This window comes from Strix uralensis, chromosome 8, assembly GCF_047716275.1.
Source record: "Strix uralensis isolate ZFMK-TIS-50842 chromosome 8, bStrUra1, whole genome shotgun sequence".
In the NCBI taxonomy this organism is placed as follows: Eukaryota; Metazoa; Chordata; class Aves; order Strigiformes; family Strigidae; genus Strix; species Strix uralensis.
Genome location: NC_133979.1, coordinates 2,825,650 through 3,083,873, shown reverse-complemented (window position 1 = coordinate 3,083,873; position 258,224 = coordinate 2,825,650). Strand labels below are relative to the sequence as shown.

At 42.1% G+C, this 258,224-nt stretch overlaps 1 protein-coding gene across 1 annotated transcript; it reads left to right on the top strand.

The window, feature by feature from the left end:
* Positions 1 to 20,457: 20,457 nt before the first annotated feature.
* ROR1 (receptor tyrosine kinase like orphan receptor 1) lies at positions 20,458 to 192,766 on the top strand. Its single transcript, XM_074875838.1, has 9 exons — positions 20,458 to 20,693; positions 137,811 to 137,882; positions 150,641 to 150,928; positions 152,385 to 152,415; positions 178,189 to 178,316; positions 179,478 to 179,795; positions 181,107 to 181,352; positions 185,646 to 185,857; positions 189,753 to 192,766. The coding sequence occupies exons 1-9, from the start codon at positions 20,594 to 20,596 to the stop codon at positions 191,175 to 191,177; spliced, it is 2,820 nt and encodes a 939-aa protein (XP_074731939.1). The 5' UTR covers positions 20,458 to 20,593; the 3' UTR covers positions 191,178 to 192,766.
* The last annotated feature ends 65,458 nt before the right edge of the window (positions 192,767 to 258,224 follow it).

The window sequence follows — 258,224 nt, the reverse complement described above, 5'->3', positions numbered from 1 at the left end:
AATACTTGTTAATACATAGTCTCTTAAATGTGATGTCTCTGAATAAGCAATGGCTGAGTATTTTTCGCTTAGGTGGATTTTTCCCTTTCAAACACAAATTATGTAAATTGCCTTCTGTATAAGAAAAAACCCACAACAAACCCTCCACACAGAAATGAGCAATAACAAGCATTGCAGGATATTAAAGTGATATGGGCTACAATTACTGTTCAGTACTCTTTTATTTTCTTGCATCATGATAGAGTCCCTTTTGAAGAGTGAAAGATTGTTTGATGAGCTGTTGTCTGGTTGTACGTGGACGGTAAGATCCTCGGAATAATCAGATTGGTAGGCATTAATGTGCAATATCTTATCCAAGGGCACAGAGAGGGTCACTTTGGAAACAGTTGGATCTGCTCAACGTTGACGCCCTGCGGCTGCACCTTCCTGCCCTGTTCCTGGAAGCCGTCGCCGCCTCGGAGCTGAGCCGTGATCCTGCTCCCGGCCCCACCGGTGGACGGGGCCCTGGAGAGGATGAGATGTGCTCATGCTGCTGACTTGGTGCCTCGGGTGACACCCTCCAGCAACGAGGGGGACTCTGGAAAATAACCGCAGGTAAATCCACCAGACCCCCTTGGTTTACTCCCTCCATCCCAAGGCTGTTACGACTTAAGCCATGTCAATAAAAGCAGTTGCAATAGCGGGAGGGAGTTAGGTGACCTCCTCCTTGCGCTTTGCTTGCCTTTGATACCCAAATCCCAGTGGCCCCCGTGGCCCATCTCTCCCTTCGCCCCGGCTGGGCCTTGTGGTGGAGGCACTGCCTGTGCAGCCAAAATTGGGGCTGGGTCTCTGGGCAGGGCTGGGGGAGCAGCTGCTTTTCCAGGAATGTGAAACATCCCACCCTCACCAGGAGCTGCTGGCACCACTTCTGAGGTGGGTGCAGATGTGCTGACAAAAGGCTCTTTATCTCATCTTCCTCGCAGAGGCGAGGCGTCTCTTCTGACAGACTTCTCCACTCTGGCTGCGCCAGCAGTTCTGCTGGCATGTGTGGGGCATATCTCGGTTGGAAAAGAGCTTGAAGCTCCTCCAGCCCAACCCTGAACCTCACACTGACCGTTCCCAACTCCACCAGATCCCTCAGCGCTGGGTCAACCCGACTCTTCAACCCCTTCAGGGATGGAGACTCCCCCTCTGCCCTGGGCAGCCCATTCCAACGCCCAACAACCCCTTCTGCAAAGAAATCCTTCCTAAGAGCCAGTCTGACCCTGCCCTGGCGCAGCTTGAGGCCATTCCCTCTTGTCCTGGCGCTGGTTCCTTGGCTCAAGAGACTCATCCCCCCTCTCTGCACCCTCCTTTCAGGGAGTTGTAGAGGGTGATGAGGTCTCCCCTCAGCCTCCTCTTCTCCAGACTAAACCCCCCCAGTTCCCTCAGCCGCTCCCCATCAGACCTGTGCTCCAGACCCTGCACCAGCTCCGTTGCCCTTCTCTGGACACGCTCGAGTCATTCAAGTGCCTTTTTGGAGTGAGAGGCCCAAACCTGAACCCAGTCATCGAGGTGTGGCCTCACCAGTGCCGAGTACAGGGGTAAGATCCCTTCCCTGTCCCTGCTGGCCACGCTATTGCTGATACAAGCCAGGATGCCATTGGCCTTCTTGCCACCTGGGCACACTGCTGGCTCCCTGAAGGCGCTGTGCGCCGGTGCAGAGCTCTGCCCACGTGGCTGGGCTCCTGCGGGACTTGCTCCTGCCCCTCGTCTCCCTGCAGCCACTGCGGAGCTGCCAATTCCTCCCGCTCACAATTGGCCAAGCGAAAGGAAATCTTCCCGGGAGGCTGTATGGGTGCAGAGCACGGCGGGCGGGTGCTGCTCTTGGGCAAGGCAAAAGCCTCCCGCGGAGCAAGTTGTGTTGCGTCGCTTAACAAAACAAAATGGCACAGAGGGTGCTCTGGGTGCTCTGTTTGACTTTGATCTCCGTCAAATAAGACGCGTGGCTGGAGCTGGAGGTTGGCGATGAAACCTGGAGCCTTTCACTTGTGAGTGCTTTGTCTCCAGCCTTTCTCTGGGTGGGGAGAACAGCGCGTTCTCCTCGTGCACTGTCGTGCCGGGCACCTCAGCCCCGCTCCCGCCACAGCAGCCCGTGGAGCAGAGAGGCCTCGGGGGCACGGGACCAAACCTATCACCACGCAGCAGGTCTCTGCTCCATCCCCTCTTCCTGGCCCAGCGCATCGGGGTGAGCACAGGACTCATCTGCCTCTCTCTATTCACGCAAATCACTGCTGGGAAACCCTCTTTCTGATCTTTTTTCCAGAATTTTTACTGGCAAACACTGATTTCTGTCGTCTAATAGAAGCCCTTGTTCCCTGAGAGCACTTAGTGCCGGGCTGTGATAAAAACACCTTCTTTGCTGCTGCCCTGCAGCTTCTTAATCCCCAGAGGAGGTTTGTAATTGTAATTCACTCTTCCCTTCGTAATCCATGGAGGAGGTTTGTAATTGTTCTAGTGGAGAAAACGTTTGGAGTGTTTGGGGCTGGAACGAAGGACTCCATTTCCATACTGCATGTCAGGCAGTGTTAGCACGGCCGCTCCGGTGACTTCTGCCAAATGAGTTGGTCTCTTTCCACGGGCAGGAAAGGGCAGATGCAGTCAGCGAGGAAGCTTCCAAATTAATCTGGGCAGGCTCCTTTCTCTGAGCGCTTGAAAGACCACGCCTAAATCTACTTGACAGCTGCTTCTGTAGGGACTCGTATGGCATGGAAAGGTTTGATCTCACAGTCAGCTAATAACAAACTTGAAAAGAGTGTAAATTGGTGATTATAAAATACACTAAGAGACAAAAGAAGAGTTTATATTCGCACCATAGAGCTTCACTCGGATTTGATGTTAAAAACAAACTAGAATTGCAAACAAGGCATTTAAAAAACTGTATTAGCACCCTAATAGCTGCTCAATAACATGATCTAGATCAGTCTTAGGGTAAAGAGGAAAAAAGGAGAGATTAATAAAGGCTGAAAGCTGAGGTAGGAAACGCTGCTGCCCACAGGCAGGCTGAGCTGAGCTGCTGCGTGGGGCTGTGTTCTGCACACAGCTGATCAGCTGTTGGGGTGCGTGTGTGAGCGTGGGGGGTGTGTGTGTGTGTGTAGCATCGTCGCCCAGCACCGCGGTGGCCACTGATCTGGGCAGAGTTTGTGCCCAAGTTTGGGAGAGCCGTGTTTTCCCTGCCGTGGGCCTGGGCCTGCGAGCCTGGCGCTTCACTTGGCCAGGTTGGGTCTCGGAGTTTTTCCTCACTGCTGGCTGCAAAGCACTAACCCAAAAAGCTGGGATTAGTGGGGGAAAAACCAATTTGGCTGCTCTAATTTGCCTTTTAAGTGTTGTGTGAACAAGTGACCCCATAGTTTATGGTTGGCCTCTTTTTAAAGCAGGTCAGTCCTGAGTTCCCTCTAATGGAACCGTGAATGATTTCAGTCAAACTGTGTATTAAAAACTGCTCTCTTGCCCGTAACGGTGCTACCAGCTCCCTGGTGGCACACAGCTCTCCTCTCCTGGGGCTCCCAACTTAACTTCAGCACCTTCAGAACGGGATACAAAGCTTCCTGCGCTCCCATTGCTTTATCTCAGCTGCCGTTCTGCCAACTGTTCCTTTCCACTGCACCTACAAGTGCTGCAGAGTGGAGCCCGAACTGTTCCCCCTGTCCATACCTTCCCCCCATGACGAACAATTTGTGTCCATGCGTCTCTTGCCTGTCTGGCTCGTGGGATTTGGAGCCTTGAGGGCTCTTGGGGAAGCCCGGGCGGGTTTGCCCACTGGGTCGCTGAGCGGGACATAGCTCCTGGCAGCTGCCTGAGTGTCAGCAAGTCTCTAAAGATGCAGCAAATGGAGGAAAAGTGGCTGGTGGTTCAAGGTGGCTGGTGGTTAACTGGTACAGCTCTGGATACAGGAGACTCCCGCTCTATGCGCCGAGGTTCAGTTAAGTTGTAATTTTCTGAGGAAATTCACTTTTACCCCTGGGCTGTATTATAGTGGATTCCTTCCAAGTCAGTGACTCCGTGCACCAACGGGGAAACGCGGTCAGTCTGTACGGCATTTAATGGGCCGCGTTAGCCAAAGCCGTGGCGATGGAGGTGTTTGCAGAGACTCAGCCCCTCTGCGCAGATGGATATTTGCATGAAAAATTACTCCTGCTCTTTTGCTTCTCTTCAAACTAAAGCTACAGCCTCCTGTCCCGGAGGAGCCCAATTAGATCCAGATGTCTCACTAGTCGCATGCGTTTTAATCTTTATCCCGAGTTTACGTAATGCAATATCTCATTTCTGCCTGCACAAAAATGAAAATACATCACAAGAGCTCGCCGACAAGAGCGAGCACAGCCGGACTGGAGCAGAAAGCAGCCCAGCCACCGAACTGCTGCTTGGTGATTTCTTGGCCCAAGCCCGGTGGGTCTTGCCGAAGTGCCACTGCCAGAAGTCAAGTTTGCAGGCAGCAGTGGCGGGGCGACTCCCAGCACATGGGGTGATGGTTTTACTACTTGGTGTCAGCGAGCACATGCACTGAAGGCTGAACCCTTGTGCTGGAGGCAGAAAAGCTCTGAAATCCTGCTCTTCGTCAGAGCTGACAGTGCTCCACCCGTGGAAGATGGATGTTTCTCTCTAGAAGGCAGCATTGGTGAAGAGTCTCGGGGCATCTCCGATGGACCCGGGGTCTTGCCACACCTCACGTCGGCGTGGTTTCATCTACAATCTGAATGTTCATTCACAATATAAAATGACTGCGTCTTTCAAGTCCTGAGTACAGAGACTGCCAAGCTGTTCCCTGAGCACGGTCTCCCAAGCATAAGTATTGGCACAAAGTAAAACCCAGTGTAGGAAACCAGAGGTTGCTTTGAGACTGGCTAAAGCAATTCAGGAAAATGCTGCACAGTGCTATTTTTTGTGGGGTACTTCCACGTGATAAACACAAAGTCTAATCCCCAGATCTTCAGCATGCAGAGTTTTGGGCAAAATTTCCAGTTGCCATTGAAAAAAATCTGTTCTCTCAGCTTTGCTGTGAAGAGCATGTGTTATTCAGCACGTTTCAATCACAGCATTGACAGCTGTGCCCAGGCTCAGGCAGGAAAAGTAGCTGCAAAGGAAATAAACCAACTATCAAATCAAATAAACCAATTCTCATTTTCTTCCTCAATGTTTTCACACACTGTCCAGGCATGAGGGACCGCCAGTATGTTCCGGTGTCTCTGGGCACTTTCTCCACCATCAGAAGAGTTTCTTTTTATCCTTTCCCTCCATGTCCCCTCACACTCCCCACCTCTGGGAGGATCTGGGAGGATCCCAGAAACCATGAGCTGGGACCAGCGAGGAGCAGGGCCAGGCCGGGGCGAAGGAGCAGGGTCAGGGCAGCGTAGCAAGAATGAGACCGGATCAGGCACCGGCACGGGGGTGGAGGTGAGAGGAGTGGGGTGGTATATACAGAGGCTGGAAGGTATAAAAGCTTCAAACCAGTGACGGATTTGGTTTTACTGCCTTTGTTTTCACAGATTGTGATTACGATCCAGAATTAACAGAGATAACGGCCCTATTCCCCATTATGGGAAGTGGCTTTATACGCCCGCGCAGAACCTGCTGCTCACGCATCCCACCTGCACTTTAATTCTGTAAACTCACGTTTTCCTCTGTGGCTAAACACTCAGGTATACTCAGAGCTTGATTACAGGGTACAAATTAAGTTTTAATCAGGAAGAGGAATCTTAGCGAGGAGCAACAGTCCAGATTTGAAATTCATCCAGTCTTGCGTGACAGTGTGTGAGTGGAGCCAAAGCCGCAGCCATTAGGATGGATTCGTACGGCACCTGAAGTCGTTATTAAATACCCATCTTCCCATTTCTGATGGCGCAGGTTATAATTTGCAACATCTTGGTAAAGGAACGCCAGCACCGCAGCCCTCTGCGCATGGGGCCCGGGCACTGGTAACGTCTCCCGGCATCCCACCAGCTCCCGGACAAAGCAGCAACGCTGTGCACTTCACTAGGGAAACTACAGGCAAAGGCTGGCAAAGAAATCCTGCCCATGGGACATTTAATTTGCTGTAATTTCGACCTTTCTATCCATCCCTAGAAGCAGCTGAGATGAGATAAATATTAGAGGAGTTTGGCTGTATTTAACGGCTATATTTAATACCACGGCATTGCTTAAAAATACTTTGCACTAACTTCAAATCAGTTCAGCTCCTTTGTTTCCTTTATAAAAGCTGTTCTGGATGGACTGTTAAAAACCTTTCATGCTCTGCTCCCTCGAGGTGCCTGCTTGGGTGCCACAGGGTGACTTTCAGACGTGCTGCAGCTCCCACCGTGGGGAGTCCTTGGGGTTGTCCCTCCACTCTTTCAGGTCCCAGTGCACCTCCTTGCATCCACAGCAGAAAGGAAGGTGGGGAAAAAAAAAAAAAAAGGTAAGTTGTAGAGGGAATAAATGAGCAAAGAAAGCCCTGCGTTGCAGTGAGGGAGTAGGCGAAGCTTTGAATCATTTGACTCCGTGTTTATCCACCGCTCCTGGGAGACGGGGGGAGCTGGAGGGAAGCGGAGGAGTTTAGGAAGTTCGCAAGCGGAGTGCTTGTGTTGTTTCTGGCACAAAATTACCAGTCATGTGTGTCCCTCCACAATGCCATTAACCTCCCATGGCGAGGCCAGGAGACCTTCAGCAAGGATCAGCTCCAGCACTTCCATGAAGGATGACTAAGGCAGTTGATCCTGGCAGCAGCGAGGCTTGGGCTGCCGGTAGGAGCCATGAGCAAGGTGGGGCCAGATCCAGTTATGCAGGAGAAATCTGATAAATGTGGGTTAAAGCGCTGGAGACAGCTGCTATCGAAATGCAAAACAGCTTTTATCTCTGGACGGTGCTGAGAGCTGCGGGATGGCTCGCTCGGAGGAAGGGATGTAATCCAGCCATTCGGCATCAAGGCAGCAGGAGCTGAAGAGTTGCCTTGGCTGGAGGATCCCTAGTGTGACGAAGCCTGACAAGGGGGAGCAGCACATGGGGCTTTGCCTTCTCCTTTGGGGTCACCTGCCTGCAAGGGTCCTTGCCAATAGAGAGGCTTTCCTGAGTTTAGGATTTGTTTCAAGGCAACCATGTCTATAAGCTTAGACTTGACGTGAAGAAAAATTTCTTCACCAAAAAGGCTGTCAAGCACTGGAAGAGGCTGCCCAGGGAAGTGGTGCAGTCACCATCCCTGGGGGTATTTAAAAGACGTGTAGATGTGGCGCGCAGGGATGTGGTTTAGTGTTGGCTTTGGCAGTGCTGGGTTTGTGGTTGGACTCGATCCTAAAGGTCCTTTCCAGCCAAAATGATTCTGTGATTCTATAAGCATTTTCCTGCTCAGGTCACTAACGTTGCTCCCTCCTTGAAGCGAGCGCATCGCTGCAGTCTGGTTTTGGCCATGCTAATGCTGCACATTCATCCAGAAAGAGGGGAAGGAGAGAGAAAGTTTTCTGTCTTTTTCCTTTCTGACCATGCAAAACTGGATGGAACAGGAGACAGAGACTACAAATCTGTCTTGTCCCAGTGTAGCTCAAAGATAAAAGCGCTAAAATACTCTGTAATTATAGTCAGCCTCAAAGAAGAAATTTTATGAGGGCAGTAATTAGATGCTCAGCTCTTACAATCCGTGGCACAAAATGAAAGAATGTGATTTTTAAGCAATGCTGGGGTTTAATTTGGCTCAGCAACAGTTTAGAGGTGTTTCTCCCTTAATAAGAAATTTTGAACTGTTTGAGGGCCTGACCACTTGGATGACAGAGAGGAAAAAAAAAAATAATTCAAATGACGGTCCTGTCTAGTTCCCAATGCTTACATCTTTCAGGGTGAAGCGTAGCCTTTCACAGAGCAAAATGAAAGCATCAGTTAAATGCAGCTTGGGCTGAAGAAGTTAATTAGTATGTAAGTGTTATTTTAAATAGCTAAATCGGCGTTTATTAGAATGCTAAAATGGATATGGCCCAGTTAGGTCCTGACTGCCTTTTTCATGAGTACATGAGCTCCTGCCAGGTTTGAGAGGCCAGAGTGTACCCTGTGCTTACTAGTTTTGAGTGGCCTCCTGATAAATCGTTGCTCTTGTGGCAGTTGAAATGTTAGGTTATATGGAAAGTAGAGAAGTCAGTAAGTGTAGATACTGTAAGGACAGATTTCCTGATGTGGGATGGCAGCATTCAGCCTGTTATTGAACCAACTAGTCAAGCTTATTAAAAATTAAAACCACTCCATTAAACATTCTTAAAACATTCTGCTTTTCAGAGATTCCCTCAGAGTGCCTGCAATCAAAGGAAATTTATTTTCCCGAGTTTAACTTCATCATGGACAGTTCATGGGTATCACACCCACCTGCACATCGCTGCTGTGAATTTTTTAGCCTGGTTTCCTAATGAGTCCCATGCAGACCCCCCCACCTTTGTGTGTCTCTTCTAGGTGACACCAGGAAATCTGTTGATGTATTTCAAATTGGATATAAACGCAGAGTTAGCACAGATGGTGAATACTGTCGGTTCAGTGGGGCTTTTCCATGGTTTCTTTTCCCTGATCCCTGATGCTGTAGGAACCCTCCAAACTCAGGAGTTTGGTACTCACACACACGAAAAGGGATGCCATAACTCTTTAGCCCCAGAGCAACGTCAGCAGCAGCTGCACTTGGCCAGCTGCAGAAGGATCTGCTGGAAAGCTATTTTTTTTTTTTTGGTTTACTCCTTCTTCTGCTTATTCTCCTAAGGGAAAAGTTGCGGTGTGACCTCAGCCTCTGCTTGCTCTGCCCTTGGCCTGCGAGTGTGTGTGTCGGCACTGCAGCTCGGCACCCGCCGCACCAGCAGCTCAGGGGCAAGGAGGGGAGGTGGGGGCTCCCCGAGGAGGTGGGAAACTCAGGATATTGGAGACACACCGGATGCCAGAAGGATGGTGGGAGATTTTTTGAAGTGCAAGTATAAAGGATGAAGGACATAAAACTGCTGGGTATCATTACTTGTGCTGTTTGTGTCTTGCTTAAAAATATATTCTGGCATTCCGATATTAGAATCGTGACACAGAAATATGGCAGAATATGGCTAAAGCTGCCCTGGCATAAGTAAAGGGGATCTACAGGGCCTGAAAGCTGTGTTTGTGTTTCGGTGACACACCCGCCTAGTTTATAATTCTGCTTACAGTGACATGCTGTTGGATGCAAGCTGACGACGTTTAGACTCTTGTGTGTGTGCTATTAAAACCTGCATGTGATGAGAGGCAGGAAGGCAACGACCCCACAAAGCTACGTGGCAGTTACGTGGTGCTGGGCTGCGTTACCTGGCCGGGCGCAACCCGGGGGGCTGCGGCAGGGCCGGACTCGTGCTGGAGGCTGGCGGGGGCTCTGCGGAGCGGGACTGATCTCCTCCGTGAGTCCCCTCACCGGCAAAGATGGATCATGATTTGTGCTGCAGCAGATACTTGTTTGCTTCGGCAAATTGTTTTGATTTGCGAAAATCAGGGAGGTATTTTAAAAAAGCAAATCTTTCTGCTTCTGTATTGTCAGGATAAACTTCCTCATTTTTGTATGTTTTATTTTGCCTGAGCAAAATGTTTAATGTAAATTGAAGCCATTTATTTTTTACTTCATTGCAAAGCAAAATTGCAAGCAAAAATGTGCTACATGTGCAGGGCTGTTAATTAGTACCTCGCTCGCAGTAGCAGGTGGGACAGTAGAGCTTCTGGCAACATTTCAAGCATTTACTGTTGGTAACATTTCTGGCAGCACTAGCAATGTAAGATATTTTATTTTTGTACTTTCATGAAAAAAAAGAAAAAAAGAGATGGAATAGATCCATGCAATTTAAACAGCAACAAAAACTAAACTAGACATTAGTGGTTTCAAATACCCAGGCTGTACTGGTAAGCTGTCTGTCATAGAGGGACTCAAAGTCAATTTTTAAGCAGCTATTGTATGTTCTACTTTGAACTGATTATTGTAAATGCCTTATAAAAAGCAGCTGAGCTGCATTTTTCAATTTTATATACAGGCCTTGAAAACCCACAAAGTAGCTGAATGCCCCTGTGCGTGTATGTTAAACTTACTGTGCGGTAGAAAGAAGGTACAGAATATACCTCGGCTCGTATATAAATAACATACTACTAATATTTTCTGCCGTTACCAAGTGGGTTGATGCTAAACAGCATATAGCCACTGGGTGTTTCATGGGAATTGTTTTTTAGATCCAGGGAAGTGCTACAGATTCCTCTCACTATGCACTATTTCCTGCAAAATTATGCATAATGGTTTTGTAGCTCAGTGCTTGCATACTGGATCTTTCTTTCACCTTAACTTTTGGAGTTTCTTCTTCTACCTTTTCTCCCTTCTTTGCTTCCAGCTTTTCCTCCTCTTCAGTCTCATTCACAGGCTTCCAACTTGCCATCATCTCCATACATAAAATTTTCCCCCCTCTAGATTTCTTTACTCTTTTGCAGTACTGTGGGGGAACACAAGACTTCAAGGTCAATATTTAACATCAACATCTGCAAACCCTCCTCTGGTCCATGCTTTCAGCAGTGACTAAAATTCCCTTTGTGGAACTCCAGCATGGATGCCTGAGGAGAAAACTGCAGTTTTTTGTAACGTCCTCAGAAAGCGCCCACGGAAGAAGAGCGAGACAGTGGCTCCTCTGGCTCATCTTGGCTGTGCTGGCTCCTTCTGGGCTAGCTGAGAGTGGCTGGGGGCTTGGGAGTTTTGGCCAGGTAGCCTGAGCTGTGTAGGTTTGTCCTACTAAAAGATGTTGTCATGTGTGACGGCAGTGTCAAAGCAAAGAACATCTTCCATAGCAATGGCAGCGTTTGTAGTAGCGATAGCACGTGGGACCGCCTCGCTCCCGCGCTTCACTCCAGTGGTTGTCCACTGCAAGGAACACTGAAGCCACGAAGCACTGACTGGAAAAACAAAGGACGTAACCCCCAATTTTCGGAGCGTGTAAGCAACTTATAAATGAATCGCACAGAAACAAAGGGAAGGAAGCTCATCGGTCACTGCAAACCCGAGCTGGATGGATTAAACCACGCCTTGTCCAGTGGCACGGCAGGTACACGGCCATGATCCCGCGCACAAAGCGGGGTGCTCTGCTGCGGAGCCCGGGTGAACGTGCAGCGGCCCCACGGGAGCAGCTCGGGACTCACCCAGCCCAGAACATCGGCAAAACCCCCCGGTGGGGATGCACCAGGGCACTGCGGCACCGCTGGGCAACGGGGGATATTAACCCAGAAATAGAAGCGAGGATGTTTGGCCGGGGGAGTGGGACTGGATGATCTTTAAGGTCCCTTCCACCCCAAACCGTTCTATGATTCTATGGTTCTGTGTTTGTGCTGTGTACGTGGTCTTATTCCCTGAGCTCCAGCACTCCTGCCAGCTGCGTGCGTCACTGATACCTGGTACCAACGCAAAACCCAAAGGTCTTCTTAAAAGTTAGTCTTGTTGTGGGACTCAACTCCCTCAAAACCAAGCTGTCTTTATTTTGGCACCATTCATTTTTTTCCCCATTAATAACAATTAGCATTATTTTAAATCTCTGTAGAGAGACCTTGAGTGTTGGCCAAACACAGAAGGCGCTGATGTGGATGCCAAAACCAGAGAGGATGTATCAGTGGTAGGAGAAGGAGATGACACAGGGAGGCATAGGCTACCTGTGGAGAGAATTTTATTACCCGTGAGAGATTTTTCTAAGGGTTATTTGATGGAATTTGTGATAGAACACTCTGGAAAACATCTCTAATCCTTATGTATTTAAAGCTCTGTAGATTTTCAGTTTAATTTACTCCATAGAAACTAATGTAAAGAATATATTAATCTTTTAGCACAAATGATACACTAGAAACATTACAAAATATTAAGTATTCAGTTACATGCCAGGGTCCCATCGTTTTTGTTCCACGTACAATGAAATGTATCAGGCCTGAAGCAGTCTGAGAGGTAAAGGTTAAATTATGGATATGTATTCAGCATTTTAAAAGTCTGAGAAGCTGTCAAGCTCTGTAGCCCCTTTTACATGAAAGGCTTGTCAGCACGTGTGGCTGAGATTGGTGGGAGATCTGCACTGGTAACCCAGAGGAGACAAGCAGACATGTCATGAGCTGAAAGGGTAAAGAAGAATAGAACTAGTAGTGGTCTATAAAACCAATATAACTTGTGTTTGTTCCTTTGGCATTGCGATACCACTCCAAAACAGAGGCCAACTGTTAACAGAGGAAAGCCAAGTTCAGCTTGTGCAGGCTGACAAATGGTCATGTAAGTTACCAAAGAACCCAAGACCTCAGGATTAAACTTCTCCAATTGTTTTCACATGATGCAACTTTAAATCTCTCTTTTGAACAGTATTAAATTTCCTTTCATTCCCATAAACTTCAGAAAAAGTGGACTGCTCTCACATTTCAGACTGTGACCCAGCTAACTTGCACTTTTCCCCTCTGCTAGTCTGGAGAACAGAATAATGAAATTCAGACAACAGTGACCAAATGTTGCTCTGTAGAACTTTCCTTTTACAAAACAGATGAATACTCCTGGGCTCCAAAACACTGCAGGGAACAAAACTTTCAAACCTTATGGAAATAAAATAGTAAGCCTATGCAGTGACTTCATCTCCTTTATCAGATCAGAGACATTTTCACTGGAATTGAAATGGATTTAAAAAAAACCTCTAAATAGAGCAAAAGAATTAAAAAATCCCACTGAAGCCATTACTGAAATACTGCTTTATTTAAAAAACCCCACACCCATGTGAGTGAAAGCTAAATTTCACAGAGCTATAGAGGAAAAAAATCCTCCGTCATTCTCATAATTTACATAATCCTTTGTTGCAGATAGAGGTGTGCTTTTATAAAAGCCAAGAAAATAAATATTTTAGCTTTCTTGTTTGTGATTAAAAAGATGATAAGAAAAGGCATTGTGTACTCCGATTCGGACAAAGGGCTATAGAAAATGACCACAGACACGCTGTGTGGAGGTTCAGTTGCTGCAAGGTCTGGAATTTCTCCCTCGAGGTGCTGAGCACTCTCGGATCTCACAGAAACCCGACCAAGTTACTCCACTCAGCATCTTGCCAGATGAGGCCCTGTATTTATATAACAAGAAATACCCACTGTGCTGCAGATTTGCTGCTGGTGTGAGTGGAATTGCATTCACTTAAGCCCACTGCAAATTTAGCCACCAGAGTCAAAATAAAAGGAGCCAAAATATATAAATCCAGCAGACGAAGTTTATGGGGGAACTAAACCAAACATTCAACATCAAGATTTAGTGCAGCCAAATTGTTATAACTAAACGGGGTACCTTACATCATTTTGTGTCCTAGGGGCATAGTCTCCATTTTAGTGGCGTGCTAAACTCACGCTGATATCAATAAAAGTTTTACATGCAAAATGAGTGGAAAATACGAGATGTTAGATAGTATGATACAAGTCTATAAACCTGATACCTAAAACCTGCTATCATGGCTTTGCCAACCCCCCGCTAACTTCCATGCAAATTCCACCGATGGATCTCTAGTTCAGTTTGTCTTAATTGAAAGTCTTAAGGTGAATTGAAATGTTGTTGGAATAAAAACCTGTTTAAGATGCCAAATCCCTAACAAAATCCCTGTGTAGACTTACAAGTAAATAAATTGTAAAGGCAAATGTACAGGCCTTCTTATTAACCTGTCAAACTAAGTATTCTGCGATCTGTTTTTCTCCTGCAAAAATTGTGACGTTCTTCTTCCTCTAATGCCTGAAGTATTTTACTGCTTTACATGCCTGGCAACAAAGATGATATTGTTTAGGAAGGTGGTGAAATCTCCCTTGTTCACGCTGATGACTGCCGCAGCCCTTCCCGGCAGGACTATGTACTACAGGTTGGTCTGGGGCTACCTGCAAATGGTGGGAAGTTATGGATTGAGACAGTTGAGTGTACCATCAGTTCAGTTTTCCAAACTACTGCCTTAATAACCTCCTCCCTGAATCAGATTTTTTGAGGATTGGGTTAATTGATTCCTTTCAGAAAAAGCAAACGAACTCTCTTAAGAGGAATTGTGGCCTTTTTGAAGTTAGCGAGGAGTTTCACCTGAAATTACCTGAGATATCTTGCAAAGGTACAACCTGGTCATGCCTGAACCAAGCTGTATATCCACTGCCTTCTTTTCAAGACTCACTTCTGGGGCTAATGAGAAAGTCAGAGATAAAACAATTGCAACTCTTTCCTCCCGAGGGATAACTACAAAGCTCAGCACCTGAAATGTAAATAAGCAGCCTGTGTGACTGGAAGCATCACTGTTACACGCTTCTCCCATTGACTGTCCTGCTCTGAACCACACCTGGTTGTTAAATGAACACTTTGAAAGTGCCCAGCACAATGGGCATCACATTTAATGAAATGCTGGGGTGCCAACACACAGTTACAAAAATAAAGTAATAACAAACACAAAAATAATGCATAATAAGCGTGCCAATATTTGCATATGTTATTAAGTAGTTGCTGGTGTTTGTGTCCCATTCTATCACCCTCATTTTTCCAGAAGGGTAACATTAACATGTTATGGAGGTATGTAATTCAAGGATATAAAGAACAGAGTCCTTCTGCTATATATATAAAATTCCAGTGTAATACACATATGAAAGGGAAAGAATTGTGGTCTATTTCAAGGCTTTTCCTTTTATCTTTTCCATAGTCTCCTGCCAATTTTCAAAGTACTCCCAGATCACAGACTGAACAAGATTGTACTGCACCCCCTGATACTCCCTCCATCCTTCCCCAGGGCTACATCCTGTCCTCTGACCCCCGACAATGCTCTCTTCCACCGTTCCCTACGGCTAGTGAGTCCTTTGCTTTCCTCTTAAGGCAGAGAAAATATTTCAGCATGAGAAGGAGACAGAGCTGTTGCAAAGACTGGCACAAACGCACCTACTCATCGGCCTAACCTGTTGCCTTCAAAATAAAAAGAGGCCCGTGGTGGGGGATGCATATCCCACCACCTACAGATGTACCTTGAGCTACTCCACGAGCTCTGTGGCTGACCTGCCTGATTCAGGCAGTGAGAGGCATGTCAGGAAACACCCTGACAAGGACCAGCACTGGATTTAACTCTTAACTAAAACAGCACCTTGAGCGCAATCCGTCACCTCCCTGTCTCTGATGTCTTTTCTCACTCCTGCTAAAACACAAATACTGAAACCAGCCTTAATTGCTTAATAGTGATCACCAGTGGTCATGGTCATCAGGTTTATCAACCATTTTCTCATGCAATTATGAACAAAAGGGAAAGCTTTTGCTACATGATCATATAAAGTAAAATTTTTCATGTGCGTGTTGGCCACTATCTGTATTTCTTAAACTGTCTGCAACACACTTTTATAAGAAATCTAACTTGCTGGAAAAAATCACCTAGCAAGATATATGTCTTTCTTTTACATGCCTGTTCTCTATAGAGTGGCTGGGGGTTTTTTTGAGAGTTCAGAAAATTTACACTCGTATCTTCCATTCCTTTTAAAGAAATATGTTACTATTTGTACTGCACTTGCTCCTGAAAACTCAGCTAGAAAATGAAGGATGCATCAAGTGAGACAATGTCTTCATGTAAGTTAGACAGAATTCATATTCTAAAGAATTGACAGGGTAAGATATATGTAAATCTCCCATCTTAAAAAAGTACCAGCAACTGGTGTTTTCCATGTTATGTCAGCATTTATAAATCAGCGGTGAAATCAGATTTACATGTGGTCTTTCCACGGATGCCCTGATTCTAGGAATCCACAGACAGTTCTCACCTCATCTCCAGGTTCCACCCTGGAAGCCTTAACACACTGGTGTAATTCTAGTTGCATTTCAAATGGGCAAAGGGTGATTGATATAGCCTCAAATGGGTGAAGGAAAAAAATCTGGTATAGATTAATAGGAGGATTAGTGAAAGATGGAAAGGAAAACAATTCTTTTATAATGTGACATGATACTTAAGAACGCACGTTGTCAGTAACTACAAACGTGTAACGTTCCTGTTTTATTTTGCTGTACTTCTGACACTATTCTCTTACAATATTTTGCTTATCATCCTCTTGTGAGGTTTATTGTACTTACAAATCATTCCCAGACAGTCAGCTTCTTTGCTATCTTTTCATTAAAAAAAAAGAAGAAAAAAGTTTTGTGTGTAATACATTTTCCCTGAGGGAACTAATTCCACAAAGATATTGACTACGAGCCTTTCGTTGTTTTAAAATATGTAGACATGCATCAAACAGTTTGATTCTTCTCCCCAGAGTCACCTTGGGAAGCTTTATCTGTGCATTACATCTCCGAAGCATCCTGCAGACCACGTAGGAGAAACTCTCTCTAATTTGCCCTCCCAAGCCTGTGCTTATCCTTACCTCAACTACTTGTTGCCATCAGATTGTTATGAATACTCTGTGCTATTAATTTTATGGTGTTTAGGGCTGTGTCCACTCCAGTTCCTTTGTTTAATACATTTTTAGTTCTTCCACTGTGGTATGACAGACTGCAGCATGTTAAAGGAAAAGTAGGGAGAATATTTGTATTGATTTCAAAATGCTGCAGATTGAGAGCAGATGTACCATGTATTCCCAAAACGTGTGTTTTAACTTTCATTTATGTGCTGTGCTGAACAGTCTTCAAGCCAGGAAGTGATTTATATTTGCTAATTGCATGCACTTTGGTAGATTTGCAGCTAAAAATAAGTGGTTTGTTTTTTAATTATAAATGATTTATCCATTCACACTGCATGTATCTAATGATTAGAAGCTAACTGAAGACTTGGGGAGTCTGCATTTAGTTTCCCCATCCGCTGTAGAATTATTTTGTATCTTCAGGCACCCACCATGGCTTACCCCTGCCTGGCTCAGAGGTATCTGGACCTCACTGACATCTTCATTACACAACAAACAGATTAAGGAAACACTTTTGCCTTGCAGCTAAACAAGTCCAAGGGCAGGTTACTGCCAAAAGCAGTGGTTCAGCTGCTCCTTCCCCACCCCTGAACAAGGGTCCCACTCGCATTTGCTGGATCTGACACCCCAGCAGCTGTGGGGGGGAGCTGACCCAGCTGGCTGATCTGGACGAACATTGCTCTTCTTTTTGCTCATCAGAGGGTCAGTTTTCCACAGGACCAGTTGACTGAACGGACTTCCTCAGATGAACATACAGGAAACAAAAGAGATTTTTTTATCGCAGGCAGCTTGCTGTTAGATAGGTTTAGAAGTAACTTGAAATGTCACCTTAGAGAGTCAGGGCAGGCAAGCCTGGGCTGGTGCTGCAGAAACCCTATCCCAGCTGCATGGCTTGACCTTCTCACTGGCATTAGCTCTAGTATTCCTGTATCTAGATGATAAGTGTCAGGACCTTGAGGGCAGTCATAGCTCTTAATGACTGACCAGCCTCATCTGAGGCCTCCAACCCCACCCTACCCTTGCCCAGAGGCTCTATTTAAGCTCAGCTCTGGTCTCCCCCATCAGCTCCTGTCTGTGCTATGTTGGAGGACTAGCAGGCTGTAACTCCAGCATCCCTGTGCCTGGCTATGGACCCTGCTGGTCTGGTCCCTGATGTGTGCATGGACTGACTGCCCTGCTTGACCTCAGACCTGTCTTATCACCACGGACCTGCCTGGTGATCACTTGGCTGTGTCCCAGTGGCCATGGCTGGAATGGACCCTGACCTGTAGCTGATTTCTCAGCTTGATTTCAGACCTGCCTCACCACCATGAACTTGGCTGATGATTTAGACTCTTGGTTGGACCTGGGCCTGCCTTGTTCACCTGGGTTGGGGGTAGTGGGGCAAGCTGTGGCTTGTGAGGCCCCTGTTCTGCTGGCTGTGGCACCCCTTCGACTCCCTGTCCCTTAAGGACCAAAGAGAATTTGCTGTGCTCCAGGAAAAAGGACCTAAATTGATAGAGACATCTGCTCTCTGAAGAGGTAACTATCTGTCAGTTTAGCTCTTGAACCATCTCAAGCTCCTGGTTCTTTGTGTCAGAAACAATGTGCAGGACTGGGGAGACCACACAGTTGCCTGGAGAAGCCAATGGTGTGGGTCCTTCCTAACCTTGATTTGAATCAGCTCTGGCTGGTATGGAGGGGCTTGGCTTCCTGGTCAGCTTAAGCTGGCCTAAGTAAATGTTGCTGCTGAAAGGGCAGGTTGTGTGTGGCTGTGCAACTGGCACAAAGAACATATTGGAAATACATGATTGGGGGAGGTGGCAGCACAGCTGCCTTCAGCCAGCTGTGAAACAGCATCCTAAGGCGTATCGGAGCAAGGTGGCAAAAAGTCCTGCACCTCAAACAAGGAGCTACTTTGGCTAATACTGCAGAAATTAAAGCCTGCCATGCTGCAAACATTGGCACCCAGGTCCCAGCAGCAGACAGTCCCTTCTGTGTGTCACACCCAGCTCCTATAACAGCTCTGGCAGTATCGAGCTTGGCTTGCCTCTTCCATCTAATCCATATTTATATATCGGGCAGTTTTCACTAGGAAGTAGATCATCTCTTGTCATTGTCCTCCTTGGTCTGAGGAGGAATATGTGCGTGTTTGAATATGTGAGGAGAAGGTGGTTTCAGACCTCAACCTCTTTCCCTAACACACAGCCAGATGCTTATCTTGGTTTGTTCCTCCTCTTGAAACTCTGTTAACGTCTGACAAGAAATACAAGAGTCGTATGGCAGAAAGCAAGCCTAAGAGGTGTGGGATCTGATCTAGCAGGAAGTGAGGAGGAAATTCCTTTAATCTTGTCCTTGTTTCCACTCTGCTTATGAACCTTTTAGTAAACAGTTGCTGACTTTTGAAATCCCAGATGTAATCTAAGCATCCCAGGAATGTGATCATTCTCCTGAATGGAAAGTAGTTATCACTCCTAGTAGCTTCAACCAGCTTTGGCAGTGTCCTTCAGCAAAACAGTGTTATCCACTATTGAATCTGCCTGACCACAGTTACAGCTGTGGTATAACGTATGGTGAACCGGTACTTAGTGTCGACAGGAGGGAACTGTAAACCCTCCTGCCCACTAAGCTCAGCTTCCTGTCACCAGTGAGAGGGAAAAACTTGTTGCGGTTTGGCTGTAGGTACATCATGGCTGATTGAGCCCTGGTGCTGAGGCCACAAGTGTGTGGGGACAGTCCCCAGCCTGGGGTGAGATGTGCGGGAGAATGGGGGAACGAGAGCAGGACTACGAGGCTGCTCTTGGCTCTTGTGATCTCAGGTAGCAATTATACCTGACTCCTTTTTAGGTAGGGTGACTTTTTTTTGAATAAAAGCTACATTAGAAGAAATCTATATTAAGTATTGATTTCCCTACAGCAGAGTTGAAAATGATTCCTTAAGATGCAGACTGGACTTCTGAATTCCTGACAGGAGAAGTAGGAGATACCCAGTAAATCTGAAATGTGAGGGGAAAATTAGAAGCTCTTGACTGTCAACCCACATATGAACAACAGTTGAGAAATAATCACTTTTCCACACTGCTAGTTCTCAGTTTCTTTGCTTTGTTTCAATGGAAATGCTCTAAAAAGTAGAGCACTAAATCCACTGAGCTCAGTGGGATAAACTCGAAATGACATAAAGCCCATCAGCTGCCCTCCCCATCACCATGGCTGTGCCCGGGCAGTGACCGATGCCCTTCCCAGGGGCGGAAGGTGGCTGTCAGCCATTACGTGCTTCCATCGTGGCTCAGGTGGGCATCGGTAGCTCCCGACCATTCCCTGTCGGCACTGCTGTGAGGGCAGCATTGGTGTGTGAGGCAGGTACATGCCGACCTGTGCTTGCGGTTGTGAGTTGGACACTCTAAGTAGTGATGTGACCACCTCTCTACTGACATGGCATCCTTTACTTTGTGGCTGAGAAGGTTCCTCGGCTAAGTTTGCTGACAAGGTATTTCAGCTCTCATGTGTGATTAGGGCAGAGACTTGGGAAGGTTAGGAGTGGAGGTAGCGAGTAACAAAACTGGACTCTGCCTGGAAAAGTGTTTTCCCCCCCAGGTGCAATAATCCCACAGATAGCTCTTACCTCATGAGTGGCAGACCCTTGGAAAGTGTTAACAGTGAGGGGAAACGGAAGGCAACTCCAACCAGTGCCTTCATAAATCCACCTGCTCTGAAAGAGGAGACATGAGGTGGGCTCAGCCATGGGGGGCACAGGCGGCCGGCGCCTCCCCTCCGTAGGGCCCCAGGCTGCCGGGGCAGGGTACGCGGCGGCCACCCGCCAAGGTTCGTGGGGCAGAGGCGCCGGCTGAGGCGGGGGAAAATGGCGCCCGGCGGGGAGGGGCGAGGCGCGGCGAGCGCCCCCCTGCGGCGCGCAGCCGCCGGGCCGGGGGAGGGCGGGGAGGCGGCAGCGGCGTGGGCGGGACAGTAGGGGGCGCTGCTCGGCCGGGCTGCGGCGGGGCCGGGGCCGGGGCCGGTCCGTGAGCGGAGCGGGCGGAAAAGTGACAAGTGAGGGGCTGAGGGCGGCAGAGGCGGCGGCCGCCCGCGCTCCCTTCCCCGCCCGCCTCGGAGGAGAGCGCAGCCCTGAGGGCGGCGGCGTAGGGACGGCTCAGGAGGAGGCGGCGGTGCAGCGGCGGGCCGGCCCGGGACGCCGGCCGCTGCGCGGTGGATGTGGGAGTAGCGCGGCGCCGGCTCAGGAATGCAGCAGCCGGGCGGCGGGGACGGGAGCTTCGTGCTGCTCCCGCTGCTCCTGCTGCTGCGTGCGGGCAGCCGGGCGGAGCTGGGGGACGCCACGCAAGGTAGGGGTGTGCGGGGGGCCGCGTCCCGGCTTTTGTCCCGCGGGAGCCTCCCTTCGCCCGCGGCGGGACGGGGGTGATACCGGGGCGGGGGGGGTGTTGGAGGGGTCCGTCTCTGAGGGAGGCCGGGACCGAGCCGGTGGTGGGGTCCGGCGCGGCGGGGCCGGCCCTGAGGCGCCCTGCCCCGGCTGTGGGGGCGAGCGGAGCGCGGCCCCTCCACCCGCCGGGAAGCCCGGCGGCTCCGGCGCTTCCCCCCCACCCCGCCCGCCCTCCCTGCGTGCCTCCCGTTAACTAACGACGAGTTTTATACCCGATCTGTGTTTAATTGCCTCGTCAAAAGCCCTTCCAAGCGTTCGGCCGAGTTATTGGCGAAGTGTAGCCGCTCCCAGGCGATCTCGCTTTTGAGACGTGGTTGATGGTTCCCGAGGTGGTGTTATCGAGGATGACTTATCCTTTAGCTCCAGCTTTGGGGGATGTTTTGCCATCCTATCGCCCCTGTAGTCTTTCAAGAAGGTTTTTAAAATGTATTTATTTTTTAACAATAACCTTACAGAAAGCCTCTTTGATTTGCTTTTAATGAGTAATATTTATTTTGCGATCCTTCTGTTTTATTAGGGTTTTGATTTCAGCCTTTTGCAGATGATTTATGTTTAACGCGTAGCACAAGCATAAAGGGACCTAGATGGAATTGGGCAAGAAGGACTGATTTCTGAGGCCAAGTCAGTAAAAAGTGAGCAGTGCTTTTGGACGCCTGCATGAGAATTTCAGTTAAGAGGTGGATATTCATGAACTCCCTCTCCTTGAAGGTATTTTATGGTGGGTACTTAAATCACAAGCCACTTCTGAAAAGTCCTGGTTGGTAATATGGCCATGTTTAGTATTTAAAGAAGGGGAAAAGGTGAACACTAAAGAGATAGGGCTGATGAGTTTATGTACTTAGAAGTTCAGAACTGAAAAAGCTGTGGTTATAAAACCTCTAAGCCAAATTGCAGATACTGTAGGATAACTGCCTTTAAAAAGTCAGTCGCAGCTACCAGATACAAGGCTCTTGTTGTATGCCTGTGCCTGCATTTCTCGCTGTGTTTCAGTGTGTCCCTAATGATTCCATTTCTGGGGACTGTGTGTCAGGTAGTGAATCTGTTTGAATGACTTCCAGGTATCACAGTGCGACTCTGTTGGACACGGGAGTCTTCTGGTGCAGATTCAATGGCTGGATGATGTTCTAGCTCAGGGTGGGAATTCTCCATGACATCTCAATGGGAAAATTTTCAAATGTTGTTTTCTAGTGTCTCCAGGGAATGCTCTATGTGCTTAACAAATAGCTGTATCTATAAAAGCGGGGAAAAAAAGACAGGCCATCTTTTTTCTGTTTTTCAAATAATTTCAAAACTTTAGGGTTATAATATGAAATTTTGTGGGTTTCTAAGAGACTGGAGGAATCAAAAAACCCCACGAACATAAATCAACTGATCATGTTGGGGCCAAAACTGGCAATTTTCTATTTACTGTGAGTTCTGCTGGGCAGTACCTTTCATTATATGAATTTACCTTTATGTATGACTATTAATATAGTTATTATGCACAATTACTTTCCACAGTGAAATATTTCCTGTATTTTAACTAATGCCTTTGGCAAAAACTTACAATGTTGACTCACGGGCAGATCAAGGGATTGATTTATCTTTTTATAGATAGATATCTATCACATATGTTACAACCACATACTACATTTTCCCCCAAACTTGTTAAAGATCAAGGTTTTGTAGAAAAATAAGGGAACCTGAACATCTAACACTCTAATAAAAGCCAAAAAACCCACAAAACAACCCAAAAAACTATTATAAAGTGTTTTACAAATTTCTTTAAGATAACTGCCATGGCTGGGTGAATAGATTTTTCTCCATCAGGAACCCAACTAGCCATACAGAACCCTTCAATCCCTACCCTTTTACCCTCACATTTTTCAAAAAGATAGAATATGGACCACTAAATAAGTAAAAGACTTTTTTTTTTTTTTTTTTTTTTTTCCCCCCCCAGGCATGTCAAATAAAGACTGCAGTGAGTCTATCTCTGGTAGTAGCCTAACTTCTACTACCAGAAAACATGGGCTGGGAGTCCAAGATCTGACAGTCTAACACAATGAAAATATTGAAGAGTAGTTTGGGCTTTTAGCTCCCTGAGGTCCAGAAGGATCAGAGCCTCATTGTGCTGTGCTTGGTCCAAACATCTGTGAAGGCATGACTCCCACTCCAGAGACTTCCCAGTTTGACACTCTGATCCAGTAAATGTATACAGATGTGCACAAATGGCCTCCTGTGAGTAGGCTGATGCAGCTCAGTAGGACCAGTCAGATGTGTATCTGCTTGGAGGCCAGGAACCTCCGCAGCTATTGTCACATCTCTTTTGGGGGGATTATTACCAGGTCATCCGTTTAGTTGAGATATTGTCAAGTGACCAAAACTGGTTTGCTGTGTTGCCTTCCAAAAGCTCTTTTTTGCCTTTTCCTCTTCACTTTTCCCCCTGTCTCCTGCTGCTTCCTTTTTGTCAATGACCTTTCCTTGTAGAGAGCAAAACAAAACAAAAAGCACATTTTCCTTTGTACATTCATGCTGTCTTTAATGCCTGCTCTTCCCAAGGGTGCTCACGGGCTGGCCCAACTCTTCTGAATAAAACCCTGTAGTTAATGTCAATATAAGTAACAGGCACTCTCCAACTGGATATTTGTTCATTCTCTGCAGTATCTGACTATGGATATTATCAGTTCAGCTTTATTATTATTATTCTGTATCATGTAACTTCATGAGGAGTCACAATGGAAGAAGCGTGAATAGAATAAAAGCATTTGAAAAGCTTATAGATAACCACAGATCTCTAGATTATGTTTTAGATTATAGGGGGTACTGTTGATTTCCTTGAAAGTTGCCTCTTGTGAGATAAAGTTCCACAGCTCTTGATTAGTCCCTGTAACAACACCCTGGTGGTTAATTGTTCCATCCATAGGTCAACAGGCTGCTATTTCAGCCAGTATCCACTTATGAGTTTACAAACAAACAAAATGCTTTTGTTGCCTTAAGCCTATAAGAGGATGAGAGTAGATGTCACTGTTTGACTTAGAGTGATTGTAGTCTCCCATTTCTTGACAAAAGTTGCTTGAAGTATCAGCAAATTATCTTCAGGACACCATTTCTTTGTTTCTATAATTAACGTCTACTGAAACTGCTGTGTTGATTATGTACACACTGGAACTTCAAGTTAAAGCATTGCAAATGAGATTGGGCAGGGGAGTGTTTTAAAGCTTGTGTATGGATTTTAAATACAAATACCTGAATGTAGGCAAAGAGCGGGAGAAAAAAAGCTTCCCTGAGGTGTGACACTGGATACTGCTCTTTGGAAAAACATGTAGAAATGCAGCAGTCTTCTGAGACTCAAAAGAGCACCTCAGAGTTGAAAACTCTTTTAAAAAATCTCTTAACTAAATGCAGCTGCTTTCCACATAGTGATTGTCTTGCAAGCCAGAAATATCTAGAAAGTTAACTAATACAAAATGAAAAGTGTAAACCTCTTCTCCAAGCCCTGGAAAAAACCTCAGTCATCCTCAGTTGCAAATTTTATCTTTGGACAATTGTGCATGTTTTTGAAGTTTTGTATCTTAAGAAACAATTTTTAGTAATCTGATAGACCGTAAGCTGCAGTTATTTTGGGCTGCAAAGTCATGTGTTTTATCTACTGTTTCAGTGTGATGTCCTCATCTTGCTGTAGGTAGTATTTGCTGGTACTTCACAGGTGAGGTTGCTCCCTGAACCAGAAGAAACGAGGCAGCCTGTATTGGGGCTGGCCCTGGCAAAGCTGGGAACTCTCACACCCAGCCTTGCAGAGGTGTGACAGTGATAATGCAGCATCATTTTGATGGTGAATCCTATGTATTGAAACCCTTAAATGAGTATCAAATGAAGCTATTTTATTGTTAAGATGCTATCTTTGATCTAAGTTTCTGTTTTTAAAAATTAGCAAACTGGGGCTGTTGTCATACAATATTCTCCTGCGCTTGAAAGCAGAGGGAAGGCTTATGTGAAATCCAAATCTGGTTACACAGTAGGAAACAGCTTCTAGTGGTAAGGGTAGCACTGAGAGGGTGGTGGAACCCACTCACTAAATCAGAGCTTAAAGAAATTTTGGGTTGATTGGGCCTGGGGCAGTTGTTGAATAGATAAGTGACTTTGTAGGGCTCCTTCTATCCTGGTTTCTTTTTCATTTTAATCATGGAGATATTGAGAGTCTATGAATCTGCTCATTTATAAATGAAACAAGAGTGAAATTAATAAATGAGATCTATTGTCTATGATTCTTTGGAAAGAATAACAAAACACTGGTGTTAGCTGAAGGATGCTTTTGTAGGTTCAGTGACTGCAGTTTTACATACTTTATGGTGAATGAAGAGCGCTCTAAAATTCCTGAAGTTTTACATTTGATGTGAAATTTCATTTGGTCAGGTGCTACAGAAGAAATTGTAATTTCTTCTGTCTCTTTACAAGCAGAGTCACTGCCCCCCGTTGCCAGGATTGTGGCATAGGAGAGGCTCGGTCATGTCTTAATTGGGCTGAAATAACAGAATGCATAGAAAGGCTATGAAGCTTGCTGAGGTGAAAACATGGAGTAATTTCAGCTTAAATAGATACCACTAGTATGCAAAGCTCTAAATATTACCATTATTGAATAGTAAAGTTCTTTTAGGTTCTCTTGGGAGTATAATGTCAAATAAAAGAACTTGCGTACATTTGGAATCTGATGCAATGTGATATGGAAAATGGTGCTCCGCCGAAATCAGACAGCTTGGGAAAAAGACGTAGCTTTAGAAAGGAACCCTTTAGTGAGGGGAAAGCAATAACGCAGGCTTCTCAGCATACTTCCATGCCAGCATCCTGTAGTGAGGAAGATTGCTTTCCAGGATCTCCTCCTGAAGTGGAGACATTGGAGTGCCACTGTTTCCAAGTAAAACTGCAGAGCAGTATATGAGAGGAAATGGCTAGTGACGTGTGAAAAGAATCCCTGGTGCATATTGCTGGGACGGACACAAACTTGGAGGATGATTAGTTAGATGTGATTCCTGAAAAATAATGCAGAATGGTCACCAACAGGAACAGAAAGCCACATCACTCCCGTTGAGGAGGAACTGATCGGTGTAACTTAATTGTGGGGCCAGTACCGTGTCTCAGCAGTGCTGTGTACAATGCTAGGCTTTTTCTAAGGTATTTCAACAAGTTATTAGCTGGAGTTCACGCTGAAGGCATGAAATAGGCTCAGAAGCAGAAGAAAGCCTCGGTCAAGTCTGCTTTGTTACTTCTACTGAGTTCCATGGAGTAACTGTACATGATATCCTCTTTTAACAAAATCCCTTCAGCGAGCTGCATGGAGCCTCTGGTTGTGTTTGATCAGTGAGGTGCTACAGAGCCACCTTCACAGGAGGTTGAAGAACAACAAAACATTGTCTCTTGGAGGAAGTATCCTGTATCGCTGATGTTGGCAAGGTCTGGGCAGCCCGTCCCCATCAGCTGATTTGGGACAATTACCTGCCAGTTCGGTAGTGCTGGTCTAGGCATGGCTTAACCCACCCGGGCGTTTCTCTTGTCGCGTTGGAGGCAAGGAGCCTGGACACGTTTATGGTGCTTTGGGAACGTTGAAGGGAAAGGAGATTTGTCTGGTCTTGGTGTTGGGGAAAGTTTTAAAAAAATTGAGACAAGACACACTCCTCCTAAAGAGTTTGAGCAAAAGTGCTGGTAACTTTGTGCAGATGTTGCATGTTTTTTATAACTGCTGCTGATGCCCTGTTCTGCGTTGTGTTGTACAAAGACATGCTTTCACTCAGTAACAGATATCTGGGACTAGGTTTACATTAAGACTTAGCCATCCCAATATGCAATGGTAAATTTTCATAACTAGATGAGTTCTTGAGAAAACAGTTCGTGGAGGCCCCAGTGGAAGCCTGCATTTTATTAAAAGCTTTTTTTTCCAACTGGTCAGGTCATATGTTGAAACCGATACTTCACGATGACTTCCTGTGACCTTCTGCTCCTTTCCTCCAAGGGTTGTCAGTTGTGCATACTCCTGTCCTGTTCCCAGATGCTCTGCTCTGCTGCAGCAGAGGTCTGAACATCTGCTCCATGCAGATCTGGGAAAGAGCTGGAGCAGTGAAGCTCTGTGTCGGAGCACAGCAGCAGGCCATGGGAAATGGAAAGATCAGAGATAAGCAAGGAAAAATGTTCGGCAACTTTATAACCTCATCACACATTCCCTCCAGAGACTGGAATTATATGAGGGTATGCTTTTCTTACCCTTAGAACTTATCTTTGGAAGGATATGCACTTCCAGATTCACAGCATGAGCATTCCTCTTAAGAGATAGTTATTTCGTCCTCTTGTGCTGCCTGAGAGTGTCCACACTGTGGCTGGTCAATACAGAACATAGTGGCTACTCAGAGAAACTGTGTGCTTCGGTGCTGGAAGTACATGCCGGAGAAGGAGGGATTTTATGATCTGTGTGGCCTTATTTTCAAAGCTCATGAGGACCTTTAGCTCTCACGTTTACTTGGGAGAGCTGAGCACTTCTCAGAATCTCAGCATTAAGGGCATAGGGCGCAGATCAGTCCAAAGCCTTTGGAAGCCTGGTCAGGAGAAATGAAGCTGCTTGAGATGATGCAGTGAGAAATTTTACTAGAGCCCTTTTAAAATCATGTCTGATACTTCATCTCTTCTTGTGGGGCCAATACCACTTCGAAAAGAACCAGTCTTTGTACTTCAGTCTCCTAGTCACATCTAGGTGAAAGGCAGGAATGACATTTGTAGAGGAAAGTGCTGTCTTTTGTTAGCTCAGCTGACAAGCTTTTGAGTGGGCTCGTTAGATCAAGAGTGGACCCTAATAAGGCCTAATAGTAACACCACCCCTTTTCCTTGTTTCTTTAAATTGTTACAACTATGTAACTACCATTATTTGAAAAATAATGGCAATGCTTCCAGTAGTACATAGACTGATTTGTGCTAGGCAGAGGCTGTAGGTTGTTTTGTTTTCATCTAAGCATTTCCTTTAGCACTACCACTATAGAAAAGTTATTATCATAGTTACTGTGTTAAAGTGTTTTCAGTTAAGTGACTTTTCCGCCATCTTCCAGAGAGCTTTTGTCTGATTTTGAACAGAATGTGAGTGTCTGATGATAGGATCGTTCTTGCTGAAGGCCTTGGTTTAAAAGCAGGGGTGTAAAGGTGCTGACATGTGTAAGGATTCTTGGGTAACAAAAAAATGCTGGGGTGGTAGAATGAATTGCGGAGTATGGTGACAAGACTGGGCTGATGGACATCCTAAAAAGTTTGAAGCACATACAATAAGGCCATTGGAGTCTTGATGTTCTCCTAGGAGAGGCTGTTGGTTGTGGTAAACACTTCTCTTTATTCTTTCTTAGACTTGGTACCAGCTTTTGTTACACAACATTATGCACTGGGTATGTTGGATAATATAAAACAGCTTGCCAGAGACATTTTGTTGCAAATATGAACATGTTATGGAACTGCTAATTGTTGAAGTCTTTGAGATAGTCAGACATCTGGAAAAAAACAGAAAGGATTAGTCCAGACTTGGTACACCCCATGAGGTCAGGCAGGTGTATTCCTGACCTTTTCTCACTACAAGTTGAAAGGAGTTTAAATGTTTTCAGACAATTCTTGCATTTGATGAAGCTTTTAAGTTTTCATTCCACTTGCAGAAAAAATTATCTATGCCTGTGCTCATTACTGCTCTGAGCTACAAAGTGAATGGTTAAGTCAACTTTTTGACTTGGTTGGAAGAGAAGTGCAGTGTCATAATGCTGTCATGTTTGTAGCAGCAGCCAAATAAAATGTACAAGCCTGTCTCACCACCTCAGCACTCATACCTTTGAATGTTTGTGGAATATGTAACTTGGAGAGGGGTTTTGTTTTCTTTCTGTTGAATTCAGTTTCAGTAATTCTGTCCTCAAAGGTAAGTGTGATTGCGTACACAAAGCGGGCTCTAGGAGAAGCCAGAAGCTTGGCCAAATGACAAAAAAAATAAAATAAAATTCAGTGTTAGAACTAAGATTAGATCTGGTTTTGATCAAGTGAGGTCCTTTTTGCAAGACTTCTGTTACCTCGCCTTTCTCTTCATGGAGAGGTACCATTTTTATTGTACAGTGGATATCACTCTCACCTGTGACACCTTTATAGAGTTATTGTGTATCTGAGCGCTGTGGAGTCTACACTGTGTTTACAACAGTTCTTGCCTCTCCCAGTTTTTCCTGTAGGAGGTCAGTTATCATGGTTGAACATCTCTTCTCCGAAATTAACTTGGCTTCAAATAAAAGGAAGTATCTTTGTAATTGTTTTGTTTACTCTGAAATATTTGATGTGCTGTATAAGTAACAAGGATTCTGTATGTTTTAGGTTTTAATTTTATTTTATATGTTAATTATTCATTCCATATGTTTTGATTTTTTTTTTTCTTTTAAAAATACCTTAGCTCTCTATGAATTTAGTGAAAATTTGTAGCATGATGGAAACATCTCTTTTTCCAGAACAAGCTGAGTGTAGAAAGGACCACGCTGAGCTCTGCTTTCAGTGTGTTTCACCTAGAATGACCAGAGGTCATTTAATTCCCCGTTGATTGTCAGGGAAATGGATTTATATCATAAAACACATTCAAAGGCCACAGAATAGCGCTAGATGGATCTTTGCTTCTGACCATTGACTTACTATTCTAGTGTCGTGAATCATTTTGTCTTCCTACATTTAAAGCTCTTCTCCAAATGCAAAAAACAGTTCCCAGTTTTGATTTGTGCACCCGTTGCTTTTTTATGAAGAGTAGAAGCACAGAGCTCCCCTGAGAGCTGAGTAACCCTGGTGGGCTAATAATATCCCACAGCTGAGAAGCTGGCAGCAAGAGGGAAGCCGGTAATTAGAAGTGAAAATGTGGTAGTTTAGAAATAGCTATCAGCCAACGATTAAATCTGAAATTCCAAGTGGGTTCTTCCTTTGTTCAGGCCCTGTCTGGGCATTTGATGCATTCTGCTACTGCTGGTCAGGAGAATTGCATTTGCTGTAATTAGCCATATGTCAGAAGTCCTCCCAGAAGCTCCAGCTGGCGCAAAGCTGGCCCCCTTCTAGCTGGTAGATGCTCTTGAGGCTTAAGCCTTTTCTTCAATTTCCTTTTAATATCTTGGGCGACTTAGTAGTGTTGCTGATGCTTTTTACAGCTCTGAGTGGACTGGAGTTGTGGTCTGAGAGCATGGTCGCTTTGCCCTGTATTGCATCAAGCGGTTATGATTAACTTGGGAATGCCGGGCTGCTGGCATCTCTGAGGTTGAAACACTTCATGTTCACGATAGGATGTTTTTGAACTGAGGGCCCCTTACTTTTAAATTCACTTTTCTTGGCAGTCTGTCAGAGCCCAAGTCTGGCAACCTTTGTAAGTGAGATGCAACAAGCCTCGCTTATTTTAGCTATTGGTCTGTCACTGTGTTTTTAATTTACTGTAATTTAATCACTGACACAATGCTGGAATAAATAAATGGGCTGTGAACATTCTCATAGACTTTGGAAGTCCAGCTCAGGGCAAGATTTAGCTTTTAATTAACACTGTCCATGAGTTTTATTGTTAAAATTGTATCCTTTTAAGTAAGTAAATCTGAAGTTGAGTAAGAGATGAATAATTGAAACCTGGTGTGGGATAACTGAATGCATTCTAGCCCCTTCCCCAGCAGAGCGAGTGGAGGACCACCATAACTCTAGACTGTTTCTTGTAAGTTATGGGTCATTCCACTGCTGGGCCATAAGTTGGATGTTGTCATTATCTCTCCCTTTATTTTTCCCGTGTATGATATGTTGCTACATATTGAAAAACACATGTTCTTCACGACATTAAGGACGGTAGTATTTTACATATGTATAAACCAGATTTTTAGTACAGCAAAGAGCTTTAGGAAGGCCTTCGGACGCCCAGCTAAAAAGACCTGTTGAAGGGTTTTTGCTTCTTTTAACCCCTACTGCTATGTAAATTCTCCAAAAAGAGGCCCAGGCAAGGGAGGAAGCTGTAAAGGCATCCTCTCACTATAGAGGAATCTTAGTCGTTAGCAAAATTCTAATTCATCAGGGATCAAAAGAAGATGTTCTCCTGATTTTCTTCAGTTATACAGGGCAAGATGATATCTGATTTGCCATTTTTCCTTTGAGAGTCTCTTTGTAGGATGTGATTTATGCTCTCGCATTTTGGTTTTCTGATTTGTATATCTTTTTAAATACACAATCTTCTTTTAAATCTTAATGAGTGTTTCTGACTCTAACGACTGGTTGTGTAGTGAACCCCGCGCAGTAGTAAAAGGTTCACAAAACTTGAGAATATTTTATGTGCAGAAATTTGACGTTACATATGGACTCCTCTTAAGATCTTTGGCCTCCTACTTTTCATAGCAGTAAATGTGGTCCAGATATGAGGGGCTCTGTGATCAACCCTCTTAATTTCAATCTGAAAATCTACAGGGAAGGTCAAAGTCAGACTGATTTACTTTTGATTTATTTTGCTGGTTGTGCTATTCAGGGTGAGACAGATTAGGCTGGGCATTAAGCTAACTGTCCCATTCCTTTCTTCCTGAACAGTTTTTTTTGGGAGCCAGATTTGGCAGTGGTCACACTTGTGTCTCTGGTTTCAAAATCTATGTATCTGTGAAGGTCCTGCTAGTTCTGGGGAAGTTCTTTGATCTGTCCTGAAAATTTAGAACGTTGCTAGTTGGTACTGGGGGAAGGAGAAAAAGGTCTTCTCAGTGTCCATAGCAGGTGAAGTTTATTTTCAGTGAATTTGTTCAATAAAGGAGAGACTACCTGCACACTTTTCCCTTGCCATAAGGCTCTTGGTTGGGTAATATAATTTCTTGGTGAGTGCCACAGGTGGAAGAGGCTCCTGTAAATGTGGGACCTTCATAAGGATTTTGGGGAACCTGAACATCGTAAGTTGCTCTGTTGTCATTCACGGGCCCTACTTGGTGCTCTCATTGAGGCCATTCTGAAGACTCCGGATATGGAACTCTTAAGCACTGTGTGCATTTTTTGGCCTGCGTTATGTTTATGAAGGGGTACCTCTGGTATAATGGTCCCATCCAGCTTTAAAAATCCATGGGTAGCTCTAAGAGCAGTCCCCTTTTTCAAGAAGATTTTGACTGAATCCAGCGCAAGTGTCTGAACTAGCATTGTTCTTCCTGTTGTGTCAGTATATGACTGAAGCTGGTGTCTTGGTGTCGCAGACCATCCTGCGAGGGTCACAGCAGGGACAGCAGTGCTATCGCTACCTTTGGTTTGGGAAAATTGCAGTGTGTAGGGTTCTGCACAGTTTTGTACATTAGGTATGGTTGTTTGTTTTTTTTTTTTTTGTCAGCTCTACAGAAATCCCCTACCCAAACCCTGTAATTGTCAGATGTTCTGTTACACTATTCCCCCTGCCAGTTATTATCTCCCAAGATTATCAAGGGTAACTTCACATGGACTAATTGTAATAACTGAAAAGGCCTAAGGGGAAGAATTCTGTCTCGACGTTGCAAGTAGGGGATTAAGCGTGTATATTCAACGTAGTTTGCTGAGAGGTGTCTATGTACGTATCTGTCAGAAAGAACTGTAAAATCATTTGAAATATTGTAAAGGATAGATACGTGGTGATATGGAGGCTCAGCTTTCTTTTGCTTTTGTTGCATTATCCCACTGAAGCTAATTTTATACCCTTTTTTTCCTCCCCTTGCCTGTATAAGCTAGTGTCATGCTCCTTGAGAAGGCACTTATGTTCTTGAAGGATTATTGTGTTAATTTAGCTTTCATTTCATCAGGTATCAAGGCGTGATGTTATCCTGCTATTTGTTACTGTACTTTTACTGTAAATTACTGACATCAGAGATGGCTGGTGATTACAGGGAAGATGACTGAGGTGCAGGAAGGAAATAGTAGTTTTTGATCTCTACTTGCTTTGCTGTCTTGAAGGTCCTACAAGGGGTTATGATCCTCTAGGGCTCAGTCATTCAGTAATGCTGATTAAAATAGTCAATCTGAGCAACAGAGCCTGACAGATTTTCTGCCAGAGTCCTTTAAAGAATAACATAATGCATCTTTTAGGAAATTTAGCAGGCAATTGCTTTCAGTCAGCTGAAGTATTTCCTGTGTAAAAGAATGCTTACTATGCTGGACTTGTGATGAGATGTACTGTTGTGTCAGAAATAACAGGCTGGATCCATGGCATCTTCTCCTTACAAACATATTTTTTCTAATGATCAATGTTTTTATTAAAAATAATGCACTAGATTTGTATTTGTTCTAAAGTATTCCTGAGTTCCAAGCTGTTTCTTCTGAACTGTAGCACATTAAGCAATACAGGTATCTGAAGCTATTAGCATATCAGTTTTATTTAAATATGGGGTAAAAAATGAATTATCTAACTGTTCAAAAAAGATTTATCTGTCTTAATTTTGGCCTCAGTGGAATCACTCTCTAAGCTTTTTCTGGGACTTCTGGGTAAAATAGGGCTGCTTTCAACGTGAAAGTGATGATCTGCGGTGCAAGCCCACCCCTTGAGTGTGATGTTATCGCCCTAAAAGGTGCAACTTTAAAGAGTTAGCATGAACTCATTTCTGTTAATGATGGTACTTGTTACTACTAGACATAGAAAGTAAATTGAAAAGTTACTTTGATATATTTTCCTTATTTTTAAAAAGAAAATCTATTTTTTTCCCCAGAAAATAATTTTGCCACTTTGTTTCCAGGCGCTCTTCATCTAGCAGTGAACAAGGGGAGTCCTTTCACAGAAAGCAACTTCAGTGCTGAGTGTCCTAGAATATCTTACCCTGAAGAACAGAGAAGTGCAATTCTTCTCATTGTCTTCATTGGGACTTAAAGTGCACGTGGTGCTTTAAAGAAATGGGAGAGGTGATTTGTTTTGTTTTGCCACGTTGCTCCCTTACACTGGTACAACTCCTGAGTATTTCCCATCAGCTTCGGTGTCGTTCAGATGTGCAGTGGTACCACCAGAGATGGTTATTCTTCCGTGGGTTTGTGCAGCAAAGGAAAGCTAATTGACAAATGGTGATAGTGCGGAGTTCTGCCGGTGCCCCTTTTCCCCTAGATGCTAAGTGTTCACTGCAGAACGTGTGAAATTTGAATACTTTGGGTTTTTTCTTTAAGCAGAATATAGTGTTGCTTTTGCTTCCTGCACCAAATGCCATGGGAGAGAGGATAGTTTTGATCTGTGCTGTCCATACTGTGATGTGTAGCTGTCTCAGCTTTCAGGGATGAAAGACGACTGTCATTTAAAGCGCTTGCCATATGAGAAAACAGTGTCTACTCTTGCATAGCTGTTTGGGGGAAGGGAGAAAGCAAATGCTTTGCATACAGGAAAATATCTGCTCAGGGGGTATTTGATTTCACTAAACAAAATATTATCCAACCTCCTTTGCATGACTTTCATACCATAATGGGGTTAAAATGAACAGCTAAATGCAAATGGTTACACTTCTTGTTCCATATATGTTCTCATGCCCTCTACCAACCTTAACCATAATATCCTGTCTTTTTTCTTAAAGAAATATATAGTAGGAAATGAAAAGGCATCTCATTTGCCTAGTAATAAATAGTGTAGCATTCAGTCAAATCCTAATGAAAAGATACTGTTTATTTCTACTAGAAATATTTCTCAGACTGTGAATGTATGACTTGAAATAAGCGGTTTCATTTCCAAATTTTAAATCCATTTCTGTATCAGGAAAGCATTTACAGTATTTGATGAAAGCCGTTGCTACTTGAGACAATATTTGTTCTCGAAGCCTATATTTAGCAATTGCATGTGCAATTCAAGGAGAGTAATAGGAGTTCTCTGAGCATGAACTTACTTTTCACATTTTGGAGGAACATAAAGATATAAAACAGGAAATGTTTGATGCTGTGCATTTAAATTAGCTCCTGGTTTTAGTCTCCTCTGTGGCTTCTTTGGCTTTTATTAGTGTTCTCATCACTTTATAGAGTGATTTCTGTGTATGTACAAAAAGGATTTTATAATCTTCTGGATTTGTCTGTTTTGCCTGAATTTATCAAACATTTGTTCAGATGAAGTGAAAGAGAAGACAGCTTAAAGTGTCTTTTTCCTGTTGCACAAGGTTTGATCCTTGCTTGAGTTCTGCAGAATTTACTAGTTTGAGCCAAACTAGGAAACATTTTAGATATTTTATGTTCATACATCTTTTGATGTTTGGGATTTGGGACTTCAATGGTTTATTTTGGATATAAGCCCAGGTGAAAATGTGCTGGAAAAGGGGTGCACCTGGCAGGGGAGGTTCTGGCAGCCCTTTTCTGGCCTGCACCAACAGGTTCTGTCCTGGGCCAATTTTAATCTGAGGCTTTTTAGGGCTTCCAGCTCCCTGGTGTCTAGATACTGGTATGTCTGAAGATGCAATATACAGGCGGGTCACCCCTGGAGAGCACAAACACTGAAGATTTGGAAATTCAGTGTCGGTGCCTGCTTTCCAGGGTGGTTTTTTTGTTATTTTTTGTTCTGTGTTTTTTAATGATGAACTTGCCCTCTATGAAACTCTGTAGTTTGTTGAGATTTGAATGTGAAATGGTGTACACTGAACTCTGTGATTTATATTGTCTTTGGTAGAAGGCTTATTCAAAGATGCTAAGAGTATTTGAAAGCATCATCTGATACAGAGCGCAGCTGCATTTTCACTCACACTCTTTTATGAGGAGCAGAGCGCACTTTGGGGCTCTGCTATCGGGCTACTCTGACAAATAATTTCTATTGGCAATTCAAAGTCCTGGGGTTTTGTTTGGGTTTTCTTGTGTCAGCCAACATCTGCTTAGATGTTTTCTATTAACATCCCTTTAATTTTGGGATATGCTTTGCTTAATTGAAACTTTGAAGTCACAGGAAGATACTTTGACTAAACCTGTTCTTCCTTACACTAATGTAAATGCAGAATAAATGCATACCGTGACCGATGCTGGTAATAAATTGTCTTTGTTGAAGAGTCCATGATTTGAAAGTTTCCACTTCCTTTGGTTCATCAAGACTCCAAATTTCTTGACTTTCCAAGCGTGCTGCAAGGCTCGCCTGAGCTGCTTAATAAAGAGTAGGTGGAAGGAAGGATAGCTCTTAGAAATCATGAATGGGTAACGGTAGTCACTGATGAGTGCTCCATGACATCCTTTGCATGCATTGTTTTAAAAAAAAATATATTTAAATGCATTTTTTTATACATGTGCCAAAAGCATAGGGCAGATACAGTTTTCAATGAACACCCTGATCTGGGCTTAGAAATGTGGTATGGTTCAATTCTTATGTGCACATGATGAACAGCAGAGAAGCATAACATACCGTGAAGTTATGCAGCAGTGCCAGCTCTTCAGTTGTTTTGTGTTTATAAGCAGATGCTTTTTCTTTAATCTGGGAAATGATTGGTATATCATCCACAGTGTGACTGATTTACCAAGAGATGCAATCAATTTGTTTCTAAGCAGAGACATGTCTGATCTAATACAGTACAGGCACACTAATGACAATGCAGTTTCCAGTGCTTTTTCTTATTTTCTGGGTTTTAGTGACTGGGGTTATTAAAAAAAAAAAAAAATCCATCTGTACCAATTTACTTTTTTGAGGGAAGAAGGTACTGGAGAGCAGAATTACAGATGTTCACATGCCCAAACCCTGTAATGGTATTAGCAAATGTCAGAGCTGTGACGCTATTTGGCATGGCAGCTAAAATGATTGACCTATTTTTCTTCCAAAAACTTTGTTTATATTTGAAGCTTTATATCTCAAATAAAATTAGTTTTATGTGAGTGGGATGTATACTTGTAATAATTTAGTTTAGAAAAGTAATGGCAACACCCCAAAGGATTTCTGGCCTTTGATTTTTCCCGTGTCCAGTGGAAGCCTTTCATAGAGGCTGGATAATGTCTCGTTCTGACTTCTGTTGCAGCACGTAAAGAGAAGTGTCTTGACAACTTCCAAACCAATAATATCTTTCTTATGTTTCAATATATGAATAACAGCACAGGCTTTCTAGAGATTATCTTTTTGTAATGTCTTTAGTTCTGTAACATGCTGTGGCCAGATGAATCTAAATCCTTCAGCATTTTGAAGAACAGGAAAGTACCCCTTTTAAAAATGTGTGTTATAGCAGGGATGCGCAGTAACATTAACTCACTGAACCAGAGTTGTATTCTTTTAATTAAGAGGTGCAGTTAGCAGAGCACATGATACTTCTTCCTCTTCATGCTGTTTCTTTCCTCTTTTCTAATCTCTGTTCTCCAGTGTGTTTTTTTCACGGTCCTTGGGAGTCTTGTTTTTTCAAAGCGATCCCCTGCTGACTATTTTGAGGTCTGTCTAAGCAGTTTCTTCAGCTCTGTTTTAAAAGAAGTTGTTCCCTTTGATTAAATAATTCCATTACTGTCCATGTGATTAGTTTCTTTGCGGTGGAAGAGCTGGGAGGAGAAGAGGCCAAAGAGCTGCCAGTGCTTCTTGGTCCCTCTGCTGTGATGAAGGCTCATCCAACTGGTGTGTGTCTTTGTGCGTCCCTGGTTCACCACCTTAGGCTGGGGACTGTTTAAACAAGTCTGTGCATTAGATAGTGCAAGGAGACACAGGTGGAGAAGCCATTCTGTGCAAACTGGTGCTGGAAGTGCTCGACTTCTGTTGAAAAAGCTGTTCCACACGGCGTTGCTGCAGATGTCTCCGATCGTTCTCAGCAAACAAGTCCTGTGGCAAGTTCTGGTGCTTTATCAGCTACAGCAAGAAGCGAGGACTCCTCCTGCTCGTCTTCTTACAGAGGCAACTGCTGTGGTGAGGGAAAATGCCTCAAGCTGTTACCTCCTCGCAGGGCTGGTTTGTTTTCCCCTTTCCTATCATCCCTCTTTGCCTCACAGCATATGCACCACTGCCTGTGTTTGCTTTTTTTCTTCTACTGACAGTGAATGTTGCTAATTTATTCTTGTCTTTAAGGAAAACTTTGAAAATAGTAACTTGCTTTTTAATTTAATATCTGCTGGTTCCTAGATTACTGTGGTAGCAGAGTCTGAAGTGTTCAGACTGGGGACATCTGTGTTTGTTCAAGAAACAACAGGAGATGCAGTGGATGGAAAATAGATGAAGTTTGTTGAGGCACAAAAAAACCGGCAAGATACCTTGAAGGAAGTGTTAAATAACAATCTCTGCTTAAGGCCCCAATCCAGCAAAACACTTAAATGTATATTGTAACTGTAAACAGTCGAGACGTCCAGTTGATTTAAATGGGACTAGTTTTGTGTTTAAAGTTAGATATTCGGTTGAGTGCCTTTCTGGATCAGGGCCTAAGTGAGTGAGAGTTTGAGTTGTTTTTCATTTACAAGAGTGAGACTTGAAAGTGAGACCTGACCAGCGGTTAGTGGTGTCCTGGGGCATCTGAGATCTCAGAGAGACTTTTTAAGGCTGTATCCTGCTGCTACTTTTCCTGCCACTTGCAAATATACTTCTTTTTCCTTGCTTATTATTCTGCTCACAAGTCAAATGGATTATGCAGAATGGGAATCTAAAAGATGCAAATAATTCATTGCATGCCAGGGTAGTGGTGTAACTGATCACATTTTTCAAGGACCTCAATTCAACTTGTAGTGGAAGAGAAAGAAGGGAAGGAGCAATAAAAGTAGTGATGTAGAGGTGTCTTTCTACTTTGCTGGCATTAACTACATGTAAAATTTGTAGTTTTATGTAACTACACGTAAACTATAGGTGAAGTTTTAAAATATACAGGTCCAACGTAGATAATCTGTATCTTTTTGTGAATCTTCAATCCATCCTAGAAGCATTTCTTAGGGAAACAGGATTTTTTCAAGCAATTATTCCCATATGACTTTCATTACTGGGAGGAACTTGGTTAGTGGGCTTGATCCCACAAACTCTTTCTCTTGCAAGTTGTCTTTACTCCAGAGAGCTGACTGCTGACTCCAGAGGAGACTGCTCTGCAGAGAATGCTATTCTCCTTCAGGTTCGCCACTGACTTACTCTGCAACAATTTGTCTCCTTCCCAGTCTGTGTGAAGTAGGATAATAATGTTTACCCACCTGTGTAATACAAGTTCAGATCCTCGAATGAAAGGCCCTACTGTGCAAAAATACAAGGTAGCGCTGTTGGGGGGAGGGGGGGAAGTATTCTATACCTGCAACTTTAGACTATTTACAGTGAATGTAGTGAAGTTTTCTGTTAACAAATAGATAAGGTGTTGTTGGTTTGCACTAATGCATGATGTTGCTTTAAAAAGAAATAGTATTAGGGAGTAATGTCACAGTTGTCACTATCTTAGTATTGGCAAAAATGTGAAGGACAACTTTCTAATCCCTTAGGTGTGGAAATTCTGCTGCTGTTATTCCTGGTTATTGAACTATCCTGCTTCTGGCTAACATGCTGCCTGCCTCCTGTTCCCCTCCTGGCTTGTGTGTCCATGTCGTTTCTGACGCTAAATGGCAATAGTACTTCCAAGAAGCTGGCAGAGGAAAAAGGTTTCGATAGCAGGGTGATGAAGAGGAATGCAGATGAGAATCAAATTTGCTAAAGAATAATACGTTTTTATTGTGTATTGCACCTGCAGGGCCTGTATAAGATTTATGCCATGGTCCAGGTTGTGTACAAATGCCTGGTAAGGAGCAGGCTCCTTTCTCTAGTACTTTTACAGTCTAGAGCTTGGCGGTGGTGGTGTCACTGGTAAAGCACCACTGACTGCATCAGGGACAGGAGTTTGCCTCGCCCTTCAATATGTAACGAAGTGTGTCAGGAGGAGCAGTAGCCTAGAGCAGAGATGGGACCAGAAGTCATACAACAGGTTAAAAATAAAGCACAGGCTCTCCCAAGTCTCCAGCAGGGCAGGCACTTTATAAGCTGCCCAAAACACTTCTCAAGAAGTAAATGAAAGAATACAGAAAATTGTGAAATAAGCAGCTCTTCTGTTAATCTTCAGTCACTGGCCATGGCAGGGGGTGTGGGTGTGCAGCATATTCAGTAAAGACCCTTATAATTATTCCTACACAAGCCTTAAGTCAGGAAGTACACCTGACAAAGCTGCAATTTGTAGACCTGTGTAAAACACCTTTTCATAAGGCTTTGTTTCGTATTCATTTGGCTAAATCTTCTTACAAATTTTCCTAGCATTTTACGTGCACAAACTATATCATTGTTTTGGAAAATGCAAGTCTGACCACTGTAAATGGGTTTGTATTTCCAACAGGGCAGTTATTTAATTTCCTGTTGGAAGTCTGCAAATGTTGGCACTGTTTGCTCTTTGGCAAGAAGCCAAAAGAGAGTACGGTATCATTAACATGCTACAGTCCATTCGAGTTTTCAACTGGTTTCATCCAAACTTTAAGACTGAACTATAACAAAATATATTTTTCTGATTAAACTTCATAAAAGCAGACAGGGAGATAGAGGTGAAAGGCAGGTGATAGGGCATTTTCTAGCATGAGAACAGCTTTTGTTCTTCCTTACCTAGTCTTGTGCTGGAGTAATCCTCATTTTGCTGCAGACTTAATTTCACTTTGCAGTTTTCCATTAAAGCACCACAAAATGAAGGCTGAGGTCTGATCCTGGAATTGGCTCTTTCAGAATAAACACGTTCCCTGCTGCAGTGACCTTCCGTGGGATCCACGTGCGCGGTCCCTGCGGAAGGACGGCTACCAGAGTTTGAACCTCTAATAGTCACAGTGACATGACTGAAAATCCTGAAGTCACCCAGGTGCATTTCCAAAGGATTCCTCAGCATCCAGAGGACTGAGCTGTTTGGAAAATGCTATCTTTAGAGACAAGTGCCTAGAAATGATTTGGAAAAGAAACTTTTATAAACAAAAAAGATATTTTTGTTCAGAGTTTGTTTTAAATACACAGACTTAACTCTGCAAAAATGAATTGGACTAGCTTAGTGTAAAAACACATAGTTTACCTTGGGTGCCTGGCATAGGCTATCTATAGCTGCATGATGCTTCAGGCCAGGCAGTTCCCTCTGTGTAACAGAGTTAGTAGCTCGTGGACCTTCTGGTGCACCATTTCTGGTGCCCAGCGTGCTCATGGAATTCTCCATTTTACTGTGGTTTGCAATGGAGGTACACTCTTAACATCTACAGCTTGAAATAAAGGGATCCAACTTCAATTTTCTTTCGCTGCTTTTTTCACTTTGAAAGGAGCTGTGTGTTGAAAACAAATGATCAAATGATGCAGTGGACTCTTTGTCACTTGGAAGCCTTTAAATCGAGGCTGACTTTCGGAATGATATGCTCACAGCCACAGTGAGTTATGCGCAGGAATTGCTGGATGTAGGAAATTGTGGCGTGTGTCATGCAGGGGATCAGACTTGCGATTATTGTGGTCTCTACTAAATCTCGCATAAGGCAGCACTTCAGTGTAATCTGTTTGGATTTACCCTGTTCTGAATTGGAGCAGCTGCTTTTTCTCAATGATTTGGATGTGGAAGAGGAGTCGAGAAATGTGCACAACTTATATATTATAGTTAATATTTGCACTCACTTCTCCTGGCTTATCTGAAGCTGTAGTAGGTAAAGCTATGTGATGGAAAGCAGAAGAAGGATAAAAAGCATGTTTTGAACACCTGTCATACTTTGGTATTGTTTCTTGAATGATATTCTTGGCTGCTGATAATATGTAGCTTAGGCCATTGATAGGTATCGAATCAGAATGGGGAATACCTAAATAAGTTTGTGTGCCAGAAGATCAGGTTCTTTTTTTCCTTGGGTCCTGAGAAATACACAGTGCAGCTAAAGAAAAATGCACATAAAAACCAAAGCATATAAAGCATGTAAAAAATGATATGCCTGAACTTATGTACTGCAATAATGTACTTCTGCCACTCTCATATTTTTTGTGATAACTTATTTAAGATGATCTGTAGGTTTTCTTTTATTATTTTTTCTTTTTTTTTTTTTAAGCATACAGATGAATGTGCTTATCTGTATTTACATCCCAAAAGGCAAACTAGAGAGTGTTCTTCCCATATGCTCACGGAGCTTATAGCAGTAATAAGTGTATAAGGACAGGAGACCCTCTGGTCCTTTACAGTTTCTTCTGGGTGTTAAATTTCACACAGAAAATATGGTTCTTATTGCAGTTTGGCAGTCTTTGGGAAGAAGCAAATCTTTTCAATGTTCCATCTAAAAGAAATATACCATGCTCAATTTTTATTTGTTTGCTGTTTCTTAGTGATAGTATCCAGAAGTTATCAATTTTTTTTATAGTAGGTTTGATCAAGGGATCTTAGAACTGCTTATAAACAATTTTTAATTTTTCACTCTATCTTGCTGTGGGTTAGTGATGTATTTTCTCCTTTTGGGTACATGTAGAGGAGCACAGGTAAAATAGCTTGTTTGAGATCCCAAAAGAGAACCCATAGCAGGTCTGGGAATAAAAGCCAGGGATCTTCTCTGCCACACGCCTCTGTTTTACCAAAATTTTAAGATCAAAGCCCTATTTTTTATTTTTATTTAAATTTTTTGCAGTAGTCTGGAATCTTGGCTATGTGTGGCTCTTTTTCAAACTGTACGTATGCAGCCATCTTACATACATTAATCCTTGTTTTTGGGCTTGCCCAAACTCCTCAGTCACTGCCTCCTACCCACGCACCTCCCAAATCCTGCAAAAGTCTTCTGCCATTCCCAGCTGCCCACCTCCCAGGTTTGTGGATCTGGGGAGGTAAGCGGGATGTTGACAGAAGGAAATCATTACCGATTTGGTTTTGAAGTTACTAATTACTTCAAAAGTTGTTGCCTTCATGAAATAAATACATTTGCTAGCAAGTTCTTGAAATTGCACGACATTGGGTTGAGATACTCTTTTCTACACAATGTTGCACACCAGTTTGTTAACTCTAGTTGCAATTGAAGGCTTGCTCTGCTGCTGGCAGAGATTGTCCCCAAGGTCTGACTGCTGCCTGAGCATCAAGAAAAAGTGTGACGAGGTCACAGTGTGCAGCAGTCTGACAAGACTGAAGTCCTGTATGGTGCTTGATGCATTTTAAATCAATATAAGGCATGTTAAATATTTTAAATGCAAGTTTGGACTTAAAACCAAATCTATATCTAGACATCTAAAAAATCAGGTTTATATAGCAAAGGGAGAATAAAAGAACACCCATCAGCCACACAACAGTGATATCTTACCTATATGTTAATATATCCTGGTAAAAAAAAAAAATGAACTCACAACATCATGTAAGTAGCATGAAATGCTTCTTAAAGTGTAACAATGGAGATGCTGTGTAACAGCTCCCCCCCCCCCCCACACACCCCCCCCCCCAACCCCAACTTGACATATACCTACCTGATAAATAACTTGATTCTAAACATATTTTTCCAAGGACCACTTCCATTTATCATGTAATGTTCAAATTTTAGCTGAATGTATAGCTGTCAAATATAAAATGACAAAGTGCTTTTAAATTTGCTATCTTGACTTTGAAAAGTATTTTGATCAACAGTCTTGAATGATCTGAGTTCAAAATCCTTAGGAAATAGGGATGATACAAAGAGTACTGTGATTTGGTAGACTAAAGATTGTAAGTAAGATCCTATGGGAAGCAAATCTAAAGAGGAAGAGTAAGGGAATCTATAGGTACTTGTAGAGATTATACTTGGGATGTGAGGGCATCCTCTTAGTGTATGGGAGCGATAGGTGTGAATGAAAGAGAGGGAGCGGCCTCAGACACAAGAGGGAGGCATGTAAAAACTGTAAATGAGATGATTACCAGAGATGGGTACAAAAGTGTAGGATAAACACAGCAAGAGAATCAGAAAGCTGAGGCACAGAATAGGACTAAAGCTCTAAGTGGTAATGAGAGAAGCAGAAAAAGAGAAAGCCAACAGAAAGGCTGACTTGTGATTCAGTGCACAGGAAAAATTATTGCTAGGTGAAACCAAAGGCTAAAATCTTTAATGCTCTTTGTGCTGCTTTCCACCCTGCTCTGAAAGCAACAGCAGACACAGTGAATGCAAAGATGTAAAGACTAATCTCAGTCTAGAATAAGAAAAAAACAGTCAGAGAATACTTGGATAAGTTTGGTGTTTTCAGATTTCTCCTGTCAGTTCTTTAACCTCTGAGGAAGTTGTTCAGTCCTGGTTGGTCTCAGGGGTGTGAGACTCTGCATACTGATGGGAGTAGGCCTAGGAAATTGGGAAGGGGAAAAAAAAAAAAAAGGACAAACATAAAGCCTGTTAAAAGTGCAAAGGAATTCTACATCAATCTGCTTAACAACAGATAAATTATTTGCAAGCAGCTGGAAGATAACAAGGAGAGAAATAGCAAGCTAAAATGGTTTTGTCAAGAACAAATCCTGTCACACTCCTTTCCTCTTACAGCAGCTTATTGAGGCTTGTGGAGAACACGAGATGACGTATCTGGAGTTCATGTAAACTTTTGATGTCACATCTCATGTGCCGTTCCTATAAGTCATCTTAGTGAAACTAGGGTAGCGTAAAGGCAGGACTGGAGTAACTGCGTGCCAAGGATGGCTCTCAGGGTTTGCAGGGAAAGTGGAGAGCCTCAAAGTTAATGGAAAGTCTTGGGCCCAGTGGTTTGGTACTTCTGGTAGCAACCTGGGGAATGGAATAGCAATTGTGCTGGAGGACACACAGGTGGGAGGGACTGCGAGGCTGTCGCCCGGCAGACAGGTTTTAAAATGATCTTGCTAACTGGAGAAATAGTCAGAAGAAATACGATGAAATGGAGTAAGTGCACTATATTAAACTTCTAAAGGAGTAATCACCTGTATAAATTACAGAATAGGAATGTGGTTAGGTTGCAGCTCTTCTAAAATGATTTGGGAGTTTTCGCGGAACAGAAATTGAGCAGAGTCAACAGTGGCGTACTGTGAGGAGAAGGGAAACGTTGTGTTTGGCTGCGTCAACAGCAATAGAACCAGCAGGGTACAAGAAGTCGTCTGTCCCTCTGCTCAGCATGGGTGAGACCTCAACGGGAGGAATACTGTGCCTAGTTTTGGGAAGCATATCTTGGGAAAGGTATGGATCAGCTGGAGAACGTCCAGTGAGAACAGCAAGAATCGTCATGGAGCTAAGAAAACACGACCCATGAGGATGAATGAACTGAGGTTGCATCACCAAAAAGGGGAAGAAAAAAAAAAAAAGAAAAAGGGCGGGCAGATATTATGAGTTTAGTACATAAGCTGTTACAGAGAGAGAACAGCTTATTCCTAATGGCAGTGATTGCTAGGACAAAAGATATTTGGCTTAATTTACAGTCTAAGGAGAACAAAGCCCTTGGAAGTCTTGGGAGGCTGTGAAGTCTGTGTTGTTAGCGGTCTTTAAGAGATTACGTTTACATCTGTTAGGACTGGGTTTGGGGAGGGAGATGGCAAGACAACTGTGCCACATCTATTTTACTCTGCTTAACGTGGTGACTCTAGAGGGATCCTAGAGAAACTATCTTCCCTAGGCTCCATTTGTATTGCCCTCACCTATTTCTTCAGCCCTTTACAAACAGACACATTAATTAAAGCAATAATAGTATCATACCTAAATTGCTTCTCACCTAAGACCTGATGGAGTATAAAATGTGTTTGATGTGACAGCTCACGGACAACAGACCTAAACTGTAGCACACACTCCTGAAACAGTCTTCTGTCCTTGCTCCTGAAACTCCTTATAAAAGCAAGGGTGCTTCTGCACAGCGCACATCTCTCTTGCGTGTTGGAGGAGGACAGCAGTGCAGTGGGTGGTATTCACCTGTGGCGTTTCTCTAGAAGCCTATTAGTCTTTCCTCGTAACAAAGTACATTTTTAGTTCTGTTCAAGGAGATGACAAATATGTCTACTTTATTAATCACATGAGTCACTTGAGAACAGCAAAACATCAAACATTTTGAAAGGATTGAGTATGTCAGAATCTCTAATGTTTTTTCTGTATCTGTGTAATAGTCTTTGATTCACTTCTGACTTCCCAAGTAGTTCAAGTCTGCCAAGAAGCCTAATCACTCAACACCAGCCCACAAAACTGAATAGACTTAGGTTCACTGTCGTTTTGAGTTAATACATCGGTGATGAGTCTAGTCCAAGAGCAGAAAAAAAAAAATCTGTTTTCCAAAGTTGTGTGAGCCATTAAGAGGGGTAGCTCTGCAGGGACTAGTTTACGTATAAGTTAAATACCAGATATGAGGGGTTGTCTGTACTGAAAAATAAGTAGTCTGTCGTTATACAGAAAACAGAGGCCCGTTTCTCTATGTACATGTGTCTAACTCACAATTTAGGCCCCAAAGGATGTTTCTGTTGAAAAGAGAAGGCAGAGATTGCCAAGAAAAAAAAGGCATGCCCTGCTCAAATAACAAGTACTACTTTCCCCTTTCTCCTTCCTCCTTGCCCCCAAAATACATATACACACAAACTGCTCCCCTTTTTTTAATACTCAATTTTTTATTCAAATGGAGTGAACTGTAGTCTCATGAGTCCGAGTCCTATGTTTAGCTTTTTTTCTTCCATTGGAAACGCCAGCAAGGTTTTTTTGCCACAGTAACTTCCGTCTAACATGACCTTCTTTGTGAAGTCTGCTGCCGCTCACGGTTCTGTAAGGATCAATCTCAGCCTTTTAATATTTATTAATTAGACTTTAGGTAAGAAGTTTTGTGTCGTGTGTAATGTCAGTTCTGCCCGAATCATGCTATTTTCTAGGACGCAGAATGTCTGAATTTTATAGAATCGTGGAATCCTCGTAATGTTGCTCAAAGGGACTCGGGGTCACCTTGTCCAACCTCCTGCCTGGAGTGGGACAGTTTTCCCTTCTGTTATATTATGCACATGTGCTCTACTTCTCTCGGTGGGTTTTGTTATTTTTCTTACAGTAGTTCCTCAAGGCCTTGTTAAGCTGCACATGATGCAAAGACATTTTCTATAGGCCACTGCTCCTGGTAAGCTCATGGCCTGGGTAATAAAGCAGAGAGAAAGGAAACATCCAGGGTAACTTTCCTGAACAGAGCTGTGGTTTAACCTCTCCTGGTTCTCAGTGCCAGCCCCATCTCTTGTCCTAACTGCTCATTAACATGGTGGCTGTTAATATGAAACTTGCACATCATTTATTTAAATGTGTGTGTATGTATGTAGACGTTACACTGGGGAGCATTGCAGAGGTGGCTGGGTTTTTCTGCTAATTCTGAACATTTTCCTTTCTTGTGCACATGGAAGGAACCAGCTCATCTACAGTGTATATAGTTGCTCCAGGGAGCACTGCTGAAAATTTTTGGGTTTTTCTTTCCCTTTTATTACTGGTCTATAATGTATCCAGTTTTTCAAATACTGCTTAAATAGAGTTCATTCCCAGTGTCCCATGAAGGCAATGTAAGCTACTTCTAATGCAGGAGTGGAGCCTGACCAGCTGCAGTTTTGTTGAGTGTTTATCTGTAGCCTTTGCCGGGGTAATCTGCATGGTATTGTCACAAAGGAAAAGGGACTTAGTCAACAATAAATAGATACTTGTTCATAAAAACCACACCCAAACCTGATTTCTGCTGTTTGGCTGAGAGGAACCTCAAAATGAACATGCACAAGGTCAGTGAGGTTAGTGGGCTCTCTCTACAGCTGTCATGGGAGCACACCTATAATATTATATACAGCTGTGGGAAAGTTAATACTAGAAAAGTTTTCAACAAATTGGGGTGAAACCTTAGAGGAAAAACATCAAAATCGATTCTGTGGTTTGTTTTTATTTCGGGAAAATGAAAACATGTTGAAGTTCAGAGGGATGATCTTTTGTGCACACCAGCAAGGGAAAGGGGTATTATTTAGAGCAATGCCAAGGAAGACATGACTGTAAATAGGAGGAAGGAAATGCAGACAAGGAAGCCTCAGCTAAATTTCAGAAGCAGTTTTCTAAGAGTAAAAATCTGTTGGACCGAATAATCTTGCAAGGGAGGTTATTGAAGCTACTATTGCTTGAGGTGTTTAAATTGGACTGGGCAGAACTACGGTGGAATATATTTCTGGCATCAAGTCCTCGGATGTGCAGGTTGGTCCAGCACCTTGGGAAGTCAATGGGAGTCTTTCGGCTCACTCTAGATCAGACCTCTACTGTCTGAAGATGTCGCTTCTGTTTCTGTGACCTCAGTCATGTTTAAATGCCTGTGAAGATTTTCAGGTTTCCTAGACTGGAGGAGAGGACGAGTGGTGGAACCACATTTGCCATCATTCTTTAATTATCTCAGACTTCTGCCTGTAAATGCTGCCTTAGTATTTTTTTCATGGGAATATATCTTTTTTTCCCTCCTGGATTTTTATAAACATATATTTAACCTGCATCTATTTCATTAATATTAAAGTTGTGAGATTTTTCTGTTTTGTTTTTTTGTTTTTTTTCCCCCCCCATTGTTTATGTTTCTCTACTTAATGCAGAGTCCCTGCAACATCAGCCTTGTTGGTGGTCTTGAAAGAACCCCAAATATAGATTTGGTTGATAATGTGTAATGTAAATACAATTAGTAGCATGTGCTTGCTTGTTTATTTGTTTGTTTTACCAATGAAAGAAGGTCTGCAGCAAAATAATGCATGCTAAATTCAGGTCGCAAGAAGGAACTATGTTATGTCCTTAGGTTTGTTACATTAGATCATGTAACTGCTCTTAGTCTGTAAATTCCAGAGCAATAAAGAGCAGTATTTTTAGTTTCACAAATTGAAGTAACACAGTATGATCCCCTGATACTGCTAAGTCTCTGTGGGAAAGAACTGTGGCATATTGTGTTTTTCCTCCCTCATTTCCCTGCCATATGTAGTTAATAGAATAATAGTTGGTGGTATGCCTATGCCTCGATGTGGCTACCACACTGGAGGCAAGTTGCAGGGCCTTTGGCTTTTGCAGTTCTCCTATCTCAGCAAATCAGTTGCTTAAACAATGGAGCGAGTTCTTCACAGATATGTGAATCCCTTATGCTGGCACGTGGCAGCCTGCCTGCTGCTTAGCTTGTTGGCATAAAAATCTATTTCTTAGGTATTTAAAGCTTTCCTCTTTGAGATTAGCTTTTGTTGAAGTTTTATATAAGTCTTTGGTATTGGAGCACTCTTTTTTTTTTTTTTTTCCCATTAAGAAAAATTACTTAAACCTATAAAACTGTATTTGTATTCCTAGAATTGTTTGGAAAAATAGCAACTGATTTTTTTGTTTTGTTGGGTTTTGTTGGTTTCTTTGTCATCCTCTGAGCTTTGGCATCGTTGACACTTTACTACTTATTTCTGTGGTAAGTGGGAAGACACTTTTTCAGTCATTGCACAGCATGCTGCAGCTGCACAGAAACGGAGACAGCCTGAACTCTTCTTCTGCCTTGCCCAAAATCCACAGGGCAGATTTGTGGCCACCATTTTGGATCCTCTCCTGAATGCGAATTCTTTCCCACAGCCATTTAAGCCTTTCTAAATGTGTTTTTCCATTGGAAAGACACATTTGGGTATTAAACATGTGCTGAGAGTGTCGTCTTAACTGAGTATAAAGGAGAGGAAGAAAAGTATTTTAAATAGGCACAGCAGACTCATTTTTTTCTTTCCCTCAGGGGAGCATCTTCCTCAGGAGGCTGTGTGTGTGCAGAGCCCCAGCTGGCACTCAGGCACTGCACTTCAGGGGTAGCAAAAAACTCTGCAGTGGACCATGCGTCGGTGTGTTGGGATGCCAAAATTTTACTAAAGCGAGCCAAGTGAGGGGTTGTTCAGACTTTCAGCCTAGAAAGGAAGCGTTGTTCAGTGGCAGTTCTCTTTCTGTACAGGTATTTTGTTTGCTGACAGCGCAAGGAGGGATGAAGAGGGTTAGTAATCATCCATTTTATTAAAATCTACTGATGAACTGAACTTACGCTGCCCTTCAAAGCACTGTGAAGTGATTTCCATATTGATTTTTGGCTAAGACACAGTTTTTTTCCTATCCTCTGGTACTTACACAGTTCTTATCACTGTAAATACCCCATAGCCTTACGATCTTTGACGTCATTTTCCTCATTACATTCCTTCTGAGGCAGGCAAAAACTGCTATTCCCATTGTACAGTTGGGAAATGGAGACATAGGCTGAAAAACTTTGTCTAGAATGACACCGGACAAAGAGGTAATTATCTAAGATTCAAACCTGGAGCACTCCTCGCTCAGACAGGTACTGTCACCTCCAGGCCACTCATGCGGAGCCTGGAGGAGGTGGCAGAACTGTTGGGTCACGTGTATTTCTGCTGGCATAGTGGAAGCTGCTGGTCATACTGGTATCAGAGAGTCACAGTGTCATGCTAGATACAGAATCTTGATTTTATACTCAGGGTGTCAAAACACTAAAGACCGCACAGACTCCCAGCATCCCCACCACTGTCATTCTCCACCCATTTCTCTATTTCCAGCCCCTAATTTTTGCCTCGTAACATGATTTTGCTCCATGCCATGTTTCATCGTCAAAACATTTGAAATCATGAAATATTTCTGGCATGGTAGAAAAATGTAAGGGGACACAAAACCCCAAAGGTCCAGAGCACGTGCATTTCTCCAGGTCCAGTCTGGCCCACGGGAACCTCTGGATTCCCAGTACCATCAGCTCCCATTTAACCACTCCTTGGTTCTGCCAGCTTGGTGTGTCATCTTCTAGCTTGTTACTCCTACCCGGTGTGCTCTGGGTGATGATCAAGGCATCTTCTTCTATGTTTCTTCAGGGATTTCTCCCCGTTTTTTTTCCCAAGCTGTTAACTCGGCGGTGAACAGCAGTTTTTCAGCCTGTGGCAGCATGGCAGTGGTGGTGGATGGGGGTGAGGAGGATGAAGGAGTGCTTTTGCTTCCTGCCATCTCTTCTCCAGGTGAAACTGCCTCATCTCCTTGGCATCTTACTCCAAAGGGACAAAGAGCTCAACCCCATTCCCTTTCAGGGTGGGGTTCAAACTCTAGTTAAGAAATCCTGATTCACATGTTTAGTAGGCAAATTGTTTGGGTTTACTTTTTATTGCCCAATTTCTTTTTAATGAATCTGATTTTAGTTGAAAATCTTGAATTTACAGTAACATATTTCTTTAATGTCCTCAGGTGAGGAAACCCATTTTCTCACCTGCTCTAACTGTAGCTGCTTAGCACTGACATGCTACTTTCCTGTAGCTTTTGGGTGGGACAGTTAACCCCACCCCAGCAGTTACAGGGATGTAGCCTTGAAAAAATCCAAACCAGCTCAGCAGTACTTTTAGCAGGTACTTTCCCTGTCACCATTGCTAAAGTGCCTGGTACTTGATTCAGCTTTTAAGTATGACAGAGCAAAAAATGATGATTTATGGTAAAGTATAACCATAGACATGAGAGACATGAGTTAGTGTTTATAAAATGCTGCATTTTACATTTTTTCATCAGCTGTGTAATACTTAGACATGCAGCATGAACACCCCACTCCTCCATAGGGTGTGCTTGAAGCAATTTTCATGTTCTTTGGGTTAACTATTCCTGTTTTGAGCACTTTGTATTTTACATGTCCCATTCTGCAATGAATTATTTCCACCTAGTTATAAGCTGATCTTATCTGTCAACACAGAGTGGAAATCCTGGTTGTCTTTCTGTGTGACACAATTTTTCACACTTTCTGCAGTTAATGTAATTGCAAACACTGCCAGATAATGGCCTGCTTTCTGGGCAGGGGCCTGAGAATGTGCATATTATCCCATATTTTAAAATAATTGGCCTGTACATGTTACAGAGTTTGGAACTTAATTTTGGAAAGCAGCATTGCTTCTTGGCAGTACTTCTTGGCACCAAGCAGTGTGTGTTTTTGTCCGCGGCAGCTCTGTTGAGCAGCGTGAAGAGGGTTAATGCTGATAACACTGGAAAAGTCTCCTGGCTGCATGGCGGGGGAATTGACCTAGCCTGGCTGAAACAGCAGGGAACTAATAGAAGTTTTCTGCTCTATTCAGAGCAGGGTAGTCAAGCATCTGAACTTCCCACCAAACTCTGTTTTCTATTGTACTTTTGATGCCAGCTTTCTGTAGCACTCGGCACTAAAACACAAACATTTGCAACTCCATCCTTCCAATTCCGACTATACGGCATGTAGTCCTAAAAAAAAAAAAATCTGTCACAACGCTAGTGTTATTTAAACAGACTGGGGGAAAGGAGCTTTGCTATTTACAACTAAGAACATTCAATACGTTTCAGAATAGAGTGTGTAAATAAATAGAGCACACTTACGCTTGTATGCTGAGATAATGCTACTGAGTTAATCTTATCTCGAGTTTTCTTTAGAAGTAAAGCCTCTAAGTTTTGATTAGGGTGAATGTCATTTTTATCTCTCTTTAAAGCACCTATCGTATTGTGGCGCTCCATGTAAACAGGGAAGGCAGAGGACTTAATTTCTGCTGCCAGCTTCTCACTGTAGTCTGGGCATTGCTGTTCACTTAGTTCAAGTATTTTATTGGGATGTTGATGTAAAAGGCAACAAAATTGGATGTTCATGTTAATGAAGCCCCAAGCTCATTTTCCTTTGTGACATTTCCCTTTGTTAATTTTTCCTCAGTACACACTTTGCTTTTAAACATAATTTTTTTTTTAAAACAAAAGTATGTGAAGAAATTTGCTATAAATTTTACATACATATGGAGATGAGGATGAATGGTCTGTATAATGGAAATAGGCTGTTGGGTGCATTGCTAAACTTACATATCGCAAGAATTTTGTACGTCTGTGCCTGGATGTGGAACAGCGTGCAGAACATGAAGGCGCAGGAGCATTTTGTCTCTCTGAAGAAGGCAGGCACACTGTAAAAATGTATATTGCATCTGGATCTAGGAGTAACTCTTGACCCAGACCAGACAACTGATTGACATAATGAACAGGGGGTATCTGAGCTCAAATATTTGGCAGAAACAAAACTGCCTTGTCCTGACTTTCTGTGATCCCTCAGTTGGAGTCTTTTCGAAAATCGTAAGGATGGAGACCCTGTGTTGAAAGACTGTCTGGTAAGATATTGTTGAAAAGAGGCAGGGGGAAAACAGTTTCTGAAGAATTTAGAGCCCCGTTGATCTACTAACCCCATTGAAAAGATTAGCTGAAGCAGAAAGTCCCAAAAGGGTTAAGTGGAGGCAGGTGTTCAATGGACATGATAAACTATATCCCTTTCAGCTCTCAAGAAATATCTCATTTCTGCTGTGGAATGGAGAGGGCAATGACTCTATGCACCTCTTTATACCTAAGTACTTTCTAAGACTGATTAAGTTTCTCTGATACCTGTTGTAAATATTCTCATTAGAAAAAAGAAAAAAAGAAAAAAGCTTTCTTCTGGGAGACAAGTGCTTACTGATTAGATGGTGATGGATTTTTTTTTTTTATATAAGGAAAAATTAATTTATTTGATAGCAGTGGATATTTGTGTATAGCTGGCCCCAAGCAATTCTTGTGCCTCCTGCTGTAAGGAAGGCAGTCTGGGTTTCATGCTGCGAGCCAGTGCAGCCATGTAGCATTCACTGCTGTGAAATATTCTGTATGAAGTGCTATCCTACATCCACGACAAGACTGTATCCCTTCCAGATGAGCAATATCAGTGTGCTAATTTGCAGTGTGTTTGAATGCACGTCAACAGGAGTGGTTATTTTAGGCTACAGAAAGTTTATCTTGAAGTAAGCATGATAAAAGAATATCCTTTTTGTTCCTTTCCTCACCCCCCAACCTAGACAAGCTCTGATGCCTGTGCTGCCCTTCTCTCCTGGAGCCATGTGCAGGATTTGGGCTACCTCATCCATCTGGGCTGAATTCACTCTTTCTGTGCTTATTTTACATACAAGCTGTTTTCCTTTGTCTCCTTGTTCTCCTTCCCCTGTTCCAGGCATGGCAAACTGAAGAAGTCGAATTCAGGTTTTTGAGGGCTTCTCCCTTGTTCTTCTTGGCCGTTAACATGTCTCCTCGTTTTACTGGACATCCTGAGAAGGTTGCCAGATGCCATGTATGGAAACCATGATGAGGTTAATGGGACATCAGGAGAAATATTAAAAATCCTGGTTTATATTGGGACATCTGGCAAATCTTATTTCCAGAACCTCTTCTGGTCTGTAGGTGAATCCTGAAAACTCCTAAAACTTCATAGGATGGGTTGTACGCTGCGGGATCGACTGTCCTTCGCAGCATTGTCACCCCCCTCATGTGGTGCTGTGTACCCAGAGCCACAGCTGATGTTTGGACAGAGTTTGTTTGGACTTCACCTGCCATGGCACATTGGTTTATTTTTGCTGTTTTCCTCTCCCCTTCCATTTCCCCAGCACTTTTAGGGTGCTTGCATTTAGTTTTCCTATCTTATAGAAGGCCTGGGAAAAAGTAAGAGAACATTTTAAACTTTTAAAAAATGGGGGTTTTGTACAATTTTTTGAAGGACCAACTTGTTTTTTACTTGGTTTTGTGTAATTTCTTTAAATTTGAAATATTACTGCACATGTTAGCATGAACAAAAGATTCCAGGAATTTTTCATTTACCAAAATGAATTTTAATTTATCAAAAGCTCCTGACATCTTGAGGCAAGCACGATGTGTTCTTTGTGTTTCAGTCTAACGCTGGCTCCCAGCCACGAGGCTGTGAAGGATCGTTTTCACCCGAGGCCTCTTGTAGTTGGAGGAAATCAATCTTGTGTGATACAAAATGCCTGAGCATTGGAGGCACGTCCATCTTCAGGAACTTCAAACTCATTCCCTTCCTTTCAGGGGCTTGGCTTGAAGGCAAAGGCTGAACTCTCTTCTTGTCCAAGAAAAATGAGCAAGCCTTGTAAAGATGCTTTCTCCTCTGACTGGATGTCTATTGAGCTGGAAGATTTTGACTTCTCCCTGGAGTAGGGAAGATGTGGGTGGCCTTCAGCAGAGATGAGGCTGCTGAACAATGTGGCCATTGTTTGAGCTCCTCCAGGAGGTATCAGAGTGTTGCTTTAACATGGTGGTTTTGTTTCTGGTGGGCTGGTAATACTGAGGCATTGCTTTTTGTCTTGTAATTATAACAGTATTAACTAAAGTTTTCTCCCTTGCTAATATTAATTAATCAGTAACATCGATGGGATAGTATTTGGGTTACTCTCTCTTCATGTGCAAGGGTAGGAATCCTTAGTAAGTGTGGCATCAGGAAACATGCGTTTTCCCAGGGAATGAATTTGAGGTAGCAGCTTTTGAATGTTCTCTGCATTATGATTAAAAAGGCATAACAACAACAAAAATCAAGCTGCCATCTTGAGCCTAATAGCCCATTGCACTGGCATGGCGGAGGCACTGGTTTGTGCAGCTGATGATACCCAGTGACCTGGTGTGGGGAGCTGGCATAGTAGTCATGTCCTACAAAAACAGGGGCTGGAGTAAGGATTCAGCTGGTCTTTGCAAAGTGAATTGGCTCAGGCCTTTTCTAGTTACTCCCTTTTCTCCTTTTTTTTTTTTTTTTTTTTTTTTAAATTACAACATGTTTAATTTGGGAAATGATTTAATACAGACATTTGTTTTCTAGTTGTAATTTCTGTCTGCTGCTGTTTGGGGAAGAACGGTTGTGTTCTCTGCTCAGGATGCAGGAAGACACCTGACTGAAGGCCCCCATGGTGGAAGCCTTTGGGTTTTTTTGAGATAATCTGCAGTTTGTTCTGTTTCCCCACAGCTGCTTTTTGGAAAAACTAATTCCTTCAAGTTGGTATTAAAATGAACAAATAAGAAGTCTGTTTTCTCTTTGCTGGCTTACATGGTGTTTTACCTTATAAATCTTCTGTTTGAAGCATGTGGAATCTGGACCAATATCCACGGTGACATGTTATGCACACATTGCACAGCTGTAAGTCTATGAGAGGTGAAATCTGGACATCACTGAAGTGCACACAAAACTCTGGTATGCAGCAGGTCTGAGATTTCACACTTCCTCTCCAAAGTTCTGCTGGATGAATTGCTCAGTGCTGGGTTTTGAGGGTGTCGGGGTGGGCTTTTTTGTTTGTTTGGGTTTTATTTTTCAAATAAGGTAAGGCTAAGCAGCTGCTGCTGCTGGAGTCATTCAGAATGAGTCATAAGGAGGTAGAAATGGAAAATACTTTTAAATAATTGCGATTTGATTAAGAAAAACATACATATAATTTTGAGGTGGTTCAGGGCATAATGAATGTGTGGCCCTGCTTTCTCAGATGTACAGAGCATGTACGTTTCTCTAGAGTGACTAAAGATGCTCTGCACTTCTGCAAAGTATTTGACCCTTACACCCCCTTCATGGAGAATGCTGTGCACATGGTGTTATGTTCAGTGGGGAGGAAAGGAAGATTTGCTTGAGGATTATGCTGCAGGAGGGTGGAAATCAGAGCGAAGGGCTTCTGAAGGTGGGATGCTTTGCTGTCCTAGGAGGGTAGCAGGCATCGGAATTGTGCTCTTTGTGTTACTAGCTGTGATTGTTGGTCTTGCAGAATTATCTGGACTTTGCTTCAGCTCTAGCGTTGTGCTTCAGGCTCTGCCATGTTACCTTGCTGAAGGAAAAACCAGATATTAGGAAGCATTTCTTTACAGAACGGGTTGTTAGGTGTTGGAATGGGCTGCCCAGGGAGGTGGTGGAGTCCCCATCCCTGGAGGTGTATTAAGAGTCGGGTCAACATAGCACTCAGGGATATGGTGTAGTTGGGAACTGTCAGTGTTAGGTTAACGGTTGGACTAGATGATCTTCAAGGTCCTTTCCAACCTAGATGGTTCTGTGATTCTGTGAAAGCACTGTGTCTGGCAATTGCCACCTAGAGAGGAAAGGTGACGACGACTCAGGCTGTTTCTTGTGAGAACTCAGCCTGTTGCTTTCTGTTGTTGTGGCAGATCTTCATAAAACCTAATCTCTGTGACTGGGGGCAAAAGTAAGAGAACTGAACAATGAAACAGTTGTTATTATATTTAATTTATTACATGCAGAGATGAGAGGGCAGATTTAATAATGTGCTTCCAGTGTGTTAAGGAGCTGCCACAAAATGGAAGGCAATAGTTGTTCTTGTTCGCTGAGATTCGGACTAGCTGTGGTCTTAAACAACAGCAAGGGACATATAGACCAAACCATTAGTTAGATGATGGAATAGCTTTCATGGAATTGCTGTTATTCATGGTCCTTAAGGATGTTCAGCCATTTGTGGTACAGCTGATCCTGCTTTTTGCTGAGGGGAGGGAAGAGGTGATGTCTCCAGCCTGACCTCAGCTCTGCTCTATGTAGCACCCTTGCAAAGATCTACAGAATGGGAGTTACCATACTTAAAATGGTGGAAACAAGGCTGCAGCAGGTACAGGTTTGTTAGATTTCCCTTAGCAAAAAAGTGAGGATCCTCATCTCTTCTCCAGTGATTGTCCTGCTCATTTTTGTTGGACCCGCTGTTGAAGACCACATCAGCAGGGTAACTGATGGCTTGGCTTGGCTTTGCTTTGAGTGGGAAGTCACTCAACTGCAGACTCGTTTCTCTTTGCCTGTTCACTGAAGTGGTCCTCTGAATTGTTACACTGGAGGTTGTGTCACAGTGCCCGCCTACCACAGCTTTTTCTTCTGCTATTTATTTTCCAGAAGAAAACAATGGGTATAATGGATAAATGAGCAAGAACATGAACATCAGCACTGAGTTAAATGAACAGGGAGCATTTTTTTTTCGCTGTGCTTGTGTCAGATAAGTTGAGCAAAATGTCATGGCACTTGGATCTATTATTTTCTTCCTGCTATTGGCAAATGTCCCCGTCGCTTGCCCATCTACAATGCTGGTTTCATAATAATAATTCAAAGTACTTGCGTGGTGATATTGCAGTTTTTAAAGCATGTTGCAAAGATTAGTAGAAGCACACAGCCTTTGAATGGTAGGTAAGCCCTGGCCTCTTCTTGCCGCAGCAGAAGTGGAGCAATGACTTGGCCAGGGCAACAAAAGAAGTTATTGTTAGCAGCAGCACAAGAAACTAGAGGCTCCTGACTCAAAAGCCAGTGCCCAGACTCCCAGGCACATGACACAATTTACCAACATGCAGCCTGGTTTTAGCAGTTTTAATGTCAAGCATATATCATCATTAGTCTCACTCTGGCAGCCTATGTATTTTCCTTTTCTTTATTTTCTTCCTGAAAGCTGTGAGCAGCTCCAGTAATTCTTGAGAATAAATCTTATTTCATCAAAGTGAGTGCCTCGTCAAAAGCACTGTTTATCTTTGCAGCTCTGTCTGGGCTTTAATGCTTGCAAGGAGTCAGGAGTGGCTGCATTGTGCTTCCTGACCAGATGTACAAATAGCGATCGTGCGGCACTTGGATGAGGCGCATTCCTATCATTATTTTGCAATGATAAGGTCTATTAAGCTACTAGGACAGTCGTTGTTTGTTATGTTGATTCATAACTTTATTCATTCCCAAGGAGCTCATTGATTTGATAAATTCTGTCAGGAGCACAGTGCTGTGCAAAGAACTAGTAAGCACACGTAATTCAAATGACTTTCACATAAAAATCCAGCGTGGGCTCATAGCCCCTTTGGTGATTCTCTGAGTACTTTTTCCAGTGGACTTTAACTGTGAAGCTTTAACTGATAGAAATGCAGTAATTATCTGCATGTCTACATAAAGATGCAAATATGCAAATGGTACTATGTGTCACACAGTGTGGCTTTTGCTGGTGGTGTGTCAGTGGAAAAAAATCTAATCGTTTTTAAAGGCAGTATTTTAAAGTGGTGCTTCAGATGAAAGGAATGACATTGTTTTGAACCTTTTTACCTAATACTGCTACAAATAGTACGGAGGATGGTAGCAGGGTTAATACCTGTACTTTTACTTATTTTTTTCAATTAAAAAAAAAGGGATAAGAAGTATGAAATGCACAGAAAAACTTGGACTGCCTCTCTTTCTTGAAATAAAACAATGTGAGGCTTTTTCAGATGGAGAATTTTTCTTTATTCAAATTGAGATTTCAATTTATAAGAATGTCATTTTGTTCATATCACTTGATCAATTTGTTATTACAGATGCGTACATTTAATTATTAACCATTGCATATGGTTTGCTTGTAGGTTGTTTGTGTAAATAAGCATAACTAAATCCAGATCTGTTATTAATTACAGATAAGCTTTGTGTAACACACACAGCTTTGTATGATCCAACAGTCGCAAAATCTGAATGTGTTATGTTCCGCTTGATGGGTTTTTCCTCACGTATAGATTGTTTCTTTTCATTTGTACAAAAAAGTCAGTTAATACCCAACTTTTATGTTCAGGTTGAGTGACTTGCTGTAGATGGTTTAAAGGGTACATTAAATCTTGAGGGTTTTTTATGCGAGGAAAGTACCTCTTTATTGAAAAATAAGACATGATGGGAAGGAATGCTACTTTATTTTTTAATAATTTGCACAGTGATACAGAAATCGTTGTTTAGTTTTCTTTTGAGGTCAGACTGAAGTACAGTGGTGAGATCTTATTACTGATTGCAAAGAAATGTTTTAATAAAAATAAAGATACCCCTAGATGAACTCATGCTTTTGTGTTCACTTTAAAAATAGTACTGTAATGGAAATATCAAGGTCATGGTTTAAGTTAATTAATGTAATTCAGAGGCATAGAGAGGATAAACTGTGTTACTTGTGTGGTTGTCTTCTGCCATACAAGAGATGTTTAATCAAACAGTTACATGCCTACATAATTTTAATACTTTGGGTTTTGTAAATGTGACTTTTGTCCCTGTGTAGTTTTGAAGTAGTCCATGTTACGATTAAGAAATGAACTCTGAATAAATACTAGACAATGAATGTGTCTCAGTACATTCACGGAGGAGCAGAGAGTGCGTGTTGCTCTCAGCAGTTGGTTGCATTGATTTAGACTGAGGAGTGCTTTAGATCCTTCCCAGCAACTGCTGTAGATGTCTCTGTATATGTGCGCCTTTGTTACTGTAGGATATGAAAACTCCATTTGCAGGTTCCTGTGCTTGGTATGATAAACAATTGCTGTTGGCATCAAGTCTAGATGCCCAAATAAAGGGAGGGCATGTGGATTATATGGGTAAAAAAACCCCCAGTCCTTTGCAGTTCAGAGATGTAAAACAAAAATTACCAAGTGGGAAACAAGAGTTTGTCCAGATTTATTAGGCTGGGTCTTAGGGTGCTGTTGGATGGTGGCTCGAGCTGTTCCCTGATGGTTCCAGCAGAAGTGGTGGCATCCAGAAGCAGCGGCATCCAGAAGCAGCTTGCAGGAGCATTTTCCATTTTAGCAATTCATCTCGCAATAAAAATAGAGGACTGCAGGCTCAGTCCTCCTCACAGATTTGAAGTTATTAAGTGGTATAAGCAGTCTGCTAATTGGGGGATGTAGTTAGTAATATTTAAAATCCTTTTCAGTTCTGCTAGTTTTGTTAGCTCAAAAATATGGGGGGGGGGGGGGGGGGGAATCACAATTCCTTTGAAGTTCATGGCAAGACTGTTGATTTCAGCAGAGCTGGAATTAGGCTTCGGGTTTCTGTCTAGAAATTTTTTTTTCCTTCTATCTGTAATGTTTTTAAATAGTAATGGCGTTCAGGTGCAGCTTGCACTTGGTGTGATCTCTTTCTACCCAGATCGTCTCCTGCTTTCAGAGCCAGGCATCCCATGGTTATCAACTTCGCTTGATTTTCTTGATTTTTTGGAGGTATTGGAGGATTTTTTTTTTCTTTTAAATATTTCTGTTTTTTTAAATTCTCTTTAAAACAAGAGTTAATAATCTTACATGATCCCATGACTCCCAGTGCACAGCACAACCACAGCTGGCAGTGGCGTGTCTTGTAGCACAAATTTCCTTCTGTAAGGACTGGCATAATGTCGCCTTTTTCACCATCAGCAGCAAGGTGGTTGCGCAGATGGAATAACTTAAACTAAGCTCACGGGTGGAGTCGCACCGAACCCGAGAAGATGCCTCCCCATGAATGTGCTAGCTCTGCAGACAGAGCTCTGTCCTAAACTGAGTCTGATTGAAGCATATGAATGATTTTTTTTTTTTCTGAGTTTGTGAGAGTCTCTTGGGCACAACAATTTAATAAATATTTGACCTACTATGGGAGCTTTACTGTAGTTTGGGCTGTCTTACTCAGTGACTCAGGAGACACCAATCCAACAAACTGTTGATACTTTTAATTTAGCCTTTTCTGAGTTTCTATCAGCAGTCTGAACCTAGCCAGAATGGCTGCCTACCTCCTCTCTGACAGATTGTTCAGTTGTGGTCAGTTCTGGATAGTTACGATTTATGATCTGTTGGTTGTGTTCATGAATGCTTTGGGAATGGTGCTCTTTTCTTGGCCTGACTTTGTCCAGATGTATCAATATTTTGGTTTGGATGATATAAAATAAATGGTCAAGATTAACTGTCTGTGACATTCTCTTTTAACAACAAAGTAGAACCATTTTTCACATCGGGAGATGTCTTTAAAACAAATATTGAGGTTTGCAAAATGGTTATAGCAGCCCATGCACAAGTGGCTTTCTATTAGCCTTTGCTACATCTTTTTTTGGCGTTGCTGTTAGACCATGGGAAGGCCGCGGGGAATCCGCTTGTGATGCTCTGTGATCAAGGCTTCGGGTTGTGTGAGGATGACTGAAGTGCGAAAGGAGAGGTGAAATCTTTTCAGCTCTCAGGCAGCTAGTGCTGCTCTAATAGGAGATGAGCTGGGCAACGGTTCGGAGAATTGCATGATGCGAATGGAAAGGCTATAGTGTGGTTTTTATTTGGTTGGCTCTGGTCAAGCAGAGCAGGTCAGATCTCCAGAGGCTGATGTTATCTTGAGCTCCTCACAGCCTGCTCCTTTGTTGCTGCTGTTACTTAGGGTAATGCTGCTCTGTTATGTGCCAGGTGCTTCTGAATAGAGAGGTGCCAAGGTGCTTGCATTACAAAACCACGAAGCTGACGGTTGTTAATGGGAATAGAAGGGCCCATTTCCCCTTAGTACCTCTGCGGTGGGTGTGAGCAGCATAGCAGAAATGCGTCCTTCAGAGCCTCCAACTTTTAAGGAAAAAAAAGATAAAAACTCACCTGGGTAGTCTCTGACAATGGAAGACATCCTGATTCACACCAGTGGGTGTGAAAGCCAATTCCCTGCTAAAGATCTGTTCTTCGGTGTGTATTTGCTGTCTGTGGAACCAGGATAGTTAACTCGGTTTCTGTCGGATGCTTGATCACTCAATAGTCCTTGGGTTCAGAGGCAGCCGCAGGCCTACTAGCCTGGACCAAAGCCCCGTGAGCTGAGCAGCATCAGAGTCTCTGGTGATGGATAGCCAGCTTCTTACACTTGGGAACCAGGCTAAGAAACAGTGCTGGAATAGCATCCCCCCAGGTTCAGACTGGGAACTTCTTGTAGCTGGAAAGCAGCTTATTAATTTTGCGATTCGATGTAAGAAGATCTGGTACAAGAAAAATGAGTGTAGGTTATGGAGATATAATAAACGTGTTGTAACAGCATTAGTGTAAGGGAGGGCACATGGTTTCGTCTGGGGAACAGTAAGAGCAGTTCACTTTTTGATACATTAATTTATGCATTTAAAATGATTCCAACTGGGTGGGAAAGATTTTCTTCATAAGGCATTAACTGGGTCAGGCTGGCTTCCAAAGGCGCCGTTTGACAGCACGCCCCGAGCTTAATGTGGAGGATACTGGAAACGAGGGGATTTAAGTGTGAGTTAGCCAGACTGGGCTATAGAAAGTCCTGACCCGTGCTATGCTTTACAAATGCACAAGTAAATTGGCTACTTTAGGGCTGAAAACAGTTGGCTTTTTCAAAGAAAGAGGTGTTTCCACAGGATTAAGTCTTTGATATTTCTTGATTACTTTGTTGTTCTAAGCTAAAGAAAGCTTTGAGTGTGTAATACCTGCAGAGCTTTTTTTTTTTTTTTTTTATAGACAGCCAATCTGATAGTAATAAAACAACAAACGCAGCAGAAGGAACACTTTATTTTCTTGTGCAAGTATATAGTATTTCATATAACTTTCATGTGCACTTCCAGTAGAATGGAGGTAATTAAAGACCAAACACTTGTTTTGTCTCTATCTAATAATCATCGCTAATAAACCAGCCTAAACTCTTAAATTGCAGGGGAAAAAAATAGTTTTCTGTAAGAAATGTGCATATCTCATTCTGAACTCTGAGGCTGGTGTAGCTACAGTCAATGAATTTCCTTCTAAAGTGGAATTTTTTAAAAGAGAAAAATAAAGAGAAGGGGAAAATTTTAAAGAGAAAATTTCGTTACTCTAATCTTTCATTGTGTAAGCCTTCTGGTGTATTACCCATACCCATGGTGTGTTGTAGTCTGTCAGTGGCAATGCCTTGTCTGAATCGGGGATATTTTATTACTTATTTTTAAAAAACTGTTGCTTGAGTTACTAAAGGTATGGCTATAGTAAGAAGTTGCATATTTCATTTGAAGCTGATTACTTTAACTTTGAAAATGTTTGTCTAAGCTTTCATTTGGTTTGCTAACTCATTATATAGAAGTGACAGTAGTTTAATTAGAAAACACAGTTTGTATTTATGGAAAGTGTTCACATGCTGCCTTTTGTGAAAGCTGAAGAATTCAAGAAGGAACACAATGTTTCCCACAAACCATACATCTCCACAATTCCACAGTCTCTCAGCAGCTGGACTAAAAAGATTTTTAATTCGAGTTATGTGTTTAATTAGGGAAGGGAGCCTTGGCAGATCTTCTGACTTATAGTTCATTTTAAAGTCTTCCAAAAAAAAAGAAAAAAAAAAAAAAAGAAAAAAAAAGAAATCAATCTAATTTGGTTTAATTGTCGTATATAAATTAAGAACTCATTTTTTTCCACTTCACAAAGATATCTTCTCTGGCCCCTCCTGATGGATTGCACAGGGCAATTACTTCCAAATGAGGAACGCCAGGCTGGAATTCAGCAGTGAGTTCTCATGGTCTCCCCCAAGGCCCTGAGCTGCCCTGGCCCCGCTGCAGATCCCCCAGCGCAGCCCTGCGGTTTCGCAGTGCTCTGTGCAAGCATTTGCCTCTGCAGTTCCTCCCACAAGACAGTTGCCCAGCCCAAAGAGAAGGGCTTCTTCCAAAAGCTCAAACCCTCTGAGAGTGGACTGCGGGTAAGAAAATATCTTGCAGGAGATTCCCGCCTGGAGTGTCCACCCTGCACGTTCAGCAGGAGGCCAGGCCAGGCTCTTGCAGGCTCTGGTTGGGGGGGTCCTCCACCACTCTCTCTTCCCTTTTCAAACTGGTAAATCACTTTGGGTAATAGAAATTTATTCCCTTTGTACCAGTTCTGCATGGGAGAAGATTAGTACAACAAGATCAAAATAAATTGGTTTAAACCACAATAATTTAATTCAAGAGTACAAATGGCCTACCAGTTCTTTCTATTAGGTTTAAACTCTTGGTAACAGATCTAAAACGAGTTGGAAAGAGAAGAGTTGCTTCAAGCTGACTGAAGTGTGGTGTCTTCACAGGGAAATACACAGTGGACTTGAGCTCTGGGATTATTACATGGCAAGCTGGACTTAAAAAAAAAATATTTCTATATCTCTTAGCCCTCGTTTTCAGGATATAAGGTTGAATACAGCTAAGGATGGATGATTCTTTCTTTTTTTTTTTTTTTTTTAAAATCTAAAATAGGAAAGTTTTGGGGGTTGCAGAGGTTAGTAGCCTCATTTGTTAACTTCCTTTTAAGAACCGCCATGTGTCACCGGGCTGCTGCAAGGCACTGAGGCTGCCTCGCTGTCTCCTCCTTGCCCTCAAGAAGCCAAAATGTTAAACTGGTGGAGTTTACTAGATCTGCAGAGAAATTCTTCACGTCTGGCCTAGATGTCTAACTAAATTTGGTATGTATCTTGTGGGCTGGGGCAAGTGCTGGAAGCTATTAGGACGCTGAACAAAAAGCTCTATTCAAGGACTATCGCCTTCCTGCCGGGGTAATCCAAGTATCAAAAATTTAAAAATATGGGGTAGGAGACTGTGGCTGCCACAGACGAGAACTTTTAAAGGTGTCTAGAACATCCACTCACTTTAAAATGTTGCTTCTATGGTAGATGATTAATTTGAAAAATGCAACAAAGAAGCCCAATATAACATATACATATATATCCAATTAAATAAAATTGAACACTTTTAATAAAGTGGAGTTGCAAGCTGGTAAAAATTTTCTCTTGTCACTCAAAGTTAGGACAGGAAAACATTTTTCTTTCCCTTGAAATAGCTGTATTTATTATATCTGACCTGTTTAACATTGCTGGTTTTAGTTAAGAACTAGAAAGAAACAAATGCTTTTCATCGTTTGATGCCTTTTTTGTAGCGTGAAATTGTGTTACCAAGAAAAATAAGGTAGAAATGGTTTCCAAAACACAACCCAGAATAATCAAACATTCTTTTTTTTTTTTTTTTGGTTTTAAAAATGAAGCTGGTTAATCCTAATTGTTTGAATCTATTATAAATTATTTACTTTCTGAACAGCAGCTTGTTCTCATTTGTAAGCTTTAAAACAGCTATATATGGTTTTTCATTTTCAGTAGTTTCTTCAGGAAAGGTGAAAATGCGGTGAGAATACTTGCAGTGCTTAGAGAAAACCAGACGGTATAAACTGATTCAACTTCCAGTTGAGTTATCCTATTAGTTGCTTTTAGTTGTTTCCTAATGAAAAAGTTCTAGGCAGCGAGAGAGTCACTGAAGTCCATTCTGTGCTCAGTTTACTTTTGGTGTATACTTTTGGGTATATTTCTGTGATATTTATACAGAATTTTTTTTTGGTGTCATGTACTGTAATGGATTTGCCTGAAGAACAGACCTGCTCCAGGCATGGCTGGGCTAAACATCTTTAGTCATTCCACAGCCAGAAGCATGGGTTATTTATATTATTTGTCTTTCATTTTACTTTAGCCATTTCATGTTAGCCAACAAACTGTGCAGCTGGCACCAGGCAAGTCAAGGAAAAAAGTCAGCAACGTTGTGGCCCCTGCAGGCAGGGGTGTTGGAGTAAAGCAGGAGTAGTTCTGTTAGAATCACAGGAAACGTGCAGAGATAAAGGAGTCAAGACCTTGGTGCGGTGGGTTTGTACACCCAAAGTTGAAACTTGCAGCACATCATTTCACAGGAAAATCCAGTTGCAGCAGATGCCCAAGGATGCTCCCAGGAGGGCCTGATTCTCTCCTTTCCAACTTTTTCCCTTGTCCACTGTCCAAACAAATCTTGACTGAACATTGTTTATCTCCCTCCCTGTTTTACCAGAGTGCTTTAAATATGAGAGACACAAATTCAGTGCCTTTGTTTTACACATTTGATTTGCTTATCTCCGTGGGGATTATGAAATGAGAAATGGCACCTCTTCTACATTACTACACCATTCTCATTGTACAGAATTTGTTCCTGTGTTTACATTTTGTGTTATGCTCACACACAAAAGAAGAGTCTTCCCTTTTAGTAAAAGTCAGATCTAATGGATTTACTACTTATGGCTACTTAGTTGTCTGTCTTGCAGCCCTTAAAGTTTCAAAGGCAGCTGAAATGGCATAAACTCTGCTTGTAGGGCAGAGCCTTTACACTTACCCTGTCTTCTCTAGCAGGAGTGTGAGCCAAAGCCTACTCAAGTCAATAGGCGTCTTTCCACTGGCTCTAGCAGGTGGTGGATTAGGTCTGTAGTGTGAATATTGAGATTGGTTGAGACAGAAGGCTTTAGTATATAAATTTCTTGTATTTTTCTTCCATAAACAGCAATGAGCTGTGTTATAAATAAACTAATAATATTGCATTATGGAGCTCCTTTTATCTGCCGACTTCAAAGTGCTTCCAAGTTTGCATGAAATTCCCAGCCTTCTTGTTGGAGAAACTGAGGCCCGCAGAAATCAAACTCAAAATAACATGTTGCAATAGAAGGGTTGAGAATAGCACTCAGCCTAATTTTTGTTCATATAAATTATCATTAGCTTTCATTACTTTTCAGCTGTCCTGAATCAAACCCTGAGTATTTTTTGCCAACTAGAGTGCCTGAGTACAGAATTAGGGAGGAGACAGTAAGTGAAAGCCCAGGTTAGAGACTTCGTAAATGTAACATTTTAATGTACAAAGGGTGATGGTCACACAGTTCCATTGTATCTTGTGTTCAGTGTCATAACATAAAAATTTTATATATACCATAGCAAAAGCTATGAAATCTGGTAATGTATTATGCTGTGCCTTTCTAATTTTCCTTCTTTATTGTCTGGTTTTCTCTTTGTCCTTAGTAGCTTCCAAGGAGCATGTTTTTTCTGCTTTCCAGGATTTGCTCTAGGAGTTGCAACTATACTGATGCAGAGTCACAAACGCATTTTAGGCTCTCTGTTAAAGAGTGAAAACTGAGGTGATTTCATGCCCCAAACTTGGGGCGCTGTGTGGTGAGAGAGCACTAACACGGTCTCGATTCCAAGAGGTTTGTCCTTAGTTACAAATCGGAGATTTTGAATTCTTAAAATATAAATTAAAGTTATGTATCAAATTACATTTGTCTTTTAAATTCCTATATAATGGATAGTAATACCTGTTCAACATTGTTTGTGCTTCTACTTCACTGGACCCATATAGTATAAACATGTTCTTTCGCTAGATTGTTTCCAGAAGTGAAATAATCATTTGGGCAGAAGACTTGCGCTTTTGGCTGGAGTGAGAGTCATAGGCTGAGCTGATTTTACAATGATCTGACTGAGTGGATATGTTGCCAGTTTCTTTTTAGAGATTATATTCTCACAGATTTAGAAAAAACCCCCCAAAAAAACCCAAGCTGGAGACATGCACAGAACTTGTACAGAAAGGACAAGAACAGCTTTTGTGTGTTTTCGGCACTTCAGATGAGATTTATTTGTTTGGAAATAATTACTTTAAGCCATCTCTTGCAAGCTAAAGCAACTCGGAATGATTGCAGTTGGCATAAAACTGTAGATACCATCAAAAAAATAAGACTCCAACTCTTACACCTTCCACAGCCCTGACTGGATATGGTTGGAAGGCAGATTTCTCTTTCCTGCCTAAATGTGGGGAGTTTTTTTGGTTTGTTTTTCCTTCTTTAGCTCCCATGTTTGGTCACTGTGAGAGGCAGGTTGCTGGGTTTGAGAGGTGATTCTCATATTGTTCTGTTCTCTCCACTTGGTCTTGGCAGTTGTGTGTTTTTCTGTGCATGAAACTGTTGGAAAACTGTTTTGTAAAAGTATTTATTTACGATTTCTGTAATATCAACACAAGTAGGAAGATTAAAATTATAATTTGATCCTAATAGCTTTTAAGAAGAAAATTGTAAGGATTCACTTTCAAACTAGAGGCCAAAGAATGTGACTGCTTGGCACTAATTTTATATTGAAAATTATAATAGATGGGAAACAGGAAGAGTTGTAATAGTACAGTGTTTGACTGCTATGGCAGTCTGTCATAGCTGGAGGGAGTAATTTTTCTCACGGGACAAGCAGTATGATTTTTGGGTATGTGATCTACTTTCTAGGTACTTAGGACATGAACAATGGTAATTGATTTTAACTTGTATCAGTTTTCTTCTTGTAATTCTTGTCTTTGACACTGTGTTTGCTTTGATAGGGCCACATTTACTCTAGATGTGAATCGGTGATTGTACCTGGCTCCACACTATTTCTGTAGAACAGACATAGAAGAGTTTGGCAATTTTAGTCATCTTCAGTACAGTGCTAGGGCAGGTGGTGCTTTTTGTGTTATGTTTTACTTGCATCTTTTGTGGAAATAATCAAACAATAGTGACAGAAAGCACCCTCCTACTTAAGAGAAAGGTCGTTTTAATTTCTTAACTTGTTAATAATTCATTACTTTGTTTCTGTCTGTACAACTACTAGTGAAATGTGCTGTAAAGATCTACCTGATTGCCTGAAGAGAAAGCTGTTATATGTAACCATGCATAAAGAAATAAAAAGCACCTTCCAGGTCCTATGTAATGCAGGCCTGGCTTTAAACTCCAAAGCAAGTATAGCAAATGGTATTAAAGTGGTGCAGCGGGACCAGCTGATAATCCAGTGCTGAATCAAATTTCCAGATTTCACTTCTCACGACAATGGTATTCTAGGATTGCTTTATGCTTTTTCCATTTGAAAAATATATGTTTTCCTTACTGTTTTTATCATCAGTTTTGATCATTTACAAATTTTAAATCTGTAATATGACAGAGTCAAACAGAGAGATTCCACCAAACATCAGAAATTTGGTATTTTCATACTGAAAACTTAGGCAGTCTAAATGCCAAGGCTGAAGTTAAGGAAGTGCTTAAAAGCTTGACCCAAATTCTGTTGGGTCAGCATAAAAACTCACATTGAGTTTTAGTGGGCTTTGATGAGGCTGTAAGTAACATACAATTTATCAAGTTATTTCCATGCTATTCTTTTTCTTTTCTGTAAGGCTCACAGAGGAAATAGGTTTTGTTAGTGACAAGAATAAATCTGAAAGATGAATGGAGGGGAAAAAGTATGTGTACGCTGAGGGCTTGCTCCTGCTTTCAGCAATGCAGGTGTGGGTCTTGGTATCTTGTAAGATCAGCAGCACTGCTGATTTTACAAGAGATCTGAAGATTTACACGGTGTGCTTTTGTGAACGGGGTCAGCCTCAGTGATGCACACCTGTGTACCTGAGACCAGGGCAGGCTGCAGTCTATCGGAAGTGCAGGTATTTTTCTTACATCTGTCATTTGCTATTGTTAAACTGATTTGAAGAATGTTTAGAAAGAGTTTGCTATTTGGCAAGCACATTAAAACCCAACCAAACAAATATAGAAATCACCGTTTTCTACTGCCAGTTGTCTTGCACTGTTTTTCAATCCTTGGCTCGCTCACTGGAACCTCTTGCCAAAGTCATGTGCAGGGGCAGGTTCTGGCATAATCAAGAATAGACAGTGGAAACCTGTCTGTATACAGGCCAAAGACTAGTTAAAAGAACTCCTCTCTTTTGACTTCTGGTAGCTGGAGCTCCCTGTGTAGTAGTGCTTTCATGTAGACACCATTTTTGTGCTCCTCCTTCAGGACTTGTCTGTGTAAATGCCTTAATACAAAATAAAATAAACTGGTACAGAGTAAATGCTTGAGCCTAGTGGTTGGGAAAAGTGTGGAAAGTCTTATTACTTCATAAGCAATCTGTGGTGTATTTTGTGACCTGTTTCAGTGTAACTCCCTGTTTATTCCTGCAAATATTAATAGTAATGTCATCTCTTTTTGTGGTGTTGAGGGAAGAACTGCAATGGCTGGGTTATGTGATACATAGCCGGTGTGGACTGCTGATGTATGACCAGAGATGTCCATTATACGAGCACCTACGCTGCATGCAAAGTTATTTGTGAGAAAGAATCCACAGTAGCTGTGTTGGCACACAAGAGTGTAAGGTATTTTTCCTTTTTCCAAGCTGGCAGACTTTAGTGACTCACTTCAAAGGTAAAAACATGTCTTTATTCCTATATACCATTGCCTTTCATCCCTCTGCTAATCCATAGGTCTGGGAGACTTATCCCATACTAGAACACACCAACTGGTATATAATACAGAAGAATATAGAGGGGAAAAAACACCAACAGAAAAAGAATTTGAAGGGCACAGTTCTGTAGGTGGATTTTATTTCTGCCTTGAGATAGCTTTCTCCTCATTTTGATTGAAGAATGGAGATGGAAAGCATCATGAAAACTTCCTTTGTCCTGTGGAGGCCTGCACCGCAGATAACAGACCCTTTGATCCCAGCCCCTGTCTATGATCAGAGTTCAGGCCGGAGAGGTGAGGTACAAGTGAATTCATCATTTTGGGGGAGCTGCCGGATAAGACTGTAAGCAGAAGCAGCTACTGTTAGAGCAATATGCTCTTTGCTTACCTTGCAGCAACTTGTTTTTATGTCCATTTCCTGAAGTGGTTTTCCTTGTTTCTGCTGCTTTCTCATAGCTATTTTTCCTCAGGGTTTCTTGGGTTTTGTGTTTTTGTTTGTTCTGCTTGGTTATTTTTTGAGTTTGGGTTGTTTTTTGAATGAATCGCTCCATTTCACTGGAGTTAATAACTCTCTCTTTTCTTTTTGAATAACCACAAGTGGCTAAGACCTGTCTCCTCTGGTAAGCAGCACATGCAAAACCACAGTAACTTATGCCGCCGTTGACTTGCTTTTTCCACTGCCTCCTGGAGTCATGAACCTCCACAGTGCAGCTTGCAGGGCTGTGTGTCACCTTCAGGGAATCACCCTGCAGCATTTTACCTTCACTTGGAGGTCTCGCATCAAGGTACTGACCTGATCTGACCTCTGTCACCTTCTTTGACCCCCAAACATCACAGCCTGAGGTGTTGTTATTGCAGGAACACCTGTGACATGCATTTTTTTTTTTTTCCAACTGGAAAAAAAACTTTGGGGTTTTCCTTCACACTACTTCCATCTAAGCACCATATTTTCATTACTCCAGAGGTAATGATTTGAAATTACTTAATTTGGCTTTCAAGGATAGCAGTCAGGATTTAGTAAAGACTAACTTGACAGAACTTACTGCCTCATCATATGGTATTTTTAGGATTGTGGAGAATAGAAGATGTGTAAGTCCCTGTGTACTCTGAGAAGCGTGAGGCTTGTGCCTGTGTAAGGTCATGGCATGTTTTATCCTTGTTCGAACTTGTTAGGAAACTCATGATTTTTAAAGCCCACTTAGATGTTTTTCTTATTGTTCTTGTCTCTTTATGTTTGCTGGCCAGTGGAGGTTGTTATACTTTGGGTATAAAATATGTGTGTGATATACATGGTTGCAAGTCATTATTAACCCTGGCAGCTGATTTATAGTTCCACTTTTGGCTCAATTTTTTCCTGTACTAAAGGTGAAGCAAACCAATGAGCAGCGTTTGGAAGATTTGTTATTAAAGGCCTGTGATTTGCATATCTGATATATTCAACATCTTTAAAGATTTCTGCTGGATAAACATAAAAATCACAGAGCAGCTTAGGCTGAAAGGTGGGTCATCAGGTCTGAGCCCCTGTTCAAAGCGGTGCCTGCTTTGAAGTTAGATCCAGCTTTGCTGTTAGATCAGGTTGCTCATAGGTTGAATGGTTTATGTCTCATGGACTTTGAGGGGTTAAAATCAATTTGCTAAGTGGTAATACTTGAGGTTAATAATATTTCTTGAACACTGAGTACCTTGAAGTAAACCTTCTGGATGTGTCCCATGTTTCAGTACAAGTCCATATTGTCACGAATGGGCTTTCAATAATACAGCGTTTTCTCCTAACAATGGATTAGAGAGAAAGAAGGCTGCTTCTCCCTGATTAAATGACACTTATTCTTGTGGTCTTTATTCAGCTATTCCCTAGCTGCTGACAAAAGGTGCTTTCTCTGAATACAGAGCAGCAAGCCATCTCCTCTGTGTGAATAAAATACTGTAAATTCCAGATGCCTTCCAACTAAGCTTGGCTAAAACACTGCGTTCAGGAAAAAAGTCTACTTTTTCATTAAAAGCAAAGTTTTCTAGGAAATGATACATTTCAGAGGGTTTTTTTTCCCTTTTTCATTAAAAGTATGTTATTTTTATTTTAAATTCTAATGAAATACTGAAAACTCTTACGGAAAGATTTCCATCATTAAAGATTATATGTGGGAAGGAAAACGTTTCCCGCCCAGTTATGATTTTAACCTGCATTCCCCCAATTCCCAACACTTGTGTTTCTCGGTAGTCCTTGTTCCCTGAGAATTTTCACAAAGAGCTAATTTTTTTAATTAGGCATTTGCAAGCACACGTACGTTTGCATCAGCGAGTGCATTTTACCCGCTTCATGTGCGCACCTTTGAACAGGAATTTTTGTGGGTATGTATATTTAACGTGTATTTGAAAACTCTGCTCTTACCATTGCTGCCTTTCGAGCGCTGGCGCCATCATTTCCTAAGGGAGATGTGCTGCAGCACTCGCTCCCATCTGATCACCAGGACAGTGATTGTGGTTAGAGATAACTGGCAATATCTTTAATTAAAAGGCTTGCTGGAGAGCAAAGGGCATGCTGCCAGTCACCATAACAACTGTTGCTGCTGAGAAATTATAACTGCATGCTTTGGCACAAATGGCATGTGCCTGCCCACCCCCATGCTTTCAGGTATGTTTTTTTATCTCCTCATGACTTAATTGTTCATGTTCACAAAGGATGTGGCGTTTCTTTTTTTTTCTTTAACTGTCATGTGGTTTTCATTCTGCTGTTCTCATTGTGTGTAGGGATTTTTAGCCTTTTGCAGCAGGCAGTGAGAATTGTTGCTTTAGTTTATAATGCTCTGTCAGGCTTGTGACCATAAATAATCCATGGTGGAGCAGTGATTACACTGCATTTCCCCAGGAGCTGCAGGCTACCTTTGCACTGGCTGTGCACCCACTGCATTGCTTTAGGCATTTGAGTGATTCCTATTTTCAGTTTATTTAAAAAAGTTGCAAGTGGACAATTTTTAAAATGGTTTGTTGTTATTATTTAGGTATTTAGACTTTTGCATTTGTGCTTTAAAGGGACTGCAAATTAAAACCAGTTCGAGTAAGGAATGTGTATTCACTACAGCTTTGGAACATGTATGGAATCTGAAGTTTATGGCTTTGAAAGCACTTACCCTCTTTCAAATGTTTCTAATAAGATAGAGTGTGGTGATTTACACCTCTAGAGATATTGAACTGCTATCCAAGAATGTTGTTTGGCTCTTAAAGAAAGCATTGGTGGGCCTGATTTTGGGAAAAGAAAAAGAAGCCCATGTGATTTCATTGAGACTTAAGCATTATGTGTGTAAAAGACTTTATTATTTAACACTTTCTCTGCACACCACGAATGCATTTGGGATCCATCAGCTGTTAGTTCCTGGAGAGGACAAAGAGGAGAGCCAAGCCCTCGCATGACCTGCCTTTCCTCCCGCTCCAAAAGGCGTTGCTGTACCAGGAAGAGAAAATTTGACTCCGCTCCCAAAGGAGGTTCTTTGTCTCTCTGCTCCTGGGCTCTGCGAGCTGACAGCACTAGTAGCAGTTCAGTCACAAACTCTGGGGGGCTGAGGTTGTGCCTGGTTTTACAGCTTGGCGTAACACAGGTTGATCACGACCGGGCTCCCCAACCCTGCTGTATGCACTGGGCAGTTTGCACGTAGGGGAGAAGACGCTTGGAAACAGTGAACTGGGATTTTTTTATATGTGTATATATTCTAATATAAAACAGGGTGTGTAGCTCATAAGTGCTCAAGGGTGTGTTTCAGCCTAGATGAAAAAAACGAAGCATGGGTAGGGAAGGCGAAGGGAGAGAGGGAGCAGAATGAAAGCTCACCCCGCTCATCGGAAGAGGAAGGACTTGTAAAAGGGTGTTTTGGTAGAGCTTCTAGGAATAAGAAATGGCGTCTTAACTTGGGAATCTGTGATGTGTTTCTCAAGATGGTGGGTTTTTTTTAAATGTTATAATTAAGGTGTTTTTTTTCTAATATAAAATCGAGACTGTGGTGATTTCTATAGATTACCTACACTCACCCCATCCCTGTGGGCCAACGCCGCTTCCGCCCACGCTCTCCCTGAGTTTCATTAGAGGTTATCAAATTACATTTGCCAGCCCCAAGATGAGTTACAAATGACGTTTGCCCATTGATTTGACTAGAAGAACTGGGGAGGGGGGCATGAAGAGGGCCGGAGGAGGTTCAGGTCTGTCCTGGCGAGTGTGGTTCAAGTTTTAATCAGTGTGGTATTTCCTCTTCCTGCGGGCCAGAGGAACACCTGTGTTTTTCTTTAAGTATTACAAGGGACAGCTGATGGGCCTTATCGTTTTGAAGGGAAACGTATTAGAGCCCATCTGCATACATTGGCTTCAAGGGGTGTGCGCAGTGCTCTGACTGATAATTTAAAAAAGAGTGAGTGAGATCTCTTGATGGAGCTATTAGGGCTCTAGTTAAACTGCTTTAACAAAGCATCCATCCTGGAGAGGAGACCTCAGGGTTGATATAAAAGGTTAAGGAGGTTTTGTGTGATAAAGTTTTAAAGCATTTCTTAACCTTCAGGGCTGGTTTCTTGTTTTGAGGTTATGTTTTATTTCAAAGGACAAACACTAGTCTTAATTTCATTCTTTGTTTCATATAAACCTATTTCAGAAGGCTGTAAAATTACATACACTATTTTCTATCCTGGATCTTTTTCCACTCCTGAGAACTTTAATGGGAATTGTCACTCCCAGGGCCATTTTGCAGCTTCGCTGGTGTGTAGCAGCACAGTGTTGCCTGAATTTCTCTGGCACCTTTACTGGCACACTTTGGGGGTTTGGTAGGTGAGTGCAAGAAAAGTGTAGCAGGCAGAGCTGTAACCACATTTTGCAGGCAGCTCCATGAAAGCTACAGGGGCACAAATGCAAGCGGAGAATCTCTCTAATCTACAAAACTGGAAACTGTTTGCTCCTGTTCTCCCCTGTGAATTAACTTGTTTGCGTTTTTAAAGGAATAAAATTGGAGTTGTGTGGAGAAAGATGATTACCACTCGGGGAGGACTAGAGCATTTAAAAGCTGTGGTTTTGTTCAGGGTTGCGCTGAAAGCCAAACCTGTGAAATTCTCTGTAAAGGGAACGGGGCCCTAACTCAGGGCAAGCTGCCTGGGGGGCACATGAAGCCATCGGCCTGGAAAGCCGGAGCTCCTTACAAGACACAGGCTTGGGAATGATGTTTCCAAGCTCTGGGCTGCCCTTTAATCTGCCAGGTGGGCTGAAGGGAAGCCAGGAAACTGGAAGTCTTGGGAGCCACGGCTCCAAAGTGTCTGGCTCAGCTATGGTTGCAGGCTCTGGCTCCATGTCAGCTACTGATGGGGAGCCAGAGAGCCCTGCTTCCCAGCAGCCCCCCAGGGGAGCTGCACTGGAGGGGGGGCATGCCGGCAACTGGGAGCTGTGGGAACTGGAAGGCACGTTGCCAAAGGGCTGAGAGCTGGAAGGGCAAACTCCCCGTTAACCTAGCAAAGCTGCTTGGGGGTGGGGGGTGGGGGCTTGTAGTCAGCAGCGAGGGTCCCATCATAACCCTGGCAGGACTCTAAAGCAAGTATTTCAGAACTGAACCATCTCCAGGTAATGTTTTGATTGTGCAGGTTTGGCATTCTCCAGTGGAAACTCACTCTCTTAAAGAATTTCTGACCAGCATTTTTAAAATTCAAGGATTTTTTCCATTTCAAACTTAATTTTGTTGATTAAAGCCTCGCTTTTGTAGCAGCAGTCACCTGTTTGGTGTGTTGTGGGTTGTTTTTTTTTTTGTGCCTTTGTTGCTGTTTGTTATTCAGGATTTCTGGTTAGCTTTCCATATCAAATGTTCAGGGGCGTGATCAATGCATCTTTCATATACTAGAGTATAAATTCAGTCATGTATAATATAGGGAAAATCTGGTTCCCACAGAAGTCAGTACAAATTTGAGACAAATGAACTTTACTGCAGCATGTCAGGACTAGAAATTTAGGCCCTGGTCCTGTCATCAGATTGATTTATGTGGCACTGTAATGAAATTTAGTCCTTTAAAATGTGTTGATTGGATCTTAGAGAAGATGCATCTTCAGCTGGAAGGTGTATTGGAAACACTGCTTGTAATCATCTGTTGTTATATCAAGAAATGGCATATTGCACCTGAAGTGGGGAGAACAAACCAAAAAACCCCAAAACAAAAAAAACCCAAACCCCAAGGATCCAGGGAAAACCACTACCTTTACAAACCGCTATAAACTCATATTCAAAGACCTCCTTACATTATTTGCAGTTATTGCATAAACATGTTGCACAACAGCTATACTGTTAGCAAAATGCATAAACACATACTTACAATATTTCTCAGAGCAGATCATACCGCAGAGGCTGCTAACATGATCTCAGGGACTTTGCTGGCTCTTCCAGCCAGCCTGTTCACAGCTCTGAAGGGAGGAGAAAGACGAGGAGCTAGGAAACCCCCAGTGTGCTTACACGTAGAACGCGTGTGCCCCGGTTTTTTGGATAGGCGCCTTCTCAGGGTTGCAGATTTCCTTTCCCAGCATCAAGATTATCATCTTGGCTTTTTTCTTCATCTGTGGCTGTTGTGTCCCCAGTCCAGCCCATTTTACACATTCTCATTTAGCAATGTGGTCCCTCTCTTCCTTTCTTGTTGTTTTTTCTAGTACCCATCCTGATTTTCTCATAACCAAGCCCTAACTACCCTTTGTGCCCACCACGTAAGTTGGTGTTTCTTGACAGAAGTTCATGGTCCAGCCCAAGTTCTGTCCCTTTGAAAGAAACTTTTTATATCCCACTGTTGGGTTTCCTAGGAACCCTTTTCCTTTGGCTGCTTATTGTCCCAGGTAAACAGGGATTTTGTTCCTGATTTCTCTAAGGTAAGATCCTGTCCTCTGTGTTTTTTTCCATTTTGGAACACGTGGAGAACATGGAAAACAGCAGAAGGGAAACAGGAGTGTACCAACCAACAGAATGTTGGCTAGGAATTGTCAATATGGGCAGATGAGAAGGCAAATGATGTCGTAGGGTGTATCAGGTAACCATGTCTGGAATTCTCTGCACAACTTTGGTTTATGACTCTGAAGACTGTCACCACAGATATGGCTTGTTCAGTCAAGCCAAGTGCTTGCTGCAGTGGATGGTACTGCTCTGCATGAATAAAGCATTTAGCCTCATAAATGCCAGAAAGGCAGGGGATGTAACTGAGGCAGAGATTAATGCTGATGCAAAATTAAATTTGTCTAAACTGGCCATCAGTAAATTTTAGTTAATGTTTTCAAAGTAGAAAAGCTGTGAGGCACTGGAATAGCTTTCCAGCAGGAGCAGTTTGGGCAAGAAACTTAATTAGTTGGAAGATGGCACCCATTCAGTTCATAAGCAGTACAGCGTGCCTGCAATAAAAAGAGACTGCACCAAATCACACTACGTGTCACTTCAAGCCACGGTGGCTACCTGTGTTCTCCAGCCTTCCCTTCCCCAGAGGCAGTCCTTGTCCTGCGCCCCTGGCACCCCCGGCATCCCCGCAGTGGCTGTGCCCCCCTCAGCATCCTGCCCACCCCCCCGCTGCCAGCGGCCCACCCGTTCCTGATGTTCCTCAATGAAAGGACATTTTGTGGAGCTGATTCACTGCTGTGTTTTTACTCTTTGCTCCTTTGTATAATCCTTGCTCTTTCAAGCTAACAGCTTCCCGTCAGATGGCTTGCCAATAGCAATTGTGATCTTAATATTTCATGCCAGGTTCATCTCGCTGTCCTTGCAGGATAAATGAGGCTTATGTGTACTCCAGAGAGTGCATCTTTCCTTTTGTAAGGCCACAGTTAATTGCAATTAAACAGTCAGCCTTTGTAAAATTAATATTATTATTGCTATGCTATGCATGTGCTAGAACTTTGGGAAAGGCTAACAAATGTCAAGCAAATACAAATGTAGCCTTTTGCTGTCTGTGATTTTTAATATATTTTAATCACCTGTTTGCCTTGGCAAAAATGTGTATTTTAGATATTCAAATCAGTGGGAAAATAAACTAGTAACTTTGCTTTAAGTATAGTCTGACATCTGTTCCTTTCTTCTTTTCTGTTCAGCTTCCTTCATTATGCTTTTTCACAGGTCTCTTTGTTCTCAAATATGTTAATTTCTTGGGTTGTTTATACCACATACCTAAAATGGGGATTCTAAAGAGTTCTTTGGAATTTAAAGTTGCTCTTATTATCTCGAAACCCAATTCTACCACCGAGCTTGGGGGAGTAACCCACACAGCAGAGTTACCAACCCTGAGCGTTTCCAGACTGGTGGAATTTTGTGTTGTACGTTCGATGGGACAGGGCTGACCATCCGAACAAACTCTGTGTGCTTTTATGTGTGAGCATGAAGCTCACGGCTGATGTTCCCAAGCTGAGCCAGGCATCCGCTTCCTTTTCTCAGTATCTCTTGTTGCTGCTGCGTGGAGCCGTGGTTCAGCTGCACTAAACAGATGACCTTGTGATTGCCAGATCCTAATATTGGGGTTAATTTCCCGCGGTTGTGGTCTTCAGCGGACCCAGCGTGAGCACGAGTAGGCCGTAGGAGGTAGATCTGTAGATAAATTTATGGATTATTTAATCTGTTCTCCTACACAGCACAAATGATGAGACAGTGTGATGTTCTCTGATAAATACAGATACTATGTAATCTTGCTTAATGAATCGTGAGCGCAGCTGTTTACTGAAAGACCTATTTGGACCAGAAGGAAGTTCTTTTTATTGTTATTGTTTTTGTAATTGTGGTGGCGGTCTCTCACCACTGAGCAGGAGGACTCCCAAGGTACTTAAATCGTTGGTAATTTAGCACCCCATGTGAAACAAAGCGGGTGTCACCATCTTGATCCCAAATGGGCTATCGTATCCCTCCGAGTAGTGCCTCATGTAGTTCCATAAAAGTGCCCCCACTGGAAATAAGCATTATTTGGAAAGAAAACCCTAGAAATATCCTTCTGACTGCAGGCCCTTGCATCTCAATTGTACATGTGGTTAGGTTGGAGGTCATGGATGCGTTGCAGAAGGAGCAGGGCTCTTTGCCGAGGCTGGAGATAGAAAGGATTTCAGTTCTTCTCATGACTGGTTCCTAATGTTTCACAAGTACACATTTCTTTCAAAATTTAAGAGAAGAAAAACGGTATTTTGACTAAGGAATGTAATTCCCTCTCCCCCAAAAGAGATATTTATTCAAAAGCTGGAGCAGGTCCAGTTCAAATGTTGAACACTGAGCCAGTACAGAGACATATAGCACATGTTCATCACCATGCAGGTGCAAGGGGAAAGGGAGTTTAGGCTTGAGCCGTTTTGAAATATTACTTTTACCTACATGTTTGACATTTTCTAGCTCTTTTATAAGGAGTGATGGAAATCTACGTTTTTCCTCCTTTAATAAAATGAACTTCTTGCTCGTTAAAGGTGCTAGATTGACAACCCTGGAGACTGAAGTCTTCTGTTTACCCAGAGAATAATCACAGCATGGGAAAGCTGCAATACAGACTTCCTTCACGTGCTGCCTAATCTAATGTGCCTCAGCCTTGACCTGGTGCGAAATTCATCCGTTCCCATTACAGCTCTAGCTTTTGTGATCGGACTCTGCAAGGGAGGAGTCAGTTCAGGCTAGCTCTAATGATGCTGTTATTCCTTTAAGACATTTTTTGGACCTAAAGAGACCACCCCACAAGCTACCTCCGGAGCATGTGCAGTAAGCAGAATAACCTCATCATCTTCTCTTTCACTTTGTACACACAAAACTGAACACGTCTTTGATGAACCCCAGGTGAAAATTCAGAGCTTGCCATGAAAAATAAGTAGCAGGAAAAGATGACTAACTGAACACATACATTGAGAAAACCTCAAACGAGTCCTCATTTTCCTCTTCTAGTCTTAATCACTGGTGTATTTGTCCTTCACAATTAGGGAATGTGTGTGTTTCAGGACAATAATAAATAGTGGCTTTGCATGAAGAGAGGTCTGGTCTACATATCCCAGAAGAAGTGAAGGAGAAAAACTTGACAAAAATCTTTGCACTTCTCTCATTTTTATGGCTAGCAAAATTCAGACAATTTATCTTTGGAAAAATATGTGACATATAACCTAATAAGTATTCTTCAAAACCAGTTTGTAATGATTGACTGACTTCCAAGGAGAGATGTATACAAACACTCCAATTCAACAAATCACTTAAGGATATAAATTTATGTGTAATGGTAAAACTACTGACCTCAAAAATTTAACCTGATACTTAATGTTGATGTAGACAACATTTTCATTACTACCCTGTCCTATAACCCATTTTTCTTTTTTTCATATTACCAGTTCTGCGGAGAAATAAACTTTGGTAAACTTACTTGTGATGAAGCTGGTAACAGTGAGATCTTAGCATGTTGAAATAGCAGAGTCTTTAAAAACAGATTTAGATAAAGTCATTTTAATGTAATGCTAGAAATGATTAATTTAGTAGGTTTGCAATAAATAGTGGACTCACTAAGTTCTTTTCTTACTGGAAAACGCTTATTTTGGAAACGCACTGTTCTGTCGGTCTCCGAGCACACTTGTTCTTGATAATCTCAGTGAAGCACAATCCTACTGTCCTCCTGGTAAGGAGGCAGCTGGACAGTAAGAACAGATCTCTGCATGATCTTAGTCAGTAAATGCTGTTGGGGAAAACATTTGTGCCAATGTGACCCTGAAGGATGAGAGTCCTGCAGATGACCTGACTCTCTAGGTTTTGCCAGTAGAAGGAAGTCACGTAGGGTAATTTACTTGTGTGAAAAGGTTAAAGCATCAGACTGGAACATAGAGGACATGTGGATGTAGAAAATGGCAAAATATGAAGATAGTTTCCTGTTGAGTATTAGGCAATTTAGGGGAGGAAAAAAAGTTTAAAACCCCAAGATGTGTAAAGGACACTGCTACAGAGCAGTGAAGATCTGCTTGAGGAGAAAAATAAGGGAAAATGAGCCTCTTGAAAATAGTTATGCACCTAGTGAGCTCAGAAGTACCCTGCACCCTGAAGAAGGCCAGGTCTTTTGTGAACTTTTGGGAGCTATGCCACTTGGAGTGGACTACCGTGTAGTTTTCTGTGCTCCTGTGGAATAGGGGTAATGTTTCTTAGAGTCTCCCATCTTGGCTCTATCCTGTAACTCCCCAAGGGTGCATCTTTTCATTTGTAGTGCAGTTACGTTTCCTTTGAGCCTGCTGATATCCTCAGACTGTAGGTAAGTAACAGACACAATGACCTACAACCTTGCCAGGGCAGCTGCAATCCAGTTCCACTGAAGTCAGTGTAAGTCTTGATGTTTTTTTAAAGCAAAAGACTGTACTCCTACAATTTTATTTGGGGAGTTTATCTAGTGTCAAGGTTTGGTGCAAACGTGCTGTGACAGTAGAGTTGAAGAACCCTGCAAAGCCATTCTTCACTTAGAATATATGTGCTCGGTGTCCTTAACTCGGGCTTTTAATGATGGAACATGGTATTGTGCTATTGGGGCAGTAATTTTCAGATAAGGTTTCCAGACATGATTTCTGCTTTAAGGTTTCGCCAGTACTAACATTAAACAAGCTTATGTATACATTTGGTTTTTTTATATCATCTAGATATGTGGTGTTCTTAACATAACTTTTAATTTACATGTCAGAGTAGATAAAACCCATTTGGATTAGTATCACCATGAAACTGCTGAGGTGGTGGATTTTAGGTGGGTGACTGTGTCACACTAGGGAAGGGAAAAAGCAGTCAAATGTAAGAGGGCTAAAATACTTCAGGGCTGTTACAGATCCCATATGGTGAGAAATCACTTTTTTGGCAATTTTCAAAAGATAGTGATATGATTTCACCCCTTCATGTCTGTCACCACATCATCTAGTGTGGAGAACAGCATAGAGGAATGTGAGACAGTTAGCATGAGTTTAACTCTTCTGAATTTAGCATGTTTGTGCAAATTGTCGTAATATTATTCTTTTAAAACTGACTTTTATTGAAATATTTAAGTTCATTTGGTTTGAAGGTATATATTGCACACTTTCAGGAGACCCTTCAGTGATTACATGGGAAAAAATTATTTCTTTTCTTTCTTTTATTTTTGTAAGGTTATCTTTCAGTGTGCATTAGTCATTACTGGTTCATTTTTGTTGAAGCTCTGAAGGAATGATGCAGTCGTTTCTCTTCTGTGACACCTGGTTATTTTTTCTTTGTCTTCCACTTGGAGTACAAGAAGGTATTTTGCACATATCCACAAGTGTTGAAAATTCTTCTGCATCAAAACATTCACCATAGAAACTATTCACACTGCTGCTTAACAGGGAAGAAGGGGGAGGAGTTCCTTTTAATTAGAGTAGACCTGAAGCCATAATGATTTCTGAAGTCACTCGAGTATCTAGAATCCACATATTTTGGTAGAGCACTGGAAGACCTTTTCAGTGCCCAGGCTGATTACCTGCAGGCTTGGAAACAGCTGTTGCAACACCAGGCGTAGCATCTCGCAGTGTGTGATACTGGATGGCACCAGTGCTGCTTTCAGATAAGCAAAATGCTAGCAAACAGGACTGGTAGGAACTGATTCATTATTATGTATGAAATTTATGTTATGCAAACGGCTGTATAAGGCATGATCACCATTTAAGTCCTTAATAGACCCATTTGAGAATGGGGGGGAAAGGGCATCCTCCTGTGTGAGAAAATTTACTTCTCAGTAATTCCTACTAGTACAGCATGTACTGGTAACTCTCTGTGTTTATATGGTGACACACAGGTGGAACTGAAATAACACCAATAAAGTTTGCAGGTACATGCTGGATTGCCAGTGATGTGGCAATCCGGTGACTTTTACATTTAATAGTGTTGCCAACAAACTTCTGTTCAGTCTCGGTGATGAAGTTGCTTTGTCTGTATTCCCTTATTCTACCCACCTATAATATTTAGCTTTAGTAAGTGGTATCATACTAAAGGTAGTCAAAAAAAGGCAAGAATATGAATGAAAAGTTATAAAAATGGGATTGTCCATTTCTTAATTTGTACAGAGTAGAACATCTATTATTTCTTACTCACATGTGCATCATTTTATATCACCTAAGGAGTAAAATGCAGCATCTTATGGTCCTTAATCTTCACAGATCCTGTTTTGATTCATCACTGATAAGCATCTAAAACTCTACACTCTGCTATGAAATTCTTTACAGAAAACTGTGTTTTACATAGTGTTTCTAGAGTGAGGTATTAGTGACTTCTTGTTATGGGGTTGGGAATATGAAGTTCAGAATCAGGCATTCAGCTTCAGCTAACTGGAGATGTTTTCTTCATTCTCTGTGCAATATGTTGATAACTTATGCTTTGGTGCCTGAGATATTATCTACAAAAGATAACTATTAATGAAAGTAGTTATTATGAATTAGAATTACTATTGCTAGTGGGTTATAGATTTTTAACTTTCAAGCTCTCAGCTCGGTTATCTGTGTGGTACTTTAAAATCACTTTTTTTTCCCCCTAAATGATATTTAGTACGTATTATTTCCTCTCTAATTATCTCCTCTCACTGTTTATTCCACAAGTCCTACTTTTGCCTTATAAACAAATGCTTACACATGTAGTGGTAGCTGCAAACCTGAACCCACTGACCAGATATATATTTACAAAATGTGTAATGTGGCCATAGTATTACCAGGGATCATTTTGCTGGGACTGGTTGACAAATTGACTCTTAGTTTTAGCAGTAGCATAAGCTTAGCATGCTGAAGAGGGGAAAATGAGTGTTCTTCAATGAGGTTTTTCATTGTACATCCCAAAGGAGCAAGGTTTTATGTTAGCAATTCATACTGCGCAGGAGAGTACCATTTAAGATAGTATAAAAAATAGCAAAGTAGACTTAGGATTGTTCGATGTAGCTTAAAATCGAAGTGTTTTCTCTCTAAGCACCATGGGAGTTCAGTGAGCCCAAGATCAGTGCCTGAATCGGTAGTTCATATTCTGCACCCAGTTATGTGAGTATATTAATCTTGAAAAAGTTTCCTTCATTGGCACCGATTTATACAGCGATGCAAAAAGCCTGTTTTGTGACTTGTCCAAACATTCAACTGTTACTTGCTCTGGGCAAATGAGTATTCAGCAAAACAGCTGGGTGGTTCTGAGTGCAAGTCTGAAGGTTCACAAGTTGCACAAACTGGTGTCCTGCCACTTACTAATTACCCTCTAGGTTGACAGACTGATTTCTCAAGAGTTTGTAAAAAATGTACTAACAAAAGTTGATGATATTTATAAAGCACTCTGCTATTTCTTACATGAGAAAGGAATATGTTTAAAATTTTCTCATACTTGTAACTTTATTCAGATTTCTTTCCTGAATGTTTTTAACTCCACTTTTCTGCTTTATCCATTAATAGCTTCTTTCTTGATCCTTCCTACTCCTCCTTACAATTTTTTTTGAGAGAATTAATCAGAATGCTGCACTCAGAGTGAGCTCACTTGCATTTTCCTTGGGAGGAAACGTGTACTGCAGAGTATGGAACAGTCTGGTACTTTGCATATTGACTTGTTACCGGTCTGATTATGTTGAGCACTTTTTTAGATATCCTCTCCTGCTCTAGTATAGTGAAGAATTTAAGCATCTGCTTAAGTACGGTATTGAATCCACAGGTTGCCTATTGTTAAATTTCCACAGGTCCTTGTGCAGATCTTTATAGATGATATGAAAAACGCCGACTTGAGAATCTAAATATGTAGAGGGTGCAAACGACAGGCTGTCTTTAGGACACCAAAACCCCCACATCTTTTTTGTTACCATTTTACTTAAGGGAACACACAAAAAGAGTAACCAAGAGCTATTAGAAACATGCTGTAGTGCCTAGTGTGTATTTGTGTGCTGCTGTAAATTGTGTGAGGGCCCTGTATCTTGACAACGCTGGAGGAAGCAAACAAAGGAAAGGACTGAAGTCTGAAGCCATCGTTCCCACAGTGCAGTCCTTCACCCTGAATTGCTTCTACAGACTGTGACTTTCTGTTGTTGGGGCCTCGCCTTGTTCGCTTGAGATGATGCAGGAGTTACTCTCTGCTTTTTGTTCAGCCCCCTTGGGTTTTCCTTGAGCAAGAGTCATCAGAAGTTTTTAGTATTTGGCTGATTATTATTCAATGTAAAGATGACAAGATGCTGGAAACCACAAGCATCCGTCCAGCATTAGACAGCACAAAGAACGGTAAAATAGACTAGTTGGCCATTTCTTATGCTTGTAAACCAGTTAACCAACTATTCCTTTGCTCGCGGCGAATCAGTTAATTTATTAAACAGGCTCTTGTTTTAGTAGGGGTGTAGGAGCTCAGAAATCCTTGCACACTGGGAGCAGTGAAGTCTCTTGAAACAAATGTGCACAGGCAAAGTGTTTAGATACATTTTGCCTTAGAGTGACCTTTCAAAGAATTTCACACACACTCTGGGCACTGGGTTTCTTTCCATGGGTTTACCCTTAAGTGCAAAGCCATATGTTTTAGGTAAGGTTAAGCAATCAACAGGTTGTACACTTAACCCTTAAGTACCATATCTGGGACTAGACGTTTTTATTACATTGCTTCAGTCTATGTATTACTCTACTAGCAAGTGAGAATTTAAAAGGTTGATACAAGTGCCTCTTGAATGGTATGTTTTTTTAGCTCGTCGATTGATATTTATTCCAGATGTAGGTTGTGATTTATTTATTTATTTAATATATTTCATAACTGAGAATCAGTACCCGATTCTGGAAGGTGGTCCTCCTGGGGGGGCTTGAATACATTTCAGCCTGTTGACGTAAATGGCAAGTGAAAGTGCCTGTGATGTGTGATTAAGCCCTCGTTTCATGGGACAGATGCTATCCAGCTTTTATTTACCAGAGTTGTCTTAGCGGTTACTCTATATTCTGCCAGCTGCTAGTATTTGAGGAACTATACAGTGTCCTTAAGAAAATATGTCAGTACTTCCCTGTTGCCCCTGTGATAAGGAAGTGTCAGAGTGTAGCAAACCAGTTGTAACAGCACTGAGAGCTGCCCCAAACCTCCTGGCTGCTTGTCTGGGCAGATCTGACAGGTTTTTGTGGTTGTACTTTGTGAACCTCAGAAGAGACTGGTCTTATAGCAGGTCGAGGGAGGGGATTCTCCCCCTCTGCTCCACTCTTGTGAGACCCCCCCTGCAGTGCTGGATCCAGCTCTGGGAGCACCAACATCAGAAGGACACGGACCTGCTTGAGCGGGGCCAGAGGAGGCCACAAAGATGCTTGGGGGGCTGGAGCAGCTCCCCTGTGAGGACAGGCTGAGAGAGTTGGGGGGGTTCAGCTGGAGAAGAGAAGGCTCCAGGGAGACCTTAGAGCGGCCTCCCAGGACTGAAAGGGGTTACAGTAACACTGGGAGGGACTCTTGATCAGGGGTGTAGGGATAGGATGAGGGGTAATGGGTTTAAACTGGAAGAGGGGAGATTTAGAATAGCTATAAGGAAGAAATTGTTCCCTGTGAGGGTGGTGAGGCCCTGGCAGAGGTTGCCCAGAGAAGCTGTGGCTGCCCCCTCTTTGGCAGGGTTCAAGGCCAGGTTGGATGGGGCTTTGGGCAACCTGGGCTACTGGAAGGTGTCCCTGCCCGGGCCAGGGGGGTGAATTAGATGGGCTTTAAGGTCCCTTCCAACCCAAACCATGCTGTGAGTCTATGGTTCTATGGTGGCTGGCATTGCCATCTAAATTAAGGTCATGGTATGCTTTGTTTTCTAGCAGTACTGAGATGGAGATTATTTGTAATAAAATGTGTGAAACTCTATGGCTTTTTGTTGGGAATATGAAACTCATCCCCTCTTCCCTGTCTCTGAAGAAGTGCCCTCTCTGTACTCAGAAGAGTATTCTGATCTTACAACTGATGTAAAGCAGTGACATAAGCTGATTAATGGCAGGGCTCATCATAGCTGGCATTTGGGTTACATTTTTGAAAGACACTTCTGAAATTGAGCCACTAATGTTATCTTATAGCCTTTTTAATGCTTTGAAATTCCTCTAGTGATACAGAATGTTATTTTTCCTTTTTATCAAAGTTTAAGGATATTTCAGCAATTCAACTTAGTGTACTTCATCCAAAAAACATACTACAGATAGCTTCTTTGACTTGATAAATAACAATTCTTCCTACATTAGCAACAGAGTAAATACCATTTTGTTTGGTGTCTTGTGAAAAGAAAATTTCAGAAGAAGATGGGAAAAATATGCAAGATTGCTTGGGACAATTTTTAACATGTAAGTGGATGGTGAATATAAATTGTTATAGTCGTACTAAATTTAGCGGCGTTATCCCAGTGTGCAGTTGGTGAGGATCTGTCTTGTACTTCCAAATACATCCTGGAAGACATGTTCTACCAAGTGCCTGCTTTCAAGTTAATAGTTAATCCTGGACTTGCAGATTTATTGTTCGTGATCAGAAAAAGGAAAGATGGAAATGGAGAACACTGGCAGTAGTTACCCAGTATTGCCCAGAGAGCCAACCTGTGCCTTCTCCTGGAGATGCTTCTTTCTGCCAAGGTACAATAAATGCTAAACATCTTAGTGAGATTCAGCAGTGCTGTCACTTCTGCTGTACCCAAAAGGGCTGGGGAGTTTTACACCACCATTTTTTTTTTTTTTTTTTTTACGTTTACTTCAGTAACATAAGATTTAATAGAAAGCCAAGAAAAAATTTCCATATATAGGGCAGAAGCTCACCTTGATTTGTGGTGCTCCAGCTTCATTTACTGAATCATCAGGCAGAATGCTGCAGAGATACCAGAGAGGGATTTGGGCGTTGAATGTCATTCAGCACTTTCTCCACCTTGCCATGTGTATTGTTTTCTAAGTTTTCTGCCACTTCTTTTACTATTTTGCAAGAAATAATTTCAGTTAGGGGAATGTTCAGGGCAGCGTGAGGGATAAAGGTGATGTCTTGTTGAATTTGACTTGCACTGTGCTTTTTGAAGACAGGTATTAACTATCTGGCAAAGTGATGCTTTCATTTGTCTTCCACAACATTTACTTCCACATAATGAAATCACAAAGTGCTACGGTAATCAGCCCGTCAGGTGCTATACTGAAAGAGATGCATTGTCAGTTATTCTTTAAGCATAGTAAGACTATGTGGTTGTTTTCATTTAAGTTTTTAAATGTATTCCTGCTGCACTGAAAGGACTAGGTAGGATGGTGCCTTTCTACTTAGCATGTGACTTTCTTTTTGTATAGAAATTTTCTGCTAAATTCCTGTCAGCTTTTCCAGTTTAAATTCTATTTTCAGGGATTCTTGTGTTACATGTGTGGCAAAAGCAGAAATTATTTTCTCGTTTTATGAGGGATTGTCTTTTGTAAAAAAATTTTGTAAACCATATAAAAATGGGTTTGTTTTTAGTAAGTTTGAGGTTTTCCAGGCAGTTAGCTCACTATATGGACTAATGCCTTGTGGATAATTTGGACAGGGAAAACAATATGAGTCTAAGATGCTCTCTTCTTTTTTGGGGAGTCACATGACATTCCTGCTTTTCAGCAAACATTTAATCAGGATTTGTGACTCTTGGGAGTTGCATGTGTGCACAACAGCCAAATAGTCTCTGGATTTAAGATTCCCTCAATACTCATTGGCACAATAGACTGTAACTACTCCAGCGCTTTGAAACCTGAAGGTCAAAAATTGCCTTTAGAAAAGTCCCCAAATAGAGGTTTACAGTTCAGAGTTTTTAATGTCTACTGGCTAAATACTACCTGTTAGGAAAGGTCTCCTAATACAGCTGGGCCAGACAGAATTTTTTTATGTCGGCCTGAGTTGTTGCTTGAGAAGTTTCTGTAAGTGCTTTCCCTGAAGAGCAGCTTTGGGAAGGAGCTTGGAGGAGTCACGGTTCATTGCCTGACCCCGTCTGGCTTAGCCGTAAGAGGGAACAGCCCAGGAAAAGGCATTACTTATGTCTTCTGTCTCTTCTCTTCCATCTCTCAAGAGCTTGCTGAGCTGCCTCTCACCCTTTTTTTTTCTTTATTAGAGTTTTTCTGTGCAGAAGATGTAGTAAAGCTTCATTGAACCACAGATCTGCATGGGGCAGGAAATCCTTTCTGCCCAGATCCAAATAAGACAAGGGCACAGCCGACCTATGTCTAACAACTATTGGTAGAAAGACTGTTTCTTTTCTAGCATTCTTCTCCACGAGCAGGTTCAGAATTACATTTGCATGATTATATCTTAAAGTTTAAAGACCTGTGAAATGTTGAACGTATTTGAGCTCAACAGAACCACCGTAGCACTGGAAGAGGAAATTGGGTTTCTTCATATCTCCCCTGCCTTGTTCACAGAACTACAAAATCAGTTCCAGCTCTAGCATCACCGCTCTAACTCCATTGTTTTCAGGTTATGTCCTCAGCTGTAATTGTGCATCCTCACGAGTAGCAATAGGTTTACTGTTGCAGGGCTGAAGGATGGATGAAGGCAAGGTCAGCGTTTGACCTGTAGCCTCTTTAGTGTTGGGTAACAGGCATGAAGCAAAGGTAAAGCACATTCCTGGGGAATTAATGATACAGTTTTAGTTCTGAGTAGAAATTCTCTGGCTTGTTTAGTTTCTTGGAGTCCTGCAGCAACACTCTAACGCTAGTTTTAAATGTGGATTCAGTACAAAATTTCAGCATCTCAGCGTGTGCTTGCTGTTGTAGTACTTAGCTATAAAACCTTTTATGATCTCATTTAAAAGCCTCCATTTTATATGTAGTTCTTAAAAGCCCCTAAATTGTTTTTAAAAAGCTATTTTTAATTATTTCTTTTAATAACCATGTTTTAGTCTATAGAGCTTAACATGGGTAACCTAACCTTATTGAGGAACTTCAACAAGGCGAGGATTTCACTCTGTGATCGCAAGTATTTTAAAATGTTATTAAAGGCAAGTGGCCAAGTGAGCTACCCCTGAATGATAACTGCTGCAACCACCTTATAGGTGCTGTGATGGTGCTTTGGAAAGGAACTGTTGAGTCCAGTCCAGAGCTGTTAGTAAATCAGAGTTCCTTCGAATGACTGATGATACATCTAATGTAAGTTTGGGGTTGTCTTAATTCAGTGTCTTCATTAAAGAGCTCCCGTGGCCACGTGGCATTGAACAGACTACCTTTTTGAGAAGGTCTGGCAACTAAGCTACCTTTCATCTTCCCCAGTGCTCCTTCGGGGTAAATGATGAGGATGTTAATGGAGCAGTACTTAAGAAAGCTAAATTGCTGCAACTTCTGCTTTTAATGTATCATGGATAAAAATGTGCCTTTTTTGGTCAGGACTGAACAGTTTCCCAGAATCAAACTTAAAAAAAAGCTTAGCTGTCTAGAAAACAACATATATATGTTGTTATACAAATATATATACACTGTTATGTATAACATATAAATGTACATGTAACTTTTAATAACATAACATTGAATAGCTTCACTGAATATATGAACATTTTTATCTCTGCTGTAATAGAACTTCAGTAGAAGGATTCATGACTTCTACTTCTGTTTAAAAATCCCATGAGCAGAGGTTTTTATGGGTGGATTTTATATTGCCTGATCTATTTGGTGATATAATATCAAATTGAAACATGTCACATGTAACATTTCAGGTAGAAATTCTAAATTATTGGCAGTGAGCCACTAGAGAATGTTTTGCAGTATTGTCCACAAATTAAACAGTTTGCTCTTGTGATTTATTTATTTTTTAAAATTTTATTATTTTTAAAGTCAGGCCATAGTTAGACATTTTCCGTGATTCTGTGCCCAGCACGCTTTGTGTAGGTAGACCTCTGCAGTGCTCTCAGTAAACAAGCTGTCAGGACTGTTTGGATAAGAGCTAGGGAAGGGACAATAATAAACCAAATGTACAAGAAAGTTTGAAAAGCCGAGTTATCTCAGACTGTTTGTTTTTAATGGGCTTCCACAAATAGAAGGTACTTTATTGTCTGTGATGCAAATAAATATTATGAAGTGTGCAGGTCTTTAGCCACTGCTGAACCTTGGTAGTTGAGTAATTTAGAAAATATGAAGAAGTATTGGATATTCTTTCAAAAGATCCTGTCTGGTGCAGGAGAAAATGATTTGTACACTCTTATTTAAAAGATAAATAAAGACTGGAATCACCCGTGGTTGCTTTAGAAAATGCAGGTAAAAACGATATTGTGCAGGCGTAAAGGGGTTGTGGCATCACAAGTACACGGGACAGGGGCTGTTTGTAAAGTCTGCAGCTGCCCTTTTTGAAAACTGAGGCTAAGTCCACTCTTAACTAGGGTTGTCATGTCTGGTTTTTATCATTTTCCTGCATAGACTAAATAGAAAGAAATTCAAAATTAATGCCATGTTAATCAAAAGAAGCAGTAAGATGCTTGCTGCATTATTAAAACCAGGCTTTCCTGTTGTGACAAATCACCTGTATTTTCCGCTCTGAGGCCTGAAATCCTGCCACTTTCACGAGCCCCAAACTGCAGATGTGGGGCTGGAAATCCCCACGACGCCTTTCGCAGATTGAGGCTCGCCTTTCCAGAGCTGCTTTGCAGACCATCTCAAGAAGATGTGTTTTAAAACTCCAGCCTCTGCTCTTGACAATGACCCTTCTGGTGTTTGCAGTTAAGCGTCCCTCCTGTAGCGGTCATGGGCTGTCTGTGTTTCTCGTATCCCTGTTTTCTCCATAACATATAAAGAAGATCTTTTGCTGCTGAGTTAGGAACGAATTTAGCTGAACCAAGTCTAAGACACAAAACATAACTCCTGGGTGACTTCTGTTTGAATTTGACCATACTATTTTTCTATTCTTTGATTGTGTGTTAACAAGGGACTGTGTTCATGGTAGTGCAGATATACAAGTACTTGCCTGTTACTTTAATTTTTCTTTTGAAGAGAGACTAACTAAAATAATAACAATAAATATGATATTATTATATTTCTGAATAGTCAAATGTGAGATGTTTCTTTTTGTTTTAAAATGTCTGAGTTCTTCTTGAGAAGGAGAAACATGGTACCAGTGAGCACAAGGGGAAATTACAGGGGCCGTATGTGGTGGATGTGTTCATCACACAAAAACATCTGATGAATCTGAGTACTCCTCAAGTGCTAAAGTTTTTTATGTCCTCAATCAAACCCAACATAAGGTAGAAAAAAAATACTCCTTTCCACCACCTTCTGCTTCCAGAATGATTTTTGGTTTGCTGTGCAGAGATGGTCCATGGAGAAAAGTTGCCTTTTCCAGCTTTCAGAGTAGCTGTTCTCTTACTGCTGGACCTTCACCTGGCGTCTCTCCGGTCTGCTCTCCGTTCCCTCTCTCTTGCTTCTCTCCGTGCACGGTTGTTCCTCTACAGTTTCTCAGCCGTAGCTAGAAAGGATGCTACAGTGGGATACAGCTACAATAACAAATCACTTGTGGAGTTTGAGGTTTGGAGCTGAACTTGGATCACTCTGTTTTTTCTTTGAGCAAAGTACGTGGCTGAGAATTGGCATATAGTAGATATTTGGAGAAGTAAAGCATTTAGTGTGGAACAAACGGAAAATGTAAAAATAATTGTTAAAACATTGGAAAAAAGATTCACTTTGAGTCAAAGTATTTTATTAGAGAAAATCAAAACATCTTACTTGGTTTTGATTGTTTTAAGTTTTCAATTGTATTCAGCAACAATTTGAAATGAAATAATTACTCTTTCCCTGAAGCTATCTAAAGAGGATTCAGAATGGTATGAAGCTTTTGTTTTTACATAAACAATTCATTAAGATCAACATGAACCTGCAAAAAATTGTGTCATCAGTCAACATGTGTTTTTGCTTAAAAAAAAAAAAAGCCTGTTCTAACCAAGAGATCTGGGTTGATTATTTTGCACCAGCACAGATTTATGGGTGGCTGTAAATCAGCTTCCCCCTCCCAAGTTGTAAAGTAGTGATAATGCTGCTCTTGTTCAAATTTTTTAGTTAGATAGGAAACCTCATTGAGGGGAGGGTCTGTTGTGAGCAACTGGTTATATTGGAGAGGCCATGCTGAAGTCTGCTTGGGCATATATCTGACATGCATAATGGAAGAAAGTAATGCAGTTAGTTCCCTTTGGAGATGGCAACTGTCTGCCCTAATCCAAAAGAGGGCTTTTGTAGATTTTTAGCTTTATTTAATGAAAACAGTGCAAATGGTGAGAAATGTAGTCTCTTTTGATTCATTGCCTGTGCAGCCTTCTGCTGGGAATTAATTAATAACTTTTGTAGGTTATTTTTCTAGGTCTTAAGTAGCAGGATATTATCTAGTCTGTCTCAGGGCTTCACCTCCTCCGAGTGGTAGCCAGGATGTCTGAGAGGGCTTTGAGGGCTTTTTCCCCCCTTGCAGCCCATCTGGTCCCTTGATGAGCTGTACTGGGAGCGGGTTAGGCTTTGAAGTTTGTTTGGAGTCCTGTCTAGACTCCCAAAAAATTCCCTCCTCCCCAGCTTTGCTTTTGTAGATTTTTAAAACTTTTGTCTGTGAAAAAATCTTTTCTCATGCCAGTACCAGCTAAACTTGTCTGAAAGCTGTGTAATTACACCAGAGGGGTACTGGACTCATTTTGGGTGACATAAGTTTTGAAATTCATGTGGTGGCCCCTAAACTGCTTTTTCTCCTCCTAGTTTCATATACCCACCCTGAATGACTTTCTTTGCAGGCAGAAATAAAATTACTATATCTGTACAAAGGCATCTGTTATATTTCGGTTGCATATCCAAGTTAGTGATATGTCAGAGAAACACCAAATTTTAATCTGTATAGTTTTGCTTATTTTTGTTTTAGATAATGCTCATAGTTAATCTAATACACAGATGCTGTGAGAAGATAAGCTTTATTGCTTTAAAAAACGTGCATAGTAACACACTATATATTCTTTTTCAGTCATTGCTCATTTCTCTAACATTTGTTCACATAACCAAGGAGATGTTGGGTTTTTTTTTTAATAGTAATGAACTGGAGAATTCAGAAACAAGTGTAGTATTTTCTTTTATAGATGTCTACCGTTGATTTTCCTTTTAATGTTTTTTAGTTTTTATGGGCGGTCATTATTTCCTTGAGGTTAATGTTTCTAGTGTTTATTCTAGATTTATGTTTAATCTTAGTTTCAAAGAATCCTAAAAATTATGAATACATTTTTTTCAATCAGGTTTTCATTCCTAGGAAACACTGTGCTTATTGGAGCTGATCTACAAAATAACACTCATTGTTACAGTGCCCATCTTCTTCTAAAAGAGACTTTGTTAACAAAGCTGTGCAGGTTTTGCACACTTAAAGAAACGCAGAAACGATGGGGAACTGTGCTATAGCTTTTTATCAGACTGACACAGATATTCCCAGAAGCTCTTTTTGACTCCTAGGATGTGCAGAAATCCCGGTGAATTTTTCAAGTTAATTCTGTTTTATATCTAAAAAAAAAAAAAAAAGCTGTGAACTTTTCCTGACCCATCACATGGACCATACTTGAAGCTGGCATGAATTTAATCTCATAAATCTCATAAGAGAGTAAAATGTCTTTATTTTTTTTTGCCTTTTCCCTCTCCCCTTCTCCCCAGCCAAAGCTTGTCAGAGTTCCGAGGACAATGTTATTGGAGTTGAACACATGCACCAGGTTAGAGGATAGAGGATCCCGGAAGCCAAAAGCACGCACAAGACCAATAGTAGATCAGTATTAGTTTTAGTTTCGTGTACAAAGGTCTAAAAGGCAGCCAAGGAATTAAGTCTAATTTCTACTGACAAAGGAGGATCAATGATTGCGTGATCACCTCTATGCCTAAATGAATTGGAGAGTAACAAGCACTTAGTGGGGCTCTCCTTTGGTGGAAACCTGATGGATGCTTCTGCCCTGGCCAAAACTGAGCGAGTGAGAAAGGAGTTCACACCTGCAGTGCGAAATGGGGAACTTATCAAGAGTGTTTTGTACCTGACATATCTCCCCTTCCCGGGAAGGTAATACTGCCTGGCAATAAAATCTTACTTCAGCTTTTTCAAAATTTCTCTTCCAGTTGAACTAGTTTCATTTTCCCCAGCTGACTTCTTATCTTACCTCCAGTTTCTCGTTCATGCAGGTTTCCCAGGTGGCAAAAGCTGACTCTCCATTGAATCTCTGAGGTCAGAATGAAAATAAGGTGACTTCTTATTTTGGTAGATGAATCAGTAATTGGAGAGTTATGCAGATGTATCTAAACCTTGCCAACGAAAAGCATTTGAAGTTTGTTAACTTTAGAAAGGCATTTTTCGTCATGAACAATGGCATAGGTGGGGCTGATGTATTGCGTGCCAAGTGTGAAATAAGTTTTGCTCGAGGGAAAATCTAATCCATCTCCTAAATGTGGGGCTCCCATTGTGGCTCAGGCAGGCTGTTTACCTGTGTAGATCAGGTGAGAGACCTGGTGAACTCAGGGGAGTAAACTTTTATAACCAGATATGTCAGGGCAGTTGTAACCCTGAATAGTATGAAGTTCCCATTTCTTCCTTATTTCCGCATAACTTTTTCTCTGACGAAACTCAGTGGGCACTCTCTTCATATCTTTACAGCGGAGAGTACCTGGAGTTGTACTCTGTAGCAAAAAAAACCAGTCCTGAGAGTCCTTGGGAGGCAGGCCAGCTGGGCTGGGGCTTACTCCTGCTTAAGAGACTCCTTTTAGTGCTGAAAGATGTATGGAAAGAGGGAGCCTGGCAAAACCGCAACAGAACAGTACAAGGGAAAAGAAAGAGTAGGTTAAATCCCTATGCTTAAGGATAAATAATTCAAGCTTTTCTTTGCAAAATATGACCATTTAAATGAGTGTATTTCCTTCTTGAAAATGTTAAAAATTTAAATTTATGAGAAAAATTGATTTATTTTAGATTATTTTTGTAAATAAGTCATACAGGTTTGTAGTTTAGCTCCAAGTTTTATCTTTTTAAAAAATAAATGTAGTACTAGGACATGGTCTTAGTTAAGACAACTGACTTGCATCTCGCTCTTGGGTAAAATAGAGAGTTTATCATGTAAGTTGTATTTCTACTTGCCTGTTGCTTGTAAGTTAGAGGCAGGGAGTTGTACTTTGTGGTGCATATATAGCATGTATTTTCCTTAGGACTGTTTTCTGAATTGCTTTTAAAGAGGTGTTGGCGAGGTAAAATGAGGGGTCCAGCTTTAGCCTTGGCTTCCACAGAAGGGGGATTTGGCCTCCTGTTTTACTGCCGATATTTAGTTGATGTCTCAGCTCACAGTGTGCTGACTGCGAAAGGACAAAATCTTCCTGTGCAGGCGGCTGATTCAGGGAATAGTGGCTTGGTAACCTGCTCGCAGCATTCTGCTGATCTAGTGTTACAGTAATTAAACACAAAGGGTTCGGGATAGCAAACACATGGACTGAAATCTTCCCTGGGTGTCAAATGCAATCTGTCTTACATCAATCGCTCCGGGCTGTTTCAGTCATGTGATGTCATAACCCCGATGACACGATCTGGAGTGACAGCCAACCTGATTGAGGCGCATGCTAGAGAAAGAAATTTGGAGGGGGAGGTAGATGGATCACTTTCCCCTCCCCCAGATGAACTGTACACAGAAAAGTTTTGGCCAACTATTTCTGTTGAAAGCTGTGTGGGATCTGAGCCCTGGAGCTCTCTGGAAGCTGATGTTCTGATACATTGCCAGAGCAACATTGCTCACTAAAATGTATTTTTGGACATGTTTTCATCTAAAAAAGCAGTACTTCTGGAAGAGATCTGTGGGATGGGGATAACACTTTTTCGCACGAACGCACATCAAAAATCCGTTGTTGTGAGCAGTGCCTTTGCCTGGGAACTCGCCATTCTGTGCAGTGTCTGAGACCCAACAAACTGAAATCTTGACTCCTGCTTTGTGAAAATGTTAGAGGATTAAGAACAAGTGCCAGCAGAAGTGTCACGTTGCTCGTGGACCTGCCTTTCATATGTTGTTGCTGTTACCTGTGTAAGTGTGACAAAATGATGCATAGAAGTTAGAAATTGTAGAAAAATGTAGGTGGGAAGGAGCCGCTGGAGGTCGGCTCATCTAACCTGTCAAGACAAGGCGAACTTCGAAGTGGTTGCCCAGGACCTTCTGCTGTCTGGTGTAAAAAATATGCAAAGGTGGAGGTGCTCCAGCCTCTCTGGGCCCCTGTTCAGCGCTCAGCCGTTCTCATCAGGGATTTTTTTGCCAACTGTAATGTCTCTTTCTGCAACTTGTGGGTGTTGACTCATCCTTTCTCTGTGCACTTCCAAGAGGAGCCTGGCTCTGTCTCCTCTGCTCTGTGATCTCTCCTCTGCTTTTTCTTCTCCAGGTGTCACAAGCCCACATCCCTGGGACTCTCCTACATCATGTAACTCCATCCTCTGACCATCTTAGCTGCTAAACTCTCTCTGGTCTGCCATTCTGTCTCATACGAGGGGTGTGAGGGGAGGCAAAACTGGGCTCCAGATGTGGCCTCACAGGTCCCAGGTTGAGGGGGATGATGGCTTCTCATGGCCAGCTGGCCAAGCTGCTGCTGCTGGCAGCCCCATAGGTGAGTGGCCTGCAAGGATGTGCTGTTGCCACATGTTCCACTGGTGGTCCACTGGGTCTGGGTGGGAAAGAAATCATCAGCCTGTTTAGCTGGTGAGGAAAAATAATCTTATGGTTTTAAGTGCTGGACTACAACTACAAGGACATCATATCATTCCTCATGCAAACGCATACGCTGTGTGAGCTGGGTAAAATTCTTGGTTTTCCTGTGCCCCTCTCGTGCATCTGCAAAACTGATGATAACACTTCATTCCTTTTTTTTGTACCATCTGTTAAGCAACAAGCCTGTGACGTTGAGAACTGTCTCTTAATATGTTTAGACAGTAGCCAGGGCTTCACCGGGGACCCTCAGGTATGACTCTGATCTGAAATGACAGCAAGAAAGAGATCACAAGACAAAAGGCTGTGCAAATATTTCTGAGGTGATCTGAAAATAACCCTGAGTTGTTAGCAAGGTAAAAGCCGAACGGCTTAACTGCATGCCTTCTAGTTGAACCAAGTTGGTCCAGCTACATATATCTAATTTTTTTTTTTTTTTAATTTGGTTTAACATAGCAGATCTGTGAAGTTTCATCTCTTCAGTGATTATTAGGAGTGTTAATTTTTCTTAGTTCCCCTTTCAGTTTTGTAAGGAAAATGTTTTGGAAGGTAGTGTTTAGGCAAGGAAGGGAAAAGATGGAGTCAGCTTCAGGTTATTTCAAACACAATAGTATGGAACTGGTTCTGCTTTATATAGGGAGCTGCTAATTGGATGTTAGAGGCTGCTAACTTTATAGTCTTGTAAAACTGCAATGACTGAAGCTGACACTTGTATGAAGTCTCTGGGGAGAAAAGAAAGTTTTCATGTCACTCGAAGGAAAAGGTTAAGAAACGAACTGAAAGAACAGTTGTTTTGATGTTTGTGCTTCAGTAATTCTCAGTTCTGTGATTTAAACAAGATTTCAGACATCCTCATGGTGTTTGCAGAATAGTTGTAAGTACTCATACTGAAAATAGTGGAACAAATTTTAAAATGGCATAGACTTAATTTGCATATGGCCAGACCCAAATCTAGGTTCCCGTTCCCTCTGTTGTTTTCAGAGAGCAGCAAGTTGAAATACGTTTCCTGCAAGCTTGTGCCAGCAGAATACAGGCAGCTGCACAATCCAGTGTTTGTATCTTGTGCACAGAAATGGATTATCTGCTTGCATCTACAAAACACAGTGTGTACTGGATCTTAAGAGCAAACCAAAAATATTTACTGTAGATGTTTTCCAGAAGAAGCTAGCTCTGTGTCTGCCTGTAGCACCCATTTTGCTCATTAGTTGAATCCCAGTGAACCATCATTCCCAGGAGAGGGCACAGCAGAAGTGCTGCTCGGAAATGCTGCTCCTGCCTGGGTCCAGCTAACAACGTAAAATGCAGTGTCAATGTTTTCTACCCACAGAGGTGAAAAGAGTTTGCTGTTTTAAATACAGGCCACTTGTAATTTGTACCTTTTTTTCTTGCATAAATAACAGGAATGACAGTGAAAGGGTCTTTAAGATTTTTAGAAATCAAATCCCTCTGAGAGAAAAATGCATAATTTCCTTAACTTTTAAGATGTGTTAAGAGTATATAAATCTGTGTATTGGGCCTTGAGGGACTGCACTCAGACTTATGCAGGTGCACACAGTAGTAAAAGCAATAAAACACGCTAAGTGGTCGGTATGCTTTTGTTTCACTCCGATCAATTACTGTGTTTTCACGTATGGAAACAGCCATGCCAAAGATGACCTAGCTCCCTTTAAATGATATAATAAAGTGCAGTGTTCCTGAAGGCTGTGTGCAAAAAACTCACCATAGTGAGGTTAGAAATAAACCATTTCTAGGTGCTTGATTTAACCTTCAGGTTTTTCTGAGATAGACCTTGAAGGTGTCGGTTTTATAAATAAAGTATTGTTGTTAGAGGTATTGAGTGCTTCCCTCCCACTCTGCTTACTGGGGCACTGTGAAAGGGACACGGTCAACTGGGGTTTTAAATAGAGTGACTGATCCTTTGCAGCAGCATGTGGTGATTTATGGTCTTGAAATGACATGGTCAGGTGTCTTAAGCTCAGAAAGAAAGAGAACGCTATTAGAAAACGAGTGTGAGGTGATGAGTGTTCTCCAGATGACAAATAACTGTGTGTTTTACTTTACATCCATCCCTTTGCATTTGACAAATTAGAAACATCTAAATGATGCTTTGTATGGTGGAAAAATGGTTTTGTACATTGGAGAGGGGAAAAAAACCCCAAACCATGTGCTGCTTCTGGGCAGTGCAAACCCTTGATTCTGGTTCAGATATAAACCCCCCACTATATAACTATGGAGAAATGGTGTCATGAGCAGAAGTATATGAATATATATATATGAATGAATACAACTCCAGATTTCTCATGATTATAAGGAAGGGTCTTTCCAGCACCCCTCCAAGCAGCATGGCAGCGGTCCCTGCCCGCCCAGCTGGGCTGAGCACGTGGGAGGAAGATCATCGAGGAAGATCATCATTGAGCCAACGCTGACACCCTTGTTCCTAGCAGAATTCCCTCTGGGAGGACAGGGAGGGATGAGGTTTCCTAGCCAAGCTGGAGGTGAAAGTGCACTTTTTCCTCCCTCCCTGCTATCTGGTTATCCAAGTTCTGCAGGGATTCAGATGGGACTGTGAATTAGGCTCTGCATAACTTAGATTAAGAGAGGCAGTCTGCCTGCAGCAGAAGGTGGAGACAGTGCCTTGGCTAGCTCCGGAGGGGTCAAGCAGGCTTGGTCATGCAGAGTTCTCTGAGTCTCCTGAGCTCTGAAATACCTCTGTAGCTGAAGGAGATTTTCTTTCCATCAGTTATGCAGGCAGCAATAAACTTCCCATCAGTTATGCAGCCTTCAGACCTCCTTCCCCATCCCTCAAAGCTTCACCGTGGTCCCCCTGCTTCAGAAGTGCCACTCCCTGGATGCGTGCCAGATGTCCTGGAAGAAGTAGGGGCTAAAGCACAGTAAATTATGCTGGTATTATTCTTAGTCATTGAAGGAAATGAGTGATTAAGTGTACATGGGACTCACGAGTGTCCAACATATTATCAGTGCTGGTATTTAAACTATGTACAGCATATCAGAGAGAAGTTAAGTATTTCCTTATATCTGTGTCTGCCTTTCTTCTTGACTTTGATACAAAGATAAGGCCTGTGCTATAATGAATCACTATTGTGGGAGATAATAAGATTGATTAGGCCTATTACTGAGTGAATAGGTCAGATACTTGCAGTACAAAGCTAAACTTCAACTTTGATAGCTCTCAGGCTATGCTTTTATGTAAAAAAATAGCTTTTATATCTTCAAAGAGATGTTTAACTCCTGAAGAAAAGTCTAATTGCAAAATCAAGATGGACAAAATAAAACTGACAGTACTAATGGTTTACCAGCTTCATAGAGCTTCATAGCTTTTGTAATTACACCTAGTCTACTTTTGAATGTCAGCTAAATTACCAAGGTGATGAGCATCTTACATAGATCTCCTTTTGACTGTGGAATTAAATATTTCCTCTGTATTCTTGTTGAATTCAAATATAACCCAGAGACAATTATGTGTTTAAATAATTTAAAGATGTCTGCAGTTGTATTTTAAAGATTGTTTCTTAAAGGGTTGCTCCCTTTTGAAAGTATTTGGGCTGAACTGTGACGAGCTTCTCTGAAAACGCTGAAGGGACAGCCAGGAGGGCATGAGTAGCCTCCTGCACCGGAGCTCTTTATCCTCCCAGGGTCAGATCTTGCAGGAGTTAACCCTGACACACAAAATTAGACCCTTGGTAGGCTGCACACCCACGTAATTATGACACCCTTGATCTTTGCATTGCTGAAAAGGACTACATCAGCGGTGGCACAGAGCTGTGGATTTCCATGCCCTCTTCTGAACTCATACTGGTCACTGGCAGGGAGTGGTAAGAATAAGAAGTCAGTAGCTTTTTGTGGGATTTGGGAAAAGACACTCTTGTCTTTCCTTTCTGGACATCCCAGGCTGTCTCAGTTTACTGGGCTCTGTTGTCTCTGGAGCTCTTACTGGAAATGCTGCATCAGACCACCATGGCAGCATGGTGTCTTTATCAGTACAGGATAATTACTTTATTTTTGTGTGTAATAGGACAGTTAACCACTTTTTGGTATGTCCTTGTGCAGGAGCATTTAATTGGCACCTACCTTGAAAATATTTTCTTACTTGTCTTGCAGGGGCCTACTGGGGAGGATCAGAGGACTCCAGTCTTTGAGCATTGCATTAGCATTGCCACCACTACATTCCCACCCTCCTCTTCCCTCCTGTTCAGACTGAGGCCATTCCCATTGCTTTTTAAAATCCTTACAGATGGACTCTTTAAAAATAAAACTATGAGGATTTGTTTAAGGGAGGGAAAATTGCCCCTCCAGGATAATCCTGCAAGTCTTGGGCAGTAAAGTGAGTAGAAAATTAGTGAGCTCTATTAAGGAATTAATGTGTTTGGTGAAGGTGAGACTTTCTGAGCATTCCCACAGGACTTCTCTCAATAGATGTGTGTCATCTTCAATTTGGTATGAACTGTTTATGGCATAGCCTGGTGGCTTACCAAGTGATTTTTAGCTGACTTGAAGGTTTGTGTCACACCCCAACTGAATTCATGACTCCAGATACAGGTTTGAAGACTGGAGGAGCTTTCCTAAGTTTTTGACCAGTGCATCAATGAGAAATGATGGAAACCCACTTTCAGCACTGTCCAGATGATATCTTTGGGTTTGCTTTTATAGGTTTTTCCAATACCGAATCAGAGTATATTGAACTGGTTTGTGGTTTCTCAAGACATACCCTGTGGTGCCAGCAGGTCTTGCAGGAATAGTTGTCCCTGATGCAGCTGATTTGGCTAAATCTCAGAGTACAGTTCTTCTGAAATGTTAAAAGTACTGGCAGAATTGACAGGAATCTTGACTTTGATTTTTAAATGGATAATTCTTAGCAACTGAATGGCAGCACCTCTCATCAGCAAACCATATTTATTGGTACTTTCTGAGGCCATGAGCTGTATTCGGGAACCATATTGCTGTCACATCTGTCCAGGTAAAAGTTTGATGATGAGGATATGAGAAAGTCTATTGGAAGGTAGCAAGTAGTCTGTGAGCTAACCAGGTTTGGAATCCACAGCATTAAAAATGTGTGTTGTATTATAAATATTCTGTGGACCAGCGCGGCTGCTTGAGCCATTTTCCTCATTACCAGTGAGAATAATTTACTCCTGTGCTGCTTATTATGCTATTGGGGAATATGAGGGAGAGTCCACTACTGTCCCTAAAGAGTAACAGGTGATTTCATAACATTTCTGTATAAATGGAGTTGAGTTTGCATGGCATAGACAGTGATAATTACAGTACTTTGAAGCAGTTATGTTTTTGTTAACTCTAAAGGCTACTGTGGTAACGATAGAGTTCCCTTTGGTAATACCTGTTTTGGCAGTTTTGGGAATGCCTTCGTAGCTTGCTTTGGCATACTTTGGTCTTCTGTGGTTTTGTTTGTTTTCCAATGTGCCTATTTATTTCTCAGATGCGTAGTTGTTTATCTTGCTCATCAGGGAATATCAAATCTGTTGACATATAAATAAAGGAAGCTATTATTTGTAGAGCTTTTGTGGTCGGTGATCTACAAATTATTATGAAGTTATTATCTTTGCTATTGTATTGCAATGCTGTATTCCCCACCACTTTTGTGAACTATAGATTTATGTGATTTTAATGTGTCGTATATATTTTAAAAAAAAAACAGTAGCGAATAGTAACCAAATAGTAACCAGTGGTCACCAACATGACCATTTCACAACTGATCAGATCCCTAACTTAATGCTATTGGAGCTGTCCTCACAAAAGATACTGTGAATATGGTATCTGTGAATATGTGTATCCTTCTGCTATGGTATGGAGCAGTGGTTGTGGGAGTGGAAGTGGTTTGGGTAGCTTTCTCCAACTCCTGAACCCCAACTAGCCTTCTCGCCGTGGACCTTTCTGGAGTGGTGGTCACAGCCGCCAAAAGGCTGTGGCTCTACCTGGCTTCTGCAGGGAGATGTTCGGAAGAGGGAAATCACTCTGACAGAATTTACTAATAGTTGCTTTTTGGTGTCCTACAGCAATCTTTGAAAACATGGAAACAGATGGAAACGGATGAGAAACACTTGAGTGACTGTTGAGATTAGGCATTACATTTAGCCATTTTAGAGTAAGAACCGAACTGCTGAATTGCACTGCTGAAGCCAAGTGCTGTAACCAGCTTCTCAGTTTTTCCCTTTCATCCATTATCTTTACCTCGGGGAGATTACTCATATGGGTAAATGTTGCTGATGTGAATCAGGTTTGTAGGACCAGGTTCATAGGCCTTGTGTTTGTATTGCTGTTAGATTGCAGTTTCATCTGATGGAGCAGCATTAAGTATAACGTTGTTGCAACATGTTAAATTGCTTTAAATATAATCAACCTTCACATCATGTTTTGGGTTGATCATTGCCATATTTGTAAAAGTAAGGCTGAAGACGTTTTCTTGGCATGTTCCAAACTACATTATACAACCCGTAATGCAATCCTGCGTTGGAAGGGCTTTAGTGCTTTCACGGAAATGATTCCGGGCCTGGGAGCCTCAGCGTGGGGATGCTGTCACGCATGAGACCGAAATCGGCAATGATGTAAAGACTTTTAAAACAATCTTGTGCAGTAATTTAACTTGGTTGAGCTAGATTTAGACAATTTTACTTCTGAGATCTTTTAGATTAGGTTCTAATTATTTCAAATGCCCCGTGTGACACAATGGAGATAACACTAAGTGGTTGTAGTTTACTTTTGCTCTTAAACTCTGCATTTAAAGAGAGCTCGTAGGTATACATTTGTTTTCCCTGACACTTGGCATAGCCAAAAATGCACAGTCTTGATAAAGACAGGATGGCTGAGGTGGCTGTTAACTCAAGAGTTTTCCATATTTGTTTTTCATACCTCCCTAGCAGATTCTGCAAAGGGAGAACTCCAGCTGTCTTGCAAAGTTCAAGCTGTAAAAGAAAAGCTCTGAAATGAATACACAAGATTACTGTACTTATCTTGTAAACCTCAAATCTCATTTGTCAGCTTGGACTTTTAAACACAGTATTAAAATGGAACTGTGAGCAAGAGATTTCTAGGTAAAATTCTAGTTTTCTTCAGATTTTATTAGAAGATAAATATTTCCAAAATACCACTCAGCTGAACAGAAACTTTTCAAATCTCTACATTATTGAGCACCACCAACATGTATTTATAAGATTTCACATAGATTTAAACAATTAATTCAGTCATTCTGTGAGTAGCTTCTGAAATACCATTGTTCCCAACCATGACATTATTTTGTAGGTAGCTATCATATTTCAAAGTTATTAAATGTTATTCAGCCCTCCTCTTACCTCCCCCCTTGAAATTCTCTCAGCGAGCATGTGCCACTCCGCAGTCCCACTTGATTAGACTCTGTTGAGAAATGTGTAGGTGAATGATCTTTTTGTATTCTTGTCCACTGTGATGCACTATTTGAGAAACTAGGAATGAAAGCTTATATTGCCCCAGCGGGTTGTTGTTAACTCTCTGAATTCCTAGGTTATAACAACATGAGTTCAGCATATCCTTTTGTGTTTGCTTCTCTGTGAAACATTGTGATGGAGTCTCTTCTCTGCTAGGCTGTTCTGTAGGAAAATTTATTTTGGCTGCTTGAACTTCAACCACTTGGGCAGAAGAGTTTTGGATTCCAACCAGTTTAATGTATTTTTTTTTTCCTCCTGAAACACATAGCAAAGGAACAGGGTGTTAAAATGCAGCCTTTTGGTAAGGTTTCAGGCCTTGATTTGGGAGTCGTATTAGCAGGTAGGTGATGAGCACAGGGGTCTGTCACACAGGAGGGCACAAAAATTCCCAAACTTAATTACGGAGGAGGGAAGGAAAAGAGAGATTATACTGTAGTCTTTCTAATGCCTTTAGAAATGCCTAAGAGTGGTACATGTGAAGTATATGTGAAATATCCTGAAACTGGCTGCAGAAAGCATCTTTTCCCTTTTTTTCCTTAAAATCATTTGAGAGACTTCACAAAATTGTCTGGAAGCCCTGAGAAACTCATTTGGATGGAGAAAGTAAAAAACCAAAATCAACAGCTATCACTCAGCCTCAAGTACATGCAGCTGGCCTAAACAGCAAGGACTCGGAGAGAGGGAGGGAATGTATTATCTCAAAGTACATTTGTAATTATTACGATTCAGCCTTTGCTAATAGTTACCACACTGTCGTTTCAGATGCCACATTCTCCTCTCCAAGTTTAGAATGGCAAATAGCTCTGTGGGAAACGCTGACTCCCTTGAAGTGGGCGGTATTGGATAGTAAAGGGAAAAACCAAGAAAAGAGAGGAGCTGTTTTAACGTAGTCCAAGGGAATGATGGGTGAAACTGAGAAATGGAAAATACAGAGCAAGCGTCAGGAATTAAGTCCTTATTGCAGAATTTTTTTAGCCTCGAGGATTAACTGTGAAAGTAAGTGGTGGGAACTCTGTTGCTTGGGTCAGCTGCAGCAACATGAAATAAGCTTTTGAGAGAGTGCAATAGGGAATAATATTGCATAGGTAAGAGACAAGAGTAGAAGAAAATGTTAATGTGATTTCCCAACATAGAGGGGAAAGTTAGACACTCTGAATGGTCTACTGAAGTCTCAGCATGATTTAACTTCATGCGTGTTGCCAGGTTAACTTCGCAATTGTTGATTAAACAAAATAAAAAGCATTCTTCTGGCTAGGCCTGACCATGTCGCAATTTTGGGGCTTTTTATAAGCTGTTAAATGAGATGCTGACATCCTGTGTCTAGTATCTACAGATAGGCTGATCTGAAAGCCTTGGAGACCCTGAGGGTCTGACCTACATTACTGGTACTGTCAGTATAGCAAGCTCATATATCTTTCAAACTTTTTGACAATTTAAAGGGCAGTCGGCCTAGCCCAAATAGTTAATCTTTCTCTCTGTCTCTCTCTTCCCCCCCCTCTAAGATTCAAAGAGAAGGGAGAGTGCCAAGGAAAAATTTATTAGAGCACAGCATGCCCGTTTCTTTTTTTAAGTTAAATAAAAGTGTTGGATTTAGTTAAAATATGTTTTTGTTAAAATGGAAAGGGATTTAACCTCTTACTTTCCAACAGTGAAGAATCTACACAATGCCTGTCCCAGTGATAGCCAATTTGTTGTTTTTAGGTTGAAAACCATACATTGTCATCTGAAGGTAGAGTGGCTTCAGTCTGAGAATCACCATTCAAAAGCAGATGAGCTCTTTAGCCAGCAAAACCCAATCATCAAAGACGTTGGGAGTCAAACTGTGGAGCATCTAAACCCATGTGGTGTGGGGGGGCCAGAGAGCCTCCTGACCTGCAGATCAAAGGCAGATTGAACCCTTTCTCCATGCCCCTTTGGGAAATCAAAAGTCAGCACCTACACCATGACTCCTCCAAAAGCAACAGTAAAAAAGCCTGATGCATGCTCCATTCCTCCCCCGTTTTTAGTAGAACAGCATGTCTATTGTAGGGAAATGAAGCAAACATCCATCTTAATCTGCATCTAGTTGTTCTTCTGTTTGCTTTGATCAAAGTGTTTGATTATTATATATATCTTTATCATTTCCATGCTAAGGTGATGCTCAGGCACATTTTCCATCATTCCTCTCTTCACTGTTAGACAGGACAAGCATATAAGCATCTATTACATGTAAAAAGTCTCTAAAGAGCTGAACAGAAGAATCGTCACGTGAAGGTTTGTGGCTCGCTCCTGATCTGCGCTGCAGCAGGCTGACAGACAACCTCATCATTAGCGTGGTTTGAAAGAAGAGGCAACCTCTGTGAAAACCAAACTGGCCTAGCCCCTGCTGTGTTCCTGCTCTCTGGGGAGCAGCCCCGCACAGCAGCAGGTATTAGTGATAAGGACATCAGTGCTATCTGGCCTCTTCAGAGGCAGCACCCCCGAGCTCTTGCTGGGTTTCAGCTGGAGCCATGCAGCCGGTGGGACTCACCAGAGCACACCACGCTTCCCTTGCAGTTTCTGACTGGATTTAACTATTCCCTTCCCCCAGGAATTGTACAGCATGAGCAATGTGAAATAGAACCAAGTAGGAGCACGTGAACTAGGGAAACCTGGCTTCCTGGGGATTTATGCCTTATGGCACTGACTGCAAGCTCAAATGCAAAGACCTTTTCACACCTGGAGCATTAAAAAAGCTCTCTTTGCCATGTAGACTCTGTGGTGGTTGTAAGGGCTGAGCTCAGAGTTCTGCCTCTCCTCTGTCAGCGCATGGAGGATTTCTCTCCTTTATCCACCCATTTATATTAATGCACAGGAATTGAATTATAAAGCCCTTATGTTCATAGGGGAATATACACCCAATTAAGAGCCAGCCAAAAAGGGGTTAAATAGGGCTCACATGCTGCAATATAGTAAAAATAAATTCTTTAGCCTGTCGCTTTGCCTAGCTCCATTTTCTCCGTGTGCTTTCAACTGCCTCTTCTTCCTCTGCCGTATCAAATGCAAGCTGCTTCCCTTCATTTTCAAAGTCCATCCCAGCCTGTTCTGTTCTCTATCATATTTCCTTGGTCTGAGGAGGGGAGTGCCTGCCTTTTGCTGGCTCAGCCTTCATCATCTACTCATTAAATTTTCAAACAAATGACTTTGTGTTTTCTCGTACCTCTCCCCTCATGCGTGGAAGGAGCTCCCCATCTGTATCTGCAAAGCTATTTCATTATACTGCTTCAGAAATCCTTCCTAAAAGCTTTCCTTTGCTGAGATGCTGACAAAAAAAGCCTTGTTATCAGTGGGGCTGTGAAGGCGCTGAGCCTGTTCCCGGTCACACTGACCCTACTGTTTCCTTGAGTCTCTTGCTCTCGGGGTCACAGAGGCTTTCTAATTCTTGCTGGCAGAGAATGCAATGAAATTTCAAGCTGCTTAACCCCATCCCCATTTTGATAAGGCATGGGAGGCAGGAGTGGCGGTGGCAGAGGTAGATGGTAATGTCCTGAGATATTGATGGTGGGCAGGGAGGAGAATGGGAAAGTGGCCACCTCATTTGGATGTGTGTTATGGTACACCTCAGGGATCCCTTAGTCTCTGAATAAATGGAGAATTTAAATCAGGTGATAAAGGAGTATTCAGTGTCTGGGACACTTCATGGGGAAATAATGCTATATGGAGCCAATCCTGAACTCTCACTGTGAAACACCTTAATTTTTCTCAGTTTTGGTCAACTCAACAAGTTGATTAAGCATTCATTTTTAAAATTATATAGAAATATTTTTAAAAAATGTTTTAAAAAATATCCAGGCCAGATCATTTGGGCAGGTAGTATGAACAGCCTGCAAGACAAGTGACACTTCCTACGGACTTCTCAAAAACCAAACCAAAACGACAGTCGATGCGAAAGGGATGAATTGTTACCAATTGCTGTGACTTGTCATTCTCCTTGACTTGACTGCAGTGTAGCCGTGCTCCCTAAAATCCAGCAAGTTGGAGCAGTCAGAGGAAGCAGCTGCAGGATAGTTTTCACAATCCAGGAAACAAGTTCAAATAGTCTAGTTATTTATCAGTCAATGTCAGGATAAATTTATTTGAGAGTTTAACTTAAATTATGATGGATCCATTCTATTCCTGTTGTTTCTCTTCCTGTACTGTGTGCTTTTTCTTTCCTGGAGGTATTAAATAGCTACATAAATCCTGGTCATCATTCATTCATGGGATTTAAGGAAAAAATCCAGGAAGAAAGTTGTCAGAATGGACAGTTATGCAGTTATTTCCAGAATACGTGCTGCCAAAAAGCTAATTGTTTGAGTGTTAGAACAGCTTCTGCCACATTATGGAATTAGCTAAATAAGGTGGTTTCTTTTAACAACTTTTGCTGCAACATTTGACCACTTGATTCAGGTCTCACAGCAAACTTTTTCAGATGGAAAAATAAGCATCCTCCTCAGTTAAGAAGAATTTTTTTTCCTAAATGTGAATTATTGTACCACTGTTGTAGATAGCCTGGGAATCTCTTTTAAGGTGGGAATGAATGGCCTCACTAATTTTAGTGATTCTTGGCTTTTAAAAAAATGATGATACCACTTTTTCCGGAATTTTTGCACACTGCTTGGGTTAACGCTGGGATTCTTCTTTGGCTAGGCAGGTACTGCAGATCTGGGAAGCGCTCGGAATAATGACCAGATATTATGATAGTGGAATTCCTAAGAATGCCTTGCAACTATACGGCCAATAAACAAACAAATCTGAATAATTACAGAAAGCCCATAATCTACTTTATGAGCTGTGTTCCTTGTATTGCCCTAAGTGGGAGATAGGCAGAACTGGCAGAGCAATATGGCACTCTAATATTGCAGCCCAATCCACAAGCTTAATTAAAAACGTGATTTTTAGTTTAATCATAGTTCTGAATTATTTTTACCTTTGTAATTCTTTCCCAGATTTGTATCCCAAAGATCAGTGTATTTAAAATGAAGACTTCTTTATCTCTGTAATTATGCTTGGAGGGTATAGAAAGTCAAATTGGACTCTGTTTTTATTCGAAGAAGCTGCAGATAATACTTTCAAATCTTAACCTGTCATCTGAAGTTGTAGCTAAGCTGTCCTTTCCTCTCTCCGTTACAGTCTCAGTTAAAATAGATGCTCTAAATAAAGTCATAGCTCTAAGCGCTAAAAAGTGTGGAAGAATTCTCATCTCTATCCTCCGCTATGCACACTTCTCAAGGACAAGATTTTTTATTTTGTATGCAGAAGTTTTTTTCCCCATAAATCTTCCATTTCCTAAAATACTTGTTGCGTGTAATTCTTTAGAGCTCATGTATGAAATGTGAAGGAAACCATGAATGTAATCCCAGAAAACGGTTTAATCGAGTAGCTCTGAGCTGTGTAGTGGAGGCAGCCTGGCCGGAGCAATCCTGATTCAAAGCCAGTCAAAGTCCATGGAAAAGCTCCTATGTCTTCCGTGTCTTTTGGATCTTGGCCCACTGTACTGGCTTCCCACCTTGTTTCCAGCTGCTAAAGTGCATTAAACGAGGCTAAAAATACATCAAATAGTTTTCTAACATTATTTTTTCCATGTAAGCAACTGCCTTAGTTGCCATTTTGTCTTGTGGGTGGTCCATGAACCTATCTATTGATACCATGGTTAATGCTGTAAAGAAATTAGAAGACTCTGGAGTGGATCCTTTTCTGGTTAGCAAGTATAATTTAGAGACAGAGGAACTGTACAAGAAAAAATTAATAGTGAGTCTCAGCAGCTGTTACTTGTCTCATTGTGCTAGTGTGGATGTCTGAAGGGATGGTGTAGAAAGGAAAGAAAGAAAAAAGGTTTATATTCTAAAAATGTAATTTTCATTTTTTAGGAGAGAATACACCTCCAGTATATGATAATGTATGCAAGGTCTGATTTACTGAACACGTTGTATAAGGCTGGGTGGGTATGTCTGTGAGCTCTTCTATCCAGCACCCTTTCCTCCAGGGTATTTCTCTTTTTGAGTAACAAAATAGGGATAGAGACATAAACTTTATTTCTGCCTACCCAAACAAAAGATGTTGATAGAGGCATCAGCATGCAAAGTATGAATTTCAATGAATCTGTTTAAATCAGTAGAGAATCACCTGATTTCAGCAGAGCTTGGGTAAGACTTCAAATTCTCTTTGTGTTTGAGGAAGACAAGTGATCAGCCTCTCTCTGTGCCCTTGGAGAGCCCAGGGCAGAGGGGCTAATGCAGTGTACGGGTAACGCACACTGGCTTGGGCAATAGTTACCTCCTCCACTTTGCTTCAGCGCTGCTTCATCCTTTCCCATTCCTGTGTTTTACCTATTCAGATCATGAATTCTTTTAAGCAGGGATGAATCTTAACATGGTTTCTCAAGCATGCAGTAACTAGCAGCAGTAGTGATATTTTCTCGAGTGTTGTCTCAGGAAATGCCTGACAAAAGCCAGCTGTTTCAGTTTCCAGCTCACAGGATTTCTGAATCATTTTAGCAATGTATCACAACAAAACCGAAGGATTTGGGATAACTCTGAGCTTTGGAAAAAGTTTGATTCTGCTCTAAACTTGAGCACTGATGCTTTATGTTCTGGAATAAAAGCCCTGCCTGTGAGCATCTGTGAACTCTGTACAAGTTCAAAAAACAGAACCAGACTGACACTTTGTGGCTTCAGCCCATCTTTCATTCATTAATTTCTAAAGTATTTTATGGCCTTGGTTATCTGGCTGCTTCCTGATGCCTTTAACAGCTTCCTCATAGCAAGTGAAGCTAATAAATTTACAGTCACTATTCTTATGGAAGTCTTAAGCAGTCACTTTCTTTAAAATTAAAAAAAAAAAAAAAAAGGAGGGGGCTTCATCATTTGATCTCTCTAATGTCTGGCAGTTGGTAGGGAAACAATACAAATAATAATTGTGACTGATGAAATGTATAGGAAGATTTGATAATTGGGCATGCAGGAAAATGTATGACCTGGAAGATGCTGGATGAGGCCGTGGAACTCCCCGTTCAGCTTAGGTAGCAGTATTCCCAGCAGCATTCCCAGTTCAGGGCCCTCTATGGCAGCACAACTTGTTAATCATCACACCATCAGACTGGCCAGAATGCAGCTATATAACTTAGGCTTTTGTGTTGCCGTGGATGCTATCTAAGCATTCCTGGAACAGTAATTTCCTTTTTGACCTCCATGGAAACAGTCATAAAACAATTCTTAAAATGTCAGGAGAAACTGCATCTAATGGTGGTGCTTTAGCCAAAGAAAACATACTTCAGTTTTGAAGCATTCCCACCAAAACACTGAAATCTTAAAGCTACTAATAGGCTGTGCATCAGTGCCTGAGCACTTTACCATGACATTTAATAAAATTTAATTCATATACCAGCTTTGCTGAAATCATAGTATTCACCAAGGTACACTAAAAAACTTTCCAAAAGAGATCAGACAAAGAGAGGAGGGCACTGGCGACAGCCGAGCTGGAGGCAGAGAAGGACCAACTGGCTTGTGTGCTCTGCTAATAGTGGAGCATGATGATTGGTAAATATGTAAAACCATATCAGACTCCTTTAAACATCTGCCCACTAGTGAAAGGTCTGTTGGTGCTATTGATAAATGTATCACACGGTAGAAGTCACAAGAAAATGTGACATCTGAGCACATCAATGCATACAATAGTAGTGCATGTCCATGTGCTTGCATTCTTATAATTATTTGAATTTTTTCTGATGCTGCTTTTTGGCAGCAGGGAAAAGGAGAAGATTCGTCGTGCGTTATTATGGATAAGTTGCCTCCTGAAGTGCAGATCCTTGTGCTTTAGTGAATTTGAGGAAGGAAGGGAGGGATAATCAGATGTGTCAGGTGAGCAGTTGTGACTCGTTTTGTATCTTACCCAAGTCATTCAGTGCAGTCAGTGGTCGATGGCTGAGGAGCCTTCATTTGTTGTTGCCTTGTGTCACGTTGGATCCAGTGCTCAGTGCTGTGTTTCCTCTGAAACAGGGTTTCCATGTTTAATTTAATTAAGTAGCAGTGCCAAGAGCAAACAGAGTCATTCCCAGCCTTGTGCTGGGCAGTATGATGGAGGAGAGCTGGCATGGTAATGCAAGATGTTGCCCTGTGCTGAGAGATGCTTCTGTTGAAGTTGGCATATTGGGCTATTAATGCAGGTTCAGTTCTGGAGATGCTTTCACTTTATACTAGGAAAATATATCAGCTATTTCAGAGATAATGACAGTGCTGCGAGCAGCTGGCTGGCCGTCCTCTGCTGTAACGTTGATGTACATCAATAATCTAGTAGGGCAAACTTCAAAAGATTCAGAAAGCGAGTTCATACCTACACACAAAGTGCAACTGCTTCTGGGAAGCCTATCCAAGCATATCAAATGCTTCTGGGCTGGAATTTGGACTGAGAATCTTTCAGGATTAGGCTCTCTTTCGTCTACTGAAGGACAGTAATTCCTGTTTCCAGCAAGGCTGGAATACCATGAGAACAGGCGCCTTTGAAATTTTCTGAGATTTCAGTTTCCATCCTGAAGATTATTGCCTGAAATCAAGTTGTGCTGATAGATATGGGAGAGAAAAGAGCACTTAACCAAATTTCTTCAATGTTGGGTATGGCTTGGGTGTGTTTCAAGTTTTTGATGAAAGCCAGCGTCAGCTCTTTATTAAAACTGGCTCATCATCCCCAGTTTGTGAGTGGTTGTCATGCGGATTCCTGCTTATACCCCCAGGTTTCTTTAATTCATGGGTGTTTCAGATTGCCTTCATCTTTTCACCCTGAAATATTTTATTTTGATACACTGTTTTAATATAAGCAAAGTATGGAAAGCTTAAAAAAATTCTACATGCAACTATTGGTACAATATTTAAACTCCACTTTAAAACCTTCTAAATTTCTTTAAATATTTCTCCCTTCTTAAGCCTGTCTGCACTACAGTTTTGAAAGATGCTGCCTATTCATTTTACTTTTATAGCTTTATTTTGCTAATATTTTTTTTTAGTTGGGACTGAGCTAAGCTCGTTCTCTGTAACTGATATGGATATCATTTAACTGATGTGGGTGTAAACTTTCACCCTTAAGACAATTTTAAAATTGTATTTCTAATCCTCTTATCTCTTCGGTGAATCGTCAATCTTGCTTGTAGGTTTTCTGGAGAGACTGATTTAATTATGAATGAATTCTTTCCATTTGGATTTGTTTATTTTTAAGAAAGATAAGTTATCTTTCTTTCCTTGAGAGAGAGGGCGATTAAAATATTTCTAATTATAAATTTGAGAATGGTGCAATTCAAAGTACTTCACTGACTGTTTGCTGGGGTAGCAGAAATATAACTGATGGAAACATATCATGAACATAACATATGATGAAGTGATATGAAAGGGGAGAGTAACAGACAACTGCAGGAATAGTGAATTAAACAGAGATAAGTAATCAGTGCATCTTTCCTCTTTAGTTACCATTTAATTTGTGGTATTTATAGTGGTACTTACTGTTCAGCCAAGTCACGTGCTCGGTATAGACAGGCAAGTTCTTTAGAAACCTACTTGGAGAAAACCTGTAAAATGTCTTTTACTTGATTCTTGCTTCTTTGTGTCTGAGAATAAAAGCCTTAGGATATATGAGGTCCAACAAGAAATAAGAGTGATAAACATGCACTCGGGGCTGGAAGTGTAAGTGTCAGAGTATGCCTGAAGGGAGAGAGAGGGAGTGCTGTGGGATATAATTTTGATATCTGAAGGGGAGTAGGTATCGCAGAGGAGCTGTGGGGGATTTACTGGGTGGTGATAACGTGGAGGAGCTGGGGCAGCTGGGAAGTGAAGCCAAAGCAAAGAGATATTAACACCTGACAAATTTTGTTATAATCCTGTGTGGTCATCAGCACATGGAAGCAGGAATCTAAATACTCCTTTTGTCCACACGGATACAGGCCCCATGTCCATAACGAGCGATACGCTGTGTCCGAGAGGTGGGCAATTTCCACCTACCAAGGATGAGCCAAAGCAATATTGTGAGGGTCCCAACATCAACCTGCTCCCCCATTTTCCTGCTTTAAGACATGTGATTTAATTGGGGCATCTTCCTAGTCAAAAAAGGGTGTCTACATCTGTGCGGCCTTGCTCAGTGCTCCTGGATGGGGCTACTGCTGTGGCACCTAGTTTTCCACATTTACCTCATGTTCACGGGGAACCAACATCCCACTAGCAGCATTTAGAACCAAAAGGTCTGAAATAAAGTAATTATATATGAATATCTGATTCCCAGCCTCCAGTCAAGTACAGCACATACCAAGGGTTTCCCTGTGAAATCGTCTGTAACAACACATTTCACCTTATGGTGCTGTTTCCCTTCATTTTTTGCAAGTTATTTTTCAACTGAAGACACTGTTTTTGCTTGTGCCATCATTTCATTAATTCACTGGACACATTCTGATAATCCTACGTTCAAAGCTAGGGGAGGGAAGCAGAGGGCAAAGACTGTCTAGCAAAAGGTCTTCCAAGTTTCCTTGTTGGCTTCACTTGAAAAGGAGGATAAGCACGACTGCACTGGCATTTGGGATTTACTGCAATGCAAATTTCAGGCCATCTTCTGGAAAAATAACTAAGGGATGTTTTGTCTGCTTTTACTGATACACCTTGAGGAAACTTCAAGCCTTTTCAAGGTATGTTGATTACATGGTGAAAACATTCCTTAGATATACATGGTTTCTTTCTCCAAAAAAGAAAAATTTGCATTGTTAATGGAAAAGGAATTTAAATTGGAACTTTTTGGACAAACTATCTTAAGTTCTGCTATAATCAATATTTTTTTACATAAACAAGAATTTAGAAATAACCCAAATCTATAAATGTGAAAAATGTTGGAAGAAATACATTCACCATTTGTGTCACTGCAGTTACAGGTTGAGAAGGTCCATGGATACTCAGAAGCAGCACTCATGCATTCACACATGGGCTTAATAAAAGTTTAGTGTGTGGGTAAATCCAGAAATTATTGGTGCGCTATTTCAGTATGTTAGATTTTAATGATGCTCAAAATAAATCATGTCTTTTGCCATCCTTTGTAAGTAATCACTTGATGAGATCAGGTTACAATGTACTTTCAAAGACTGATGCAGAATTTTGCCTCTTCTCACCGACAGTTATTTTAATGGATGAATAGAACATTTTTATCAGACAGGGAAAAGGACTGTATGTTAACATTTTCAATTAACATGGTGCATTTTCATAACAAATATACTGTGAGATGTTCATAAAACAGGTACAGATAGACAGGAATTCACACTAACTCTTCCTTTAGAGCTCAGGGACTCAGGTTCACCTGGTATCCTTGGCGTTTTGGACTGGGGGTTTTGTAGTTCTAGTCCCTTTATGATATGGACCATGAGCCTCTCTTTCAGTAGAGTATCTAAGCACATAGTTAAGTCTTATTAGTTACTCATGTGCTTAAGCAGTCTGCTGAACTGGGCCCTGAAATGCGTTCAGGAAAAATGGATTTGAGGCTTTTTTGTTAAAGTTTTACTGGGCACTTGGCATGCCAAGTGTGTCATGCGCGACTCTGAGTAATTAACATTCCTGTTAAGATTCCTTTAAAAGTTCAGTAATATGGGACTCTTTTCAAAGAACTGGCTTTCAACCTTTGACCTTTCGGAGTATGTCTAAGGAATTACAAGGATGGATACATTTAAAGTATTCTGAGTTGCTCCTTCCATAGTAAAATGTATTACATTGATCTGAGTGTCCCAGAGAGTCTGCTTTCGGGGAGAGGGAGCATAAAAAGGGACTTTGGTGACTGATAAAAGGCCATGGCAGGTTCTTTATGGTGGGTGTCTTCCTGCTGGAGAAGGGAAAGGAAAGGTCTTCTCACTTTCACCTTCCTCTTCATCTGTGCTTCAGGGAATACATAAGATGAGGCTGGGGCTCCTGTTCTTCTGCAAAAAACCTCACACCTCAGGAAGAACTTACTTTAAATGATGTTGAACGGCATTTCTCTGTGGCATGAACCATTTAAAATGGTTATCAAACCCTGCCTCACAGCCGTCAAGATGAGTTATGAGCTATGGGTGTGCAGGAGTGGGATGCTCTGCCTCAGAGCTGAGCAGCTTTGACGCCGGAGAATTGTCCTTTGTCTGAAAAATAAGAACCAGGTTCTCCAATCTCACTTGTTTTTCCCAAAGAATAGTGCTGGAAGGGGCAGTTACGTGATATCTGATGGTCTCAAACACATAAAGAGCAGCGCAGTGAAATTTTACTATATTTGGATAATCCTCTAGCACCGAGACAATCCAATATTTTGTTTCAGATGTCTGAATTTTTTTCCTTTTCCTGTGCAAGCAAATTGGTGCTTTCTTAAATATTGACATTAATCTCCTCGGCTGGAAGCAAACCAAGCTTCTGTATTTCTTATCCTCCCAAATCGTCTGTACTTCAGATCTGTTTACCAAACGGACTATATTGCATTGCCATAAATCCTGTAATTCGAGTTTGCTGTGATATTAATTTATTAGCACACATGCATTTTCAACATCAATTACACTCTATCTCAACAGACATAATTCTCTCTTCAAAGGAGATAGAAAGCTGTGCAGCTCTGGAGTTTCCACATCCCCTCCCTCTGCCCTGCTGCAGAGCGGCCGAGCTCAGCCGGGCTTTGAGGCACTGGGAACCTGCATCTGTACAGCAGCAAATAGATGAATGAGGAGTATCCCTACTGCAGTGTTATTTTGGGTTTCCTGCTATTTTGCTTAAATGCTGTGCTTGTACAGAAGGCAATTTTCCCTGAAAGCAAAACCACTACATTTGTGCTCGTAGGAAAGAGCTTGAAATTCTGATGGGGGTGCAAACTTCTGACTCAGAGTGCAGAAGAGGGCATTAACATTCAAAATACTGTAATTTCAAATCAGTTTTTAGATTTTAGGAGGAAAGAAGAACAGCAACTTTTTTTTTTTTTGTTTTAACTGAACAGCTGGAATAAATGTCTACAGATATACACATCTTCATTTATACCCAGAGCTTCCCACTACACCAAACATTGCCCGTTAAGGGAAAGCAATACCAGATGTTTATTTCTTAAAGTGAAAAATGATGAAAGACAATTACTTGAAAAAGACCTTCATACCAGATCTACTCTGCGTGTCCTAATATTGCAGTACTTGGGGGGAAAAAGGCATGGAAAGGAAAAACTGCTTTAGTGAAAAAGAATGAAGTGCCTTCATTTTCTTCCTTATGTTGGGCTGGAATGTAAGTGGTGCCTTGTAAATGAAAAATAACTTCTCTTTTAGAAGACCTGTTTAAAACTGCAAGTACTGTTATAGTTTAAGAAATGCTTGTCAACCCCTGTCACTGATGCAGAGGAAAAAATGAGCAGCACATGGGGCTTTGATCCAAAATTTTACAGTTTTACCCACATCCACTATGCTGGTAGGTACACAGGCTTGTTCCTCAGGCAGAAGTCTTGCAGAATGTGTTTGATTTTGTTAATGTAGGTTTCCAAAAATACAAACTGTGCTTTCCCTTCATCACCCATTAGATTGTTCAGTGAATCTGCATGTAAAAGTGGGAGCATTTTCCTGGTGCTTTTTGCCAGAAATAATTATAATAATTGCCCCTGGGTTTTCCAGTCAACATTTCAGAAGTTTTCAATACTTGATAGTATGAGAGAGACCAGTCTTCCATTTTTTTCAAATAAACTAGTGAATAACTGTAATCCACATAGCTTCCTCCCATGGTGAGACTTGCAAGGGCTATGAGGGGATTCTAGAGGCAGAAAACCCCTAATATTTTTCTCACTTTCTTTTGTTTTCCCCTGGTTGCCCACTCAGCCTGGCCAGGGCAGCTCTGAATCTTGTGAAATGACTAAAGGTTGTGTTTCTTGCAGCCTGCCATCCCTTTGAGATTTGTTCCTGTGCAAGCTGCCACAGGAATTCTAGCCTTCCTTTTATTCCTTCTAATTTTTTTATAATTTCCCCCTTATTTCTATATTTTTAATTTAAGTTCTTCCCCTCCTTTTTTAAAAAATTTTTACAATACTTATTCTTCAGTAGGTTATTAATCCAAATGGAAACTGATTGATTTTTTTAAAGTCCCTTTCCATTGGGATACCTTTCCAACTTGCCACACTAAACTGCAGCACAGATGTTAAGCACATTTAACTGTACAGTCAGTGTGTGCATATTTTTAACATAACTTGTCTTGAAAATATTTATTCAAGCCAAGACAACAGAAAATTAGAGTAATTTGATTGCTCAGGCTTAAGGAATAGATTACTACTGTTCCAGATGTAAGAAACAACAGACTACTTACTCTCTCTAGGCTGAAAAAAAGGTCTTTGGCTCCTGATACCAACCATATTTGCTATTATGTTCATAGTAAATCTTTTAAAAGTTGAATACCTTTAAAGATTTTCAGTTTAAACTTTTGCCAACTAGCATTACGAGAATTTCACCCCAAAATAAGCTCATTATGAAGGGTTTCAAAATACACAGTGCTCCAAGGGTGCAATATTACAAAGCAAAGTTATAAATCATCTTTGCTGTGGAATAAGGGTGCCAGATATCTCTATAGTGGACTTGGTGCTTTGACTGTGCAGGGCTTTGAGCAGTCACTACTGATTAAATTTAAAGATCAGGCAGTTGGCACAAAAGATGAGTGATCTGGGTTGCAGGTGGCTTTTCTTTCTTTCCTTCTCATCTTCAACTAGATCTTCTTTGCTTAGATTTGCAATTATCACTCAACCTTTTGGACCTGTTGTTACTGTTTGGTTTTTTTTTTCCCCTCTCTTTAGATGACTTACATACAATTACCATTTTAATGCTTATTCTTTGTATCACTCACCATGTTTCTGAATGTATAGAAATATGCAGTAGGAAAGCGAGACAGAAATGCTAGCTATTTTATCCAGGGCTTAAAATACATATTCCTAATAGCTTGTGTTAGTAACTGTACAATCAGATTGTCAAAGTACGATGGGACTATGGAAGGATATTTTAAGATATTTTTCTGTAACTGCAGCCTCTGTATCAGTCCTTCAGAAGTGTGTTTTGAGATGTAGACTTATATTCCAGCTTAGCATGCAAGTACCTGAGCTATTTTTATGTGAAACGATGGTCCAGTTTGCAAGCGGGGCTAAGGCTTTGTCTCCTCAGTTTTCCACTCATGCATGTAAACTGCCTTCATACATTTCGCTTTGATGTTTTATATCTAGATGCCGTTTTTGACTTGTTAATCTAAATGTGGTGTCCACAGATGTAAAGTTTTCTTTGTGTAAGAACTGCTTATGCAGACATAGAAACCAGAATCACAGCTCCTGAAGAGTGTTACCTCCAAGTTGACTGTAATCAAACAGAGCTGGGCAGATACTCTTGATGAAATTACCATTTTGCTATGGGTCTCATCTCCATTTTCTTCAAGGTACCATTTTTATTTAATCTAGTATTTGCCTTTTTTATGACCCTGTCAAAGACAGAGTCAATGATTAGTAGAGAGAGAATCAAGGTGAGGGGGTCACATACTGTTAAAGAAAGGATCATTCTCAAGCTGTCTCTACTGGTTCCCTCCAAACAGTGTGTCGATCCTTTCTCCATAGGCTGCTCTGTTTATTTGGAAGATTATTTTTCAAGGATTAGCTTTCTTTCTCTTTTTCTCTTTCTTTTTTTCCCCCTGACCTTTTTCAACAAAAAAAATGCCTATGTCTAGGGTTTTTCAGAAACTGCACCATGTGACTTAATGCATGCTTCATTACCGATCTTCCCTCTCTGTCCCACCAGCTGTCTCTGCTCCAGTAGTACATGGAGAAGAGACTATAAAACCCTCAGTCCAGTGTCTGGTTTTACTTAAGGACCTTATTATTTTAGGGTGAAGATGAGCACGAGGCAATAGTCTTCATAATTGCTCTTGTACAACAGCTCCCTGTGTTTGAAATTACTTCCTTAAATCCATCCTTTCTTTCTCTTTTTTGGACAGCAAAGAGTGCTGTATTTTCACTTCTCTTTCTGCAGTAATGCCATATATGTCTCCTGTCAGAGCTGAGTGAAGGGAGTAATTCAGTGGTGAAGTCAAGCACCGTTTCCGCTCCCTTTTGGATCAAACCCTGTGTCTATGTTAGCCTGGGTATAACTATGGATATCCTTATGGTCCAACCACTGTACATCTTAAAGCCAGTCTTAGCCATCAGTGTTTGCAAAGAACAGCACTTTGAATCATGGTTCCCTAAAACTGAGGAAATGAAGGCAGAATCTTTAAGTGGATAAATGTTTTTGGGCTGCTAATCAAGTAGTGTGGAGCTCTAATACTGCTGTGTGTACACTAGCTGCTGGAAGTCTAGTTCAGTTGTCTAAAGGGAGATTTCCTTCATTCCTGTCCTTCCATGTTCGCCTTTTGAAGAATACAAATGTTTGTGTATAAAAGGTCATTAGGGGCTGACTTACTGCTTAAATAACAGCACCTTGTGTCATTTTTCACATAATAGCCAGGATGGAGCACAGCACCCTTTAAAAGGGAACTTGAGCCATACTGCTAAATGTTAACTGACAGCCTAGTAAAAACAAAAGTCTTCATTTTTCTCATTTGTCTGCTTTCTAACCAGCCAGAAACTGCGCAGAGTGCTCTTATTAGATCTCCAAGCATGCAACGCGGAGAAATCCTTGGATTCTAAAATTGCTGAGTACACACAAACGGTGCCACAGTGTCCTCGCCCTGTGCCAAAGCAAATCTCTAAGTTATGTAATTCTTCTCCTCAGTATTTGAGTTAGGTAAAATGTTCAGCATGTCTGAGTTGCTTGTAAGAGCTCATAATCTGTAGGGTCCTGCAGTTTATCAAGGTGCCACTGACAAACACCGTGGCATTGGGTTTCACACAGCCCTGCGGAGCGGGGTTGGCCACGCTGGCTTGTGCTCGCCATCACGGAGTGCCCTGGATCGGTGTCTGCTGCTGATTTCTGGTAACGCGGCGCTCCGTGAAATCTAAGTTGTGTCTTTTAGGTCAGTCAGAGTTTATGGGCCAGAGAATGCCATGTTCATGGGCTGACCCCGTTTGGCCCGGGAGGTTTTTCACCTACAAGAAAGCTCCAAACCAACAATCAGTCTAAGTCAAGGGGCTGCGAGCCTGCCCGCAAGACCTATTCCAGTTCAATCAGTCCCAGCCTTATTTTATGTCTGCAGTCTGCAAAAGTGCCAACTATTTAGGTTCCATAAACTTCAGTAAGGTGACTCTGGTGGCTGCGGAGCAGGGTTTTTTTTCCCTCTCCTGAATTATGATATACCTAGCGCGTGCAAATAAACATTAAACTTAATTAAAACCTAGGCCATGATGAAGTGGCCTTCAGTACATTGTGGGCAGATGAAAGGGACTGCAGGCAATCAGCATGTGATGGTTTAGAAGGGCTTTCAAACATTTCTACCCCTTTCTTTGCTTTTACTTTGCTTTCTTTATTTTCATTGCTTGTAACTTGTAGAGCGGTTGTGAGCTAATAGCTTTGTAAGGCACTTTTCATCCACTTGTGCAGCTTTCAAAAGTGCTCAGCATTTCCTAATTCAACAGCAGCTTTACTGTTGACTTCAATGGAAGCACAAGTGAGACCAAGTGCCTCTTGAAAAACCACACTGATTTCCCTGGAGTTCATAGAATAAAGGTAGTAGCATAATCAAGTGATAATGGTAATGGTTAAAATTTCAGCATGTTCCTTGATTTCTGTGTTTGATCCCAGTGTCACTAGACAGTCATTTTGATGGGGCTGCAGTAGGGGTAGGGGACATACAGATATTAATTTGCTGTTGAGTTAATTGTTAAGGAAAAGTTCCTACTCAAATCAAATATGTGCTTTTGCGTACATGGGAAAATTTCTCTTTTCTAATACTGCATGTTGGTTTTGCTCTGCGTTTAAGTGCCCAGTGTAGGGGAATCTCCCGCTTCCCTCGGTGACCTCTGTCTAGCCTGGCTCTTACCCTTTAGCAGTGACACTTGGTACCGCTGGGACTTTCTTCTCAACCCAGTACATGAGAAACTAATTCCACCACACTGTTCTCTGCTGACTTCCAAGTATTATGAAGTATTTTTGTATTTATTTATTTGAAAAGTAAACCCACCTGCACTGCTTTACATAAATACATGCTGAGATCTCCAAGACTCCTGTGTCTGCAGTGCAGTGTTTATCCACTTGGAGCAGAGATCGAGTTCTCCTTGCCTGGCACAATGTCAAGTATAATGGCGCTAAGTAAGCCAAATCCTGAAAGCTTTGGGCAGTCCTTTATTTATCTTTGTTAGTCAGAACTCCCTTGACCACAGTGGGAACCCTCCCAGAACTGGGAAGCGACGTATGGATATGGACAGGAGCCTCCAGCGGAAGAGCTCATGGCAATACATGCAGACCTGGCGAGGTGTGGGGTGTCCCTGACCCCAGAAGGTCAGCTGTGCTAACGTCTGGAGGTTTCCCAGAAAAATAAATTAGCTTTTTGGTTCTGAGAAGGCAGCAGTCTCTTTCAGGTGCCACGGTGTGTGCCGCGCAGTGTATAAATGCAATGATTGTACAGCTTTTCTTTTCCCCTGCCACACTTAAGGGTCTCTAGATACAAAGGGAGACATCTTGCAAGGCTGGAAAATTTACAGCCTCATCCCGTTCACCATCTCTGTCTCCTCTCGTGCCTGGGAAGTAAATCTTTGGGCCGATATAAAGTATGCAAGATATAAGGATGTTAGGCTCATCTCCGATTGCATTTGTTAAGTGAGTTTGTTACATGTTTAAACCCAGTAAAATGTTCAGAGAAGTTTGGTTTCTTTCTTGTGAGGCAAAGCTGGGAAGTGGAATGTCCAGGTATCACAGAAGGCTAGTTTTGCTCGTCCTTGCTCTTCATTAGGCTTGCACAGAGAGGACCTCTGTCACCTAACGTCAGCTATTTCTAGATGAGTCTCTTGAATTCACACACTCTACTGCAAGACAAATTAGCACTCATTTCTATCCCTGTGCCTCAGCTTTAAATTAGTGTAAAGCCGCGCACAAATGCACAAGCATGTTTAATAATTAATCCCATCCTGGAAGGGCTATAATAGAGGTTCTGTTCATCAGTGGAAATAAGAATTGCATTTGTTGCTTTGGATACGACAGAGCAGGTTACTAAAACTCCAGGCTAACGCTGTCGTTGAAGGGCTCAGGTAGAAGTGGATAAAGTTTGGTGCAGTAACTCCTTGTTTTCAACCAATTTTAGCTTGAAGGAGCAGTGACAAAGCTTTGCTTAGTAAAAATGTCCACACTGTTTTTCTGCATCAGTCATGTAATTGAAATGCACTTTATTAGTAGTCAGAGCTTCTGGCCACCAGGCAGGACTTCAGGGTTCCTCATTGTCTGCAAGATTTCATAACCGTTTTGTTCAGGGAGTGACTTGAGCAGGTATTTACCCCTGATGGTTCACGCTGCATCTGTTTTCCATGTCTGCACCCCCCGTAGCTCCTGGATTCCTGGTGTCAGAGAACTCTGGGAATTAACACCTTGCCTCAGATAGTGTCCAAGGCACTTGGATGTGTACCTTCCCCCAGCTGCCTTTAAAGCCCATGACCGGAGCTGTGTGTGCCACTGCCTGGTACATCAGCGAGCAGTTTGGTTTGTTAAAACAGAAGGCCTGAGGCAGAACAAAATTACATCAATCACCACAAGAAATGCTTCTCAGTGAATATTGTGCTGTGATTTCTGCTGTGAAATTCATCACAGGTGAGATGTTTGGGTTGTGCTGTCCGTGATGTGACACTGCGTGTGCAGGATTTTGTATCTGAATCCAAAATCTGTATCTGCTTAGTTGTGTGTGCACACATGTGTCTCTGTGCTTATATATATGTATACGTATTAAATGGTTTCAAAGCTTTAAGCCAGTAATGCAAGGAAACCAAAATCACAGGGCATGATTTGCTCTGTGGTTTGGAGAGAACCACATCTTCTGAGAATTCCCGCCTTCGGCATACCAAGCCCAGGCATTTCAAACAAGACGCGATTTGCTGAGAAATGTGGTGAAAAAAGACACTTTCGCATGATTGATATTTACGGTTTGTCTAAGTTTGCACTGAGAGATAAGATGTTTCTTCGTACCGTCTCAGTGGCCCTCAACGTGGCAGAAGGAATTTGATCACTTTACCCAAGATACATCTCTCTGTTGAATCCAGTTCTGGTCTATTCACACCTCTTTGTGAACATGCCTCCTATTGCAGGTTGTTTTTATCCTGCTTTTGTCTTAATGGAGAACATTTTCAATTTGGATTCCTGTGAGAATAGTGAGATTTGCCCCATTTCCAAGTTTAGGACTAACCTGAAGTTCATGGTCCCTCCAGGCTGAGCTCATAATATCCCAGAGGAGTACTGGCACTGAGAGATCACTCGCTGGGAGAGAGAGAAATTCAGTCCTTTGGCTCTTGGACTTGCCAAGAGGGTTACTGTGTCTGCTACTTGAGCTTTCTGTGACAGGGGTGTTTGGCTGCTGGGAATTGGACTGAGATCACTATGTATAATGTCATTATCAAATCAGGTAACCCACAGAAAGTCTCTTCTCTTCCTTCTGTTGCACCCCTTCTGAGTCTTTAATAGCTAAATTTTTTAAAGATTATTGTAATGCTATAATCTGCTATCCCTGGCTTTACGAAAACAGCATGACTAACAGCAGCACACAATCCCACTGTCCAAGTCAATTAATTTGGGAATCTGGGTAAGAAAATACACAGCTTGGCAGTGCAGTGTTTCAGGAGGATTAAAGACATGCACAAACCTGAAACATTATCCAAAATCATTAATTGATGCTGGATTTTCCAGGTATCTCAGTGAAGTCTGGATTAGGTTCAAATATTCCTCAAGCATCCATGTATTAAATAGTGGAAAGTTTTTAGACTTGTACAGCCACAGGGTAAGGAGTTTGATTACTTCAGCATTTTAATCTAAACTAAACAGGTGGTAGATTGTGATATTTGACCAGAATCATGAAAATGATAAGATAATCTGCCAGAATAAAAAATAAGTATTTCCACATATTTCTCATATCACTGATGGAGTGTTTAGACTTTGTGCGATCAGTGTTCTGTATCTCTCAGGCAGGAACCCTCCTCCCAAAACTGCAGCCACCTCTCAAGAGACCAAAACTGTAGTTGTGCATGGTCTCTCTCCATCATTCATTCAGAAGCCCCTTTGGTAGCATCAAGACTTGCTTTGTTTTGGTAAAAGGGAGTCACGTGCAAGATGGTCAGAGCTGAGAAGTGGGACAAAACAGAGGGTGTAGCTCCTGGTGTAGTGAGGAAGGGACCTGTGAATGAACTTCAGGAGACTTGAAAAATTAAACAAGCAGAAAAATTTGGCTTGAGCACAAGGAGTGTTTTGGGGAACTAATTACAGATGAGGGGAGAAAAATGGGAGGAGCATTCTGTAAAAACTAGGTACAAAACTAATGAGAAGGCTACAGGACATTCTGCTGTTTCAGTTTCCCTGAAAGCTTGCTTCGAAACTTTCAAGGAGAAACTGTGTTTTCCTTGATAGTCTGTACAAAATAGTTCAAGTGTGTCTGGATGCTATCAGAGCTGACTAATGTTAATGAACCCACTAGTCAAATTTAGCCCTGTAATAAGTATGTGCTCATTTGAACTCAGCAGAATCTGTGTGCTTGGGCTTACTTTGGCAGACACTTGCTCTTATCACCTGCTGAGCTTGATATTACTGCAGTCCTTTGGCCTGAAGAACAAGAAATTAGGAACAGCAATGAAAAACCTTTGCGCAGCTGTGCGGTTTGCAGCTACTAGGCAAGCAGTTGGTCCACTGGAACTTCATCTGGATGTACTGTGCTCAGCGTGTTTATTTGGATTGCCTTGCCTTTCAGAGAAAACCTATATCCATTTCCAAGTTAACTAGTTTCTTAAAGTATGGCAGTTGCCACGACTTTGAAACATAATCTCTGTAGATCTGCAGTAGCATTGCATCAAATGCCGAGCTTCTTGTTTGTTGAGCTAATAAAAAAATCATCAGTGGTTTATCCTTCCATGAGGCTTCAGTGGCTGCAAAAGCAGTTAAGACTGAACAAGCCAACTTTGCCCTGCTCCTGTTGGTTTCCTATCGTACAGGCTATTAACTTTTAGAGACTGTTTTTTTTTTGTGGCAAAGCCATTACGGGGTCACGAAGACTACAGACATTTTGCTAAGTCTTAGTTGTGTTGTTTAGAAGTGGCTCTTTTGCACCGACCATTTCTTTAGTCCTGACTGTGCTTGGTAAAGTGCATAAGGATTGCTGCATAATTTAAGGATTCAGGAGATTGACTTCATCAAACCTTTGGGTTTGGTGCCTGTTATTAAGCTGCCAGCATGAGGCTTGCATGAAGTCTGCATGCCCATGATGGGATGTTCACTAGCCCCTGAATTTTGCATAATTCTGCATCTGTTGAAATCATGGAAAATCTAGTACAAGAACATGCTTAAGCCACTGATGAAACAATTTGCAGATCCCCCAAAAAGTAGCAGTGAAAATAAATTTGGTCCTATTGTTAAGTTTGGATTTAATTTTTCTTGATATTAGAGAGTATCTGAATCCAGGAGATACTGATGAATCTTGGATTAAGGAAACTTTCCTATAGTAAGTAAATTGTAACTGTGGCTCGATCAGTACATTAACTCATCCCAGCAATAAAGGGATTAAAAATAAACCTCTGAAGCATTGATGTAACCCTTTTGTGCAGACTAATTGCCTATATAATTGCTTTTGTTAGCTAGCGTGTGGACAGCCCTCATCTGGAGTCCCACAGGGGCAGGACAAGGACAGACGTGCCTGCGTTGTGTCACCATTGTGTCTGAAACCCAACCTGGAGCCATGAAAAGGGAGGTCAGTCTTCACCTCTGAGAGACCTTGCCTTCCCTTGAGCCTGCTAATAAACGCAAATTGGCTGGAGGGCCTTGGTTTGGTTTTGGTCTCTCGAGGATGCTGTGCCTGCATGCGCTGGAGATGGAGGGATCTGGGTCAGGATCTCACTTCTCTTAGTGCTCCCAGCTGAGACCTGAGCTAAGCCCAGTTCTCCACACGCACGCTGATCAGCTCTTACTCACAAGTGTCGTCTGGTTGACTTCAAGGAAAATTAAAAAACCCCAGCCTTTTAGCAGAAGAAATTAAGTTTTAAATCTGCCTTCTAAAATGTACAGACTTTAAGCCTGTCTGAGATCAGGCTTGTGTGGGTTTAGACCAGGGTGTAAGTTCCTCTTGAACAATCAATGTAGCTCAGTCCCAACTTGGCCAAAGCATCCAGCTCTGGCATCAGTTAAATATTTACATTCCCCCCTTTTTATATAAATTGTGCTCTATTAGCATACGTTTCACAGTGTATCCTTGTGTTTCAGCCTCTTTATAAATTTGGCAGTTTGTACATTAATCAACATCAACCCATGTAAAATCCTAGGCATGAGGTTGAAGCCGTCAAACGTGCAACATTTACTGTTTCATCATACGCAGCCAATAAGTCATGTTGCAATGTATGCCTTGTACCAAGAGGATATGGTATAAAATGGAGCGTGTTTACACTAGGGAGACTTCTGTGTATTTAAGAAGTAATTGTTTCAGGACCGTTCATTAATTCATGAGCTGACACGGGTACATTTTTCCTCACTGCAACAAAAATAATTATCGAGCTCAAAAAATAATAATGAATTTGCACATGGCAGACTTCTACTGTAATTTTCTTCACAAGTTATAAGGGTTTAATTGTAGATTGCTAGTAGCCTTATCCATTTCAATCATTTCTGGCCCTCAAGTGCTGAGGTGCAAGGAGTTACGATGTGCTGCGATTTATGGTGGATGTAAATGATTTCTTGTTTGCCCTCCCTGTACTTGGCTGGGTTTGCCTTCTTTAAAGCTTTTACGGGTGGATTTAGTGCAGTGGCACTGATGGAAGCCAGGGACAAGCAAGCAGGTGCAATGCAAAGCCCTGTCCAGGCACTTCATCCTTCGTCTGCAAACACTTCTATCCCAACCGTGCGCTTGTGGGCGCTGCTCAGTCTGCTGTTTCGTGAGATAAATAAATGGGAACCTGTGTGGATGTTGTGTTGGTAGAGGGGCAGGCCCCCAGAAAAGCTTGTGCATGGCATTGATGCCTTCAGGAAAGCAAGTGTCAGCTGTGGATCTCTAGGAGTCGCAAGGACATCTAGGCTTTGCAAGAGAGGCTCTTCTCTTCACTTGGAGGGATCTTGGCACTTGTCAGAGTCAGGACCTGAAGCTGGGAGGGTTGTTAGGGAAACCTCCATTTCAGGCAATTCAGATGTTGCTGCCACAATGTTGCCCCCAGAAAGTGCCTAACAAAGAACGTTGCCTCCTTCCATCCTCCCTTCCTCACCATTCCTGGCGTTGAAACATCTCCACTTAACAGTGCCCTGGGACGTCTTTCTCCATCTTCCTGCCCTCTTGATACTGTGATGGGTTTTTGTGACTCCTCTGTTTCTTGTCACGTCCTCTTGCCCCAGACTAACCATCCAGTAATTTCTTGCAGCCACTGTTAGTGTTTTGCTTTTTTCTGCTGCAGTCATCCATTTTCCTTTGTGTGATTCCCACTTCCACTTTCTCTTCTGTTTTTCCGCCAGTCTGAGTTGCTCAGAAGAGAATAGCTCAGGGCATGGAAAAAAATCCAGTATTATTTTAGGTAGGTTTGAAGAGATGGGAAATTTGCATTTATTATGCAAATTCCCAGCCTTTGTAGGTCTGCATGACAAAGAGCTGTGCTGTGCTGCCTTCCAGGATTTTTACTACTGAAGAACAACCAGACTCTGTGATATCCGTGTCCAATAAAACCTGCCTTTATGGGCAAGAAAACGATGTGTTCCTCCAGTATCTTGCCTCCACATCCCTTGTGTTTAAGATTGAGCAGAGTACAAATAATTCTCCCTAGAGAAAGGTAGAGATCCCGTGACTTTGTGCAGGGCAGGATCATGCTGGGTCCACCTGAGCAGGGCTGGTCCCAGGAACACCGGGCAGAGCATTATCTGTGCTAGGCTCACGCGCCTGAGGTTCATGTCTGGTTGACGTGCGTGCGTTGAAGTGCCATTGTAGCCACATTTCTACAGTTCATAAGCACAAAGGCTCGACTGTGAGCTATGAAATGCTGGCGTTCAGCCAACTGGCCATTTCTTTTCTTCATTCCCTGTCATTAAAGCTGTGGGTTGCTCCAGGGTGCAGTGTTTTGCTCTTCTTAAGTGGAACTGTTAACGACCCAATTTAGAGCAATGTAAAGTGCACCCAGATTCCACAGTGACTTCTAAATCCATATAACATTAATGATAATCTGTAATTAATAGCTGCAATCAAAAGGAATTGTAGTTCAGTAATTAGAAATTTAGGATTAACGTATTAGCATATAAAAAAGGCCTTTAAAAACCTCTTCTTCCAGGAGATGGCTCTGATCCCACAGAAGAAAATAATTTTTAACTGATATGACCTTAGCTGAAGACCAAGTTACTAAAAATATTGCAGTTGGCCCTGACTTGTATGGGTCATTAGACTACTACCAAAACATTTAAAGGTATTTTTAAGAGTGTGCAGATATTCAGTGCGTAGCAATCACATAATTTTCTAATGATATTGCCTATTGGTATTCCAGAACAAATCTTAAGAACAATGTGTTTGAGGATAATCTTTAATGTCCCCAGTAGACCTTTTGTGGTGGGTGTTACTGGTATCCTGTAAGTACAAGAAACCCCAGTGACTGCCCAGCTTTGAGCCAAAAGCTTTCCTGGTGTATCCTCATCAAAGAGAGCAGATCTGCAAGAAGAGGTAAGGCAGAGGTGTCAGGTGCATGCAGCACTCTTGGCTTCCTGCCATGTAATCACAAATAGGGAACTGTGATTCCTTCTGATGATGCATCATAAATGGGCTAATCCTTCAATTTATCTCTAGCCCTCGGGAGCTGGAAGCATTTAGAAAGACTCCCAGGCAGAGAGGTTGTCCTTGTGTACGTGCTGATGAAAGTGCCAGTAGCAGTGATGAGGTGCTCTGATAGATGGAATAGGCTGTGGTATAAATGAAGTTCCTAACAATTTCCAGTCCTGAACAAAATGAAATCATCCTGCTGCACGTCTCACTTTTGAAGCTGAAAATTAATGTGTTGTATATCTGAAATCCACAGAGCTCAAATTGTTCATTGGTGTTGAAAATTTCCCTATCTAATGCCAATTATTAACCCACCCCAGGCTATCAATAATGATATAGTGCACATAAATCACAGATAGATATGCTTGAAAGAATGTGAACAGAATTAACCATTTGAATGTTATTAGCGTCATGCAGTGTCATCTCTGCCCTTCTGTGCGTGGAGTGGCCTGCAGAGCTCCAGCAGGTCCTCTGCCAGCAGAAATTGTGGTTTCTGGTTTACACAGCCACGGCAGCACTTGCGAACTCTGCGAGAATCATCTGGTAAACTTTGTCTCTTGGATCTGCCTATGTAACATTTTGGCAGAATAAGCTTTGCCTTTGCTTTTTCAGCCACAGGGTAACCAGGTGGAGTAAAGCTAACTAGTTGGTGTTAAACATTTGAAGGAGATCTGCCATCATGCAGCATTTCATCTTGCTTACCAGATAGATCTTTAGTTAAGGTCCATTCTCCAGCAGTTTTTATTGCATATCATTTGTAGGCTCCTCTCTTTCAAAATATTTAAAATGGTGGTACAAAGGCCAGCAGCTTCACCTGAACATGGAAGGTTGAGTCTCTTTGCAGGGGTGTATTTTTAACATGGACTGTTTGCTGCAGACTATATATACACCGTATCTTTTACACATCATTGGGTACTGAAATTGCTATATTCATGCCTAGTCAATGGAAGGTTTGTTGTTGACCTGTGGTATGACGTACTATTAAAGGTAGTATATTCTTGAGAGACACCTGCCGTATCTGAAGAGCAGAAACACTCTCAATAATTTCCCGTCTTCGTGCAGTTTTGCCTTGCTCAACTGACTGAGATATTTCTGTGATTCCAGCCTCCTTTTGAAACACAAGAATTGTATAATGCAGACATGTCTACTGACATGCAGAGATACTGATGTCATGAAAATAAAATCCTTTCATGCATTAAAGATATAAGCAAAATTTGAGGTATATATTATGGAAATTTCAGGATGGTGCCAATTTTTAGACAAGAAAATTAGTAAATAATGGGTCGTATCCATTACAGTCTGCAGAAAGTATGTCTAGATTTCCTTCAGCACCTCCAGGGTGGGCTGTGGATAGACTGGTAACGGGCTGATTGCAAAACGTAGTATCTTGGGAGATCAGATGAAAATGTGTGGGGAACTTACAAAGGATCAGTGAAACAGAAAATGCAAAAGGCAAAAAAGGAAGATGAGGGAGATACGACTAAGAAGAAAAACAGCCGTGAGGCATATCTGTGGGAAGATCCTGGAAGAGATCAGTCAGGTAGCAACCAGACAGAGAGAAAGATGAAGCGTCGGTCTGGAATGTGCAGGAAAGCAAAAAATACTGAGCACTTAATATAATTAGGTTTTGCTCTAAGTCTGTATAACTTTATCTATGATTCCTGGTTTCCTGATATTACATTATAGTAGGATAGCTGAAGAGTCTATTAAGATTTTTATTCACCTCCTTAAGGGTCAGTGATGTTTCTAGTAGATCTGCTGCTAAAATAAGTTTATCATTGATTTGGCCAAAATAGTTATGCCCAGATCTCCCGTTAAGTTGTCCTGTCTTGACCCTCCTAAGAGCGTGGGAGAGCTCCTCATTTGTGTCTGTAGTAATGTCTTGCCCAATCTTGTTTTTAGTGTCTCGTGAAATTGGGGTTTTATCACTTCCTTGGGCAAATTCCTTCATAGGATAACAAATCTCAATTGGGGCAAGCTTTTTATGGAGCTTCAGAAAGAGATTTGCAAATGGAAAACAACTTTTTTTACTTAGTTTAAACATTTATTTTGACTGGTTTATCTTATTACTCAGACTTCTAACTCCTTGCTTACTCTAAATACTTCCTTGCTCTTTTTGCTATTTTGGGTATGCTACAGTGAGATCTGAATTGCACATGTTGCATTCACGTTCATATTTGTATCAGAAAAAAATGACTTACAAAAAAAAAGTTATATATATAATTAGGGTATAGAATGACCCACTAGTGTGATATAAAGACAGAGGATGCCCATTAAGAAGACACTTTGGATTTTTTGTTTGCATGTTTTAACCAGACATATCTTCCACCTTAAGAAGATGTGTTCGTGCAAGACCTGGGATTTTCATCTCTGCACCTGAGAAGAAAGCCTAACCCAGGCAACACTTCTACTAGATGTGTACGTTCCTACGTGTAGCAGCTGTACAGACTTTATGCATTGCTCGTAGGGCCTTGCAAGCAGAATATCCACATTCTTAGACTTATTTTGCTCTCTACTTTGTTTCTATATAGCAGATTTATTCCCCATTAAAATCTTCAATCATCTCTGGGTTTGGTGTCATCTTAGTTATGTGCCTTCTTCCTGTTTTGACTTATATTCTCTTTACTTCGTGTTACAAATGCATCACACAGAGCTATTAATTGGCCTGGGCATGGAGCCTGGATCTTCTCTTTTTGGTTCTGTGGCCAGGGGATGAGGCTGCCCCATCCTTTTGATGGGTCTGTAACCGTGACAGTACAAACACTGGAGCACTGAGTAATGGTTGCTTCTGGTGAGAAAATGAGACAGTAGTGTGTGCCTGTGATAAGAACTAGCTCTGTAGTTTTTCTTCAGAGGCAGATTTTTGTAAACCTTATTGAAGTTTATTTAATCACAAAGGCTTTAAAAGGACTGACTTATGTGAAATTCACTCTACACTTATGCAACATGGTAATAAAATCAGATGTTAGCCAACTTCTCTGTGGGGAGTGTATTTGAATACACTTTACTTGGCTTTTCACAGGGGTTATAATTGACTGTCGTGATTTCTCATAAACGTTAAGACCAACGTTTCTTAATAGTGATAGAGATTTGAACAGATACTTATCTTTCCAGTATTAAGGATAAGATTCGTCATTCATCTGGAACAATTTCATCTATAAATAAAATCTTAACGGGAGAATGGTTCTGTCTGCTGATCACATTTCTCAGGTTGAGTTTTTTCAAAACATCTTATTGTTCAAATATTTAAAGCAGGAGGGCAGGAGGACATTTTTAACAATTAAGTAATTTTTAAACTCCTTATTTAGGATCCAACTGCAATATTAAGCAGATTTTTTCTTTTTTTTTTTTTTTTTTTTTAAATGGTGACAGCAAGTGGACAAGACTGTTCCAGTGCCCCAAGTACAGGTTGCTGTGTGTAAATCCCATATATGGGACTTACAGGATGAAGGGAGCAATTGGTTAGTGGGAGTTTAAAGGTGGGGGGTGTGGATGGGGTGATGGATGCTGAGTCCTTCTCCCTGGTCTCCAGGTTGTGGGTGTCTTGCATTCATTGGGACCTTCTTGGTGCTCCTGCTCTTTGACCCACTATCACATGGTGGGTCCCAAAAGGGACAAAAGTCCTACTCATTCCCAGTCTGTTTTTTTAAACCCATTTTCCTCCTGGAGGCAGAGTTATTGAGCGAGGCGGCTCAGGCAGGAGCAAGAGGTTCCAGGGGAGGAACAAGTTTGTTCAGAGGAGGCTTTGATCCTTCTCCCATTCATGACTCATCCCTCTCCATGGGCTGGCTGGGAGCTCACCTTCTGATGGAGCACATCTCATATTTGGCCGGAGGGTTATAACATAGTTTTTCCAAGGAGAGGTATCACTGCTCTCACTTTCATGCACAGCAGTCCTAAGTCATCGCAGTTAGAAATAAAATTCATGCACGTGTCATGGACTTCTTTTCTGGGATGCTTTTGTTTTCTGCATTAACTTTGATTTGGTAGTGCGTTCCCATGCTCTGCATGTTCCTTTCATTCAAATAAAATGTTAACTAAGGGCACAGTAATGCTTTCCTCTTAAATTGCAGCTTTAGTTCAGGAATATCAGAAAATTACCAGTTACCAGCCTGGAGAGCTTTCTCACAAATAGTAAAGTTCGGTCTTCTAATGTGTTTTCTTCTGTAGATCAGATGATGGATGTCTGCTCTGTGAGATTCATGGTCATGTTTTCAAAGCCTGTTTAAGATAACATTAATATGAACACTCTGGCGTTTTAAATAACAAAATACTGTATTTGGTCATAGTATTGTTAGTAGTTTTTCTTTCATTCTGGTTAATGTGTGTTAGCTGTTTGCAGAATACAGTTCCTTTGTGGGCTCTTAATACTAGAATATTTCCAGGTGAACAGAAGTAATATTACCTACAGAAAAGATACGGTCAAGTGCAAAGCTTGAGTGTGTGAGCAGTGTGAATGACATAACCTATTGCTCATGGGTTTGGTTGGTGCCCTGTGGATATAAGAGATGAACCTGTTTGGTCTCATCAGGAGGTGTGAGAGGCAATGGCACCTCACATCCCTGTTTTGGAGGGATTTTTTTATCACAGGCTTCCAGGAGCTGCCCCATTTTTGGGGTAGGAGGGATGGAAGGGCAAGAGCCCAGGGGAGGCACAGGAGATGGAGCATCCCAGTCTCCGGTACCAGCCCAGCATCAACTGGGTCCTGGTCTGCATTTGGCCCACCAGTTATTTGTCACCTACCCCACATTTCCACTTCAGCCTCAGAGCAAATTCTGGGCACTATCAGCCATGGTGTCCTGCTGCCTGGATGATTGTGGTTGCCACAAAGGTGATACTTGCACAGGATCCGTTTTGTTTTCTTAAACCTTGCAGGTCTGTCAGCCACGTGGTCCCTAACATTTGGGTTAGGTAAGAAGCTCCACTGTTAAAAAAAGTAGAGTGAGGAGGGATGGACCCAGTGGGCCAAAATCTCAGCTTGTGTAAACAGGTCTCACTGCTGACTTCAGAGCGATGCCGTTTTACATGGGCTCAGGATTTGTCCCCATCGGTGGGCTTCTGCCCTGCGTATCTGCACAGGCCAGCAGCCATGTCCATAGGTGAGTTATAATGCCTTCAAATTCAGTGTTTACATTGGAAATACTTGACAGAGTCTTAAATAAGCAGTACTACCAGGTGGGCTTTTAAGAAAGGCGATATTTATAAAAAGTGTAGTGGCTGTATCTGAACTTAACTGCTTCATGGATTTGTATGACTTTGTGTTTACAATTTTCTCGTGAATTTTTTAATGAAATAGAATAGTTGCCAACTGGTCAAATAAACGCAGAACATCTTTGCATCTTCTGGCACTGCCACAGTTTTGTGAGTGAAATTGCTTTGTTAAAAGCTGTCTGGGAACAAGCTAAAGGGGTGGTGTCAAAATAAAAACAATACACTTCAAAATATTCCTGTTCTCATCTGGGATCCTGCTGATGCTCACCCTCACTGTGCGCCTATGGGACTGTGTGAAATCACCCAGCCCCAGGGGTCCAGCCAGGGTGCAGAATGAGGCCGCAGGGTGTTAATTTGTAGTGAGTCTTTTCAGCATCTCACTCAGATCAGGAGCTGACGCATTGAGCACTGCTTGTTTTTATTTCAAATTCCCTCTCCTCTCCCACGTTCAGTGCCATAGCACTCCTGTCCAGCGTTGCTCTTCTCCTTTTCGAGGTCAGGTTTCCTGGGGCTGGGTGGACATAGGGAATTGGGTGGCGCACTGCATTTCTGTGCCATGTAATGTGTGTGCAGACCCCTTCTTCCCGCCCTTCCCACCATCCCTCACTAAAGCTTGTATATGTGTGTATTAATCCCTGTGGGCTGACTCTTGAGAGATCACGCTCCAAAAACAGTCCCTCCTAAGGCTCATGTGGGTCAGCAGTTGCAAGGGGACAGTAATTCCTCTTCCCACCATGTGATGATGGGTTTATACGCTGCTGAACAGGGTTTTGCAAAGACCCTCGGGGAGCCCAACAACCATCTCATCATGGATACTGCACCCAGCCACTGCAGCCTGTTGGGTCAGGGCAAGTGCTACGGCAGCAGTTACACACCAGAGTCCTCGTATGGGTGTTTGATGATGAAATCATCGATGTTCAGATACGGGGAGGTGTTTTATCATGACCTATAGCTGAGGCAGGAAGTATGCTGGCAGTTCCCTCAGCACCATCCTCCAGAAGACTTACTGTTCGCGTGTTAAAAAAATGGTAAAAATATAAGTCAAGACTAAAGTCACCATGCAACTTTTTGTTGAAAAGGAAAAAAATATTATAGCAATGAGAAAATGCTACTGATGTTCAGATCAGTCTTTCCAGCCTGCATTTACATGAGTTGTAGGAGGATTTTTCATACAAGTAGCCCTATTAACTTCAGTGCATAAACTGTGTCTCTTCTTGTGCACATGGGTTTGCAGGATTAAAATTGCTTGTAAATGTTAATAGATAACATGTTCAGCAGCCTCATAGCGTTTGTGTTTTTCTTAGCTGTAACACTGCAGAGTCATTCTACCTCTATAAAACTCATGGAGAGATTTTAAGGTGGGCCAAATACATCCCGAAGATTGGTTGCTTAATTAACACAAGGCCTCACAGTGACAGCATTGCAAAACAAACCCCAGCGCTGGCCCAGTGCCTTTTTCCACTTCGCTGGTTCTGCTACCCATATGTCTCAGCCTGCCAACACAGACATCGAGTGCATTTTAATAGCTGCTGTTCTTCAAATAATTTTATTACTGTGACAGCAACTTTATAAATGCCTCTTACTCTCCTGATGATACAAAATCAATATATTAACAGCATCTTTTTTTTTTTTTTCTATTTTTCCCTTCCCAGGAGCAAATTCATCAGTTGTGGCTGATTTCATGCCTACATCATCATGGAACATCTCAAGTGAATTAGATAAAGGTAAGTAAGTGGACAGAAAAAAGTAGAAATATGTGAAATCAGATTTAAAAATCTCAATTCTTCTTCCTGACATGGCCAAATTAGCAAGCAAAGGGGTGAGGGGGCATTTAAGATAAACCTTGTTTGCCTTGTGATTGTTTGACATTTAATTACATGTGGTTCTGTGATTTCTGGAGAATGCTGTTTGTTTCTTGTACCAGTAAAATGTTCCATGTGGTTAAAATATTTCAAGATGTGAGTTCTGTTATTTTATGAACTGCTTGACATTTTGTGTGGTGGATCTTAGGATTTGAACTCAAAATTAACAAGCATCGGGCAGTCAGTTTGCCTCGATGTGTTTTGCGATGAAATTTTGAGGCTTTAAATTAATAGAGGGGGAAAATACATTTGCAGGTGGTAATTATGTGTGATTTGGAGCTCTCTGAAGGGTGTATATTGTAAAAAAGGGATGTATTTCTCATTCCTCTTCATTTTGTAAATTATGCACCACCAATTATTTAAGCCGAATTGCTTAGCTTCCTCTAGGCCTTATTGCAAGGCAGCGGCCTGCAGCTCCTGAGTCAATCTGGTCTTTGAAATGCTTCTAACCTAACGTTTACAGTGGAGGATGCTGTTAGCCACACTAACTGTGCAATTTGTCAACCACTCTTCATTTGCTTATAACTTTGCCAACCGTTAACTATTTAGACTGAAATTTCCCATAGTGGAGTTCTGCCACAGATGGTTTTTCCAAATGTTTTTGTCTGTATTTTGTTAATGTTTTTTATGAACATGTGTTCATAATGTTTTATATTTATGCATAAATATGTCTTCTGTGCTCAAGTATGAAGAGAATATGTAGTTCTGGGGACTTTAAGTACGAGTCTTACTTTAAGTAAGAGTCAACCAAGGTTGACTCTTTCACATCTGCCTTCCCACCAGGGAAGGAGCAGGACTTTCTGGTGATACAGGACACACTGGAAAAGACAAAAGTCAAAGGGCTTGTACTTGCTGGTGGGAAAGGGAGAAAAGCATGTAGTCATTAAGCAGAGAATTCCCAATTCACAGCAAATTGCTGAAAGAAGGTGTTGACAGAATGGATGTCTTATCCCACAATAGTGATTCTTCCAGGTGCCCATGGCACGTCCGCAGGTCCGGGCTGTGCTCTGGGAACATCCCGAAGCTGTGGAGAAGTGAGGATAGTGGTTGCCCCCGCCCAGGATGCCTGTGTGTTTCTTTATCTGTTTGGCAGCTTTGTTTGGTTTTTCAAAAAGCGAGAAATAAATAAGTGGCCTAGAAAAAGAAAGTTAAGGACACAAAGCCAAACACTCAGAAGTTAGGAAATGCCAGAGAGAAGGCAATCGGACAGTCTTAACTCAGACCTCTTACAATATCCTTGGCAGGCAACCTTTACTAGCCTAAGGGGTAGATTTTCTCCAGGAACCCACCCCACGATCAAGGAGAAGACAGGGTCACACTGTATTGAAGTGGCGGAAATATTTTTTTACGAATGATAATCAGTGGTATAGTCTGTTCTCCACTGTGAGCCCAAGGGTTCAATTGGTAAAGCACCCACAGATTGCTATATATTGCAGGGAAAGCTGTGTGCCTCCAACCAAAAACTAGCTGGGGGGAGGCACAGAAGAGATATGGAAGATAATGTAATTTTACAGTAAGTTGTATTTGAGCTGTGCTCAAAAATAGCCCCCAGTAGCTTCTTTGTTGTTATTCCTAATGGGAGATTTTGTGAAGACTGATTTCTTAGGAGCAGGGTGATTTTAACCCATATATTGGTTAGGCTTTCTCTCAGCTGATAGTTCAAATGCTCTATTTTTTTTTTTCAGTAGCATGTGCCCCAGGTGGACACTCTCCAAAGCCTTGGTTTGACTGATGTAGCTAGGAAACAGGGAAAGGTGCCTGGTGGCAGCATGGACTGCCTGCCTCCTTTGGCGTCTGCTTTCTTCAGAATACCCTCCACGCCGGGTTGTATCAGCCAGGGTTCAGATGTCCCACCCCGGCTGCTGCTGTGCTGGCTCTGTTGGAAAGCAGCAGCTCCAGACTAGCAGAGGGAAAACCTGGGATGACTGCCACCGTCCTGGACGTTGAGTCATCTTATTGCTCAAAGCAAAGCTTACACTTTCTGTGCCAGTGCCAAGCCTGGCCTCTGTGATAGTAATTAAACCATTTTCCACGTTTCCATTTTCCATGGCACCTGTTCCTGAGCTATATTGTCAGAAACAGGTAAAATGAAGTTACACGCTTCTAATCCACCTGGAATGCGGCAATTACCACTCGTTGGGCTGAATCCTGCATTCCTGGGGGATTACCGGCCCCTTTGCTCGAACTGATTAGCATTTAGACCGCTGTAAGCTTACACACCTAAACATGGATTTACATATGTGATTAAAATACATTTGCTGCCCAAAAAGCTTAGTCAGAGGGGCGGATTCTCCCAGTGTGCCTACAAGCAAAGTAAGGCGCACACGTTTTGTCTTGTCTAAGAGAGAAGCAGGGGCTTTAATGTTGCTTCTACTGAAGGTCTTTGAAAGTCTGGCTTTTATAAAGCCGTATACTGCAGCGCATGCTGACTTGGTGAGCTGAAACCTCAGAGGAGAAAATTAGGCATGCACTTAATTTCCATTTCTTTTGCAAACAAGCATCTCAAGAAATCAACATCCACTTGTCTTTGCTGCAGTCAGCCATGAGGTCACGCAGGCGTCCCAGTAAAACTCATTTTAAAGCCTATTAAGTTCACCACATGAAAGTGGTTTCCAGCCAAATTCCCCAATTAAATGACTGTCTGCATTAAGTGGCTCTAACTCTACCTGCTGCCTTTTGGAAATGAGCATCTCTTCCTCCAGTATGTCTCCTGTGTTTGGGAAGGAGGAACAGCTCATAGTCTTGCTAAACAATATTCAGCATTTTGAAATAATTACTTAATATGGTGCTTTCCCTAGCTCGGTGAGTTCTGCAGTGATTATCTTACAACTGAGCCCTATTCAGGTTTCAATTTCTATTAAATAAGCTAAATCGACAGCATTAAACAGTTGCCTGTTTATTCTTTTTAACAGGAAATGAATTTAAAAGAGACGCAGCCACCCGTGAAGAGCTGTTGAAAGCAACGATTGATGGGAGGGAGGAGGTGGTTTCTCACCAAAACCTTAAAAAAACAAACAAACTGTGCATAAAAATTAAAAAAGAATCACTTTTAAAATAGGGGAAATTTAGCTATGAGTATTTCTCTCTCTTTTCCGACTGGTAAAGTCTTGCAGAGAGAATGCCACGAGGGAGAAAGAGAAATGAAAATGTGATCCAATAAATATTTAATTATATAAGGAGAAATAAACGAACTTCAGGGAAAAAAGGGGGCTCTGGTGATAGGAGAAGGTTCATCTCAGGAGGTCAGTGGCAGGATGCAAAGCCTTTCACCCCCACATTGCTTGCTGAGATTTGCTTTGGGCTGGAGGAGCCTGCAGCTGCCCGGCGGGTGGGAGACGTCCAGCAGGGACCGGAGCTCATCGCTTCGAGATGCTCGGGGAGGTCCTGCTCCGTGTGTGCTCCTGCGTGGCCCCGTTGCACCAGGCGGCGTAACCGCTCCTGATGCTCGCCACGGCACAGCCATTCGCTCTTGGTGGCTTAAAGCAATTTCTTGATCCAGAAATTGTTTGGCATCAACTGAGGCAATAGGTGATATCTGAGGGAAAACAAAAAGGCCGGATAAAATGGAGAGTAAGTGGAGTTAGCGAGGACGCTCTGCCCTGGTGCTGGCTTTTAGGGACCATGCTCTCTTCTTTAATGCAGATCTTTTTTGGGGTGCACCAGCGGGTGAGGGAGCAAGGCAGGTGGCCCTGGGCACTCTTTTCCCTTTCTTTCTTCCTGTTGTTTAAGGCATTCTCCTTTCTCATTTCTCCTTGCCTGTGCATTGCCTCCCCTCTCTCCCCTTATGCCACAGGACAAGCTCCTGCTCCAGCTCTGCCTTTGAGAAAGCTTCAGGTAGACCATGAGCTCTTCTTTTCCCTGATCCTTATTTAAAAAGGTGAAGAGCCCTTCATTCAGCTGCTTCTCTTCCACAAACATGATTGTGGAAGGATAGGCTTTTCCTTCCGTCAGATGTTGGTTTATTTACAAAGAAATAGATAGGTCTGAATTTGAATGAGAGCCTATTTACATCTGGTACAGTAGAGGAATTGTTTGGGAGCTCTTCATCCTGAGGCAAAGATAATATTGGAGTCTTTGCCAAGAAAGAGTCAGCTTTGAAATATTTTCTTTTAACTGTGAGTAAGATTCAGCTTCAGTGGACGTTCACTCTACAGGACTGATAAGAGAACAATGCTGTCGCTGAAGCTTCCCCTGATCAGGTCCTCCCGGTCCCCCCCATGCCCATCCACAGCCTCCTCAGGAGCTCGTTTCATCATGGCAGCTCCCTGACCATACACAAGGATGTGTCCTGGCCAGGACTGAGCCAGAGCTGAGGACCCAGTGCTGGGGTGCAGCATGCTGTCTCATTGCTGGTACCTCCTCCTCCCCGGAGCTCTTCACTTGGTCCTTCAGTTTCCCAAGAAAATCTATTATTAGTGTGAGTTTTTGCAGATACTGCCTATTTTCCTTGCCCTTTCATGGTCTATCTGCTTTGGCAAGCAAGTATAAAACATTAGAATGATTCAGGGCTTGGAAACCATTTTCATTTCCAGACATCCATGATCCCAAGCCCGAGCTTAGAGCTCCCCACCGCTCGCAGCCTCCCCGTGTGGCATAGACCTTGTGGTCACTGCTGCGGCAGTCTCCTGGTGCTCCAGGTGTTATATGGAAAGCAAACATTCCCCGGAGAGCTTGGCAGCAAAAGTCAGGATTTTACAAAATACACCCCAAATCACTCAGTAGTTTAAGGTTAAGCTGGGTTTTATCCTTAAGTATTCAAAGGCATCTCAATACAAGGATCACCTTGAGCAAGCATCCCTCCCCTGGGATTGTTCTGGGGATCCAGAGCAGAAAATGGCTGAGGAAGGCCAAAACGGAGAATGGGAGAGCTGCAGTATTTGCTCCACTACCCAGTGTGTGGGCCTGCATAACATTAACTTTTTGGAGATCCTCTGTGGGCAGAGCATCCCCTGGCAGGGTGGGTTGCGCGGCAGCTGCAGCGCAGGAGGAGGCCCCAGAGCGCAGAACATCCTGGTGGGAACACGCTGCTGATGGACCCTTTGGGTGTGGGGCCTTGCCCTCCTTATTGACGCATCCAGGCTAAAGTTGGCGCCTCGGCAAGTCTTTCCAGGCAGGGGTATGACCTGGCTGTGAGTTCTTAGAGAGAAAATCTTTCTGATGTCCCAGGGAGAATTTGACTCTTAGGCAAACTACATCTTAAAAAACAAACAAAACCAAACGTGGAGAAAACCAGGTGGACCAAGGCTTCCTAACTTTAGCCCCAGTTCTTTAGAGATTTCCAGATTTTCTTTTGAAATCACTGGATGTGAATTTGATACACGTGGTGAAAGGGGAAGAATTACAGCTTTCACATTCATGCACAATTTACCTTTTTATTTTCCTTTATTATCTGGGGGATATTTGGTAAATCAAGCTCCCCTGATGGGGCTCAGGATTCTGATTCTATTTGTGGGGTCCCGTTAGTAGCGAGGCAGTAAATTACTGCTACTTTGTTTGAAAATTTTTTTAGCCACAGTACATTACCTCCTTTTGTTTGCTTTTCCACTGACAGAGTGTACGTTTTTATTTGAGAATTTGTGTTTCTTGAATGTCTCATTTATAAATAATACAGGGTGTGAAATTTGAAGGTCACAGAACACAACCTGAAAAAGAAACCACCCTGAGTAATGTTGGGCATTGATGGCAAAAATCTTTCACAAAATGCTTCACTTACATTGGATTTTTTTTTTTTATATAACCTCAGTGTGTGCAGTGAATATCTGACCATTATACATAAGGTAACTATATATAATAACCTTTTCCTGGCTCATCCAGCTATCTTTGTTTATTTGAAAGATTGATAGATCAGAGGGTCAAGGGACGTGTTTTATTGTAAGTTTCTGTTCCAAATTTCCTGACATTTTTGGTTTAAAAAAAATAGACCTCTAAAAGGCACAGAAAGGGCTAATAAGAACCAGATTCTAAAGTGATGCTATGTCAAAATGTCAAAAATAACAGCTTTTCTTTGACTCTGTAGCATTAATCTTAAGGCACATACCTTTCTATACACCCTTCCTTTAATAGCTTGAGGTTTTGTACGTGGCTCTTTACTGCAGAGCAGCTTCTAAAGTGACAACAAAATCCCTTGATGGTTTTCAGTAGTTGGGTTTATAGCTGGATGTGGACTTTTGTTTACCTATTCCAAATCACTTTTTTTTGTGATAAAGTTTAGAGGCTTCCTACTTGTGCTATAAAACTGGTTCCTGAGCAAAGAAAAGCTTCATTTCCCCTTGCCAGATTATAGTGTCAAAGCTATCACCAAGACATCTGTCCTTAAACCTGAAAGTTGACTCATAAAAGGAGAGGCAGATGTGAACTCTCAAATGCATATTAAGAATTCACATTGGCATGAAGGGCAGCGAGTTGTCCAGTTCCTGTCCAGAAGCAATGGGATTCAGGTGCTCAGCCCCAGATAATTTTTTGGAAGTCCACAGACATCTGTGTTCTGGTTTTTCTCCACAAGCCCTCCCTCCCCTATGGCCCAGGGCAATCTCTAAACTGCTAATTATCAGAAAGTAGCAATTAATTCTGAGAATCCCAGATACAGTGAATGTCACATGTGGACATCTGAAAAGCCGTAAAGCCTTGGGTAGTGGTCAGCCTGTTTCAGTTCAGTAAATTATCCTTGGGTGGCACTAAACCTTCTAGATAGTGTCTGGGAAGAGAAAGCCCAACACACCGCTGCAGCGTGCATCCCAAATTGAGCCTTGTGCATATGCATCGCCAAGGAAACTCGTTTGAAAATAAACTGGGCAAGCAAAGGCAGTAGAGTATTTCCTTTTGTCCCAAGACAGTTGACATTGAATATTTCCACATGATTGTCTGAACTTCTTTCATTCTGATATTCTTCATATGGGTTGCCAGATCATGGCTTGATTGTGGTATCCCTTTCCTCCCACTGTCATTCCTCTACTTTTATTCATTTAAAATAAGTGAAATTCCAGACGGGAGTCTTCCTTTTGCTCTTTTTAATAACAAGGGTCTGTTGATCAGACCCACAGGTTGGACCTGCTGGGAGTTGTCTTCATTTGTGAGTTATGGGCAGATCAAGCAATCGATGGTTAATCCTTTTTCCAACTGAGAAGTATGTGCTCTCTCTATGGCCACACTTCAGTCAGAAATCCTGCTCGTTCTTTCTTTAGCTTAAAACTCAAGTCAATTGAACATATGGAACAACCAGCAAGTCCTTCTAGTGTCTTCAGGCTGGGTGGGCTCCACGTTGTTGACTTTCTCCAAAGACAACAATTCCATATAGAAAATTTCCAACAGTCTGAGCTCAATGGTGGTGCCAATACATGTGAGTATGGGACACATCCAAGTGTAGCATCAGACTGGGCTAACGGGGATAATCCAAAGCTCTGAATGAATGCAAATGCTTCTTTCCAGACTAGTCTATTAGATCAGACAGACTGTGTCAGACCCTCTGATGTGCCTAATAGGCTCTTTCCCTTTAGACAAAGGTTATCAGCTCTTTAAGTTACCAAGCACTAAATGTATCTGTCTTGCAGTCACTGACTGAGACACTTTTTTCATTTTTTCTTGCCAGTGTATGCTATGACAAAGAAGCAGTGAGCTGCTAAACCTTTTGGTGCAAAAAAATAAGTGCAATAAGCAGTCCTTAAGACTGGTGTCCCAACTGCCTTACTCCAGCCAGGTCAGGTGGTTGCTTTATGTGCTGCAATGCAGATTAGAATTTTCAAATCCAGAATTAAATTTATTCTCCAGTCCAGCAGCTGGAAACGGTGTCCCCAAAGCTGTAGATTTGCTTGAGAAAAGGTCTGGAGATGTTCCTTTCCAGAGAAGCGTGTTGTTACACATCTGTAATGGGAAGTACCTTGGTACACCGGCCTCTCTGTTGCAACTGGATTAAAGCTGTTTTCAGGCTTGCGACAGCTTGAATGGAGACTTTAGTTTTAGCTTTTCTTTAAATATTCTGCAAGATCAGAAGGGCATAAAGAAAAGGATATACAAAACAACAATTCTTCTCATAAAATGAACATTTCAGGGTCTAATCCTGCATCCCCATCGTGCTTTAAACACCTAGTGAAATCAGAAACATATAGCACAGTGCTTGGGGAAAAAAGGTCTCACTGTGGCCAGCAAAATCCTCCTCCAAGCAAAGAGGGTGTTACTGCTCTAAGATGTGTCTTTGGTAATTTAAGATAGAGTAACCATGTGGTCACAGAGGAGATTAACATTCCTTGGCCAGAGAGGACGAGCTTTTATTTTGAAAGCCACCTGGGTTCCACTTAAAAGTAGGAGAATACTTCAGGATTTATTATGACCGGGCAGGCTCCTATTTAACAATGTCAAGACGGAGCTGTGGAAATACGCACGCTTTTCTTCTTTTGAGACACGCAACACACTACATTTTGTCCTTGCACAGCTGTTGCTATTCTGTAACATCAAACCAGCAAAAGTTTGGCCATGAAGGATACCTAATATTTGGATTTTCTATGCAGTGTCTCCAATTTATGCACTTAGAATCATGAAGATGACTTATGATGTGTTGTGTTTGCATTGGCAACAGCTCAAAACCAGAAATATATTTCAGGCTTGGCTTTCCAGATATTATCTCAAGTCATTTAAAAGTTCATTATAGGGCACCCGCTAGTGCTGCTATAGTAAAGGGGCTGTCAGCATTTTTCAAGGGTTTATAACTCAGCCATTAAAAAAAAAAATCTCTGTGGGCTGAAACTTGGCATTCAGGGTCTAGGCCCAGCAGTAAATTGTTTTTACAAATTAAAAAAAAATCAGTTTGACTATTATTAAATTATAGGTGGGCTAAATTTTATTTAGAACTTTTTCAGGCCATTCTCCTATACTTTGGTGAATTAAAATGTTTCCAAAATGTTTTTATAGAGTGCTACTCTAAAGTATGGACCGGCTTTTGTTATGTTCTTGAAACCCTGAGATTTAACTTAAAATATAATAAGAGTGCTTATCCCAGCATAGCACTTTTCACCTTCAAAGTGCTTTACGAGCATTATCTCATTAATGTACATAACAGCCTCCCCATGATGTAAGAGGGATTATTATCCTCACTTTATAGCTGGAGAGATTGAGCCAAAAGGTTTAAGGCTGTTTTTAAAAGGACTTAGTTGCACAAATCCCATGTGAGCTTTGATTGGCTTTGGGTGTCTACTTCCCGTTGGCTCTTCTAAAAAATCACAACTGAAGTGATTCACCCAAGACAACTCAGAGCCAGGACTAAAACTCAGACTTTCCAATGGCCAGTGCCACTAGACTGGTTAATTCTCAGAAGAACAGTAATTACTTTGTACATAAGAACCATCGTGTTTCTAAGAAATTATTCTTTAGGTCAGAGGGAGTCAACTCTGGGCCTCTGGGGAGCTCCTTGATGGCAGGGAGACTGCCAGAAGAAATATGGTAAGACCGTGGCCCTGCGACACGATGTCTTCATCATGTGTGCAAGCAGCGGGTCCATCCTGTTTCATCAGCCCTTTTTGCCTCCTGCTGAAAGCACAAAAGGAGAATTTACGCCCATTTTTCTTGGCCTCTGGTCCCAGAAGGAGGAGGTGTTAATGCAGATGGCACCAGAGAGTGGCTGACAGGGGGTGACCTGGGCAGAAACCTGGCTGCAGGCAGGAACTATTTTATATGTTCCTTGCATAGTTGTTATTAAAGGGAGAGGATGGTGGCAGTAGGTGTGGAGGTTTCATGCACTTTGGTAGGTGAGAGTTAGACACAAGTATTAAAAATAAAATGAGGCTTCTCTTCGGCTCCTCCATGCTGGGCAAGAGCAGCAGTGGATGGCTTTTGTGCATGCCAGGGAAGGAATGCTCATAATTTTGTATGCCTCAGTAGGAGTCCAAGGTTTTTTGGAAGCACTGTCAGACATTCAGCTCATTTTCAATTAGAGAACTGCTTTATCTGTGAGAAACATCTTCTGGTGAAGCTTCCAATTGCTCAAAACCTGCCCTGTTTAAATCTCATCTCAGGTGATCTGCTTGGTCTGACATGATTTGGATGCAAAATTTATGAATTTGAGGACTAAGCTAAGCTGAATTTAGCACATCATATCATAGAATCATAGAGTCACAACATGGTTTGGGTGGAAGGGACCTTAAGGCCCATATAGTTCAACCCCCTGGCCCGGGCAGGGACACCTTCCACTAGCCCAGGTTGCCCAAAGCCCCGCCAACCTGGCCTTGAACCCTTCCAGGGAGGGGGCAGCCACAGCTTCTCTGGGCAACCTGTGCCAGGGCCTCACCACCCTCACAGGGAACAATTTCTTCCTTACATCTAATCTAAATCTCCCCTCTGTCAGTTTAAAACTTCACTTTAAACTTTTCAGTGTAAAACAGATGCATTTTGTTTCAGTGTTTCTGTAGTAGTTTGTGGAGGAAGGTGGAGAACACTTAGAGGAGTCAAAAGCTCCTGACACTGAGAGGCTGTTTCTGTTTGTACCTATAGAGAAGTTGCACCATACCTCTTGCATTACAGCCATACTTTTTCCCTGACTTACTGTTGCTGCTGATAGTTTAAAATCCTTCCCCAGCCTTTGGAAACCTACCCTCTATCCTTACTCCTTTATTTGCCTCTCCTGTATAGCATAGGACCTTTAGAATATTGTATTTACTGTGGTGTTTGTCAGCAAGACCATCACAGGACTGAGACCATTCTGTTTTCTGACTGTGTTATACTGTAGATGTCTGAACCAGTCTTTGAAACATTATCAGGAATTATATAAATGACTGTGGTATGGAAATGTTACATTGGATAATTAAATGCGGTTATCCAGTTCCATGCTATTAGTGTGATTTTATTAAACCCAGATTGTGGAGAGAACCCAAGAATACGTGCGCTGACTTAGATTATGCTTCCCAGTGAGGTTATTAAGATAGCAAGTAAGTCAGAAACATTTCTGGTCTTGCAATGAAGCAGGCAGAAAGGATTCTGGAGAGCTGAAAGGTCAGTCTGACACCCCTGGCAAAAGACATTGGACCCTGTTGTCTGCCTTCACCGAGGGCTGGGATTTCTGCCCTTTTTACCCCATCCATAGATTTCATAACTAATTAGATTCATGGGAGTGTAGGTAGCGGTGGTATTTGCACAGTTTCATACCTGCACGTTAAAAGGTTAGTCGATCAGTGGGAAAAAAATGCGTGGGCAGTTCCTTTGTGCTAAATATTTATCCTAATGGTTTCTCAGGACTAAATGAGAACAGGGGTGCATTGTATAAAGTGCTATGCAAATACAGGGTGAGAGTTTACATCCTAAACAGATTAAATACAAAGGAAAGAGATATTGATATACTCAAAACATAATGAAGGGAGCAGCTAGTGAAGACATGATTACAATAGATAATTAGGGGAGTGGATTAGTTAGGCAAGTTAGTTGGCTAAGCTGTTTTTATACATGCTGGAGATGTTTTTTCATACTTTTAGGCAGACTGATTGCTGGAGTTAACAGTAGCTGTACCTGAGAACGGTGGAGCATAAGCAGCACAGCACAAATTTACTTACTTATGGGCTTTTCTTGACCTCCTGGGTTGGCTCCGAGAGCGCAGGAACAGAGTACAGCCTCTGGATTTCTCATTCCTTGGCCGCCCTACTGAGACAGCCAGCAGATGATAATGGGTTTTGGCCACTAATGACCACCGTTAGATTTGAACCTGTGACACGGAGATGAAAGCCTGTGTATTCCATTCCCCGTACCCAATCCATCTCGCTCTCTGCCTTTAAAGGATTTAATTAAATGTTGAATACAGTTAACTAGAAATAGTCCTCTTCCTGAATGATGCAGAATGAAATAGCACTTGACAGGAGAAGGCAATGCTCACAAATGGATTAGAGGAGATTAATTTTGCTAAATTTTGATTTAACATTCTCTGTCTTAACAAAAGAATTCTTGATCTTCTGCTTGCACCTATCATGAGACCTATTTCAGATTTAAGATAAACTTCAGTGCTCCGAGCAAGAGAAATAGTGAGAAAAAGGTTTCCATCTCCTAGATATGATCCCTATTCCTCGTCTATGCAGTTAGTGCTTATAAAATCATTGACATAATGTCTACACTGCCTTGCAAATCAATTAAAAATGGCTCTGAGATCTTCACCTCTGAGCGATTTGTTTCATATATTCCTATATTTTGGGGGTCCTGACATGAGCCGGGGCAGCTCTGCATAGGCAGAGGCATCAAAATGAGCATCTAGATTTCTGATAACATGATTTTCATGTTTATTGGTTAGCAAAAAGGAAAAATAAAAGAAAAAAGAGCAGTGTTACCTCCTTTTTCTGTGTTGAATGAAGCCAAATAGGATGATGTTGAGAAAGTAGAGAGAATCTGTGGGTGTATGAAGGAAGAGAAGTTTTCAGGAAATACAGCATTACTATAGTGCAATGGAAATTCCAAAATTTGTTCCTTTTATTACCATGCAAAACTATATGAGACTTATTGCCTGCCCTAAAGCATAATTAGCAAGTCTTATTGTTTTCTGCTAAATACCTAATAACTACTTGCTTTGTTTCCCTTTCAAAGACAAGAATGAGCTTTCTTTAAAATGACATTTCCCGAGTGGAATTCTTTGTTCACCCTTTTTTCTTTTTATGTAACAGATTACTTCTTGACGCTTGATGAACCTATGAATAACATAACTACCACCCTTGGCCAGACCGCAGAGCTGCACTGTAAGGTCTCTGGCAATCCTCCCCCGACGGTCCGTTGGCTGAAAAACGACGCGCCGGTTGTGCAAGAACCCCGGAGGATCTCCTTCCGTGCCACAAGCTATGGGTCTCGACTGCGAATAAGGAACCTCGACACTACGGATACTGGCTACTTCCAGTGCGTTGCGACTAACGGCAGAAAGACTGTTTCTACAACTGGTGTGCTTTTTGTAAAATTTGGTAAGTTTTCTCCTTTTAAAGTGTTCAAACTGTTATTTAGAAAAACAACTGTGGAGAAAGGTCTGTTTATCCACTGAAAACGAACGCACTGATGTGGTGGTATCAGCCAGTCTGATTCAGCCTATTTCTGGGAGTATCTCAGGAATGGCAGCTTATCCTCTCTGCCTGTTTGCTCGTTGCTCAGCTGAGATGCCAGTGTTTCCAGCTGTAACGGTGGCTTTTACTACATTAAACCCTACTGGAAGCAGGACCGAAACGCAGGCATCACTGAACAGCAACACTCATTAACGTGCTACCTGAGTGCATTCAGACCAGACGAGAAAAACTATTTTATTCTCAAGTGCCTGAGTGGCCTCCTTTGTCTTCAGTCAGTGAGAAATTTCAGCTTGCAGTATAGATTGGAGGCATGTCAGTGATACACATATATATCTGTCAGGTAGAATAAGCATGTTTTCTCCGAAGTTTATATTGAGATAATTGCCTTCAAAGCTGATTGACTGAGAAGATTCCAAACAAGAAACAGGGTTTGTGTGTCTTCTCCTCCACCTCCACATTCAGAGGGAAATAATTCACCGAGACGAAGATATTTGCACAGAGTCCTAGTTAATCCTCTTAGGAACTGGACAAATAACACACAATGAGCAACGTATGTCATGAGTTTCATAGTCCTTTTTCATAAATCTCCCACTTTTTCTAAATTCTAATAAGAAATTAATCTTTAGATATTCTCTTAAGGCAGTTGTCTTTTAGCTTGTACCTGAAACATAGGAGATTTTTATCTGAGCAATGATACTTTTATAGATGCTCCTGTAGAAACCAGTATTTTTCTTTTTTCTGCCTGGAGCAATATTCAATCTCACAATTCAGTTTCTAGAGAAAGTACTCTTTAGTATGAGCTTCCCTGAAACCTGCTGCAGCTGACTTCAGTCTGCGCTGTGCCAGTGAACATGCACTCCAGCCTGCTCAGCCCTTCCAGTAGTTGCCAAAATACAAGCACCGAGGGCAGCAACAACAAAACCCGCTCAGCCAGAGCCCGCTGAGGTCAGGGCGAATTTGATCAATGCATCTGAATCAGGCCTAGGCTGAATTCCCTGACAAATAATGAAGATTGATAGGGGGAAACGATGCTGTTTTCTCCCAGTTACAGTTACAACATGTTTTTGTACAAGCCTCCTGTGGTTTGCTGTAACCTCTTCTGTGACGGCCTGAGACACAGCTGAAGAGCAGGATGAGTGCCTCACCTGTTCATTGTCCTTGTCTACAGCATTTTGCAGTCATTGCTACAGGATACAGTCTTGTCTTTGGTACTGAGAAACTGCGACTTGTCTGTTAAACTGCATAAACCACATCCAACATGACAGACTGTTACTTTTATCTTTTAAAAGATTTTCAAAAGCTTCCTGCTTGCTACCTCACCATAACTCATCATGCTGTTTTTCTTCTGTCATTTTTCCAGGTCCCCCGCCAACAGCAAGTCCAGGATCATCGTAAGTTGTTTCATGTCTGTTATGTCGATTCATTAATCTTGCATTTCAGCAGTCAGAAGTTCATTTTTCATTTTGTGTGACAGGAGCTCTTTTACATTCCACTTTAAGTCAGATAGTATGGTAATTTATTATAACTGAATTATCTGTTTCATAGATATATTTTCATGTTATCATGTCAACTCCTATTTCTTACCCTATACTTCTTAATTTCCAATATTATTACTTTTAGATCCTCTGGTGCCTTCAGTATTTAAACTGATTTCAGTGTACTTACAGGTATGAGTAGAAACTGATCTTCATACATGTCATGGCCCAGTACAGAAAATATTTATCACTCTAAGTAGATTTTACTACCTAGGGGCTTCTTACTGGTTTTAAGGGAATTGATGGTCATAAACTGTATCTGTATCTATCTGTACCTGTATTAGTAAACTGTCTTAAAACTGAGTTTTTAAAGATTGGGTACATGGGTGGGAATAGTGGCTGTTTTTACAAGTCTGTGTTATCCTGGAGCTCAGGTTTGGTTCATGCTGCTGGGTCCATGCTGCTGGCTCTGAGCAGTTGCCACATTGTTGTGTTTTGGCCGTGGAGCTTCTGTCTTTGGTAGCTTTTGAGAACGTGCATTTATCTTGCCCTCTAGTTTCAAGACGCATGATCAAACTTGCTCATCTTTTGTAGTCCCTTATTGTTTTCAAGTGTGATCTCCAACTATTCTGAAGTTTGAAATTAATTTTGTGATAGTGTGTCCAGCTTATTCACATCTTACATGCATGGAACAATACTGAAAACATGCCTCTCCTGGTGGGGGAAGCTGCACCATTAGAAGAGAAATACGGTACCAACTAAAACATAAAATGAAATATTAATACAATTACAAGGGATGCAAAAGCTTGGGGATGTGAACATTCCTGACTGTCCTTAGAGCAGATCATTCACAAAGTATTGCAGAGGATAGAAATTAGGGGAAGCATCTGACCACAAAAGGACATGCTAGGATGCCCTCTAATGGAATATCATAAAATGTGTTTTTGTCTTCCCTTTTGAAGGTACCTGACATGAGGTTACAGAGTTTGTTTTGGAAGGGGAGCTCTTTGCTCAGACTGAGGCTCAGTTCTGTGATTGCGGTGTTCTGGGGAGGAAAGCTTCATGGTGCTGGGGGAAGTGGGGGCTGTTGTGCTCTTTAACACTTTGGAGACTTAATTAATGACTTGAGAAGATGGGTATTTTGTATCTGCTTTCACCTAGTTTGGGGTTTCTGAAATTTGTAAGGTTAAGCAACACATCCTTGGTGGTCAGAAACCCATGGGAGAGCTGTGCTGGAATAGGCTTTCTAGGCTTCTCAGGATTGCCTCACATTTTTAAAACAAAATAGATTTGGGAACTTTTTCCCCATTTTTCTTTCTGGCAGGATTTTGCGGGTTTTTTTGCCCCCCTGAAAAAAAAAAGACCACAACTTAACTAGCTAAAAGCCTCACCCAGTTATGGAGAAGTAGCAGCAAATGGTGTCTCTAATTCAGTGAGCGTTGGGCTGAGCTCTAAGGTGATGTCTACACAGCATCACCCAGACCATGAGAAAAAAACAAACCAGTGTCATGAGTGCTAGTTTGGAGACTAGGAATATTATGCTCTGCCTAAGATAAGGACCCTTCTTCTAGTTTAACATGGCCCTGTCTTATTCTGTGTGCAAAGCCCATATATCCAGTGAACAAACAATCACTGTTTTCTGTATGCACCATATCAAACACTGTCTTCAGGAATAGTCCTGGAAGGTGAGTAGTGAAATATTTTCCTGCCAATTTTTCAAAAGTTAAGGCATTGGTCCTGGTTCTTTGTCTAAACTGGCTATGGGTCCATGGGGTCAAGCTGATTTTGGTTCCCCAAAATACATTTACAGGAACCTGCATCTCTCTTCCCTTGCAGTGCAGGCTGACTGCTGGTGTTGGTCCGAGCAAACGGACACTCGCTGTACATCATCATAGGGACATATTATATTCTTTTACAGTGGTTAAATGAAGGCTAAATATGGAAAGCACTTTGAAGGATGTTGTGGAAATGAAAACTCGTACTTGGATAGTGTTTGTGCATTATCAGTGTGAGTTTCTTCTCGTATGATAAGGCAGTTCACAAAATTGATGGCAAGTAGCAGCCTTGTTCAGTAGGTGTGCTTTTCCCATGTTGTCTTTATCAATCTACCATGAGTGGAAGGTTCTGCTCATTTAAGGACTTAATTTGAGGATCATGTTTTTTTAAAAAAATCCATATGCTCAGCACTTTTTCTTCGTATAAATTTATAGGTGCAGAGTTTTGCACTGATGTGATGGCAGAAAAATGGAAGGGCCAACTGTAGCTTAGAAAGAAAGGTTAAATGGATGACTTCTGTAAAAGAAGACAGGCAGTGCTAGATAATGTAATAATTCATGTGTGCGTTATATCCTTATTCTTTCTGCTTTCCTTAAGCACTGTTATAGTTAGCTAGAGCCAAAAGTCTGATTTGCAAATCAGTCTGAAGCAAATGAAAGAAAATCTGCAGAAACATACCACTGCAGTCCATAAGGAAATCAAGAAACCAGGGTATTGCTGCAGCGTAAAGCACTGGCCGACCTGAACGTCCTTCCTTTAACTCTCTTGAGTTTGGCAAAGGACAGCTTTAAAGCCCTTATCTACGAGGCCGTGGAGTTACATTCCGTTAACATGCTCTGCTGTTCTGCATCTCTGACATAGGTTGAAGAAGCTTCTTTTGTTTAAAAAAAACAAACCAACCCACGTTCCTGCTTTATAAATAAATCATTATTTTATCTTGTGTTTTGCCGGAATGTGCTACAGATACAGCACCAGCTACAAGCAGCTCAGTGAGCTGTGGGGAGAGTGCGAATGCCTCTGTCCCACAGCCCGGATGCGTGCCCAGGCGCTGGGCGGCCACACCAGCTCCGGCTCTCGGACTCCTGGAATAGTTTCTGTAAAGTGGATGGTGTCAAGGGCACCTCCACAACAGGCAGGACTCTGGGGGGGCCTCTTTTGGCAGATAAGTCAGGTCCTGTTGGCTCTTGGTGTAAAAGGCCACCATCAGCTCATTTAGCCCCTTCTTTTTTCCATGGAATTTATGAATGCAAACTCAGATTGAATTGATTGAATAAGTTGAGGAAGGTCAAAGGGAGCATTTTGCTGGTTAACTGTGCATTGCATTTTTCTGTGTGTGTATGTATTTTACACACATATGGATGCACCGCTGTAGCTATTGCTTCTAAAACTTGCCCAAAAGACCATAACTTTAACATTATTTTTGAAGTTCCTGTGCTTCACATCACTTTGAAACTCACTTTTTATCCATCATCCATGGCAAGGTTTTGTCCTTTAAGAACATAAAAATGTGTATCTTAACCTCAGGATTCTCCTGTTGCTACAGAGATCGAAATCAGAAAGGGCTGAGGTTAGAGTAAAGCAGATTCCTGGAGATGAGAGAATTTAATATAACAATAGAGATACTTTGGCTTGGAAAATGGTTGTGTGCCCAATCTTTTTCTATTATTATTGTCCTTTTTTTCTTCATTCTGTATTGTTTCCACTACCTGGAGCAATGGCCCTGTGCTTGCCCTGAACTTGACCCACTCCAGGACAAATCCTAGGTGCAAGTCACTGAAATTAGAGGAGGTTACTTGCACTCTGTTCAAGAACTGCCGCAAGAGCTCTATAGTGAGAAAGAAAACAAAACCACCTTTTTACATGGTCTAGTCTACAAACGAGCTTGACAAACCCAGCTGGAGTGTAGACCAGTGGGAAGAGTTCAGGAAAATGCTCTGTGTATTCTGTGTGGGAGCTGTACAAAAACAATTTATTGTGTTGTGAGCGTGTTTCAAAAAGGCTTAACCTGCAGGTGAAATAGTTCACTCAACATCACAGACTTTTAACTTCATTACAGTGGAAACATTGGAAGAACAGTGTGGCACCTTTTGGAACTATTCTGTAAGTTCACAAGACACGGTGGTTTAGGTTTTAAAGGAGAAAAATGAGTAGCCCATCGATATTACTGCTCTTGGATGTGCAGTGGTTACAACAGTGTGAATGTAAATCAGACTGGATGTGTATACCATGGATTGGCACCTCCTGAGTTGAGTATATACAGTCCTTGCGTCAGTATTGCTCTTGAGCAGTCCTTTTATTCTTAAGGGAGCCTTTTCTATATATATAACCTAAATATGGTATTGTTTTGTTCTTTATTTAACCACTGGGAATGAGGAGAGGAGAGGAGGAAAAGAAGAGAGGAGAGGGCTGTAATTTTAAGGGGCATTTGATTCATAAAATCAAATGGGGTTTGTGATTCCAAGAAATAGCTTGCAAGGCTTGTGAAACCACAAACCCCACAGGATTCTCTCATCCTCTTTTTCAGTGATTAAGGTTTTTTTTTTTGTTTTTAGTTAAACACATCTGGGTTATTTAGTAAAACAGATCTTTTATACAGTGGCTCTGTGTGGCTGGATGTCAGCATGGTTCCTTCAACGAGAAAATGCATAACCACTGGCCAGCATCCAGGTGAGACTTGGCCAACTGTGTATTTGATTGTGGATTTCAGAGTAACAGAGACACTTTCCCCTTTTGGCTATAGAGGCTAAATTTTTGTAGAAGAAAAAATGCTGATAAAGAGACAAGAGTAGATTCACCAGAGAACCACTCCAGCAGCATCCTGAGACTGACCTCCCTGCCCACAGCACCCGGCACCCCAAGGCTCCTGCACCCAAGCTGGGCACTGACTTGACCCCCAGGATCTTGGTGAAGGAGGGGTATCGATTTCCAGTCCTGTAACATGTTTTGTGGCTGTCACAGAAACTACCTCCCTGTTGCTTAGTGACAGTGGAAATTTTGAATGAGCACTGGAGGCAAGTCTCATGAGTTTTGGTGCAGGATCTTTTATAGCCCCACTGCGTGTTGGTGCAACAGCTTGTCTGTATGGTCTATAGGATCTGAGACGCAAACTTGAAGTGGGATATTCCATGTGGAGGCCAATATAAATATATTTATGCAAAAAAATCACGCAGTATGAAGATGAAGTCTGAGTGGCTGATGCTGACAGAAACCATGTTATGTTCTGTTGCATTACTTCATTCGAATGAAAATAATACTCCCTTAGTTTTGCCAGGGTCTGAGAGTCAGATTATCTGCTGTGAGCATGCCAGTCGTGGAATTGAAATGTTTCCAGGGAGAGCTGGACTTGTCCTCTTCACTGGGTCTTTGATCTGGTGCACACTTATCTGTTATGCCACTGTCTCACCTTTTCCCTTGTCCTGATTATTCTGCTGTGATTTTCTTTGTGACATTCCTGTAGCATCACAGACGGTAAGGTGACTGCTGAGGCACCAGGGTGTATGGTTTAGGAGGAGGCATGCTCTTGGACTTTTCTGAGCAAGCAAAAATAAATTAAGACCTCTGGGTAAATGTAGTACAGAATTTAGGAAGCCATGTTTGTGTCTTGCATTAAAGCAATTGATTCTAGACAGTATTCTAGTGCGTTTTGTCTACCTCAAGATACTTACGTAGCTAAATATACACGTTATCTGAGAATCCCAGGATCCTTTGCTTCTTTACCTCCTCTTATCTCCCAGACCACATACAGGAAGCTGAGCCAGAGTAAGATTAAAGGTGTGTTTCAGCTGCCTTAACTGCAGCTGTTCATGCTACTTCAGATGCAGCTAAAGTCACACTGGTCACCTTGTCTGGGTTTGACACCCTGGGATGATCTGCCCAAGCTATTGCATGTGTAGCCTGTAACAAAACAGAGAATTGAGCTCTGCCTCTGGAGGTGCAGGCCAAAACCTGTGCCATTGGATTATTGTTCTTGTCTGCTGTGGCTGTCCACTGGTTTTCATATGAGCAATGCTGCAAAAATCCGAGTTCTTTGCCACAGAACTCTTACCCAGCTCTTACTAATGAAGTAGGTTAAACTGTATTTTGTTACGCTGTGGTAAGTCTACAGAAAAGCAACTGGCCTGTAGTTTGGAGAAGGATTGACCTTAGAAAGTGCTTTTCACTTTTGAAAGGGTATCTGATAAATATTTTTACAAATTTTAGCTGAAGTATTCCACTCATCTCTGTAGTGCAAACAGAAAGCCCTTCTGTCTTCATGCGGCATGAAGGAAAGGTATGACACAATATGGAGATGTATTATCTGAAAACAAATTAATTACACTGATGTCAATATTTTTTTAAGTGGGGAGGGAAGAATGAGTCAAGTACATTATGACTTGAACATCGGGAGCCAGAGTTCCCTAATGCATTTTTATAATACAAGGGAAAAGACAATGTGCTATTAAGAACTGGATTTGTTTTCATTCTGCACAGGATCACCTGTAGCAACTACATATGCAAATAAATGTTTGGTATAGAAATGGCCTCTCTGGAATGCTACAGCCCGTATTTGAAGAGTATTTGTACTTTTATTTCTATGAGGTTTAATATGACCCAGTTGCATAGTCAATAACTCCTGACATTGCACACAGGATTTGTAGCAACACCCCAGGAGACTGGGGGAGTTGAAACCTTGACCCCAGCATTTTGTTCCCCTTGTTCTGAAGCCCACTTGTCACTTATGAGCGGCACCGTTGCCTGCTCACCACATTTTTTTCAAGCACAGGCAGCTTAGTGCAGCACCCTGCTACACCCAGCTCGCTTCAGCAGCTGCTCTGTGGTTCCTAAGGATGGGAAGGGAACATAAGCACTGCTATTTCATTTCTTGGCAAAATCAGTTCTCAGCTCTGGGTGGTGGCCTTCCTCAAGAAGTGCTAACACAGTTCTTGTGCTAATTCCCACTGCACATCCAAACAGAGGAACAAAAAGTACGTAGGGTGCATTTTATAGTGGGAAAGAGTTTCTGGACGTGCCCGCAGAGGTCAGAAGGAAGCAGGCAGCATGGGTTGGGCATGCATTACAAGCCATGGTGGAAGTGAAGATGAGAAGATGAAATTGCTTTTACTTGCTTAGGTACTGCTCAGTTTTCAGCATTTTAGAAATACTGGATCAGGTCTTGTGCCTTTTTATATTTAGCTGCTTTTCAGCATGTTAATTTAGCCTTGCTGCATTAGTCCTGTTGCACTGAGCTCGTTTGACCGTGTTTGATAAATGCTGAGGATAACACGGAAAGGTGAATTTACACTGTTGTTATAAAAGGCTCAGATAACTTATTGTCATTTTTTAACACAGTGAATCTAGGAACATTTCAAATCCCATGCAGGAACCTGGAGGGGCTGATACATAAAGTGTGGATAGAGGATAGATTTTCCTTGCTCTAATTGGTGATCTCTGTTGTCAGTGTTTATACAAACACTTAAAGAAATCCTGTAATTATATCATTTGACCCTGAGTAACAGATTGGGTGCGTATTTTCCTGATTTATTTAAAAAGGAGCAAAGTGAGGATCACTTTGAAGTTGCTTCAGTTTGGCAACAGAAAGGAAAGCAAAATCAGGAAAAAACTTACCCTGTTCATCTCCTGCAGCCTTCAGGTTATTGTGTTTATGGATATATTCTTTAACTGTTGCAGGGGGAAAAAATCATTACGCCCAGTTGGCAACCTGTGTCTGACTAAATCTGATAATAAACCGAGTCTTGTGAGTTAAACCAAATAGTCAGAACTGCCAAGTATTGTTCCCATTAATGCTATATATACTTAATGTCACACAGAGGCCTTTTTCCCACTGAACTCCCTGGCAGAAGTTGGGTAGGAGTTCAATCCACCCCAGGACAGAGGACTTGTGCTACTAAGCTCTGCATTAAGGCTGCAGTTAAGACTGGTTGGCAAAAAGTATTAGATTTGATTAAAAATATTAAGCCTTCAATATTTGGTTTATTACACGCTGAAATGAAGCTGAGACCGTTAGGCATTTTTCTCAGAAAATAAATGTTCATAGCCCCTAGCCCAGCTTATACTCACTGGAGAGGAGGAGGACGCTGGCTCTGCTTTAGAGCAGAGGTATAACCTGGTTTTCCCATATTTCATGTGGTCAATCCAGATAACAGCTATTTTGAAGCCAACCCAAAAATTCCTTCTGGACCTACTACAAGATTGCAGCAGCAATTTTGTCCAAACCACTGTGTTTTTGTGAAACATTCCAATTTTCAGAAGATGATGTTTTCTCTCTAAAACAATTTTCATCAAAAAAATTCTCGTTTGGCTCTAATCATAAGAGCAATTTAAATGACTTACAAGGATTTCTTTGAGCCCGAAGGCTGTGAGGCAAGATCTGACAATGTTACAATTAATTTCACCCTTCCTGGACCGGGTCAGGTTACAGTACTGGCTAAACAGAGCCCGTCTTTGTGCTGCTTTATTTTGGAAAGGACTTCCCCTGAATGTATTTCTTGTCCTCAAAGAGGGCAAATAAAAAATTGTTTTAGAGTGTCTCTGATTCACGTGGGATTAGACCTGATTTGTGTAATGCACGGACAACACGGTATCTTAATGTATCTGGCAGAGATTATTGGTCTGTTGTTTTATTTGCATATATTTACAACACAGTGCCTTCTTCAGTGGCTCTTCATCTAAGAGTTGCTAAAACAGAGATGGGTACTGTTGTTTTGGGGTGTATTTTACAATGTAGCCCAAGTGCCAGAGCCTCCTCCCTCCCAGTCCCAGGATTTGTAGCTTGCTGTTGTATTTTGGGGGTTTGCTGGTCTTTCTTAAACAGTTAAAAAAAACCACAACAAAAAGCAAAGACTGGAAACCAGCCTCCTTGATTTCCCTCCCCACCAGCCTGTGGTGGGATAAGACAGACACTGTAAGACTTTGGTGTTGCAGGAGAATACATTACTTGAGTTTCTCTTCTCTGGCTGTTGCCTCCTTAGCACTATTGCCCAATGTGTACAGGTGTTATTTCTGGGGAGGTGGGTGTAAAAGTCTTTAGATGTAGGAGGAAAGAAGGGAAGTAATTGTACAACTTGTGTCATGTACTTATGGTATAAAACAATTTCTAGCTGTCATGGAATGAGTTAAATGTAACTACAAAAACTGACAAATGAAACCATGAATCAGTCATCTATATTATTACGATTTTCTGAAAGAGAAAAATGAACTTCTGTCACACTTCTAAAGCATGTTTAAAAGTCTTGTATGGTCTTGTTTTACTTAAAAACCTGCAACTTCTGGTGATCGAATGTCCTTACAGCACTTTCCTGGGTTTCTGCCAGTTTGCACAGCCATGGGAGTTGGTCAGGTGTAAGGGATGAAATAAAAAAATAGTCAAACATTTCAGAAACCAGTTAATGTCTGAGGTCATCTCCAAAGTACAGTGAGATTCGCCTATGCCATAAGGCCAGTAATTCTAAGGGAAATCCTGTTTAAAGGCCTATAATATTTCTGTGGTTGTAATAAAATATCTTGCATAACCAGGTAGTAAAATCTCAGTGGGCAAATCTCAATCTCTCTCTCATTTTGTTCTTCTTTTACTTTAGTGCCCAGTTGTTGTTGATACTCCTTAAACAAACCCTCTGCTGTTGTTTTCAGTTTGTGTTGATGGGGAACCAAGAAAAGGAGGAGCAATGAGGGATCTGTCAGAGGTTCATCAGATCGTAACAGCATGCAATGGCTCAAATCTGGGCAAAACTTCAAGCAAGTTTTTGTTTTATCTGCTAGCTGCCAGCTTTGCTACCAGCGGGCTGAAAAATGAATTAAGATGAAACATTTGAAACATTAGGATAGTCAAAGCTCCGGTTGCTTGTGGTAGGAATTATTTGAGAGAACAAAAAATAGTAATAATAATAATTACAGTATTGCAAACAAAGCGTGGGTACTGGGAGAGGGAGAGGCAGCCTCTGTGGCTTCTGTACGATGGGTTTGTTTCCTGTCCTAGACTCTTTCACCCACATGAAAAGTCATCTGTGTCCATATGTAACCCCCCTCTTCCTGCCCCTCCTTCCCATAGGCACTTTATGCTTCTCCTCCCCCTTCAGATGGACTCAGCACTGAGCCTTTGCTTTTTCCCCTAATGAGGCATCCCAAGATTGGATCTGGGAGCCATGTGCTGGGCCGCTGCTTGTCCCTTCAAATCGCTGCTCCAGCCAGGAGCCAGGCAGCAGCACATTTTCCTTCCTTAATCGCCCCCCGCCCCCGTGTCTTTAGATCTTTGGATTTCATAAATGGTTCTGAGATTATGGGGTGTTTCCCCTTCTTCCTTGAATCGCGTCCTGACTCCCTTGGGCTGACCCGGCATGCCTGCTGGGAGCAAGCTCCTCCACTCCTGGGGGAGGATGAGTAGAGGCATGCTTCAGGCATCCCCACACTCAAACAGGTCTTTCTGGTGAAGACCACCTGAAAATCAACAATTTAAAAGGGCCACCCAATGCCATTGGCAGCCACACTGTAATCAGCCAACGTCAGGAGTGTTGTGAGCAAGAGCCCCGTGATGAAGGGGCTGTGAAAGCCCATGTGAAGCTGGAGGAAACAATCCTCACCCTCAACTAACAGTGTGGCTCCTTGTTGCAAGGATGTGTCAATCACGCTGAGCTCAACTGAAGAGTTTACCCTGGGCTTCTGCAACCTTTGGGAGAACCAGTCGTTTCAGTCTTGGGGCAAGTGTTTATTCAGTCTAGTAAAAACATTAAAAATGGGAATAAATCTGTATTGACTCAAGGTGCTTTTGCTGCTGCAATATGGTGTAAAACCTTCAGAATGAGTTTTCCTATAAAGATAACATCATAGCGCAGCCCACCTGTACGTAGTTACCTACTCAGTCGCAATTCGTGTTACTTCATCACAAAATCATTAAGTGCGAGGAAGAAGATTATAAGGTGTTACATTATTTATCCTGATAATTAAAAACACGCGTGACACTCTAGCTTTGGCCATTCAAAGCAATAACCCTGGGTGACTTCAAATACTGTAAAAGGAGTTAATCATCGATTTCAGAATGTGTCAAGTTTATTGATCTTGTTAACAGGAAAATATGTGTGTGGTTACCTCGGTGGGGAAGGAAAGCAGTTATCATCTGACCTGTTATTAGTTGGATGCTATTATTGATGCCTGAGCCAACAAAGATCTGTGTTAAGTAAAATTATTTGCAAATGTTACCTTGCCATAGTTTTCCAGACAAATTTCTTGTGTCAGTAAATTTACTTAAAATAAATAAATTTTGTCTCAGTCCAGATTTTGCTTGAGATGAATGGGCACATTCTTTTGCCACAGTTCTGCCTGGCAGTTAGCACCAAGAAGACCTAGCAAGGCGATCCCCTTTCAAGGTTCACAGCTAGTTTGGAGATTTGGAGGTTTTAGAGGTGAGAAGAGATGGTTGCAGTCCCCCATCTAACCATCCTGGGGACTACACATGCTGCAATACTTCTCTGGGGTATGTTATCTTCCAAATCCGGTGGTTTTGAATTAACTAAGGCACATCCTTGGGGGAAAAAAAAAAAAAGAAGTGTCATGTTGATTTTATCTGTCCTTAACTTCTGAACGTGCTTGTGCTGTGTCAAGTCAAATGCCTTTATAAGATTCTAAATATACAAACATTGTTATCTTTACAACCCAACTCTTGACTTTGCCAAAGCACATTTGAGAGGTCTCTTTTTCATAGCTCCTGGGAATTGCCACCAGCTCTGTTACCGCCTCAAATCCTGTGTTGTTTGGGCTTCATTTCAGCCATTCCACTGTTTTGTCTTGGATGGTGTAAGGCTGGCAGACGTGGAGTCACTTGAGTCTTTCCGTGGCGTGTGTGAGTCGTGGCAGTGTAAGGGCTGCCAGGCAGTTGGTTACATCGACAGCCATGAAGAGATCACGGAGACATTGTCTTTCACAATTCTTGGGTGCAAGCTGTCCCGACCTGCCTATGTTTAAAAGATCTAGGTGCAATCTAATGCCTTCTTTAGTTACTTTTGGAATAGAAACTCTTCTGTTGATTTTACATGGTAAATAAATAAATGCATTTACTCTGTGTTATTGTTGACAGTTCCACCATTTCCATCTTGCAAGAAACGAATACAAATTATAGTTGAATCTCTTAATCTTGGACTTAAAAGCATAGTAAAAGCCTCTTTTGTATTGTTTGCAGCTTTTCTAGTTTCAGAAATCTCCTTGTCTGACTTTTACTTCTCACGGTAAATTTTTAGGATTTATTTAAAATTTGGTGGTGTCAGTTTTCCCTCTTCAGCAAATGTACCAGGCACAAGTAGCAGATGAGGATTTGACCTTCCATGAGCATACTGTCTTTTGCAGATTTGAAAGGAACAAAAGATAATGAGAGAAAATATTATTCTAGCAATGATAAATGTGAAGGAATGATCTGGAGAATGTTTGCTTTGCCTTGGAAGCTGTGTTTGGGGCAATAGTTGGCATCAGGAGCTGCGACTGATCTCAAGCTGTATGGGGATAAACCCAGAGAAACTCTGTGGGTTTCTGTGGAGCTGCTCCATGTTTTTCCTTAGTGTGAATAACACAGGAATGTTACTCCATCCTTGGCATATAAGGTGTTTTTGTGAGAAAAATAGGCAGTTGTGGTCTTGGCAAAATAAAGTTCCGTGGCTTGATAAAAGGAGCAATGGTATATAAACACCAGTGTTTCCTTTGATTTTCAACTCACACACACTGTGTGTAAATGGCTTTGCTACATGGTATGGTGGTGTGTGTGCATGCCTTTTAAAATTGTGTTTGGCTTAATCCTCATTTAATTTTTTATGCAGTTATAAAATACATGTTTTATATTACAAAACCACGATAAGAGTTAGTATTGATACAAACCAGCATTTCACCCACTCAAAGAGAAAAAACAGCTTTTAGATTTGATAAAGTACAACCGCAAAAGTATGCCAGGACAGACTTTATTAAAACAAGGTTCTAGAAACAGTTCTATTATCTTAAATAATATTTTTCCAGTGAAGGAATGCATTAATATAATACATAACATGCATATAACCTTATCAATACCAATTAATTTCAGAATTACAGCTGAAATTTTGGTGTCACGCAGCTCAGCCCATCGTGCCACGCGGAGGCAGGTAGGAAGTCTCACAGACACGGCTGGGCTTTCTGCCTGAGAAATGGTAGAGCTGGATGTAATGAGTACCCCAAACACAGTTTGCATCCAAGTACCCAAGTAATCACGTCTAAAATGTCTTAGAAATTTGTGATCCCTTCACAGAGGCAAATTAGCATAATTACTTCTAATGCAAAATTTGATTGAATTACTATTCTCAATTGCTGACACACTGGAATAATGAAATAAAAGATAATAAAGCAATTGGGATAGTTTTATTTGTTGGTAAATATAAAACAAAGAATGCATATCTTGCAAACTTGGACAAGTCCAGAAAAATATTTACCTTTTCCTTCTTCTGCTACTTGAATCATAAAAAACATGGTGCTGGTTATGGGAGGAGGAAAGTGGATTTTTCACCTTGAATACCAATTATTGGCTGTAAATGAGCTGCAAAGTGGCATTATCTTACATATTTTCTACAAACACTTTACTGCAAACAAGCTGGGCTTTTCTTTGAGTTGGTCAAACACTTTAAGGTTTGCAGTGTTTTGAACTGGTTGACCTTGCAAAATTACAAGTTTCCATCTGTATTTACGACAAAAAAATTAAAAAAAAAAAAAAAGTCAGAGTTTACTTAATAATTCGTTTTATGCTGCTGCCAGAAAATAGGCAGGAAGGCATATTGCAATGTATTCACTCTTCTGGGGTAGCAAGATGAAAAGGCAGTGACTGCCTTTTTTTCTAGGAGCAAGAGTTTTAGAAGGGATTTAGCCCATTTCTGAGTAGAAAGCTGCCGTTTTTACACAGTTCTTTCTTCAAATCAGTATTTTCAGAATTTAGGGCTAGGCATCCTTCTCAAGGCTAACCAAAATATGAATATTTTGGTTATGAATATGAATATTTTGGTCCCAAGACTGAAGTGTGGTTGCTTCATGCTGGTCTGTGCAGCCTACGTAGGGAGGCAGAATGCTTTTAAAGAAAACAAACAAGTTCTCTGTCCCTTATCCGATTACGATGAGGGAATGGATGGACAGATCTTAATTTTCACTGAGGCATATTTTCACTCATGTTTGTTGTCTTAAGAATGAGTTTCTTATCTCGAAAGCAATCTTTTTCACAAGACATTCTCAGTTTAATATAACTCATGGTACCCTTTAAAGCAGACTGGCTATTCCCAGCTGAGGAGCCTCTATTTATGTGTGTCTGTCAGGAGCAGAATTTATGATAGACCTGCAAGTTATGTGAACTTTAAATGTTTTCACAGTTGTTAAACTTGACCAACTATTTCAGTAAGGCTAACTGCTTAAAACCGTTTTGGACTTACCAGCTACCCCCAGCCGAAGTATGAGTATTATGCTCATAAACCCAGCAACCCGCAGACTGCTCGTCAGCAGAGAAAAACACTGTATTCCTACCTTGACATAATTCTTAGGAAGGCCATTTAGAAAATATGTTTTCTGCTAGATTTTTTTAAAGGAGTCTGGAATTTCAGATCATCTTTTTCCTTGTAGTTACTCTCCATCCACTATCTTTCCTTTCGTGGCTGGCCTCTCCCCTGTCCCATTAAAGGGAACTACAGATACGCACTTCAGGGCAAGAGTTACCACATTGAGAGGAACAAGGCTACCTGCCTGTAAAATTAGTTATCTGCAAGTAATTACTGGTATTTGAATTAGTATTGGGGCATCTAAGAGCGATGCACATTGCTGAGAGGGTACAGGGCTCGTGCGTTGGGGCACTGGTGTGCTCAAGTCCATACCCGTGCCCCGGGGTTCAGACTGCCCTCATGCACGCTGTGTGCTCCAGCATCTCAGCAGTTCGGCTCAGCAGCTTCAGCAGGATCTGTGAAAACTTTTGATAAGTAGAAGGAGAGGTAACATAGCTCATTTTTGCAGTAAGTTTGAGCTTATGGTGGTTACTGTTATTTTTGCAGCAATTGTGGACTATAGTAGTTATTGATGGGTGCAAATTTTTGGTCAAATAATAGTTTAAACAAGCTAACGTTATATGTATTATTTTTAATTAACTTGTGCTGAGGCATGTGTTTCACTTTTAATTCCAGTGTCAGATTTATGAAGTCTGTTTTTCATCATGCTTAAGGTTAAAATATTAGGTCACCTGGAGAAAGACCTGTTTGAGTCACATAAGACAAATTAAATGTTAGAAGGTAGGAGAGGGGAGGGAGGAGCAGAAATAAAGCTGTGACTTCAGAAAATAAGGTAAAGCAGGAAAGAGTGAGTGAGAGATAAAATGGGCTGCAGATGTTCTGAAACTCATTTTTTAGTGTTCAGTATTGACTCTTGGTGCTTACAAGTTTTTGTATCAGTTAGGAATAGTTCAAAGCTGCATTTGCAGTGTCCTGAGGCCCAGGAAGGAGCGGGCTATTGCCTACTGTAAGAAGTCCCTCCTGGGCAAAGAACAATCAGCAATAGTTTTATCAGGGAATAAACCAAGTCTTTAAGACACATTGCTGGAGAATGGGAAGTTTGGATGTTCTTCCATAGGAGAGAAAGAAAAAAAACATGCATAGGATGGAAAAATAGCTTGAAAATGAAGATACTTTCCTATGGTACTTAAATAGCCTATGTGTTAACACTGTAAAAAATTGTCTTTTGCTTTAGATTACATTATTTCATTTTTGGTGTTCTCATTTATGAATGTGTGTTATTTCCTATGTATTCCAGAAGACTTGACTATCCTGTTGCAAATGTAGGTGTGTATCATACAGCAGCAAGCAAAATCTCTTGCTGAACACTTGAGCTGTTTCAGTCGTCAGCAATGAATAAGCAGTTGTGAGAGACAGGAATCATTAGCAATGCTAACTGGAAAATTTAAAATGTTAATTTTTCCTTAAAAAAAGGACATTTGATAAAAGAGATTTAATGTAAGGCAAACAGAAAGGTGTTACTTAAAACTTTGTTATTATTCTCACCCTCTTCTAATCACAGCGGTTCAAAGTACCCTTGTCCCTGCTGTTTTCTCAAACCAGTGCTTCTCGGAGGACCCAGCTCCTTATGCATTAAAGCCTGGTTATGCCACACTTTTGGTGTAAAGAAACCTTCTCATGTGGTATCAGTTGCATGAACACTTGCTCTGAGGCCCCATTATGCCTGTAAAGAGGCAGTAGAATATTTGGGAATAAAGCCCTTAATGTCCTGATTGAGCCATTTGAAAGGTGACTCAACCTTGACTTATTTCTCTTCTATTTAGAGTTTCTTCTTTTAATATATCACAGAGGTGCACTTTTCTGTGTATTATGAGGGGGGAAAAAAATCAAATTTGTGGGGGAAATGCACAGTGTAATCTGCAACTTATTTTATTGCTCAATGAAATCTGAACAACCTCCATAACTTCATGTGATTAAATAATGAATAAATTCCTTAGTATTGGGGATTTTTGTCTGATTAGAGACTGAATACAAGTTGGAGTATGTCCTTTGTGATACAACCTATTTGTAGTCCTATGTGTATCCTCCTGGCAGACCCCGAGAGGCAGAAGGGTGTGTTGTTCTCCCATTCCTACGTGGAGAAGTGCTGGCCTCATGCACACCAAGCAAACCTGTAGTAACTCTCCCATATGGCAATGGTACAGGTGGAGAACAGTCTCTGGGGAATATCAGCTTCCCAGTCAAATAGGTCACTTAAATACTTTTTGTGCATGTGAAAGCAATGAGATGTTTGATTAAGGGCACGGGTGGCTGATGGAGATGTGGCAGTCGGGCTGTAGTACGCTTTGAGGCTGCTCATAAAATGTGCATTCAAAAAGATCCCAGTTATTAGGGATTTGGACAAAAATCTGAGGGATGGGGCCAAGGCACTTAGAGGAAGTCACTTCCCTTTGCTTGTCTTATTTTGTGTCCAGCTTCCCAGCGCAGTGCCCAAGGGTTGCTCTCTGGCTGTGGAGGAGATGGATGTGGATGGGATATGGGCTGGTCCTGTCTGTCGGCACCCCAGGGCCGTCAGACCGATGGTCTGAGCCCCTCTGGGGCAGAGGGGGAGTCTGGTATCACTCAGGGCAGAGCGGCTGCAGCCGATTTATGGGGTGAAGCTGATGATCGTTCCGTCAAGAACTCCTTATCTAAAGGTTAATGCCTGATGAGAGGTGGATAAGGAACGTGTGTATGAGATCATCGTGGCTCCGTGAGGGAATCCAGGAGGAGGGAGTGTGGTTTTCTGTGCAGTACAAAGGTTTGATAGAAGAGGCAACGTTTAGCACTTGTAATCTTATCCTGCTTGACTGCTCTTCAAAAACATTTTACGTTTTTTTTCCTCTGCATCTAGAAACTTGGAGAACTGACCTTCCCAACGTAACCTTAAAATAGCTTTGTCAAACTAAACATAAGTGCAAGAAGTTTCCTGCTATTTCCATAACTACAAGCATATGATTTGCAGTTCATCTTGAATAATGATGTAAGAAATCTGCCAGGAAAGATCCAAACGCTGTTACCAGGGTTGTTTCCTAACCAGCTGCAGCTGCTGAGCGAGCGCGCGGCTGGTGCGCACCCCTGCTTGCAGGAACACCCATTGACTTTGCAGGAAGAGTTTTGGTAGGGAAGGGATTGTTATAAAGTGTTTAAGAGGAGAAAAAGAGTGAATCTCAGAGACTAACATCCCAGCTAATTTATTTATTTTTGGTCAATATTTAGATCAAATTCGTGGCCACTGTTACTGAGCTTTTTTAGGCAGCTTTTGCTTCCCCAAAATGAATCATTTTGATAGAGACACTAAAACTTTCTTGTGATGACAAAGAAAAACATGCAGTAATTGCTTCGGTGCATCCTTGCCAAGAGATTAATTGCATGAGAGATGTATTTTATTAAGCTTCCAAAGCTGTGGATGCTGCCGCGCTGCCCAGATGAGGTTAGTAGAAAACACATGTCAGCTCTCACCAGTGATGTTTATGTCTCTGCACAAACCTGCCTCCTTTCAGCACCAAAATCCTCTAACGAGAAGTGACTGGGGGATGGGGGTGCAACGGTAGGCAGCCCTGAGAAACGCTCAGACCAATATGTTTGGGTAATTGTAAGATTTTTGGGGGGTCAGGGAATTTTGTCTGTCCCAGTTTTAGCGGTGAATGGCCATAATGCGGCCTCAGCGCTGGCCTGGGCCACTCGATGCATCCCACGTGCAAAGCCGTGCGAAACAGCATCCCAAACTCACATTAATTTTGGACGCTTTATCCATCTCTGAATTGGAGGCATCATGTTAAACCAGCTGTCAGTCTGGAATGTGAGATAATGACTAAGTAAAGTACTTATTTAGGCAGATCATATTTGCTTACTGATTTTAAAAAATTATTTTTAGGAACCAGGTGTATCAGTGGTGCTATGGGACTCTGTAAATTTAATGATGTCAAAGTACAGCATTATTAATATTTTTAGTTTATGCCTGTGCTTTTCTAGTGAACCATTTAAACCCTAACTGCCCTGTGACTTTAAGGGGGTGTGAAAACAGCAATAGCTTATATTACACAGGACTTTTCCTTAAATTACACAGTGACGTGCAAGTCTGGGCAATTCTCTTCTTTTTGCAAAGTAAAATGCAGCCCTCACATTTCTGAAATATTGTTATGAAACAGAGCCAATATGTTCCCATTTTCAAAGTGAGGCACAAGCAACTGGGTTTTGCTCTATGGAAAGTATGACAGAATATTATTCATCTGTTTGCTTTAAGGGATATCTGCCAAGTAAAAACTCTTTTCATTTTATTCTCTGTGAAGCTGGGACATGAGTACAGAACAAAATACAATCTATTTAACAACGTACGATTAATTTATACAGCATCAATGCATGTAGAGGGGGTGTATTGGATATATGTAATAATAAAAATAATTTATTGATACACCTTTTAATTAACCGCAAAGTTTTCTAGAGCATGTTTCTTCCCTCTGTGCTGTCACCTATCACCATTCATTATCAACTCAGCTCCCCTAAAGCAACACCCTCCATAACCCCAGTTTTAGGTTGCAGATTTGTAGGTGCATGACTGAAAGTGTTAAGCAGGACCCTTTTGGTGGAGTTCTGGAGAGGGCACAGGAGTGTCCCCAGGCGCCATGTGAATCCCCACCTGAGCCGGGGTGATGGGAACTGAACTGTCTGCTCGCTCTGCTCTTGTTCCACTGCAGCAAGCAGCAGTTTTTCCTTGGAAGAGAAGGGTATAAAGCACTTGGTTGTCTGAACTAGGCAACGTTGGCTGCATTTTTCCATCAGTACTCTGCTGCTGGATATAAATTATTTAGATAAACAGCTCTGACTAGTTTAGAGCTATGGTAGAACTTTTTTTTTTTTAAGCAAGACAAAATGCCTTTCACTTTATAAGTGAAAAAAATGTCTGGACAGTCTTCACACAGAGCCAAAGCTACTCCATCTCCACTTGGTAGATCTCGGAGATAATACAGCATTTATTTGCTTTTGCTCTTCACATCAGTTAATCTTCATAAATCAGTCTGGTTTTGCACGCACACCTTAATCCCGTGCTGGCTTTATATGGCTGTCTTCCACTGAACCTTATGATGTCCTTTCCCCTGCTGCTTTTATTAATCCTCACTGCCTCTATGTACACTCACCTGTTTACATTGCTGTCAGTTAGAGATTTAGTTACCAAAATAATGGTAATCCAATGATCCCATCTAACCAACTAACTATCGTAGCTGGCTGGTGTTAGAACAGGCACTGGGAGGGAGAACGATGCTCCTACCTCTTGTCTTGGGACGCTCACAGCATTTCGGACTTCGTCTTGCCTTGTCCTACATCTCTCCTTTGCCCATTTTCGCTCAAGATATCAAAATTAGTCCTGTATTTACAATTTGTTCTTCTTGAGTACTCATTCAAATCCTTCTTACAAAAGAAAAAAAAAGGGGGGGGGAAAAAGAAAGAAATCAATCCATGGGGTGTGGTAGAAATGACCACACAATTACACCATCTTTGGAATATGTATTTTTAATACACTGGATATTGTAAAAATAAATACAACATGATCTCACAAGTTCCATTTTTTCTATTAATTTATTAAATACTTCTACGTGACCTCATGTTAAAGCCTGGTGACAAAGCTTTTGCTAAACTAAGTACATAGACCTGTCATTGACATTTGCTGAGAATATTGTTTAGATTTGGGCAATTTCTGGTAATTTAGAAAAAGACTGGGAAAGAAAGGGCAGTATGTTGGGAAGTGGAGTTTGACAGAGGGTCTTGCAGAAATGGTTTGTGTTTAGAAACCAGGCTGCAGAGACACAGCTGGGTGAGGTGGATACCGCACAGCCCGCAGGTTTAGCGCGAGCCGATAAGAAACAAATTGCAAACTGATTGTTATTGCTTTTCCGCTGCTGCAAGGTGCTTCGCCTGGTTTGCATGGGGATGCCTAAAAAGCTGCTGCTGTTTTAAGTCAGAGGCAATTAGAAATTCTCCCCGGTTTCAGGCTGCAACAGAAAGGCGCGGTGCTGGGAGGCAGATCAGCCTTTCGATTCACTGGTGCCATCACGCCATGAGCAGATGAGATAAAGAGATCTGTCCCGATATGGCCCATGTAACTACCTCCTCTGGGATCCCAGTGCAAAGTCAGAGATTTTGGTCCTCCCTTCCTTTCCTTTCACGTTTTTATGCATTTACTGTATCTCCCACAAGAAACAACCCTCGGGGGAGCTTCTATTAACGAATCGCTGTCTCAGGAGTGCCTGCCGTGCTCAGTCCTGCTGCCTGTTGCTGATGCTGCGTTCGCCTGGAAAGCTGAGGGAGTTTGTGGCGTGTGGGAAGCAGCACACATCAGTTACGGGGTAACCTTTAGGGAGAGCAGCCCCTCCATCACACGTAAGAAGCAGCCCTGCGTTTTGAAACCGTGGCCATGCGGCAGTGCCAGGCCCAGCAATGGATGGTGTTCGAGTCTCAAACTGCTCTTGTCTTTTCTGAACGTGCTTTTTCATCCAGTGTAAGACCTTTGCACGTGGAGCTGTAAGCACTCTTTTGCTTTCATGTTTACCTCTTCAATACGCCAAAGTCAGATGGGGTGAAAGAGAATAGAAAAGAATAATCTTGCTGTGCAGTCAGGTAACACCAAGAAAGCCATTGGGAGGGTCTGAGTGAGAAGCAAAGGGAAGGAGGAAAAGCTTGAGCTTGCACCAACCATTCCTTGATTTAGAGTTGGTTTATTATTTTGTTACCAATTCAATATGTGAAAAGCTGCTGGTGACCCAGGGTTGACAGATGTAAATAGTGCTAGCACAAAACAGAAGAAAATTAGAGGGGGAAATGAACCCAAGCGGTGACAGTGAATTCTTTGTCAGTGGTTTGCAAATTTTTGTGTGTGCTGTGACTTGGTCTCTCCTTCTGGCTCTGTCTAGGTGACCCTTGTTGAGGTCTTTACCATCTTAAACCATATGTGAAGGGCAGGGTCCTTTTACTCATATAGGCACTTACTCGTATTCAGATACACCCAGAGAGACATGAATTACCTCATTACGGTGCTGATCTTTCTATGCAGCCTCTGTAATCCATAGAAAGAAAGATGCTGGTCAAGTCTGGGCTGCGTGAAGACCCGGTGCGTCCCAGGTCGATGCAGGCTCTAGTTCAGGTCAGATTACGTTAGTGAATTGGTGTGGACACCCTTCAGAGCTCTTACTCAGTCTTCTGTAAACTTTGTGCAATCAGATACTTAAAGACACCTGAGTATAGTGTAAATTTAATCCATGGTACTATTGTTATTATATGAAGCCAGAAGTATTGTCGCAGGGGGAACTGCAGCGGGATCTAAAAGCAGTGGGCAAGCTCCAAGATAAATATCAAGGCTAGAAATATTTAAAGACCCAAACAGAAAACAGAGTGGAGACCAAATCTGAAAAGAAATAATCATAAAACACTACAGCGCTGTATCATCTGTCAGTCATTAAAATCCAGCGCCTTCCTTTTCCTTCTGTAGTCTTCACTGAATGGCTGCCAGGGCTTTGCGGGGTGCAGGCAGCAGCAGAAGTGGGAGTCAGGCAGGGGACAGCACCCAGACCCCGAGATCTGACGCTGGGAGGGTGGCCAAGCTGCCCCACAACGGTCGCTGAAGTTGCTTCTGCAAAGCTGGTGTCGGTGTTTTCACCTGCTGACTGCTTGCCTCTCCTGTTCAGTGGAGAATTTGCACAACTGATTAAGTCTATCCTTAATCAGCAATGCCTAGGGCTTAGATTGACTTCCATTTCATTAGGATTTAAGCTTGTCTGTAAGTTTTAACACATTAATTGCCAAATCAAGCCTAATTTACCTCCTGCTTGAGCCAAAGGGACCCATCCTTTTGCTGTGGGTAGAATCGGATCAGGACCATGAAGCAGATACACATTTGAGCAGTGATGCTGTGATTCACTTACAAAAAGCATGTGAGGTATGGAAAACGTGAACTTTGTAAAAGGAATCGGCCATCTCAGCCTTGATCCCAAGAAATTGATAGCTGTGATTTAAAGGCAGCCGCAAAAGCGGCTGCCAGTTGGCAGCGGGAGGTGGGGAATGTGTTTAAGCCGTGTAGGAGCTCTGCGTGCTATTGTGGGCTCCGTGGCAGGCTATGGCTCTGGTTTTGGATGAAACGTCTGGCGAGCAGAGGGTGTTCAGACTAGGCAGCGATCTGTTCAGTGGGAAATGGTCTTAGATGGAGAGCTGGCGGCTGCCCCCCAAAAACATGGTATTGTGGGGAGCGGTGGCTCGGGGAGTGTCTCTCCGGCAGAGCTGCAGCGGCATTGGCAGGGTTGCAGCCTCTAGGGCTGCCCTGGGTATCGCTGGGTACAGCTTCAGTTGCTCATCAAGAACCAAAGGGATATCCAGGGAGCCCCTAGATATTAGATGTAAACATTTCCATTTCCTAGAAAAGAGGTGCAGGAGTGAGGGAAGGGAAGAGACATCATGAAGAGATGCAGAGGCAAGAAGGGATTTCGTGTGACCCTGAACAGCTGATGAAGGGCGACACAGAAACAGAGCCAGGGAGTGAGATGTGGCCACTTGTTCATTGACGAGCATGCGCCAATAACTTCAGCACCGTGACGTGTTACCAGCCTGTGATCAGGACTCCTCTTGTGGGAGCTGCTATTCTGAGCTCCTGATAGCTGTCGGGAACAATAGATGAACCTCATGCCCCAGTACTTCCCTTCATCACCTCGCCTGGGCAGACCAGGGGACATCATCCTCTCCTGTCTTGGGGGTCCTTTCTGATTCATCCTTCTGCCCCATTATGGAGCTGATTTCCAAAACAATTCAAAGTAGGCCTGCTCCATTTGAGCTACTAATCTCATGTTTTGCCCCTGTGAATTCACGGCTGGCATGCAGCCCCAGGGGCAGAGGTGGTGGGATCCCGGCTCTTCTCTTTACTCTAATCTTCACCTTCTGAGATTATCTCCAGTATCCTGCTCCTCGGGGCAGTCCCATCCAGGTGAACTGGTGTCCCTGCTCACTGGCAATCCTTGCTGCATGCAGCTAGTGCAGTTAAGTCTTCTTTAGTTCAAAGGTGAGCCTCAGAGCAGGGCGAGTTTGCTTTGTTGATATGTTAATTGCATTCCTCCAGGTTTTGTCTTTATCTAGTTGTGTGCTTAAATTACAATGCTTGATCGCCTTCAAGAGCAAGCTATTAGGTGTAGTCCCTGAGTTAAATTCCATAATAAACAATAAATAAATAATATTCTATTGGAGGATTTATAGATTAGAAGATGGAGGATTGACCTCCAGAGCCTGCAGTAGCTATTGTGGTTTTTCAGCTCAGGTTTCAGCTGTTTTGTTTTCTTCTCAAGAACCAACAGGCTAAAAATATTTTCGTCAGAGCTGACTCCATGCAGAAACACATGGATGTGGTTCTGTGTCTCTGAGTATCTCTGTTGGCAGAATACTATCCATTATCTAAGGCATCGCTTTAGTTAATGAAGAGTTTAATTGGCAGTTTAAAGGTTGCGCTTTTGCAATCCAGTTTTCAATGTACTTGGGAACATCTTGGGACCATCATCCAGTGAAGGCTGGATCCTTTCCCGTTGATTTCTCAATTGATGTGAGATGGCTGTGGAAGGAGGTTTCCATCTCTACCATCCCTCTTTCCCACCCCCCTGTCTTCACAGTCATAAATTACTGCAGTTAATTCATGGTGTCTAGCTTCTCCCTGTGAACTGGAAAACAACGCTGCGTGAATCCTGGGATGCTGCTCTGGAGCTGGTAGCTCAGGAGTGCCGGGAGATGTTTGGGGTGTCTTGGAAGGCGATCCTACCACTTCTTCCCGCTAATCCCATTAACTCGCCCCTGCCGCTGTGACAGGGCACTGGGGAGCAGGGCTGCAGGCTGGCCGCCTGCTCTAAGCATGCACACAATGAGTGGGGGACTTCAAAGAGGCTAAATGTAATTTGCATTTCCAAGCTCTCACAGCCAAGGTCTTCAGGAGGGGATGAAAGTGTCTTTTGTTGAACTTAATGGCAGAGTTGATTAAAAAAGGTCTGATTTTTCCCTATTAAGGCATAGTCTGATTCCATTGTTAGGCTGGCATCTGGGGGAGGATGAAAAAAAGCAAACAAAGAAAGTAACCTGTTGCCTACCCAGCTGTGATCATACTTAGGGATATTCCAATATAATTCTTCCTAATTTGAGAGCCATTTAGTAGCTGACTCAGATGGGTGCCAGCATAAATAACAAAGAAATTATCAGCAAATTTTCATAAGGCATCTCCCTTTGCCAGGGCCTCAGCAGAGCCGAAGCATCCATCTTTCCAGAAAATGGGTCCCAAATATCTCCAACTGGATTCTCAAAGCAAGAAAGTAAAAGGGCTGATTCATGCAGTTGGGTGCATGTTTCAGTGATCACGTATGCAAACCCCTCCTCAAAACATCCATAAAACTATCCTTGTGTGCCAGCACTTAGCTGTTGATTATCTGTTCAAAATAAGCAGTGACTGGTCTGGTCTTCAGAGGTTTAGTAATTTCCTTTCTTTGCTTTGTTTGAAGAATATTGGCAAATAATTTCACATCTGGATTTATGTATTAAATGTCTCCTATATTGCATAAAACAAAGCACCTAATGAAAGAAATCTGTCTATTTAACTCCTGTCTTAGCTTTGGTTCTGTTTCAGCAATAACTGTTACCACACTCATGGAAGACTGAAGAAACATTTCCTATTTCAAGGGTATCAGTGCTGGGAGTGGTTTGATTTTCTATATACACTTTAAATTCTGTCTCTGCTAGCATGTCTCTTCCTGCTGTGTTTATCAATATTAAGTACAAGTTTGGTTAAAAAATAGAAAACAGCGTATTAACTGCTTTAAATAAACGTAAATATTTTTTTCAGGCAGTTTGTTTTCTCTTCTAATCAAGGCTGGGTATATTCCTGAATATAGCCTTCCCCGCCTCCCGCAGAAAGCATTTCATACAACATTAATGCACGTTCTGGCTAACCTGAAATGCCACTAATTGTTCTTACCAGGCAGCTGAATTTTTTAAGAAAAAATAAATATTCAAGATCTTGTTGAATATAAGGATATAATCCTTATATTCACGTTGGGCTCGTTTGTGAGAAAACTGAAAACTACCTGCAAGCAGTGTGGGAATCCTTTAAGGTTAAAATCATCCAGGGCACAAAGCCCGTGCCATGCCCCCTGCGCTACCTAAAGACCATATAATCCCTTATCACAGGCTCTTAATGGAGGGGAAGGCGGCATGTGGGCTCCTGCGCTGGGTGAGCGTCACCCAGAACGAATCGCAGAGTGCAAGACAAACACAGTAAAGCCCCTCGCATCGGCCTCTAATAATACAAGTGCCAGCTCCCTGTAGTGACATTTTGTTGCAAAGTCGCATGTGAAATGTTTCACCCTTTTGTGTTTATGATTGATTTCAGGGACGAGTATGAAGAGGACGGGTTTTGCCAGCCCTACAGGGGGATTGCTTGTGCACGATTTATTGGAAACCGAACCATTTATATGGAGTCTTTGCATATGCAAGGTGAAATAGAAAATCAGATTACAGGTGGGTAAAACACGCACTCGCTTCTTCCCCACGAAGCTGTCTTTTCCCAAAAAGCTGCTAGAATTTTATAAACTGCAGTACTGTTTTTATTTGCTCTTTATCCTCCCTTGCTGTGAGCTTCCCGCCACAGAGCTTGCCCGGAACTCCTGCAATGTGTAGCATCAGTGGAGGGAGTCATCTGAAGAGTGACAGCCAGAGAAGCCTTCATGTCTCTGATCATCCAGCTCCCCCAAAAGAAACTAAAAAATTATTTTTCAAGGAGAAGGAGCTGTGTATTTACAGCTTCTGCGAGTCTCATAACCAGGCTGCTGTTATCCAAGCAGATATTAAAAGCAAAAGGAGACCAGACTTAGTTGATTTTTACGTGGTTGAGATTATTTAGGTGCTGGAAGAGGCTGCATAAATAATCCAGCAGGTAGTGTTTTTCCTTTAGATTTAGTAAAGAACCAGTTTTCATCATTTTTGTGGGAGATGCTCACTGATGGAGGTGCTGAATTCAAACTGAGGCCTCATAGACATCGTGATGCTTCTCTATTTTTTTACATAAATTAACCTTGGCCAGATCCCAGCCACAGTAATCATCTTATCTATATTCAGATTTTCTCTTGCTGACAGAATATTCCAAATTTCTCTTCCCCCTAGAGTGTTCTCCCTTTGTATCCAACCACTGTCAGCATTGTGAAAAAGGGTTTTGCATTGCTCACAGGAATGGCCAGTTGTTTCTATGCAGCCAGTGGTTCATAATCTTACACCATTTTGTTTGAAAAGTCATTTGGGATAGTATGAAAGCTGTCATCTTCCACGAAGGTACTGGTACTGTCATCCTGCAGGAACTTTGGTTTTTACCTGTTGGGCAAAAGGCATCCAAATACTATATGACTTTGCAAACCATTATAAATTATTTGGGGGCTGTAATTAGGTTTGGGGCTTTGGTAACATGCTTAACATTAATCCCGTGTTGAAAACCAGATGTATTTTCTCTGTCAGCGAAATCAGCACCGTTTAAGGTAATTAGTGCTCTGTATTTCTGGAAGGCCTGTTCATCACCTGAACATCTGAAAATAATGGTTGCAATGGGAAATGAAGGTTATACTGGGAAGGCAAGAGCACAGGAATAAAATTCCCACCAGGTTAAGTAAAATCTTTTTGTATATTTTACAGCTGCCTTCACCATGATTGGCACTTCCAGTCATTTGTCAGATAAATGCTCCCAGTTTGCTATTCCTTCGCTGTGCCATTACGCCTTCCCCTACTGCGATGAGACTTCATCAGTTCCCAAGCCACGAGACCTGTGCCGCGATGAATGTGAAATCCTGGAAAATGTCCTGTGTCAGACAGAGTACATTTTTGCAAGATCTAATCCCATGATTCTGATGAGATTAAAGCTGCCCAACTGTGAAGATCTTCCCCAGCCAGATAGCCCCGAAGCTGTCAATTGTATCCGGATCGGGATTCCGATGGCAGATCCCATAAATAAAAGTAAGTGAAAACTGTCTGTGCCGCCACGCAAAAAATACTGCTGTGAAAAGATTGGCTGTAAGGGCTTGTGCGTCAGAGTTGGGGCTAGTGCTGGGCTTTGAAAGCTTGCAGATGCCGTGCTCTTGAATTACCCTGCTCTCACACTTCTCTGAGAATCACAGAATCATTCAGGTTGGAAAAGACCCTTGGGATCATCGAGTCCAACCCTCAGCCCTACTCTACAAAGTTCTCCCCTACACCTCATCCCCCAACAGCTCATCCAAACGACCTTTAAACACACCCAGGGATGGTGACTCCACCCCCTCCCTGGGCAGCCTATTCCACTGTCTGACCACTCTTTCTGTGAAAAATTTTTTTCCTAATGTCCAGTGTGAAGCTCCCCTGTTGGAGTTTAAAGCCATTCCCTCTTGTTCTATCACTAATGACCTGTGAGAAGAGACCAGCACCAACCTCTCTACAATGTCCTTTCAGGTAGTTGTAGAGAGCGATGAGGTCTCTCCTCAGCCTTCTCTTCCTCAAACTAAACAGTCCCAGCTCCTTCAATCACTCCTCATAGGATTTGTTCTCCTCACTAGTCTGGAGTGGGTAGAAATTCAGAAATACTTTTTCAGTTTTTTCTTTAGCTGCCTGTGGACTCACGCTACGTGCTGTTTATTGATTTCAGGTCCTTTCTAATGAATATCAAGAAACAATGACAGTGTAAGCATTTGAATACTGAGGAACATCAGTAGCTTCAGCCTTCCTGTCCTCCCACAGCACCCCAGTATGCTCTGGCAAGGCTGTGGGTGCAGTATGGGGGTGCTTGTCAGGAGGAACATTTGTAGGGGCCAGGTCCATGGCTGTCCCTGCCTCATACAGCCTCATTTTAGTCATTGGCTGAGCTCGCTCTTTCATCAGGCTGGGCTGCAGCCTGTTCACAACCCTTGTACATCTGAATAGGCAAATATAAAACGTGGCTCCCACAAATTCTCCACCTTCATATGAAAATAATGGCTGCAATTCAGGTTCCCACTGTAGTTTTTACTTCTTTTGTGTATCTTATATTAAAAACGCTTGGCATAAGCTGTTTTCATTACAGAAGCATAAGCTTTAAATCCTCCCAGGAATGTGAATGCAAAGCAGGCCCTGCGTTACAGCCGCAGCAAATTGGGAGCCCGTGCTCCCAAACCGGGTTTCCCGGCCCCGGGCCAGCAGCAGCACGCTGGGGCTGGGGGATGCCGGCAGCTCGCCACCCCCGGGTGTTGCGGCCATCTGCCTTGCTGCCGCCAATGATTACTTTGGATTTTTAAATTGTTTTTTTTTTTTTTTCAGATCACAAGTGCTACAACAGCACAGGAGTAGATTACCGGGGGACGGTGAGCGTGACCCGGTCGGGGCGGCAGTGCCAGCCATGGAACTCGCAGTACCCCCACACCCACACCTTCACTGCCATCAGGTACCCCGAGCTCAACGGGGGCCACTCCTACTGCCGCAACCCAGGGAACCAGAAGGATGCCCCGTGGTGCTTCACCCTAGATGAGAACTTTAAGTCAGAGCTTTGTGATGTCCCGGCATGTGGTAATTACTGACCTTTTTTATGTTTCATTTTGGAACAAAAAGGGGAACCGTTTTGTCACGTCCATACAGCCGCCCTGCAGAAGAGCTCGAGGGAGCTGTGCACAAAGTGTCTTTTTTGAATTCCTGAGAAGAGAGCTGTAGCAAAGGCTAACTACACTGTTTGTAGCCAAAGCCACAGCATCCCCACCCCAAGGAGACCTTCGAGCCCTTACTGCCCATGCATCTGGCAAAGTGAAAATATTTTACTAGGGAATAGCTGAGCACTCACCAGAAAGTGATGAAGCAGCACCACGTTGCCAGCCCAGTGTCCCGGGTTGCCATTGCGATCAGTACAACTCCTTAGTCCAAATGAAATCAGATCACAGAAGTTGCACTGTTGAGGCTGATCCACAAAGTGGTTATAAAATGTTCTCCATTTAGCTTGGTTTATTAAGAGCCATTTTAATAAATGCAAACCTCGCTTAACAGAGCTCAGGCCTTGTTCAAAAATTAGAAATGATCTTGCCAGATCCTCTTAGCATTTTAAGTTTGTGTTTCCAGAACTGCCCTGGCTGCATTTTGGTTTTGCAAAATGAAGAAAAATGGAAATTCAGCTCTCATTTTATTCTGCTTTTCTGAGACCTGGGGGAAGTGGATGGAAGACCTGAACAAATGGTTCCTAATTGTTTTATCTGCATTTAGAAAAAAATTGATAGCGTGCCAAGAAAAAAAATACAGCTATGCGCATGGACGTGCCAGAAATGCACCCAGAAATGTTCTGGAAATTCACGGTACAGTTTCACACAAAATTTTATGTTGCCTACAAGTTGTCAGAGTAACATTACCTTTCCCCTTGGAAAGGAGATATTACTGTTCAATAGCCAGAACCAAATTAAATTATTTCTGGTTATGGTTATGAACATTCCTGCAGTGAGACATGTTCTGAGCCTGCTCCAAAGTCTTTTTCAATTAATGGAAAGATGGGATTCGATGCCAAAATGGGGTCTAAATTATGTTCTTACTGAAAGAGTAGATCAGGGGAAAGGCAGACAGTCTGGGCTATATCATGTGCATCTCAAACCCTCTCTAACATTCATATACGCTTTGTGGAGTTCTGTATCTCTTTTGCTATTATTTCAGTGCATTTAACTTTGGTTATTTTTCTTGCTAATTAGGCACAGTGGTAGACTGACTACACAAGAATAGTTCAATCTATATAAACTGTTCCGAAGATCTTTTTCAGCCCTTCAATACAAAAATCTGGATCTAAGTAGCAGCCCACAGGACTCCCCTTAGCATATGGTCAGCTCTTGGCTCTCTGCCCCAGGAGCTGCCCGGCTGCAGGCGCAGAGGCCGGGGCTGGTCTGGGTGAGGAGACGTGGCTCAGCCCCAGGGGCTTAGGGGTCTCTGTGTCTCCACCGCCAGCGATGCTCTTGAGCTTTCTATACTCCACTGCGCTGTTGCTGTACGACCTTTCCGCCATGTGCATTTTGTGTTTTCCCCAACTTCTGAATAATTGGGTAATTAAGAGTTGATGGGGGGATTCCTTGCCAGGCCCCCTCTAGATGGGCTCTGAGATCCCCGGGCTGGCTCAGTCTTTTGATCTGAAATAGCTGAAAGCAGGACGCTTTTGGACGTGTTGCAAAAGTCTGATTTGAACATTTTACTAGTTAATAAATGAGATAGGGTGGCTGGCTTGAAGAATTCCTGACAAGGATTTTAATCACTTCTCACCGCTGCCTTAAATGGTCCTTGCTGTACAGCTGGGTTATATGGCATTATTATTCTAAGTCCAGACAAATAGAGCTATATCAGGTGAGTAGTAATTTAATTGTTAAATGCTAATCTGCATATTAAAACAAAAATACCATGTGGGACTTGCATTCTGCTGGTTTTGCACTGGCTGAAAGAGCCATTTCAGGCACATTTTAATAAGTATTGTGCATTCTGCCTCACCAGGACATGCCTAGATGGGAAATGGATTTAATTAGGGTGGCTCCCAAGAAACCTATTAACCTAATGAGGCTTCACGGCAGGGGCTGCTACTTAATAAGAATAATAGTTCCCTTTGACTGGAATAGCTCAGGTGATGAACTAGTGCCCAGGTCTCTGTCTGTCTTGGGCTGACGCTTTCTTTTTCTTTCTTCAACTGTATCTTTCAGTTGTCTCACAAGCTGCAATAGATTCATTTCATAAAAGTTTGTCAACCTGAATATAGGAAGATGTGAAACATGGAGTAATTTGAGCATGAGGCTTAGCAAAGAACAAACGTAAGAAGGTTACGAAGGAGAGGGGAAAGGCAGTGATCGTGTGTCCATGCTAGAGAGCAGCAGCTCATGAAGGAAATCTACAGTGGGTCCATGCTGTAGAGCTTGGACGTTCACTGAAGACGGAGTGAGAGCACACACCACCCTTCTGCTGGGCACAGGGAGACTCTAATGGGGACGGTGCTTTAGTCCTCTCTTGTTTCCCAAAGGCCGTAGAAACATTTGGACTACCTCTCCTCTCAATTAAAAACCAGATGGCACAACTTAATCTAAAAAGAATGATCAGAAAGGAGCATGGGGGGAGCAGAAGGACAGCGTGAGCCTGTAAGAGGAGAGGGGTTATGCAAAGTGACATCCAGAACCATTTGAACTTTGCCTCTGTCACAATTTGAGTCAAACCCAAGCTTCAGATCAAGTTGATGTTTAATTAAGCGCATAAAAGATATCTGTGTGGGCCGCTAAGCACTTCTACAAATCCAGCCTGGAAAACACAGACAAACAAACTGAAATGACCCTGTAGGAATAATAAAACATTCCCCATTCTGCCAGAATCCACTAAGCCTGATGCTGCCACAGACATTCACCATCTCCCTCAGAAACAGGCTATGGCCACCGGTCCTGCAGCTCAAGGTGATCCTCAAAGTTCCCGGGGTGCCCTAAGAGTTAGTGTGTTAATCTGTGCATAATTACACCCTAAACTTTATGAATGCTCCTGGGAAATACCAGAGCAACACAGGCTCCAGTGTCCCTGTGCTCAGAGCAGTCTGGCTGGAAGGTATGTCCTTGTCAACGCAAGCAGGTGCTGCATGAACGGGAGGACGTGAGCCCCTTCCCGAAGCCTCTCTCCCTCTCCCACTGCACCTTTCCTCTCAGAAATGTGCCCTGGAAAAGCAGAGCCAGCTGAAGGGGGGGTGAGTGTCCGATGTCCCGGCAATGCCTTGCTGGGCAGTGGTAGAAGAGGGGTTCATGTTTCTAAAATTAATCACTCGCTCTCTAGCTGTGAAGAGAGCTGTCTGCAGAAGGAACAAATATTGCAGCTAGCATTCACACTATGTTAAATAAACTGGCTTCCCAACCTTTGCTGGATCCTTCTTTTTTATCCGTGCTCTGGCTTTCCTTTCAACTATCATTGCTGTGTCCTTTGCACCAGCATTTGTCACCCTGCTCAGATGACACACTACTGGTATATAGTTAGTAGAGGGGTGGGTTTTCCCATTAGCCCGTTAATCCTATTAAGACCAAGTTCTCAGTAGGTAAGATTTTTTTTTAAGATTATGCCTCAGCTTTTGTCTGCATTCAGACTTTTCGAACCACTTTCCTGACTTGCTGGATAAAAACCAGGACTGTTCTCTCTATTTCTTGCCATTTCCATGCATTTCCACCCATTTCCCAGGTGTTCTGCATTTCTTCTGTTCTAGAGTCCCTAATTGTCCTGCTCCTGCACCTAAAACTAACTAGAAACTAAGTTTTCAGTGGCACATGTTGTTTGTTCCAGTGTCCTGGGTGGCCACACAAATGCTTTGGCCAGTGCTAGCTGTTGAGAACAAAAGATTGGAAATAAATAGGGGGATAAAACTATCCTTTTAATGGCTCCCCACATTTTTGTTGGATTAAGGAAACTATGACACCAAAACCTAGTATACATATTAAAATAAGGAGTCCATAATCCCACCAGAGCCTTTCTTCCATAAGCTATTTTAGAAATTAACTTTTCTGTGGACCTGTATTAGACTATTACTTCATTTCACCCCAAGCAATAGCCACCTCACAGTATTCAGCTATTTCATGACCATAAGTATGTTTGAGCTGACATGCTGCAGGGAAATAGTTCCTGGCCATTCTGTGTTCTTACAGAAATGTTACTCAACAAAATTAATTGCTCTGTTAAAATTAAGGAAATAAAACAGCATTCAAGGCGGATTGCAGTAGTATTACCTGGCTGTTTTATTCTTCTTAACACTTCTAGTTGAGCCAGGGATGTATTTGACTCTATGGGGTACTTGATTAATTGTTTTTGTGTTGGTTTTTTTTTTTTTTTCTGAACCAGATTATAAGGATTCCAAGGAAAAGAATAAAATGGAAATCCTGTATATCCTGGTGCCAAGTGTTACTATTCCCCTGGCCATAGCCTTACTCTTCTTCTTCATCTGCATCTGTCGCAACAATCAGAAGTCGTCTTCCCCTCCTGTTCAGAGACAGCCTAAACACGTAAGAGGACAAAATGTGGAGATGTCGATGCTCAATGCCTATAAACCAAAGGTAATCCCTCATTTCTGCTTTGACATTTGCTGTCTGTAAAGGCAGGGAGTGAAATGCTTGGATCAACTCAGCACTGAAGTACTGGGCTGATTTCCAACTTGCAGTTTCTGCTGGTGCCTTGAGCTGTAATTTTTGTAAGGGCTTTTCTCAGCAGCAGCATAGCAAGTGCGCTTGGACCTGTGGGGGTAATTCCTATGTGTCCATGTACCTGGAGAAATAGGAGCTGGAGTTTTTTTGTAATGAAACAAGCAACCCATTACTGAAGCATCTCTTAATTGCCTCATTTCAGTTAGAAAGTAGTGCAGATAAAGATGTGATTCAGCATTTTCTCAAGAGAGTTTTTCCATGGGTCTGCCGTAGTCATATGTCATCTTTCACTCAGCTGAAATCACTTTGGAAAGATTTGTTCTGTGTTTTTGCAGGCTTACCCGTTCTCTCAGTTAAAAGAGAAATTACCAAAACAGACCCTCAGAAATCTGCCTGCAGTTCTGGCCAGCGCAGCTGACGGATAGCGGCTCTTGTTGCTGGTGTTGTTTTGCTTCACTGTAGTCCTGGGTTCGTGAGGTGTTTTTAAAAAAATCATTTAAGATTTAAGCGTGATTAACCTTGAGCTCCTTGTTTATTGACAGGGCAGCCGATCTGTAAACCTGTAGGGATGACCCATCTCAGGGCGGTAACTGCCTTCTGCCACCTGCAGGCAGAATAATGCCCTGGGAGGAGGATTTGCCTCGTTTTTCACACCGTGCCAATTCACTTCAACAACTCGATGGAGTTTGCTTCAGAGTAGCATTTCAGAGTAAAAATCGGTATCTACAAGTAATTAGAATAGAAACTGTGGTATCGAAACAGTCAGGCATGCCTTTGGGTAAGCTGTTATTTTTATTAGAAAATGACATAGCAGAATGAATCCAAATTCTGATTTTATTGAGTTTCAGCAATGTGAACTCTAACCTTCCAATATTGCTCTGCTTTCAGCAGAGCTAATCACTCAGCATCAGGAAAGGTTACACTTGTACTTCAGGAGCTGTGTTCTCCATCTCTGAATAAATTTTGGACTAGTTTTGTTTTTCAGTTCAATAAAGCAGCTATGGCATACCGCTCTTGCTTGCTCTTAAATGTCAAGTTTATAGAATTAAGTTATAAAGAGTTAATTGTGGTAGCCTAGGGAAAATGACTTAAGTACAAGGGGCAGGGGTGGATGGAGCTGTGTCACCCAGGCAGGAGTTGCTCTTTCAGGGGTGCTGCCCCGTGTGTCTGTAGAGCCGCAGACTCTACGGCAGGGATGGACACGGAAAGTTTTTGCAGAGAAAAATTCCAGCTTGACACCAGCTCACAGAAAGAATAGGAGAGTCTTTTTAAGTGAGTGATAAAAGTAAACCCACTGTGCTGGAAAAGGCAGTGCTGCTTATGCCCTTTAGTAATCCAAACTGCATACAGGGATGTTTTTTACACAGCGTAATGCTAACATCAGGATTCCTGTTGTAAATAGTGCTGGTGCACCGGGTGCTGATGTGATGTCAGCAGGACTGTTGTGTGGGCTGGTCAGGCAGAATTTGGTCTATTGTTATATTTTAACTCTTCAGTTCCTCACACTCAGTGAATTTATCTTCATTTTCCTTTAAAGTTCTTAATTTCAGCTTCTATATACAGCTTAGAGTAGCTGTATATCAAAATGTTGGTAATAGCACAGAAACCGTTTAATCAGGTGTCAAAACTACATCTTGCATCCAACCTCCATGGAATATTCTGTTAAATTTGGATTTGCTTCTTGGTCGCCATTCTACTAGATACTTGGGGTGCAGTCTGGGCTAAACTGAAGATAATGGGAATGTCAGAATCATTTTAATGAGGTCACAATTTCCACGTTGACTGCTGACGCACTGATGCCTTATGCACACAGCACAGGAAAGCAACTTGACCAGAAATGTTTGCAAATATAGACTTCACTGGTTTCTCTTTATGTTCAAAGTCATATGCTGCAAAAAACTTTCCGTCTTATTTACGCTAATTCCATATTTTCCCACTGGGAAATCCAGCTCTCCCTGTCTCAAATGTTTTGATAGCCTTTCAAACAAAATTTTAAAAGAGAGGAAGTAGAATCCTATTTTCAAATACTGTATCCAGTATTAATGTCAAATACTGTATCCAGTATTAATGTTGGGTAAAAACATGCTTAGGCGTCAAGCTCCAGCTCAGGTAGGTGTGTGTTTGCTCATACGTATGGAAATATTAGCATTTCATCCAAAAGCCTGTTTCAGTTTTAAGGGATTTTAATTGCCTTCAAAAAGTATAATAAACTAAGCTCGTCTTGTAGTTCATCTAATGGAAGGAGCTGATAAAGAGATAGAGGCGGTGGCTTCTCTCTTACTGCTCTCCCTTTGTACTCGGTTTACTTTGGCGTGCTGCCTCATATGTATTTTACACTTCTTTACATTTTGTACACCGATGTATGACAAATACTTGTCAAACAAAAACTAAGCAGATTTATAACCGCTTAACTTGAAATGAGCCCTTCCTGCCAAAACTTTATGACTTCATTTTCTTTCATAGTTTTCCACTATGTTGGTTCAAACAGACGAACCCAGCCTCAGGTCAGACAGAGGTCATTTCACTTTCATTACTAAAATATAATTTACAATATGCCAGACCTAAACAAGTTTTAGCCTAAAGGATTTGTATAATATAAACCATCTGTTCCTCAACAATATAGCTAATTTCCTGCCATCACCGTACAGTCTACTGGCTGCCTGCTTAAATGGCTGTATTATTATTATTATTATTATTATTATTGTTATTATTATTATTAATTTTACTATTATTACTATTACTATTATTATTAATGAAGTATTTGTCTAGAAGTTGTAAGTGGTCAATATGATTAGAATAATTTATTCTAAAATGTCATTTTTTAATGATTTTTTTTTTTTAATGTCAGTTTTTTTCCTATATTGCCACTGTAAAGCTGCCATTACATTATTTCAGGAATGCAAATGCTAATGTTTACACTAATGTGCAAAACACAGATCCCAAACTCGTTAGCCTTAAATTACTACCTACGGCTATACTGAGGACCCTAAATGAGTGCGTTTTGGTGTAGGTGTTACAAGTATATGTGGAAATTAATGTCTGAAAATAATACAACTTCTTTATGGCCTAAGAGTGAATATATGCACCCAGAATAACAACTGAGTTTTCTAAAAGTTTGCCTTTCTTCTTTGACCACTATCTCATTTTTCCAGCTGACTCTGTCTCATGTATTCCAGGATTGAACATTCAGTCAAGTGTGAGCAGAAATAGTCTCTACTGTACATTGAAGGGTTAATAGCAAAGTCAAGGAAGAATTGGCTATAAGGACATAGTTTTTAAAAAAATGTTTTCTGCTAAAACTTTAGGCCCTGGCCCAGAAAACGCTTCAGCATGTACTTACTTAAAGTATGTGAATTACCTCAATTCCTGAAATTAGTCAGATTCAATTTTAAGTATATAAATGCTGAAGCACAAGTATATAAATGCCTTTGCTGAAATGCTGATGGTTCCTGCATATATTTAGATCTAATACTTACTACTTCTATCTGATCTTGTGTAGAGGATAAAAAGTAATTCTATATTTAGTTTTGGAGCAGGGTGCACTACGATTAGGCAACACTCAGCCCTGAGCTTTGCCTACTCTGGGATGCTGGTGTCCCTCAAGCTGTATCTGGCCCGGGGCTGATGCCGACACACCAGTGCCTGCGTCTCACAGGGCTGAGCAGGATGGTTGCCAAAGGGGTACATGGCTCAGGAAGTTCCTGTGTCAGTCTGCTTGGCTTTCAGACATCCTGTGCAAAAAGATCTTTTCCTTAAAAATATGTTTTCAGTCCTGTTTTTCTGACATGTTTTTGCTGTTGCTTCACAGAGTAAGGCTAAAGAGTTGCCTCTGTCCGCTGTTCGTTTTATGGAAGAACTGGGCGAATGTGCTTTCGGCAAGATCTACAAGGGACATCTCTACCTTCCAGGCATGGATCATGCTCAGCTCGTTGCTATCAAGACACTAAAAGACTTTAACAACCCCCAACAGTGGGCAGAGTTCCAGCAAGAAGCATCTCTCATGGCCGAGCTCCATCACCCTAACATCGTTTGCCTCTTAGGTGTGGTAACCCAGGAGCAACCCGTCTGCATGCTTTTCGAGTACATGAACCAAGGAGACCTCCACGAGTTTCTCATCATGCGATCGCCGCACTCGGATGTTGGGTGCAGCAGCGATGAGGATGGGACTGTGAAATCCAGCCTGGACCATGGGGATTTCCTGCACATTGCAGTCCAGATTGCAGCAGGGATGGAGTACTTATCGAGTCATTTTTTTGTCCATAAAGATCTCGCCGCTCGTAACATTTTAATTGGAGAACAGCTTCATGTGAAAATTTCAGACCTTGGACTCTCGAGAGAGATCTACTCGGCAGATTATTACAGAGTTCAAAACAAGTCTCTCTTGCCAATTCGCTGGATGCCACCGGAGGCGATTATGTATGGCAAGTTCTCTTCTGATTCAGATATTTGGTCATTTGGAGTTGTTTTATGGGAAATATTCAGCTTTGGACTTCAACCATATTATGGATTTAGTAATCAAGAAGTTATAGAGATGATCAGGAAAAGACAACTGCTGCCATGCTCTGAAGACTGTCCTCCCAGAATGTATAGCCTGATGACAGAGTGCTGGCATGATCTGCCATCCCGGAGGCCACGATTTAAAGAAATCCATGCCAGGCTGCGCTCGTGGGAGGGTCTTTCAAGTCACACTAGTTCTACTACCCCCTCCGGTGGGAACGCCACCACTCAAACAACTTCCCTCAGCGCGAGTCCAGTTAGTAATCTCAGTAATCCTAGGTACCCTAACTACATGTTTCCAGCACAAGGTATACCACAAGGCCAAATTGCCGGGTTCATCGGCCCACCGATACCTCAAAACCAGCGCTATATCCCGATCAATGGGTACCCGATTCCACCAGGATATGCTGCTTTCCCAGCTGCCCACTACCAACCGCAGGGTCCGCCCAGGGTCATCCAGCACTGTCCTCCTCCAAAGAGTCGTTCTCCGAGCAGCGCCAGTGGATCCACTAGCACAGGTCACGTCACTAGTTTGCCGTCTTCGGGATCCAACCAGGAAGCAAATATTCCTTTGCTATCTCATATGTCAATTCCAAGTCATCCGGGAGGAATTGGTATGACAGTTTTCGGAAATAAAACTCAAAAACCGTACAAAATTGACTCAAAGCAATCTTCCCTATTAGGAGACTCCAGCGTCCATGGACCTAATGAATCTATGATTTCAGCTGAATTGTAAATAAGCGAGGCCTTTGTAAATATAACTATTTACAATACAAACTAGAAAGTCGTAGAAAAGATTTATATTCAAATATTTTATTAAAGATTCTTCTGGTTGTTTAACAGACATTGCAGCAAGTATCTTCTGTGAAGTTTAACTGCTTGACAGGATGGGCAGACTCAACCAGACAAAGATCATTGTGGTATGAATACTTAGCTTTGTCAATGGACGCATTGTTTCTTTAAGTGCCACCGACAATTCAAAAAGGGGAAGGGTTTGGGGTTTTTTTCAAATAGAAACATTTTATCATACGCTTTTTCACAACTTTTTAAACCTCTGATGTGGTTTAAATCACAGAAACTTTTTTATACTGAAAACATATTTTAATATTTGTCTCTTTTTTAGGAGATGCAAATATTCGGAGATCTACTGGGTGTGCAATTTCAGTTCCAATAGCTAGTTAAAATATTTGTAAATTTTGCAGTCAAGGATTATGTTTCAAATATGTGATCTGAGAGCTGAATAAATTACTTCAGGTAAGATTCTGGTCTTTTGTTAAGTTGGGAGTCTGAGATCAGATTCAGACCAAAAAAAGTCATTTATATGACAGCACAACAGCTTGAGTTATCAACTTGCAGTCTACAAACATCAGCTGCTATTGGCTGCTAAAGATGGCTGGAGTTCTAAGAAATTGCCTTAAAGGAAATGAAATTAAAGTGTTTTAATTTCAGAACCTGAATCAGCGTATTCAAAGATAACATTTCATAATCTAGTAGTTAAAGCAGAAATTTTATATCCTTTTGTTGCTATGCAACTGTTTAATGGAAAGGCTCCAAACCACAATTTTATATATGACAATCAGTTTTCCCAGGAATATTTATTGTTTCAGATCAATGTGTAATTTCAGTGACTATGACTCCAGTAACCCTGAAAAAAGGGAAGCTCACATTCCATTAGGCAGCAAATCCATTGATAGCAATTTTGTCTGTCAATTCTAAGAATGTGAATTAGTGTTAACTTTCAACTTAGAAATATGACATTTGTATAATTACGAAAAATTCATTCAGGTATAAGCAATCTAGATTATTCATTTGAAACCACTTTAATGAGTTACAAAAGTGCTGTGTACATTACAGTTTTTCAGACTCTTTTGTACTGAATAGTATTTTTATTGTACACGGAACAAAAACAATCTTTTGCTCAGTTGACAATGTTGTATAATATGACTTTATTTTTATCTTTTTGCACAAAAGTGTGATAATGTTTTGTACAGCAGAAGTGAAAATACATCTCTGCATTTTATATCTTGGTCTGTTTCTTGTTATTTTTAACCTGATGTAGATGTTCTTGAAATATATTATGGTGATATTCAGCCACTACCTTATACAAATATTTTTCTTTGTTTTCACTGCATGCGTTTAATCACTGTATTACTTGATGATTGATTTATGAATTATGGGCATTTCAATTAGGCAAGCATGAAAATGTAATAACAAAGGCTATTTTATAATTAAGATATGTGCATTTTTGTATTTCACATGCCAGAGATGATATTAAACACTGATTATTTTATGCTGCTGTTTATTAAAACATTGTTTTAACATAAACATGCCGGTATTTCCTCCCTCTTGGTGTAAGATACTCGAAATGTTTCGTATTTAACAGAGAGCTCACCCAGCTCAGGTAGGGAGTCTGCTGAAATGTTTGCTTGAATGGGACATGAGAATTTTGCAAATAACATTTGCAGACAGATTACTTAGGGGTAACATAGAGAGGCTTAAATGAATATTTGACTGTGCAAATATTTGCAGAGCACACAAAAGAAGCGGGATGGCATAACTACCCGGTGAGAACGCTGCAGTCTTTGCTGCGATCTCACCGGTGCCATTGGGCTCCATACCAAGGGCCAGCATCGCCCTTTCAGCCCTTCACTTACGTTTTTTGTCCTGCTGCACTGTGTGAGCTTTTGTGGTACATTGTATTGCTGCAGCACCCGGAGCTGCCACGCTCCCTCTCCGTTGCACAGGCCTGAAACTGTACTTGCGGATTAAGAACAGTCAGTAATTATATAGTAAGGACTTTTCTGACTTCTGAGATACTTTATGAACCTGAAATGTTAGCTTCCCTGTGGATTGAATTTACATCTGGATCAGTAATGAAAATATGTTACGTGTCTGTTAAAGTTTAGTTTTGACTGAAGATTCAGACAATAATTACATCCTATTAACTTCTATATCTGTGTCAGGTTATCAGACTCAAATGCTAAAAAATTACTTTTGAACAGAGGTGTTTTACAGGAATGGATGAGACGGTTTTCTCGGAGCTGTAGCTATTAACGTAGCCAGAGGCTGAGGAATTGCTCTTTCTCACTGCTGTACACACACAGCTTTGCAGCGCTCACTTGGCATCTTGTTCAACAGACAGTAACTGAATTGTTGTTCTTGATCCACCTTTTCTCTCATCTACTCCTGCGTACTTCTTCGAGCAGTTGCATCAGTGCAAACTTAAGCATCAAACGCACTGAGAAGGAAGAAGCCTTTTTTTCCACCCATTTTTCCTAGGGGATTTCTTAGCTTGTACCATTAAGGGCTTGAAATGTCAACAGTGCCAGTTTAAAGACAGTCTGCCACTTCATAAGTATCTGGTTTCAGAAACAGAAGGAACTATATGCAGCCAAAGAAGTCTGTGGTCCTTAGATTATGCTGTTATTGCAAAATCTTTGGTAAACAACGTGCTATAAATTAAGTCAATGAAGAAATATGAATCTTTGCACTGTAGTTGACACACAGACATTTGTGCAAAAACATGGCTGAAAAAGATATTGAGATATCATGATCAATGATATCAAAGTATTTGCTCATCACTGGCAACAGCCTTCCCTGAGTGACTGTGTGAAGAAAATGGAAGTATCTTCAGGAGGCTCTCTGTTCCTCTACACAGGCTGGAAAAAACAGCCCTGGAACCAACGCACGAGACATCTGGTCTCTGCCAGTTGGGATGACAAGGGATATACATCCTATCATGTCAAATCTGACCGTGCTAGGCGTAATGGTGTCATTCCGTTCAATTCTGTAAAGACAAGCCTGAGCTGCGCTCAAGTGAAGCCACCCTCACGCCGGTGCTCTATGCTCTGAGCCCCCCTGGGACTGCCGCCTTACACAGGTAAGCTTAGCTGTGAATTTGCATACTTAGCTTTAATCACCCTGATAGCAAAGCAGTAACCTAACACTTAGTGGAGCAGCAATGGGAGTCATAAAATAGTCCCTCACACACTTTGTGGTTTTATGTTAAAAAAACAGGAGCTACAGTGCAAGCCCACTCACAGCTGAATTTAGGGGTTTTCCTTTTATTTCAAAATAAGCTGGGTTCTTAAGGTTAAAATATTTTTAGACCCACAGATGTAAGCCAGCACTGAACAATACACCTGAAAACTCTTTCAAGGACCTCTTCCTGCCCTTCCCTCCCTCTCTCAGCGGGAGAGGTTTGTGAACTGTGAGCCTGAAATCACAGTCTGGCTCACAACCGATGCCTAGGGAACAAATGCTAACGCAGAGAGGCAGGAATTCAGCAGGGAGAGATTAGAGGGAAAAAATCTTCTAAAAACCAATTAGATAATGTGGAAAATAAATGTTGCCAGAAATTAAGGAATTACTCCTCAGGTGGGAATGCAGACATCCAGATGAAAGCTATTTTTGTGGCGAACGAAGGAAGAGGGAATTTTCCTGATTCCTAATGCTACATGCGAGAGTCATCATCCCTTCTTCCTTCAAAGAGATAGGACAGCCAAGGCTGTTGGAAATGCAGTAACGGATTGAGAAGCTCTAGAGGTTTGGAAATAAAACTCTGAATAAACACCATTTAGTAAGCTTTCAATCTGGAGAATCTCATTTCCTCCAGGTTAGCTTATATTTCAGCAAAAGAGAATAAATATTTGCTGATTTAAAGACCAAAATGCAGAGTCTGAAATGGAGATTTGTATCCTTTGTTCCCACAGAGGGGTGATTATAGTGGGTTTCTCTGGATTGAAAGCAGAAGGTAAAGCAGAGAAATTTGGGCTGAAAAACTCAAAAATGCCAGCGTGTGTTTATCCAGAGCATGAGAAATTGTCAAAAAGGAATCTATTATTTGCTTTACATGAATAAGGATATCCAAGAAGGTTGCAGGCTTGGAAATACTCTCTTACATTTGCTGCTTGTTCCAATACTATTCTGTAACCTACATTGACCAGGAACTTTAAAATGTCCACCTAACTCAAAACACTCCTGACGGTAAGGCAGGCGATACAAAAGCTCTCTCAAGTACAAACACATGCGGTTCCCTCTGGACCCAATCCTGTGGAATGAGTACCTTCAACATCTATTGGCTCTCATTACTGCATTTAGCAAAAGGTATTTGGCTTGTTGGCAGGATTCACTTTTTTCAGTATGTCTGAGCCTTGTCTTTGCCTCCTCACAGAGTGGAGTCATTTGACCAAAGGGCACCTCTTTTCTTCTGTTTCATACCCTTAGGCCTAGCTTGGTCAAGGTAGACCAGGCGCAGCCCAGGCTAAAAGGAGGAGCTGAGCAGCCAGGGTGGTTTTTCAGAGGCACTGGGTAGTGCTGGTGGGAAGAGGTGTGTGGGCTAAGCACACCACGTCACAGTAGGTGTTAAGTACATTAAAGTAACTATGACTTTATCATCCACCCTCCCCATGCACGCATAGGATACAATAACTAGTTATAAATGATGTATATTAATCAGAAATTCATGAACACCATAAAGCTGCAGGTAGGGAGAGAGGGCTGTCTACATATAGCAAAGATGGTTATCTCATAGGAAGGCCAGTTTTGTGAAAAAAATTCTCATTGCTCCTTATGGCTTGGCATAAAACACTGAAATCCACAGGAGTCTTTGCACTGATTTTAGTGGTGTCTGAATCGGGCTTTCTACCTTCTGGAGAGTCCTCAGGAGTTTTAATGACCCTGATGAAAGCCTGAACCTTCAGTCTGTACCTGTGAGAAATTTGATCTTGCAGCACAAGTTCACAAACGGTTCTGATGCATGCACAGAGCGTCTTATAATGCAGGTTCCCAAGCCAGCAAAAAGAGACTTAACACATTTGTTCAAAAGAACAATTTTGTACAAAAAACTGACTTTTGTTCCACAGTACTACAACAAACGAAAAAAAGGTCAATTTTTTGTTTGAAAAAAAAAACAAAACCACAAAACAAACCAGCATCTTTACTGTATGCTACAATATTTGAATCAGTATTTCTTTGGAATATGAATTCATCATCATTCTGTGGTCAGGGAATGGAATGAGCAACCATGAATTTCACCACCTCTGGTTCTGCTGGAGAACCTCAGTGGAAAAACAAGGCAACTGGGCTTCTGCCTGGGTTAAGTTAACTGAGAGCAAACGTCTTTTGGAGAGGAAGCACTAGCTGCCTTCTGTGAGAGCACCTCCTTCGTGTCCGTAATATCTGCGTCCTGATTCCTAAATTCCTCTCCCCAGATATCACCATGTATTCATGGTATGTAACCTCACACCTTTGTCCCAGATATTTCTTTTGCTTGAGACAGAGCCAGCACATTTCTTCCAGTGAAAAGACAGTAGCCAAACGATTCTTGGCTGTTAGACTTGCAGAGCGTGGCTAAACCGAGGAGGTCTGAGGGTGCTGGGACCAATCTTAAAGCATATAGTCACCCAAACCACATCCTCGAGTTCTCTGAGAGCAGGCTTTCTTTTGGCTGCATCTTCAATGGTGATGTTTTTTTGTGGCCCCAAGTCTGCTCTTTCCGTGGGCCTTGAAAGCCTCTCTTAAAGATGTGATGTTCATGGAATTTGAGAAGCAATTTTTATCTTGCTGTGGGCTATCTTTTATAGGAGGGGAGAATATTGCCCCCAAGTCAGTCACTCTCTATCCCATCATATTTCTTCCTGTTTGATCTCACAAAGATTAAAGTTCAGTATATTTCAGGACAGTTATATTGCTGAGGTAATATAAAATTATTAAAAACAGAGAGAGACAATATTGTGACTACACATCAAAAGCTCTTTAAGACAAAGGAGGGAAAATTGACTTGAAACTGCAATTATTAGAAGCATCTGTGGTGTCCTTTATTTTCCATTTAACAGTGCAACACATTTTGGAATGGTGTCTAACTGTTTCAAACTGGCAACCTGGTACTGCCTTAATTTTCTGATTTGTACCCTAAACCCGGTGGTTTATCTGCTCCTGCAGAGGGGAATGGCAACCATTGATTAATGAGTTTTAACCTTAAGGAACATTTTAACCAAAGGAACATTTTCCAGTGCTGCAACCTGTAGCCTGCATGAAGCTGGGGTTTTTTTTGCTCATCTGAGGAATTTAAAACAAAACAGAAATATCTATTAGATTCATAAGAAGCACATGAGTTTTTAAACCACAGCTGGTGCTTGGAGTACAATGTGCATATGTTTGTTTATATATGTGGGTACATGTATACATACACACTCAAATGTTTTGGGTATTTCCATAGCTTAAAAAATACCCAATAACATTTTGAAACAGTAACTAACAGGAACTAGGATAACATTTTATTTCCAGTCACCCTCAGTGTAAACACAAGCGAGAGCCTATTTGGGTGGATCCCGAGCTGTGGAAGGCAGAAGCGGTGCCGTTACGGTGCGGCCTGTAACTGACGGGTCAGGTCGCTCGGGTTTGGACGCTCGCTCGGCGCAGCTGCGGGATGAATCAGCCACTGGTCAGAGCTGTGGGGAGAATGAGCAAAACATCTCACCCTTGGGAAAAACACCCTTTAATGGCAGCTCACCTGCCTTCATGCACACCTTCCTACATTTTAAGGCTGAAAGAGGCAGAAAAGGACAAGTGACTTCCTAACACCAGACACCAAGCCCAGAGCGCTGCTTGGAGCAGAGCTGTACAACACACGGCCGGCGGATGCCATGCAGCCTGAGACGCGCTTTATTCAGCTCTCTGACAAGGTAGGAGTTAACTCACATCGGGCGGTAATGGCCTGCGTGTGTCCTCTTCCTCTCCACACGAGATAGAGGCCACCGCCACACTTCCCTGAGGTATGGGCACGTACCGGGATGGGTCCTGTGGAGCTGCAGAAAAGCAACAGGCCCTGCATGTCTTCTGCCAGGGAGGTGTGGCAAGGGAAAAGTTAGGCAAAGTCTGGATCTGGGAAAATGAGGTGGATGTCAGAGGGAAGTGGGGCTGGAGGGGCTGGGGAGGCTGGATGGAAGTGGTGAGGGCTGAGGTAAGAGCCAGGAGAGCGGGAAGGCGGGTGAGGAAGACAGAAGGGTGGAGGACTGCGGGGGGGTGAACATCGCAGCGTGGCAAATGTGAGGGGATGGAAAATGAAGGTAGGGGACCTCTGCAAGCAGGGGGGGAGAGTGAGGACTCCCAGTTCTGGAAAGTGAAACACCGCAGGGCCTGGTCTCAGGGAAGATGGCGGACATGACCCTCCGAGCCCCCCTCAGCAGTGCCCGGGGTGGGTTACCTCAGGGAGGCCGCCCCACGAGGAGGCTGCAGTAGAGGCACTGACTAATTTTCCCCACACAGCCCTTACACATGACTTCTCCTACACAACATCAACTCCTGAGCCCTTTCCTGAGCTCTCCATAACCCATCTCCTGAGAGGCCGGTGCAGTACTTCCCAGCCAAGGCCTGCATTTCTGCCATTCTGGTTAAATTCGCCTTCTCACACCCAGCTTTCCAACAAATGAAACAAAATGGTGGTCTGTGAAGGCCGCGGCTTGTTTTCTTTCAAGACTACTGTCTCTATTTTGCATTGGTATTACTCAAAAGCATCGGGCTGAACTAATGTTGTTTAAACAAACTTTGCTGTGCACGGTTCCTCTCCAGTTAGGCCTGGCTTATGCTCAGGTTTCATTGTGAGCTGCAGGAAAGGTGATTGGTGTCCAAAGGCGTCCCCATCGCAGCTCAGCGCTGGTCCTGGTTAGTCTCACCTTGCTTGTGTGGGGCTACGAGGCGGGAATTTGGTTTGGCTTGGGAGTTGCCTTAGAAATCATATTTGCTGTTCTGTTGCTGTTACATTTCATAGCATATTTTTTTGTTTCTGAAGTACTTTTATGCACCAAAGGAATTGAACGCTTTAGGGATTTATTTCTTTTGTTTTAAAAAAGACAAATTAGTACTTAAAGGCAGTACAAATGCTTGGGAAAAGCTCTGCTGAGTAGCCCATGCTGAACCCCAGGTTTCTGCTGGTATGACTGTCTCACAAGTTTGCATTTAAACTTTTGCTGTTCCACTCCTCCTGTCTGGTGACTTACCTGGCTCTGCATGTTTTCAGGCTAAGCATGCAGTGTCCAGAATACAAGTCCTCCCTTCCTCACAGGGTCTACCAGGACTGCCAGGGTCTGGGCACTGGCTCAACCCAGCATGTTGCTATAATTCCTCCCGCATCATGTCATGACTTATTTGGCCCTCTATGGAAGAGGTGTAGGAGGACAACTGCTGCGCAGGGTTAACCTAACTCTTGTTTGCTGTGAATATGCATTTCTGTACAATTGGTTGGCAACTTTGTTGGATGGCCACAGTTGCCTTGGAAAATATCTGTGCCAATGCAGTAAGACGAGGAGAAGGAAGAAATGGAATAATTAGGTTTTTAACGTGACTCCACACAGTGACGCTGACTTCTGGAAGAAGAGGGGGATGCGGAAGTGTAAGGGCCCCAGCTGGAAGTACAGCTGTGGCTGTGGACAGTCATATTCGTATTGATCTGCACAGAGTTCGCTGGTGAGCAGGCGCAATGTCAGTGCTCTTCTTTCTCTGGAAGGCCATTGCCTCTTCTCCCTTGGCACTCTGAGAGCTGCTTGCAGAGCCTGATAATTCCAGTAACTCCCGTTTGGAGTTCAGGCTGTGCAGAGGGCAGCAGGTCCCAGTGGGAACAGCAAAAACCCTGTGACCGAGCTGCCGCGCTGAGGGTGGGTGGGATGCTGAGTATGTAAAACCGTTAGTCCCAGCCGTAAAGTGGTGTACGTGTCTTGTGTGCTAGCATTTTAAAGAGGTCAAATCCAGGCAGACTAACTTAGGAGTTAGAGAAGACACAAATAAACAGATGGTCTGGACACTATTGTGGTATAGTAGGAAACAGTGCCAGAAATGGAATAATTATTCCAAAGTAGATTCACATAAGTCCTATCCAAAGATAATTGGCATCAAATGGATTAGACATTTGATAAAAAAGTTAAAAGTACTTTTGTATGTGGACACAAGTTAGTTTATGCTGAAAAAATCTCCAGTCCTAAGGAAACTAGCCTTCCTAAGTAGCCAAGCCATGAAGATTGCACAAGAAGCCATAAATCTGGCATTTCCTAATTTCTGAGTGCTCAGCATTGCAGCATAAATAATACTCCTTTCAAACATTGCTTTGTAGGCAATTTCTTTGCAATATAATTTATGTATTTATTTTCTTATCTGGTAGTTTGTCTCAGTCCTGAAAATATGCAGACCACTTAACAGAGCAGGATCAAGACTTAACGCTCTTACTTGTTTGTATCATATAAGAGCTGCTGCTGTGCATGGTGCAGTAGCCGTCTAGGGTGCAAATGCAGGATTATTCTGTGATAGTGCAGAAAGAAGGGTCGTGTGCTGTTTCTCCCATATTCTGCTATTGCAAGAACTGGCAGGGGTGTGGGGAGAGCGTGGTTTTCATGTCGTTGGTTTTCATCTTGCTGACTGTAAGGCAGTTGTGTTTATTCCCTGCTGGTTGCTTCATGAGGGTTTGTTCAGCTCCTCAAAGTGCTGCTGTTCCAAGTGACTTGTGGAGGGTGGCAGGAGCCCAGATGACGGTAGCATCCAATTCTTGATTTGATCCTGTAGTGATTCAAAACACTTAGGCTGTTGTTAACATGAGGTGGATGGTGTCAGCTAGAACCTCAGAGAGGAATGTGTGAATTCCTGAAAAAACAGAAAGAACAGAGGAGAAGGGGGAAGATAACAGTCATGGGTCACCTGGGCAGCGTTGCCATATCTCTCTTCAGGATAAGAAGCAGGGACACCTTCCAGGTAGGACTTGCTGCATACCACTGTTCATTTTATCAGTGCCTTTGTCATCAAAATTTGCAGGGCTGAAATACAACAGGCTGGTAGGAACTGTTGTGCTGCTGTTCTAGCCTGGCCATTGAATGTCCAAAAGTCTTGGACAAATACAGAAATTTTAACAGTTTTTGCCAGGACAGATTTTTCTGGGTAGAAAAATGGGAACATATCTGGGAAACCATGCAAATAGTCCCATAGACAGGAAGTCTGTAGATAGGTTTTTGAGTCATTTAAAAATGCAAGATATACAAGGCAAACAGTAATGATCTCTAGTTCCTTTAGAGCCTAGCAACAAAGCTGTCCTATCTTAAAAGTTTTACAGCATCTGAATGTTTTCCCTTTGTGCACTGGATTGGTACTCTGGGAGGGCATGTAGAGACTTCCTCGACAACCCTGAGAAGTGGAAAGAAAAGTTAACTGTAAGTAACATTTTACTTGCTATTCCAGTAAGGAAAAAGATGGAGGTTTACATGTCTTCTCTGACAGAAAATATTAAAACATGCTTTATGTAGTGGTTGTGGATTTTAAAATGCAAACTCCTGGATGTCTCCTGGGCTTGGGTAAATAGGATCTGTTGGCCATTCCTCTTTGCAAACAGGAATAATTTCTTTTCACCTCTGCACTTCTTCACCAGTGGCTCTCTTGGCAGCTCCTTAACTCTGATGAAAACACATGATGAAATGAATGGAGTTGTTACCAATGCTAATTTTTAGATAGACCAGGCTAACTGGTTCCTTTGATCTTTAAGATTTACACTCTTTTATCTTGTGTAAGTCAACTGCTCAAGAGGCATGTGCCCACCCAGTTCTCTGCACTTCAGAAAAATCCGTTAAAGAAGCTGATAATTTTACTTTTAAGTTTTCTGGGCTGTCATATTGTCAATCTTGATCAGGAGTGTTGGGTCGAGTCCTAAGATCAGTGGTAACTTAAAGTGTTCTTTCATTTCGCCACATGGGCCTCTATGTTTCAGATTTACTGCCTCCTCTGTTTTTTGTTGTTTGTTTTGGGTTTGGTTTTTTTTAAAGATAATCCAGAATTTTTTGAGGAGCAGTCTTTGCCCTTCTTTTATGTCTTCGATTCCAGCCTCATTGCCTGCCATCATTTTAAATGATATTATACTCTCCTCTCACAACTGAATATGTCCCTCAGGTGTCTGCATGATTTTTCCAGACAACTTCGTATTGATTATGAGTAAAGCAAATGCCAAAGTCATGTATCATTTACAGCTGTCTGCTGTGATTTATAAAAGAATGAAGAGGAAAATTGAAAGGAGCCAGAAAATCATGTCCTTTTTTTTCCAAAATACCAGAATTAAAAGGCTACTGTGGTAATTCTGGCCAGAAGGCAACCAGTTTAACAGAATAGAGTTGTGTAATTTTACTAATTAAGTATGAAATTAGGGTTTTGATAGCTTATGCTTTACAGACTCATGTGTGTGTTCTTATTTCCCTAGGGGATGTTTTCGAAAACAGTAACAGAAAACGCAGTGAACATGGACACAGCAGAAATGGTGAAAAACAATATATCTTTATAAAGGCAAATGGTTTTGCAGTGTGTTAGAAAGAGCCTGTACCCAGAAGGTAAGTCTCTTTTTTTGTTATTATTCATAAATAAATGTTAAGAATTTTAAAAACCTTTTAAACAATTCTGAAACCTGCTTAAAGAGTAAATTTAAATGCTGATTTAATTTTAATGAACAAGGAGTTTTGAAAGCAAATATGTGGCCTGGTCTTATAAATGATGTAGAGGTGGATGAGACCCAGTGAAATTCATGTGTTCTGGTGAACACAGCTGAGATAAACCAGGGAGATGGGAAGCACTTTTTTTTTCTCCATGACACACCAGCTGGTTTCTCTACCCTCCAGTCTAAGCACAGCACAGCTGCTCAAAAACTATTGGCTTTATTTCAAAGAAATAAACAAAAACAAAACTCTGTCCATTCAAGCCATCCAGTGAAAGCAGCCAGAAACCTTCATTCAAGTCTTTTTCTCCTCCTCTGCTCAGATATTTCTGGAATGGAGGTAAAAAAACCTTCTTTCCCAAATGAAGGTCCCTAAAAGCCCATTTCTGCCATTCTTCCTGGCTGGCCCTTAAATAAGTCCTTTAGCCAGGAATCCTCTTCGCTAGTGATTCCCAGCAGTGGGCTGCTGGTTCTCAGCACCGTGGGACAAGCTCTTCCCTTGGCTTTTTAAAAGATGCATGTGGGCTGGTTAAGCCCGGTGCTTCTGTTTTAAGGTCATCAGCTGCCAAAATGGATTGCCTGGAGGGTAAAACTTGCAGCAGGACTTCTCTCCCTTTGCTCAGTAAGAGGGAGGGTGCAGGTATGGATCTACGGTGGCACAAAGTCTCCAGTCTGGTGATCACATAAAAGTTCCCATTAGCCTGAAGGCAAGAAAGCTGTGCTTTCAGAGGGCCATCAGAATCAAGAGTCACCTGCTTCTCCATGTTCCTTCGTTTCCCATAGTCTTTAATATACTGCTGGGGTGAGAGACACTGCATGCAAACGAGAATCCAGCCCACACTGTGCAAATGCATGCAGTCCTTACCTACAGGACTACTAAAGGTAGGGCAGGAGGGTAAGTTCCTCCTCTGCTATGAAGTCAGCACAACTTCCACTGAGTGGAAGCAGTTTATACCAGTAGGATCTAGATGAGCAATGTTTTAAAATGCCTTTAAAACTTTTACACTTTTTTACAAAGGCATTTAAAAGACCCTGTTTTCCATTGTAGAACTTCCTGATATTGAGAAGGACTGTGTTTCTTCTCTGAAGTCTTACCAGCCAGCTAAAGGGTCTTCTCTTGGCTTTGCCAGGTAACAAATTATAATGAACATTCTGCTTTCACTGCCACTATTTCAGAAAAAGCAGCAGAAGTCCAGGATGTTTGGGTCTGTATACGAAAGAGAGCAATTATTTTTCTTTTTCCTGTTAGTGAATATTCTCAATTATTTAATTTCCTATGGAGACATTTGGCAAACAGTTTCCTTCCCAGCTACTGCCAGCAACTCTTGTTCTTAAATGAAACAAGTTCTTGGCCTATAGGAGCACAGCCAGGAAATTTGTCATTGTTGGGCCAAGTGATATTTTTATTTGACCTAATCAATGACATTTATTTCAGGCAATACATGTTTTAAGGTCATTTATTATATTAATAAATAACATGGGGAAACCAGTGAATTCACTCTAAGAAAAAAAACCAGGATCATTTTTATGATGTATTTCTTTTTGTACTCCTAGGGTTGTACATGGCATCACTGTGGAAATATTTCTGCAACTAACTTTCAAACTAGCAGATGGAGCCAGATTCTTTTTCTCAGTTCAGTTGCCTTCGCTTCCCTCCAAAATTTGGCAGTACTTGGCCTGCTGACAGTTTTCTTAAGGACAAGAAGTTCTCAGCCCTGGTAATACTTGTGCAGTGGATTCCTAACTCATTCTGTTTCCAGACCCTAGCAATGGGGATGTGTCTGGGACATTAAGGATAAAATCTCGGCCCTGCTGAAGTTAAATTCTAATTCACACTTGTGGAAACAGGATTTCATTGTAGAATTTTTGCTCAGGTACAGAATCAGATTGATTGCAAACCCCAAACAAGTATCTTCGGTTTGTCTTCAAAGTATTGTTGATCTAGTTGTGTCTTCAGTGCTCAGGTACAACTTCCACTGGTTCCATCATAAATTCCAAGCGTGGAATGGGAGGAAATTGAGATCTGTAATGGAATTGTTTCCTTTTATGGACACAGCTTTAAATATTACTAAAAGCAAAAAGGCCTCTGGCAAGCAGCCTTTGACATTTTACAGGACTACAATGGCAAGGGAGGTTGGAAGGATATCAAAGAGACAAAAATAATGTTGATCACTGAGCTCAAGAGTCCAGGTTTTTTCATAACTGTTGTCTTCCTCTCACTTTCGTTGTTACTTCCTGAAAGATAATAGACAGTAGTGGGATCACAGGGGATTTCATAATTCAGACAGTGGGTGATTCAATGTTTTGTTATGTATGAAATTGCATTGGGCCAATATGTTTTGTTTACAATTTAATCTGCCGCCCCCCCTCAATTATTTTTATAGAAGCAGGAGTAATAAGAATGAGATAATGCAGAGCTTTAGGAGGGCGCCAAGTCAGACAATGCTGGCTAGCCACGAGTAGACAAGAGTCTCGTGCAAGTTTGCCAGGTTTCTGGTGGAGGCCAGTAAAGGGGATGCAATTTCTAATTTTCCTTTTTCCCATAAAAGCATCTTGCTAAAGAAACGTTCAGCATTCTGAGCTGTTTCAGAAGAAGTGTCCTAAGATGGGATTTAGGAAAGTGGTCAGTGCCGGCTTCCAGCACTCTTGACAGTTTTATGGTGATGGGGCCACAGAGCCACAGTCTTCACCCAGACCCACTGATGCTTGGAGTCCTCCGAGCAGTGTAGGAGGAAAAGCACTTCCAGTGCTCACGTTGGGCCTCAGGAACTTTTGTCTTACCTTACTCTAGAAGAGACACACACCTAATCAAAATCCTCAGCTCATGAAGTCAATGGTAAAACCATGTCATAAAACCACAGAGGGCTGGGGGCTGACAGGGAGGGTTGTTCCAGATGAGATGAGATGAGCCAATGTGACTTCTGTCAGAAAGGGGAGGGCTCCTTTCCCTTCCCGGTCCCAGATACGCAGCCCCGCTGCCTGCCCGTACCAGCTCTCTTGCAAGTCGCACCCTCGCGCAGACCACGTCTGCTCGCTGCCCGTCCCCAGCCCTGGAGAAGGAAGCGGCTCATTCCCTGCCTTGCCTGTGGAACAAATGAGCCGACAGAACGATCCCATGGATGCCAGAACTGGCCCGGAGGGGAATGGGAGCGTGCTGCCTGAGACTTTCTGATGACAGATGACGGTCTATGGCAGTTTAAGCCTCTCTAAAGCGGCTGTGGTCCTGCCCCCTCCCTAACCCCAGCGCTGGTGCCTGCCTGACCCTGCGGTGTCCCGGCTCAGGAAGCCAAACGAGGAGAAAACGATCCTTTTTTTATTTTATTTTATTTTATTGGTTTTCTGATGGCTTCCCTCTCAGTTCACAGCAGGATCGGATGAACCCTGGGGAGGGATAGGAATGTGTGGACAAAAGCACAAGAGATGGTGGGGTCATGCCAGTACCAGCTTGGGCTCTTTTAAGCTGTCACGAAACTGAAAATTGCCTTACCTTACTTAGGTTGCAGTTTCTCTCACTTGGTTTAGTAAAAGATAACATAGGTATAATGGGAGGCAGGAGCAAGGCCTACAGTGGGAATAGCCCATGCAGCAATGTGATGAACCATAAAGGAATCACATTTAAATAGGCACTTTGCTTCATTTATTTTCAATGTTTGTGTAGTAACTTTGAAACTAAGGCAGAAAACTCATGCAAAAATTCTAAATGGATTTTACAAAGTGCTACATAATGGCAAAAATATTTCTTCCCTTAGTAAGATTTGCTTTATAAACAATTTTAAACAATATTTTATTTTCCTTGGAGTAGAAGGGAAGGACAGAATATTAAAATAGTCTTTGCTTTTGCTTTTAACAACAGTAAGGAACAGACATGCCAATTTCTTGGGGAAGTCATTCCTCTTGGGCTTGTTGGAGCTTTGTGAACCTTTTTCTGTCTGTCAATTGTCAACCATTAATACTGTAAAGGTTTTAAATCCACTTAATTGATTATGGTCTTTTGTGAAAGTTATACATGAGTGACTGCGTTAACTAACAAATTCTGTAATTGCCAGAAACTCCTCCCTTGTTCTATATGTATGTTTTCAGAGGGATTAGAAGCATTTCATTTGAAGATTGCCACAAGACATTGTCTAGAATAGCTACATCAAAAGCAAGAGAGCATTTAAAGATTCATGTTAGATGATATACCTGGTTTAGCAAAACTGAACATAATGGACTTGATGCTGCCCTTGTGCCGGATTTATTCTAGTGTAACTAGGAGAGTGTCTGTAGTCAGGCTGTTTGAGCCAAGTGTATGAAACTTGCAGCCAAGATGACGTGTTGATGTGAGCTCGTGTATCTCAGGACAGCCACATCTGTTTACACCTACCGGAGATCTGGCCTTCAGTATCTGGTTTGGAGTCAGACATTGTACAAGCCTGGCACAAGGGATGATTCTCACCTCAAAGGCCTTCCAGAGAACGACCTTGTTGGCTGGGGACAGTCTTGGAAGTCTGAATAGAATTGGGCACCATCATATCGAGAAGACGTTGATTACAAATATTAAAGCATTGAGAGGTGATAAGGTAAGTGTGTATGTCAGCTATGGCCTTTGTGAAGGCCAACACTCTACTGCTGGATTTTGCTGTACCTAAATTATTAACCAAACCGGGTAATTGGTAATGTTTTACACGGGGTTGATATGGGCTCATTACTAATCTGGGTTTGCAGCATGAGGGTTGTATTATTATTTCTTGTACTGTATGGAAAACAAATAGCAGGCAGTCTCCCATTTTGTGTTTTCCTCCTGCCAAGCAACTCAGTGCTACTTCAGGACTGTGCCATGAAGACAAATCTAACCAGTTCTCTGTTTTTCAGGAGACTGGAGGTGATGGAGTGTGAGAAAGCCAAGCAACACATCTAAGCAGAAACCGTAAGTAGCACTGCTGCTGCTAGACCCAAGTAGCTCCTAATAAAGCTGCCTCTGGTGCTGAAGTCCCCAGTGGGTTTGGTTCCAGGAAAACTTACTGCCAAATCCAGCTGGGGTCCAGAAACGGTGTAGCCAAGTGCAATTAAAATGGAGGCTGAAGGGATCAGGTCGTTCATCCCTTTCCTTTCTCTGCTCACACTTGCGCAGTGTCCACACTCTGTCTTTGAAGGCATCTATTTGCGTAAGACTGATGGAGAGAGCCCAAAATCTGCTGGAAGCACAGATTCTGCAGAGCTTGATGAGGGACATCGCTTCGAACAAAGGCAGCTGCCCTTCCTCTCATCCTCTGGTGTCTTTAGAAGTAGCAGAGATGCATTTACACAGAGTGGTGCCTGAGCTAAGGAGCGTAGACTGCTCTGGCCAACACAGAGCAAGTGCCAGTGTCTCTGAATCTCTGGGATCATTTCTGGCAGCCCCAATAATCCTTCACAGGCGGAGGAGACCGACTGCACTTCAACTTCATGTGTGCTGTTTTGCTACCCCCTTGAGTGTAAGTGGCCAAATTGAATCCTGAATTATGCTAGAAAGTGATAGGTTGAGTCCTAGAAAGCGACAGGGTGATTTCAGCAGAGTTCCTTTGAATTTGCCACCCATGGATGTGAGATCAGCGGTACAGCATGGGGTCTGTATTTAATAACAGCACTCAGCTGTAAGTCGATTCGGTCCTGAACCAGCCACATTGAAATGTAGAGGAAAATTCATAGTGACTTACAAGAAAATAAAATATGTATAACAGAGTATAATAAAAATGGGATTTTATTAAGAGCACTACAAATATCAGGAAGACTTATGTAGTCACTAGTTTTGGAGAATTTAATGGTTGGTGTGTCATTCTCTCTAAATGCAATTTCTGGTAATGATGCCATTTTAATTTCTGAAGACCCAGGATTCACAGGGAACTACCATGATTAGGGGGCAAAATATGTGGAAAGAATAGAAGACTGGGATGAGGATATGTAAGTTTAAATTGCTGAGCATTAACACCTGGAGGTCTTTATAAGTGCAGTGGCAATATTTGGTTATCATGATATTTTCAGATTCTGGATGTTTGTCCCTGTGTGTCCTTAAGTTATAGCAGTTCTTACTGATCCTGAATTTCAACTCCTAAAACAAATGTTCCCTCGTAAGGTACATCGATGGGGGGACAAGTTGGGGAGGGAAGGACAGACAGTATCTGGGAGGGTACCTGTCCAAACCAGCAGCTTCGCTCCTCTCTACCAAACACAGCTCTTGACTTGCTGGAACAAATTCCTTGTGAACAGTGAAGTTACACACACTTAAGGTCAGCTGAAGATGTGATCAAGGTTCTTAAATTTTACTCTTGAATTCTCCTGTGGCTTAGTTAGTGAAAAAAATTTAGGGAAGTTGCAGAGCCAGGATGCTGTCTTGTATCTCAGGTGACTGGAGTTTTCCTCCTTCTTACTTCTTATGTGGTAACTCTATAACAGTTTAAAAAAATCTCTTTTCCCTTTGAATCCCATTTGTTTTCAGCATCAGTTAGAAAGGAAAGGACTGTTTCATTGACTTTGAAGGACAGCAGGTCCTGAATTCAAATTAAGAGTATTTTTTCTTTCACAAGAAGCCCCTGGAATATAGGGTTAATTTTCCTTTGACATGGCTTCCTTGTTTTTATGTCCTTTAACAGAACTCCTTTGTTTTATATGTTTGATAATTGTTTCATTATGCAGTGGCACACCACCCTACCAGACTGTAGAAAATGCTGTGAATGTCCCTTTTTTTGCATACAGCTCAGGCAACCTGGGCTTATTTTAGGGTGGTGTCTCCATCTCCCATTGTAGTGCTTCCCCCCCTCCGCCACCCCCACCCCCCCCCCCCCCATTAAATTCGGAACTAGAGAGGAAATTGCAAAGGTGAACTTTCTGATTTGGCGGGGCGAGGCCCGTTCCCTGGTGATGGGGATTGGGGACATCTCGGTGCCACCTGGTGGCAGCAGATAATGGGCTTTTAACAGATTTCTTCTTGCCTTTCAGCTGCTGGGGCTGATCAAAGACAGGTCCAAGCATTCAGCTGCAGGTTCAAACACAGGGTTGCCTCTCATTTTGTATTTTTTTTTCCTCAATTGCAAACAGCTTACAAAACATGCTTGTTTTTTAAAAGCTTGCAGTCTGTTCTTAACTCCTGGCATGGGATTAGAGAGGAAAGAGGCCAAAAATTTGCTGACATAAGTGCAGCGGCAAAAATCTTAATTTCAGTTATATAATAAGGCAAATGTTCATACTTAAATGTGTTTTCTTCATAAAATTGGATTTCTAAACCCAATTACTTCTATAAAAGAGATTTGAAATACAGCTTGTTTTTGTATAATATACTGTTCACATTACTGTGAGCAGTTTGCCCCTGTTGAGTTTTTACATGTTCACTAATTACGGTGGCACTGAGTCAATTTTTACATCGTTAAATCAGTGTAAGCCTTCAGGGACTAGTGATTTGTCCTGGTGTAATGAGCAGTTTGTTGCACATCATCCTTAGGAAGAACTATCACTGAAGAAATGATGGTGAAACACAGGGAAATGTGGAGGTGCAAGCTGTAAAAATGAGATTATAATTTGGTGAGCTTTAGGAATCATAGGGCAAGAAGCAGTGTGGATCCTGAAAGAGCACTTAAGCAATTACAATAGACTGGAGTTTTGTTTTCCGGTGGTGAAGGACAGAAGTGGTACTTATGGTGCAGGGGCAAAAGAATAAAACCAAAACCTTGTTCTCAGAGAGCCTGTTGAACAAGTGGAGGGGACTGGCAAGGGAGTGGGTGTGTCTCTATTGCAGTGACTATAGTTTGTGCCAGAATTGTGTAGAGGGGGGGAGGAATACCTTCAGAAGCGTGGCTGTCGTAATGTGAGGTTCCATACAGGTTGAAAAGTCCATCTGAGAAGCTAGGTGAATATTCAAGTGGCCAGACATGCTGTTCTGCAGGCATCTGAGGCAGTGCTACAAGGCAGTTTCCAGCTAGCTGGAATATTCCCAGAGCAGCTATGCCTACAAGGTAGATGTCCTGGTGACCAAGACAGGAATGCAAGCAAGAACCTCCAGTTCCCATCTAAGCATCCAGAGTGCAGGCCTACGTCTTCCTGGGAGTCCTTCTCCTTACTCAGCAACACCTACAAAATCCACAAAACCAGAAATGTGCATCTTTTAGATCTTTTTTATTTTCCCTGTCTGAGGGATCTTTTAGATCTTTTTCATTTCCCCCCTTCCTGGAAGGGTTCAAGGCCAGGTTGGATGAGGCTTTGAGCAACCTGGGCTAGTGGAAGGTGTCCCTGTCGGTGGCAGGGAGGGTTGGAACTAGATTAAGATCACCTTCCAACCCAAACCTTTCTACAATTTTATGATATAGCAGGCCTTCTCAGCATATGGATCGAGTGCCCTGTGCTCTCTAAAACCACTGCTGCTAAGAGAAGATTGCAAAAACTACACACTTAGAATTCGCACATGTGTTTTGCTAAGGTCCTTAAAAAGCGGAGGTGGGGTGATTTTATTGCATATTAAAAGCTAGTTTGCCATCTTGTGGCTGGAAAGAGAATGCAGTGACCAGATGCTCTATTTTGATGACTCCTTGGTTTTGTTTCGTGAGAGATAAATTAAACATCTGATTAACAGCAGTATATTTAGGAACCGTTTTCCCACACTACAAAAATAAATGTTGCAGGAAGCATGAACATAAAAAATATCCTCTAAAAGTCAAGACAGAGTGACAGATATTAGACAAGTTACTGGGTTGGCTCATATTTTAAAGGATATTATTCTCTGATTCTTTTTTTCTTTACAGCAGTTTTCTCTCCAGTTCCAGTTATATTTTGACACAGCAGAGGAGAAATGATTAGAAGTACTTGGCTGCAGGGAAAGTGGAGGACATGAGTGGTTTTTAAGAATTTTACTTAATCTCTCTTTTGTACTATTTCATCCCTAGTACACCACTGCTTTTCAGAATGATGGGGGTTTTTAAACAAATTTAAAATAGAAAGCAGGGTTGTTTTATTTGCTAAAACCTGAAGGGATGTGGGGAGGCTAAGAACCGTATCACCTGGTAGAACAAAGTTGTGTGTACAAATGTTACTAGTATCACCTCTTTTAAAAAAAGATGTTAGGATACAAGCAACATGGTACATTTTGTGGTGTTTTCTCATGGTTATCTTTTACATTTCTCATCTTCTGGAGAATGTAAGTTGTTTCAGTCCATTTCATATGCTTCCGAGCTGCCGTCCTGAAGGGTGTTCAGCAATCCAGTCATGAGCCAGCAAAGCTCTTACCACATAAATATCTTCAAAATTGACAAGCTGGCAATTAACTCCAAGCTATTAACTTCAGAGTGCCTTAACAGCACTTGTACAGTTAGTTGTGTGATCAGTGCTTTACTGAGTCTGGGTCAAAGCTCTCAGCACTTTACAGGGTAAAGCTTCTCCAACCTGTGTGCTTTTCAGCTCTTTATATGCTACAGCTGCTCAGTCAAGTGCCTTTTGCATCTTCCAGAGGGTTCTCATTTAAAATGTCTTCTTAGGAAGAGATCAGAGAAAAAGACCTGTATACATCCTGTATTGCTGGCCTAGGATAGAGGATCTGAGAGTCTCAATCTCTGCTTTGACTCAAGCGTAAACTTTGACTTTGAACTCCAAGACCAAAGGGTGGGGAGAAAGCTGGGCACAGAAGGGGAAGGAAGTCTTTTTCTATTTAGATAGATCAAGATACAGAGATGCCAACAGGAATGACATGCCGGTCAAAACAAGTGTGTGTGCCCCTTCAAGTCTGGTTCATGAACAAAGAGCAAAACTAAAAATCAAACACATTTCTTCAGAAAACTCACGCTCACCTCTGCCTTCAAGTGCTTTTTATAAGCACTTGCTTGAAGTGAACAACAGCTGAAGTCGGCATTGTGTCTATTATATAAAATGGTCTTAAAGAAGTGTGCTGAATAGATTCTTAAAGAATGCTAGATTGATTTTGTCCATCAAGTTATATTTTTGCTTACAGATGCAATGCTGCCATCTCTCTGCTCATCAGAAAGCAAAGGAAACAAACAGCCACAGGATTGTTTGAAATGAGCAAAATGCAGCTAGAAGAATACCCATCTCCAGGTAAAGAGTCAGTACCACATAAATTAATCTTTCCTATGAATATGTATGACATAATTTCCCCTCTTTCTTTTGCCAGTGTAAATCTGCCACAACTTCACCATAATTTAATGCTATTGGGAGTCTTGAATCAAGTATTTAAATGTTGTCATTTGTGGGTTTAAATGTGCTTCCACCCAGGGGAAGAAATGATGTTGGAAATTATGGACAGAACCAGACACTATGGAAGAAAAATCATTGTCATTATAAATACATGTGCAGCTCCCCAGAATATCAGCAATGGTCACAGGTTACTTTTTGACCTATTCAGAAGTGTAAATTTTAACAATATATGACTGTTTCTTCAGTGAGAATTGACTAGGAGCCTGCTCTAAACCATGCAGTCAATCATGTTTTGGCTGGAGTTTGTAGGTTTGATTTTTTCTCTACTAAGAGAAGGAAATTGGGATCAACTCAAGTCAAATATGTAGAAGCTTTACCAAAATAGAAGTGATAAAAATGAAATAAGAATTGGGCTCTCCATATCTAAAGTCATGAGGTGGGTTACATACTTTTATTAACATAAGGTTTCATTTTTAATTTTTTTTTCCAAAAGACAAGAACAGATGTAAAGTTCTTATGTAGAGATACTGTTGGAATACAGTTGTTACACACTGATTTTAATTACTTATTAGTTCATGAGAGCATTGTTAATGGCTCTTCAAAGTTTATCAATGCTGACAAGGGAATCTTGCTAGTATTTCTGATATAGTTTACTTTGAGCCAAACTAACACTTCCTAAGATTGCTAAAATATCCAATCATCAGAGGCCCAAATAGTATTGCATTACATTTGTTTATTTCAAATGACTCAGTGTCTAAATCAGGGGAAAAAAAATTAAAAAGAGAATATTTGGACCAGATTTTCTTATTGAGAGTTAGACCTAGAGGAGAACTTGAACCTCTGCACAGTAAGAGGAAAATCTTCCCTTTTTTTTTTTCCAAAACCAAGCAGTCAGCAGGCACATGGGATGTCTGTGGTGCTGAGCAAGATCCCTACCCCAGCAGAGCTGAGATAGAACTGGTGTAACTGGAGGACTCCGGTAGCTACCACAGACTCCACCCAACACCCCACTTGCTTTAGCTTCAGGGACCTGCAGCCAGTTGTCGCATGATCTCCTGAAATGCTGAATTTTTTGGCTGAAGAGATTGAAAACTGTAAAATCCTGCCCAACAAATCACTGCAACTTGAACCTCTCCTACTCAGTAAGAGAAGGATTTAAGGTTGGCAGTCCAAGAGAGAGGGGAAGGTGTTTACTGAGAGCACACGACTGAGCAGTGAACTCTGTAGCTTGATTACACTGTCCTATGATGGCTTTTTTCCTTATAAGCCTGTTTTTGTTACCAAGCCTGTGCTTGGAAAGAAAATAGGAGGCACATTGAAAATGACATTTTTGTCAGTACCTTGAAGAGAAAATGCTGTACATGTTCTTCGTAAGCATACCGGCTGTTGTTTCATAACCAGAAACATTTTAACCACATGTTTTGCATGTGAAAAATATAAGTTTCCTAAGCTCTTTTTTTTTTTTTTTTTTTTCTCAGAATAGTATACAAAGCAAGAGTTCAGTGGTTTGGAGCATTGTGATTTTCTAACATTCAAAGTAGATGACATCACTAACTGGCTGCAAATTAGTCAGAAAAAATGTTTTAAAATAGCACCATTTTCTCAGTAAATCTGTTCCTTGTTTGTATTAGAGGCATATGGGCTTACTTAACTGACAAAAACAAATTATAATACTGTTAACACAGCACAGTCCTATGCTATAAAAGAGCAAATGGGAATCCTGCTGACAGAATCGTTAATGTTGATAATGCTGGGAGTGGTGGAAAGGATATTTCACTCATTCAGAGCACAACATCGTCATTCAGACCCTCAGAAAGAAATTTTATTTTTGACAGGTTAAAAAGCAATTGTCCAGAATAGTTTGGAAGAATCTATAAAGTTTGATTTTAAATAGATTAGTGGCCAGATGTCAGGCAGAGCTGTCAGACAGATGAAAAATGTAGTTTATTACGTTATTTTGTAACTTGTTATACAAATACTTCTCTATTTATAGCACATGTGAATCTGCATGTCCCCTGTGCTTTCCCAGCAGATGCAGTTCCATGTTTTATGACAAATTTGGGCCTGCATTTAAAATGAAAAATATGTTTTGGCTTGTTTTAGAAGCATCCTTTCTACTCTTTCCTGCTGTAGTTTGTTTCCTTCAGTAATTATTGATCTTCCTTGTTTTAAACCAGGAATGTGCCTGAGCTCCTATCAGAAAGGCAAATAGCTGATGAAGACTGACATGGCACCCAAGAGGAACCATGGGGGAAGGAAGTGGACAGTCTAGTAGCTTGGACTAATTCTCTAACAAAAGATCACAGGATTAAATCAGGGAGCCTGCATGTACAGATAAGCAAGTACTTTATTACCTTTTAAACAGTCTAAGGATTTTTGTACCGTTCCTACCAGGCAAAGCTTCAGTTGTTGCTTGGCTGGGGTTTGTTTGTTTTTTTGTTTTGCCAGCATGGTGCTATCAGCTTCAGTTAGAGATTGAGTAAGAATGGAATAAGAATCTGGTTTGTGCATGCAAGCTTGGCTTTTTACCAGGATTTGTGTCTTCCTCTTGGTAGTTTGTTGCTGTGTAATTTTTTGGATCTTATTGTCTAAATAGTGTGGTATTTTTAGGTCTAACCTCTGCTGGGCCTCAAGCAATGACAAGATGTAGGAACTACTATGAAGAAGCACGTAGTTTTGAATGCACAGGAGAGGATATCTATTGAGTAAGAGGATGTCGTTGCTTATATTAAAATCAGACTATGTTTGGGTTCAGAATTGAAACCCCAACAATGCTAATTTTGTGCTTCAAACTTCCTGTGTTCTTCTGGTCTTTACACTGGAGAAGAAATGTCTGAATGGGGCTTATTGTAGTCTTCCTAAAAGAACTGTACATGTCTCTTATCTCTTCCGGGCTTATCAGTTGTAGCCATCACTAAGTAATTCGTGCAGCTGTGTGGAGACCTACAAAAAGGACAAATGACATATAGGTAGACAGAAGAGTAAAGATTCATACAGCTTGGATCCAGGCTCAGGTTTCAAGAGCCAGCCAGGTACTGTCATTAAGTACACAAGAGCCACACTGTTACAAAGTCCATCTCCAAGTCACTGGCCTCTTAACATGTCTGTACACTGCTAAAGGGAGATGTAAGTGTCTTTTATACTTGCACACTCCATCCTAGAAAAAAAACAACCCATAGGACTGGAGAACAACAGTGAAAGACACAAGCACTTTGGTGTAGGAATCCATTAGAAATATCAGTTGTGTAATAAGACTTCAAAAATATTTATTGCCTGAATACCTAGAGATAAAATAGATATGCGTGTCTCACCTCTGAAACCTGTTCCCTAAGTGACACAGCAAACAGTGTAGCTGCCATAAAGCAATCCTGCTCAGTGGCTTGTTCTGTGCGTGTGTGAAATGCACACACATGGAATTTCTTCTCAGTAACAGGTATCTTGTGATTTTCATGCTTATGAGGATGGTCCTGAGAGACTAAAAACATTGGACATGCCTGTACAACTATGCTTGCAGGCATCAGCCTTTAAGAGCACAGGACTGGAGGGTGGACAATCTGTCACCTCGTCACAGCTGTGCCACTACGATGTGAAATGGTCGAGTTATTTCACCTTTCTGAGACTTCCTTCTCATTTGACCTGTCTCTTATCTATGAGAGTGGTAAAGTCTGGAACATAATCTGTTTCTGTGGTATGCTTTCATTTTCATAGCCAGTCTGGTCATGCTCTGAAAATATTGTACTGTTTCTGAAGCAAAGCATGAGCCTCGGAAATTATCAATAGACTCACTTTCTTAAGAAAAATCTCACACTAGCCTTGCAATACATGAGGAATTATTATAGCTTGTGTGTAGTACAATCTCTGTTGAGTTCTCACATCTGCTTAAATTGGGAAGGAACATGACTAGGCCTTTGGTAAACAAGGGACAATGCTGCATCCTGTATAGACCTACACATGTACATGTGGAAAAACTGATAAACATTCTTGTTCTAAAAGAGATATTCATAATCAGCCAGTACAAAGCATGAACTAGGTCTGCCCAGGTATCAGCTCTGTAAGACAGGCATCCGAAGGGATGGAAGGTCACTGTACCATAGCTTTGATGGTGCCTTTCTAGAAACGGTTCACAGCCAGGAATGCGAACAACATACAACTGAGTGAAGCTGTAGTTTGTACTTCAGTCTGGAAGCAGATGATATCACTTTAATCCTATTCACCATGTGTGGAAAATTATCTCTAGCTACAAATACTTTGCGTCTTTCCTAATGGAAATCCAGCTCCAGATTTTCCTGTGTACAGGGTAATGGGATGCTGAACTGCAGCCCTTTAAATTTCACACTTCTTTATGAGCTCTTATCTGTGACCTTTGCTTCATATAACAGAGTGTGGTTCAAACTGTGTGTGACTGCTCTGAGAGAAAGCAGCATGTATCACATGGCGGTTTCATTAATGGAGGAGATTGTTCGCTCTCTTTTTATCAAATACCTGTAGAAAAACTAATCAAGAGCAGCTCCCCTCCGGCCCTGTTTCTGGTTTAGGCAGGGGTGTAAGCCTGACCTTGCTGAAGCTGCTGCCTATGGGTGGTTTCTGCTTGCAGGGGCTCCATCTCCTCTGGATGGCCCTGCAGGAACACCCGCCTGCTTTGGGAAGCTCCTCGTTTGAGTGCCAGCTGCCAAAAGGTACAGCTCTGCTTGGAAGAGTCTGTGAAAGCTCCTCGGCTTCTCAATAGGCAACGTGTAGTCTTACCTGGGAGGGAGAAGCCCCTTCAAAAGGCTGTCTATCAAATGTCTCGGTCAATGCCGGAGGAAGTGGCTCCTTGTGCATCGCCGTGGTTTCGGTGTACACGCTCTGCTTGTTCGGGTAGTTTTCAGTCTGTACCATTGCCAGCTCGAAGAGCGCTGGCAGAAGAGTTACACTGAATGCTGCCATCCCATATAAGTGTTAAATGTATGTACACTGTGCAGCCCCTCAGAAATTATTGTGCCTGAAGAAACCGGGTACTGTGGTGATGAGTGAAGGATCAATGAGGGAAAATACACGAGTCTCTGCAGCTGCACTGAAGGGGACGTAAACGGGGCAGTGGGAAACATGATCTCTTATTTTTGCATCTGGATATCTGACAATGTTGCTACGCAGCTTCAAATATGTGTTTGTAAATAAGCACAGAAGTCTAGCAAAGACCGTATGCTGTCTTTGGTCTACACTATAGATCAGTGATGTGAATGGACGTGCTCACATGGAGCTGAAGGTGCTTTGTCTCCTGTCTGCTGTCCTTGCTATGGACTGCATTGTGCTATTCTCATTCTGAATGACATTCTCTAAATAGTCCTGAGAAAACCAGCAGGGTTACATGCGGAGGAAGGTACTACGTGCTCTGTACTACTGTATCACAATGATATATTAAGGATAGGTTGAAAAATAATTGAGAAAGGGTTAGTAAAGAACAGAAGACCTTGTTCATAGTGAGACCAATTTTGGAGTCGAACAAGACAATAAACGGTTTGTTACCACTGGTAGCAACTTCCGCTGGTAGAGTATTTGTAACCATATGTATTATGCTGCCTATTTATTTATGAACCCACATAAGATGTTTATAACAAACATGTACTCCTTTTTGTAATTATGCTTTTCTTAACATTAAGGGTGGCCTCTCTCAGAGCCTGGCCGTAAGCTTAGGTGACTTCAAAGTGCTGCCCTAGCTCAGCAGAAAATTCTGATGGCAAGGGATTGCTGAAAGGCTTCCTCCCAATGCTTTTCTCACTAGGGGTGTCCTGTGGTTTAACATCCGACAAGCAGGTTGATCAAAGGTATCCAGTGAGAAACAACATGACTGGCTCAACCAAGGGGTGAGAGAATGAAAGTTGAAAGATCTCTTTTATCTTGAGCACACTGTAAAATATGTTAATAATTTAGAGCATCCGAGGACAAAAAGATAGCACTTGAAAGGGAGGTGAGAGAATGGCAGAAGTTTATAAGGGTTGTTTGCAAAGCAGCGAAATCAAACAAATCTTTCATTTGACTCTAAGCATAAGAAAGAGGTGTGAACAAATTCTTAATTAGATTGATGCCCAAGGCAAAGTGCTTTATGCTAAAGTTAGACTCCTGGTTCTTTTGTGGTTTGGTGGGTTGGTTGTTTGGTTTTTTTAATAAATAAAAAATAAAATAAGGAATGATCTTAAAATCATGAGGCCAGGTCCCCTGTTTTGTTGGTTGCTGGTGTGAATGGCCCTAAAAGTTGCAAGATTTGCCTTGAAGTGAAGTCCAGCCTGTGGGGAACCTCTGCCAGCACCACAGCTCCTACCTTGCCCCCTCTTCCTCAGCTGGGAGGGCCGAAGGCAGCTGGGCTGTGCTGCTTTTAACATGGAGCAGCCAGCCTTGAGTCCTGCTCTTCTATGCCACTGAGGCAGGGATTTTGGAAGCTCTTAGTATGGCTCTGAGATGTACAGGGAATGCTCCTTGGATGCTCTATAGAAGCCCCATGTTTTGGGACACGTCTAGGGAGGCAGTTGTGGTTTATTTTCTTTTTTGAGAATATCATTCCCCGTTCTCCTGATAGCACCACCCTAGTAATAACCCATATGGCATCCTGAATTTGTTCTTTAGCACCCCCTCCCCCATACCTTCCCCAGGTCTGTCACTTCTGCAAAATCTGACCCATTTAGCAGCTCCAAATATGAAGTGTGCTGAAGAGCTTTCCTCTTCAGTGCTTGCTATAAATGACGAAACCTAGTCTTTCAGTGTGATGAGTGAGTTAAGAAAAATTTTACAACTTCTCTAGCTTTTGTCTGCATTTAATCATTCCCTGGATATAGCTAATGCTGCTTCTTCAATGTATTTGAGTACAGTATTTAAACAACCTGAATGCATACACTTCTGGTTGATGAAAAAGCAGTTAATACCAACAAATATGCAGTTGGCCTTCCTTGGGCGCAGCAGTGTTGTTCTGCCCTGAAGACAGTCATAGTCCGAAGTAGATTGGGGAGAGGGTGGGGGACAAAACCAAAACGCTCATAGCTGGGCAGATGAGCCTCCCAGAACCCAAGTCTTTGAAAGCTTTCCAACTATTATCCCATCTCTGTTGGATGTTGTGGCTCTGATGATTTCCGTGTGTCTGCAGAGCAGGGACAGCTGCAATTGAAAATGATGGCACATTAATTGTTAAATTACATCGGAGAGCCCAGGAAATGCATGTTAGTGCCACATTAAAGCCACATTAATTTATCATGATTAATTGCACAAGGAATATCAAATGAATTATTGATTTGTCTCTTATTACCGCAACAGCTGTCTGTCATTACTGTGTGTGGTGGTTTGTGATAACTATTACCCTTGTCATTTTCTGGGCTAAAACTCTGTGATGAATCATAATCTACATTCCCACAACTAACAGATGCCAATTTTCCTGCTTTCAGTGGTCGAATGAGTAGGTATTAAAGTTTAGTGTAGACATAGACTAAATAATCTAGTAGCATTTAATATGTTGTTAAGGACTGAGGAATTAAGCTGTCCTGGAAATACAACCAAGAAGAGGAGCAAACACCCCAAAGTGTACCTATCATGGCAGCCTTTGAAGAAGAACACTGTGAGGTTCTGGGTGTTAAGGTCAGCTTTGATTTTGACTGTGCTTGCCTTGAGTTCAATGTTACACAGCGTGGATTGAGTCTGCACAGTAAGGCGTAGCTGGGGCTATACTGGTGTGAAGTTTGTTTGTGCTTACACCTTTCTCTCTGACTGCAATGAGGTGCAAGAAACTCTCTCCCACTCCTTCTACTTGTTGACAAGTCATGCCTTGTGCCCAGCTGGGAGCAGGCAGAGGAAGGTTTTATCCTCCCTTCAAGAGGCATAGTCCTGCATTCACAAAAGACACCACCACATCTTAATTTTCAACTGTAGGTTAATGTTAGACCAAATTGCCTATTTCTGGTGCTTCTTACCAAACGCAGCGCCTGGCAGTCACTTCCTCTGGATGCTTCTCTTCCGTGGTGTTTGTGAGTGAGCTTTGTTCCTAACACTATAGGAACGACTTGGTGAGATGTGATATGTGAGGATTATAATGCACGGAGAGGGTATGACTAATTGCAATGACAGGGCAGAGCTGGTGGATTCATTGCAGAGAAATTAAATAGCACATTCCACACCACTGTCTGATCAGCTGTCGGTAAGAGAGGAAGGCGCATACAATGGGAAAGAAAGGCCAGGCTCCAGAGACAACACCCAGATCCCCTCCTCAGCCAATCATCCATTCATACTGGGAATTATACCAGTGTATGTATGTCAGAAGAAACCAAGCTGACATAATGGCCACTGGTGATTGATTAGTGAAATAAAAAGAAAAATGCAGGAGCGAAGACAAGCAAAAGCATCTCCTCGGGGCAGGTATTCTTTGTGCTGTGCCGAATCCAGCATGGTTTTGTCCTTGCCCACCATTCTAAATTGATTTTAAGAAAAACTCTATTAATTCTTGCAAGTCTCAAACTAAAGTGAAAGCTGCAATTTCCAACGACAATACATAGAAAAGCATTGTACGCTTTACGAGAGAAAACGTCATCTCCAAAGCTGAAGCCAGGAGTGGTGAATTAACTTACTCATCGTCCCTGGAAGAAATAGAAACCATTACCAAATCCTGCAGGGATGGACTACAGCATGCCCCAACACTGCTGCTTCTCACACCAGTGATGGCAACATACCCCAAACTGTATCAGTGTAACCCCAAAGGCACCCCTCGGAGTAGCAGAATTATTTCAGGTTTTTGCACAACAGGATGTAGAGGGTAATAGCTGCCAGGCTGTGGCCCTAAATATAAAGCAAATAAGATGCTGGGTAAATCAGGAGTGGAGACCAGTTCAGCAAACATCTTCCCCTTTCTTTAAGGACTACGTGTCTGGCACTCAAAAAAGAGTTCTGTGCAGAGTTGCTGCAGAGTGCTAACAGTAAGGGCATCAGTGGTCATGACAGAGCCTCACACGTACTTTGAAAACATTTAAAATGTGGATGCCATTACAGAAGACGTTTTTGCCTGCAGTGAAAAGAAAGGTGAAGAAAAATTCAAGTACAACTAATTTATTTGCGGAAAAATGCAATTTAAGCTTAGCCCAAATTGGTAGTAAATCTGCATTAATTTCCATGAATGCAGTTGGTTTTCTGTTACAATGTTGAGATGTTGTCATACTCCAGTTAGTAGAAGAATGCAGATAAGTGGAGTAGTATCATCCTGCACAAAACTATTCAGGTCCTTCAGGGCTGTTAGTTGCAATTCAGCTCCATCCCCACTGGCTCCTTGTCTTTTTTCACCAAGCTCTGCTTGTGCTCTGCCTCCTGGGAGAATCTGTTGGCCCTCCTGGCACCAGGACCGAGCTGGCTTTAGAGACAGCGTGGCTTAGACTGAGACCAAAGAAAAGATCCACTAAGCAAAGAAACAAAAAATCATATAATGCCAAAGCTCTTGATATAAAACCTTCTGACAATATTCAACACTACCTCCATGTCAAGGAGTAACATGGGTGGAGAAAGTGGGAAAAATTATTCCCTTCTATGTAAAGAAATGGTTTGGAGGCTGGAGGTGGGGGGGTGGGAAGATGAAAGCTCCTTTCTTGCTTCTGCTAGAGGCCAGGAGTATCGTGCAAGGTGCCCTGCTTCTCTGCACTGCATTTTGATAACACTCATGACATCTTTTGCAAACTCCCTCTCCTTATCCATTAATTGAGCTGCAGAAATGAAGCTGAGCAGGGTTAAAGGATGCAGGAAGGGAACTGCTAGTATTGCAGAAGAGCAGGGGAAGGGAGCTCAGGGTGATGCACTGGGTGGGAGGATGGGGCCATGGGCACAAACCTGTTAGAAACGCTCTGTCGGTTCTGCTGCTGCTCACAGTACAACATGTTTTTATTAGACATTTCATTCAAAGACCTGAAATAACGGAATGAACTGGTTAAATTTTAGAAGTGAATTGATGTACATATTTTTGATTTACCATGACAGCTTAATTTATTAAAGAAGAAAACCTCAGTCTCACAGTAACTTTTCCCTTCCCATATAAGTCTAAAAAAAGGGGGCAATTAAATATTTAAACTTCTCAGTCTCCTTTGCTGTGCAATGATACTAACACATGCAAACCTCGACTCTACCTCATGGTATGATACTTTTAAAACGCACTGATGTATAGTATTGCAGTAACCGGATCCTAATTGGTGTAAATGGATGTATTTGCATTAGCTGGATGGAGCAGTGCCAGTTCTGGCCCTCTGTTTTGCAAGATACACTTCTGTCTCTTAAGGAGAACAGCATATCTTCCTGTGCTCAAAAGTAAATGACAGAGCACAGGCCTTTTCTTTTTGAAATCAGCAGCTGAAGTGCGATCGAGTTAAATGAGAGCCAGATTGTGCCCAGATGTACACTGAGAACTGGAAATGGACTCTTTAGTCACCCTCCACATCATTACTGCATGACAAGGATGAGAAATGTCCTGTAAACTGAATACCAGGGCTCTCTGGGGCAGAGCCATTGCTCCTCAGGTGGGGCGTGCTGTCCTTCTTGCCCAGCCGCAGCAGGATTTGGCAGGTAGCCCTTGGCTCATTGGCCCTTAGCCCCCGTGCCTGACAGCAGCACACCCCTCGCCGCCACGGCTGGTTCTGCTCCCACCGACCCTTGCCAGTTCCCACCAGAAAGGAGAGGCTTGTATTTTACTACATTTGATTCAGAGTCATTTGTGCTGATAGGGCTCTTGATCCAGATGATCTGTGGCCACCTATCTGGCTAAACAGCTGTAATTGCCATTATCAGAGGCAGCATTAAACCAAGAGGCAGAGGAAAAAACACACAACTTGGAGAAGAGGGAAAACACATAAATGAGACATTTCTGTGCCACTTTCTCAAAATAAGATTTAAGAAGTCATGAAGCCCAGCTGCTTTTTCTAGAGCGCCACAGCAAGGAGTAGGCCAGCGCAAAGCGGGAGGGAGAGCTGTGGGCAAAATAACAGCTCAGGTGAAGCCTGCCAAGGCTGTTGTTAAATGATTTAACTTCTCCTAGAGGAGAGGATGGCTGTCTGCAGCAGCCACAAGGGCTGCAGGAAGAGCTGATGTGGAGCTGGAGAGGGAGAGCAGAGCTGGCCAGAAGGGCTTGAGATTTTAGAAGTTGTTTCATTAAGTTTAAATCTCAGTTCAGCCATTTAGTCCCAGGACCCGGAGATGTGCCCAACTCTTAGCAGTGGCTGTGGGGGCAGCCAGTTGCTCACCTACGTGGGAACCAACTGATAGGATCTGCCCATACCTGATAGAGAGAAAGGATCATATAAAAATGTCCCCAGCATCCTTACATCTGCAAAGGCTTGCTGCAAAGTCAGCGGCCCCAGTTCTTTGTTAGGACAATACGACACTAATGGCAATTGATTGGATTTTGAGTAAAGACTCAAGGAAGTGAGGAAGGTTCCCTCAGCTGTGGGGGTATATGATAACACCTAACTGGCAGACTGGTAGAAAACTCTGCTCCCAGAAGCCCATCTCCATATTCTAGGGAGACTAATTTAATTTTGAATGTTTTCAGCTCTGCTTGCAGGTATTAGCAGATATAGAAGGAAAATGAGCGGGGAAAAGAAGTGGGAAAAACCTACATGTGAAGCAGAAAGAAAATTTCTGTTTGGTCTAATCAATTATGTCGCCTTTACGTGGTTGCTGTTTTCTTAAGAGACATCATATAGGATTGAGTGTACCTTCCTGGCCCTGCTGTGGGATTGGGAAGGATCTTATCCAAGTCAGTGTTTAGGCTCTCATTCCTATGTAGATCACCTTGCTTGAATTCAGTAAGGTTTGTGGTGTTTGCACAACACGCGTTTGGTTCTTTTTTTAGTGTAGAAAGCTTTATGGTCTCCTCTGTGTTTGGTAGAACTTTCAGGGTGAGCTGCTATGTCAAAGTACATCATATATAATGAAACAAACTAGTAAGAGTTTGCAGCCAGATGTTATAGGATCATTAAAGAGTCTTTACTAAAAATCCCAACCAAACAGCTATAGCCTCAGCCACAAAATAGAGGAAATATCCCAAATCTCCACCAAGGACCTCTCTCTCTTCCTGAATAAAAAGCTATTTGGTCACAAAGAAGAGACCGTGATTTCCTGGATTCATCTTTCAGGTGCCTGGTTTATAACACGGGAAGGAGAGAGAAGGGAATTGAAGGTTTGAGCATATTAGTACGGTTGGGAATAGAGCGATTCACTGCAATTCTTGGGTGTAAGCTGTGCAATATTCCCCTGTCAAGACAAGTTTTAGCCTGGGTTGGTCTTTCCTCCACTAAACTTTCTCTCCCCTTCAAAACTTTCTCCAACAGCCAATTCTTTCAACAATAGTTTCTCTTCCTTTTCCTTGCTATTAATTTTTCCACACCTCTTTTTTTTTCTTACTCTTTCCCCACTCTGTTTTTCACGCCCTGTGTTTATGGTGTCTGTTGGGTGATGAGAACTGCAGGGGAGAGGTGCCCCATCCTACGTTTGTAAAGCACTGCGTACATGTCTGGAGCTGCCTAAATGGTTTGCTGTAATAACATCTCTCGTGGTTTGGGGTTTTTTTTCCCCACTCTTCCAATGCAATCCCTCCATCATGGGCTTGCAGAGAAAAAACTGAACTAGCTAGTCCACATTTTGCTGGTTTTAATATTTGATTATTTGCTCCTTGTCTTCAATATATGTAAATGTAAAAATATCAGTCCTGGGGTTATAATGTATATATGTCACATTATTTTACATCGCACAAGAGAAAAACTTATCTGGGGAAGGGAAATCTGTGGTCTAGGTTTTGTTATACCTCCAGCGTAGAAAGCTGTGTAGATCAGAGACATTTTACATGAGCAAGTTAGCGTGCAAAAGCTCAAGGATGGATTTCTCCTGTTTGCACTTGTCCATCCCTCCCCTGCCAAATGCAAGGCACCTTATTCCTATTCCCCTGGAAGATGGGAATCATCACAGGGATCCTTGTAGGGATTGTGGGGTGCTGGAGGTGAGCTGTCCTGAACACTTAGCTGGTGCTATCAGTTCATACTCTTCTTCATCTCTTGGTTTTATCTTGTGAGAGAAACTTGGTCCATCAGTGGTCATTTTTTCAAATAAAACCCATTCTCTCTACCTTGGGTGATTGCTAAGGCCTCATGGTACCTTTTGTATATGTGTCATTTGTTCTCATGTCAGTACATCACAGCTGCCATTTCACTGCCCGTTGTCCCGTATCAATCGGTGGTTGTGTTTCTGGCTGGAAATGAAGGTATTTCCTTGCATGGGTGTTTGTGAGGGTATGGTGTGCTGACTCAGCTGGGCTGGTTTCATAGCTGGGTGCCACCACAAGGGCTGCTTCTGCTCTCCTCCTCTGATCAGGATGCTTATCTAACCTCATAGCTCATTAAATTGGCAGAAAATTAATTGTATCAACAGCAAAAAACCCCATCAAACCCAGACTGCTTTTCTTCTGAGAGCAAGTTTTTTATCCCGGCAGTGGACTGAAGGGCCAGTGTGGAGTTGGGTGAGTGCAGAATTGGTGCGAGGGCAATAGGAGGAAAGTAGATGGGGGGATCATCTTTTGAGATGAAGTGGGGAGTACATGGGGCAATGAAAGAGTGTAAGGAGAAGGATCTGCAAATGGCAGAAGAGACTGAAACAAGCTGGGGGGAGCGCTCAGAGACACTAAATCGGAGGGGTAGGCTTCTCTGGCAGGATGTGGATTCAGCTCTTACAAGAAAAATGTCTCATGACCAACTTTCAATAGCATAAAGCACTTTGTTAACACTTTAAGGAAGCCTTGTCAGTACAAATTTTTAATATACTGATTTTGGTCACCTTGCTTCAGGTGCTTTTTGCACCTCTGTGACACATTCAAAGGACATTGGAGTAAACAGCTTTTACTCCTTTGTCTTGGAATGAAAGCAGTGACTTTAAAACACACTTACTTTTCTGATGGATTGGAAATATTCACTGACATGAAGCCTAACGTTAAGACTGAAGAACTTGGACTGTATTTTTAAAACCTGTTAAACTAGTACCTCTATGATTTAATTAGAGGGAAGAAGGAGGAAGTTTTGAAACCATTAGATGAATTTGCCTGATTGTCAGATGAGTTTAGAGGATGAGCTTCCTTCCAGATTGATTGTAAAAGTTCACATTTTCTGAAAAGCAGACAACAAAATAATGCAGTCTGCATTGCTACCAGAAATACTCCCCTTTTGTTGCCTGCTGGCTTTGGTAAGAGCCTGCAAGAACTGCACTAGGGAAAGGAAACGAGTCATTATGTGGACTTCTGCAGTGCAGATCGCAGCGTGGCCATGGGACACCCCTCTAAAGCCAATCTATTCATAGTACAATGCCACTGAGCACATCTGCCTCTGCTAAAATCATCTTTTACCACTGCGGTGATTCATGAACTGAGGTTTGCCATATGTTTTGCTGCTCACATATTTTGGGGGGGAACAGAAGGGAAATTCACGTTTTTAGTGTAGAAGAGCTCTCCCTCCGCACCAGTCTGGAAACGCTGCTGGCCATGCTCCCCATGCCTGCTGTGTCTGGGCTTTCTTCACAAACGCAATCTAGGTTCAGGCAAGCAAAATATTCATTTTTGAGGACATGCCAGAACTGGTACGTACATTTGTAAACCTCAAACCCTGAGGTACTGATTGCCAGACCCACGAGAGCAATTCTTAGCACTTAAACCAGTCAGAGGACAACAAGCTTTAAAAACACTAGCTTGCTAGCACCCAAACCACCTTTGCAAAGTAAAATATTATTTTGGAAGCCAGAAACTTGCATCAGCAGAAACTGGGAGCAATTCTGCCGGAGCTGGTGCGGAGGTGGTGGCACAAAGCTGAAGCCTCCTCTGTTCACTGCTAAGATCCGGGTTCCATATCTATAATTTTGATCAAGTTTGCCATGGCCACCTTAGTCTGTTGATTAAAACCTCATGTTGCCAGCAGTCCTCTCCTCCTCCCTCTTGAAACAGGAATTTGCAGAGAAATCAGAAGAAGAATTTCCCCTGGTTTCCATCTGTCTGGGACCCAAAGCCTTGAAAAGGAAGCCCTTCGTCATGGTCTGTCGTCTGTCATTTCAAAGATCCCCTAGATTTATCTAGCTATACCTTTCATTCATAGATCTGAAAGCATTTCATATCTGGTTAAGAGATTTATAATCTACTGTGAAAACTGAGGTGTATTGTCATTAAGCAAAATGCATGGAAAGCCAGGGAGCTGAGAAATTCCCATTTGTCTTGTACTAGCTAACCCTATTTAGAACTAGGTTTAACTAGCTATTCAGACTAATTATAAAGTTACATATAGAGAAATCTATATAGCGATTTATACATTTCAATGTGTTTTATTTTAAATTGTGCGTTCTTAAAAAAAATCATAAATTCTGATAGCTAAGTGGCTCTTGTATTTGTATTTGTTAGTACACTGTATAATTAGTAAAATCTATCTGCAGGTTTTCCACCACTTGTGAATCAAAGTTTGTTGTGATAAATTTTCAAGTATGACAAAAATAATTTGTTAGCAGCTAATGTAGAGGCACATTAGGCCATGCCATAATAGTCGGACCAAGCCAGGTATATCAATTTTATCTTACTGTTTCTAGCATTTAACCAAGAGTAGCTACCTTACCTTTCATTATTTTTTTTTAAGTTTCTAGCTCTGAGTCATTGTATTTCCTGAATGTCTTGGCATGACAGAAAATTGAAGAGTAATTTTGCTTTTCCAAAATAAATGTAGACAAAGACGCTTTAATAAAGACACTACTTCAGGGCTGCTCTGCAGATTCTGCTTGAAACAGCATGGCTGTAACAGCAGAAAAATCATTATTAGAGATCAGTGTTAACTGCAAAACTTGATCTTGCATTTTATTTTTGAATGCTTTCTCCTTCCAAAAATGAGATAATGAAGGGTAACTAATGAATACAAGCTTGCTTCTGTATTTCTTAACAGGGCAGCAGCTTCCAAGCCAATCCCAGCTGTAATTGCATACCTACTGCATAAGTGACCCGGGCACTCTTTATAAATAATTCACACTTTGTCAGCAGATTGTCAAGGCTCCATCGGAAAGTTTGGACCGAATACAAACCGTATTGCAGCACCCAGTGAAGCTGAGCACCCTGGAGAAAGAGGCGACCACAACTGGTGGCATCGCCTGTTGTCCCACTGTCCCGCAGCACCAGGAGGAACCGCTGCTGTTAAGACCAGCTCAAACCAAGTGTGGTGCTTAAGCTTTTCACAACGGTGTGCTCCGCGTGCGGAGAGGGCAGGTGAGACATCTCTTCTGCTGGTTGGGCCTGAGGCCATTGTCTTTGCTCTGTAGCACCATAGTCTGACTGTGAATCACTGCTTTTCTCTTCTACTGAGCACTCATGTGTTTTTCTGCCCAGGACATCTTTAAGGGACACCTTTACTTTGAGGTCTGCTTTTATAAGCTGAAAAATAGCAGTAACGGTCAAGAAGGAATATCCTTGTTGATTGTAGTATCAGTTTGCCTAAGCTTAACAAACTGTCTGGTTTTGCAGCTGCTCCCCTAGTTAGAATGGCGTATCTCACATCCTACTCAATGCTTCCCATCATACTCTATATATGCATAGATATCAAAATATAATCTGGTATATCTGGGGGAAGTTTGATACTACAGGAGCTCAAGCACTGTACAGGGATTACTGATGGCATTGTTTATTACTGACAGCCTTGTCTATGTAAATGATATTAGGCACTAACGGAAAAAATGTATGAAATGAAAAACTATCATTATGCTCTTCATCTGTAGAGTAGTTTAAATAGTATCATTCCACTCTGAATATGTAATTTGGCATTAAAATCTCATAACAGGATTAGCCCATCACTCACAGACCTTGCAAGAATAATTTTAAAGGAAGTTATTTATATGGAGAAGCCAAGACACATGCGCTTTTTACAGGCAGATAATGGAGACTGGAGAATGATTTATGCCAAATGGAAACAATTCCTCATAATTGCTTGAAGTACTTAATATTCCATCTCCGCCCCCATGAACAGGAAACTGTCTGGGTTTCAATTTATGGTTAATTTGTAATAATCATATATTAAATCTATCATGTGTTCAGTTGCACTCTGAAATACAATGAAGGCTTTTCCCTTGAGAGCTGTCTTCCAAACCCTCAGTAACCCCTCACTGTCAGTAGCTTTGCTTCCTTTCCTTACATCGTGTGCCTCTAATCAATCAGCCTGTAACCAGGAGTCATATATTTAATTCAGCTAATATTTGGAAACAAAATCTGTGCATTCCCATCTCTAGCAGAACAAGAATTTCTGAATATACTACTTGCATCCCAGGAGGGAAAAATACACTTTCTTTGTGTTACAAGCTGGGAAGTAGCAACAGGTAGAGAGCAGGGCAGCGAGAGCTGTTGTTCACAATATTGTCTGCTGGCAGGATTTCGTTATTATATCAGAGCAGGAGAGGCTGGATGTGGAGCAGAAAGTGCGTGCATGTGTTTCCAGGCTGCTGTGCAGCATGGTACCCACCACCGAGCACAGCTGGGAGCTCTGGCTTGGTAAAGGCACAATTTACTTGAAGATCAGTTGGGATCTAGTCTGTATCCAGCATCGGTGTCGGAGGAATTTTCCTGGAAATTGGTTTACATTACAGTGGCATGTTCATTTTCTGAAGCTTAAGGATCTTGGCTTGAACTCTGAATAAAAACCCACAAACTTTTATTTAGTGGGATGGCTTGAAATCGGGACTCTGCCCTCCAGCAGACCTTGACATTAACCAGCTTCCCCATCATCTCTTCTTACCAGTATAATTACAAACTGAAATGCTGCCAAAATATGTGTGCCCAAGAGGGCAAGGAACTGATTTTGGAGGCGGTAGGAATGTAAATAGTCAGAAATATCAGAGCTGAAGATGCACGGGTTAGGTTCATCTTTAGGAAACAAAAGCACAAGCAGGCAGTGAGGTCTATGAGTTTAACTTTGTAATTTTTACAAGTGGAGGAAGAAAGCAAAAAGCAAAGATTCTTTCAAATAGATCAGAAAATTAAAAGCCCTGGAAGCTATGCTGAAGGAAACAAGTCTGCACTGACCCCAGGCTGACATAACAGGCTTCCTGCGCAGGGAAACCCAGAGGATATTCATTCAGGCTCTAAATAAGACTCTGTATATTTATTCCAAGCAGAGTATAAGCATGGAGCCAAGACTGGAAAAATCCACCATAGATATTTTGTGAGAAACCAAGTTCCTGCCAACCTCCCTACAGAGCAGGACTGACCCACTGTGCAATGAGGACGCCAATGTGGGAGGGAGATGAGCAGGGATGTTTGCTGGGTGAAAGAGTTCATTGGAAGATTTGACCCAAGACAAACAGCTATCCCTTTATCTTCAGACAGAAGAAACCCAAAGCTCAAGCAAGGCACAGTCAGGCTGCTCAATTCTTCCCCCAGCACTTGGCAATTACTCTGGGTCTGGGGCACAAGACCACGCATGGGGGGACACTGAGAGGGTGCAGGACAGGGGTTGAATTTTTCCCTTTTCCTCTAACAGCTGCTGATAACAACCTGATCTGATGGACATGATGTGTGGAAGTCAAATAAACCTGTATAAACCATCCACAGAGACTGTGGGGGAAGTTTAGAAGAAAAAGGACAGTTCTACATAAATGTGTATTTATGAATGAATCTTATAGAACTTAGAGCAAAATGACCAGAGTGTTTCAACCCACTGCAAAGAGCAAATATGCCAAGTCTGTCCTGTACCTTGATCTTCTAGGTCAAAGAAATACAGCCTGAAATCTTAAAGGTCATTCCTGAACATTCATAGGAAAAGCTAGATATAGAGAATGTCCTTGGTCATAGTCAGATAAGGGATTGGCCTTATCAATGAGTTCTCTGTGAGCCCGAGGATACCAAAAATGTCTGTATTATTTATAATCCCCCTGTGGAATCTAATTAGGCTGAGAAATATTTTTCTCTCATCTTTTGATTCTTCTCCAGAAAGACACTTTCCAGACATTTAAGCAGTTTTGGAGGATGACAGCTAGCTGCAATCTAGGAGTCTCTGCTAATTTTGAAGCACTGCTTGGTTTTGGAAAATATCTAAAGGAACTGGTTCTTTAAAACCTAGTAATTCTTCTTGCTTTGTCTGGGATTAATGAAATACCTGGAAAATAGCTTTGGAAACATTGTTGTGCTTGCAGGCATGCTCTGTCTGCACAGCAGACCGCTGCCCCTCAGCTTCCTGAAGCTTACTCCAGGTTATTTTATCAGCACAAAGTCTCCTGCAGCCCAGCAGTGGGATGGGGCTTGGAGCAGGACAAGCATTTTATATTGACATTGTGCATTAATTAGCAAGTATGTCAGTAAGAGTCTTATTAAAAGAGCATGAGAGACGCAGCTGAATTAAAGAGCTCCATTACCGAGTACATACACGTTGCAGTTATATTCACCAGGAGTCTGGGGGAACACTTCCCTCCAAGCACAGAAATACTGGAAGAGGATAGCTTGCAGTAGGAGCCTGAGCACCAGGAATAAAACACCGGTGTTTCCTGTGGACAACTCCTCTCCCCACCTCCCCAGAGACAGGCAAGTGATGCATTTGCAATATTGATTACACGGGACATGCGGCATCACTTGTAATGCCTGAATCCTGTAGGAATCCATCATTATTAATAGTATTGTGGTTCAGTACTACACCCATGGTCCTTTTCTCATCCCTCTCTTTACTATTGCCCTGGTGACTTTTCCAACTGTGGCTGATCCAGGCTACATCCATCTGCTAACGTTATTTCCAAAGGCAGCCTCTGAGCTAGGGCTGTTCCTGGGAAGGGAAAAGCTGAACACAAGTCAGAAATACAGCTGTTGTCAGCAGGCAGTAGTCATGATGGATGAAAATTTAACTTTTCCCGTATGCTCTCCCATTCTTTCCAGTTTCCCCATCTCCTGTCCTTTGCATTCATCAACCCTTTCATCCTGCTGCTGTGTTTAAGATGGTGCCTATGGTCAGAAGAGCGCTGGTCTCTCCGAGTTTGCATAATGGATGTTGACAGTGAATTGAACGCTACAGGAAGAGATTCAGCCCACAAGCCATGGCCCGAGCTGGAATTTTAATGGTTCAAAGACATCAAGACGGTCTCTGCACAAGGGGAGCATCTGGGAGAAATAACAATCAGAGGTTTATGCTGTTGGTTAGCACAACAGCACTGGCTGGCATCTTCTGAGCAGGTTGGACAGTACACATGAAGTAGTGTCATGTTAAAATTGCCCTCTAATTTTGGACGGCTCTTGTAGATGTTAAAGTAGGAGCTTACTGGCCAATGTGCCTCCTAAGCTGCGCAGAAACCTGCTGCTGGGCTTTGGCTCCTCGTGAGGATTTAATAGTAAAGCTTGGAATCACAGTCAATCCTATTATTTCATTTATTTATATTTTTTCAAAACATATGCAGCAGCAGTTGATAGAACAAAAGGCAGTATTTATAAATGATGAAAATTGAATTATACAGGCATACATATGTAGCTAATTATGTAATACATTGGTTTTGTTTTAATGTTTTATATGATATTATAGACTAGTACATCTATACTTATGTATAGCATGTATGTGTGCACACACACACATATATACTTACATATGATTTATAGATACAAACCATAACTCTATTGTATATCTAACCCTCATTCTTGTCAGGCAGGTCCAGGCAGAGAGCAGACAGCAGAGGGACATAGGAAAACGAGGGCTCTGCATTACAGTGGGTTCTTCAGCTCTGCATCTGTTTGGCTTGGCCCCTGCAAAATAAAACTCCTGAAGTTTCCTGCTGCCACATCCAGCCTCATCTTGCTCGTCACCTCTGCCAGCAGAAGGGCTGTCCTGGGAGTTGGGAGGCTGCCCAGGTCCCCAGCACTCCACCCAGCTGGGGCAGGAGGAGCCCTTTCTTCTACTCACTGGGTAGAACAATGCTAACTCTTAGATGCTTGGATTGTCTGTGCCAGTAAGTAAATACTCCGCTGTTTTCTTTCCCCTAAGGATACAGCCACCCCAGTGCAGCTTTCAGCTTATGTCCACGATGAATTAATATTTTTCTCCTTTTCTCCAACCGGTAAATTTGGAGCGATGCTTCCCTTCACCTCCGACCCGCCCCTGTGCTGCCCTGCAGCCTGGTGGGACAGCCCGATTTCATAATCTGCATTTCAAGTGCTGTCACACGGGGGGGTTTGCTGGTGCCCGTGGCATTCCTCGCCCATGGTTGGCATCGGAGCGAGTTACCAGCGTGAGGTGGGGATCGGGGGCTGCATCCTTAGCCAGTGCCTGTTAGCCCAGCTCCCTTCGCACTGACAAAGCGATACTATTTTACACCAGCAGAATATCTGCATCGTTAAAGCCAAATACCAGTGGAAGTTGTTTGATTTGATCCTACAGGCATTGTCTCGCTGTTGATGGCTGTGATCATGGGCTGCAGGTTGCTGTTATTCCCTTCTTGTGGGGAAATCATGTTTCCAGTAAGGAAGCCTGATTGATCCTTGGTCTGACACGGCACATAAGCTGGGTCGTATCCTGCCCAGTGGGCTGTCTCAGCCCCACTGCCTGAGTGTAGGAAAACATCTGAGGGCGTTGCGCTGTATTTATTTTCCCCAGCTTTTCTGCAGATGCACCCAACCCAAAATGTGATCTCAATTATTTTTGTCATCATCAATGACAGTTGTGATTCATCATCTAGTTTTATTTTCTTGCACATAATAACTTCTATGGAGCAGAAATATACTTCAGCTGCACATCTGTCAGCAAACCGTGGTTCTTTATCCAAGTAAACAAAATAACTTCATTTATTCTTACTAACAAAGACATTTTCTAAAATGTGCTGTAAATATTTAGAATGAGTTGCATTGCTGTGTGATCTTTATACGCCTCCCAGATATTTCTGCGTTATGATCTATACTACAGAACTGGATTGAAATACAAGCTACATGTGCCATTAAAGGAGCAAATAATAGCATCAAAGCCCTTCGTGGATGTACAGGGTAATTGCTCTTAACACACTTTATAAGTTAAACTATTGTAGCTTGACTATAATTGCTGTATATGTACTCAGATAAATAATAACCTTTTTAACACAGAAAAGAAATTATCTAAACCAGCCCAGTGTGTTGCCTGGGCTGTTTTATGTGAGCTGGAGCTCATGAAGGCCTGGCTGGCCAAGTTCACATTGTTTTCAGTGAACGCCACATCCCTTCCCTGTGTTTGCTGAGGTCTCAGGACAGGCACAGCCCAGGCCAAGCAGCTTTTCTCCCCTCTAGCACATCTTTGGGATGGTACACGGCTCCGTTCTGCTCCAGCACATCACGCAGTGCTCGAGCTCAGTGCATGCCCTCACCCACATAGTTTGGAAGATTTAATATGTGGGAACTGGGAAAAAAAAAACCCAAACGATAATTAGATTTAAACATGATACTGTAGCAAGAAAGAATAAAGCATAAATATTCAAAACACATGAACCACTATGCTTAGCTGCAAACACAAATGTCATTTATCTCTGACCTCTACATAAATGGCAACAGTGTCTCTGCTGTTACAGATCACAAAGCTCTTTGGCTGCAGTAAACTACCTGGTTTTGATTCAGGCTTTTGCTACATCCTTTGATCTGTATTCTGTTCACTGATGCTTGGCCCTTTACACGGGGTTATTTGTATATTCTGGGAACACCAGCGCTACATTGCAACAATAAGTAACGTAACACAGTTATTTTTCATTCTTCCTTTCTTTAAATTTGCCACTTAGAAACACCATGACGCTCAACACACATAGGTTATTTAAATCATGAGTAGCCAGTTAGCTTCATTCCAAATTCCTATAAAATACAGCCAGCGATCAGGAGCTATATTCTTACAGTACCCTCATTTTTTCATATGTAAAAATACATTTTATAAAATAATAACTTTTCTCCCTCTTATTGTTTAAAATCCAACTCTTACAGCCCAGTGAATCTGAGATAAAGCTGATTTCAAAGGTTCCCATTTTCTGAACCGAAACGTAAAATACAACCAAAGAGCAAAAATAATGACAAATAAACTGGAGGTTACATATTTATTCACCATTAGGATGACAGTTTCTCTTTAAATAAAGTGTTGTGGCTTGAATAATTTGGAGTAAAGTCAATAACAAGGCACCAGCAAGTAAGTGCTGGGTCTGTGTTAGAGCGGTAGCAATGGGGTCCTGCCTCGGTCACGCCGGGACGATGCCACCGGCACCCCGGGGACATTAATCTGGCCTCGTGCAGATGAGAGGCGTGAAGCCAGAGGAGCAAAAACCAAGGTGTGCTGCTGCACCCACCCATCTGCCCCTCGAGGCAGGGTTTGCACTACAGCCTACTATAGGTTGTGTCCAATGTGAGGATTTTTTTCGCATGTACAGGTGATTGCTAGTGTTGCCCAAGTTTAAATTTTGTTCTTATTGATCTTAATTGTGGAGTTAAACATCAGAGTGTGACGTACTAGGCAGGATTTATGTGATGTTTTTTTACTACAGTTGGCAAAGTCAATTCACTAAAATGTTTTGTAGCAGAAATTAGATTTTTGCTTGTATAAGCAATTCAGCAAAACCTGTTTTCTACCCATTGGTAAGTCTTAATTTTTAAAAGCAAAATCAAAATTTGGTTTTGAATTTCAATTAAAACAGGAAGGTTTTGTTTGGGAAACACTGCCCCGATCCCTCCTGGGAGCCGGAACTGCCGTCTTTCCCATGTCCATCCTCCTGGTTTGTTCTCCCCCATCCCACCCCGTAGCTTTTCAGAGAGGAGACACTGGCGTACCTGGCAGCAGATGCAGTCTGAATGCAAAGACCAGCACAAAATAAAGTGAGAATAGGAATGGTGGTGGATGTCGGCCCTTTGAAGGTGATTTACTGATGCTGTGGGCGTACAGAGGACGAGTGAGCCTCTGCAAATGGCAGTGGGGTGTGGGGACAAGTTCGGACCAGGTGGGATTTTGACAGAGATGGAAGTATGAGATGGTGAAAGTCTGAAGGGAACAGGCAGACGAGCCTGTATCCACTTCAAAACACGCAGAGAAATTAATGCCAAGCATGACAAGAAAATCCATGGGGATAATCTTTCTTCTCACACCAGAAAAGTGTTGAGTATGGGGCTGTAAGTGTGGATTGACAATAAGAACAAAGTATTAAATGACTTCTCATTAAATGAGCACCAGACTAAGTAGTGAATGAGTCAATGGTATTTTGAGGAGAAAATATAAATTATCATGTCACATAAAGTAAGTGTCATAACGGCTAGCTCCAGCAGGGCTCAGCTGAGATTGCACGCAGCCTCAGTTCTGGTGTTTCCTTCGTTTCAAATGTTTATTTGCACAATCTTAGTTTCATATATGTTGCATGTATCTGGGATGTGCATACATTCTTATGTGCACAGGCATGAACTATGTATGGCTTCATTGATGTATAGATCAATTAGCTTCTTCATAACGTTTATATTCTAGAAATTGGCCCAGTTAGTCACTACACCAAGGAGGGGAGTGAGTCAGTACATCTGGCCATTCTCCTCCCCCACTATTTTTCTTCTTTATTGAGTAAAACAAAAAATAGTGGCACACCTATTGATATCTGTTGGTCATCTTTAATAGATGTCTGTCTCACCTGCTCTTAAATACCCATGATGGGATCCACAAACTCCATGTTATCTACTGCCGTACTTCACTTGTATTATACTTACTATGTTTTTTCTAAGTATCTAAGATAAATCCCTCCTGCTGTGAATTGAACTGATTTCTTTTAGTTTTATTCTTAGCAGACATGGAAAACAGTTGACAGTGGTTTTATGTAAAATAATCCATGAGGATTATTACTGTCTTTTACCTATCTTCAGTTTTGTGTACGAAGCAAAGTCAGTACTTCCCAACTTTCCTCATACATCTTATTTTAGAAATCTATTATCATTTCTCTGAACCTCTTTCCAGTTGTCTCTTGTGTGGGTGCAGAATAACTATATCAGTACAGATATGGCATTTGTCCTAATACGTGGCAGGCCAAGCTCTTCCGTAAATTATACAGCAATTGTCTGCTTGTGCCTGGCTCAAAAGCAGGACTAGTGAGCTGTTGTTCTCTGTTGCAAAGCTCCCTCCTCCTCTGCCAAGATACTCACAGTCGCTTCTGGTCTCTTCATCTGGTGTTTCCTTTTGGGTAAGTCTTTGCATATCAGAAGCAGCCCAGCAGAGGGGGTGCAGATCTCCTTTTTAAAATAGGGTTAAGAGATGATTTGCATTGAAATGCATTAATTGCTTTTTATTCTTGCACCACCAAAGTTTCACTTTATAAAATAATGCTGGAGCTGTATACATGACCAGATGGTTGCTGTCACCCAACGTCACCTGTGTGAACGTTGATTGAAATATTTGCTTGGCTGATACTTGGAAATGGTCAGAGGAGTGGAGGTCCCTCATCGATGTTTAATCAGTGCTTAATGGGGCAATATTCTCTTTGACCTCTGATAGTGCTGCTTGAGCAAAGAATTGCAAAATTCAGCCTTTGGAGAACAGCCTAGTGACAGGGCAGGTTCTTATCACATGCCAAAGACATGCAACTTAGAAAGCAAGCTGAGAGCAGAGGTGAGCCTGAGGGACAGAAAGAGATTTTGAACTTTTCCCAGAGGCCAGGAAGTAATTTCAGGTTTTGGATCCACTCCTCACAGAGAAATACTTGCAGCAATAGAGTTCAGGCTCTCAGCTGAAAACAAGTAACTGCTAGAAAGAGTGCTCAGGGTTGCTTTTTCCACAGATATGCAGTGGTGGTGAGCCTGGCAGAAACTGGTACTGTATTAATTATCAAGGGAAATATCCCCTAAACTGAAAAAGAAAATGTTTGGTAGAGTCAGATCAGTTACTACTGGAATGTCAGGCAACAGAAACAGACTTACATCATCCTCTGAATATAGTGGCACATGTCAGTGAAATTATCTGCTGGTGCAAATGAAAAGAGACTGGATCATTAGATAAAATAAACCTGGAGTTTGTTTACACTGACAGAGCCCCTTAAGTCCTTGAGATGCTTCACAATTAAGTTTGCAGGCTACAAGCTAAATTCACAGTGGGATACACATGAAATATTTCCGTTCCTCTTAACGGAGAGTTAAGGTAACAAGTGGCCTGGCTGGGTAGCTTCTCAGGCTGATGCTTTGAAAAAGGCAAATGTACCGTAACATGAAACACTTGGCTATAAACTACGACAAGACCCATTTGTGCATTGCAGCTCGAGTCTTTCCTTGACGTTGCAGTACCTCGGCAGGGCTGGAGCAGCTGGAGGTTGGGAAGTTGTGTCCAGCTCTTCCCTTCCACGTGCAGCCAAGCATCAAGAAGCTGAAGATTTCTTCTTCAGGGACCCAATTAAACACAGGGAACTACGTCACCAGGCAGTGAAAGTTTTCACCTCCCTGGTTTTGAAGCTGCATTCCTCTGAATGGAGATGAATTAAAATAAACAACTTGAACAAAAGGGGATTTAGCATAAACCAAGAAGTGAGTCCTCAGGACAAGCCAGAACACGCTGCCAACACCTCCATCTTCGCTTGCCCCAGGAGAGCTCAAAAGCAGCCAAGAAACCGAATGCAGTTTGCAGCATGAATGCTTTATCTTGTCTTATACCCAAATGATGGAAACACATCTCTAAACAGTTTTCTCCATAGCAAGGCAGCTGCTATTGGGCACATACAGTTCTTCCCAGGCACCTGCAGGATGATCCCCATGTCCTTCTCACCCCTGAACTCACCACACTGTTGTCCTCCATCTTACACAGAGAACCTCAACAATCCAACAAGCTTGATCGACTGTTGCCACACATTTGCTTCGCCCTGACACAAGCAGTCGCAGCATGCATTGCAGGGATGGTTTGCATCCTCAGCAGGGAAAGTCAGGGTGTATTTGCACACCAAAATAAGCTGTAGTTGTAGTGTGGGTAAGTGTGTTGGCTTTGTGAAAGCAGGGTTGGAAAGGGGTCACTGGGCTGCGAGCGATGTCCCTGCCTTTCACCGCGCACAACAGCCATCACTCTTCATCACTGTGCTACGCTTGTATGCAAACTCCCCCCATGGAAAATAGCTACAGAAACATCCAGCACAATCACCTCTTCTTTTCCAATGCCAAATCAGCATTTTCTAGAGCAAATATAATCTTTTCATGTCAACAACTACGAGTCCCTTATTAGCCAGAAATGAAGGGTCATGCATCACTTGCATACCAGGCACCACAGAGAGCTTGTAATGCTCCAAGATTCAAACAGGTAATAACAAACAAGAATTGACAAGACTAATGAGTCTGCCAAAATTTTAACACTTTAGTTGGGCTTTTTTTAGTGCATTTGATAAAAGTGGACTTTTTGCTCATTATTTATAATGGTTCCTCCGTGAAATGGGAGTTGCAAGCTTTCTGCCAACTAGTAATAACATTTTGCACTTTTATGGCATCTCTCGTCTGAAGATCTTAAAGTATTTTTAAAACATTAGCTAATTATGTGTGACAACACACCTGTCAGATAGGTAGATGAAGGATAAAGCAGCAGCAAACTTCCCCCAGCGCTGGAATAGAGCCATATTTTGGCTGATGTGCGACTGCTGCTGCCAGCTGGGAAAACAGCAGCTCAGGGAAGGGAACGGAGCAGGGTATCTAACACGATGGGAAATGTAAATTCCTAAAAATGGAGTTTAGGATTGCTGCATGGGCTTAGCCTTGTTGAGATTTATCAGGTGGTCTCTGGCATGTGGCTTTGTGACATCTTTAAAGTCATACTTGCCACACTGAGGTTTTTTTTCCCCCAACTAAAAGCATAGCATCTCCCAACCCCAGAGGGGGGCTCACACCTTCAGCTTCATTTCATAAGAAAACCTGTTATTTTTACAGTGCTTTGCACTGAAGAGCTGGCTCCTCTCATCCCACTGCGTGGCTGAGATAGGTGAGCTCAACAGATGGCTGAGAGCCTGGGGACTCTCCCTGCCGTGGCTCTGTGACCCACAGCTGCCTTTGCTGAGCTCCAGTTTGGAAACCTCTGCCAGACCTTTTCTCGTCGCATTAGGAGAACAACCCTGAATATCATGGAGCATGTGGCACTTGGGGACATGGTTTAGTGGTGGACTTGGCAGTGTTAGGTTTACAGCTGGACTTGATGATCTTAAAGGTCTTTTCCAACCTAAATGGTTCTATGATTCATGGTGCTCAATTCAGATTCAGGCCCTTTGCCATACTAATCCGGATCAACTTTGTTTTTCAAAGACACTTCTTAGAGAAGGTGTTGCCCCAGCTTACAAAACCCCAAATAAGCAGTTTGTAGCTGTCTGTAATAAGATGGTCTGAAATATAGAACACCAAACATAGCGAAAACAAAACAGAAATAAAATCTGTACTCCTCACCCATAATCACAAACTGTACCAAAAGCCACCCCAAACACTGCTCTGTCCCAGCATTTGGTTTCCCTCCATACACCAGATTTGATTCGACTTCCCCAAAGTACCCCACACCCCCACACACCAGCTCTGCGCTGTGGTTGCCTTGTGGTGGTGTGTAATTTTTTATTTATCCTGCTATTTGTTGCTAGGACCATAGAAATGCAGGAACGGGGGACCAGGAGGGACTCCTTGGCTCAGGGCGGCCGAGCCCGTGGTTTTGCAGGGCACCACATCATCCAGCTGCTATTCTGTGCCAAGGGAGCAGGGTTTTCTCCCACTATTCTTCCTTTTGGGTAGATGTTAAAAAATACCATGTCCTGGTGGCTAGAGATGGTCTAACCTCCTGTTCAAATGTCTTTGATGAATTTTTGCCCTTATGTTCTTTATGCCAGCATTGTTCCCAAACAGAAATAGCTCTTCTCTCCTGCTCCCGCTCCTTTCCTCGGGTGTCACCTTCCAGCTGCTCTTCCTATTTTTATCTGTTGACCTCGTGAAAGTTAGAGCTGAGTATTTTCAATGCATTTACAGTACCTGCTCATGATGTTTTGGGAGTTTCTAAGCTTTTTTGGAGAGGGCCTGACATTATGCCCCCCCATGAAGCACACCTGCAGCTTTACTGTCTTCACTTGGTCTCATCTGTGTCCAGAGCTCTGACAGTGATGGTTCTGTGCACTGTCCTATAACAACAATTCTCCAAGCAGCATTGGGTTTATTTTCATCATTTACTCTAAATTTTGCACTGTATTTTTTTTTTCCATTTGAAAAAGTAAATAATTTGTCTGAAAGTCAGACAAATTCATTTACAAGTGCCAAGTCTGTATTTGCTCAGAACTGCACTTTGGCTGCCTCATGGGGCCATTTTCTAACATGTGCTGGGTTCCCTGCTCGTATTGCATCTGTCATACCACAGGTCCCCCTTGGTGCCAAGGTGTCCAGCATGCCGTCGCATTGCAGCTTGCAATCCTGTTGCAACGCTGCCGTCTCATTCCAGCATAGCCATCTCATTCCAGCATTGCTGTCTCATTCCAGCATAGCCATCTCATTCCAGCACTGCCTTCTCATTCCAGCACAGCCATCTCATTGCACCACATCATCTCGTTCCAGCATTGCTGTCTTATTGCAGCTTGCAATCTCATTGCAGCACTGCTGTCTCAGTCAGTAGATGTGCTGTGGGTGAACTAGGCACCTTTTTTTGATCCTGCCCATTTTCATGGTCTCTGCAGGATGCATTCTTCTATAACCATGGAGATGATTATGAGGAACTCTGATGAGGAGCAGCTGAGGGAACTGGAGTTGTTTAGTCTGAAGAAAAGCATGCTCAGGGGACACCTTCTCACTCTCTACAACTACCTGAAAGGAGCTTGTATCAAGGTGGGTGTCAGTCTCTTTTTCCCAAGTAGCAAGTGATAAGAGGAAACAGTCTCAAGTTGTGCCAGGGGAGGTTTAGACTAGATATTAGGAAAAATTTCTTCACTGGAAGGGCTGTCAAGCACTGGAGCAGTCTTCCCAGGGAAGAGGTTGAGTCACCATCCCCAGAGGTATTTAAAAAACCTGTAGACGTGGCACTTAGAGATGTGATTTAGCTGTGGACTTGGCACTGTTAGGTTTATGGTTGGACTCAATGATGTTAAGGGTTTTTTCCAACCTAAATGATTCTGTGCTTCTATGATTACAAGGATGACTTCAGGGAGTCATGAAACCTTATCTGGGTCAACAAAACCCTGATAGCTGGTTTTGTTGACAACGGTTGCCACAAGCACTGCAGAGTGCCTAGTGGCAGGTTCTTGCTATGGATACTGCCACTTGCCCAGCCCATACTCTACCTTTCAGCCTGGGAAGGGTATCCAAGGCAGTCTGTTTTATAGGAAACCCACAGGGTGTGTGTATGAGGCTCTGGGGGGATTGATTGAGCTGGATTGTTTTCATCCAGGGGAGTAAAAGCATCCTGAATTTGTTAGATATTGATGAGTTTGCTGCAAATACCAAGCCACTTTTAAAAAATAAAAATAGCCAATATATTCCAGTAGAGCAAAGAGTTTAAGCCTTGATTACAAGATCAGAAACGATATTAAGAATAAATCACAGAAACTAAAAAAGAAAGAAAATTAGAAGGCACTTTGCAATCGTCCCTTGTTCTAGTTGTCAGACAGGGTTTCCCTGCAGCCATCTGCAGCGAGGAGCATGGTGGAGCACAGCCGCTCCCCCGGATTTCTTTGAAGCCTGGCTCAGCCCCTGGGCAGAGCTGCAGCTCAGCACCACGGCTCAGCACCGCAGCCCCCGCATGGTCCCTCAGGATGGCCCCGGGAAGCCCAGGCTGGCTGCTCACAGGGTGCCCAGGGATGGCAAAACCCCTCTCCTTCCAGGCAGAATCACCTCTGCTAGCTGCCTGCAGCTTCCTGCCTCCTCCTTCTTTGTGACTGTCGGTATAGTTTGTAAATCCCAGGCTCTGGTTCAGTGGCTTTTTGCAGAGACAGTGTGAAGCAGATGGGTAAGATGTCTGTTGCTATCGTTGTGAGAGCCCTGAGTCCATCCCCACCCCTAATCCCTGCTCAGTTTGTGGTCTTTGGCTTGCTCAGTCCCACGGCTCCGTTTGCTCCAGGGCTCAGAAATATTCCCAACCAGTCTACTCCAGTCAAACCAGATGAGCCAGAAAAGTGTGGAAACCTCTGGTACCTGCTGAGTCGGAGGCCTGGCCTGACGGCATCATGGCAGTCGGCAGGATGCCCCGGCACGGCGGTGGCTCCCGGGGGGGCCTTTGCTCTCCACAAAATAGGGCAGGGGGGGACTTTGAAGCTGCCAAAGTTCAAAATGCAGTCTTCATTTTAATGAAATTATATCCTCTTCTGTGCTACCTACCTTCAAATGTTGTGTCTTTACTAATGTCTTTTAAAATTCATTTTCCCCTCACTGTGGGAGCCGCTGACCTTCCCTACCATATTGCCTCCAGATGTCCAGGAGGGAGCAAGGCGAGCGATCCCTGCAGCTCCTCACCCCCCTGCTTGGCTGGCAAAGCTTCTGGCCCCTCTCACTAATGTTGTATTTTTAGTCAGTTTAAATGAGCATCATCCACAGCCCTTGTCAGAAAGGCGGTCACACCGCCTCCATCCCTGGCTGCTCTTTCCCTTTTCCATCTCCTTTGAACCATCTCTGGGAACCGTTACGGATTTAAATTCCTTTTTTTTTCCCCCCAGGGGTTTAAGTTTAACACGGATGGGTTGTTTTAATTTGGACCTGGATCACTGAGATGACCTCTGCAGCCGCAGCTCACGGTGGGGTGGCCGTGGCAGGGACCTGCGAGATGAGGACCCATGTCCTCCAGGCTGATGGCCTCTAGTGATGGCCTCCAGAGCTGCATAAAGCAGGAGAAACATTGGCTGCAGGGCAAAAAGCTTTAAAAAAGGTGAAATAACTGAAACCTGGCAGGTGAAAGAGCCCTGTGACCTCTCCCACCCTGCATCGCGCAGCATCCCTGCTCTCCTCGTCGCATTCGGGGTAGTAGAAGTTTGCCAACACGAGGCTTTTCCATGGGAGCTTTATCTGCATCAATGTTGCAGACTGCTTTTTTATTTGCTCCAGATGGGCTACAATAGTTTCCTATCTTCCTTCTTTGGTCTTTTTATCTTTTATTTCAATCCAAACAAATTCTGTGCTTCTTGCCAAACTATATATTGTATCACATTCTTTCCTTCTTCAGACACAATATCCTCCTTGACCCAGGCTGGCATGTTTCCACCTGCCCTGTTGTGTCTATTCCTTCTACAAACCCTTATTTCAACATTAAAAGCAAAACCAGGCGGATGCGATATCCTGTTGTCTGTCATCCCAGTTACATAAAGTGTCTCTTAAACATCAGGGGGACAAATTCCCATCCCCTAAACCTCTGCAGCCACACAGGAAGGCTGGACTGAGACCATCATTTTAATATAAATTCTGGTACATACTTTTGTTAAGCATCCCTTTTAAGTGAACCGTCTGTTTGCATGTACACCCAACCTCTCTTCCAGGTTGACTCCTGCAGCTGCGTACAGCTGCGTGTGCCAAAAAGTACATTTTAAATTTCTAAATTGTTTCTGCTTAGCAAGTCAGGACAGTGTTTAATTGTGTAGCTACACCTCTGTCTCCCAGCGCCGTCTACTTTAGAGCAAAAATGATATTTATTATTTCTTCCAATTTATTATTTCTCATCTTTAATGGCTAGGAAAAAAATATCGTGAAGACCCTTTTGAGTGTTTCTATGTATGTTTTCAATATTTCCAATGTTACTGCTGCATACGTTAATCTTTTGAGGTAAAGCTAAGGATAGCCTGCCTGCAGGTATAAATCAAAGCTACTCCTGCTGCTGAAGAGTATTTGAGGTACTGATGGTACCATGTTAGTGTCATTTCTCAGGACCTCCAGATGCCAGGCAATGGTCCCATACAACCATGGTCACTTAATAGATTATGCTGGATTTACTCTCAACACTTTTCTTCCTGTTATTTTTTTAAACTTTATTTTCCAGGGACAATCCAAAAGAGAAATGAAAAGTAAGAAAATTATCCTAATATCTCCAATAAAAAAAGAGACAAACTGCACTACTGATAAGTTCAAACTATGTTGACTAATATGTCAAAACTAATTCAAGCAAATCATAATACTGGGGTCATTTACTACCCTTTCAGAGTGAGTGCAAAGGTACCTTTGAGTAGTTAATCTGGTCCACAGGTTTGTGAGGGTTTTTTTGAGATTAGTGATGTGCAAGGAGGAAGAACCCCGTTTGATTCTTGTTATGTATGAATATTAATGAGTTTTCATTTGCATAATTTGGATAATTTAAAATAAATTTGATATCACCATGGCATATCCTTAATGCGGACCTAGTTACACTAGGTGAAGATGCATTTAAACTGTCCTTTTTTGGTATAATTATTAAAAATACATTTTCTTTGTGCAAGCTAAATTTTTCTTCCACAGAAGTGCCTTTTTAACCTGGGATAATTTGGATCTGTTTGTAGTTAAGGAAAATATTTTAATGTTGCTATCTGCACAGCTTTGACTTGCTGTTCTATTTTAACAGATACTCTTCCTATAAGAGAAATGCAATTTAAATTTGCTTAATTGCTAAATAATACATAAGAGAAGTGAAAGAATTGATGCCTTTATAGACTCAGATGCAAACAAGTACCAGCTAAAAGATGGGCTGTTATCTGTGGCTTTGCTCTGATGTATCTGAGGCTGTTGTATCCCTGGCCCCATCTTAATTTGTCATTCACACTGGAAAGCAACCAAAGGGTCTGCTGGGAGATCTTTTCATTGCTGCTGTTAAAAAAGGCCATTTTCTTTGCAAGCCATTTGTCTCTGCCTTGTTTATAACAGCAGGAGGTATGGCTGCACATGTCTATCATATTTTAAAGGGCCACTGGTGATAAGATGATCAAAAGAATGCAGACTCCGTGCAACAATTTGAGTCCAACAAGCTGTATATATCCAGTATGTCAAATGGATTATTCTACTTTTCTCTCAAACTTAAATATACAGTAATTTTCAATAACAGTCTTGGGTACGAACCTATTCTGCAGACTATATGCAGTGGCTGTGCAGTGTTGTTGAGTGGATAATTAACCGATAAGGGTATCAGGAGCATTTTATAAATGACAAGTATTTCTCTATCTTTGATGAATCATTAGCAGTAAATTTGCAAGAGGCTTTGTGGAAAGTCCCCACTAATTTTCACAATGCAGTAATGTTCATTTCCTATTAATTTGTTAGTAGGTAGAGGTAGGCACCTGCAAACAGCCCACTCTGTAATGACTCATGCTAAAGCAATTGCATAAGTTAGACATTTCATTTTGATTAGGGTAAAGATCATCTCCATCAATGCATGGAGAACACCATTATTTAGCATTCATCAGACATTCACAGCATGAAATAAGGTAATTTTTCAAGTGGGAATTGAGACAAACCCACAGCTGATCTAAACTTCATGGTTGCCATAAGGCAACTCAACATTCATGGTGGCAGGTCTCTACAAAATGGACCCTCTGGACTGTAAAATACTGAGTCTTGCTAATTGTGTTAAAGAGGATGCTCTGCTAATTGCTGGCCACACTGAGCCTACATACACATATGGGTTCCTTGCTGGGAGGGCTAACAGTGCCGTACATGCTAGCCAAATCACTGTAATATTTCCTGTGGAGTTGTGATCTCATTAGTACGTAGCTATTGATGTACCACATTCCTTCCCACTTCCTCCCGCTGCAACGAAGACATGGAAAAACTTTGGACGAGTTCAGTCACATATTAACAAAGGGTTCATTACAAATGCTTGGTTTTCTCCTTAACACCATGGAGGGCCTTTGTATTTTTACTACATTTTTGGCCTTTAACAGTGAACTCCCATCTTCTTCTTGAAGAGGATATCCTCCAGGGCCTTCAAACACCTTCAGAGTGAACATGCTCTCTTGACCGCACTTCCAAAATCTGGCAGCATAGGGAGAAATTATAAGCAAAGTCAAGCAAATTATGTATTGCATTTGCTGTCACCAGCCAATCTACTAAATGAAACTTTAAAAATGTTATTATCTTTCTTGTCTACCCTCTGACCCTACTTTTTTCTTCACTCCTGAGAAGGACTGCAAATAATGCCCTGTGACATTTAAATGCAATCCCCTAACAAGAGCTGTTTCATATGTGTTAGATTCAACCTTCACGATTAAGGACATGAGTAACTGGAAAATAAAGGTCTGTCTTTACCACATCTCAGCTGTTCATTAGGTGGTGGAGCTGAAATCTATGATAAGAATCAGAATGCAGAGCCAAACTGATAAGTACTGTAATCCTGTTGATGGAAGACAAAAAAGAAAACCAGATGGGATTTTTCACTCTTTGTTTCTTCAATTAAGTCTAGACTATATATGTTGTGCAGCTTGGAAATATCTGGAAATATTTAACAAATTGCATTCTGATTATGATGTCCATAATCAAATTAAAAAAATGAGCAGAGAAAAGGTTTAGGAAAGAGAAGAAATATCTGATTTGCAGATCTATGTTGCTTAACAGAACATCACTGAGCTTCAAGAAATCTTCTTTCTTCCCAGTTTGTAAAATTTATTCTAGCCAGCACTTCTGGTTCCCATGAAACTAGAATTTTACATCACTAACGTCAGAGAAGTCGTGTGGATGAGAAGATTTCACTTCTTGCCCTCTTGGCTTTCCATTTAAAAAATAGAATACCCATTTCAGCCTTCAAAAGGATTTCTTCAGGAAATCTCAAATAGGATAAGAAAAAAGCAACTACAGAGTTTTATGATCGCATGCCTGAGGTTTTAGTCTTCACAGATTGTACACAATTTCAATCTATTCCTATATATTTTCTTGTAAAAGCCTATCTTTAATAAAATAACTAAGTCTTCAAACCTATAACAACATATATATGTCTAACTTTAGGTTAGAGCAGAATTTCAGATGAGTATCTGTATACTCTAAAAATAGTAAAATAGTGACAGGATCGGAGATTTATGTTGGTACTTGCTATAACAAAGAAGAAATAGCAATGGACAAAGAGTAAGCCAAAACCACTGTGAAGGCATGGAGTAACACCTAATGTTAATCAGATATGCAGAGATTTCTCTGATTTTTCACTGGCTGCAGTACTTAAAACAACACCTCACCTCATCACAAGTCAAATTTTTGAGAAGTGCGTCTGTAGGTATGATCTGTCATCAAAGTTGACAATGACATTTACTGTTTTTTCAAGAAAAATCTTTTAAGAGCAGGTAAGTGACTGGATCCTCTGAATTCGTACCAGAGGTGCATGTTTTAACTGTTATTTAACTAGCCTATAAACGAGATGTTTAATTAACAGGTAGACTAAGTAGTTTAGAATATACAATTATATTCCAAATGCAGGCTTAAAAACTGCTCTCTTTGATGGCTTCTTTATTTTTTCAGTGCAGGCATACTTATTTAGCTAATCAGTCAAAAATAGCATTATCCGCTATTTTCAATTAATCTGGAAAATCTCCCTCTCTAAGAAAAAAATCTTTTTTTTTCATCTTGTAACATTACAAAAATTATTGATTCAGGTGCATGCCAACCTTTGGATTGACAGAACTGTATTTCTCTCACTGCTACTGGTAGCAGAGGGAATTTCTGTGCTTCAATGTGATCCTGAGTCTGTATTACAATCCTGTCCGCAGGATACCTGCAATTTGCAATGACAACACAGGTCTAAGATTTTGCAGGAATAAATTCCACTAAGAAAAGTAGATGTCATATATGATCACAGTGGTGTGATGAGATTATAGGGGATACTTTCCAGAGGGATTTAAAGAAAAGGGATAGATCATAAAAACATAGTAAAAGCTATAACAAAACAGAAGGTAGCAATGTACTCTGAAAAAATGACCAAAAAAGACAGCTATATTGATTTTCTTAATTTTGGTGCTTGTACCTGGTCTCACACTGATTCACTCTTATAACATTCCCCAGAAGGCGACAAATTCTAGCTTTTCATTCAAATCTTGCAAGATAATGACATTAAAATCAATATTGTTTTTGCTATTAGAATCTGCATTTCCTTTAATTCTGTAGGTCCTAATGAGTGGCCAAATTCCAAGCCACTGAGCTGGGTGCACTGAAAACATAACTACCTACAGATGGTGTCATTTAGGCATTTATTTAGGTGCACATTAGGTATTCCTAAAAATGTAATAAAAGAGAATTCCACTTATTGACTGCCTAATTTCAGAGCCCATAACCAGCTCAAGGTGTTCCCAGAGCACAGGCTACGGTGAGGATCCTGTTGCAGCCTGGCTGCTAAAGACTAAAGAATTCCAGATGTGCTGGGGCAGAGGAGGAGGGTGGGGAGGGTATAACTTCAGGCACAGAGGAGGGTGTTCATTAGGCAGGAAAGAGCCCTGGATTTTGGCCGTCCTTCTTGGGATTCTATTTTAATTGATGGCTGTTGAATGTAAAGTGCAGAAGAGAGGAGCAGAGCCCAGTGCCCAGGCTTGAAAACTTGGCTGCTGAGTGATGTACCCAGTAGACAAAGCTGTTGACTGAGGTGGACATCATTGGGCTGTCTCCTGAGAAAGTGATGACGCACCACGGAGATGACTATCACCCAGTGTGGTGAGTGGAGCTCCACCCTGCTGTAACTTCAGAAGGGACTTCCTGGAACAGCAGGTGATGGAGAAAGAGGGACCTAGATCCTGCTGAACATGCAATCCCAAATCACAAAAATGCTCCTCAGCGACCTCCTCCATGACTGGCCACATCCCTCATCCAGACAGGCTGGTGAAACCTGCTAGACAGAACGTTCTTGCTGCATGGCTGCTCTCCTGCTTGCTTACAACTCTTCTTGAGCTTTGTTTGCGTGCTGGAGTTGAGAGATTCGAATTTCCTGTGCATGGGGACAGCCCTGTCGGCAGGCAGCTTTCGGGGCACAGCACCCCGCTCCCAGGAGCACGCTGCATCTTTTGCCTAATTAGAGAGCAAGTTCTTGGAGACAAAGATCTTGTCAGCCTGTTTACAAAGTGCTCCACAAACCATATCAGGAGGTCTAGCAGAAGTGATTACTTTGCCTTACAAGCCTTGCCTCGCGTACGGCCAGGCCCGAGGTGATGGTGATATTAATAGCAGGGCAATACCACATTTAAAGTGTCTGCTCAGCATTTAGAAGGAAATTCAGATTAGGGACCTCAAGGAATCCCCATGACAGGGACAGCTGAGATATATACTGTTTCCCAAGAGACAGAAGAGAGACGGGTGGCTCTCACGTTCTCCCTGTCACCACTGCAAATACTTCCATCCAATCGATCACACTGTGACAAAGTGACACTCTTTTGGTCCCATGGGAGATCATCCTCTTATGCCCTTAAAAATCACCCTTCACATCACTGAAAAACTGGCACCCTCCCCCTCCCCATTATACCCCAGGTTCATTGCAAGTCAGGGAACAACTGCGAAGTACTCGCTGCTATGTTTATATTCAATCCTGTGGCAAGACATGGTCCCCCAGCCAGGAGAGAGGATAACTGCACCTTGTCACAAGTCAGGAGTCCAGGAGCACGTGGAAGCTACACCAGAACTTTGCTTTTTTCAAATAGTAAAAAAGAGGCTAATTTGATTTTGAGAATGAATTCAAAGGAAAAAGAAAAGGAAAAAAAACCCCAACATTTTGGTACCATGAATTCCATGGCATCAACGTGAAGATAAAAGAAGAGATGCAGAAGGAAGATAAAGAGATTAGAGTATCAGAATTATTACAAATATTGCCGGTAGCAGTGCCTGTTCTCAAGGCTGCCTGCCATTCTCAACGATAAGATCCAGGTTTTCAGGTTTGGCCTTTTTTTTCTGTTTGTGCTGGAAAGCTCCTAGCTATTTTTTGCTTTAGACTCCAAGAGATTCATGCTGAAGGGTTCAAGCCATTTCTGTGAATGAGGTTATAGAAAACTATAAACAAAGTTGTTTTGTTGAGAAAAGAGAAAAGCTGAGGTTGTTTAAGTTTTGCCACACTGGCCAAGAGCATGCCCTTTGATACACCTATGAAAATCCAGCCAAATTTAGCGAAATTATAAGTCTCTGAAAAACTACAGTTTGCATATAATCGGTGAGTCTTTGTTAGAGTCTGGCAGCTCCAAAGGAGGAAGCATACTGGAAAAAGCCAGTGGTTCTCATAACTAACATAGAGGTATATATTTTTCATGTGGTCGGTAAAAATTTAATGCCGAATGTAATGAGAGGTCCAATTTTGTACTCTTTGACACCTGAGATACATGATGTCAAAAGCTGTTCTAGCCTTGTGAAGGTTCCTATGGGTCTAATCTGGCTTCTGCTGCCAAGGCAAATGTACACTCCCTCCAATGCAGGGTACTGCTGATGCAAGATGATATTGAAATTGAAAACAAGTTTGTTTTTTTTTTTTTTTTTTTTAAAAAGCAGCATCTGATGCTATTTTCAGATTATCCTAAAATTATAGAAAAAGTACAAGTAATACAATATTTTGATTTTAGCAATAATCTCACAAATAGTGTCTTTCTAATCATGTTTGCTCTCTCCATTAGCTGTGTGTAGCTAAAATATCATACAGAATAAGAAGAACCATGGAAGAATGATGAAATCAAGAAATGTGAATTAGAAATTTGTATCCTTTGTTTCACAGCATGGGCATGTCCTTTTATCCATAAGCATGAAAAATGCTTAATAATTCATACGGTCTTCATTCATGAGAGAACCATGGATTCAAAGAATTCCTTAACCGTGTTTCAAATGTAGTTTGCTTCTCATTCACAATTTGCTCGGAATACCACCCGGTGAACCATGTCACTCCTTCATGGGGTTCCCCCCTGGGCTGGGTGCCACGCTGCTAAAGGAGGTTATCCCAGGTACCATACAGGCAAAGGAGACATGCTGAAGGCATCAGGTGGCTGGAGTGAGGAAAGCTCATCAGACTAGAACTAGGATGGGGTTGTGAGCCCAGGGGACCACGATTTCTGGAAGAGGTTCCAGCACACTTGCCTGCTGCCCAGAATCAGTCTGTACGGAAAAGCACAGCAGAAACCTTGGTAATGCTCAGGTGTGGTATGGCAAGAACAGGATAAAAACTCTGACAGCTACTGTGAGTGGTGAACTATTAACATCCTAACAGGCTGGCTCTCTTACAGGTAATTACGTGATTATATAAAGGTCATGACTTATAAATTGCCATGGACTGCCTGACAACTGGTTAAAAAAAGCGCCATGCCATCTGCTTTTATGGTTATATTAATCCCAAACTGTTTGACTGCAGCTTTCCTACGCTGTCTTCACTCTCTTCTACATTGCGTTAAATCATGTCTATCATTTCTCCTGTATCATGAACTTCTGTTGTAACATCATGCTCCCACAGTGGGTTTGTTTCAGGAGAAACATGATGTGCTGAGATGCCCTTGTGCCCAGACCCCAGATAACTCTTTCTAGCAAAGGGTAAGAAAATGCTGGAGTACCAGAAAGCTCTGCAGGGGGAAGTTTCTGGGTTTGTCTCCCATTTTCTCTCTCTGGGGCCAGGAGGAGCAGCAAACCAAGATCTTTGGGCCCTTCCATCGGCTTCCAGTGCCCAACCCACTCCTTCCTGTGGCCATCTCTTCCCCGTGGCAGGGATGCCTCTGCCTCTCCCCTGCTTAGCACTTGCTTAAAAATTTCAGCCCTTCAATGATGATAGTTTGAAGCCTATGAGTTTGTTTTCTTCCTTAAATCATCTTTTAGTTAGACTTCAGTATAAAATTAGCTGACCCGAAAGGAGACCACACCAATAACGCTGTGATACAGCTATGCTGCTAGCATCAGGCTTTTTCAGTGCCGAGCTGTACAGCTGGGCACAAGGCTCACTTTGAAACCCCACACCACACATGTGATGGCTTTCATTAAAAATATTATCTGGTGATGATGGTGCTATGGAAAGAACGCTCTCATAGGCACACTTACAGACCCCAGGCTGGGGAGGGAGGAGACCAAGGCATTTTTTCCATTTTCATTACTGGTTGTAGTCCATAAAGGAATGACTGATTAAGCAGGCAGACGTTGCACTGACTATGAGATAAAACTTGGAGTTTAGAGTCTTATAGGCCCTACCGTGTGATACATGTGAAAATGGGCACATATAAGGAGTACAGACTTAAGAGCAGGTTTATACAAACGTTCTCCCAATCAGAAATTACTGAAGAATGTTCAAGAAACAGTTATTACCAATGTATAACAGAGTTTGTCATCTGCATACAAGGAAACAAGGTTTAGAGAAGCGGTTTCCAGATGCATTAATCAATTGCTACTTGAAGTATTCCATGGCTAAATCAAAGAGTAAGAGACGCTACCCTTGGCTTAATCCTAACATGTCAGTATGTTCAACTCTTGACTCTCAAGAGTGCGCAAAGATCAAACTTATTGAGAAAGCAAGAAGTGTAGCCAAAACTAACACAAATATGTAACTTTCAGAGGAGAAAATGTTCAAAAATATAACAGGAGGGATGGGAACCTAAACATGAACATCAACATGAGGAAAGTAAGCCCTTCAGACTTAGCCTGTGTACAGCTGACTGATGACCACCATCAAAATGAAGGGAAATAGAAAAGGAGTCAGACAAAGAAGTAAAAATAAAACACATAAATGGAGACAGATAAGAGGAAGACTGCAGCAAAGCAAAAAGTAGTAGCGTTATACAAACTTCCGTCTTCTCTATATTTAATCTATATTTAATCTGGATTTATATTAAATTTGCTTTGAGGTTAGAAGTGAGAGCCACAAAGAGTTTCTCAGTTCTTTTCTTGGTGAGTGCCTGAGTATCACTCTGCCTTTATGGGGGGTACCATATGTACAGTTTGCGCGCGATCAGTTAGCGAAAGGGCTACGGACTGGGAGAGGGGATCGGGCAGAAAGTGTGAGGCTGCCAAGCAAACATTCTGTCTACCTTATAATTTTTTTGAGCATATATTGTATTGCTTGAAGGCATGAAGATTAGTATCATAAAAGAAGTGCCACTTTCAAGGAGATTTTCCAAAGGTCAGACCGTGCTTTTTCAACATATGATGCTCCTAATTTGCTAGGAGAGTGCAGGGACTTGCTGCAAAGTGAAGCAAGCGCAGCAGCCTAGGGGTACCACAAAAGGGACCTTTATTCATATGGATGTGTACCTGTATATACAGTTAGATTACAGTTTTAAAAATATAATTTAAATATTTATCTGTAAAGGAAGTTTAGAAGATATATCAATAACATCATGATCTCTACAGAGGGATATACACAATTAATAAACCACCTTGAATCACACGCTACAGAAATAGTGCTTTTCTCTGGTGCTGTCAAATGTACCAGCTATTTTGGAGGCATCTCACTTGTTCTGTTTCCCAGCGTTGCCATATACTGACCTATTCGGCATCTGCATATGCTGCTGTCAAAAGCATGTTTACTCCCACTGTGGTGCTGGGATTTATATCTGACATATGTTCCTCTTCTTCCTAGACTCCAGCATTTAAACTCTAGATTCATTCTTTTCTCGCTCTTTAGAAAAAAAAAGGGACATATTTCTAGAGTGGCCTCATTTTTGCAAATCTGAATGGCTGCATTATTTATGCCTGAAGGCTGTTAGCCTAGCAGAAGCTTCATCTCTTCTCTTCTTCGCATGTCACTGGTCCTTTCCCTCTCCAGCCTGTGGCACGTACATGCTCCACTGCTGGGGATGCCACAACCCTACAGCACCAAGCAAGGGCAATCCTCCTCTTCTCCAAGGCTTATTCTGAGGCAAGAGGAGACGGATCTAATCCACAGCTGTGTCAGCCAGACCATCTAGTGTGTGAAAGACCAGCCTGGTTTGAGGGTGATAAACATCAGGTTGTCTGAATTGGCAGTTTTGACTGATGTCCTCTGACTACAAAGGCCGTATAGTCTGAAATTTGTTTGGTTTTTTTTAGATACCCTATTCTTTTTTTCCCCTGGGTCATTTTGGAGGGAGTTGTTTCCCATTTGTCTTTAAATATTTTGATGTGTGAAAGCAAGCGGGTGTACAACTAATTTAGAAACGGCACTACTGGTGGTTACCTTGGTTGCAATTCTGTGTCAGGTTTGCTTTCCACACCATGGACCAGCTCCTCTGTAAATGCAGGAGGCAACTCGTTGCAGCCTGAGCTGCAGGTTGGAAGGAAGGGTTGCTAACTGCTGCTGTGCTGAAAGCTGGCTAGCTTGTCTGGGGAGGCAGCGGTGTAGGCATGAAGCATATGGGAACTCCAAGAGGAGTCCGAGTTTGCCTCGAGGGCTGTAGAGTAAAGGAGTTTAGATTGTACAGGAAAATGTTAAACCTGTTCAGTCGGTTCCCTCGCCATGAGCAGGATCCTGGGGCTTTGGAACCAGAAGGACAATTGCCTCATTCATTTCCTGAAGTTAGTTTGTAAAAAAAAAAAAAGACTATTTGTAGCATTAACCTTGTGATTTCATGATCGGGTGCATGAATTGGATGACTTGGATAGCTGGAAATTCAGTGGTGTTGCTACTCCTGTAGCGAGCTACTGACTTAGCTCCAGCTGTGACCTCGATTTGATAATTTTTTATGTAACAAAGTTTACAGAGATGGAGTTTTCTTTTCAAACATGCAGCTAAGGTCAGAAATAAAATAAAAAAAACAGGTAGTTTAGCCAAGATATTTGAAAACCACTCAGCTTTTCACTATAATTTAAAACCTTTGCGTCCTACACTAGTGAATCTAATAAAAAAACCATAAAATGTAATATGAAAATGACTAGTGCTAAGAGCGAATTTGGCTCAGTTTTGCTTCTCTCTCTCTTGGGCCCAGGGAAAATATTCCAACAGAAGCCCAAAAGCTTCAGCATGATGGAAAGAAAATTCCTTGTCTTTCAGGTAGCAAATGCTGCTTCAGCAACAGAAAGACAAGATACTGATGATGGCAGCTTTGAGAGGCGTCGTTTTGGTTTAGGTTGCTTTTGCTAAACCAGAAGTCCTCCTCAGGAAAACTGAAATAAATATATTACGCTAGACCCATAAATCACCTAAACGAACAAAAGCCAAGGATAAACTGATACAGCTTTTGCATATTAAGAATTAAATTTCATTTATTAAAACCAAATGAAAGAGAGTTTTGCTGAGGTCCCTTACAGGTAAAACCTGACCCTGAGAGATGCCAGCAGGTGCTGCCGGGCCGCAGCCCTCTCCCCCAAGAGAAGGGTTTTGGGTCTGACCCAGCTCCCCCTCGCAACAAAGCAGGATGGGGAATCGCTGCTGGCACCCAGCGCCTGGGAGAAGTCAAAAAAATCAACTGTTAAAGCAGATGGAAAGCACATTTCAAGAACATAGTGTATGATTGTAGGAAATAATATTGTTGAATTAATTCTCAGATGAATTGTTCACTTGTGGAACCTACTGCTACGGGACATGAAGGACTCTGGTAGGACCCTTAAAAAAATTAACTAGTGAAGTGGATATTGAAGCCATCTAGTCACCACAGGTCAGATTTATTTAAAAATTATACACATTTGCAGGGTTTTGACAGAAAGTGTTAATTAATAAGAGTAAATCTAGAGGGTACGTATTTCATACATGCCTACTATTTGACTTCTTGGGCTGGGCAGGAACCGCTGCCAGGTGCAGAATAAAAGGACTGCTGCTTTCATTTGGCAAATTTCATTCCCCTGTACGTATTTTCCCACTGTGCACACCAGGGACACTTCTGGTGTGTCCCTAACGAGGCGCATGGTGAGGAGGGAACGTGGAAGGTGTGAGGAAGATGGGGGATTGAGGAAGCTGCTGCGTGTCGCCGGGTGCAGGGGCTGGCGTGTGCTCGCCCGCCTGGCGCTGCCAGGGCCGAGGGGCTTATGAGCCGAGGGTACGGACGGGGGTTCCTCTGCTTCGCCCCAACGTGGCTTTGTCACCCACAGGGGATCTTTCTCCAGGGGTCTCGGCTTGTTATATTTCTGTGTCACTCTTCCCGGGAGGTCAAGCTGTCATTTGTGTGCCATCGAGTGGGTTAGGCTTGATGTGCCTTCCTTTCATTTATTTATTTTCCAGCCCTGTGGCACGATAAACGTTTTCTCAAGCCTCATCGCTTGACACCGGCTGGTGCTGGCCGGTGCTGTGCTCAGGGTTGTGAGAGAGGAGGCAGGCACATTGTGCTCTGATTTAAAAGAAAAGAAGATTAAAAAAAAAATAAAAAGGGTAAAAAAAGGTTTAAAAAAAGTTTTTAAAAAAGTTTTTTAAAAAGTTTAAAAAAAGTTTTAAAAAAGTCTTTTAGAAGTTTTTAAAAAGTTTTTAAAAAGTTTTA

What these genes read in the sequence shown, in the direction of transcription:
- ROR1 (XM_074875838.1), top strand. Translation starts at nt 20,594, where the DNA reads ATGCAGCAGCCGGGCGGCGGGGACGGGAGCTTCGTGCTGCTCCCGCTG. An exon ending in CTCAAGTGAATTAGATAAAG is followed by an intron (nt 137,883 to 150,640) that starts GTAAGTAAGTGG and finishes TTTATGTAACAG; the next exon opens with ATTACTTCTTGACGCTTGAT. An exon ending in TCAATGCCTATAAACCAAAG is followed by an intron (nt 185,858 to 189,752) that starts GTAATCCCTCAT and finishes GTTGCTTCACAG; the next exon opens with AGTAAGGCTAAAGAGTTGCC.